Here is a 288,358-nt window from a genome sequence, read left to right on the forward strand (position 1 = left end):
TTCGACCTCACCCCTGAGCGGCTTACCGGAGCGTGTAGACATGGTTTAGGCAACAGTAGGGCAACAAACACCAAGCGTGAGTCGTCGCGGTTGGTAAGAGGAAAGAGACGGGGCCCAGCCCAGCCTCTGTCAGCCCCTGACGGCCACAGACGGCCCGCCCTTTGCCCGGGCTTCGCTCGGCGTCCCGCTCGCGTCCCGCGAGGCGTCTGATGGAGCGTTAAATCAAGGGGCGTTGCAGGCGGGGGGCGTGGCTGGTGGTGGGCGCGTCCACTCGCGCACCTGTGAGAGCAGGGACTCCTGGATCTTCGAGTCCCTGCTGCAGCGCCAATGCCAGTTCGTTGTTTCTCCAGGCGCTACTTAGAGCCCAGCGCCTAAAAGCAGCTTCCACCTTCCTTAATCCGCGAAGCGGCACCCGCGAAGCGGGTGCGGCGAGGGTCAGCGGCAGGAACACTGAGGACAGTCCAGGGATCAGCAGGACACGTCAAGGCTCCCCAACACAGCGCAACTCCACTGCTCTGTTCACAGGTCGGGTCCCAGGCAGCACACAAAACTCGCGCCTTTTCTGGCTGGCCAGGCGGGGGGCGTGGCTGGTGGTGGGCGCGTCCACTCGCGCACCTGTGAGAGCAGGGACTCCTGGATCTTCGAGTCCCTGCTGCAGCGCCAATGCCAGTTCGTTGTTTCTCCAGGCGCTACTTAGAGCCCAGCGCCTAAAAGCAGCTTCCACCTTCCTTAATCCGCGAAGCGGCACCCGCGAAGCGGGTGCGGCGAGGGTCAGCGGCAGGAACACTGAGGACAGTCCAGGGATCAGCAGGACACGTCAAGGCTCCCCAACACAGCGCAACTCCACTGCTCTGTTCACAGGTCGGGTCCCATATCATTCAAATGTTTAAAAGCTTTCGTTCTATACAAATGTTTATCCCAAAGCACAATGTTACCTCCCTTATCTGCATTACTAATTACCACAGAGTCATTCCTCTTTAATTTCTCCATCAGTTGAAAATATCCCTTCTCTTTGCCTTGTGGTTTCTTTTTAGCTTTGCATGTGTGTGTATAAAGATTTCTGAGTTCATCCGCAACTCGTTCATGGAATATATCCACTGCATCCCTTGGCATTGTTGCAACAAAAGTAGAAGGAGCTCGGAATGGGCTATTGCCAGCTGAGTTGATGTTAATGTCTTCACATCTTGTTACTTCTTGTGTATCGAACAGTCCCGAGTTAGATCCATGCGCACCCAGATCATGTAGGGTTCTTAACAGTGGAATCTCACGCGCTTTAAGGACAGATGCCCCTGTTGTCGTTGGTCTAGGAATGCTGTATTTTTCCTGTCCATGATTCTTGATAGTATAATATTTTTTCAATTTCAGTTTACGGATGAACTTAAACACATCCACACGAGTCTGTACAAAGTTAAAATTGCTTTCTGGGCAAATACTCAATCCAAGTCCTAAGAGTTGCTTTTCAGCCTCATTTAATTGTATGTTGGTTAAATTGATGATGGTTTGGACTCCTGGTGTGGTTATTTGCACCAATTCCTTCTCTTTTGCTTCGCCTGCCTCCTTGTGCGCCTTGCGCATTTCCTTCTTTGCTTCCTACGGTGGTTCCTCTCTGCATTTGTGGCCCTTGTTGGTTCCTCGGTCGCAGGGACTGCAGTCTTTGTTCCCTGATAAAATCCATTTCCTCAGCATAGGAAATCGGACCTAATGCAGCGAGCAAACTACCTGTATCACTTCCCCGGTATGAGTCATAATCATTTGAAACTATGCTGGACTCCGAACCTGAAGCCGTTGCAAGAGGGCTGGTTGTTTGAAGTGGTGTTCCCTGATGGCATATTGGCTTTTGTGCACACCTTTTGTTTCTTTACTTGGTCATACTTGCGCGCAAAGGTAAACACCTGCCCCTGCTCATAATCATTTTTATTGCGTGCACATTTCCACACCTTTCTGGTTTTAATGCCATCCTCATGTTTATTTAACCTGTCATGCATCTCTTTGTAGCACTTCTCAATGAACTCCTAGTTGTCAGCATCAGTTAGGGCATGGAGGGACCCAGGGAGAGCCGTGCGAGAGCCGGTCTCTCCCTGGGTGTGTTCGCGCGAGGAGGACTGGGCGCAGGACAGGTGGGGTTTGATTAGAGGGAAGTTATAAATAGGTCTAGGGCAGGCGGGAAAGGAACGCGCTAGTGGGAGGCTGGAGAGGGAGGTTCTTTTGCGTGGCAAAGGGCGGTCTCGGCGTGTCTTTCTCACGTCTGGTGGACGAAGTGGACGGCGCTGCGGCCATGCCGGCGGTTCTGCCGGTGGTGGCTGCGGGTTCCCTGGTGTCCGTGGTGCCCTCCCTTGAAGTACCTGGCGCCTACCAGCAGGTATGTTTGGCCCCCACTGGGGCTGCTGGCTGGCGAGGGGCGCCCTGTGGGAGGCGGGGCCGGTCTGTTGGGAGGTTTTTCCAGCGGGCGGGCGAAGGGGGGGGTTTGCGGTCCAGAAAGTCCTCCGTGGGTGCCAGGGCAAAGCGGGGAAGGAGCCTCGATTTGCAGAGCCTCCCCCAGGTTCCTATTGCTGCTCCAGTGAAATAGAGCCACTCTGTGCCCCTGCATGTTGTGTCTCAAGGTGCTTCCCCATACCTGACGTTCAACGGGCAATGTTACCTCCTGTTCCCTGCCACCCCCTTGGTGGGGGATGCCCCCCCTACTTTGTCAAGTGGTGTTCTTGAGGGCTGCTCAGGTTTTAGGGTTGTTTCCTCTGCTCGGTCTGGGTTTGCATTGGCGGGGGGGGGCAGGCAGGAGGGGGGGGGGCGCTTCCTCGAGCTGTGTTGCTCTCTCGTGACCTGTCAGCGCTGTCCATTCCCGCGGCCCCTGGGGCTCCGGATACAGGGCTTGTTGGGCCTCCTTCTGGGTTTCAGCAGGCCAACTGTGCTGGTTTGGAGGGGGGGGTCTCGGGGCGGGGGGGGAGGGGGGGTTGCCTGCGCCATCCAGTCCGGTTGTTTTCCCAGATTTGCGTGGGGGCCCAGTGCCTTGCAGGGTGGTCTGGCGGGCGGCTTGGGCGGTGGCCAATGGGTTGTGCCTTGTCCTGGTGGGTCAGACTCCTGCATCGTGATGTGCAGGCAAAGGCAGGGTTTAAGGAAGAAGACTTAGAGTTGGCTTGGCGGCAGCGAGTCTCGAAGTCTATTGAAAATTGGACCAAGGGAGGGGTACAGTGGGCAGAGGACAGCCTTCGCGCTTTGTTTCAAAGGGCTCCTACTCCTATGAAGGTTGAGGTTCTTGACTTGTGGTTGAAGGAATACCCCGATTTGGAGGCGGCCAAGACTTTGTCCTGGGGTTTCAGGGTAGGTTTCCGGTTTGGGTACCAGGGTCCTTGGTTGGGTCGATGGTCTGATAATCTGAAGTCCACCAAAGAGTGCCCCCAGGTTGTGCAGAAGAAGTTGGAGTCTGAGCTTGCTGCGGGTAGGATAGCTGGTCCTTTTCTTAGCTGTCCTTTACCGGATCTGATAGTTTCCCCTCTGGGTGTTGTCCCCAAAAAGGCGGCTGGGGAGTTCAGGCTCATCCACCATTTGTCCTGGCCGGAGGGTTCCTCTATCAATGATTTCATCGACGCGGCAGATTCTAGCGTGTCCTATGCTTCAGTGGATGACGCCCTGAGGCTGGTTTGCACCGCGGGCCCTGGTGCTCTGCTGGCGAAAAGTGACATTCAATCGGTTTTCGCCTTCTGCCCATTCATCCTTGGGATTTTGTCTCTTGGGTATGCGCTTTGGGGGACATTTCTATGTTGACAGGGTTTTGCCGATGGGCTGTTCAGTGTCCTGTGCCCTCTTCAAGACTTTCAGTACTTTTCTGCAATGGCGCTTCCCTTTCATCAGTGGCCATGTTTTGGTATGTCATTATTTGGATGATTTCCTTTTCATTGGTGCGGGTCGGTCTGGGCAGTGTCAGTTGGCCCAAGAGATCTTTCAGGCTATGACCGCGGAGCTGGGTGTCCCTTTGGCGCCTGATAAGACCGAAGGCCCATGTACCATGTTGACCTTTTTGGGAATTGAAATCGATACCACGGTTATGGTTGCGAGGTTGCCTGCTGGCAAGGTGCGCGAAATCTCTGATTTCATCAGGTTGGTGTTGGGCGAATGCAAATTGAAGCTGCGTAAGGTTCAGAAGTTGCTGGGGTACTTGAATTTTGCGTGCCGAGTGGTTCGTGCGGGTCGGACATTTTGGTAGGTGTCTGGGCTTGTCACTGTCAGGAGCCAGTCTTCCTCATCATCGGGTGCGCCTTACCGCACCTGTCCGTGCAGATTTGGGTATCTGGTTGCAATTTTTGCAGGATTTCAACGGCGTGTCCTTGTTTTTAGCGGACGAGGACATTATCTGGCAGGTGCCGCTCTTCACAGACGCTTCTGAAGCCAACGGCTTCGGCATCTTTTGGGACGGGCGTTGGTGCGCGGCTGGCTGGCCTGTTCATTGGCATGGGCAAGGGCGCAGCATTGCTTTTTTAGAACTGTTCCCTTTGGCGGCTCTGTACATCTGGGGGGAAGAGTTCCGGAACAGATCTGTGTTGTTCCACGTGGACAATATGGCGATGGTTGCCCTTGTTAACAGGCAGAGTGCACGGGATTTGCGTGTGTTGAAACTGTTGCGTGCTTTCATGTTGCGGTGTTTGCAGCTGAATATTGTATTACAAGCTCAACATGTTCCAGGGGTCACTAATTGCATTGCTGATGCTTTATCTCGCTTTCAGTGGTCGGAATTCCGACGATTGGCTCCTGGGGCGGATCTAGAACCGACAGCGATCCCACAGTACGTATGGGCCTTGGGGGATTGAGAGTCCAACAGTTGGTTGAGCATTCAGTGGCTGACACCACCCGTCGGAGCTATTTATAGGCTTGGAGGGACTTTTTGCAGTTTGGTGAGAACAATTTTTTCGGTCAGGCACTGGTGGGTTTTGTCTGATGAGCATTTTTTGTTGCATTTTGTTTTGCATTTGGTGGGCAGAGGCCTCTCCCACACGACAATTTTGGGTACGCTACCAGGGATCTCTTTTTATGGGCAGCTTCGGTGGGGGGAGGGATCCTGTTGGGGGGGGTGCTGGTCAGGAAGGTTTTGAAAGGTTTGGGTAGATTGCAGGCCGGTGCCCAGAGGCTGCGGCAGCCGGTGAATTTTGATTTGCTTCAACTGATGTTATCCCAGTTGGCTGTCTGCTGTTATGACGCTTTTGAGTGTCGGAAGTTTCGCTTGTGTTTTGTGTGGTTATTTTTTGGGGCATTCCATGCTTCTGAGTTGTTGGGTTTGAGCAACAGGGCGGTGTGACTAGCGGTGAAGTGGTGCTGGAACAAGACAGGGTTCGCCTCTGGTTGCGAATGTCTAAAACGGACCAGTTTGGTAGGGGTAAGTGGGTTTTTCTTGGGGCGGAGCGGTTTCATTTCTTGTTGTCCTGTGGGGGAATGGGAGGCTTTCTTGGCGTCCCCTCATTTTACACCGGGGGTAATTTTCTGTCACGCTGATGGCAGTCCGATTGTTGTTTCGCAGTTGTTGGCTGTTCTGAGAAAGGTGCTGTTAGGTCTGGGGCGGGATCCTTCTCAATTTGGTACTCATTCCTTTCGGATTGGGGCGGCGACGGAGGCTGCCAGGTTGGGGTGGGACTGGTCCCAGATTCGCAGAATTGGGCGTTGGAGGTCGAGATGTTGTGAGAAGTATGTAAGACAATGACTCGCCATTGGTTTTCCTAACATTTGTTTTTCTCCTAGGTCTTTGGCACACAAAAAAAAAAAAAAAGACGTCTGGGTGTGCACCATGGTGATCTGGACGGAGTTCGTGCCACGCTTACAATGGACTGGGGCGAGGACTTATTCAGCCATGGAAAAAGCACGGGAAAAAAGTGAATCGTTCTATGAGACTGTTTTGTAAAGACTTATGCATTTATTGTTTGGCTCACCCTCATTTGCAAATTTCTGAGAAGCATTTATTTTGCGGGGATGGAGTCCACCTGTCTCAATTGGGTCTTTCCTTTTATCTTTGGAATTGCGTGATTTAATAGCTAAAGTACTGGACGTGCAATTGTGGTGTTCACAGACTTCCCCCCCCCTTTTTCCTTGCCTTTGGGTGGGGCAGGAAATCTCTAAAGGTTTTCCTGGGTGGTGGTTTCTAGTGGGGGGTGGGCAGCCTGGAGCGGGTTGGTCCATCCTCAAAGGGCAGTTAAAGGAAATGAGGGGGTATTCTTCAAGAGTTAGTTGTTTCTGGTTTGGGTTAGGTTTAACTTGGTGGGGGGGGGGGGTTACTCCTAGGTAGGGATGCTTAGTCAAGCTGGAAGATTTGGATTTTATTAATTATTAAATAAATGTGTTGGAAAGATGTTTGATTTACACACCTGTCTTAAATAAAGTGGCCTTTCTTGCTCTCAAAGAGGTGGTGGACAGTGTTTTCTTGCGTGACTATCTCTCCTTTGAGACGTGAGATTTCTTTAAGATCTGTATCACAATCGATTCTAGCATATTTAATTAATAGGCAGACAAGGCGCATGGAGGCCTCGAGATTACTTTCAGCCCACTCCTTTAACAACTGGGGGTTTGGAGACTCAAAGCTGGGTACCAACATAATTCTCAGACCCCGTGGCACCCGCCCCGCTTCGTGATACTTTTCCAATGATTTAACTTCTCACCATTTAGTGAGTTCACTTTTGTGGTGTTTCTCTAGTGATCTTGACAAGTTTTTCACATTTGGATGTTGTGCTGTTTTATCCTCATTTGGACTCGGGCGATTATCCACTGCTGGTAAGTTTAGAAAAAGTTCATCAGCTGCCCTTTCCCTGCTTAAGAAAATGTCATCCATCTTTGTGCACTGCAATATTCTTCACCTGATTTTAATTAACGTTGTGCCTATGTTTCTGGCAACAAACTCCTTGCGCAACTTTGTAACTGTCTCCCCTCCCGTGTTCAAAGGTGATAAATGTCTTTAAGGAAGTTATTCCGACTTACATTCGTTGTCGAATGTTGTCTTGTCGGGACCTCCGACCTTCCAGGACCGCACCACTCGGAATGCGGAGATTCTTCTTTTCTTCACCAAACGGGGGGCGAGCAAAGAAAGTGCCCACGAACTTGAAACTCCAAATCGGCTTGACGAAAAAGCTCGGCCACAGCGTGGGGAGAGGTCCGTTGATGAAGTTCTGTGACACACACCAGGAAATACTCCACGGAGTCGACAAGCGGCAAAAGCAGAGAAAACGGACTCTTGAGGATTTAAAGTTGCAGAAGGTAATTTTATTTAATTTTTCATATTAAGGTGATTGCATGTACAACCAAGACAGCCGGACGCGTTTCGGCGCACTCAGACATGTGCAAAGTGAATCCCCCTGAATTTAAAAATTAACACAACAGCAGTGGAGGTGATAATGAAGGAATACTATAGGTTCTACAATAGAGGGACTGTGGAGTCCTCCCAGATGTGGAGGGGAAAGAAAATTGTCATTCTCCGCAGATACCGCAGGGGGTCTATGGGTCCGTTGCCCCAGACATTTGCAATGGTGCCTAAATTGCTATTGAAAGATAAGCACCCTATCAGAGCTCCTTTTTTATAACACAGAATCTACTTTCTGATATATATAAATAGACTGAACAGTCTTTGTCATGACAAAAGGCCGGATTAAGATCTCAGCGCATGGGATACTCCATCTCAAACGTGACGGATATCTTGTCCGCCGTATTACAATTCCATTATATTCTATAGAACTTCTCTAATATGGCGAAAGGGAGTATCCCATCCCCCAAAATCGTCATCAGGCCCAAAGACCGGGGAGCACGGATACACAAATCATTCCTCTTCCATATGCATTTTTGTCCTGCTATAGGAGATCTTTTTGCTTCATTGGCCAGAGACCTACATAGGAGAACCTATAGGTGCATAGCAAGTTTCTACTGGCATAGGATATATTTTCTAATCCATTGGTCAGCGACCTACACAGGATATTCCTATAGATGCATAACAGGCTTCATCTGGCAGAGGTGAGCCTTTCTGCTCCATTGGTTAGAGACCTACACAGGAGATACCTATAAATGCATAACAGGCCTCATATGGCACAGGCGATCTTTCTGCTTCATTGGCTAGAGACTTACACAGGAGATACTTGTAGATGCAAAACAGGTTTCACCTGGCACAGGAAAGCCTTTCTGCTCCATTGGTTAGAGACCTACACAGGAGATACCTGTAGATGCATAGCCCATTCCACCTGGGACAGAAGACCCTCTCTGCTTCATAGGCTGCCGATAACAAATACACAGCTCCATTCTCCTGAGAAGCGCCAGTGACCATAACCCCTGGCATCTGTGGCCATCTTCTCCCTGGAGACAAGACTGTGACCTTTCCGTCTCGAGATGTTTTGGGTACTCAAGCACTATGGTATACCTGGCATGAAATGTCTCTCCTTCACATGCAGAAGGGATTTTTTTGTTGTTGCATTTTTATAGCCATAATTACCGTAAGGCTAACTCTGACATATGACAGACACTGTTTTTTAATCTAGTTATTAATTTTGATGCCGCACTGCAGCATGTTGAGGAGAATAAAATACTTCTGTAAGTCAATTACACATAGCATAGAAGTGCTTAGTAGGATGATTGGTTCAAATGTGTAAAATATAGCAACTTAAGACAGTTGTAGTCATCGAAAACGGGCTGGCAGATATTAACAGATTCAGCAGTCATAGGTAATAATTCAAATCAAGTGAAAAAAAGAAGAAGAAATATTACTAATTCCGAAGTATTACAATATTATACCGGGTGTTCAAGGCTTGGTAAATTGTTAGTGAGATGGGAAATTAGGGACATGTACCTGTGATCATTTTTTCCCCACCCCTAATAATGGGGCATATTAGCAAGCTGAAGTATCGCCGCTTTTTCGACGAATTGTGCTGAGAAAGCGGCGATACTTCCAGCGCCCTATTAACAAGGGCATGTTAACGCCTGCCTCAAGCCCACTTTGCATGTCAGCGAGAAACATCGCTAATGACATGCAAAGTGGGCATTCCCACATCCAACCACATGTAAAATGTGGTTGGAGGTGGGAACACCCTATTACCAAGGCAGGCGTTGGGAGAAGAAGACCTGCGATAAACTCGTTTATCGCAGGTCTCCCAACGCCTGCTCTGACCAGGTGTTAAGGCATTGATACCATGGGGGTGTGGATCATAACGCTGAATCCACCCCCCCATATTATCTAGGCACACATTAGCGTGTGAAAACAACGTTTGTTTTCATGCACTAATGTTCCATATCGCCGACTATCGCAGATTTAATTTCGCCTACATGTTGCGCATTGATAATTACGCGCTAACACGGCGAATAAATCCGGCGATAGCCGGCGATATGGAAATGTGCGATGTGCGTTATATAACGCACATCTAGATAATATGCCCCATATGTCTGTTCCCTCATGTCGGCGGGCTGGGGGTTCAATAGGATTTCATTCCAAAGATGAGCACGGGGCCTTCAACGAAGTCCCGCTTCTCTTCGGATTTGGATAACCTGCCAAGGTCACACCTCTGTTTATCTATCGGAGGGGTGTTCTGCCCTCCCAGTCATTGCTATGTGGTTTTTGGTTAGATTAATGGCAGATCTATGAATCTTTTACCTGTTTCAGGAGTGTAGGTTCTGGGACCAGTCCCAACAAGCAGGCCTTTGGCGTGAGCAATCCAGCTCTACCCAAAGTGGACTCCACCTGCCCCAGGACACTCCGCCAGTATGCCTGTATGTCACAACATGTCCCGGCCACCTGATAAAAAACAGCATTACAACATTCACGTATGGGACAAGTAATATCCTCTCTGCCAATCAACAGGTTTATCCACTTAGGAGACGTACGATATATACAAGTAATTTATTGTACATATTTAAGTCACGTGTCCCCAGAAACCTTTTGTGTGTGATCTAATGGTCTTCCTCATCCTGGGATATGGAAACAACTTAAATACTAGTCGATGCTGGGTGAAAGGACAAACTACAGTTTGCCACCAAAATGTGTTTCATTTCACAAAGTTGACATTTGGCGACTCAGCTGTTGTGGCTGCATTAAGATATAAAACATTTGAACAATAATTCAATCTGAGTTGAGCCATTTATTGCTGACATAATTCCTTGGTGCCAGAGGGCACTTGCCTCTATTGATGGTATTTCAAGACTCAGGTGTGGCCAATTTATATTTCGATTAAGTGTTTTGTGACATTACAATCGCTAATGGTGATTGAGACCAACGTTTGTAAGATTGGCATAACCTTATGGATATCTACTCTGTTCACTTGCAAGGTCTTTCTTTTTTTTTTTTCCCGGTATGAATTTCTACTTTATTACCTGAAATTAACAAACACAGAAAAAAGCTTCAAAAATGTCACTATTTACACAGAAGTACAAAAATTCCCCACCCTCCAAAGAAAACATTGTTTCAGCCGTTACTTTTTTTGGTAGTTTTTATTCTTTTCTACCAATCCTCCCCCCTATAGTTTTATTTAAATTAGAATGTAATAAAATACACCCTTACTTTAAAAAAAAACAAAGACCCAGGGCCCTTATTTATGAGGCCTTGCGTCAGTTTTGCGCCGCCAGTGCGTCACTTTTTGTGACGCAGCAGTGGCGTACAAAATGAGCCTTGTTGCGCCATATTTAAAAAGTGACGCATCTAGGTAGATGCGTCACTTTTTAAACCCCTGCGCCACATTATACCTGCGTCAGGTATAATGTATGCAGAGGGGGCGTTGACCCGCAAAAAGCCTCGTAATAGTGACGCAGTGGAATCTATGAGATTTCACTGCGTCACTTTTAGGATGCTGTTGCGTCAAAATCTTGCGCCTGCCTCACAGCAGGCGTAAGACTGACGCAAGCCCTTTCACATGGGGCTTTCCCCATGTGAAAGGACGCATTGCTGGAGGTGCGTCACTTTTGTGACACACTCCAGCAATGCGTCACTTTTGCGCTTACAGATGCGTCAGAAATACTGACGTATCTGTAAGTCCTTGCGACATGATGCATCATACATTAAATATGACGCATCATTGGTGTCGCAAGGAGTGCGCAGTGAAAAGTGACGCATCGCTGTTTTCACGCAGCGATGCGTCACTTTTCATAAATGAGGCCCCTGGAGTAAATAGAGGGAGTGAAGGTCTTTCTAATCTGAGCGGCAACTCTACTATCTGAACAAGTGAGATCTTTCTAAACTGAGAGATATCTCTCTGTTTGCTGACTGAGAATATAAAATCGTTGTTAATTTTCTTTTATCCGTCCTGCCCCTGTCAAGTAGAACTGATCTATCCTACCTCACTGAAAAATCTACTTGGTTGGGGCAGGATCGGGGGTGAAAGTGCAACAATGTCTGATGATACATTCATCTTGAGACATGGCAGGTGGCCATGACTGCTGGCTAACTGCCTGGGAAACGGATTGACTTTTGCAGCGATTAGTTATAGTTATTTTCTATGTATATTGTACTGAAAATAAACCAATTGTCAGCATGTTATTTGGAGGTGACTCAGTCACATCCTTAATGTATTGCAAAAGTTCGAGAGGGCCCCTTTTGAATTGCCTGCAATTCACGTGGCTTTTTAGCCAATGTATTAGGAAATAACATTGCCTGTTAGACGCAGTAATTGCAAACTGTGCTGCAAAGAGCTGCTTCCGGCTTGATTGGGATAAGGCAGCTTCGGCAGGGTACTTAAAATGATCGTTTAAACGTTAAGTGAATTTGAGAGCAGAGCAGAATGCCGAGTTCCCGCGCAGCCATTGATTTCCCATGAGTATCATGGGGCATGATTGATTCCGGAGAGGCAGGCTGGTCTGTGGGTGGGGGGAGGGGGCACAGGTCAGCACGACTTCCGGTATTGATCATCAGTCAGGTGGAGGGCACGTGTATTAGCACAATGGATGTTTACTTCCTTGAAGATGAAAAATGCTGTCTGGTGGCTCAGTGAGGAAACGCTCACAGCTGACATCGGATGTGCTTTTTAGGTAATGATTTGAAGGACAGGTCATCCTTTGATCCTTCTGGGGTCATACATTGATCCCTGTTAAATTAGGTGATAATACCCTGCCATTTAGGCACTCACCAACGACAGAGGGGCAGAAGGAAGCCCTATCTAGAGTGCGTTAATGAGGGACAAGGGAGAATGCCACCAAAGATAAATCAACTCTTACAGTGAGTGAAATAACATTTCATTACATAGCATAGCATAGCATAGCATAGCATAACATAGCATAACACTAATGAGATCTATATGCCAGTCGGTGCTTGTCTGGAGGACTGGCCTGGATTCTATCACCAATCGCGCAGCCCAATCCACTAAGGGCAAGTGAGCGCCTCTGACTGGGCTACCCAATCAGGGTCTGTCTATTCCATTTATGTGGAGAAGCAGAAGGACTACTTGCCATGAATGTGAATCTGCCTCTGGCACCGAGTCCACATTAGGGCACGCGGCAGGGGAATACCTCTGTGGAGTGCCGCCATTCTGGTTTCCATCTAAGAACTGCCAAAGGGGATAGAGCCCAATCGAACTGACTGATTCACTCTGTGAACACTGCTAAGGCTTCTGAAATGCATGTCCCATTTGCCTTTTCAGGACTCAGTGCCATGTGAGATGTTTGCCTTAGTTAACAAGTGAGAATGGCGATGGGCCTTAGGTGGCGCCAAGGGTGCCCGGTCTGCCAAAGCTTCCGGGATGCTGGCTATGAAGTTATTTAAATGCTGCATTACTGAGAGCTCTGGTAATGGGCATTAACTGGGCATGTATGCCTGACGCCCTCGCTCTGGTAATTAATGAGTATTAACTGGGCATGTATGCCCGACGCCCTTGCTCTGGTAATTAATGAGCATTAACTGGGCATGTATGCCCGACGCCCTTGTTCTGGTAATTAATGAGCATTAACTGGGCATGTATGCCCGACGCCCTTGCTCTGGTAATTAATGAGCATTAAATGGGCATGTATGCCCGACGCCCTTGTTCTGGTAATTAATGGGCATTAACTGGGCATGTATGTCTGATGCCCGAGCTCTCGTAATGAACATTAACTGGGCATGTATGCCTGACACCATAGCTCTGGTAATTAATGGGCATTAACTGGGCATGTATACCTGACGCTCTGGTAATTAATGGGCATTAACTGGGCATGTATACATGACACCCTAGCTCTGGTAAATAATGGGCATTAACTGGGCATGTATAACTGATGCCCTCGCTCTGGTAAATAAAGGCCATTACCTGGGCATGTATACCTGACACCCTAGCTCTGGTAAATAATGGGCATTAACTGGGCATGTACACCTGACACCCTAGCCATGGTAATGAGCATTAACTGGGCGTTTATGCCTGATGCCCTAGCTGTGGTAATTAATGAAGCTCTGGTAAATAATGAGCATTAACTGGGTGTGTATGTCTGACGGCCTAGCTCTCGTAATGAGTATTAACTGGGCATGTATGCCTGATGCCCTAGCTCTCGTCATTAATGGGCATTCACTGGGCATAATAATCCCCCACGCAGACCCCCTAGACCCCCGATCTCCCTCATCACCATTCCCACCGAACCTACAAAAAAAGACCCCCCCGGGACCAACTGCCTACTCATAAACTGCAGATCGGCCACCAAACACTCCACAGAGCTAGCAGAGACCATCCTCAACCACAACACAGACATAGCATTCATCACGGAGACATGGCTCAATGATTCTTCAACACCTACCCTAGATATGCTTGTCCCACCAGGCTACTCCATCATCAACAAAGATAGAAAGAACCAGAAAAAAGGTGGAGGCGTGGCAATCATCCACAAGAACGCCCTCTCGGTGGCTGAAGCTAACGCTTTTGACTACAACTCCTTTGAATGCCTGACAACTAACATCAAAACCAGCGACAACCATTTAACACAATGCCACCTACTATATCATCCCCCAGGTAACAACGCCACATTCACGGAGCAACTTTCAAACCTGATCGCCAACTGCTCTCTCAAAGAGTCCAACACCCTCATTCTGGGGGATCTTAATCTACATTGGAACAATGAGAACAATGCCACTATTAAATCCCTAAACGATCTTCTGCACTCCAACAACCTCTCCCAACACTGCACAGAAGAGACCCACTACAAAGGGGCGATCCTAGACGCCATCATCGCCCGCCATGATGCAATCTCCATCAACCACATCCTCCCGGTAGACTGGTCGGACCACCACCTAATCCTATTTCAACTTTCCCAAGGGATCCAGTCTTGCCCCCCCACCGAAACCCCCCCCACATGGTCCAGAAACCTATCACAAATTAACATCTCAGAACTAGAAGAAAGAATAGCCTCCGCCCTACCAATCTCCACAGAAGGACTATCAGCTACCGAACTCACCTCACACTACAACACGACCACGTCCAACATCCTAAACCAACTGGCACCCCTTAAACGGAAAAAGCAAAGGAATATACCATCAAGAACTTGGTTTAACAAAGACATCAATAAGGAGAGGAGACTGCTCAGAGCCTCAGAGCGACACTGGAGAAAGAACCCCTCCACCATCCATCGCAGGGAACTCAGGGAAGTACGAAGAAGGTACAAAAACAGTATCAACAACGAAAAAACAAACTTCTTCTGCAATGCGCTGGACAAGGCTAAAAATCGACCCAGAGAACTCTTTGACATCATCAAAAAACAAACATCCAAGCCAACAATTGCCCTTGTACAGCCCTCCAAAACTCTATGTGACAACTTCGTCACCTTCTTCAACGATAAAATAGCCAGGATCGAACTATCACTAGACACCAGCCCTCCCTTGTCTACCAGCATCATTCCAACAACTACAGAAACCACCTCCACTGACCCCACCGCTAACACCTGGTCTTCCTTCGACCTTGTCCATGAAGCCGAGATCCTCATTCTAATCTCATCCTCCAAACCCTCTTCCCACAACCTCGATCCCATCCCCTCCCAAATGGCCAAAGACCTCAAACGCACTCTCGCGCCACTCTGGTGTGAAATCATCAACAGCTCCCTAAAGACTGGCACCATCCCAGACTGCCTCAAAGTCGGCCAGGTAACTCCCCTCCTGAAGAAACCAGGCTTAGACCCCAACGACCTCAACAACTTCAGACCAGTCTCAAGTCTGCCTTTTCTAGCAAAAATCCTAGAAAAATGTGTACTACGCCAACTCAACAACCAGCTTAATAACATCAACCTCCTGGACCCTAATCAATCTGGCTTCAGAAAAGGATATAGTACTGAAACCGCAATCCTGAACATAGTAGACGACATACGCAACTCCCTTGACGCAGACCAGTGCTGCCTACTCATTCTCCTCGACCTGTCAGCGGCATTCGACACGGTTGACCACAAGCTCCTCATCAAGTCCCTTAAGGAAAGAGTAGGTGCAAACGATATGGTCCTGCAATGGTTTGACTCCTTCCTCCAGAACTGCTTCCAAAGAGTCAAAATAAAAACCTTCACATCCGACCCCCTCCCCGTCACCAGAGGGGTTCCCCAAGGATCTGTTCTCTCCCCGCAACTATTCAACATATACATGGTACCCCTCACCATCATACTGAAGAAAGCTAACATCCCCTTCCATCTTTATGCAGATGACACACAGATCTACATAGAGGAGCAATAAAGCACATACCTCCATGAAGGAGATTTTATTTTGCCTGTAACGGAGTATTGGGCACTATCCCTTTGTTCTAAATTCCTCATGTGTGCCCTCTGCATAGATGAGCAGTTCCATAAACTGGAACACCTTCTGGAACACAAAATCTCACATTGCCCAATGTATGTTATTTTGTCAAATGTACAACTGAGAAGCAGTGTAACTGGAACTTTAGAGACAAATCTTATTGATATAAATGATTCAAGCAACACCATTTCCGCTCCTGCCCTCCCCCAATAGCCCCTAAACTCCCCCCTCCCCCAACCCCCCCCCCCCCCCCCCCCCCCCCCGTAGATGGCTGAGGAACAGTGCCAGTCTTCTTCCTCATGGCTCAAACACAGAGGCTCTTTCCATTGTCTCACATTTCTCTTTTGTTTCTCTCCACCTGTTTTGTGTTAACTGGCACTCAGCAAGTGACAATGTTTTCTCCACAGTCAAGCATGAGTTTTCACCTCGAATTATAGGCATCTTGTAAGATGAAGCTAGGCTGGAGATGGAGGCAGTCCAAGAAATGGAAGCAAATTCATGGTAGCAACAATTTTATTTGAAAAATATCTTTTTCTTAAACATCACAGTATGTCTCCATCTGAGACTTTTATTAACACAGTCTTCAGTCAGCGCTAAATACTGAGGAACAGCCCTATCGTATGTTAACTACCATTACCCTACCTTCCTAAGAGCAAGTGGAAGATGCTATATAAATGATAATGTAACTGCACCTACATAGCGCTACACCATGTGAAGAACTAAGCGCTAGCCCAAAACAAAATGGAGAATCTGCCAAGCCACTTAAGAGGCGGATGAGCAGCGCTGTCTTGCGAGCTTTTAAAGGGTAAACATGTTTTTGCCCTGTGAATATCTTTTTTATGAGCACCTGTCTTGGGAGCCCGAGTCTTTCATGGAAAGGTCAGAGACATGATTGCATTGGTTTTTATACCCCTGAGTTGCTTTTACAGATATGGAGGTGCCTTTCTAAGAACATTGTGTATTCTGCCATGGAGGAGATGAGGTCGAGTGGCCACGTGGCTATCTCTGAAACCTACATTTCTGTGCTATAATTACACCTTCGACCATGGACACAAAATGCATCTGAGCAAATCAGTTTATTTAATTTCTTTTCCAGTACCATTTATAAATACAAACATCTCTGCATCCCTTGTTCTCCACGAGCAGCACTCTTTCCCTCACCTCCAAACTCCATGTTGGTTCTAGTGCACTGACGATGCCCCAAAACATTCAGAGCACCTCTGCTCCACAAATTATTGAGTAACCTTCAGGTCATAATTTATAATGTCAGTAGAATGACATGTGTGTTTATGCATCAGTTGCAAACATGTGTGTGTGTGTAATCTGAAGGTCAATTATTCTCTTTGCGTGTGTGTGAGTGCGTGCGTGTGTGTGTCTAAGCAAGAGTAGGCAGGATTGACCTAAATGAACTCTTCATAGTTTCAGATGGTCATGGGGTTGTGTCACCACTCCTGCTGTGTAGATATATTCATAGATACATTTTGAGGTTTTGTATGTGGAAACGTCTGCACAATTTAAGTTATGCTATGTTTTTGTAATAATACAGTACAAATCTAAACCAAACTTGTTTTAAATGGATCTTTTAGATTTGTTTCATGATATTTCATTGATAGGCCCTCCACTTACAGAAGTGACTGCTGTCCACATGAACTTCACTGGTCAACAACACATCTGTTGACTTTGCCAGTCCTGCCACCTACACACAGAGGCAGCTGCAAGTGGTTGCGGTGTGTGATTGCTGGCTCAATCCGCCACACGCCGCCTGCCGCTCCAGTAAAGCTTCCAGCAGCAATGGATTGCATGTGCTAGTCATACAACACATTCTGTGGCAACAAGAGTCCACATACAAAAAAACAGGACCACAGAACAAGGACCACTTTTGAATCAGTGGTGCACATTGGCTTGACTGGCTCAAAGAATCCAGAATGAGGCAGCAAATGTCTACAGTAGGTGTTAGCCATTTTGTTTCATCACCAAATCCCATGCTTGCACATGACATTGGCCAAAATCAGCTGCATATGACCACAGTGCTTTGTGGCTGTGGGGCAACCACTCTAGGCACAAAAAATCCATTCCTTTTCTGAAATACAGATATGGCAGCATGTGACCTCAAAGATCCATGGTCTACCAAATAGCTACAACTGGCTGGATGGGTCAACCATGTTGAAATGTTAGAAATGAGAAAGCACACGCTCCCAGAACACATCTGCGTCCAGGCCTGGACCAGACGTAACATGGATCAGAACCAAAGCAGATGTGGACCTGAGGTCAAATTTGTGTTTTTGCTTAGGCTACATTGACAAATAAATATTTAGAGTGTGAAGATCACAAAAATATTCTCAGCAGGTATTATGCCATAGAAGCCCACTTTTTCATTTTGAACAGATCCGCAAATCTTATCGGGAGTCAATGGATCCAACTTGTACAAAACCAGTGCCCAGAAAGTATACAATGGAGAGATTTTTTTGTAACGATTTTTGGGGAAAATTGTGACACACATTTCATAAAGCCACCCCAACTTGGTGATTTTGGTTTCATTAGATTTCAGGAACTAGTCCTACAAAGATTTCAATATTGCGTGTTATTTTTAAGACACTTTGTGCAGCTTTGTCCCTTTTCATTTTTATTCCCTATTTATGCAAAATATGAAAGACAGACCCAAAAGACCATTTTGGTAAATTAAGTAATTGCTCCTTAAGAGGTGCCAAGGCTAGGGCAGGTCTCCTAAAATGGCACAATTTACAGGGTTTCCTTGTATACTTTTAAGTTTTTTGTTGCTGTAGGTAAGTCATATGTCATAAAGTTCCAATCTTGTGTTCATATTTGAAAGTAAAGTATAGCATGTCGTTTACTAATGAGTATGAGAAAGAGTGGAAAGAGAGGGGCTTGAACCTCGCTCTGATACCTGCTCTTCCCCAGCAGCTCTGCTCTACCGTGCTCTGCCTCTGGTACCACCCAGGCAGAGTTCGAGACTGCGCTGTGCCATGTGCACCTTGCTGGTGCCAGTTGCTGCGTTTTGCCCTATGCGGGGCTGGTATTGTTTCACTCTCTTTTTTTTTGTTCTCCCCGCATTGTGCCCTTCTTTGTTGTGATATTTCTTTTAAATCAGTCCTTCCCATCTATTTTTAATTGTGTTTTGTCTGTTTCTGTTTTAATTCTGTTTAAGTTAATTCAGTTTCTGTTTTAATTCTGTTTAATTCGGTTTCTGTTTTTCAATTCTGTTTTCCCCTGCTGTTAGCTTCCCTTCGAATCCTCTGTCTCCTAACCGCCCCTACTCCTGCCTCCCAGCTGCACGTCCCTTCACCCTCCCCAACTTAATGGCGGCTGCTCGCATCGGATGCGCCGCTGGCACGCAAAGGTGACCCGACCATGACCAGCGCCAGAAACCCTGGACCTCCGACCATCCATCGCTACAACACTACTTCCCTCCTTACACTCAACCCTTAGAAGCTGCCAACAGGCCGCACCAAACAACACCCACGGCCAGTTCTCCAGCCTCCATTGTTGCCAGACCTTCACCACCAACCTGGCCTCCAACACCCCCGACGCCAGCACCGGCGACACCCTTAGATGCATCCTCCTCAATGTGTGCTCCGTACACAAACACGCCATGGAAATCTGGAACCTACTCGACTCCCTCTCGCTAGACATCGCCTTCTTCAGGGAAACCTGGACCAACGCCTCCTCTGCCGACAACATCAACAACGCAGTCCTGGACGGATACAAGATCCAGAGGAAGGACAGCCCAAACCACCCAGGAGGGGGCCTCGCCATTGCCCACAAAAGCACCTTCATCCTCACCACCTCCAGTGAAACCTTCCTCACCGCCGAACACCTGCACATCTAGATCCAGACCAGGCCCATTGCCACACTCCGGTGGACCCTCATCTACAGACCACCCGGTCACCGGACATTCTTCGCCACCTCCATCACCGATTTCATCACAACCCACGCCATCGCTTCAGTGAACTACATACTAATTGGATACCTGAACTTCCAGCTCGTCAACCCCAATGATCACCACTCCACCATCCTCCGAGACAACCTCGCCGACATCGGGCTCAAACAACTCGTTACCACACCAACCCGCAGAGCAGGACACACCCTCGATCCCATCTTTGCTGCAGGAAACAACGTTTACTTCAGCCACACAATACAACCGCCATGGACCGACCACCACTGCGTACACTTCTCCGTTGACAAACCCAAGGCACCCAAACCTGCCCCACCCCCACCACGAAGGAACCGCGGCATGGTTACCGATGAGCACCTTAGCTCCACCCTCACCCGAGGCTACCACACCTGGGCACCTGATGCTAACAGCGCAGCCAGATGACACCACACCTGGTTCTCCAACTGCGCAGACGAGCTCACCTGCTACGCAACCCCGGCAAACTGTGCCCCAGGAAAGCCGCATGGTTCACTACCGATCTCCAGGAAGCCAGGCGCACCTGCAGACACCTGGAGAAGAACTGGAGAAACACCAAGACAACCGAAAACCACTCCACATACAAGGACGCCATGACGGACTACCACAACTAAATTAAAACCAAGAGGAATTTCATCCACAACAAAATTCTCGCCAACTCAACCAACGCCAAGGAACTCTTCAGTGTCATCCAGGACTTCACCAACCCACGCAGCGTAGCCACGGACATCACCCCATCCCAAGACCTCAGCAATAAACTTGTAACCTATTTCCACCTAAAAATCATAAACCTCTACAACAACTTCTAATGACCATCCACCAGACGCCACAGCCGGTTCCCCGCCCCATAGAGACACCGGCAACCCCATCATCTCCAACTGGACACCGATCACAACGAAGACACCCCGACTGACACCAGCCCTCTTCACATCTACCAAAGAGCCGCGGCCACTATCGCTCCGGAACTACAGTGCACAATCAACACCACCTTTAAAACAGGCAACTGGAAATGCGCTGAAGTCAGGCCCCTGCTGAAAAAGCCCACAGCGGACCCCACCGATCTCAAGAACTACCGGCCCATCTCGCTCCTCCTCTTCGCAGCCAAAGTCACAGAGAAAATAGTCAACAGGGAATTGACACAATTCATCGAAGAGAATGCCATCCTCAACACATCCCAATCCGGTTTCCGAAGTAACCACAGCACCAAAACTGCCCTACTCAACACCACAGACGACATCTGTACCGTCATGGACCAAGGCCACTCCGCCGCCCACATCCTACTCGACCTAACAGCAGGCTTTGACACCGTCTCCCACTGCAAACTAGTCACAAGACTACAAAACGCCAGATTTCAAGAAACAGCCCTGGATTGGATCCGATCACTCCTCACTGGAAGAAGCCAAAGGATGAGACTGCCACCCTTCCTCTCCGAACCCATGAAAATCACCTGCAGAGTCCCACATGGTTCATCTCTGAGCCGGACCCTCTTCAACATCTTCATGGCCCACCTCGCTGCCATCGTCCGACAACACGGCCTCAACATTGTATCCTACGCCGACGACATCCAGCTCATCCTCTCCCTCACCGAAGACCCCACCAACGCCAAACTCAACTTCCAGAAAGGAATGCAAGACGTTGCAGTCTGGATGACCAACAGCTGCTTAAATCTCAACGCTGAGAAGACAGAAGTCCTCGTTCTCTGAAACACCCCCTCGGCATGGGACAACACCTGGTGGCTGATCACCCTCGGAAGCCCACCTACCCCACAGACCACAACAAAAACCTCTGCATTGTACTCAACTTACCACTCACCATGAGCCGACAGGTCAACGCCGTCACCTCCAGCTGTTTCAACACACTAGGCATCCTTCGCAAGACCTTCAAATGGATCCCCCCTTGGTCAAGAAAGACGGTCACCCACGCACTCATCACCAGTAGACTGGACCATGGAAACGCCCTCTATGCTGGCATCAACAAATCCCTACTCCGCAGACTCCAGACAATACAGAATGCCACTGCCAGATTGTCCTAGACATCCCCCTGCACAAACACATCTGCCAACACCTACGGAGACTCCACTGGCTCCCCATGGGGAAAAGAGTCACCTTCAAGATCCTCACCCACGCCTACATATGCCTACACAACAACGGGCCAAAATAGCTCAACAACAGAATCAACTTCCACGTACCCAAAAGAAACCTCTGATCCACCAACCTCGCTCTGGCCAAAACCCCGTGCATCTACAGAGCCAGAGCAGGTGGAAGATCCTTCACTCACATTGCAGTCAAGATCTGGAACAAGCTACTGGCAGACATCACGCGTGCCCCCTCCCTGAACACCTTTAGAAAGACCTGGCTCTTTGGCTAAGCAGATCTGCACCCCTCCCCACCTCCCGCTCCCAGCGCCTTGAGACACTCACGGGTGAATAGCGCTCTTACAATCCCCTGATTGATTGATTGATTGATTGATTGAAGGGGGCGGATAGCGGGGAGAGGAGCAGGAGATTGTGGGTTAGAATGGGTGAGGAGGAGGTGAAAATTAAACAGAAGGAGAGCAAAATGAGGGCAAATTGATTCATTTAATAGTGGGGTAAAGGTCGCGAAATGTAGGGCAAGGAGAAGGTCAGAAAGGTGAATGAATGAGAGACCGCTATGAATGATGTTGCGTTGGCTTTGTTTAAGACTGATTTTAATAAACCGCTAAACGTACTACCATTTGTACACACTAAAAAATAAATTATATCAATCTTATTATTCAGCTGTGAAATGTTTCAACATCTCGGGTGACCTAGGCTGTCCACCTGACTCTGGGAACTTTTCGTGACTGGCTACCCTTCTTCCTGAATCCAATCCCTCATTTCCCCTAAAAAAGTCATAATTAAAACTGCTGTGAACCCTGGAATGGTTTTAATTCCATCTTTTTGCTGCTGCATTTACAAACCTGGCCTCTTTGACAATTACTGTGTGGGCGGGCTTATCAAGAGCATCCTGGGCCATTACGAAAAGAAGCTGGGCTTAAAGGTCAAATGAGCCAGAGTGTGTCAATTTAACACCAAACTATGTTTTGATGGGAGGTATAACAGAAATGGCATTCCTCTCTTGGGCCTTCTGAGTGTGTACATTTCCACTCTGGACAATGTTCTCCAAGCACAGAATTCATACTTGTCACTCTATGTGACCCCAAATGGCCCTAATTCTTCTTCTTATTATTATTATTTGGAGTTTTGTATAGCGCGCGGTTACCCACGGGCATCCCTGCGCTTGTTCACGACTCCAGGGGGTAGGAGTAGAAGGCAGCATTAAGCGGGAAACAGATAGGTCTTAAGTAGCTTCCGGAACCGCATAGTACAAGTCTCTGCACGTAGATTCAAAGGCAGCGCATTCCATAAGTTGGCTGCGTTCACTGAGAATCTTCTACCGCCCGTCCGGGCTCTTTTCACTCTGACTGTTTGTAGCAAATGTTTGTGATCCGAGCGCAGGGCTCTGGTAGCCTTATAGGGGAGCACCATACTGCCCAAAATGGGAGGTCCCTTTCCCCGAAGGATTTTATGAGCCGTACAGAGGGATTTAAATTTTATCCTCTCCCATACCGGGAGCCAGTGCAGCGCTCTCAGTGCCGGTTTTGCTGACTGTCTCCTAGGAATGTTCATCAGCAGCTTGCTGCTGCGTTCTGCACTTGTTGGAGTTTATTGAGCGTTGCTTCCAGAGCGCCCAAAAAAATTGCGTTGCTATAGTCCAGCCTCGAGACAATTAATCCCTGGATAAGAAGTTTCCTGGAGACCAGTGGAAGAAAAGGCAAGATCTTACGGGCTGACCGGAGCAGACCAAAACAGACTCCAGCGTTTTTTTTAGCATGGGTCTTGAAAGACAAGTCTTGTTCCAGCCACACCCCCAGGCTTTTGATCTCCTTTTTGGGGCTTGGGGGATCGCCCAGACAATTAGGCCAGCTGCCTGGCGGCAGAGAGAGCCCCGAATGTCCGAGCAGCATCATCTCTGTTTTGGAGCCATTCAGTTTTAATGCTAATACTAACGTTCTAATGGGAAGTATGACCGTTGTCGTGCACTGATGCTGTCAATTTACAGCTTGTTCCCTGTGATGGAATCCAGGTCAAAGTTCATATCATTTCATTTCATCTGATGCCACAACATCTCAAAATCTTAGCAATGTCATTGTAATTTCAGTGATGTGCTCAGCTCTGCTAATTAGTCGTATTAAAATATTTATTCTCCTGTCTCCTAGGCTCTGCTAATTAGACATTTTAGAATATTTATAATCCTATCTCTTTTAATCTGTAAATGCTGATAAACATTACAGAGTCCACACTGCTTTCTTTCTTCTTCCTTACGAATTTCATATTTTATTTTCTCACCTACCATTCAATGCTGGAAACGCAAAACCACACAAAACTGCCGACAGGGCCATGCCAATAGCACTACAGTGCTGATGTGAGAATCAAAGGACAGATACAATTTAAAACATTGGACCAATAACCTTTAGTCTGATATTCCACACTCACTCAGATTCATTTTGGCTGTCCAACAGAGGCACGACTAAAAGTACCATATTAATTTTATTTATTCTTTAAACTATTTAAGCCTTTAGTAGCTATATGTAGTAGATCAGACCTTTCAGCATTCACATAGGATCAGTTTCAGGCACATTTGTTCATATTTCTATTTTTTTTAAATACAAAAAATGCTTCATTGGTCATAGATGATTAACTATACTGATAGCATAACTTGTGTTTGGGTGAAGGGTTCCTCTTTCGGGGGTTAAGCTTCTGTCGACACAATTGTGCAGGATGTCACCCAGTATTGCAAAAAATAATGTGCATTTCTGCAAGTTCACCTTTTTGAATATATATTTGTCAGCTTCTGCTTTCCAGCTCATTAACAAATGCATGTGCTCTGAAATTGCCTCTCTTGGTTATTGCAGGCCCAGCCAGGCAATGCGAGCCTACAAGCAACAAACTGATTTCCATGGCGGTGCTTTTGTGCAGCACGCGTACACTACCTTTATTGCCATAGAAACGCAGTCTGAAAGCACTTGACACTTAGTGTCTTCTGGGCACAGCTTATCTTTGCATAGGCCCAACCATGTCCCCAACTGGCAACGCCTGCGCGAATCAAAACAACAAAAGTCAAGCCATTCCTTCGCTGGCTCTGTGAGCATCTGGAATTGTTTTGCAGACTGCCATGTGTTGGCTATTGTCAGCCATTTTGTGCTCTGCCTAGTGCTCCACCAGCACCGCTGTCTTTGAAGAGACACAAGGTCATTGTTAGTTTCTTGCTGTTGGCCTAGGCACGGGGTCGGGAGTCCGACCTTGCATTTCCACATCCGTGAACTGTGGTATTGTATCCGTGCTCTCCGTGTTGGTGGTGGTGATTGGTGAGATAACATGCTTGAGCCTGAGGAGCATAGTGAAGAGCAGCACAAGCAGGACCGCGAGGAGGCCCAAAAACAGGCCCACGTACAAGTAGAGGTTGGCGTACTTATCCACACTGCTGTCTGCGTTTGTAGTTTCAGTAGGCAAGGGGGAAACATGCCCAGTGCGAGCTTCACGATATGTAAAAGACACCTCAGTCATAGCGCGAGATAGCAATCGGTCTGGACCTGTTCGACCTTAAACCATTTCCTTGGACATGATATGAGTTGTCCAGTTCAGCAGAGAACAGATTTGGAAATTTGTCTGAGGTCCCAGTGGAGTGGATGGGAGAATGCAGTCAGTAATCAAGGGGAATATTATGCGATCTGTCACAAGTGTACCTGGGAAATCACATCTCTGTTAGTCTTGAAATTTGTCGACCATTGCGAATACGATACTGCAGAGGGTGTCGCATGAAGCTATTTGACTGCGGAGTAGGACTATGAGAAATAGGAAAACCAATGTCTGTGTTTATTTTGAAAAGGGATCACGGAATGGATCATTGATAAACAATTCCCTAAAATTTAAATCTGTGCTATTTTGTTGTTGATTTCGCATACTGAAGTTATTTGTTGAGTTGACCGTCACTTTTATTTCAAAACAGACAAGACGACTGGTGCTTTATGCTGATTTGAATTCACTGAGACTGAACTGCTTGCTTCCGCCTCTGTACAAGAAGGTATGGCCTCCAAGTTGTTGGCCACAGGCTTTTTCTTGTTTTTGGTGCTACAAATTTGAAAGGTGGTTGTGGTGGATGAAGTTCGGTTAGCCTTGAGAACATTCCTCTGCTTCAGTTGCTCTGGTCAGCCATTTCTACCAGCCTGGTGATTTTCAATTCTGAAATGTAAGAGAGAGAACAAAACACTTAAAATTAAATATAAAGTGTCCTCTGTACAGCAGTGCAGAACAGCTACTCTAAAATGGATTAATTCAGTTGTAGTGAGTACTCCCATGAAACAAAAAAGTCCTGAAAAGAAAAGATTGAAACAAATTTCCCTTATGGATAGAATTACATTCAATATTTTTTAGGGACAAACTATAGGCTTATCCGTCTTGGCCACAGCAAAAAAGGCAAAGTTGATTCTTATACGAACACAAGCAAGGGCGAAATTTATCTGAAGTTGTCTGAATTCACAATCAGAATGAAGCACAAAGTAGCAAGATTGGACTTAACTGTAAATGGATCAACCCAACTGTCAATGGACCCAACCATTGGCAGAGGCAATATAGTGAGTCCAACTCTCACACCATTCCGTGGAGCCCCACAGTACACTTATAAGTTGAATTATATGATTTCTGCTGATTGATTATTTAATCAGTAGAAATTATTATTCTAACGTGAAGGATTTGCAGAACAGCAACTGTCTCAAACACCTCTTCCTTGGTGATTACATCCTGATCGCTGGGGCTGCTTCATTGTTACTGTCTATCACACAGACACATACACACACACACGGACAGACACACACCCACACCCACACTTACTTTGCCACAAACTTCACAAACGTGGATATACTACGCTTGGAGACCCCACAGGAAGAGTACAGATGACAGAACCACATCATAAGTCTGAAGCCGTACACATAGCAATGCCACAAATATCATTGTTGAGACAGTGCATACAAATACAGTAAGAGTGAGGCAAACAAACTATGAGACTTTCAACACAGTACATTAAAGAGATGTAGTCACACTGACATTTAAGTAGAAGATACAAGACACAAGAGAACATCTTGTGAGCAGCCCGGGGGATGACTAGTCAAGGGAATAGTCATAATAAGTCAAGAAGTTGCAGACACCAAGCTAACCTGACAAATTCACAAGGCATCTTCAGCTCCCTTAGGATAGTGGTAGCAGTATAGACACTAGTGAACAGTTAGACTCCTGTTTACAATGTAAGGTGCTATGCAATGAAATGCCATCTATGTAAATGTACATGTATGTATTTATATAGCGCAAATCACCGACCCGGTATCTAAGCGCTTGCTTAGGGAACCCGTCCTGGTATTCCCCTGAGAGATAACCCCGGCAGGGTATCCACAAGGTGAAAGCCAGGCATCCCACCGCGAGGGGCCGTTGTGGAGATTAAGCAAGCTATTGCCCAGAGTCGTAGAGTGTGAACCCGTGAATCGAGTAGGCACCGGAGTGAGAATTGTCGAGTCTGTGGACATTTTAGGACTCAAGACCCACTGAGCCGGGAATTGAACCCTGGTCCCGGGCTGACCTCTGCTTCCAGGTCTGCCTCCTCTAACCAGTGAGCCACACTTCTCCACTATGTATGCATTAAAGTGTCACCATGATGAATTAACACATAATACAAAGTATTACTTAAATAAATGTAATGTATTTTCATGCCAGATCGCAAAAATAAATGTAATGTATTATCAAACCACACCTCAAGGTAACAAATTCACTACAGCACCACTCACAACCATATCAACCCTACAACTCACCATACTACCACACACACAGCCCCACTGTCAATCACACTGTATCCTCTCTGCTCGAGCCAACTGAAGGAACTGATCTCCTCCAACTCCCGAGACAACATTCAAGCCTTATACTTTATTTCAAAAAGCCTTCCAGTGCATCAACCATCACCATCGTTTGTAACCTGGAGTGTAGTTCATAGAGTGCCGCATATACTAGATTTAAACATCTCACCTCTCGAAAGTGACTCAATTTATGGTAGAGAGGAGATAGAGTGGTTCACATCTGAGGTCTCAGTGACCCCATCAATAGATTCAAAACAAGACAACCGGTCGATACCGCAATACTAATCCAGGTATAAGTGAAGAAAAAATTAGCTGGCCAACTCCTTGGACAATTTTACGAAATAAATGGAATTATTTTAAATGTAACAAATACATCATAATCCACTCTGATAGAAAGAAGAGGTAGATCTTCAGTCTTGGTTAACCAAGAACAACTATCAAAAGAGGATCAAGACACTCCTCCAGTATATCCTGTGCGTTCTGCCATGGACACAATAAGCTCCACCCTTATAAAAGTGATGGAGGCCAAGGAATTTCCCATGTCACTCCACTCCGATAAATGCAAGAACATTCGGCTACTTGGAACTCTCTAAATGAAACCCTAATCGGGGTGGGGACAAAATTGACAACACTAATTGAGAGTACCTCTAAATCGAACAAGAATAAATGAACTGGTAAGTCTATTGAAACTTTTTCCGACAGGAATATGTTCAAACTTAAAATCCATCACTAAACTCAATCCTGATTAATTGAAAAAGTGGCCCAATGGGGGCCAAATCTTTTATTCACAACATAATTCCTGGGACATCGTTTTCAACAGTTCTACATTAACATCAGCGTTTCCTCAAAGGGTTCACAACCCATTAACACTTGGTAGTATGGGCAGTTGCATAGGGCCCGAGCTCCAGAGGGCCCACTCCGGCATTATGCATGGGCGGCTGGCCCATGAATTGAGAGCTCCTGACTGGGTCTGGGAAGTGGGGGATCCCTCCATGTACTTTGCAGGGAGGCTCCCTCAACTTTCGTCACTGGGGACGGGGAGAACTGCACAGGAAAAAAAGAACCAGGTAGAAATTTTGAGATCAATTGCAGTTCATATTGAATCAGTTGAATTTAATCTGGTTCATTCAGGCACAACGCCTGTGACAGGGAGTGACTCAAGAACTGAGTAGGCTCAATTTGCTAACGATGATTGTTCAAAAGAATGCTTTGAGAGTTATATAAGCAAATGGTGACTGATTTTTTAAAAAGTTAAATAAAAGTTTAGACAAAGGGAAGCATGTAACATTGTTGTGAGCAATACACTTGGGAAGGAAAAAACTTTTCCAATTTTCATGAATGCATCGAAAGCCCACTTTGTGGACTTTCATTTGACTTCCTAAACTACGAAAGCTCTACCTATGGTCGAAGCTATTCTTTCAGAAGCAATAACTTATAGTTTGGATGTTAACAAAGCCCCAACTTACAGTCAGGTGGTAGCAGGAAAGGTTTTTATCCCTGACTCACAACTCCCTTCAACAATATTACCGACCCCCTTCCCCTGGAGGAGCCTCAAAAACTTTGGGGTACAATTGCAAGTGCTCAGTCCATCTAAATATGTATTTGTTTGGCTTTTTGTACGGAAGACATTGGCCAATACCATGTCACTTCCTCTACCCCTTACTTCTCAAAATATTGTTTTGCATGATTTTTGTAGCCTTCCAAAGCTTTCTAGACCACAAATTTGTCTTCTTCATACGGCTCTAGCCACGGCCAACATTTGTATACTGCAGCACTGGAAATCTCCTGTGCCTCCCTCACAGGAAGAGTGGTTGGTGGTGATGATGCAAACAGCTCTACATGAGCGTACAATTTATAACTTGCAGGATCAAGCTTCCATCTTTCTCCAGGTGTGGTTCCCCTTCCTGGAAGCCAATGTGGATAGTGATCTTGTTTCCACTCCTCCTTCTCCTCTGATTGTTCTCCCTTCCTAATTCTATTCTTCTACATTCTTTTTTTCGTATCACTCAGCTATGCATTCTTTTCCCCTTACTTCTTTTCATACATACTCGTGTTGCTCTGAGATTCTTGCTTTTTCTTTCGTTTTCCTTTTCGTTTCCTCTTTCTTTCCTATCTTCATTTTTCTCTTTTTCCTTCCCTTTATTCTTTTCCCATAATATACTTATTTTGCAATTTCTTCATTATTATCATATTTAGGATTACGGAATGTGTCATATCTTTGCGTCCTCATATTTATTATATCTTCTGTAACTCTTTTCCTTATTGGTATTATATTTATTTATCAAAGATGTTATTCTGCTTCATTCTTGCATTTGTATTTTTATCTCACAATTTCTAATAAAAAATGTCAATACTAAAATAAATATGGATATGGTGAAATAATCACAGGGGAATATGAGAGTACAATAGTGCTCAGAAAGACTTCAAAGTATGAGGTAGCAAAGTTGAGATTACAGTGAGAACAGAACCCACGCTCAGAAAACAGAGCACCAACATAGCCAAGAACCTACAATATTGGATGAATTAGAACATCCAATTGAGTATTGTAAATATTCCACCTGTGTCTTTACTGGTGACTGCAGTGAAGACCTTCTTGAAGCATTTCCTAATCCAGACGGGCCAGATAGAGCATTCTTAATCCCCCTGCTGGTGTTTCAGGAAAAATATGGAGTTATTCTAGGAAATGTAAACCCCTGAAAACCTTCAATGTGGAATTGAGGCTCCTTTGTCCTAGTGGACGTTTTCTAAAAGACCAAACAGCAAGAAAAACATTTGTTTAATCTAATGTAAATTCAATAATCAATTTCACCATGATCCATCTCTCACATTTTCACTTGTGTTAAAACTACAAAAATGTGTCCCAAGGGGAGAAAGTGACCATAATCCACAGGTAATATTATTAAAGTATGCTTATTCTCAGTTCCAGTGCCAACCATCTATGCCAGCTTCTTCGATAGCCTAAACAAAAATCAGATCGTTTGGAATGTAAAACTGTCAGATAATACAGTCTCTCTATCGACAAATTGAATGCTTGGAGAAGCAATGAATGAATTCATCAATTTTAATGGAAGGAATGACCCGTGGAAAGAAGCTTGGTTTAAAGTCACTAAAATCACTATCGAACATCTGACTTCACAAAATATTACTAATCTCAAAGAAGAGAGTTTTTTAGTCCATTTGACAGAATATCAATTAAAAATCAATTAAAAAAGAGAAATCCAGGAGCTTCTTGTGACATCTGCTTACTTTCCCACAAAGTACAGCGCGCTCCAATGCAATTAAGGCGTTAAAGGCAATTTACAAGAAGACTTTAAATAAGGCCAAAATTTAGGGCATCAATAAAAAATGAGCTAAATTACATAAAACAATTGCAACAAATGATTCCCAAAAATGTTGCGATTTAGTGGGAACGGGATTTCCTTTTACAGACCAGTAATGGATTAAGATTTTTCATCAGTTACCTGGGAAACGTTTCATAAGTCTCATTATGCGAGTCATGACTCTCCACCGTTCACTCTATAAGTCAGTACGTTAATAAGGGATGGAACTATTGGAAGCTCAGCTTGCTTTGCTAATAACAACATGCAAGTCCTCCCGTGACCCTGGACCCAATGAGTGTTCTATTGCTGTAATGAAGCAACAGCCAATGATGTGGGACAGAATACTGTAGCCTGAGTTTGACCATGTTTTTAAGTCTGGCAAGGTACCAACGTCATGGCAAAGGGCAATAATCCAACTACTTCGCACAAAGGAAAGCTGGAAAAACCCTGCAAATATATCCGCCTGAGTGCAAACTTTTTGCCAAATATTCACTTTCACGTCTAACAGACTGGATTGTTTCAAATAATTTGCTTGGGCTCTATCAATCAGGCTTTAGAGCAGGAAGTGCAACTCTAGACAACATATTTGCATTGACTCTCCTTAATGAGAAGGCACTAAATCAAAGAAAATCACTTCATGTTTGTCTTGTGGATTACTACCCAGCATCCAACGAAGTAAACCGTAATCATCTTTGGTCAAAGCTCTTGTCATTGAGCATGGATTCCAAATTGCCCCATCTGAGAATAGCTCTACACGCCAATACTTGGATGCAAATCAAGTTGTCAACCGAGCAGCATGTCTCCCTTAAACTTTCCATTGAAAATGGGCTATACCAGCAATGCGTACTTGCCCCATCTCTCTTTTCATTTTACATTAATGACTTGGCCAATTATGTTCAAATATTTTAATTTTTGCCTCCAAAATTGTGGAATTGTCCAGTCAGTAATCTGGCATATACCTTGTAAACTGCTCACAGACCCCTATTGTATTACAATATCAACTTTCTGCACTCAATTTGTATAACCAGATTAATTATATAAAAGAAAACAATAATAATCTTGTTTGGGAGGAATCCACATAAATTCAAATGGAACTAATTCCTCTTTTGAGCTATTCTTCAATAGTACTAAAGGAAAAGAAGATTAATAAAATAGTCACAACGTTCATTCAGAATGCCCGCTCTCTATCCAATTTACGAAGTTGTTCTCCACAGACCATGATCAGACTCGCATTAAGTCTTCCTTCATTCGAAACGGTTCACTGGAACCAGCAAATCAACTACTTTTGCAATTGTGCCTCTGCAAATTTGGATTCCCTGTGAGGGTTGATATACCAAGAACTGACACAGATTTTTGTGTCCAGTTTCTGTCTCTCTCGTAAGAAAACAAATATCTTTCTCCAGAATCATACTGTACCAATTAAACAGGATCTGCTGAAAATGCCTTTATTATTCCGTAAGAGAATCATTAGTGAACGAATATGGGAGTCCTTTGGTTTAAAGGATTTATTAAAAGCTTAACAATAAAAACACTCTCTCAATCTAATTTAGAGGCACCAACAAAACAAAACATTTTAAGATTCAGTCTACTACATATTCATCTGAAAGAGCTTGAAGCTCTTTGGAAATGTACATCCATTAGTCAAATTGTAGATTTTGTAATTACTACAAGAAATCTTTGAACCATGTTATCTGTTTTTGTCCCGAGTTGAGTGACATTCACAGTAAGTATTTACTCCCTTCCTTCAGGAACCTATCTTTGCAGACTGTGAAGGAAGCAACTCTACCTTGTTTTATGGCTCAAACACTTTTATAGGGAAAGTAATAGAATTTATGGAAATAAGATATGCGAGACTCAACTTAAAACATATTAAATAATGGGCCTATAAAGGGAGCTGAACATATTCTATATACTTCATTGAATGCACTTTAGTAGCATGAGAAAATCTGACTTATTTTATTCATTTTAACTTTTTCTTCTAGCTTGTTTCATGATACACACCTAAACGCTTTTAGAGGGAAACTACTGAAACCTTTGGATATCATATAACGTATGTGAGAATCAAATAAGACATATTAAATAATGGGCTTGTAAAGGACGCTGAACATACTTTATCTACTTCACTAATGTATTTTAGTAGCTGGAGGAATACAGTACTATTTTATGAATATTAGTGCAATTCTCAAACAAAAAAGATTTTTAAGAATAGGCATGTAAGGAAAGTTAAATGTATTGTATGTACTCTACTGAATGCCTCGTAGTAACTGAAGAAAGTCAGACTTATTTTATGAATATTATTTGTTTCTTCTAGCATCTATTTTTGTTAGTACTGTTTATGGTGTTGATTTTAACAATATAGATTATGTATTGTATAGAACATCATGCCACAAACTGCAAAACAACAATAAAATTAGTTCTTAATTTGAGCCGGTAATGCTGGTGGAGGCAACCAACAAACATATTTAGGGATCAACTCTTCTTTTTCTGCATCAGACATTTCCTGATAGCAAGAGAATGAAAAGCACACTAAGGAAGAAAGGATTGATTGTAAAACCTGCAAAAGTGAGATAAAGGGGAGGGGAGTGTCTGGTAGTGCATTCAAAATCATGAGGTAATTGTAAGACTATGCATCTTTGGTATTTGGCAAGCAGAATTGTATTGCCCCAGAAGCTGGCTTCTGAGCAGAGCTTTTGCCACTGCCACTCATTATTTTACAAACTAAACACTGACACTACATTCCAAAGCATAGCACAAAACCATATGGCATTACACCACAGTATAAATCACTACACCACCCACAAATCACTCCATAGCTACATCATATCCAAACACACCATACAGCACCTCACCTCACAAAACCACTATACACATTATCCAAAAACAAGTGCTAACAAGCTACATCACAACACAACATTCAGTACCACACCATAAAGCACCCACTAAATCCATACCTCACCAACACCTTTAACCCTGGCCTTCACCATTATCCAACAGTGAAATAAAACAGAAAACACAAGACCCACTAATACTCCATCACCCTTGTGCACACCATCAACAAAGTAACAAAAAAATACTACACAACTGCACCACAAAATACAGCAACATAAGAGAGAAGACTTAGGGCCTGCCGAAATATCAGCACACCTCTACGCATTTAAACAATATATATATTTATCTGAATTTTGTGCAGACATAAACATAGTATACCTTATGTTGCAGTTCCGTGTCTTACAATCAGTTACAGGATTTGTATCCACCGATGACCACCTTACATATGATGAACACCTTATATCACATTGCATCATGCAGAGTTATAAATGATTAACATACAGTGTTCACTAGTTCCACAAAAGCACCGGTATACAAAATGCATATTAGAGGTTGACTTTTTGGTCTTGTAACAGTCAAGGGCAATGTTTACAATATTAGTCAAAATCATGACAGTTTCCAGATACAGAATACATGCACAGTGAATTACCTTCAAGATCAAACCTGTGCAGGGGAAAACACTCTAGACTATTCCAAGGAGACACGTCTACACATTTAACGGTATAATGCCTCATCAAACCATCACATACATCACAAGATACCTCTGTGTGCAAAATTATCCCAACCATTAACACCATTATGTATTTACCATTCAACCCATTAACACCATGCAGACCATTAACTCCATAATGTCTTATAACAAACAAACACACACACACACACATCTCCACCCTTCACACCATTGAATGTCACATTTCACCACACTGAGTCACACCACATCATCCGACAGTATAAATGGCATGCTATATCACCAATCATCCCATCAAACTGCACCTTGCACAGCCAAAGACTCCATAACGTACAACACCAATCACCAGCACAATATGCAGCAGACAATACAACACAATGCTATGTAATGTAGGTGGTTCATAAAGAAGAAAAAGGTATAGTGCTCACATTCAAAGCCTAGATCTAAACTATGCCGATGCCAGAACAGGCAGAGACACACACCTCAAATCAAGAACATCAGTGAGAAGACACGCCACATTCCATCGGAGACAACCCTACAACACATCACACGTCCATGAAATCACATAGCAACAGATTTGATCAAATACAGGACTTCATGACAGCACCCCACAATTGCTGGTAGTAAGGTGGATATGGTGTACCTAAAGAACAAGAGATACAGCCACACACAAGTTCTAACACAGCAAGACAAACGGGAACTAGATTGATATAAAGAGACGCTTTTAGGAGCAGATATCACCGTTTCATCAAGGGGTATAAAGACACATACACTGGTTGAGGCCACTGTTTCTGGCATCTCTTTTCTCATGGGAGCACTTCCAATTACTGGCCTACAAACCACTTTGCTAATGACCATCAGCCAGCACAGAGGACCTGTTGCAATAGGTTGGATATTGCACTCTATATCAAATATAAGATAATATACCATTTCTGCGTGCAGCAATTAGATTGCCTACATTTCAGTTGTGCTAGAGTCAGATCTATGAGATTGCTTAAGGTTAGCAGGTGGTTTTAAAAGACAGATGTAAGTTTTGAAGGAGCTTGTGATTTAGGTTGCCTGTTTATAAAAATTGTAGCTGCAACTTTATATCTTGGGGTGAGTTTTGAAAAGAGTGATGGTCAATCCAGGGGAGCTGATTGACTATCTGTACCACTACATGCAACAGCCACAATTATTGTCAGGTATAACCACAAAAAGTCACCAAATTAACCTGTGCATAACTCTACCGCAGCTTGGCACAAAGCAGTCAGGCTTATCTTGGGCAAGGTGTAAACTATTTATGGGCACTTAAACAGTAATAAAGTGTAAATACAACAAAAGAAAACCCCTGCACTAATTTAGACAAATAAAGTAAATTTAAATACATTTTTTGGCACCAAAACAGCAAACATGCAATCAGTAGAACCACGGTCATGAATTCTTAAACTTTATAGTGTAAAATACTGCTTGAAAGATCAAAGTGCCATCAGCTGACATCCAGTCAGGTGAAACTGGGTCAAATTTGAAACTAGCCCTTGGAGTAAGTTTGGAAGTCCTGGGTTCAAGTAGAAGGCCTCATTTAGGAAGGCAGACTTCTGAGTGTACAGAGCAGGCTTTAGGCAGAAGAACAGTCCTTCTTGGTGCAGAAAGGCAGCCCTCTCAACTACCTAGCAGGCCACAGTGCAGGCAGTTCTCTAAGAGTCCTTCTGCAGGCCCTGGAGTTAACTGAAGAGTGCGAGTGAGGGTACTAGTGATATACCTGGTGCCCCGTTTGAAGTGGGAAAAACTTTTGGAGGCTTCATCCACAGATGTGTCTGGCCTTTCCCTCATCTCCACCCAGGTCCCAGTATGTCTGCAGGCACAATAGGATGGTGTGATGTTCTTTCTGTGAGAGCAGGGCATAGGCCATGCACAGCTCTGTCCCCCCCCATCCTGCCTCAGATGGGCCATCTAGGCACAACTATTGTATGGCTGTCTGGGAGAATTACAAAAGGCCAACTGCAAACTACACCTTCTCCTGCGACCCAGGAACAGGCTGCAAGTACTAAATGGTTATGACAAAAAATGCTAACTTTCTAAAAGTAGTATTTTCAGAAGTTAAAATCTGACTTTATTATTAATGGAGTTTTTAAATTACAATTCTTCAGATGCCAAGCATGACTTTTCTACTGATCCCAATAAATGTTAACATTTATTAAATTCATTATGGGAACCCAATGTTATACTATGGGAGAGGTAGGCCTCACAGTGTTCCAAAAAGATTTTGTGAGTTTTTACTACATTAACATGTAAAACTTAAAAGTACATGCCCAACTTTTTAATTACAATGCTCCCTGCACTAATGGTTGTCTAAGGCCTACTTTAGGGGTGACTTATATGTAATAAAAAGGACGTTTAGGATCTGGCAACTGGGCTATTTTGCAAAGCTGAACTGGCAGTTTAAAACTGCCAATAGGCTGCAGTGGCAGGACAGGGGCATGTTTTAAGGGGCTACTTAGGTGGGTGGCTCAATAAGTGCTACAGGCCCATTAGTAGCATTTAATTTACCATCCCTGGGCATAAGGTATGCCACTTTACTAAGGACTTATCAGTAAATTAAATATTCCAATCAGGTGTAAGCCATTTTTAGAGTGTGAGAACAAGCACTTTAATAGTGGTTAGCAATGGTAAGGTGCACAGAGTCCTAAGGTCAACAAAATCAAATAAAAAAAACAGGAGGGGTGAGGACAAAATGTTTGTGGGTGGGTGGCCCTGCAGAGAGGGCGAATTCCAACACCCTCTCACCTCATGCCATTGGCTATTTGCAGAATCATTTTACAGCATGTGCTGTGCTTGCACTGCAATGTATGATGGACCATTTTACATCTGAACAATCGTATAGTCAATTTGTATTTGCATACATGTGTTGTGTACAAAAAGCAGCGCTTTTATGTAATCATTTATTACCACTGGTGACAACACAGCAATGATCCAAATACCTACAAACAGCCTTATGTGCTCACCATTATAATGTCAAATTTGACAAAGAAAAAGATGTACCCATGACAGCGTTTCACTGCTTCCACATAACTTCTTCAAAACATAAAACATCATGAGGTAGAGTCTTGGAGTGCTTTTCACTCTCAAATATCGAAAGCAGAGTGAGAGCAGGCTTGCGATGGCTGTCATAGCGCTTTTTTTCTGACGTTTAGCCGTGCTGCTAAACAACATGGCTAAGACAATGGCAAAGTCAATAGCTCTTGCATATGCAAAACCTATTGGCTTTGCTAGTATTTATTTAAAAAAAATGTGTGTTTTGAAACTAAACAAGCATCAGGAGAGTTATCATGAGGACATGTTGCACGCTTTGCAGGCCATGCAAGTACAAAAACCCTGTTTGACAGTGCATATCTCATACAACCCAATACATCTTCAAGAGTAGGTTCAGTTTGGAAAGTTCTCAAAACTGAACCTACTCTTGAAGATTTATTGGGCTATACTCCAAATGTCACATATCGCAAGGCAGATTCACTGAAAGATAAATTGAGCAAAAATGAGATATGCACTGTCAAACATAAGAACTTAGATGTTCAGGGTTTTTTTACTTGCATGGCCTGCAAGGCGTGCAAATCCGGGATCCAATGCAGAAATAGCTGCCAGCAGGGCCGGCCTTAGGCATGTACAAGCTGTGCACCTGCACAGGGCCTCCAAACCCCAGGGGCCACCTCGCCAATATATATCCTTAATATAATAATCCTCTGAGGATGGATACATATTTGCGTGGTGGCCCCTGGCAGGGATTTGGCGGCCTCCGGCTCTGTTCCACTTTCAAACACCCTGACCCCCCCACTCACCCCCCTCTTCACTGGCCTCCACGCTCCGCCCCGTCCGGACCCCCTCTTCCGGGGCCCTCTACCTACGCTCCCTGCCCAGGGCCACCATGAGCCTAGAGCCGCCCCTGCTGCCAGGAACGGGATCCGGCATGACCCCCCTACTCTCCAGCAATGTATCTGACTTGTCTCCAATGAGGAAGCATCTTGGCTGTCTAGGCATGAAGCTATAAGTAGGCAGTGAAACACAAGTGGGCATGCACTCACACCTGTTATCCTCCTCTTCATGATTTCGAAGAAATCTCTTGTGATAGCTTGAATTCCTCGCTTCTAACAGGCAGGGCTCCCTCAAGAGTGTGCCTGTGGACCACCAGTTTGCGTTTCCAGCTCGCGGGCATAGTGTACCCAGTCCTCCTTTTTGGGTTCTTATCGGGGTTGATCATGAATGCACCTCTGATAACGTCCTTAAGTGAAGTGGGATCTCTGCAGACATTCTATAGGTTTTGTAGGTGAGAAAAGTTACTTCTGTGTGCCCAACTCACATTTATGTAAGTGAAGTCTGTGACGAGGTCTACCTGCTCAAGGTCTGAAAGATCACCAGCTATATGCTGTGTCTATTGTGTACAACACAGTTATGGCTTTAAGTGTGAGTGTGTGTGTGTGTGTGTGTGTCTGTGTAGGTGGGTGTGGGTCTGTGTGTGAGGGAGAGAGATAAAGTGAGGGAGAAAGAAATAAGGTAATGCTCTGTACATAACATGTACCTTCTTTGTGTGCATTAATGTGCTACGACATGTCTTGCTCTTTCAGGCTACGAGTGCATTTTTGCAGGTCTTTTCTTCAATTTGTGATTTTAATTTCTCGTTTTAATTGTTAATGTGAGTAATCCTGCGTTTGCATATTAGGGATACAAGTATTTTGGTAATTAGTAAATAGTCTAAGATATACAGCTTCTATAGGAAGCCTGTGTTGTGAATAACCAGCCTGAAATACGGGTATTCACTGCAGAGACGTGACACCGGTTTATAATCAAAGTGCATACCCTTTTTGTCACAAGGCCAGGGAAAGCTCTTGCTTTCCCTTTGTTCTGTTGCTGCTTCCCCTTTGTTTTGCTGCCTCGCTGGGTCTCCAAAGACCTGAGTGCGGTGGCAGAATGGCGGGCTCACATGCCTTCTTCCCTATCACCGCGGTCTCCACATACCCACAGGAAGCTGGGGAAAGTGGGCAGGGCTGTGCCTTCACCAACTGCATTATCTGCTGTGCACTGACAGGACAAATCAAACTATGCAGAGCAGACAAGCTCTGTGACTTTAGACCAAAAGAAAGAGTAGCCAGGGAGTTTAAAGCAGCACTGCCTGTTATAGTCACCACAATTGATTAAGGTGAAAATATTGCCCACCTCAATGGTTAGCTGCCATTTGACCATACATTGAACTTTTTTCATCCAAAAGATTTTTGAGAGGGGTCACAGATACTTTGCATTAAATGCATTCTATATGACATTTAGATCAATACTCGTAGATCGTCATGGTAGAAAATATTCTTTTGGTTTATTGTTAATTCTCATAGGAGCGCAGCCAAGGTGTTTAACCTGAAAAGGCTTCATCAGGGCAAGAAAAAATATGCCGCAAAGATCCAGTACGCAGTAGTGTGATTTACCATGAGTTGTAGGCAGTATGGCCATCAATTAAAACTAAGTTCCTCTTCTTCAAGTGCAGTTCATCCATAAGACTAAAATGAATCTGTCTCAAGTCGGTTGTCCGGATTTTAATTAATACTGTTGCCAAGGAATGCCCCCCCACAGTCCTGTGGTGTTGGTCAAATCCCTTCGATGTATTCTTCTAGTGATAACCTCTTATGCAAATTATATAATATACAACGGTAGCTTCATGAAACATAAATTCAGAACAACCTATCGTCCTGAAAGGGCCTTGTACAGTGCCATCCGTCTCCCTGTGATATGTCGAAATGTGTTTGTTAAAAAAACAAAAACACATTTCTGCAGGACATTTGGGACAGACAAAGACATAGAACTGGTTCGTAAACCATTTTTACTGGACTCACTGCCAGTGGTTGGGGTTCCATTTGAAAGGGTGGGGATGGACATTGTTGGTCCCCTGAACCCACCTACTGCATCAGGGTATAAGTATATCTTGGTGATAGTGGACCATGCCACTAGATACCCTGAAGCAATTCCTCTTAGAACCATTAATGCTCCTGCAGTGGCTACTGCACTGCTTGGTGTGTTCACCAGAGGGGGTTCTACGAAAGAGGTGGTGCCAGATAGGGGCACAAACTTTCTGTCCAGCTATCTGACTGCTATGTGGGATGAGTTGGGTATCAACTACACTCCCTATCACCCACAAACAAATGGTCTAGTTGAGAGACTCAACAAAACCCTGAAGGGCATGATAAATGGGTTGGATCATTGACTTTTTTATTTTGTGTGTTTTTTTTTGTTTTTAAAAGAACCCCCCGCCCCCACCTCCCACTCCTTCAACTCCACCCCTCCTGCCCCCTCCCTCCTCCGACGAGAGGGTGCCCCTTCCGAATATACCTGCTGCCGTTGGTATGGCAGCTACCCTAAGAAGCAGCCTGTGGCTTCACTGACATAATATCGAATACACAAATATGGAATCGACAAAATATCGAAGAAAAAAGTATAGAATGCAAAAATATCGAAGTCCTATCTACAAACAGGTAAGTACAAAAATATTGAATCAAAAATATCGTTAAAAAAAATATAGTTAGTCAAAATGTCAAATTTTTTAAAATGTCTTAAAAGTAATTTAAAATTAATGAAATAATAAATATAATTAATGTAAACATACTTAAAAATACTTAAATAACCTTAAATAAATATTTAATTTAAGTTAAAAAAACCCATTTTTTTAATACATATATATACACATATTAACGTAATGTAAATAAAAGTGGAGGAGTGTGGCTCAATGGTTAGAGCGGCAGACCCTGATGCAGAGTTCTGGGCCGGGACCAGGGTTCAATTCCCGCCTCGGCGGGTCTTGGGCTCATAATTCCTCGGACCTGATTTCTCGCCTTGGTGCCTATTCTAATCATGGGTCCCACGCTGCAACTCTGGGCAATAGCTTGCTTAACCTCCACACCGGCCCCAACAGCGCTGTGGATGCCTGGCTTCACCCTGGGGGTGCCCAGGAGTGGGCACTTCACAGGGAAAGCCAGGAGGGGTTCCACAGCGGTATGAGTAATAGCGCCAGGAAACCGCTTGGTGACAGTGCGCTCTACAAATACCTTGACATTTGACATTAAATAAAAAATATATAATATTTTTACTGTAGGATAGCCAGAGGGTAAAATGTACTATTCCCACTCCAGTGAGTGCAACACTAGGGAAAGCGTTGGATAGCGGGAGGGTAAAAATTACTATTCACACTCCAGAGAGTGCAACAGTAGGGAAAGCGTTGGATAGCGTAGGGGTAAAAATTACTATTCCCACTCCAGTGAGTGCAGCAGTAGGGAAAGCGTTGGATAGCGAGAGGGTAAAAATTACTATTCCCACTCCAGAGAGTGCAACAGTAGGGAAAACGTTGGATAGCGGTTGGGTAAAAATTACTATTCCCAATCCAGAGAGTGCAACAGTAAGGAAAGCAATGGATAGCATAGGGGTAAAAATTACTATTCCCACTCCAGAGAGTGCAACAGTAGGGAAAGCGTTGGATAGCGCAGGGGTAAAAATTACTATTCCCACTCCAGAGAGTGCACCAGTAGGGAAAGGGTTGGATAGCGTAGGGGTAAAAATTACTATTCCCAATCCAGTGAGTGCAACAGTAGGGAAAGCGTTGGATAGCGTAGGGGTAAAAATTACTATTCCCACTCCAGAGAGTGCAACAGTAGGGAAAACGTTGGATAGCGTAGGGGTAAAAACTACTATTCCTACTCTAGTGAGTTTAACAGTAGGAAAAGTAATGATTTAATATATTATTAAAAATAGATAAATATCAATACCAATTAAACAATCATTAAAATTAATTACCAATTTAATATTATGTAATAATTAATTAATTACACATACAAATAAATATTAGTTATTGGAAATTAATTACCTATTCATAATTAATTAACAACTAATTCATTTTCAATAACAAAAATGAATTAATAAAAATTAATACCAATAAATAATGAATTAACAGTGAATTAATTATCAATACACAAAAAGTATTTTTAGTATCTAATTAATTACAATTAAATTACTTCCCACCCTATTCCCCTATAAACCCACAACCCACTATAGAAAATAAATTAATGAAATTAGCATAATTATCAAATCATTAATTAATAAAATGTAATTACCAATAAAAAATTAATTAACAATTAAATTCAAAATAAATACCAATAAATAAATACAAATATTTAATTAATTACAATTAAATTACTTCCCACCCTATTCCCCTATAAATCCACAACCCGCTACAGAAAATAAATAAAAAAATTAACATAATTATCAATTAATCAATTAATAACAATTAATTAGCAATTAAAAATTAATTAACAATAAATTCAAAATAAATACCAATAAATAAATACAAATGTTTAATTAATTACAATTAAATTAGTTCCCACCCTATTCCCCTATAAACCCACAACCCGCTACAGAACTAAAATGCAAAATTAAATTAAAAATAATTCGTAATTTCTAAAAATTAATATTTAATTTAATATAATTAAATTTCTTCCCACCCTATTCCCCTATAAACCCAGAACCCGCTACAGAATTAAATAACGCAAAAATTAAATAACATAATATTCATTACCTAAAATAAATTACTAAAATAATATACATTTTTCACACATATACTAACATAAAAAACACTTAAAAAAATTAGACATTATTAAAAATTCGATATATTTTAATACCTATATTATATACTTCGATATTTTGACTTTCTATATTTTGAAAATCGATATTAAATTACTTACCTTCAATTCGATATTTTTCACCACTATATTCTATCCATTCGATATTTTGTCCATTCTATATTTTTACTTCGATATTATGGTAATTCTATATTTTGAATTCAATATTTTGTGTAGTTACCAAATGGGTTATCAGAGAAACTCAGGAGAGCTTAGGATGTGTTCCTCCCATGCCTACTGTTTGCCTACAGGGAGGTGCCACAGAAAGGGGTGGGTTTCAGTCCCTTTGAGTTATTGTTTGGACATTCTGAGAGGGGGCCATTGTGCCTGCTGAGAGAGTCTTTAGAGATGAATCTTAACCCCTTCGCTGCTCATGACGAGCTCAGTTCGTCATGCAGTACACTGGTTGTGTGCTTATGACGAGCTGAGCTCGTCATGAACAATGGGGGTCCTGCATATCCAGCACAGGAGAAAAATCTCCCTAGCAGCCAAGGTGTTAAAGAAGCAAAGGACAATGTGCTTGACTATGTGCTAGGCCTGAGATCTAGAATGGTAGAGTACATGTACAAGGCAAGCATGAGACTGGGGGCCAGCCAGGAGTGCATGAAGCACTGGTATGATCAGAAGGCTACTATGCCTGATTATACTCCAGGACAATTGGTGTGGGTGTTGGAGCCTGTGACTCCCAGGGCCCTCCATGACAAGTGAAGTGGATCCTATCCAATCTTTGAAAAGAAGGGGGAGGTTACCTATTTGGTTGACCTTGGCACACCCAAGAACCCTCACAGGGGTCCTGCATGTGAGTAGATTGAAACCCCACCATGACAGGGCAGATATGACCATGTTACTGGTCACTGATGAGGGAGTGGAGGAGGAAACTGAGCCTGTGCCCGACATCCTTTCCACTAATGTGCAAGATGGGTCAGTGGAGGGGGTAGTACTCTCTCCCAAGTTGACAGACCAGCAGCACAGAGACTGTAAGCAAGTGCTGGAGCAGCTTGCTGGCCTGTTCTCTTTGACCCCAGGCATCACTGTGTGGTGTGTGCACCACAATGACACTGGTGACAGCCTACCTGTCGCAAATAAACTGCACAGTCTGTCTGGGCATGTCAGAGCCAGCATTAAAGCTGAGGTAGTTAAAATGCTGGAATTGGGGCTAATTGAACCGTCTGAAAGTCCATGGGCCAGTCCAGTGGTTCTGGTACCCAAACCTAATCCACAGGGGGACCCATGGAGTTAAGGTTCTGTGTGGACTACAGAGGATTGAATGCAGTCACAAAGACTGACGCTCAACCTATACCTAGAGCACATGAGCTCATTGACAGGGTAGGGGCTGCTAAGCACCTGAGTACTTTTTATTTAACTTCAGGTGACTGGCAGATTGCCCTCACTGATGGAGCAAAGGAGAGGTAAGCATTCTCCACACCAGAGGGACGTTATCAATTCAAGGTAATGCCAAGTGGCTTAAAGAATGCACCTGCCACATTCCAAAGGTTGGTGAACAGGGTCTTGTTTGGGTGTAGCTTACCTGGATGATATAGCTGTATATAGCTCCACCTGGAGGGATCACTTAGGCCACCTAAGGAAAGTGCTTCAGGCCATGCAGCATGCAGGCCTGACTATCAAGACAAGTAAGTGGCAAATAGGGCAGAGTTCTGTGGTGTACCTAGGCTACCTGCTAGGTGGGGCAATGTATAGCCTCTCCAAGTTAAAATCAAAACTAAGGGATCCTTTACGATGTCGGGCGGATCGCCACCGCCATGGTGGCGGTGGCGATCTGCCCGACATTCATGCCCGCCCACCACCCATTTCCCCCCGCCATAATACTATGGCGGGGGGACCGCGGCGGACGTAAACACTGTCTGCCGCTTTTCCGCCCCGGTCGCCTTGCGGCCGGGGTGGAAAATGTTTAATATGGTGGTGGGGTCTATTAGACACCGCCAGCCATATTATGATGGGCTTGCAGACATGCCTTTCTGTGGCGGCAATGCCGCCATGGAAAGGCTTGCGGAGACTCCCTGCGGGGGCCCGTTGCGGGCCCCCTGGGACTCTGGGGGGTGGTGGGTGCACATGGGGGGTACCTATGGTAGCCCCCGCATTTCAAAGTGCAACATGGCAGGCACCGCGCGGTGTCTGTCATGTTGTGCTTTGAAATGTACAACGTGCATTTTTACAATTGCGATGGGCGGCGCTTTCAGCACCGCCTGCCACAATGGTAAAAATATAGGATGCGCCCGCCAGTGTGGCGGGCGCATCCTAATTGCCAAGGCGGGACCGCCGCTCCTATGGTGGGTGGTCCCCTTTCGCGCGTGGATGGCGGGTGGGCAAATTCCACCCGCCATCCTAATGGGGGCCTATGTTTGATTGGACAGCTCTTGTTACCCAGACTCAGGTCAGGGCATTCCTTAGACTGACAGGGTATTATAGAAGGTTTGTTTAAAATTATGAGACCATTGTGGGGCCCCTAACAGAACTCACTTCTAAGAAGAGGCCCAAAAAGTTGGATTGGACCGCGGAGTGTCAGAAGGCTTTTGACACTCTGAAAGCTGCTATGTTTTCAGCACCAGTGTTGCTGGCCCCGGACTTCACAAAAGAATTTGTGGTTCAAACTGATGCTTCAGAGCAAAGGAGTGGGACAGTGTTGTCAAAGCTGAATGAAGAGGGCTTTGATCAGCCAGTTGCCTTTATTAGCAGGAGACTAATTCCCAGAGAGCAGAGGTGGAGTGCCATAGAGAGAGAGGAGTTGAGACCATATTTGCTTGGGACACACGTTCTTGTTCAGACTGACCACAGGCCTCTCAGATGGCTCATGCAGATGAGAGGGGAAAATACCAAGCTGTTAAGGTGGTCCCTTTCCCTACAAGGAATGGCCTTTATAGTGGAACACAGACCTGGAGTGGCCATGCAAATGCAGATGGACTTTCCGGGTGTTTTCACTCAGCTGATGAGGACTACCAGGGTGTAGGTTAGTAACCCATCACCTTTTGTTTGGGAGGGGGGGCTATGTTGCAAAGTCACCCGGTGCCCTGCGCACTCCCCAACCTTTTGCTGACTGGTACTGGTGGTAACTGACTCTGGCTGACCATAGGCTCTGCCTAACCAGGTCCAGGACCAGTGCTATGCTGAAAGAGACACTTAGAATACAGTAAAAACCCCTACATATACTAGGGTACACTATCGGTTAGGGTACCCCTGTGAGTGGCATGACCTACCCTATAAGGCCCTAGAACATAATAGGGCAGGGGGACTGAAACTACCTCTAAATCCCTTGGATATAATAGGGCATGGCTGTTTAGAGGCCAGCAGCCCTTTCTTCACTTGCATGTGTGCACTGCTGAAGCCCGAGTACAGTTTAAAAGCAGCCCTGTGTTGCAAAGTAAATTGTGCCAAAACCCGACTTTGGTGTTTGAGGCACTTTTAAATGGATAATCTACAATGTTTGGGCATATTAGGAACCCCCAGGGTCTCCCTTAGGTGTCCCAAACTGAGTGGTTCATTCTCTGGTGGAAAATCTCATTCACTTGTCCTTGTTTATAACTAAACAGTGTCTGCAATAATTAACACTTGTAAAGACCTTAATTTCCTGAGGCGGAAGCCGGGAGCACGACCGCCAATTCATTTTAAACTTTGAGTGTCACTGTTTGTGCTGTGTATTTTAACTTACCTGATCACTATTCCTCACATTGATTCGGGGCTCAAGCACGCTCCTGACAAGCCCGCGCAGCGGATCTTAGCGCTGCCGTGGGATCATCAACAAACACCACTGCCGCCATTACCGGCGAGCCCTCAGGCCACGGCCCTTTCGTGAGGCCACGCCCCCTGCCGATACTATTTAAAGGACGCTGATTGCAAGCGCCACTTAGAGACCTTAATCTCCTGAGGCGGAAGCCGGGAGCACGACCACCAATTCATTTTAAACTTTGAGTGGCACTGTTTGTGCTGTGTATTTTAACTTACCTGATCACTATTCCTCACATTGATTCGGGGCTCAAGCACGCTCCTGACAAGCCCGCGCAGCGGATCTTAGCGCTGCCGCGGGATCATCAACAAACATAACTGCCGCCATTACCGGCGAACCCTCAGGCCACGCCCCTTTTGTGAGGCCCCCCCCCCTTGCCGTCTTCCATCTCGTATACCCTATGTGCATCTTCCGGACGCGCAACGGACGAGCGCAGCGGGCGCGCCTAAGGCAAGCCCGTCCGCGCCCGTCCGCACCAGCTTCGGGCCAAGGGCCAGCCATGCTGCCGGTTCCCTTCCCGCACAGAGGCAGGTCTGGACTAGATCACAGCTTATCGATTTAGGAAAGACAACTTGCACTCCCTCTACACCATGCAACCTCTCTCTGACTAGTCCTCTCCTGTTTAAATGTCACAGCTGCCCTTTCTCGCTGCCCCCATGACTCATTAGTCAGTCATCCCACACCCATAAAAACATACTCTATGGGACTGTTGAATTGTCGTTCTCTACCACGCCACGCTAGTGACATTTGGCTGCTGCTGTCTTCCATATCCTGGGACCTACTGTTCCTGACTGAGACATGGATTAAAGACTCCTCCAACCCTGACATTTCCCTTGCCTTACCCCCGGGCTACCGCCTTACAGGTGTAAGCCGCGAATGCCCCAAGACGGGAGGCGGAATCGCCGTAATCTTACAGTCTCACCTGACAATCACGTCAAGAAAAATCACTAATATAGGGCCCATAGAGGCACTATATTTTTCCGTCTCGGACACTATTACGGCCATCCTTTCAGGGATCCTGGTTTACAGCCCCCCTAATACCCCACAGTCTGCCATTTCTGAACTATTAGCAGTTACCGCAGATCTGTCTCTTAAACACCCTCACTTTACGGTATTGGGAGACTTTAACCACCACGTAGATGTAAGTGGCTGCAGTCGCGCCACCCATCTCCTAGACTCCATGCAAAGTATGAATCTGAGACAAGGGGTTAGGGGCCCCACCCATATTGCGGGACACACCCTTGATCTAATCTTTTCGAATTGTACGAAGCTTAAAATTCTTCCTTCCACACCTCTGACATGGTCATACCATATTCTGATTCCGTTCGAGGTGTCTTTATTCCAATCTCTTAAAAAGGAATCCGCCATCAGAGCACAAGGCAGAAAATGGCACAAGATCTCATGTACTGCCCTAGAGCAAGCGTACAATAATAGCTTAGATTCACTCCCGGACGATCTCAATGGAGCAGTTCTTACATTTAATAAAGACCTTATGAACGCCATTGAGAAAGTCGCGCCCTTACAGACCCTTACCTCCCGAAGATCAAAACAGTCAGCTCCCTGGTTTACCCCGGAATTAAGGAAAAACAGAAGCAAATGTAAAAAACTGGAGCGCCTATGGCGTCGGACCTATGACCCTGCAACCAAATTTCTCTACAGACAGGCCCTTAAAGAGTTTCATAGACTCAAACGTAATACCATGAGTATATACTTTGTAGAAACTATTATTAACGCAAAGAACTCCACTAAGACCATCTTTACCATCGTTAAAGAGCTTACTAATCCCACTGCTCTGTCCGCTCCCGTCACCCCTTCCCAAGCACTTAGCGAAGGCCTATCTGTCTTTTTTGCGGAAAAAATTGCCAACATTACGGCAACAATCCTTCAGAATCGTACAGAAACCACCTTAGACCCTGATACCACCTGCACTAAAGCATTTACAACTTTTAAACCACTCACCAAGGAGTATGCTCTGAATCTATTTTTAAAATGCAAATCAGGCTCACCACTGGCTCTGATCCTGAATGAGATTGCCCCGCTAGTTATTAACCCCCTGCTTGAAATCTGGAACTCCTCCCTATATTCAGGTGTCGTCCCTTCCGTATGGAAACACGCGTTGCTAATCCCCATTCCGGCAACAATCCTTCAGAATCGTACAGAAACCACCTTAGACCCTGATACCACCTGCACTAAAGCATTTACAACTTTTAAACCACTCACCAAGGAGTATGCTCTGAATCTATTTTTAAAATGCAAATCAGGCTCACCACTGGATCCAGCCCCGGCTCTGATCCTGAATGAGATTGCCCCGCTAGTTATTAACCCCCTGCTTGAAATCTGGAACTCCTCCCTATATTCAGGTGTCGTCCCTTCCGTATGGAAACACGCGTTGCTAATCCCCATTAAAAAAAAACAGGTGTCGATCCAACATGTCTGAGCAACTACCGTCCGATTTCACTCCTACCCAAGCCAGCCAAAGTGCTAGAGAAGGCGGTACAAGAACAGCTGTCCAACTATCTTAAGTAAAATTCGCTGTTCCACGACTCTCAGTCAGGATTCAGACCGGACTTTAGTACCGAATCAGCTCTACTTGAAGTGTCCGAGTCGATTCGTGATAGGATAGGGGAGAGGAGGCCATGTTGGTCCTCCTCGACCTATCCGCAGCATTCGACACCATCTCCCATGAAACACTACTCACACGCTTGCAAGAGGTCGGAGTTGGTGGGACCCCTCTTGTCTGGGTCACATCATTCCTCACGGATAGATTCCAACAAGTGATGCTGGGCTCCTTCTTTTCCACCAAGAAACCTTTGACATGGGGGGTACCACAGGGATCTGCCCTTAGCCCGCTCCTGTTCAATGTATACCTGAAGCCTCTGGCAAAAGTGGTCGAATCATGGGGCTTCAGAGTGATCTTTTATGCTGACGACACTCAGCTGGTGTTCTCCTTCAAAGATCACTCTGAAAGCTCCTTGATAAACTTTCGCCACTGCATGATGAATATCACCACCTGGATGTCCTCAAATAATTTAAAACTGAATACAGATAAGACGGAAGTCTTATTTTTTAACCAGAAATCCCCCATCTCTTCCAGCCTCTGGTGGCCGGCTGAATTAGATCCTCCTCCTGTACCTGTCCAAGCTTCCCGCAATCTGGGCTTCCAATTTGACACTGCATTCTCCTGCAAGACCCAAAATAACAAAGTCACAGCATCTTGTTTTGGAAAGCTCCGTATGATAACAAAAATCATCCCTTTCCTGCCATTAGACTCACGCAAGACAGTAGTCCACGCCCTCATAACTTCCCAATTGGACTACGCAAACAGTCTGTACGTTGGAGCCCTAGCGTATCTCATAAATCGACTACAGACAGTACAGAATTCAGCGGCCAGACTGATCTGTTATATCCCCTACCGTCATTCCATCTCACCCCATCTGATCAAACTCCATTGGCTCCCAGTGACACTACGCATTCAGTTTAAATCCCTGACCCTTGCCTTTAGAGCTCTTAATGGTCGAGGCCCTGCCTACCTGAGACACAGACTGAAGATCTCACAAGCATCCCGAAATCTCAGATCTAACCATCTCCGCCTTATGATCTGCCCCCGTTTTCGTTTAGCGCAAACAGGAGGAAGGGCCTTTGCAGTAGCCACCGCCAAACTGTGGAATCACCTTCCTACAGAACTGAGATTCCTGACTTCTGAACCTTTGTTTCGGAAGAAACTTAAGACCTGGCTCTTCTCTCTGATCTAGCCCTCTCTTTTCCTTCTGAACTACTCCAAACCTCATGAGATATTGTCTTCAGCGCCGGGACACCTCCATCGGAGGTAGCTGTGCGCTCTACAAACCTCTAAATAATAATAATAATAATAAAGGTAATCCAAAGTAATACGACAGATAAAAGGAACATTGATCAGAGTCCTTGCTTAGAGGCTGGTAATCACCTAATAGCTCGAGCCAGGCTTGAGCCTGATGCAAGGCTCTGGCTCGGCTCGAGGTACTTTCATTGTATGCCACCTATGCTTTACACTCGTGCACGAAGGATTATAGGCAAAGCAGTAACCGTTGATGTAAAATGGGCAAGAGAAAGAGAGGCTCATTTAGTGGTTAACTTGTGAAACTAGGAAACCTGGGATTAATCCTGGCTTTTCTGCTCCATACAACTGTGTGATGCTTGATCATATTTTACTGAGCTGTTCTTCTTTAATCATCATATAGGAGAACACCTTCAAATATTCAAGTTTAGGTTGTGGACTGTCCGAAAATGTATTGTGTTTGATTACAAAAATTATTATATTGGTCAGTCTAAGAATCCAGGTCACATGTTGTAGCGTACACATGTTAAGTGACTTGCCCCTTTGTTCATCAATTGCATTGTTGACAGGGCATGGGGAGGGAGCAGGAATGTTTAAAAACGATCACTTACAATAGATGCCTTTCCAGGTGGTGATATAATCAGTTGCACTAAGGTAAAACGATTCCGTATGTCAAAGGAATACACTTTTTACAATTTTGAAGAAACTTTATTTAATTTTACATGATATCTCTTGTGTGATTTACATGCCAAATATTTTCAGGGCTCGGCAGACCCTTGGATCAGTTCTGGCTTGACTCTCCCTGTTAATTTCTTGGCTTCCCCACCTCTATCCTTGCTTAGCAATAGACAACCACACTCTCAGAAAACCTCTTCAAAAGGTAACATAAAACCAAGCATCCTGCACAGGCGTCCATATGTTTTAGGTATTCCTTGACAGTGCAGCTGTCTCCATAAACTATTGTTACCAATTCTTTATACTATACAGATTGGGCTTTCACTCAGCCCAGAAAAGGTGCTGGTGTATCATCCCCCTCATATTGAGTGATTGCAGTGCAATGCACCAGGGACTATGCTACATCTCAAATATTCACTATATCATCACATATTACATTCTTTATCTAAAATGCCTGGTATTCAGAAAACAATCTCTTTTGTTTTTTTCGGCACTGGAGCAGATGACACAACACTGCACCCTAGGGACCCAGAGTATGTCTAAGCCTCTTAGAATTCTTTGAGAAGGCTGTTGTGGGCCTGCCCACTTACAATTCCCCATTCCGGATGGCTCCTCCTCTGCAAATTATCTGCAGAAAGTCAGCAAGGCCTGGTGATATATTCAGGATATTGCAAGCAGGTGCATACGTGTGTTGCTAGTGTAAGGATGGTGATTACATGCCAAAATAACATTAAGCGTGGGGTATTCAAGTTCTTGGTCAATCTCTGCACATCTAGTCTAGGTATAACCAATATATCTAGAATGAGGATGCAAACACCTGCAAATAGCATTCAGGCGTGACTGTGTGTACATGAGTTAGCACATTAAAGCAACACCTATTGCCTTAGCCAATGCTTGTATTTTGTTCTCAAACATTAACATTACAAAGTATGACAAATAATGTTGGAATCCTATCATTTTTCTAATTAAATTTTCTGGCAATACAGTTTCAGTTCCTGTAACAGTAGGCAGAAAATGTAACAGGCAACATTGCGAGACATACTATCATCTAATTTGGCCAAACCTTGTGTGATTTTAGCGTCTCCTGGTAACTTAATTTCAATTAAAAGCTTCATTTTCCACTTCATAATTAGAATGTTTTAATGATTGAGTGCCTGCTCAAAAAACCTGTTGCAAACCTAACATGCTCCTAAATATACTTATGTACCCTAATAGCTTGATGTACAAGTGTAAATCCATTTTTGAAATTCACAAAATGTGAATTTACTCTAATAAATATGTAATTGTATTTGTGTGTAAACCTCTCCATACGGACTGCTGGGATAGGTAGTACTAAATCTATATCCATGGTTTGCATGAGAGGCGGCAAGAGGGCACACTCCCTAAATTAAAGCAGTCAGGTTTAATTTAGAGGCAATGTGTAAAATATTTATTCAGCACACAAACAGTTATAAACGTAAAGCCACAACACAAGACAAATCCGACACCAATTTATAAAAATAAATTGACATTTAATAAACCATTTGACACCAAAACAGAAAAAATCCAATCAGTACAACCGGAGATATGCAATTTAAAAGATTTAAGGTAAGTATAATGCCCAAAAGCACAAAGCACCATTTGCAATGATAGTCACAAGTTCAGGCCAACTGTGATGGAGCGTGGCCCGGATACAGTGACCAGGTTAGTCCCATTGTAAAAGTTACCTTCTAAAGTCCATTGTGAAGAATTCCATTTGTGGTAGAGGAGGACACGAGGAGCAATGAGACTGTTGTGGATGGTCTTTGCTGTAGCATGAAGAGCAAGCCGGGTGTTGCGGACAGAGTTTGCTGTAGCCTGAAGATGCTGTTGGCATCGCGGAGGATCGTTGCTGGAGATTCACATTAGTGGTCACCGTGGGTTGTCAATGCTGTAGCAGGAAGTGATGATCTTGCGTTGCTGGTTGATGGGTGCTTGTGTTCGCTGTAACACAAGTAGTCGGGTTCACTTGAGGTTCGTTTTGGTGGGTGGCTTAGGTAGCAAGATCTTGGTGTGAACAAGCCTCTTCACGGTCACGAATAGCCCAAACTTTAGGGTGTCTTCTTATCTTCAAGGAGGAACTCAACTGATTCCACACCAAGGTTCTAGGACCGAGGGCCACCTCTTGGGGATCAGGAACGTATTCCAGCAGAGGGCAGCAGGGCTCAGACATTTGAGGTTGCAGTTCCAGGTAAGTAGCTTGTTATGTCCCTGTAGTTCAGAATAAGAGGTCAGTGGGCTGACCCTTGGAGTTACTTCAGCCTGGGGTGAAGGGTGCAGATCCAGTCTGCCTTCTTAACAGCAAGGCAGGCCTTAAGCCCTAGGGCAGCAGGGTGTCCTTCTTCTGTAGTATCCACAGGTCCAGGAATGTACCGAAGCTTGGGTTAAAGGGTCCCATTTTTATACCTGGCACCCCCTTTGAAGTGGGAGGAGCGTTTGGAGTTTCCCCCCTAAAGAGGTGTCTCAATTTTCCCGCCTTCCTGCTCTGGTACCAGTCTTCCCGTCTCTGTGGGGGCTCAATAGGCTAGTGTAAAGTCATACGTGAGTGTATTGGGGCAGTGCAAGGGCAAGCATGATAGGTGACGGCCCTGCCCTCCCCCAAATAAAATCAGAATGGCCCATTGTGCCAAAACCCCTATTGTGATACTGTATGGAGGAATACACAAAGACTAACTACATCTAGTCATGTGACCTAGAATACATGCTGCAGGCACCAAATGGTTAGGACAAGAAAATGACAACTTTCTAAAAGTGGTATTTTCAGAATTGTGGCTTCAAATCCAACTTTACCATTACAGATGGTTTTAAATTAAAATTCCTCAGACACCAAAAATGACTTTCCAATTGCTCCTAATCAAACATTATTACTTATTAAATGTTATAAGGTAACCCAATGGTAACCGATCAGAGAGGAAGGCTTTGCAATGATGAGAAACACATTTGTGAGTTTTTCACTACCAGTACAAAATGTTAATGTTAATGTTATTGCTCTTTATAGAGCGCACTGTTACCCAGAGGTGTCCTGGCGTTGTGAAAGTCCTTTATAGGCCTAAGGAAAGGAGATTATTCACAAATTTAAGAAGAGAAAAGCCAATTTTGTAATGCCTTTCTAAACGAGAGTAGATTTGTCATGGATCTAAGATGTAGATGCAGGCCATTCCAGGCCTTCGCTGCGCAGGTTACAAAACTTCTACCCCCCCATCTGGCTTTGCGCACTCTGGGTACCGATATCAGTTTCGCTTCTGCTGAGCGTAACAATCTTTTTTGTAAATACCAGTGAAATTGTTGTTGAAGGAACTCGGGCCAGTTCCATGGAGGGCTTTGTGGACCAGACATAGGGCTTTAAACTGTATACGCTTTCTTATCGGCAACCAATGAAGCTTTTTGATCTCCGCCGAGATAGAGGCATATTGTGGTGTACCTGGAAGCAGTCTGGCAGCTGCATTCTGAAGAAGTTGTAATTTGTGCACCAGCCCCTCCTGCAGGGTGAGGTAACGCCCATTACAATAGTCTAGCCTAGACAAGGATAGAGTAGTGATGACTGTTTGTATACTGTCATTTGGGTAGGAATGGGATTATTTTCCTGCATGCTCTGAGAATGTAGGTGGTAAAGGAGACTACCGCATTCACAAAGCTGAGTTTATTGTCAATCCATACCCCAACGTTTTTTGCTTTTTTGTTGGGGGAGGGGAGGGGACCCAGAGAATCCGGCCACCGTGCATGAGTCCAGAAGCTGGGGTCATTAACAAAAAATTATAAGTGCATGTCCACCCTTTTAATTGCACACGAGGGGTGAGCCGAGACCACACCAGCACACTTACGCGATACCGACCGTTTGGCGGTTCAAAGCGTCCCAGTACATAGACAGGGAACGACACTCGTGACGCAGTCTTCCACGGGGGCCGGGTAGGCTCAACACAGAAGGCCACCTAGTACAATAAGGGAAGACTTTGTGAGGTGCATGCTAAACGCTGACCCACCAACAAACCCTGAAGAAATCACTGTAAGACAAAGTGATGAAACATGTCGGTTGACTTTTAATCAGAGTGAGCTAACAGCACAGAATAAAGTCAAGAGTTGCCAGTTAGTCTTACTCTTTTTATAGTGGTATTTTGGTTTTTTCACTTAATTGGGCACGGAAATATCACACTGGGTCCTCAGCACTCACAACACCTCACGGTTGTTTGACCTATATGCACTTTCTTTATGTTTGTTTTCTCCCATTTCTTTAAGGTTGACAGTAGCCGATGATGAGAAGTGAGGAATCAGGCGAGTACCAGTCTGATACAATCCTCTCCTTGGTGTTGCTTCCGTGAGGCACTGTCAACCTCCCCTCCCCTTTTTTCACGTATGGAAGGGAGGACATATATGTAGCGTGGTGGTGACACTGATATACATACACACATCTTGGCAATATTGCCAGACTGAAAATTACAACGATGTGTAAAACTGTGGATAGAAGCTAGATATTCTCTCTACCACAAGAGTAAATTCTTCCTTTTTAGCCGTTGAGCTGCTCAGGAGCAGGCCATTGTTGTATGAGGCATATTGTGGTGTACCTGGAAGCAGTCTGGCAGCTGCATTCTGAAGAAGTTGTAATTTGTGCACCAGCCCCTCCTGCAGGGTGAGGTAACGCCCATTACAATAGTCTAGCCTAGACAAGGATAGAGTAGTGATGACTGTTTGTATACTGTCATTTGGGTAGGAATGGGATTATTTTCCTGCATGCTCTGAGAATGTAGGTGGTAAAGGAGACTACCGCATTCACAAAGCTGAGTTTATTGTCAATCCATACCCCAACGTTTTTTGCTTTTTTGTTGGGGGAGGGGAGGGGACCCAGAGAATCCGGCCACCGTGCATGAGTCCAGAAGCTGGGGTCATTACCAAAAAATTATAAGTGCATGTCCACCCTTTTAATTGCAATTCACACAGTCCTATGGGCTGTCTTGGGCCTGTTTTAGGGGTGACATATGAATCAAAAAGGAAATTTTAGGCCTGGCGAAGAAGCTTTTTTTCCAATTCGAATTGGCAGTCGAACACTGCATACAGGCTGCAATGGCAGACCTGGGACATGTTTAAGGGGCTACTTGAGTGGGTGTGGTGATAAGAGCTCGAGGCTCACTGGTAACCTTACATTTTCCAGCTACGGGTATATGTATCCCACTTTGCTAGGGACCTCAAAGTAAATTAAATATACCAATCAGGTGTAAGTCATTTTTTTTACCATGTGTTACGGAATGAGCACAAGCACTTTAGCACTGGTTAGCAGTGTCAAACTGCACAGAGCCCTGAGGCCAACAAACATGATTTCTGAAAAATAGAAGGGATAAAGGCAAAACGTTTGGGGAAAGACCATTTCCGAGTCTTTCCGATGCAGCAGATTAGTCACAAATGAAGTGCCCCATTGTAACCAAATAATGGACGCTGTGTAAATGGCCTAGAAGGCCAACTATCTGGAACATTGTTTGCACATCTTCGCCACTTCCTGCCCTTTGTCACTATTTATTGTCCTTCCTACCCTGTCACTGTTTCCATTTGCAGTGAGAACATAATTTTTATCATTGGTGTGGCAAATGCAGTTTAATGATAAAACAAGTTTTTGTATAAGGTGTTGCCTTTTCGAAGAACTGCAAATACCAGGAATTAATATGACATAAAAATATTGGTTCTCAAGTTCTCTAACGCAGAAAGACGATAGGCTCACTCTAGCCGGTAATGCTGACAAAGAGAGGAGATCCATTTGGATCCTGGATGCAAAAGATATAAGGGAGCTGGATCTGGGCAGGCCCCAATGAAACGCGCAATCTACAATTTCTTAATAAAAGTGCTTCAGCCCCACACCATGGATAGTAAGCCCCATATAAATATGAAACTGCATCCAGCAGCACTTCCTCAGGTGCGCTTTGCCTTCAGAGCAACAATCTGTTGGGGGTGAGAGAGGTCACTTATTTCCAGTTGGACCTAACACAAATGCTTCACTTAAATGGCCATCAGTACTCTTTTTATTAGTCTCATCCTGGCTGGCAACTAGCTGGAGCTTGATTTAAATGCCCCCAAGGAACCAAAGGCACCCAGCTTGTCAGTTTGCACAGCTTAAGAGATCAAATACAATTTGGAGGCAGGTTTTGGATATTTCCAGGCTCTCTTTGTAAGAGATATGCATTTACTGTGAAAATCTCAGATGTATCTATTTATGTGTTTAATTGCAGTAATACTCATTTCTATAATATATACTAATAAGTGTTTGCTACTACCCAAAGAGACCTTTTCTAACTAACCTGAAAATAACAAAAGATTAAGAAGAAAAGGCAAAGTTCTCAACGTATGCCTTGCGGCAAGTTCTTAGCTTAGTAAACTATACTAGAGGATTGCAACTGGTTCACTTGAGATAACACAATGAGCTCTGAAATAAAAGAAGTAACTCACTGAGCTATCAACATAAAATGCAGAGCTGGATTCAGAGGTTGAAGTGGGGAGGATCTGTGGGCAAGTGAAATGTCTGCTTGCGAGCCTGTATTGGCTTTAATTGATGGAGTCGCTTGAAGCTTTGTGATTCGTGATGAAAATATCTGTTCATTTTCAGAGGTGTTGTAAGGGTATTAGCAGGTAATCTGAGGAGTGTGTGCTTTAATAATCAGTTATAAAATATGTTTTAAATTGGTTTAGTCTGCGTAGTACCAAACTTTGGGAAGCACTTTTTACCTTACACATAAATCTTTTTTTCTCATTTTGTGATGGCTTGTCTTTTACTGTATATAATGCAAGTTTAAAATAATGACTTAAATATTCACAGTGCCTTCTGTCACAGTCTGGGGCCTCATAGCACTAAAAATCTACAAGTCAATATACCCCTCTGCACCAACCTGAATTCAGATCTGGGGCTTACACACACACAGATATATGCAGTGTTCACATTAACCAATAGAGGTTTCAAAAAATAAAACAGCACAATTCCCACTAATTAGTTTAATTTCATTTATTTTTCATTTAAGTTGTGTGTTATGTTTTGTGCAGTTACCTGAAGGGGAGAGACCAAAACAATAGTCATAGAATATTTTGTTATTTTTAGCCACACCTGTGACCCCAACTCCCGCACTTTGACCACACCCTGTTGTGCTCAGGATCATAGTTCCTATACTTTTCAATGCTGGGTGGAGTAGGCCAACAAAACTATATTCCTGCAGTCAGGGATGCAGTCAATACCTCTGTTGATCTAATTGGCTGAGGAGCTAACATAAACTTGACTGGGGCTTTTGGAATGGCAACCCGTTAAAATAGGAGCCTTTCAGTTGGTTTCAGGCACACTCCAAAGGGGTAGAAATAATCCCTATGTTTTCAAGAAGCATCAGTAAAACCAGTAGGTTTTGCCAAGCTGACCTATTGACCTTGCCAATGCTTATTTCCATTAGTGTCCATGCACACTTTTGTATACACGTTTACTGTTTCGTCCGATATATTGGAACATCAAAATAAAGTAACAGGATGACAGACCTGTGCACAAATGCATGTGCATGTGTCACAATGCATAGGCAGGTATTTGTCCTGATGAGATGGCAGATTTGTCTCTCCCTGCCGTTTATGACTTAGGAACAAGTTTGAGATGGGTTAGTGAGCATCCACAAATGTGTAAGTGTGTTGTGTGTACAAACATATAGCTAACTTCCACCTTGTAGTGCTCACAGAGTGCCCCTGCTTAGGATTTACTCGCATAAACATTGTTTGACCAAAAGTTATGTTATGTTTCGTAGATTTGTAGAGCACACTATCACCAAAGAGAGTATCTTGCCGCTGAGCATGTGTGAGTCTAAGCACACCTAGGGCCTAGGACTACTTGAAATGGCAGGTCTTCAATTTCTTGTGAAAATTCAAGACGAAAGGAGGCGGCTCTGATGTGCAAAGACAAGTCATTCCATGCTTTAGGAGCGATGAAGAGAAGGCTTCACTGCCAGAACTGGTTTTCTGTTTGCCTAGGATTTGCTTTAGCAGGAGTCTGGACGAGTGGAGGTGTCTGGTAGGTTTGTGAAAGCAGATGTGATTGTTGATGTATGCTAGGCCAGTAATGTGTCGCACCTTGAAAGCGTAGTTGTGTGGTATGAATTGGGCTTATTTGTGAACGGGGAGCCAGTGGAGCTCCTACAGGTGTAGTGTGATGTATGTGCGATGTGAGAGGTTGAGCGAGATTCTGGCTGCCAAGTTCTGAATGGTCTGCAGCATTCTGGTGAGTTTTTTGTTGATTCCGGCATAGAGGGTGTTCCCATAGTCTAGCTTGCTTGTGACTAGGGCATCCGTGACGGTTTTCAGGGTGCCGATTGGAAGGCAATTTGAAGCGTTGCCCTAGCATCTTCAGTTTATGGCAGCATGAGGCAGTGACTGCATTGACTTGAGCAGTCATGTTGAGTTTACTGTTGATGATGATCCAGAGGTTCTTGACATGTGTAGTGGGGTGAGTACAAAACTGTAAAACTAGCTTCTGAGAATAGCAAAAGTTGTTTTTCTTGCAGAAAAAACACATATCTTCACATGTAAATCATACTCAGGCTTATAAACATTGAACAGTCACTTTTCTTGAACTTACTTAGCTGTTATATTTTTAATTTGTTCTTCACTTCCTGCTCTGTTAGGACCTCTCCCACATTCAGAAACCCAAACCAAATTTTCATGTTTGATCGGACTGACCTATTTGGCAAGCAGGCAGTGTCAGAAGGGGTGGTCAGACAGGTCACTGTGCAACTCAAAGCCATGCAGTCTTCAATACCTCCAAAACATTTATACAGCGTGTCTTTATAAGTTCAAAACTGCCCCAATTTGCAACCATGGACCACTGCTATCTAAGGGCCATATGTATGGAATATAGAGATTGTGATTTCCTAGTTGCGATTCTTACCAAATCACATTTAGGCAATTGCAATTCCTAATGTACAAAAACATACATGGCTCAAATAGCAATTCAAAGTGGGTCGCAAACAGACCTACCTCATGAGCATTAAGGAGGTAGGTTGCAGTTTGCGACCCATTATGAATTGCAGCCATCTCAGGGATGGTGGCCTGCTGGGGGTCAGTCGGCCACTATGCCAGTGACTAATTTTAATAAAGCAATCTTTTTTATTTTTTTATTAATGCAGACCTTATTCCATATAGGAAAACGCGATGTGTTTCAAAAAAATAATATTTAAGGTTTTGTAGAACCACTGCCTTCTCTTGAAAAATATTTGCTTCAATATTCACAAAGGGAAAGGGGTTCCCTAGTGACCCTTCTGATTTGCGAATGGTTACCATCACCTATGAAGAGTCGGTAAAAAATGAATGTTGTACGACTGTAATTCGGTCTCAAAACATTCATACATACCACTGCAATTTGTTATTTCGAAGAGACGTTTTAAACACGCCAAATGCTGAATAGCTAAAAAATTATTACAGTGGCCAGTAGACGGCGAGCGAAACTGACCGCGTTCTTCCTCTGGAGGACTCTGAGTACTTTTTTTGCAGCGAGCCTAAGTGATCATATAATTGATGTACTGCGGAACCAACTGCTTGAATTTAAAAAGGGTTGGATGAGCCACAGATCATTAAGTATGCAGTCATTTATACTACGCCGTGAAGCATGAGGACTACGTGTAACAAAGGGGCCGCTCTCTAGCCCACGTCCTGATGAGGCCCGGAAGGAATAGGGGCTGAAACGCATCGACAGTTTGTGATTGGAGGAATCGACTTAATTCAAGAATCATTCCTATATTGATGTGGAGATACACATATATAAATTGTTATACAGGGTGCAGCGCATACCCCAAGAGAATACAAGATTAACTCACAGTGCATTGATATTAATAAGAGTGCGAGCACTGACACAATGTAGTTGGGGTTCAGGCGACAACATACTCATGATGATTTGTTCCATGTACAGTTGATTTGGCCCTTGTTTACTCAAGAGGCTGATGTATGTATGAACACATGTTTAATATTTGTTTGCCTTTGTTGTTTGTTATCTATGTACCAGTTGGTCTCATTATAATGAAACTAGCATAAGAAAGAACTATTCTAACAAGGAAATTTGAGTGGCATGTGGTTTTTGAGGTTTCTGATGTATGAGAAATTAAAAGGGGACGATGGACCTGGTATAAGGTAATTAAGTGTACTATTAGAGAATATTGAGATATTCATTCCTCCGTGCTACTGTGTTATAATAATAGGCGAATAGGTAAAAACACACTGAGAATTGGTAACGTTACCAAATGTAAATGTGTGCCCTGTACATATGAAAAAGCATGTTGGCAGTCGGAAACCACCCGATTCAGCGCATTGGGCCATTTCTGACCACGAAAATGCATTTTTACATGCAGCCCTAAATCCTTAACGGGCGCAACTTTTAATTTGGTGTCCAGGCATATTTTCTGTCCAAGCCCGACCCGGTTTACATATTGCCACACATGCATGTAAAAACACATATGCAAATACACATGGGCACACATACATGTGCACAGGCACACACACCTGCACTTTACGAACCCCAGCGAACGCACATACACGTAGATAACTGCGCCTTCTGATAAAGTGATGTGAATATGAGAGCTTTTAAAATGTGGCTCTCACACACTGACTGAACGCCGAGTGTACTCCGGGAGCTGCTTATGCAGTCTTGACGGCCGTGTCTGAATGCATCGGTGAACCTCGGTGACTCTCACACAGAGATAAAGGTGCAAACACATTTAATATTCATGGAAGCCGCGCAGAGGGTCCGTGGCAGCCGGTCCCGAGAGCCTAAGCTCCGGCGACTTCTGAAAACTGCTGTCAATAAGCGGCCTTCCGTCTGCAGCAGACACCGCAAAGAATCCCATTTCTATTTTTAAATTTCCACCGCACCATTTGACCCTTTCTCCTCACATTCACAAAACGTAGTTCAATTTCGATTTTTTTTCTTCAATCCATCCTGCAGGGCTTGGACGAAGCAGTGTTTCGAGTTAAACCCTGATTTAGAGAATCGTGAAAACATATAATCCTAAACAAGCACTGGCGTTGCCAATAGGTCTCGCAGTAGGAAAGTTGGAGCTATTGGTTTTGTAAATGACATTTTATATTTATGTTTTGTGATTTACAATGCCAATACTTTTAACTTTAGCATATGTGACACTTTTAGTATTTGTAATGTCACATGTTTTGTATTGCCTTTACTTAGATGTATTGATATTATAATTAACATTGGCTTTTAATTTTTTTAAATAATTAATACTTAAATAAAAGTGATTGTAATTTGTAATGGCAATAGCTTAAACTTTTGTAAATAACTGTTGTGAAGATTATGTTCAGTGACTAAAATCCAAGAACAGAAGTGAAATATTAACATTTTTTGTGACATTTGCAATAAAGCTTCAAACATTGAGAGAAAATATTTGAACCAGTGATGCTGTGGTAGTGCTGAGTGATGCTGTGGTGGTGCTGAGTGATGCTGTTGTGCCCCTGAGTGATGCTGTAGTGGAGCAATAGATAGATAAAGGGCGATATATAGATAGACATAGTGACGGCAATAGATAGATAGACAGAGTGATGGCGATAGATAGATAGACAGTGAGGGCGATAGAGTGAGGGCGATAGATAGAGTGAGGGCGATAGATAGAGTGAGGGCGATAGATAGATTGATAGAGAGTGAGGGCGATAGAGAGATAGAGTGAGGGCAATAGATAGATAGAGTGAGGGAAATAGATAGAGTGAGGATGACAGATGTGTGTGTTTGTGTGTGTGCGGTTGTGTGTGGTTGTCTGTGTAGTTGTTTGAGTGGTTGTATGTGTGAGTGGTTGTATGTGTGGGTGGTTGTATGTGTGAGTGGTTGTATGTGTGGGTGGTTGTATGTGTGAGTGGTTGTATGTGTGAGTGGTTGTATGTGTGAGTGGTTGTATGTGTGAGTGGTTGTATGCGTGTATGGTGGTGGGGTTGTGTGTGTGTGGGTGTTTGGGGGTGTGTGTGGGTGTTTGGGGTTGTGTGTGGGGTTGTGTGTGTGGGGTTGCTTGTGTGTAGTTGTGTGTGTAGTTGTGTGTGGTTGTGTGTGTAGTTGTGTGTGTGGTTGGGTGTGTGGTTGTGTGTGGTTGTGTGTGAGATTGTGTGTGTGGTGTGGTTGTGTGTGTGGTTGTGTGTGTGGTTGGGTGTGTGGTTGTGTAGAGGCTAGCCAAAATGACTGTGTGAAAGTTTTAGTGATGGAAAAACGACTTTAATAAATGGCCCAAAATAAGCTATACAAATGACATAATTAGTTGGCCACAAACCAGCAAACCTTCTGAAGTGAGAAACATCTAAAAAACTGCAAATTGTGTTCTGGCTTAGTTCAACTGCTGATTACGGTGCGGGCAGCTTGAGCATGAGCCTAGCACCCCAATATTTTGCATATAAAACGTGTAACAAAAAAATTGTAAAAATATGGCTTAGTGAAAAGAACCAAGATCCAGGTTAGATATTTTGTGCCCCCTACACATGGCCTGTATAGTTAATATACATACATTATTAGAGTCTATTCAGCCATTTACTAGAAATGATTTCACACACGCTGCTTTTGATTAAAAATATAAATGCCGATGTGAAGCCCCTACCTTGAAGGCGCCCACAGGACCTGTGCAGGAAGGGTGTAAGGAGTGAGGGAGGGGTCGGGCAGGCTAGGGAATGGCTGCGGGAGGAGGAATAAGGAAGTGTTCACACTTGCTTAAGAAAGGCTCCGTTTGTGCTCAGAGGGTGGGGAGGGCTTGTGATGTGAAGCAGGAGGGGGGAAGCTTAATGATAATGCCGAAGTGGAGGTCAGCATTCACCGTCATTATCTTCGGTCCGTACCGCATTGATGCGGACTACAGACCGGTTCGAGTCTCCCTTTCTCAAACCACATATGGAGCAGCAGCTAGAAACATACATAAGTAAGGATTCAGATCACATGTAGAGAAACTGTGCAGATAAACTGAAAAAGAACAGGCAAACACACACTGTGGTTGATACCTTGAAAATGTGCCGTAGCCATTTCTATACCACTGAAACACACACATGGGCCGCCAAAGCAGAAACCCTTTCACAGCTGCTGAGTCACCCTTCTCAGAACAAACACCAGCCGGATACACGGGGAGGGTGCGAAGATTAGAGGTGGTCTGTGGGCAAATCAACAAATTAATAGGCAGGGCCGAGCCTGAGCCCACCTAACGAATACCCCCTAAGGGTCAGCTTGAGCATGAGACGAGCACCCCAATATTTTGCATATTCAGCCATTCACTAGAAATGATTTTACACACACTGCTTTTTAAAAATATAAATGCTGTTGTGAAGCCCATACCTCGAAGGCGCCCGCTGGACCTTTGCAGGAAGGGTGTAAGGAGTGAGAGAGGGGTCGGGCAGTCTAGGGAATGTCTGCGGGAGGAGGAATAAGGAAGTGTTCACATTCGCTTAAGAAAGGCTCCGTTTGTGCTCAGAGTGTGGGGAGGGCTTGTGATGTGAAGTAGGAGGGGGGAAGCTTAATGATAATGCCGAAGCGGAGGTCAGCATTCACCGTCATTATCTTCGGTCCGTACCGCATTGATGCGGACTACAGACCGGTTCGAGTCTCCCTTTCTCCCAGTGCCTATTAAAACAAGCAAACCAAAATGTGGTGTGTTCGCTGAGCTGCAGCTTACTTAACAATCTACTGAGACTGCTGTTCCAAGGACCATTGCCAAATGCAATGCCTGCTCGTCTCAGCTCGGGAAGCTACTTGGAAAACAAGCTCTCTGCATTGCATGGCAGGGGGGCGGGGGAGCAGGGGAGCGGCGTTCCTTTGAAGTCGGAAGGGTGGGAGGGAACGAGCATATGGGGTGTGAATGTTTCACCAAATTGTTCTGCCTCATGAAGTTTCACGGAATTTTGTGGTTTCATTGTTTTGGTACAATTTCATGTCTGTTTTTTTGTGGTGGGTCACGTACGACAATGAAATTCCGATACGTTATTCTTTTATTCTGTTTAGTACACGTGAAAACACAATTTCACGAATTGCAGCTGTTTTAATATTGGATTCCACAAAACAGGAAAAAAAACTCCGGTCTGCAAGCCACCACCGTCACAGACTTTAATAATCAGAGCAACATAAAAAGATGTGCACTCTGTTAAATGCTCCGGTCTGCAAGCCACCACAGTCACAGACTTTAATAATAAGAGCAACATAAGAAGGCGTGCACTCGTGGTGGGTCACGTACCACAATGAAATTCCGATACGTTATTCTTTTATTCTGTTTAGTACACGTGAAAACACAATTTCACGAATTGCAGCTGTTTTATTATTGGATTCCACAAAACAGGAAAAAAAAACTTCGGTCTGTGCAAGCCACCACCGTCACAGACTTTAATAATCAGAGCAACATAAAAAGACGTGCACTCTGTTAAATGCTCCGGTCTGCAAGCCACCACAGTCACAGACTTTAATAATAAGAGCAACATAAGAAGGCGTGCACTCTGTTTTGTGGGAAAGGTGGGATGGAACACGGCCTGGGGGAAGCTGGCTGGGGAGGGGGAGGAAAAATGCAAGTAAAGGGTGTGCGCGGGGAGAGAGAGGGGAGGTGCTGGAGCTGGGGAACAGATGGCCGTGAAAGTTTATGGCCCAAAAGCGCGTGCCTGTGGCCACGTGAACTCGAAGAAAACCACACGAAAAAACCCGTGGTTTCACGAGTATTTTGAGCACTTGAATTCTCGACATTTCCCATTCCTTCGGAATGGAAAAGGCGAGACCTAAAAAAAACAGCTGCAACTTAATTCCACAAACCACTGACATAATTTCAACAAAATGATTGGGGTAGATGAAGTAACAGCACACCTCCTACCAGTAAGGGGCATCACTAGATTGTCTTCCCAATACTTTTGCACCAGAATACAACAGTGAAATAAAAAAAAATTCAAGCGTACTTTTGATGTTTGCTCACAAGAAACAACTAGACAGGCTGGGATCTAAAGGTGAGTATGGCAGTGAGACGGAATATAATACATGTAGGTAAGAGAGATATTGGCAGCTCTTTGTATAAGCTCTGTCTGGGACATGTGTTTCCAAAGGACTGAAGAAGAGCAAACATATTTCCATCTGACAAACAATCATTTTCAGTGCAATAGGTCTCGCATTTACGAGAGTTTAAGATATTGGCATTGTAAATAACAGTGCCTTTTATCTATATGTTTTCAAAACCAACACATATATAAAAGGCGTTGTAATTTCTAATGCTCAAACTCTCGCAAATGCAAGACCACTTTAATGGTGACCACGCCCCTTTCTTTAGACACTGCTCCAGTATTCAGGTTATAGTGAGCAACATTTAAAGAAAGGGGCGTGGCCAACATTAAAGTGAAAGCACGTATGGGGCGGACGCTAAAGGGAAAGTGGACTTTGCTGCAAATTAATTAAATAAAGAAGCGCTTCCGTTAAAGCGAAAGCGGACTGCGCTGCAAATTAAAAAACACATTCATTAATAAGAACCATGTAAAAGTGTGTGGCAACGTCGTGGGTGGAATAGGGGTAGACCATTAAAGAAAATAGGGCTCACAGACTAGATAAACCAGACTATCTAAGACCACAAGTAAAAAGTCAAGTTGTTATGGGAGGTTACAAATGCAGACAAGGTGGTACCAAGGAGGGACTAGTACCTCTATTCACAAATGAAAAGCAACAGGAGCCAATTGAAAAGATGGTCGGGAAATGGGGAGAGCTTTTATTTCATCCCTCAATACAGCATGCCTCCATAGCTGTGCATGCGAGGACCAGGCTCGACCTAGAAAGGAAGCCGAAAAAAAGTTGGTAGCACTAGACCTGCATACCTTACCTTAGTGGTGAAGAAATTACTGTGAAATACTACATGTATGGAATTATTATGAAACTTTGTGGTCATTAATGTGTTTGTTTCATGTGTGAGTCATGTGTGACATGCCTTTTCCGTTCCCTGGGAGCTGGATGGAAAGTGAGGTTGATGCCTGGGTGAGTGGTGGAGACTGAATTCCTTTATCATCCATCCTGACAGCTTATCTCAGGGTAGTCTATTGTGGTGCAGTTTGCGAATAAGTCCTTTCAGGTTGAGGCTGCAAAACTTAAGTGGATGCAAGGGCAGGTATCTTCATATTGTGTCAGTATATCACCTTTCTTCAGTTCCTGGTATGGACCCTCATGGGAGCAAAGGTTTGTGGCAATAGCCTAGTTTTAGCTATGCGCTGTGTGTGTTCTCTAGCGGATGGGCTATGTGTTTGCGAGAGGCCACAATAAGCCTCCTTACTACAATCACTGTGTGTAGACGTAGACCACCCAGGAATGAGTGTGGGCGTGGTTCTCAATAAACCACCTGTAACTTACTTCTCTTGCTTCAGTTTCTATGTCTGAACAGCACGGGGGACGTGACAATAACAGTTGCTCTACATGGCCCCTCACAAGAGCGTTGAGGTAACAATAAGTCACAAGAAATTACCTTTTCTCAGCTACTCTGTCTTGGCCCTCACAAGAGGAGGGGGTTAATAATAAGCAATATTCCTTCAGCTGCTGTATGTGGACCCTAACGCGAGGGGAGAGGTAACAATACATTGTCTTTCTTCAGTTACTCTCTTTGGGCCTTCCCATGAGAGGAGGGATAACAGGGCCTCACCTTCATTTAGTCATTGATTGTGGACCTTCACAATGGGGCAGATGAAGCTGAAACCTCTCTTCAGTTCCTTTGGACTCTTGCAGGGAGTGTGAGGGTAGAGTAGGATATCAGCCAAAAAGTGGTGGATGTCCTGTTCTCCGTATTTAATGTGCATTTCATGTCAGTGAACTCTAAGTGCAGTAGGTGAGACACCTGAAGCTTTTTGGAGGATTTCCACATCCACCAAACTCTAAATAAGACCCTTAGGGCACTATTACGAGTGTAGCGGTCCACTATCACTATTAGGGCAGTCAGACCAACTTGCCCCACCACAGCTGATAGCGAACCGCTATTGCCTATCATTCCCTATCAGTGTTGCGGCGGTCAGGAGGCAACAATATGCTTGGCAGGACCACTGCGGTCCCGCCAAGCATATTAGGAGTTTCCTCTCTGCTATGGTTTTTATGGTAGTTCTTTCTCCAAGAAAACCTGCCAGAAAAGAAACAAAGGGGGTCCTACAGGGCCCACTTGTGCCTCTGTGCCATAGGGTTTGCGTGCAGGGGGGCACAACGTGTGCCCCCATGCATGCACCCCAGTTCCTGCAGGTCATAAACGTTTAAGTTCATGCCCTGCAGGAACTGTTTTTTGACATTCCCATTGTGGTGCCCATTTTTCGAGGTACTTCTGTGGGAGCGCCAAAAAAAGCCCTCCAGACAGGAGGAAACTCCTAATCTGGCAGGCCGACCAAACAAGCGTTTAGTGTTGCGCCGGCGTAACGGACCAGGTGCCGCATCGCAAAACTCGTAATCAGGCCCTTATTCCGAATACACATCTCTCAAAAAGAAAGCCACAAATGTCATTTTTATGGTTATCCCAATGCAAACGAGCAAGTATTTGTTAATAACTCTCTGTAACATAATAATTAATTGGCGATTCAAATTCTGAAGTTTGCCAAAATAATTTGAAAACACACACCCTGAACAATAATGTTTCCCCATGATGGTTTCCCCATTATGGTCTGAGAGGGATATAAGCAGGAAGATTATTTGGGGTTGTTGAAAAAAAACTGGTCAACATGAATTTTGTCTGTCCATCGTTCAGCTGGGACCAACACACCTGTGTAAGCCCAAAGCCCCCAAACTGTGCAGTATTCCAAATTGTCCAATGTGCCATTTGAAACCCATCAATAATGGGATAAGATACAAACAAGGATTTGCTCAAACCAGCCCTGAAGAAAGTAGCACTCAATTAAAAACCCAATTCCTTTCGGAATCCAGTTACTTCAAAGCCCTCCCAGAAAATAGCCATCATGGAGCTAGTGAGATGCTCAACTAGCTTTCAAGGCTCCATCCGGATCATCCATATGATGCAGTGCTTTGGTGTTCATTCAATTGATTTCTATCACAATTAGTCTAACTTTACATTTTCATGTACATACATTCTAGTGTATTATCAGTACACTATAGCCAATTTAATGTTGCTTGCATATCCAACTAAAATGTTTTGTAACATTATCTTACTGCATAGTGTCTCTTGAAGATTTCTCTGTCAACCTGAAGTGATACCTTCAACCATAAGACCAAATTCATCTCCATCTAGCACTGTAATGATAAAATAGCTCTAAATCCTTAAACCCACATTACATATAAAATCATCTAACTTCAACAGAGCTCCTGGTGAAGGTCATTGCTTCAGTATAGGTGATAAAAAGGAATGGTATGTAAAGATGCGTAAACAAGCTTCTCAATTTTCAATTGTCATATCTTAGTTCATTGATGGTTGCCAAAGCCCCATTTGTAGGAACCAATATAAAAATGTTACAGTGAATTACAGAATTTGTTATGTGCATGAGCTGAGAGAGGAAAACATAAATTAGTATTAGTTTTCGAACTAAAATATAACCTATAGAACCATTCATTTAACTTCCGGTGGGTACTTCAATTTTCCTTTGTAACCTTATCTTCAATCCCAAATAAAATGTCACTTTTTCAGATTGTATTGGGCATTGCATAATATAATATGCAATGTGCAGCTCCTTCTGCGTTCAGTACTACAAGGACTTGGCCATCCTACAAAATCAGACTGTAAATCTTCAGCAAAGGTTTACTCAGATGTGTACTGATTAATGATTTTTTCATATTTACAAGATTTACAGAGTATTCCTTGAAGGTTGTATGCCAGAATACTGAACCCAAAAATATTGTATTACTAAAATATCATAGCCAGAATATAGACTACCAAAATATTGTAATGGTAAGTATATATAGATATGTAGCTAAGGATAATAAATCTCTACTTACCTATATTTTGTATTTTTGTATTTTGTATGGGGTATTTCTAGAGCGCAAACTGACGCTCCGGAAGGAGCATCCTGCGCTGATACATGTACTCTCAAAATATTTTAGTAGTAAAATATATTTTCATGATTATTATACTAGCTATGATCTCTGTCATCTTTGTGTGTTTAACCACTACCTTGAGTCTATCAAATCTCCTCCGTTCCATACTGTGATTTCTTTTGATTCTTCTTGTTTAGTAAATAGTCCATACCTTTTCTTCGTCCCACAGTTTTCTCTAACCTTTCTCTCCATAGTGATGGCCCTCTGCTTTCAGTGGTCTGTAACTTCTATCCTGGATCAGGAATACCTTGGGGCATATTATCAAGAAAGCTCAATACATTATTGCCGCTTTTATCAGCAGGAAACTGCCTATAAAACGGCGATAATGGGCTTAATAATATGCTCTATGGAATTCCAATCGAAGACCATGTTAGATGTCTTCACATCTAATATGGGCTTCGATTGGAATTCCATAGAGCATATTATCAAGCCCATTATCGCCACTTTATCAGCAGTTTCCTGCTGATAAAAGCGGCGATAATGTATCGAACTTTCTTGATAATATGCCCCCTTGTTCCTTCATGTATCACTCTATGAAACCCCCTATAGGTCTAGGTTGCATTCACTCTTTTCTGTTTGCTCTTCTTTCTCAGCTGGTGAGGAAGTTAGAAAAAACAAACATGGCTTTTGTTTCCAGCTCTCTCTTCTTCACTAAGAGACCATATTGAGGCACTGAGGCAGTTCTAACAGGGACGTTCCGAGGCTGGGGAGAGCATCAGGGCTGCAGTAGTAGAGAAGGAAGGATGATAAATTGTCAGGGGTGCTCAGATAATGGTTCTACATAAGTATAGTTTAAAGTGGGTTTTCCTGTTGATCTGTCTCTCCAAACCTGTTTATGATTAATGCACATCCTGCCCCCATCATGTGTTGAACCTGATCTGGAACTTTCTTCTATCCATTCTGTCTTCAACTCTTCTCAGTCTCCTGTAAATACCCTCTTGAATGTCACTTGACACCTAGCATTATAAAGGGCCTCAAAATACCCTCGTTCATTCTTACCTCACTCAATCTATCCTCGACTTTTGACGTCCATTTAATAGTCTCCTAGATACTCTTTCTTATCAGGGTATTATTGTGTTAGTCCTTCAATTGCTAATTTTGTTTCTTTTCAGTTGAACCTATTCTGGATAATCTTTTGGTTCTTTCTTTCTTATTCTTCCACTCCTTTAGGTTTACAAATGTATGTGGTTGGCCAACACAAGACTCTGTTCAATAATCTCAGTTCAATGTTTATGAATCCTTTCCTCCATTTGTCCCATTTTTGCCTGTCTTTCTGAGTTTGTTTTCCTCTCTCCTTTGGATGTTTCTCTCTTTCTCTTATTTCTCAACCCTTTTACAAGTCTACACTTTTTTCTTCTCTGCCTGCTTCCACCTCATCCTCCGTCTTCCTTCCTCAACCTTTGCTTTCCCCTTTGTTTAAAATGATTGCATCACCATGTACACTTGTCATATATTTTAAACGTGCTTCTCTTTTTCCCCCTCACCTGTTGCTCCTGAATACTTATTGTACTCACTATTTAAGACCTTACCATCTCTTTGTGTTGCCTGCTGTTCCCAACCATTCCTAGACTTGTCCGACTGAACATTTTCCACTTTACAATCTATACTTTGCTCTACTGGGCATCATATTTGGCAACTTTTATGTGTTATACCCAAATAAATGCCCATGTAATCCCTGTGCCACTGTTTATCACTTGACTCTCTACTCACTAGTTGAAAAATGTTGCTAATTTCATATTTACTGTGAGGCACTTTTACGTCAGATGATCATTCCTATTCCGACTCTGCAAGTATTTTTCTATTTTTCTGAGATCTTTGGACCTATCCTTCTTACTTCTTGTTAAACACAGACCTATTATAGTATCCACTACTTCAGTTTGGTATGCTAAAATATTTGTGAAGCACTTTGGTAGAATTGCTATTAAAATGCAACAACATTATAATTGATTGTACATGCCAAGGACCTGTCAAGGGCCTGTAAATCTCACTTATGAGCTTTAGGGATAAAGATATTAGCCAAAGAGGGTCACATCCTACAGCTGGAAGAGATCAATTTTCCATTGGTCTAACATATGATCTTTATTGCTTAAAAAAATTATACACTACTGCAGATCAGGGAGAAATAGTCATTCAGTAGGATTCACAGAATCTCGCTTCATTATGACATCTTTTGTGAATTCAACAAATCTACTGTACATCCAGGAATGAAGACTTGTGAGGGAGGGGTGACCTCCACCTCTGGATTTCCAGTGGCTGGGACTATCCACAAGCATTTCACCTTTCACCTTTGTCTTTTCCTGTTTAGGAGAAGCATGCGGTGGGCCCCTGGACCTTCTATCAACTCCCACTAATGCCGACAACTCCTATTCACGAACCGGACAGTGGACAGCTTCCACTTTCTGACTTTATACCAATCCCTATTGGATCCAGTCGATATTCTATCTTCGCCGTTCTAATGGCAATCAATAGCTTGTGATCGTAAGTATGGTGTAGACCATTCACACATGGTTCTGTGATCAGGAAGGAGGAAGGAAATGCCAGCTATTCTTTGAGACTCCCAATAAGTTGTAAGGTGGAAGTTGTGAGCCCTGACATTTGCTTAAGCTACATTTAATTGTGGTGCTGTGGTTGCAAAGCCTATGATTTCGCCAACTGCAGCCTTTGTGACCGCACAACCATATATTCTGAATATTTAAACAGAATGCTGTTGGCAATTTTCGTTCTCAAGGTTAAATGAATTAGCTTGAGTGTTTCTTGTCATGAGACATTTTAATATTATTGTTATGAAATATGATTATTTGGGCACATAGCCATAAGATATTCCCATAAAAAAGATAAATATCCTTTATATTATTGTTTATATTATTGTTAAAATCATGATAAACTGAGGGGCCCATTAGGATTGCCCCCGCCAGGCTGGCGGTAGCCGCCGCCGGCCTGGCGGGGGCAATCCGCCCGACATCCACTCCCAAATGCCGGTAAGACCGTCCGCCGCTTTTCCACCCCGGTCACCTTGCGGGTGGGGCGGAAAAGGAATAATATGGTGTGGGTGTCTAATAAACACCGCCAGCCATATTATGATGGGCCAAATCGGATGCCTTTCCGTGGCGGCATCGTCTTCACTCTGGTGGCCTCCTGCGGGCCCCCAGAGTGAAGGAGGGGTGGGGGGGTGCACACGGGGGTACCTGTGGTACCCCCCAGCATTTGCATAAACAAAGCGGCAGGCACCACGCGGTGCCTGCCGCTTTGTTTATGCAAATGCACACATACATTTTTAACATTGTGGCGGCGGTGCAGTGAGCACCGCCCGCAACAATGTTAAAAATGGGGGATGCGCCCGCCACTGTGGCGGGCGCAGCCTAATGCACACATGGGGACCCCCGCCCTTGAGGCAGGCGGTCCCGTTTTCCGCCAGGGTGGCGGACGGGCCATCCTAATGTGGGCCTGAATATTTTGTACTAACTATAAATGCCTCATTTTGTACATAAAAAAACAATCTGAATTATACGCCAGTAAATTCAGATCTACTGCAGTATAAATAGAATTCAAAAACCTTTAACTTCTCAAATGAATGTATGTGGATATCATTTAGGGAATTATACCTGCATCTGTTTCCCCTCAGGGCATGTATTAATTTCAGAGCTTCATTGTCCATTCCATTTCCTCTCTCAGGTAAAAGCGGGAATAGAAATTGTTTAGTCAAATACATAAACAGTAGCACCCTGCGGCATTCACTTTGGAGTATGTATCCAAACATTTCAGCACCCACATACTCCAACAGGGTCATGGATTTAGGATACCATGCTCATCGGCCTAAGCCTACCTGACAGACTAAGCACCATCTACGTCCCATTGGATTTTGATTATAAATCGGAGAGATTTCTATGTTCAGCTTAATTTGAGATCTGCATATTTTTTAATTAATCTGGATTGTCAATTAGATGCAACCAGGGGTAGCAGGTGTTATGCCTGCCTTGCTCTGAGGAACCCCATTCAATTTCTATAGGTAGCAGCAGTAAGCAATAGGACAGTAAGATTGCTCGGTGGACTAATGCATCCATTGCATCTATCTGGCTGCAACCGGAGGATTACAAGATTGAATCTTGGCAGGTCCACTCAGCCTTTCAATATTCTATGGCTGATAAAAAAACTACTAGTAGTAGGAGAAACCTGTTGTCAGCGCTTAGTCACCAACCAAATATTTCAGCGTGCGATGTAACTGTAGTAATTACTCATTTTGCCCCTTATCGTTTCTGCATCATTCCTCTAGTCCTTAACCCCTTCGGTGCTCATGACGAGCTCAGCTCGCCATGAGGCACGGTGCTCTTGTGGTCATGACGAGCTCAGCTCGTCATGACCACACCCGTTTCTATTATGGTCCAGCACAGCAGGGAAATATCTCAACAAATAGTAGGCTTGTCAGTCATTTGGTGCTACATCGGGACACAAGCTTTCGATGTTACTTCCGCTAACTTTGATACTTTGGTGAGTCGTAACTTTAATATGGTTTACATACTCGTTGAGTGGTGAAAGCTGTCCGACGCTTTGTTATATGCATGACAAGTAAAAGTATCTCCTGTGTAGGTTACTACAGCTCCTCCTTTTGTTTACTCGCATTCAGTAGTGCTGCTCAATTTTCTCATCTTACCTCTCATTTCCCAGAGCACGTGTTAATGGAAAGCCGATGTAATTAGCTGGACAGTGCCTGTCTAATATGGGAGTCCCGAGAGAGAGGTATAGATAATTATCCCTCCAAGGGATTGTGACAGATATCAACATCTGGCAAATATCAAAGCCTTAAGATGCAACTGAGTCACAAGAAAACAAACACCTTAAGCTTTGCTGAGTTTCTGCCTACTTCTACTAATAAAAACAAACTACAAATATGACTTTTTTGGTCTTGGTAACAGACCACGTCTATATTTTCCAATAAATGACATTTATAGAGTGGTTTAAACCAGTGCTTAGTTTGCAAAAAACTGAAGTGCCAGGCGGCCACTGAAGCCTACACCACCGATTGCCCTGCCAGTGCTACCAATGACAATACCAAACCAGCTACTAACCATCACACCCTACAAGTTTGACTTAAAGGACCCCCAAAGCTAATCTGCGCCGGCCCCGGGGCCAGCGGCAGATTAGCCCAGCACCATGTGACTCTGGGCAATAGCTTGCTTAATCTTCCCAACGGCCCCCAGCGCTTAGAGACCCTAACGGGTGATGATTTGCGCTTTACAAATGTGGATTATTATTATTATTATTATTATTATTCTTATTATTATTATAAGATTAGCATTAGCCGTAGGTAATAGTCATTTTTAAAGTATATTGAATTAGTAAACAAATGTTGTTGTGCTCACTCTAAATCAGACAAACAGCCCACCATGTGGCAGATTGTCATAAGTGCCGGTGCTGCCAAATAAGTGCTGGTTCCGAGTCCCGGAAACCACTGGCTCAAATTAAGCACTGAATTTTAAATATAGATGGTTGGGGCAGCAGGCACAAAACTGCGCCTACCAATATCACCAGAAAAATTGTTTTTTTTTGTATAAAACATAACTAAATTCAAAGAAAAAGATATACAGGTGCACAAGTTTGAGGAAACACCCCTTTATCAAAGAAATCCCTGGTCAGAAATCAATTGATATTTCTCAGCACTCTGTGTGCAGTCATAAACACAATGCCCAATGCCATATCTTCACATGCAGGATTATTTTAAGTTGTCCAAGTCCTTCTCTTCTTTCAAACTCAAGGTATTGAAGGTTGATACATAGCAAGTTATATTTAAAATTCTTTATTGAATGTTCATTTAAAATGATTTAATTTTAGGCAAGATGTTTCATTCCCTGAGAAATCTTCAGGGCTCACTCTAAAAACTTCTTGGCTCCATATAGTCAATTATTGCTCTATGTGAGCAATAATTGACTCCAATCTACGCCCCTTTATTCTACGTTCTTCCATTCTATGCCACTCTATTGCACTCCACTCTGCTCCACTCTATGCCACTCCAAGCTATGCCACTCTACTCCACTGTATGCCACTCTACACCACTCTATGCCACTTAACTCTAGCCCACTATACTCCACTCTACAACTCTACTCCACTCAATGACACTCTATGCCACTCTGCTTCAATTTAAGCCACTTCACTGTACTCCACGCTACACCACTCCACTTCATGACCCTTTACTCAACTCTATGACCTTTTACTCTATGCCCCTCCACTCTACGACATTCCACTCCTCTCCATGACACTCTATTTCACCCTATGACACTCTATGCCCCTCCCCTGTACAACACTTCACTCCATTCTACACCCCTGCACTCTATGCCCTTCACTCTGCGACACTCCATGCCACTCTACAATACTCCAAGACACTCCACGACACGCTACGACACTCTATGACACTGTACGCTACTCTACGCTACTCTACTCCACTCTATTCTATGACACTACACACTACAATACTCTACTCCAGGGCACTGTACTTCACTCTATGCCCCTCCACTCTATACCCCTACACTCCACTTGACAACACTCTACTCCACTCTATGCCACCCCACTCCAACCCTCAACATTCTGCTCTGGGGGACTCTACTCATGACACTCCACTCTATGACACTCCACTCTGGTACACTCCACTCTACAACCCTCTGCTCCACTCTCTGCCATTCCACGACACTCTGTGCCTTTCCATAACACTCTACTCCACTCTATGGGACTCCACTCTATGCCCCTTCCTTCTATGCCTTTCTACTGTACACCACTGCACACCACTTCACTCTTCTCTACACCACTCAACGCTGCTCTACTCTACACCACTCCACTCTACTCTACTGAACACCACTACATTCCAATCTACTCCACTCTACCCCACTCAACTTCACAACACTCCATTCTACTTCACAACACTACACTCTACTTTACAACACTTCATTCTACTCCGGGACAGTGCACTCTACAACACTGCATGACACTAATCTCCTCTCTAAGCAAACCACAACCTTCCACTCCACTCTTTGCCACTCCACGACACTCTACTGCACTCCACTCTACAACACTCTTCTCCAATCTACGCCACTCAACTCTACTACACTGCACTCTCCTCTATGCCACTAATGTTTAGCTATGCTGAACAGCAGCCACGCTGGTGTACAATATGGCTAAATGAAACACACAAAAGGTGATGGGAGGAATGCTTGCATTTTTCTAACCACTGGCTATCGCTCGCGGTAGCATCCCAACCCATCACTCTTTTGCTCACCATGCCACCTCAGTTTGGACACAGCCATATGTAAATTGGTCTTGACCTTGCCCCTCATAGTAACAGTCCAGCTGGAACTGCCAGGTCAGGTCCTCCCTGAATCAGAAAATAAGCAACCCAAGATCGGTTCCCTTGGAAAGGTATAATATGACTAAAACACACTGAAAAAATAGCTCTTGCATAGACGCAACTTATTGGCTGTCCCATTGCTTGTTCACCGCAATGATCATTTTTCCATATTGCTGGTGCTTGCTTCTGTGGGTTGTTGTCTTGAATCATGACTGTTGTTGTACATTTTCCACATCCAGATTAAATAGTTCAGTACAAATGTGATCTTGAGTAATTATACCTGTCCTGGCTTACTTTCTGGCTATGCATTTCTAACATTCACATCTATACAGGCTGCAAGTATCCCATAAGGTCCCTAATAAACATGAAGTAGAATTTTACTGTGGTCTTTTCACCTTAATGGGGGCCATAGTTGTCCAGAAATTCACTAACTTGTATATCCTTGGGTCCACTCTTGCCATCAAGTATATTAATCTGTGGGCCAAAGGTCGTTGGTGCAATTTAATTCAGTATTAAGGGACAATGTAATTCTTCATTCCTCTTTATTCATATTCTCTAGTGTTCTATTCTGTTCTGCAACATGGCAGGTAAGGCTACATACTATGCAGACTTTAACTCCACAGTTCCATGGGCCGAATCCCTTATATCTATCTATGGTTCCGTGTACAAAATAATTTTGCAGTCCCAATCCCTGCAATTTGCATAATTGTGGGACAGCCTCCCCTATGGGAATCATGTCAGGTAGTCTTATTGGGGGGGAGGGGCAAGGGGGGGGGAATCAATATTCCAGAGAATGTGTTCTCAAACAGAAAATACTTTTTTTGTTCAAGCAGCACCTAACCCTGTACCACAAATGCTCTGCTTTAAAAAAAAAACACGTTTTCCAAATCCAAGGAAAGACTTGCACAGTTTCTCCCAGCTGATAGATAGCAAATTTCAATCTGCATGATTAATATTTATCAGAGAGATCATCTTGTGACCTCCTGCTATGACACAATTTGTGAAAAGATATGTTAGTTGTTAGGTGGCTTTGTAGATTGCAAACTGATTTCCAACCGAGATGGTGTGCAAATTGCACTTCCTGGATTGCAAATGACATTTCTACATCGAGCACCATAACTCTTGCCTATTCTAGTTCACGATGGTCGCATCTCAAGTCAAATGTTCTTTTTTCCCATTAAAGGCAGACATATGGTCCTCGTAGCATTTGGTCATTCGATATAAAGTCAGTCCATGTTTTGAGGACTTTTAAACAGGCACAATGTTGTGTGCCCTGATACATTCTGGCAGGCAAGCAGGCACATTTGTTTTTTCACAATGAACTTGGATTTATTTCAATCAACTTTATTATATGTATGGCTAGACGAACTAAAGATCACACACTGCAAACCTCATCCGTTGACAACACTCTGGATAAAGCATTGAACCTACATGAGCATAAAGTCCTGAGAAAACTACTCTCAATTCCAACTCAAACCACCATGAAGAGTGAAACACTTCCTACCAGAATCAGTCTTTAAAAGGGAGGCACAACCAATGGTTTGCCAAGACTTGACTAGTGGAATGATTTACTTTGAGGGATTCCCAAATTACACCCAGCTCTGCTTAAGACTGCTCTCCATGCCGAAGCAAGATTCACTTCAGGTGCAAAACTTTTGATTGCATTACCCCAGCATGGAAGACTCTCGTATGGCTCCCTGTCAAAGCGAGAAAAGCTTTTAAAATGGCAAGCATCACACACAAAGCCTTATTCCTCGCCACCCAAAATATCTGGCATGTAAACTGGTCACTCCAGGAGGCTTTGACTCGCTATGTAATGTTGAAACCTATAGATCCACCTTGGTTTAAAACACAAAAAACCATTTGTTATGTTATGTTATGTTATGTTAATTTGTATTTGTTAAGCGCTTAATACCGGAAGGTCTCTAAGCGCTGCAGGGTTAACTTGTTCATCACTTTTGGGAAACACCGCTAATATTTGGAACTCAATTCTCAACGCAATATTCACAAATCCCTGCTGTGAGGTTCTCATAAAGGATCTGACCAACTATATCTTCAAAATTAAACTCAAAGCAGACAATGTAGATCATTGAGGTACAGGCTCGACCGATCATCACATTTCTTGCATGTATGTTCATTTTGCTCTAAATTAATTATTTCTGTATGTTCACCTGCAATGAGAATCGGAAAACTATTCACTTAGGGGCAGATTTACAAGCCCCTTGCGCCTCTTTTATGTCGCTGTTGCGTCGTTTTTGTGACGCAGCGGCGGCGCAAAAGATGCGCCATGGTGCGGGGTATTTAGAACGTGACGCATCTGGGAGATGCGTCATGTTGTAAAGCCCTGCGCCATAAGGAGGCGTTCCGGCGCAGGGGTTGGGGGTTCTTGCGCAGGAACGCCTCCTAAAAGTGGCTGAGTGAAATCTACAAGATTTCACTCAGTCACTTTTAGGCCCATGCTGCGTCAAAAACCTGCGTCTGCTTGAAGCAGCCGTAAGGCTTGATGCAGGATTGGACAGATAGGGCCCCCAGAGCATTGCTGGAGCTGTGTAACGCTTGCGACGCAACTCCAGCAATGTGCCGCCTTTACGGCACAGATGCGTCACGCATCTGTCTCGTTTTTGCCCCATGGTGCGCCGCATTGTAAATGCGGCGCACCATGGGTGGCGGAGCTGCGGCGCACAATAACTGGCGCATCCCTGGGGATGCGCCAGTTATTGTAAATCTGCCCCTCTATGTTCACTGCCGTAAACCCGTTTTTCAATTGCACCATGGTTTCTGCTTTAAAGTGCTCTGATACTATTGGGTCTGGTATGCGCTACATAAAACTGCAAAGAACTGCAATGGTAAGCCTTTCCATTCATTTAAATCCACTCAGTTAATTAAGGGTTTTATCTTGGGATTACTAAACCTAACTTTGACAAAGGTTCCTTGGGTGATGAATTTGTTCTGATAGGAGGGAATCCAAATGGATTGCATGCATTCTAATATTGGTTTAACAAGGATATAGGCTAATCGAAAAGATTTTCTTTTACCTGGTTTAAGAAAAATGCTAATCAATGTTGATTCAATTCTGTTCTTTATCCAACTGGGTATCATTTCCGCATAAACATAAAACATTTTATAAATTGTAAGGAAACCAATGCATTCCTGGTTATTTAAAGTTTCAAGAATTAAAAGGGCCTGTGTAATATCTGGTACATAAACCACAGCTGCTAATGCTTCTTTATCCTTATGTGAAATCTCGCATATAGATAGCTCATTAACAAAGGGAAAATATATATCCCTATATGGGCTTTATTGGAGGACTATAATGCTTTTTAAACCAGCACAACTATTATTAATCTCTTTGTTTGAGATTAGGGTATCTTCATTCTAATTTATGTTTGATCTGATTATGCATAAATTCAATGCATTTTGAATCATACATAATGATAATTTATTCGCTCTTTCTTCCCAGGACCCATAGCTTTTGAGGCTATTACTCAGGGCTTGTGCTGCTTTACAAATTACAAAATCACAAAAGGCATATCCACCTTTTGAAAGGGCAAGCTGGAGGATAAAGCATTTTATAGGACAGTAGATACTAGGACGTATTATAAATGCAATCAAATGTGTTAACTACAAAGACATCATGTCATTCTGCTCATCCTGATGCAACACGAGGGAGAGATACATTCACCTTGCAGTACAACATAGAGACATCTACACTAATTGCAATATGGTGCATGCGAAATAATACACATATCCAATATATGTTTTAATAAATATTTAACAATGTCAGACCAGTATGATTGTGGGAAAATTGTCTTCTTCATTTACTCTACTGATTTTAGGTGGACTCATTGACGGCGATGTAATAATTTACTTTGTAAAGGTACCTCATGCAACATATTTTATTGTTGTTATTGTAGTCCTCCGAGCACTCAATATTATCAAAAAATAGTCTTTATATAGTTTTCACTATTTTATTGTCCAATCTTCATTCAAATCAAGATCCAAATTTCCATCAAACGATTGCTTGCAGCCAACGCGCGTTTCGTCAAGTCCGTATAGGACAATTTGACTTCTTCAGGGCTAACTAATGGTAGGTGTCTACCCTTGGCCCATCCAGGCGTGGTTACTTAAAATTAGATCGGTTTCCTTTTATACAAGTTCTTATGTACATACCAGAACCATATAGTGGCGGAATTATGGTATATATCTCCAACGTATATACTTCTGTCCAAAGACTTCTCTTTCAGTCCAAATATCAATATTTTATTCCAATCAAGTCCTTTCGCTCCAGTATCTATGCTTAAGCGTATATTTTATCATGTATCCTCTAATATCCTCTGTGTTTACAAGAATCTCCAACACGAGTCCGTGTTGTTAGTCAATACGAAGTGTTCTTAATCCGGCGTTGTGATGGATATATGTTTGTAATGCATATTAAAAATAAATAAAACATATTTTTTTTTTTAAAACAATGTCAGACTAATGTACTTATATGGATAGTTTTTTTAATTAATCTCATTTTGAAACGGGTAATGAAGCCAGTATATCACGATTTTAAAAGCGAAAATGTGAAACACTACAGTATTTGTTCTATGTCTATTCAAATCTTTTTCACATGGTGTTGTAAAAGTAGGAAAAAGTTGAGCCTCTGTATTGTGAACAAGGACACAGGATATGGCCAAAACTAATCCTGGTGGATATAGTGGATAGAAATTAAATGAACTTTAAGGGCAACTTGAGAGCATCAGAGCTTTTACTTAAAGGGTAAAGGATTGGTTTGGATAATCATGGAATAGTGGACTCCTAAAAGGCTGATGCTCCTCTTCAGTTTGGAGCTCAGCGGTGGTGCCGCTGTTATGCAGATGTAGAAGATCAGAAGTATGCACATTGGTTTCTGGAGCCCGCTGGTTTTTAAGGTTTTCACATTCCAAAGACCCTTGTTCTAGCTGAAGAGAAGCTTACTAAATTTCACCTCTGAAGAAAGGTTTAAGAGAGTCCCAGGATTTGGACGAGAATTTGACTTAACCTTTTTTCTATGCTTGAATGAGGGGCGGCTACTACATTTGAGTGGAGGAGCGTGGCCCCCTAAGAAAAGCCCTCGGCCTGAACTGAAGAATAAAGTTTATTTATTACCATTTTATTTTCCAACAGCCAACCCGTCCTGAACTGAGTGTCAGGACAGGGAGGGCCCTGTCCTGACACTCAGTCAGGCTGAGTGGCAACAGAGAGCTGTGCGCTTACGTTTAAAATGTGCATGTCCCTTTAGCAGGCCGCCTTATAATGGCCAGCAAGACATGCACATGTTAAAGTTCTCTAACTCAGCGGTCTAAGACAGCTGGATTACAGAAAGCACAGGGCTCCAGTGCTCTTAAGAGCCCTGTGGGTTCAGTGTAGGGTTTTGGAGTATACAAGAAAAAAATGGCGCCTATGCTGGTAGCGGGAGGTGTACAATAAAGTAACAATATGAGAAAGGTGCATCACGGTCAGAGGAGACCCAAAACCTCTGTGAGGAGTGGTCAGAGCCCACCTAATTGAATACAAACAAGTCCTGTGCACACGTTACGAACAGTAAGTCTTTTGAAGGTTTACAAGAGTTACACGAGCAAAGTAATAATCGTTGAAGCAAGATGGACTCGTAACAATAGATTTTTCAAAATAAATTTATTAAGCCTCCCATTCTGGAGGGGTGACATGAAGAAAAAGAACAACACAACCAGCACTGATTGATGCTGTTCTCTCCAATCCTGGCGCTGATCTCATGCTTGTGAAAGCAGCACCAGGATTGGTTAGGAGAGCGGGCTGGGTCCCATGTTGGAGCCATGGAAGAGAGAAGACCATGGAGGAAGATGTCATGTATCAAGGTATGTGTGTTTTATTTTTTTCCACCCGCCTCACCACCCTCGGTATATACCAGCCGCCACTGGGTAGAATACGAGTAATCACATCATTTATATTTCATTTTTCACAAATTTATTATGCATTACCAATGAGGTAATAAGATTGGAATACCAATGTGTGTCATTGCAAGCAGAAAATAAACCAAAAGAAGGAGTTAGCTTGGCATGGTCAGAGATTTCCCTAACACATATGTTGAAAATTGCTATTTGTCAATGGTTTTGGGGAAAGTTAATAAGATGTTAAAAAATCAATGCTTGGCAGACTGTTATGTAGAGGGGAAAATAATGGGTAGTCCTGCTCACTGGGGTAAATCTGCCTGACGCAGCTAAATCTAGACAGATTTTCAATTTACGTATTCTATAAACTGCTAGAAAACTATCTGTTCCAGCTCCTAATGTTATATTCAGGCTTGCCCATAAAATATTATGATGCACTTTCTTGTCCATAATTATATTCAGCACCTCAGTAAAGAAATCATCATGTCTCACATCTTGGAGCATAGATGCAGCCAGGCTATTTGTACTTTAACCAGTAAATTTAGATCAGATTTCTGAGAGAAACACTGCAGAAATGGGACACGAAAAAGCACACATGGAGGAGATGAAGAAGGGGCAGTGGAAACTACAAGCATATAGGACAGGCACTTCTAGGACATTACTAAACCTACACTGCCCCAGCCGCTGTAGGGCTGGTAGGGATCAGCGCCACTTACAGGTCAGACTAAGCAGAACCCTGTAAAGACTCCTTTGACCTTAGAAGTCAAAGAAAGCGGTTGTTGCAACTCTCTCTTGTATTTATTAGCTCACACCCAACTTTTTTTCCTACAAATGTGTGTGTATTCCTTCTCTGTTTTTTTTTTCTCAGGCCCCTCGGTCCTGCCTGTTACCCAACATCATTGTCCTTGTTTTCGGATTAGCTCCAGTTTCTGTCTTGTACTACTTGCTCCTGTGGTCCTGTTTTGGAATCCTGTATAGTTAAACCTCCCTGGTACTGAGGAGTTTGACCATCTTCATTTCTCAGGCACATTCACAGGAGTGAGGCTCCTCAGCCTACTGCATAATATTTTCTGGCTTTTTTCATGGTTGTAATATGATTCCCTTTTGATCTGGTGACACTTATAATCGTTCAGGTATGTTGTGTCTCATATGTGAGACGCTCTACCGCCTGTAGTCTTGAGCGTCCAGACCAGGGGACAGATGTAGGTGGCCTATTACCGGTCGGTAACGGCCGAAATCGGCCGTTACCGACCGGTAATAGACTTTGCCTATGTAGGGGGCATATTTACCGATTCGGTAAATAACGAATCAGTATTTACCGATTCGGTATTTACTGAATCATCATTTACCGATTCGGTATTTACCGAATGGGTAAATGAAATGTAGGAAGCACTTCAAACAGTGCTTCTGGGCTTACCGATTCGGTATTTTTTACCGAATTATTATCTACATTGCATTTAACGATTCGAAAATACCGAATCGGTAAAATTCGGTGTTTTCGAATCGGTAATTTACAATTACCTACATCTAGCCCCAGGTCTTCTACCATTCAGCCTGCTGGCACAAGTGTTCTCTCTTTCTCTCCTCCCTAAACTCTTTTCCTTCGCCATAAGTTTCCTTCAGTGTCCTGGAATCTTTCAACTGTGGGGTGAAGAGGGGTGAGAGATACCAGTGTTGTGTCCCAGTTACATGTTTTCACATGTTCCTTCCCATCACGTGAACAAATGAATGAATATGTATTGATAAAGTGCACTGTCACTCAAACAAATGAGCATCCTGGCATTGATACTCAACAGCAGTGAAGCCTTTCCCGTAGTCTAAAAGATGTGGTTTAAATGAGGAAGTGACAGAACTCATCAGAGGCTTGGAACAGCCACGTCTTTATGGTCATTTAAAAAGCATCTTGGGACCTTGTACCGTGAGGGATTTTCCACTTCGAATTTTTAATCTAAAAGAGGGGAACTTCAGCAGATTTGCATTTGAGGATCTCAGTGTCCTCGGGGTCTTGTAATGTCTTTACCTGTCTGTGAGATATTTTAGTCCTGTGGCCTTTAAGGCCCTAAAGACTAGTAGAGGTGTCTTAAACAAGATTCTTTTATGTATGGGTAGCCAGTGAAGCCTTTTTAGGGAGCTGTAGCACCATTGTAGCTGCTGCGTGTTGGACCATCTGAAGTTTATGTATTCGTTTTTTTGCACATCCCACGTACAAGCTGTTACAATAATTCAATCTTGACAGGATAAGTGCAAACGATACAGACTTCCTGGCATTCAGGGGAAAAAGTGAAGACATTTCTTAAGGGATTTGATCAGGTTGAAATACATCCGGCCACTGCCGCCACTTGGGGTTGAAAGGGCAGTTCTGTGTCAAATTTAACCCCCAAATTCTTGGCGATTTTAACAGCCTCTGGTGGAGGAGGGACTGAGTTTGGCCATCAGATTTTCTAAAGAGGAAAATTGCCTTTTTCTCAGAGTTGCATTTCAAGTGATTCATTTCCATCCACAAAATCGTGTTTGAGAGACATTTTTGGAAGTTCAACTTCGGACCAGTTGACCCCTTATCAAGAGAAAGGATCAACTGGGTGTCATCGGCGTATGATGTAGTTGCGATTCCGTAGGAGTCAATTAGCGAGAAACAAGGGGCAGTATAGATATTAAAAAGGGCAGAGCTGAGGGAAGATCCCTATTGTATGCCCCAAGTAATTAGTTTTTTTTGGAGGAAAATTCCACTAGGACCACAATTTGTTTCCTATCGGTAAAAGATCTGAGCCAAGATAAGTTTTTTGGGGAGAGCACTACATCCTGGATGCGCTGGAGAAGAATGTCATGTGAAGTGGTATAGAATGCTGCCGAGACGTCCCAGTGTCCAGGGTTATTTTAATAGTCTCTGTGACTAGTAATGCCGGCTCAGTAGACTGTTTAGGCCTAAAGCCCGATTGGCATATGTGAAGGAAATTGGAGCTTTCCAAAGAAATAGTGAGTTGCTGGTTCACAATTTTGTCCAATATTTTGGTCAGTACAGGTAGCAGAGAGAAGGGCCTAAGATTGGTCAAAATGTTGGGATCTGCTATGGTGTTTTTTGTAACAACCTGGCAACTAATTATAGAGAAACAATGGTGCCCTACAGTATAAATGAGTGGTAGTAATAGACTCAGTGCTATAGTAAAGACTGTGTTGTAGAAATCATAATAGGAATATAATTAATTGTATTTACATCATGAATAAAAAAGGAAACATAGAAAGTGGGACACTAATCAAGAAAATCAATTCGAAGAGCTCAGGCATAGTCATGTGCTGCCCTAATACAATCAACATTAAGGCCACAAGAATATGGAGAGCGCCATTGCACACAATACAGTAGTTATATAAACAGTACAGTGTCAATGAGCTATGGTCGAAGGCATTTCGATCACTAACATAATAATGGGATCATCATCAGGACTAAAGAAATATGGTCTGAGAAGGAAGTCTGCTGAAAGGAAAGAGGGGGAGAAGGAGGGAAAGGAACAAAAGGCAGAATACGTATATAACGTATGAAAACCACTTTAGTGCACGAAAGGTGAAGGTCTTAGTACACACATGCTGGTAAGCGCCTATTGTGAGACAAAAATGGGAGGGAGGAAATCTAAGAATGTAAGGCTGTGCTCTATTTAAATGTACCGGGAAGGAAGAAGTGACTGACCTAGTTGGGGCATACAACAAGAGCAATCTGTGTTATGATGAGACGATAAAGGCAAACATATGGGTCCAAAAGGTGTTCTGAAATGAACAGATATTAAGTGAAGGAATGCTAAATTGTAAAATCGAGAGGAAAACAGGTACCCCAATTGGAGTACGCACCAAAGTTCGGTTGGAGCCATGCAGGCCGCAGTAAATCCAACTGCGAGAACAAGGTTGATAATTGACCCAATGCCTGGGGATTAACAGGTAGCTCAGCGGGTGTCCAGGGACAATTACCAAGGCCAACCTAAAGGGTAGAAGTCAGGGTATCAGATATCAGCAAGTAACAGAAGGAGGGCATCTTTGGTTGGTCGTGCCGATTAGTACTGTTAGTACTGTGGATTCCTCCAAGTGAATGCGTGAAATAATGAGGGAAAAAACAATCTGCCCAGGATATGACATGATACGACGTTTGGCGGGAAGGTACAAAGACCAGGATAAAGTTAAAGGGGTCTAAATACAGGGCATTAGAGTAAATAGGAGAGTAAACCAGAGAAAGGTTTAGATTGCCTGTATAGAACATGGAGGAATAAAAGGAGGAGCAGTGGTTGTACCAGTCACGTGAATGGTTCATAGAGCTAAATAAATGATCCAATACAGTTGAACTGAGCCTAACTGTTGAATGTTATGCATAAAAGTACAGAAAGGTACACATATTTATAACATGGCCGGAGAATAATTAAATACATGAATATAAAGTACAGAATGTATGCCTAAATGGCATTGAGCATTTTGGCATGCAGACCACCAGAAGGTAAAAGAGCATGATGATACCCAAAGTTTGGGAAAAAACATCAAACCATAGAGGTCCAGTCGTCCAGTTTGTTCAGATCAGTGTTCACACTGCTAGTACGTACTATCCATTTCAGTTTTTCCTCATTGAGAATAGAGCTAATGTCAGTTCCTCTGGGAGGTGTTTAAACCACTGTGATGACTTGCCAGCAAATCTCGTCCTACGTGAGTCCTTTGTCAATGAAAGTGTGACCAGTGGTGCATTCGGTACCTTGCAGTGGAGACAGCTTCTGTGCTGACAGATGCAAATTCGTATTTTCTATGTTGTTGGGTCAATGTATATTTTATCACAGGGGCAGAAAATTGCCTTAACAACATTTGTGGTATTACAATTAGAAAACTGGTTGAGAGTAATCTTGATGTTCTCAAATACAAACTCCTTACTTTCAATTGTAAATGGACGCACAACACAGTTCCCACATTTAGAATGTCCAACTAAGGGGGAGGAGGGGTATTACCCATAATTCAGTGAGGATCTGTGCATTCTTCTTGGGGGGGAGGCACACTCTAACCAGATGATCTTTAATGTTTCGATTTTTCCAAAATGCAAATATTGTGCGTTCAAGATTGAGATTTCCTGCATTCAGTATAGACCAGTGTTTCAAGATGCATTTCTTGACCTGGTTCGAAATAGGTGAAAAAGAGGTGAAACATAATAAGCGGTCATTAGTTGTTTTAGGTTTGGGTGTGGGTAGGATCTTTCGTGGGCAATACCATACCCTTTTGATGGATTTGCAGACAAGTTTACGTGGGTATCCCCAGTTGATCATTCTTGTGACCAGGTGGTTGGCTTCATGAAAGTAGTCTTGTCTGAATGAGCAATTCCTTCTGATACATAGAAATTGCGGAAAAGGGAACGAGTCCCTCAAGGCCCGAGGGTTTTGACTGTCATAGGAGAGCAGAGTATTTCTCTCTGTGCGATCTACAGGTTTGATCAAGAGGTCTAAGAAGGCAATTTTTGAGTTCTATGTGTAATTTGACTCCATTACAGTTAATGTTGAGCCAGTCAAGAAAGATCAATAATGTCTTTGTAGTGGCATGCCATATCGTGAAGATATGGTCAATGTATCATCTCCAGATAGTGAAGTTGTGGATGTGTGGGTTAAGGGGAGCCAGTATCTTAGTACTTTCAAGGTCATCCATGTACAGTATAGCAAAATTTGGGGCACAAATCGCTTCCTTAGAAGTGCCTGTTGATAAAATTGTTCATCGAAGGAAAATAAATTACGTGTAAGGCAGGTTTTGAGTAGCGGCAGAATGAATGCCAGGGGGACAGGGTGTGGTTGAGTTCTGGAATCAAGAATTCTCTCCATGACGTTCAGACCCTCTGTTTGTGGGATGCTGGTGCAGAGGGAGTCTCCATCCAAAGTGCAAAGAATGTCGGTGTTATAATCTGTGTTACAATTAAAAGGAAGATGTTCAACTTGTGTAATCATATCCATATTATCTTTAATGTAACAGTGCGTTTTGGTTACGAAGTCCTTATGAAGGAAACTATATATTGTCCAAAGGGCTCTACAATGGAACCAAAATCAGTGACAATAGGACAGCTGGGGTGCGCGGTCAGTATTTTTGTGTATTTTGGGGAAAGTATAAATAACTGGTGTTCTTGGTGATTTTGTTTTGAGAAAAAGAAATTTGTTTTGAGACAGAAAGCCTTCTGTTTTACCATGATCTTGATGTCATGAATCAGGTTTTGAATTTCAGTGTTGGGGTCTGAGCTTAATTTCATGTAGTGGTCTGTATTTGATAGCTGTTTGATAATCTTAGTCATGGAATGTCCTGAAAGGTCTGATGACTGCCAGTTTTCAAGCATGAGGGTCTTCAGCAGTAGCTAAAGAGTTGTTAAAGATTTGATTCATAAGTAGATTTACCATTTCAATAGCCTCATTAAGGATAGCTGGAGGACATGGATCATGGGGTGAGCCTAATTACACGAAAGACTAGTTTGATGTGATAATGACAGGGAAATATCTCCAAATGTGGTAAGACTAGCCTTAGTCTCATTGTCAGGGTTACTCATCAGTGGACCTCTTCAGGAGTCCATGATGATGGTGGAGGTGAATATCTGCTGTACAGCCAGGACCGTTTCTTCAAAACATTTTGAGATCTGGCTACAGAGGGCTTGAGGGTGATCTTTCTTGAAAGCGTCTTGGGCTGCATAAGCATTTTTGATATATTGCAGATAGTTTTGGGGTCTTGGTTAACCTCTACAATTTTTTGGGTAATATAAATGTCTTTGTTGTTTTAATCAGTTAGTGATTTATTTTCCGGGCCTCTATAAAAGAGAGCAAATCTTATGCTCTATAGACTAGGTGTCATTTACGTTCAAGGTGTTCACAACGGTCCTTCTGTTCAAAACTGGAAAAAATCAAGTCTCAGAGGGATTCAGCCAACTGTTTTGAGGCCGACTGAGAGGTTCAAGGTCTAATGCTGTATCCATGATCCATGCATTATAGGAATCAATATCTTCCACCAAATTCCCTTTAAGAATGGGAGCAGTGGAAGAGAGGCGGGAAGTCAATAATGGATTTGATTTCATGGCTCCCCATTTCCGATGAGTGAGGGCTGTTGATTCTGTTTTGTGAGGGATGAGGTTTGAGACATAGGGGCAGATTTACGTTTCCTGGATCATCCCTGCAAATCAGTAGGGATGCGCCAAGAAACATGCAACATGCAATGCCACCGTTGCACCAACACGGATGTGCTGTATTTACAATGCGGCGCGCCATGGCGCAAGGATAGGCAGATGCGTGTCGCATCTGCTGGTGTAAGTTTGGCGCAGTGCTGGAGTTGTGTCGTGGGCGCGACGCAACTCCAGCACTGTGCCAACCAGGCCTATCTTCCACATGTGCGTTACATCTTACGCCTGCTTCAAGCAGGCGCAAGGTTTTGATGCACCGGGTTCGGAAAAGCGACTGACCACCCTGTGCCAGAACGCCCACATGAATCCTGACTCAGGTTTCATGCGGCGCAGGGCTTTACAACGTGACGCATCTCACTGGATGCGTCACGTTGTAAATCCCCCGCAGCATGGCCCTAGCTTTACTCCACTGCTGCGTCACAGAAGTGACACAAAGGAGGCGCTAAGTGGTGCACGGGGCTTGTAAATCTGCCCCATTATCATTATGTTGAAAGGGACTAAATAATAGTCTGTCTATGATTGAGTAATGGCTGTACCATGTGTTAAATTGAGTGATTAGTGCAAATCTCATCAAGGATATCCTCTCATGAATGGGTAGGATCACATATTAGTAGCAGTAATCCTAATATTTTTAAGATATCTCGGAAGGCGTTGGCCTCAGAGGTATATGAGTTATCTAAATGGAGATTAAAGTCTCCAAACATAGTAAAAATTGCATAGTCTTCTACCATAGGGGGAGTGCCTCCCCCACCATGGTTAAACAGCTTCTACCGAGAGTGGGGGCGATAGAGAAGACAACCAGCAAAGGATTCAGAAGCACTAATTTTGAAGCAAAAGCCCAGGCAGCTACATTGAAAGCTATTACAGTATATAATCGCTATTCCTCCACCTCACTCTTTGTTCTGTCCTGATTGATTAAGTAAACAGGAGGGATTGATATGGCTAAATCTGGGTTACACCATCATTTTAACCAGGTTTCTATGATAAACAAAAAATCCAGTTTCTCTTCTATGATTTGATCAGTGATGTCCTGTGCATGCCAATTCAGAGAACACGCATTAATAAGCTCTCCGGCCAGGCACATGTTGGGAGATATAGGTACATGTAAGGCAACCAGGCATGGCTCTACCAAACTCGTACCTGATACCAGGCCCACCAGATGGGCTAGATCTCATCTATTGCAGTTAATGGATGGTTGTCTCCTAGGATTATGGAGAAATTCAGAAAAGAGAGGTTTATCAGGTATCAATAGGACATAGTGACCCAAAAGGAACAAGCGATTTAAAACGTGTTGACAGACAAACTTGGGGAGTGTTTTAAGTCATACAGTAGATGTACAAAAAAGACTTAACCACATCGCTGCTTGAGAGATTCCTCTGCTGTGCTGGATAGCAATAACAACAGGTGTGGTAGCACAGGAGCACTGCACTGCATGACGAGCTGAGCTCGTCATGAGCATAGAAGGGGTTAAGAACTGATAAAGTCTACTGTAACAGACTGGCTTAGAACCCCCAAGGACACTAGTAGCAAGAGAGTTTGCATAAATATTAATAGCAACTACAACCTCTGCATTTTTTATTAATGATCAGACTGGTCATATAAGTAAGTGTCAATATATGTCACTATGGTATAAGTAATGTCAGAGTTTTGTACATTGTTGTATAGTATAAAAATGTGTCTTTTTGATTATCTGAATGTGGTTTAATGCATATGTTTAAGTGTAAAATAAATGCATAGAAGTTCACAAAATAAGTTGTGATTAAACACGTTTACTTCACCGAGAATATAAAGTGTTTCACAGCTAGGGTAATCTGTTTTCTATATGTTTTAAGGAGGCCTAACTCAGCTGTTCAAAATGGTCCAACCCCCAAATACGTAACTTTTAAAAGGTTGGCATTTTCCTTCCCGAACGTTTCTAAGGTCTTCTAGGAGTTTCCAGGTGCCTGGGTCTGTAAATGGCTACCCCATTAAGAATGCGTATTGGGCCCCGACAATGAACATTAGGACCTGGGTGTAGCTGGGAGAGGGCCATCCTACCTTCCTTCACTGGTGGCAGAGCTGTTCCCTACCCCACTTACATTTCAAAGTGCTGCCTCCAGCACACACACAAAGGTTCCATACAATAGCATTTGGTCACCTTAGATTTCTTGAAGCCTTGGCCGAGAATGGGAAGAACTTTCGAAAACCAGATGTTGGGGTAGCGTGCATGACCCCCTCCCACTTCAAAGGATGGCACCAGGTATAAATACTTCACCTTCTGAGCTACTCCAGCACATTTCTGGACTAACAAACATTATAAGAAGAAGGACTGCCTTGTTTTCCCAAAGGTCAGCCCTGTTGCTTGAGGCCTGCCTTGTTCACCTGACGACTGACCTGCTGGTTGATGCCTGCTCTAATCTCTGAGAAGGAACACTCACCCTGTTTCTTTCATCCCAGGCTACCTGAATAATCCAAGGGTCAGTTGGCTGACCTCCTGCTCCAAGTTCAAGACGCCTCCCTGCAACTACTTAGCTGGACTTGCCTGGACCTACCACTGGACTTTCTGAGCCTTGCTGGCCTCTGCTAGAGTGAGTCCCTGATCGCAAAAATATGCCTCCTCAGGTCCTGGACCATTGGCTGGCATTGGAGAAATCCTTGAAGTTTTTAACTCTTTGTGTCAGGCTTTGTGAAGGTAACTTTTTCAGCAAGACTAAACTGGTCCCTGTATTTGACCTGCACTCCATCGCGGTCGGCCTGAACTTGTGACTTTCCCCTATCTAGCACAACCAGATGACTACAATTAGCACTTTGACCATTTAGGGCCATATATATCAACAAACCCTTTTGCGATTCCTAAATAGCGATTTTTAAGGAATCGCTATTTAGGAATCGCAAAATGGTATGTATGAAGAAATTCGCTTTTTTTTGTTAGCGATTCCTTAATCTTCCTTATTTGCGAATTCGCATTTTGCGAATTCGCAATTAAGGAATAATTTCCAATGCATTCCTATGGGCCAGAAGGCCCATAGGAATGATTGCGAAATAAATCTCAAATTGCGAATTCGCAATTTGCTAATCGCAATTTGAGAATTATTTCAAGGGTGCAGGGGTGTCTCAAAGATACCCTGCTGCACCCTTGAAATGTATATGAGTGTGCATATGGCACACATACATGCCCTATGGGCATGTGTGTGCATCACATGTCACCTTCAAAAATGCCAAATTGTGCATTTTTTGAAGAATTCGCAAGTTACCATCAACTACAAGTTGGTGGTAATTTGCAAATTCTTAACCATAATTCGCAGCCCCTAAATGCTACATACATAGCATTTAAGGAATCCCAAAATTGCGATTCCTTAAATGCTATGGCAAAATAAGGAATCGCAAATCTTTGCTATTCCTTATTTTGCGAATATTTCATATATCCCAAAACATGCAAAAAGGCCGTTTGCGATTCGCAAAGGCCGAAATTCGCAGAATTTCGGCCTTTGCAATTCGAAAAAGGCTGATACATATGGCCCTTAGGCTTTATACATACCAAAATCTTAAAGAAATCATAATTCTGGTTGTACTGATTGGACGTTTGTTGTTCTGGTGTAATTTTATCATTAACCTCATCTCTATTTTTCTATATTGGTATGGGATTTTTTTCTTGTGTTATGTTTTCACTCTATCACTATTTGTGTGCTGCATAACTATCTTACACATTGCCTCGAAGTAAAGCCGGACTGCTTTTGTGCAATGAGAGGGTTAAGCACAGGTTAAAATTAGTGACATGTGTGTTGCACCCTGACAAGGATTGTGCTTTTTACTTGAGTAGGGTTATCCCTCCCCTCAACCACTATCTTACAACAGATCTAAACGTTCTTTTTTAGAACATATAAGTCACCTAAGGTAGGCACTAAAGGCTAATAGGGCAGGGTGCATTGTAATTACAAAGTATGACATTTGTACTTACATTTTACATGTCCAGTCAGTGAGAAGCTTCTTAAGTCATTATTCATTGTTGTAAGGCCTATCTCTCTTATTGATTAACACTGGATTACTTTATTAAATGCATTAAGTGATAACTTTGTTTTGGGAGCATGTAGTCTTATGCTGTTTAGACTCTTTTTTTTTTTTTTATTTATTTATTTATACAGAAACACATGAGTCGGTTGATACAGAAAAAAAAAACAGCAAAAGGAGAAAACATTTTTTTTCGATCCAGTACATCTCCAATACTTGACATTTTGAAGCAAAGCAAAAGACAAAATTATGAATGAACAGAATTATGTATGGGGCAGTCTTAATTAAATCCAACAAGAGATTATACAAAATCTAGATAAGTCTCCCCATATACCTCTCAAGATAGTTTGTAACTAACCCCCAAATCTGTTCCCCGATCTTCTTTCTGCGGGGGCTCTTGAAGGCATAGAGACTATATTCCATATTATGTATTGAAAAAAAGCGAGCCCGCCAGGCTTCAAAAGCGGGGGGTTCTTGTTGCAACCATGCAGATGCAATACATAGCCTGTACACTGCAGTTACTAGAAAAATAAGTTTAGCATATTTCTTCGAGATACTAGTATTCCCTGTACCCATTTCAACACCCAATAGTATCTGCGTTGCTGATAATTGTATCTGACTACCCACAATTGCCGAGACACATTTTTCTATCTGAGACAACAAGGGAGCTAACATAGTACATGTACAGAAAATGTGAACATCATCCGCTGAGGTAAACCCACATCGAAAACATTTACCTATTGCATCTCCCGACCATTTAGACACCTTATCTGGGGTATAGTATAGATTATAGATTGATTTGAAATGTTGAGCCACTAACTTTGCCGACAAGAATACATCTTTAGCCATAACTAATGAAGTTTCTATCTGAATGTCCTGTCTGCCTAGTTTAGCACACCATTTACTGTTCTGCTGCTCTAGATCATTTTCTTTAGTGTCTAACAGATGTTTATATAATGCACCAATTCTTACCCCTTTCATAATGTCTTCAATTAAAGAATTCGGTTTGAAGTTACCTCCCAGACCCATTAAATAATTACGAATCTGTAGATATTTTGCAAAATGGTCTCTAGGGAGAGAATATTGTTCTCGTAATTGTTCAAAAGATTTACAATAACTAGCATCATACAAATCCCCCACCACTCTAATGCCTTTCTGCCTCCAATTAAATACAATTCTGTCCCAGACATCTAAAGGTAAGAAAAACGACAATGAAAATGGGGTATACCACGTTATTTTCCCAAGGCCCAGTAGCCTCCTAACTGTATGCCAGACCTTATATGCAGCTGTCATTGTCTTAAAACATGTACGTTTGTAGTAGCTTTGTTCGAAATACTTAAATAGACAGTTTTTTACTTTTACCCCCAACAACATTTGATAGATCGATGGAGAATCTGCAGGTCTTGCTGGATCTTCGCCAGTTAATAAAATTCCCATTCCTTGCAACATACACGCATAATAATAAAGTGTGAAATCCGGAACCGACCAACCTCCCACATTTCTTGGGAGAATCATGAAGCGCCTAGCCCTTCTAGCCTTCCCTCCAGACCACATAAAACGCATACATACTGTCTGCAGTTGTTCCAGACAGGTCTTCGGGACTTCTAGGGGTATACATCGGAAAAAATATAAAATTTGAGGCAGAATCAGCATTTTTAATAGGTTACACCGACCTACTAATGAAAGATGTAAACATTCTGCCTGATCTAGTTTTTTCCGAGCACTGACTAAGAGCTGATCCCAATTACCTTTAACTAAGGCAGTTGTACTAGCACGCAACGTGACTCCTAGATATACCACCTCCTGACATAGTCTAACATCGGTGTAATTTGGTATGTTTAAACTAAGTAGCTGGGTTTTTGCTGAGTTTAATTTGTATCCCGATGATTTACCAAATTCTAGGGCCAGATACTCTATCGCCTGCATTGCCATGATGGGTTTAGACGTGACCACTGCCACGTCATCGGCATATGCTAGCACCTTAACATTATATATATGTACCTTTAGTGGAACAATATTAGCATTGGAGTCCAGCATTCTTAAGAAAGGCTCAATATATAGAGCAAATAGTAAGGGGGAACAGGGACACCCCTGTCTAGTCCCCCTACCTATTTGTACTGCCGCCGATTCTAGACCCATGGTGCTGATCCGGGCTACCGGTTGCTGATACAAAACCTGTACTGATTTGATAAATTCAGGACCAAAACCGCGACTCTTCAAGTTATCCCACAGAAAAGACCAAGCCACATGGTCGAAGGCCTTTTCGGCGTCCAATAAAATTAAACAAAAGGGTTCCCTGGTTACCTTAGCATAATCAAGCAATGTTATCACTCTTCTAACATGATTAGTTGTACTACGTTGAGGAATAAACCCATGCTGTATTTTTGAAACAAGACCCGAAATAACCCCAGAGAGCCTATTTGCTAAAATCTTCGAGTAAATTTTACCGTCTACATTTAGTAACGATATAGGGCGATATGATCCCGGTAAATTGCGTGGCTTGCTCTTTTTGTGAAACACCACTATAGTCGCTTCTTGCCAAGTTTTGGGGGCGGATCCTTTCTGTGCTGCGAGCATCGTTGCCCATAGGTCGTTTTTTAGGAGCGCGTAAAACGTTTTATATATTTCTAAGGGTAATTTATCTGGGCCAGCAGCCTTGCCCAGTGCCAGTCCGTTTACTGCTGATTCTAATTCCTCCAGAGTAATAGGCGCATCTAACATTACCCTATCATCTTCCGAAAGATCTTTCATACAATATTGACTAATCAGGGATGAAGAATTGCCACTATTATACACATCCCCCTGATAAAGCAGCTCATAAAACTGTCTAAATATCTCCAAGATGCCCTGTTCATCCTTAACAGGGTCACCTTTGTGATCTAGTATCTCATCGACCCGCTGGGCTGCCGCTTTTGCTCTTAATCTTTGGGCGAGGCATCTTCCACTTGCCTCTCCATATTCATAATGACTTTGTTTTTTAGAAAGAAATTTTTTAGCTGCTTCCTGTGACCACCTCAGATTTATTCTTGCCTTCAGACGCGCTACTTCATTAATCTCTGCTTCAATGTTACTCCCTGCCTGTATCCCTACCATAAGCGCCTCTTCTGCCGTGATCAGCTCTTGATACAACGCCTTTATTTCTGCTGCTTGTTTTTTTTGATTGTACAGACCCCAACTCAATACCTCCCCACGAAAAGCAGCCTTAAAACAATCCCACACACAGCCTACATTGCTACTCCCCCGATTAATATTAAAAAATGATGCAATCCACTCCTTCATATATTCAATAAAGAGTTGTTCAAACGACAATTTGCGATCAAAGGAAAAATGTCGTGGGCGTTCACCGGAAATGATACTGGAGAGCTTCAATACAACTGGCCCATGATCTGATGTCACTCTAGGATATACTTGGATTGTAGCCTGATTCAACATCAAAATAGTGACAAAAAAATAGTCTAATCGGACCAATGTGCGATGTGGAAAAGAAAAGAAAGTATACCCAGGCAGCCCGCTTCTTAGAACTGACCAGGCATCCACCAATCCATGTGCTCCCAGAAGTGACTGTAATGCTTTGAACACTTTCGGTTTCCTGCCTATATATTTCGCCTTCTCATTATTTAGCACATTAGGCGCTAAGTTTATATTGAAATCACCGCACATAATCAGTGGTGTGGGCCAAGCTGCCAGTTCCACATTTAAAAAACTAAGGGTTTCTGCTTCGTCTAAATTTGCTCCATATACAACACACACAGTAACTTTGATATTACCCACCACGCATTCTGCTATCGCCCAGCGTCCCAGCCTGTCAGATTGCACCCTCCCTGTGGTAACTATATGAGCCTTAGCAAGGATTGCGACCCCTCTGGCCGCTCCTGAATATTTAGTGCAAGCTATTAAATTGAACCCAAATTCTGTTAACAGGTGTCTCTTTGACCAAGCCACATGGGTCTCTTGTAAGCATATGATGTCACACTGCAGAGCCCGTATCTCTTGTGTAACTCTCCGTCTTTTCTCCAGTGCATTCAACCCCCTGACATTCAACGTGCCAACCCTTAGACCCCTACCTGCCATTTAGCCACTTCATATATTGCATCTTTACTCCAAATAAATGTCACCAATTGCTCCCCATCATTACCAAAATACAAGTTTCTTCTCAACCCTAACTCATGTGTTATTTTCTTTTTCTTCCCCAATTCCCCACTCCCCGACTTAACCCCTCCCCACCCAGACCCACCCTCCCACCCTCGCCACCACCCTTCATGAGGCTTAAGGACCATGTCCTCTGTGATGCAAAAGTGCCCTCACTGCGTGTCATGACTCCCCTTCTCCCCCCCCCCTTTTTTTTCCCCTTCTTCCTTCCCCTTTTCTCCCCTCCCAAACTCATGATCAGCAGCCTTACTTCAGGCTGATTGTAACCACATTAGGATGTCCTCTGTAAATAGCCATTCTAGAACCAGCAAGAATCTGTGACCCATCATAAATTAGTGTATTTCTCTCATACATGTATAATCAAAAGTCCTCTACCTATGCCTAGCCATTCAATTATCTTTAAACTATTCTTTGTAGTATTCAGTAATATCAAGGCCCTTAAACCCAGGGCACCGATTATCTACTTAATACTCCAATTTCGAATTTCCCATTCTAACTCCTAAAGAAAAAAACAAAAAAAAAAAAAAAAAAAAAAAGGAAATTTTTTATGTGAGGACACAACTCCTAATGTGCTATAACCTATAGTTAAGGAGCAGAACAACACTACGTTATATCTTCTACATCCCTTAACCACCCATTTTCACCCTCCTGAATTTTGGCTCAAATTGAGTTCCGTCTCAAAGTTACGATATGTCCTGTATATCCTTCATAGTCTATTTCAGATAGTTCCCTATTGAGGTTAAGTTTTCGCTTGTTTATCCATTTGGTTCAAGTATACCTGAGCCTCAGACCCAGAAGTAAAGTATCTTGTTTGATCTCTAAAGATAGTCTTCAATTTGGCTGGGTTGAGTAGGAAGCATTGAGCGCCTTTTTCCTGGAACGATGCGATTAACTTCCGCATCTGCCATCTCTCATTAACGGTTGTTGGGCAGAAGTCTGGACGAACAAAAAACTCACATCCAGCCACCTTCCTCCTTTTCACTGGTCGTGCAAGATCATATAAAGCCTCTCTCAGAAGAAAGTTATTTAGGCAGATCAAGATGGCCCTTGGATACGCTTTCTGTACATTGTCCCGCCGATGATTCACAAAAGGAAACCTATGTGCGCGGATGATTTCAGTTTCAAAATTCCAGGATTTCAATTCCGGAAAGGCCTCACTGAACAGCTGTATAATGAACCTACGGGGATACGATCCCTCTTTACCTTCCGGAATGCCCAGGACGCGTAGATTATTGCGCCTTGCGCGATTCTCAAGGTCGATAAGTTTCCAGTCTATGTCCGAATTTGATTTTTGTAATATTTCAATAGCCGACTGATGTTTTCCGAGGCTATCTTCAGTTGAGGAGACTCGCTGTTCCACCTCCGTCACCCTGGTAGTTACCTCAGTACAAGTTTTCACTAGGCGCCTTACAGTATTTTGCAGCTTTTTCACCGCTCCTTGTGTCCGCAGCCCTTCCGCCCTAGTCTCATTCCGATGTGCCATTACGCTTTTATATATTAGACCCAAGGTAACTGCATCTTCATTTATCTCCTCTTCCTCCAAATTGAGCTGGGCACATGGGTAGCCTTGATTCTGACTTTCAGTTCCTGCCTCTTCTGGCATCTTCCTGACTGTCTCACATGTAGCTCCATGTTCGTAGCCATCCTGCTCTTCTTCATCTGGCGATGTCCCCCAGTCTCCTAGATTGCTTAGGCTGTCCTCATCATTTCCTTCATTTTCCTTGTCTGATGGAGAGGTCAAATCCGACATTGAATAAAATTTTCCGTCCGAGCCAGCATATTCTGAACCATTACCACCCTCGACCTCCAGATTAATATTTGGCCCTGTACTGGTAACAACGTCAGCTTCACTGTTAACTATTTCTATTTCTATTTCCTCTGTTGTTTCGAGCTGGGAAATTACAAGTAGATCATTATCAGACAGTGGTGTTTGTTGCGGGTCATTCTGAAGTCCAGCCATCATTTGCACATTATGTGATTCCACATTAGATGCGTCTACCTTGGATTTGTTGTTTTTTTAATTAAAAATTGCCGGGACAACTCGATGTCTCACTGCCCCGTCTTGTGGGCCTTTACTTGAGGGGGTTGTCCCTAGAGGCGAAGCATCCTGACGTATGCCAATTATCCCCTTCAATTGTCCACCATTAGATGCTGAGCCCAAGGTTTCATCTCCGATGGAGCACTGCAATGGATCAACCGCAATATTCCCTGTGATGTTTCCTGCAGCATTCCCTACTATTGGATTATTCATAGAGGCTGAAACAGCGGCTGTTCCTCGGTTCCTCGTGCCACCTCTACCCCTCGCCATTATATTTAAGTCTGCCAGAGATGGAGAAATGCGAATGTAACTGCAGGGGTACTTTCCTCAAACCTCAGTGCAGTCGGGCGTTTTCCACTACTTGTAGTTTTCAAAAAAAGTCTTATGCTTTAAAGATATTTAACAGATGTACAACCACAGCAGCAACAAGTCACTTTTACACCCCCCAGCGTAGCTCACCGTGCTCTGTAAGTCCGTTAACCACCGCACACGTAATACCTAGCAGCTAGCAGGTACCGCCGGCAATATTCAAAGTGGAAACACTCTCCTTCAAACAATGTCCTGTCTTTTGCGTGAGTCGAGTTTTCCACTCTGTTCGACTCTTGATTCTCGCAGGTGCAGCGTGTTTGCAGTTACTGGGCGAGCCCTCCCAGCTTACTCCGATGACCGCCTCCTCAGGAACTCCAGCCGCCGGCTGCCTCTCCACCTTGCTGACAGCTCCAGGTGCCCCGTACTCCACACTCTATGCCGAGAAACCGCTCATTTGGAACACAAGACTCTGCGCAAGAAAGTAAAGCAGCAATATCGGTGTCTTCAATGCGCTTCCACCAATGCCGCCGTCCAACAGGTAAGAGGTGCGGAAAAGACTAGAGGGGGGGGATTACTGGAGAGTCATGCAGAGCGCAGCGTTCAGAGCACTTCACCGGCCACAGCAGCGGCCGCCATCTTGCCAAGAACCATGCTGTTTAGACTCAAATAATTATCTTTAGTGGTAAAAAGTCAGATTTTAAGTCAAAATTCTGAAAATGCCACTTGTAGAAATTTTTAAAATGCATTCAATAAGGCCTGGATGGCATGTTGTTGGCATTTGAAGATAATGTGAATTAATGCTACCTCTGAAGTGAATGAAATATAAAGTATGAATTTTTGTATTATCATGGCTGAATAAAATGTGTTTTTCTACAAGGATTACGGACCAACTTTAGATTATTGTGAACAACTGAGTTCTTGTTCCAGGCAGTGCAAATGAGTGGCACAAGTACAAGTACCACACTACTCGTATTATACATATCAGTGATCTTTGGGACAGGCCACCTTCAGATCGCATGCCACAACATAATGAGGGAGTTATAAGAAACTTCAATCTCAAAACAGGAGTGCATTCTATCACTTGTTGCATGTTCACCACTTTTAGAAAGCTGACAATTTCTCCCTATTCGTTTGTGTCCTGGGTTACATGACTGTGAATGGCTCTGCTATTGAGGTTTGTTTATTCCTCCCAGACAGTGACAAAATGGGGACTAGATGTGGACATGATGACTGGGGGCGTAGCTTTATCCTGCCCCAGTTACACTTCAAAGGGCTTGTCTCCAGCACCCACAAAGGCCCTGATACCAGACTATCATCACCACAGACAGTTTGGAGCCTTGACAGGGGAAGGGAAGAACTTTGCAGAACCAGGTGTTGTGGAAGGACAGAGCCCCCCCCCCCCCCACACACACACACACATAGGCTGCCATCAGGTACAAATATTTAACTTCCAGAGCCACTCTTCAGAACATTCCTGGACCAGTGGACACTACAGAAGAAGGACTGCCTTGATGCTGCGGACTACCTGCTTTCCTTTATCCCAGGCAAACATGAGTGACTTCAAGGGTCAGTGGCTGATGTCTTGTTTGAGCTTCAAATTCCAGATGCCTCACTCAAACTGCCCAGCTGATCTGCTGAAACTGGACCTGCAACTGGTCCTGCCTGAGCCCTGCTGGCCTCTGCTGGAGTGAGTTCCTGATCTCCAAGATATGCCACCCAAGCGCTTGTGCCAAGCTACCAGGAGGGTTAAGCACAGGTTAATTGAGTGCCTTTTGTGGTTCACCCTGACAAGGAATGTGGTTGTTGCCTGAGTGGAGCGTCACCCCCCTCAACCAATCACCCAATTTCTGACAGAGACATTTATTGCTTTTGGTGAACTTGTTTCCTTTCTTTCTTACTTATGGAAGGTTTCAGAAACCAGATTGGAGGTCTATAATTGTAGTGAATAAGGGTGTCCATTTTGAGCCCTGCTGCAGGCCATTGTGCATTTCCTGATCACTCACTCACTGGACTTGTTTGGAATTCCTCGACTTCCTCATGGTCCTGCTTTCTGCATTTCCCATCTTGCGTTGTTGATTGGACTGGGCAGTTAGAAGTTTTTTCTGGACCCCCTTTTTTTCTTTCGTGATGTGAATTATTCCAGAAGTAATTTTAGGATAACCAGTATAATCCTGGAGTCTGGAGTTGCTCCTGGAGATAAACGCCGTTATCTGTAGACAAAGAGGATCCAACACCTGTCACCAAAAAGACCTGCTATTGACAATTTCTGATGTTTATTTATTTCAAAATAAGTATGTCAGCAAAATCTAATCAGGAGATTGATTTTGCCATGTACCAAAATTGTATACGAGAATATGTGTTATGCAGCTTGACAGAGCACAGATTGTGGTCCTCTGCGAAGTCTGCACAGAGCAGCCAACCGTGAGAGTATAGATTGCTTTCATCAATGGCATGTGTTTTCCAACCATGCTATTCAGCCTTTGTTCGCCTTCTTCACCAGCAGGTTGTATGTCAGAAGGCTGCGTACAAAGATATCACCCGTCATAAATATTTTTATTGCTTACTCCAATGGGGTAATATTTCTGTCAATGATATTTAGAACACAATATGTATGTCAGGCGATATTCAGATCATGAAATTCTGGTACCATACACTCCAGGGATGTGATTACCACTAGGCCTTAAAGCAACTGTTAACATAGTGGTTTGGCAAAGCTCAGTGAGCAGCAAAACAAATGAAAAGGCAGCACCAGAACTGTTGCTGGGAGTCTGGTAATTTCAGAGAGGGTATGACTAGTCTCATGACTACCCCCAGGCTATACATAGACAAAGGCAACGTTCATATAGTTTACTTACTATGGATAAGGTGTTCATGTGATTGCATTCCAGAGGAGTTTCTCAACTCTTACTGTAGTTTACAAGGCCCACTAAGACCAATATTGTAGCACAAAATGTAACTATGATGAGAAATGCGGGACTAAGACCAGATCATGTATATAGGTCCTTTGGGGTCATAAACTTGATTCAATCAATCAAGCATAATGTATTACATAGCACTAACAATAAAATATGGGTATGTGGCATGGGATCGGGCCTAATACACCTAACTACCTTTTATTAAAATTGCAAGGGCAACATATTCCTTTCTATTGGTACTAACTGCATGTAAATATTCCCTGAATAGTCCCATTGCATTCTCATTTTAGGTGTTCTGGGACCAATTCACACAATTACCTAAGAGTATGTAAAAGACATAAAACAATTGTTAAAATCGTAAAAGAGTACTACCAGAGAACTGCTTTACATGCTCCAAGATGCCTCTGTGAATAGACCACTTAGGGGTCCATTATGATGTCGGTTTGAAAGCCATCCGACAGCTCGTCGGAGGCTTTCTGCCTGACATCATAGGTTTCTGTCCGACTGCTGTATTATGATGCAGGAGGTTGGAGAGAAAACATACACTTTACGACTGCCATGAAGGTGATAGCATCGTAATAATGGCAGCAGGTACCTCCGACTCCTTGTCGGGCGGTCCCATTTCCGCTACGGTGTAAGTTGGACACTCGTCTTACCCACATCATTATTAGGCCCTTACAGCCTCATGCATCAAGCTAAAAACCGGTCGCAAACAGGCAGATTCTCAGAATCTGCCCCTTTGCGATCGGCATTTTTGCATTTGGGAAGCATCATCCCAAATGCAAAAATCGCAATTTAAGGAATCTCTAAATTAAGATTCCTTAAATTGCGATTGCATTTAAGGAATCCCAAATTGAGATTCCTTAAATGCAATGCATCAAAGTAAAAAAATTAGCGATTTTGCTAATAGGAGTAGCAAATTACCATGAAGTTGAACTTCATGGTAATTTGCAAAAAGTTTGAAAAATGCACTTTTGTGCATTTTTCAAAGTTTCATGTTGCGCACACACATGCTCTTAGGGCATGTGTGCGCGCAACATATGTGCACAGATCAATTTCATGGGTGCAACAGGGTGTTCTTTTAACACCCTGGCACCCTTGAAATTGCATTCTCAATTTGCGATTCTCTAATTGAGAATCGCTGAGAATGTCTTCTCATTCATTCCTATGGGCCTATAGGCCCATAGGAATGAATGGGGAGGTATTCCTTAATTGCTATTCGCAATTTGCGAGTCGCAATTAAGGAATGTTTAGAAATCGCTATTTTTTAAGCAATTTCTACATGCATAGGCTTTTGCGATTCCTTAATTGTGATTCCTTAAAAATCGCAATTAAGGAATCGCAAAAGCCAACATTGATGCATGTGCCTGATTGTCTTTAATGTTTTTCTGAATGACAAAAGTGTTTTACTGCCCCTCACATTGTGAGGAGCATTGCAGGGCACACATGCTTTGGTGGAAAGGGCTTTGCATCAGCTTTTGTTTGGACGCTTTTGTTGACAGAGGAAGCTTTTATCAATGCATCCAGTGCCCGCATGTAAGGTAAGGTACACATCTACGTTCCTTTGTTCCATGTTTTTGTATGAGTTGCCATGGAGAGGCTTCGACAAGAGAATCGGGGTGTTAAATTGGGAACAAGAGGGCACTTGGAGTCTATGTATATTGGCACAGCCAAGAAGATTCACCACTGTTCTGTCCAGGTTCTACAGGACGTGGGGTGTTTTAGAATTGGACCAGTCATCAAGGAGATGACACTGAAGCTGATGCAAAGGCTGCACATATAATGAAAGAGCAGAGGAGACAATACTGATCCCTGTGGGACCCCATGTTTGATTGTCACCGTCTCTGTGCTCACTCTGCTAGTCACCACTCAAACTTTGCTTTTGCGGAGAAAGGAGTTGATCCTCTTACTGGCTACCGTTGACATCCCAACTTGTCGACTGAGGTCATTCAGCAGTTCAGTATAATCCGAGGTATTGAACGCTGCATAAATATCCAAAAGCATTAGCATGGCTGGATCTCTCTTGCCCAACCTGGATTGACTATCACCTAAGATGTCAATGGCTTCTGAAGCTGAGACACTGCTGCTTTCGACAGCCGGGGGAGTTGACAATAGACCAATAATTTTCAGAATCGGAAGGGATTTTCGTTTTCACTTCTGAAATGCCCCAATCTGGAATGAGCACTTTATTATGTCACGAATAATCGCGGAAATATGTTCCAGGCCAACAGATAATATTTTTGGGTTCCAACAATACATTTTTATAGATTTCCCCCTCCGCTTCAATGCTCCTAATGAATTAACGTTCGGTTTTCACAGCAGCAGTTCCTTCATATGAGTGGAGTAGAGCCCCTCCCCGAACACCCCACCTCCTTACACTGCTGTAGGGAAAGCTGGAAAAATAAAATAGGAATATAAAAGGATTTTATTTCCATTTTTATTTCCAGCTTTGTGCTAAAGAAGAGGGCAGGGCGGGGCAAGTGCATCATTGCTGCTGATCGGCAGCAATGACGAGTGGCCCCTTCAGTATGAATGTCGGATTGGCCGGCTACCTTGCTACGGCCAGACCAACATGCACAATTTAACTTTCCAACCCAGCTGTCTTATACAGCTGGGTTGGAAATCAGGCATAGGCCTCCAGTGCTCTTCTGAGTGCAGAGGCAGCCTGATCCAGCCAATCCAGATGCTTCACTCAGGCTGCTTAATAGCATGAGAGCAGCGTCTGGATTGGATAAGGACCAGCAGGAGCTGTAGGACCTCGTATTCGCAGGAGTATGGAGGTTGGGTCGGAATGTGCAGCAGGCTAACGTAAGTTTATTTTCTTTTTTAATATTTAAATGTTTATTTGAATGTATTTTTACTGTAATCTATTTATGTCGCCCCTACCATTTTCACTGCTCAGCACCCGCCACTGGGTTTTCATTAATAATTTGTAATCCCTGGAGTCAGGATTGGGATCTTTAAGTTTCAAAGTCAGGACCTGAGTCATTAAACCACATCTCTAAAGTAATCTAAGCAGTTGTCTTTTATTATGAGTAGCCTTTTACCTTTGGTATCCCTCATGATTTCTCTGCACAGTCAGCCTTAGCTGAAAGCACTGTAAAGATGAACCTATAACATTTAAACAGTTGTTTGACTATCGATATTGTAGAGACTCTAGAGGATTAAACACCCATAATTCACCTGAATTATTCAATCCCTAGAAATAACGTCTTGCAAAAAAAAAAAACTGCCATTTAGTGAATCCTGAATTTCAACCAATGGGAACCCTTTTTCTTTTCATGAGTAAATACATCAAATGTAAGCGATTGCACATAATGTGGTCAATATCCTCTGTTTAGTCAGAACTCTACTGACAAGAGATAAATAAAACAGAAACACTATGTGAAATCAGCTTTCTATATCTAAATCATAGATTAAACGTCCTCTACACTCCACTTAACAACTTGAATGAGTATGTTGTTCTATTTTTTTTTTACTGACAAGAAACTATATGAAGACTGTAGAGAATTTACATCAAGTTAATAAATCAATCATAAACACTCTATTGAAATCATCTCATTATCAGTGCCTCATGTGTTTCTCCATAAACTCCCAACAGCATGCTCATTGAGTCCATCCTCGTCCCTTGACCACCACTTCGTCAGACAAAAAGCCTTTGGTTTCAGTTTGCAACCAGGGACATCTTAAGGATTTTGGGGGCCCGAGTAAAATGTATTTTGGGGGCCTCTGTTCGGAAACGCTTAAAATGTATAATCTAATTTCACCTCTCTCATGCCTTCTTAGGCCAGGTCACTGACAGTGTCCAGGCACGCGCCTCCATATTGTAAGTGTCTCATTATGATGTCGGGCGGAGTTTCCTTTGCCTGAAATTGTCCCGGTCAAGGGACCGACCAGCATCCAGTCAGCGGTCCTGACCAACTAATTAGGATGCGACCGAACACTATTTGGTCCCGCTCCTATACTTTACAATAGGATGATGCATTCTGCCTGGAATGCATATTGCCATTGTAAAATGCGAGGTGCAGTTCATCCCTGCATCCTGTGGCAGGCGCCTCAAGGTGCCTGCCACAAGGTGCAGGGGTCAACAGGGGCCTTCATCCAGAGGCCACGCACTAAAGGGGGTCCTGCTGGGGGCCCCAATGTCGAGTTAGAACAGCCTTTCTGTGTCGTAAAGGCTGACACAGAAAGGCTGTGTCAACCCGACATCGTAATCCTAAGAGCAAAAAGAGCCACCCTTGAGATTACTGGCCACATTCCGACTGGCGAACGGGTTCTCTGAGCCCGTCGGAAGCCAGTAGCAATGACCGTTCGCATTCCTTTCCAACAGACTCCATCATACTAGGTCGGTCGGAAAGGAATCCGACCGGCAAATTACAAAGCGGTCGGAGTCGCTTCCGACCGCATTGTAATTAGGCCCTAAATGTTTTTATGTCTAATATTCACGGATAGTGATGTGTGTTTTCAATATTGCACTCACTTCTTGGGACCCACCCCCTCAGCCTGGATTGTCTTGTGGTGGCCTACTGCGCTAGAAAACCCTCCCACCCCTCCGGACCATGCACGCAACCTTAGCATCATACTGGACTCCTCGCTCACAATGACCTGTCAAATCAAGTCAGTATCCTCATCCGGCTTCCACACACTCCGCCTTCTTCGAAAGACATTTAGATGGATCCACACAGAATCCAAAAAGATGGTCACTCATGCACTCATCACCAGCAGACTTAACTACGGCCACACACTCTATGCTGGCATCACCCAGAAACAGTTTAGGAAACTAAAGAACATCGAAAATTCCGCAGCCAGACTGGTCCTCGACATCCCCAGTCACAACACCTCTAACAACTCCACTGGCTCCCAATCAACAAGAGAATCACCTTCAAGCTCCTCACATATGTCTACAAAGCTCTCCACGACACAGAAATAGAATATATGAACCACTACCTTGCATTCCACACACCCGACAGACAACTCTGCTCCACCAAACTCACCCTGGCCTCGGTCCCTCGGATCCACAAGACCAGACCAGAGAAAGATCCTTCTCCTGCCTCGCCACCAAGACCTGGAAGACCCTGCCTGTCCACCTCAGACAATCTGCATTGTTGACCCAATTCAGAAAGGACCGCAAGACCTGGCCCTTTAAATAAACCTCCATGCCTAGACAGATCAGCAGCCACCCCCTCAGCACCGTGAGACCCTCAGGGGTGAGTAGCAGCACTATGCAAACCCGATTGATTGATCGATTGACTGGTGTCCCTGTACAACCACCAGCATTGGGTGCACGCAACTGCACCAAGCCAGGAGAATACTCTCGGATCACACATATGATACCAAAATTCATCTCTCTTAGGTCTAACTGCGACCAAAACCCTTTTCTCATCCATGCACTAAACATGCAGCAGTTGCTCACCGATTGCCTGGAAAGTGCCTTGGGACCTCGACTAGAGAAAAGCGCTACATAGAAATAATACTGTACAATATAACAGAAGTCATATTTTTTCTCACCAACGTGGGCGTGTAGGGCTCACTCTACAATGAAGGCCGCTGCGGCAGGCACACTGGCTGGCTGCTTCGGTGCTCAGTGAATGCTGTTTAATGAGGGTTTAATTGTTGGTATTAGACCGCCGCCTGTCACGGGCTTTGTCGCGGAACAAAAACATTTCAGTTCTGAGGATAAGTGTGTGTACATGTGCCGTAAATCTCCTGAGACATTTGATGTGGAACATTTCCCAGGTATTCATTTTGACCTCCAGCGCCTGCGTGTGTGCTTTGGAGCGAGCGTCCTTTGTTTTCTCCCGCCAAGTTCTTCCACATGGTCAGAGTTTCAAATGCGACAGAGTTTTAGTGGAATCATGGCAGGGTTTCAGCTTAATGGAAGGCACACTTACATTTAAGGACACATACAGGCCTTGCTCTTCTCTGTACGAAATTAATAACATGTTCGAAACTTCACGTCAGATGTTAAACGCCAGGGATTGTCAGGGTGAGGGTCATCCCCTTTTTACAAATACAGTTGCTTTTCAGGAAATACACTGTCCATGTACTGTTCAGGGCTTAAAAGCTTGGATTCTGGGCAAAAACATCCTAATGCTCTATTCGTGACATTCTAATGTCTATGAGCAAACTTCAAAGACATCACAGAGAGAACACATATTTTTTTTTATTAAACCCCTGAATAATTTCCTATGGGCTTTAGTGACTCTGTATGAAGTAAAACTAAAATCAGTTGTGTTAAATAAGTTAACTAAAATTACATTAAACCTTTGAACACCTAAACATATTTTAGCAGAGCAGAGTTTTGCTCGGCGTTCAGTTCTGCTCTGAACTCAGCCTGGCTCCCCAGAGAACAGCGGCCCTGCAGCGCCCCTTGGGCAAAAAACAAGAACAGCAGCGCGTGAACCGCGACTGGTAAATGAGGTGAACTTTGGTGCCCAGAAGCAGTTCAGAATGCTCCAAGCAGGCCCGGCTCCAGGAATTTTTGTTTGGGTGGGCCAAGGGCGCGTTTGGGTGGGCAACTGCGGGCTCAATGTGTCGCTTCTGGAGGTAGCCTACAAGCCCTAGATTACATCATATGTACTTGCAAACAGGCAGCATGATACAACGGATGGCTTCTGTGTGTACATGGAGCGTTATTTGAAAGTAAGACCAACGTCTGGACCTTACTGCAAACCCTCGAATTCCAGCTCCCCGGCTTCAACACAAGTACTTGAATGCTAAGCATATAAAAAGCATTCAAGTTTAAGCAACGCCTTGACACCATTGCACTAGAAAGGCTGGCTATTTACTCACTGCAATGTGCCCAACACTTAGCTTTCTGCACAAATGTAACCTTATACTTTTTATTTTATTTTCATTTTTTGCAAAGTACTTTCATAGATAAAAAATTCCTGAAAAACAGTAATTTGAAAAAAGAGAAAGGAGTAATTTTGAAAACTGCCAGCAGTTTTCACACCGACCATTTCAAAACTAGCAGTTCCAGTCATAGAGGTAACCTTCTATTGTTCTTTGAAAACTCCCTTACAAACTCATCCATACATAGATTGGCAGTGAGCTCTTTCTCATGTGCTAAAATAGTCAAATTCTGTTTCCGATCATGATTCATTGTGCGTCGGAAAGGTGTGAGGACGCGGGATAGGGTTGAAAAGGAGCTCTCACAGGCTGCTGTTGAAACCCCTATAACCAGAGCAGATACATATATTTCATGAAGTGCTGGGAAAGCTTCAGCATAATCACGTACCAGTTCACAAATTGTGGCAACATCTGCACCATCTGGGACTTTTTTTTGTAACAATGGTTTTGCAACAGTTAGTTCTGCTGCAAGAGTAGCTTTGATTACTTTAGTTAGGTCAAGGAGGGGTTCACACTTGTTCATATCAAGAAAATTTGGTGATGAGGGAACCAAAATTGAAATGGCTTCGATAAGTTCAATGTTCTTCTGGGAGAATCTGGTCTCCATTTCAGCTATTGCTCTGTCCAGAATGTTCAAGATGGGCTGCCTGAGCACTTGCTGTTGAGAAAAGGAAGAGTCATCTGCAGATTGTCCAACTGTTGAAAGTACCACGGAATCTGCAAAGCGGCAGTTGAGAGTCCTCCTCCTTTTTGGTCCACGATTAACACGTGTGGTTTCGTCTAACACATCATCAGAAGAGCAGTACTTGGTAGAAAACATTGGATCTGCACGCATTGATTTCAGGGCATTAAGTGTTGACTGTACCACTTCCACTGCAAAACACAAATTTGTTTGCTGTGTCTGAAACACAGCATTAGCAGGTTTTAAAGTTAAAAGTAGATCTTGTAAAAATTTCCCAATAACATAAACGTTTTCCCTTTGAATATGAGATAGTAAACCACAAGCTTCTGCCTTCAACTCAGATGCAGCATTGTCATCATGATATATGTCTGATATAAGATCAGAAATTGTGTCAATGTTTTCAACCACACATTTTGTAACCTCATAATGGCTGGTCCATCGAATCTCAAGAAGACGTTTGAGAGTTGGCCCATTATATCTTTGACTCACATAATGACGATGAAAAAAATTGTACAGCATATTACAAAGGTCAAAAAATCTCTTTGCCCTTGGTTCACTTTGGATGGCATGTATGACAACAAGATGAAGCTGATGATTGTAACAGTGAATGTAAGGAATATATGTATCTAATCTTCTCTGTATAACAGCCTGAACACCCCCACTGCATCCACTCATCACAGATGCTCCATCATAGCACTGACTTAAAATGTCTTCTGGCTTGAAATCACTGGCAACCAAGTGGCTTAAGATGCGATCAGCTATATACTCAGCATCTAATTGTTCCATCTGTAAAAGACCAATTAAATGCTCCTCCGGCTTGGATTTGCTCACAAAACGCACCATGAGGGACAGATTTTCAATGTTACATTTATCACGGGTGCAATCGCTTTTAATACAAAAACTTTTTGAATCACAACTTTTGTACTTCTTTTTGACCTGTGAGAGAACCATGCCAGTTAAGGTATCTATGACTTCGTTTTGGATACATTTGGATGTATATTTTGCATTCAGGGGAATAGAGTGTATAATTTCGGCTGGCTTTTTATCTTTCTTGAGAGTGTATTGGAAAAGCTTTAAAAATAAACCACTTGTTGAATCAAACACATCTTCATTGTCGCCGCGCAGGGGGAGTTCATTCACAACAAGGAATTGAATGACTTCTCCAATGCTTTTTAAGTAATATCGATTATTTTCTATTACTTTAGTATCTATTAAAAAGGCAATTGTATCTCCTCTTTCCCCTCTCTTAGATGCCTCTGATAGAGCTAGTGCAGCATACGTGTGAGTTTGACCGGCCACATGTTTAGCAAAACCTGTGCCAGATGTTAGCGCACTTTTCCAGTTACGGAAACCAGTTACAGTAAAAACTGTATCCCGATCATTCTTCCCATTAGTAATCACACGACATGGGAAACAAAAGCAAGCATCTAGACTAGCAGAGTACTCCAGCCATGGTCGAGTTTTGTACCAGTCCGAGCTGAATGCCCTCTCACGGTTGCCAAATCTAGTTCGGGGATAAGATTTGAGAAATGGTTGGGATGGTTTATCCCTATGTAGATCTGTAGCATTGCTGCTGAGATGACCTTGATTCTTTTCAAGGTCAATAAAGTCTTTATTCACAGCATACATGTTTCTTTCTTTTGCAACTTCCATGGGTGGTGCTGGTACAGGACTTGGATTATGACACAAGGGATTACAGCTGGCATCTACAGCACCTCTCCGAATGACGAATCTGTCCATGATGCACAAGCTAGGCTTAAAAGCAACTGAAAAAAATATTTAAAAATACAAAAAGCTTTGGTTAGTTAAAAATGTTCCTCCATCAAAATACCACAGGTCAAGCACCTTAAAAAAAAAGTTACTGAAAATCCGTAATAGAGTCCATACGATGATTAAAAAATTTAAAAAAACAAAACCTGAGGTGTGTGATTAAAAACTAGAAAATTCCTCAATAAGCAGTATACAATTGCAGCCATGGATAGCTTTGGTATAATTAAATTATCCGGATATACAGAACAGGCTCTGGTCTTTCATGGCAAATCTGCCATGAGTTGCATGTTGCATTTAAAATAAGAATCTTGAATTATAAATCCCGGAATGAGGGTCCAGTGCTGCACAGACAATGAATGGAATATGTTATGTGTTGTATGGGAACCATTTCAGCTCTCTCCCTCAATACAAAGGCATTCCACTTTTGCATTTTGTAGGCTTGTTGAGCTGCGTACATCTCTGTATGATTCATGAGGACTGAAACTTTTTATGGTATGGTTGCTCATTTAGGTCTCTGGTGGATTTTTTTCTTCCAATAAAGAATCAATTTGTTTTGAGTCTTTTCCAGCCACAATACAATATCCGGCATTTTATCTGCCCACGGTTTCCAAAATTAGCCTGTTCGAGGACTAGTTATAAGAGTGGAGCAACGCAGTGTGGCCTACTTGGGGAGCGTTTCAGTATTGTGCGCGAGTGATCAGACTGATGCTGTTACGTTTTATTAGGTCATTGCAAGTAGATGTTTAGCAGCAAGGAGAGGAGAATGAGATGGAATACCTGTAAATTACATACATTTTTTTGTTGTGAGTGACTGAGCAGGTTACCTTAGGATCCACCTAGCTACAACAGATGAGCCATCCACCACATACTTGAGAACAGCAGTCATAGTATAGCTCTATATTACCCTCCAGATTGCCAGAAGAACACCCAATAGGCCTGAATGGTCTATAGTTAGCAATGGCAAATGATCTTGAGTCCAACCAGCAGTGATGACAAGCGATCCAAAGTAGCGCACCCATTAGAGGCAGACAAAATAGACCTGCCTAGGAAAAGTATTGCATGAATACAGGCATATAGATCGATGGCTTTGGGTCCTTCTAGCAGCAACAGATGAGCATGCCAATACATTAGAATGTCCAAAGAGTTATAGGCAGCCAGTATATATATAAAATGCATCCACCTAGGTGCGACAGAGGGGTATCTCAATCCTTTCACCAGATACAGGTTGCCATTTTAACTTTAAGAAATGTGTACAAAGCACAATGTCATTCAATAATGCAATACCTCTACGCAGTGGCATCAAGACCCCCACCCCCATCCAACACTGCTTTCACAGCTTAAGTAGGGGTGTTGTTGAAACATCAAGTAGCAGCCAGCCTGCACTAGGGCCATGATACACTGGCTATGATAATAGACATTTGAGAGAGAGGCAGAGGTAGAAAGCAGGCAGGAAAAGTGAAATGAGGGACATATAAATAGAAAAAACTGTACTCCTGCGTGTGATAGAAGGGGATAACAGTGGCCCTAATGACCCAACTGCTAATTAAATAGGCAAAAACATTACAGGGTCTATTATAGCGCTGGTGCGAAAGTATTTATTGGTGTCCCACCACTGACCTCTCACTCGGTAGACACCTTTACTACCACCCTCCAACAGTGCGCTTCATCTCTCCTTAGCCCCTTTCAGTCATAACCTCCTCATCAGACTCCCTCCCTACCACCCTCCACCTGTGTCCCTCATCACTCCAAAGCCCCTCCCCATGACCACCTCCTCAGACTCCCACACAAATACCCTCCACCAGTGCCCCTCATCGCTCCATAACCCCTCCCCCCATTGACCTCCTCCTGAGTCCCTCACTGCCACCCTCCACCAGTGTCCCTCATCGCTCCAAAGCACCTCCCCCATGACCTCATCAGATTCCCTCATTGCCACCCTCCTCCCAGACTCCCCCACTACCACCCTCCACCAGTGCCCCTCATCTCTCCATAGCTCCTCCTCATGACCTCCCCCTCCTCGGATTCCCTCATTGCCATCCTCCAACACTGGCCTTCATCTCTCCGTAGCCTCTTCCCCTCATGACCTCCTCCTCAGACTCCCTCCCTACCACCCTCCACCAGTGCCCCTCAGCGCTCCATAGCCCCTCCCAAATACCTCCTCCTCAGACTCCCTCCCTACCACCCTCCACCAATGCCCATCACTCCAAAGCAACCCCCCTCATGACCGCCTCCTCAGAATCCCTCCCTACCACCCTCCACCAGTGCCCATCCCTCAAAAGCAACCCCCCTCATGACCGCCTCCTCAGAGTCCCTCCCTACCACCCTCCACCAGTGTCCCTCATCACTCCAAAGCCCCTCGCCATGACCACCTCCTCAGACTCCCACACAAATACCCTCCACCAGTGCCCCTCATCGCTCCATAACCCCTCCCCCATTTACCTCCTCCTGAGTCCCTCACTGACACCCTCCACCAGTGTCCCTCATCGCTCCAAAGCACCTCCCCCATGACCTCATCGGATTCCCTCATTGCCACCCTCCTCCCAGACTCCCCCACTACCATCCTCCACCAGTGCCCCTCATCTCTCCATAACTCCTCCTCATGACCTCCCCCTCCTCGGATTCCCTCATTGCCATCCTCCAACACTGGCCTTCATCTCTCCGTAGCCTCTTCCCCTCATGACCTTCTCCGACTCCCTCCCTACCACCCTCCACCAGTGCCCCTCAGCGCTCCATAGCCCCTCCCAAATACCTCCTCCTCAGACTCCCTCCCTACCACCCTCCACCAATGCCCATCACTCCAAAGCAACCCCCCTCATGACCGCCTCCTCAGAATCCCTCCCTACCACCCTCCACCAGTGCCCATCATCACTCCAAGCAACTCCCCCTCATGATCTCCTCAGACTCCCTTCCTACCCCTCCACCAGTGCCCCTCATCACTCCAAAGCAACTCCCCCTTATGACCTTCTCCTCCGACTCCCTTCCTACCACCCTCCACCAGTGCCTCTCATCACTCCAAAGCCCCTCCCCCATGACCTCCTCTTCAGCCTCCCTCACAAACAACCTCCACCAGTGCCTCCCATCTCTCCCTATCTCCACCCCTCATGATGCCCACCTCGGATTCCCTCATTGCCACCCTCCAACAGAGCCCATCATCACTCCATAGCCCCTCTCTCATATGCATTTTATTTCTTGTATAGCGCTACTCGTAGTGTAGGGTATCACAGTACTGTACATCACACACATATTATGCAGACACAATGATTCATAAAAGTATCCATATCAGCCTATAGGGAATGTCACATAAGCTAATGAGGATTACCAGGTGTAGGAATCACATCTCATCCATGCTGCTGCGCAATATGTATTAAGAGGGTTGGGTCTGGAGAACCACAAACACAGGATTTAAAGCATACCCCAGTGGTTGGCTGTACTGATTAGAAATTATATCTGCCCAAACTCTGTATTGCAACATTAGAATAATGAAATACTGGGAAAATTCGAACTAGCAATACAAAAAAAAAAAAAAAAATCGAATTATACCATTCTGGTTTGGTTTGTATACACGTCTTTGATCACACTGTCCTATGTTAGGATCGTATCTTCTGAATCAAAGGATCTCTGTGACAAAGGCAGTAACCCACTGAGCTATCCACGTTAACTACAGCTCTATTGCATTTAAATACTACAAACCAAAAAAAGAACGCTCTCCAGCAAGATCAACAATCCCCAAAGTTATCTATACATTTAGTTGTCGTGCATCAGTGCAGAACCACTCATGAATGATACCAACGATTTAAACACACGAACGATGTAAATGAAATAAACACAGCGTTCTAAGTATGTCTTTCTCACAGATTTAAAAAACACAATAGCCACACATTCTCTTACCTGCTCCTTACGAACTCTGTCACAGCTGGATCGGTTAAACAAACAGCTCAAGGGGTCAGGAAGGTCAGGAAAGGCAAAACAAACTCCTCTTTACCAGGATAAAAGAATTAATTATCCACAAATCCAGTTCCGACAGAAGGCTTTGTCCCCTTCGCAGTGCCCCTAATGTACCTGCACGAGTGGGCGGGGACACATCCCACCTGCCTAATAGGAGATGCGTGATTGGGGGTCCGAGCCCAGGCCCAATCACGCAACTCCTAAAGAAAGATAACGTTCGAAGAACGTTTTAACTTGCAGTGGCCATATTGTGCTGGCCTTGCTGACGTCACTGCCAGGGCCAAGGGTTATGATTGGGTGGGCCAGGCCAAAGTTTGGGTGGGCCCGGCCCACCCGCTAGAACCGGGCCTGGCTCCAAGCGCTTGTATTTATTGATTTATGCGTTTTTATACACCGCTGACTTTACCCGAAGGTGTCAGAGCGCTTCATAATAGGAACAGTAACGTTACATGAAGAGAAAATTACAAGTGTGCATAATACAAGAACAAACGTAACTTTACATGAGGAAAAAGTGACAATTGCGCAAGTAACAACAGTAAACAAGATACAAGATGAGGTAGCAAACGCTATGTTACAAGAGGAAAGAGTGACAAGTGTGCATGTTACATACGCATACTGGATACATATAGAGGTATAATACTGCAATAAGTGGCAGTCACTCCAAACGCAAGAACACACTGGGAAGGCACTTCTATCGGCAGAATTTCCTAAAGTGAGAGAATTTCCTTGAGGGAATAGATATGGCGTGAATTAGGTTTGGAAGTGTCTTTGAAGGAGGAGAAGTTTGAGGTCAGTTTTGAAGGACTGGGGGGAGGTGGTGGTCCGGAGCTGAGGCGGAAGTGAGTTCCAGATACTCACTGCGTTGCCTGAAAGGGATTGGGCCATCGATCTTTCCCTTTTGAAAGTGGGAGGTTCAATCAATACATTTTCCGCATTACGTGATGGTCTAGAGCCTCCAGAGAGTTTCAGTTTATTCGCCAAGTAGCGAGGAGAGGAGGAGTGCAAGGCTTTGTAGGTGATACAGGCAGTCTTGTAGATAGATCTTGCCTCGATGGGAACCCAACGAAGGGAAGATAAAATGCCTCCTCTACAATTTTGTTATTTCTCTATGTCTGTCCTCCTATACATTAAACAGCTAATGGCAGTAGTAAATGACTTCTTGTTTTTTTCTTTATAGCTCAATGAAATGGAAGTTTGAAACTTATGATTAGGATGCTGTCCTATATTGGCGCATGCCTGGATTGCTCCCAGGCCCGGACTGGCCGTTGAGGGCACCGGGCAATTCCCCGGTGGGCCGCATGGTTGGGGGCCGGTTTTGGGCCTCTGGGGCCGTTTTTGTTACAGGGCCGTTTTGCTGCAAAAAAAGGCCCTGTAACAAAAACGGCCGAAAACCGGCCCTGTCACAGAGCGCGGTCGCACCTCTCCCCCCTCCCCTCTCCTCCCGGAGGGGAAGGCGGCCGAGCACTTTGCCAGGGCCAGTTCTGGTTCCCAGTCCGGCCCTGATTGCTCCTTCCAAGTGATTCCACTCCTCCTAACAACGACTTCTCTTATGCTTCAGGCGTAACCAATGGAGAACCGAGGCATCAAAAGACTGGCAGGTATTTGAAATATTCCCTGCTGTTCAGATAAAGGCCCTGCAGTTTCTCCATCGAGCCTGTGTACTGCATCCCAAGTAGAAGTGATATCTTTGGAAACCTGACCTATGAAAGAGAACGTGCTCATGGGATGACAGATCAATTTGCATTCTCAAAGCATTTTGGGTATTGATTGTTTTTTCCCTCGCTGAAGTCAAATATTACAAGCCATGGGGTGCCCCGTGCCAGGTGTGCATAGAATGTCCAGTCGTGGTTTTACTTGTAATTCTGGTACTTGCCCAGCTCTCCTACGCTGTGGTCCCCTGCACCAGAAAGACCAGATCGGGAGGCTGCTCCTTCTCCTTCCTCGCGGCTCGAGCCTGAACGCCCTGCCGCTCCACCTCAGACAGACGACATCGCTCCCCATCTTCGCAGGAAACCTCAAAACCTGGCTCTTCGACAGATCCCCCCATTGACGGACTGGAGCCTGCTAACCCCCCCCCCCCTCCCCCAGCGCCTTGAGACTCTTACGGGTGAGTAGTCACGCTTAACAAACGCCTGATTGATTGATTGATACTTGTATTTTTCCACAATACATGCTGATCTTTGCAAGCACGAGAATGCAACATAGAAGCCAAGAATGGACACATTTGTCACTGCTGACAAAGGCACTTTGAGAGTTCTGAGCCATTGAACATGATTCACAAAGCCACATTTTGTCAAGATGTATTAAAAATATTCCATGGGATGATTCAAAATCGTATCAAGCTGTGTCCAGTGCGATTTAGAATAAACCGCTCAACATGCTGGGACTAGCATGTCATTTTAATCTCAGCCCCACAAATACTTCTCACAGCCCGGTTTGGTGACGAGACGGAACGGCTTTTGTGCCCATAGACAAGCAGGTGGCACAAGCGGGCTGGCTGTTGGACAAAACCTTAAGCGAAGGAAGGGCTTGACTGCCCAAAGGTTACAGATAATTGTGTATCAGAATATTGAGAACAAAAATATGGTATCATGACATAAAAACTGTGCGCTATTACTCCAATGGGGAGATATTTGGCACACTATATTTAAGACACAATATTTCTGTCGAAATTAGTTTGGCCAAGATATCCTGGTACTACCTTTAAAGCCTCCTGCTTCTTCCTCGCTTCTTGCTGTGGTGATGTCTAGTTGCAACTGTGAAAAGAAGGGCGTATGAAGCCATGGAGATGAGGTGTGGACACCTCTGTGTGGCTAGAACACCTATGGGGTCTCCTTCTCCTCAACTGAACATGTCTTGGTAAAGTACAACATTACAATAGTTTGTAATACAATTTATTGCATTTTAGTTTTGCGTCTCCTCAACTGAACATGTCTTGGTACAGTACAGAATTACAATAGTTTGTAACACAATCTGTTGCATTTTAGTACTGCTTCTCCTCAGCTGAACTCGTCTTGGTAAAGTTCACAATTACAATAAGTTGTAACACAGTCTATTGCATTTTAGTCCAGCTTCTCCTCAACTGAACATGTCTTGGTAAAGTACACAATTACAATAGGTTGTAACACAGTCTATTGCATTTTAGTCCTGCGTCTCCTCAACTGAACATGTTTTGGTAAAGTACACAATTACAATAGGTTGTAACACAGTCTATTTTCATTTTAGTCAAGCTTCTCCTCAACCTAACATGTCTTGGTAAAGTACACAATTACAATAGGTTGTAACACAGTCTATTGCATTTTAGTCCTGCGTCTCCTCAACTGAACATGTTTTGGTAAAGTTCACAATTACAATAGTTTGTAACACAATCTATTGCATTTTAGTCTTGGTTCTCCTCAACCTAACACGTCTTGGTAAAGTACACAAATACAAAAGGTTGTAACACAATCAATTGCATTTTAGTCCAGCTTCTCCTCAACTGAACATGTCTTGGAAAAGTTCACAATTACAATAAGTTGTAACACAATCTATTGCATTTTAGTACTGCTCCTCCTCAACTGAACATGTCTTGGTAAAGTACACAATTACAATAGGTTGTAACACAGTCTATTGCATTTTAGTACTGCTTCTCCTCAACTGAACATGTATTGCTAAGTACACAATTACAATAGTTTATAACATGGTGAGCAGGGATAGGAGATAAGGAAGGGAGCTGAGCACTTCTCTGACTGTTTGTATAGAAACAACGAAAGCCTGATTTTCAAAGGTAAAATTACCCCTAAGTGTAAGTTTACTTTTGTTTTGGTATTCACATATTCACAAGAAGGGAGTTAATAGTAAGTTTACAACTGCGTAAGTTTGCCTTTATGAATCAGGCCCTGGGTGTTGAATGGTGATGATAACTAGATGTGTATTTATTACTGCTTAATCATTCAGAAATTGCACTGTGGGTGATATATTAAAAGATTCATGATAACACTGAGCAAGACAGACATGGTCAGACAGTCTCCTGAATATGTTGGATGCAGTGGCATTATAAGGATGCAATATCTTTCGGAGGGAGTTAATGCTGCATCAGCGCCTATAGAATCGTCATTAGTGAACTTTGATCTTCTGCCGATCCATGCACTCAAGAGGCCTCCTTCAAGATCCCACTGCACTGTGAGCTTTGGGTGCACATTCTGCACTGAGCGCCATTATCAAGTGCCTTCAAGGCACTGGGCAAGGCCTTTGGAAGAGCTTAGCAGGGTCTGGATGGATTTAAGGAGCATGGCCTATAGACATTCCCACTGAGCTCTGTATCCTGGGCCTCATCTACTCCAATCGCTCACCATCAGTACCGCTTCCCCAATAGATGAGTGCACTTGCTCTTCGCTATCCCTAGCAAACTCTCTGCACATGGCATGGCCTTCAGCATGTCGCACCTCCATATTTGCATCAGTGTGGGATACTGGGTTAAGGGCCTTGTGATCCTGCTAAATCTGGATAATCCCTGTTCTATATTTCAGGAATTGTGTTTTCGCGTTTGCTACAAAATTTGCACTACTTTAGATAGGACCTTTATCTTATTAGTTAATACATTTTAGGACTGAGATGCAGGTACCAATTGTTTCGAGGCAATAAGAAACTAACTAACGAATCTTGAATACTTTATCAATCTATATGTAGGCTGTACAACAAACCAATGAAGTGCAATCCTTTGTAAATTCTATGCAACACTGATGTTTTCTTGTAACAGTTTTCATTTTCTAGCAATAATTGAATGGCTTTCAAATGAATACTTGTCTATATGTATGTATGCAATTATTGACTAGAAACAATTGGTACTTGCATCTCAGTTCTAACATATATCTGTACCAATGATGTTATTCAGTTTCTATTTGTTGTATATTCCCGTAATTTTTCACTGTTTAAAAATGTGTAAATGCTAGTGGTCTTCTGGGTTTACTCCTTTTAGGACCAGAAGTAATAAGGTTTTTTGCGAGCACAAATATATTTTAGACCCGTTTGCACCCACAAAAAACGTGTTGCCCATGTACTAATCCTATTTTGCGAGTCGTAAATTGGTTTGCGATTCGCAAAATGGGATCAGCGACTCACTATTAAGAAGGGGCGTTCCAAGGGCGTCCCTTCCTCATAGTGACTCCTTAAGCTATGTATGACTGTTTTGCAACCGCAATTGCGGTCACAAAACAGTTGCAGTTACCACCCTTAACAGAAGGGTGGTAAACCACTCCCAAACGGGAAGGAGACCCCAGGAGACCCCATCCACTTGGTGAGTGGCTCTCAAAATATTTTTTAAGGGCAGGCAGGCAGTGGTCCCAGACTCCACTGCCTGCCCTTAAAAAATTAATCTGAAAAGCTTCATTTTTATTTTTTAAATGCATTCCGTTTTTCATTTAAAGAAAACGGGCTGCATTTGAAAAATAAATCTGCTTTATTTAAAAGCAGTCCGAGACATGGTGGTCTGCCGACCCCAGTAGGCCACCATCCCTGGGAGTGCCAGCCATTCCCAATGGGGTGGCAAATTGTGCTTGCCTCATTAATATACATGAGGCATGCAATATGCGACCACATTGGGAATCGCAAACAGTGTCTCAGACACTGTTGTGCATCCCAATTAGCGATTCCCAAATTGCGATTCGCAAATGCGATGCAATCTGCAACTCGCAAATTGGCGGGTCGTACATGTGGCCCTTAGCTCTGTAAATTACTGATGTTTTCAGATACTTTAAAGTGCTTTTATTTCCTCCTTACGTTCATTTCGCTTGTCAGTTCCAGCTTCCATCTCCCGACTCTCTTATTTACACCTTTTCCTTCTATGTTTGCTCTTTCAAGTAATGTTTTATTCATTCTGTCACCTCCATGCCTGTTTCATTTACCAGCACTGAAACTACTGTTTCCAGGAGCCCAGTTCCACACCATATAAAGGATGTGGATGAAAAGAAATATGTTTTCACCGCGCTAAGACTTCATTGCAGCAGATAAAGGGTTAATCGTGGGCCCACACCTACCTGCTACTCCGTTCTTCTGAAAAAATATCAGCAAAACAAAGATTTTCCACAAAGGACAGGAAAGATATATTGTATTGTGGGTTGTTCGGTGCACTATTATTGTAAACCAGTGCCATACCGTGGTCCTAATCTCAAGATACCACAAAGGAACTGGGCCATCACAGTATTATTACTGTTAAACTGGGATTATGTCTGCTTTGTCTGACCACAGGGGAGAAACCTGCTCAGGAATTATTATGCGCGCTGTTAACTGTAGGCCCTTTAGTGGCACCAACATGTGATGATGTGTGAGGGAGCAGCTGAGGTGATAAAGAAACAGCAGCTGGCTTTGGATCATTTGCCTGTACAGTTCAGACTGTGAATACATTTTATTTTACATTGTTGGACTGTGACTATGGGATTTTATGTTTATATGAAAGTTGGCATAAGACCAGCTTTGCACTGATTTTACCACGCATGTGCACCTTTATTTATTTATAAGCAGTGGCAGGGATGTGCAGTAGCTGGGCATGTATGAGAAAAGCACTATGCACTTTTTATGTTATGTGCAGCGTGCACTGTTTTAGTGCCTCTTTTGGATTGTGTAATAGAGGGAACATCTGTCACAAGAAAATACTTAGATTGGCTGTACTTAGTCTGTAAAAAAATAAGTGCAGCTGCCCAAAACTCTGCCCGCCGCCGGCGTTTTTACATGTCGGCATGCCGAATGCCATGGCTGCATAGTCTGGAATGCACCTCATGCCTCTTCAGTCCACTCCTAGACACTCCCTGCCCCTTTATCTCACCCTTGCAGGTTCCTGCTTTCTCCCCTTGTGACGCGTGTTCGGTTGTTTTCTTTCTTGATCTTTCCCCTTTGTGTGTTTTTCCCTCTCTTGCTCTGTAAATGTCCGATGAGGAAACATAAGTGCCAGTCCCCAAAAATGAGTGCCGGCAGGCTCCACCCACAACCACAGCTCAAATTAAGCAGTGAAGGAATGGCTGCAGGTGTACTGCTTTGACTCTGGAGTGCACTAAAGCATAAAACATGCAGCTAAGGCTAGTTTTTTTTTAGTTTTACTTTAAAGCAAATATTTTCTTTGGTGGTGTTTTATCAGTTATAATCAGTTTTAACTGAAAACAAAAAACCCTACGAACAGTCATTTTCCATTAACAAAAACTTTGACCACTGGCAGTCTGCCACAAGTTGTGGGTATAGGTTATTTCTGTGAGCTGCTCCTTACATCTTGCCATGCTGCCCTCAGTGTCACTGTACACAGCACAAGACCATGCACAACAAGCTCTCAGTAAAGGTTGTGGCACTTGGCCTTGATCTCGGCCTAGCTTCCGTGCACCCAGAAGCTCGTGCACACAGTCAATAACTCTTGGCACAGTTAATCACCTCTGGCATTGCTCTGCGTCCAGTCTTGATGCATCCTGAAACTGCTACTCTTGCTATATATACAAATTGTGAAGCAGGTTGGGAAGCATGGAGTAGGCTTTGGCCACGGCCTGTGCTCAATACTCCTGTATTTAGTGCACATTATAGCATGATGGATCTTTTTTTATAATCTTTTTTTCACATGCCACAGACCTTTATGGAGGTCCATGGGACACATACCACTTTTACTACGCCAGCAGGGGTTTGCAGTCCTCTAAGGGGTCCATGAAAAGTGAACCCATCTTGACTGGAGTGCTACCCTTCAAGATGACTGGTGTGTATGTTTGATTCAATTGGTGTAAATTTGGTGTAATTCTGTTTAGAAATGATCGCCACTGCGGAGAGAAGAAACTGGATTGAAAATGGAAAATGGCATCTTGGGCTAGCTCACAAGTTATTTTGCTTGCAGTGCACTAGTAACTAACATTAAAACACTTCAATTCCTAAGAAATAAACAACTAAGTAGAGCCCCTATACTGTATGTATAGCATGATGTGTATTTATACTTTATGACTAAACAAAGGGGTTCATTTTGAGTGAGGAGGTAATCCAGATCCTGGCATGAGCATTTGAGCAAATTAAGATTACATGCTGTGTGGGCTCACCGCCCTCTCAATTCCTATGTGATATGTTACTCCTGTGCACATTTCACCAGCAAAGTCTTGGCATCATGTGTGAAGGGAAAAGAGGGCAGGATGAGAGGAAAACATTCAGGAAATGGTGCACAAACACCAATGCCCTGATCCCATTCCCATAGGTCATACATACTATGGTAGTAGAGGGGCTACTTTTGCATGAAGACCTTACTTTGGGTAAGGTGTTGCATAACTCAAGAGCTTTGCCCACCAAGGCCTCCATTATGAGCTCTGTTGTGAAAGTAGGTTCTCTAGGCCCCTCATTACCAGTGTCTTCTTTACCGACTATTGGCCAGTAACAGGTGTTACCAGCTGACTCGATCTTACAAGCAGGAGCAGCCCATGCAGGTAAGAACGGTGGGACGGGGTTGGGGGGCGAGTAGAAAGACAACGACGAGGGAAAATTACATTTAAAAAAAAAGAAAACAACCTACCTTGCACTGGTCGCATGGCCGGGTCGGTTGAGCCAGTGGTTACTGGTGGGGTCCACTAGCACTCATTTTTGGGGACCGGCACTTATTTTACTGAGAGCATGAGTGGTAAAAACACACAAAGCAGAAAGACAAAGGAAGAGAAAGACAGCAAAGCCTTCACCTAGGAAGAAAGCAGGAACCTGCAAGCGTGAGAGTCAGGGGCATGGAGTGTCGGGTGTGGATTGAAGAAACATGAGGTGGAGTCAAGCAGTGGCATAGTGTGGGTGGGGCCACAGAGGCGGTTGCACCGGGCGCAAAAGTCTTAGAAGCACCACATTTTAAAAGAAAAAAAAGTTTGTGCTAGACTACTACAAATGTGTTTTCTTTTAAAATGTTCTGCCCCTAAGAATTTACTTGCCTTGTATGGGGGCTGGCAACCCACGCTACGCCGCTGGATTTAAGACTGCACAGTCCCAGTATTTGTCTCTCTGACATTTAATTGCACTGTTTTTTGTGGTCGCAAACGGGAAATCGGCCTCCGTTTGCAACTGTAAAATTTGTCTGCCCCATGTACAAACCCTATTTTGTGTATCGCTAACCTATTTCTGACTCACAATATAGGGTTTGCGACTCGCTATCAGGAAGGGGCATGCCAAGCTTGTCCCTTCCTAATAACAAGTCACACATCAATGTACGATTGTTTTGAGACTGCAATTGTGGTCGCAAAACCTCGCAGTTTACCACCTAACCCCTTGTGGGTCTATTTAGCACAGTTAAAGGTGAAAGAGCTACAGCTCGCATTGTCAAGTGGCAATATAGTCTATAAGAATATCAGTACAGATTGCAAAATGTTTCTGTAGAACATAATGTTATTGCTGACTGTTTATCATTCTTGCCTAATGGGGTTCAAGTTTAGGAGGCTGAGTAGCTGAGTAGCTAGAGAAGAGGATTTTGAGTTTGTGTGTCTGGTAAATGTAATCACTAATGGAGCTTACTTAGAAAATGAGTTGTGAGGTCGAGGATGATGAGGTCTTGCAGAAGGTTACTAGATAAGTTTCCAATCGGTGGTCCAAATCTAGAAGTTTGGATGAAACCATAATTCCGTATTGGAGGTCTGCTGATGAATTGTCTATTGCTGATGGTATTTTGCAGAGCTGTGAACAGTCAATAGTTCCCCAGAGGCTTAGGTCCAAAGTTTTTAATCTTGCTCACGAATGTCATGTAGGGATGTGTGCCATGACGGAGTATCTGAGAAGATTTTTGGTGACATGGTGACTGAGCTGTGAAGAAGTGTGTGAGGGAAAGTTGTGCTTGTGCGCGGAGTGACAAGACACCATTATTCCAGTGAAGAATTGTGATGGAAGTCCTTGGTGCAAATAAGCATTTGATGTGTCTAGTCCTTTGGAGGTGTTGGGAAGTCCACCTAAATATGCCCTTGTGTTGATTGATTATATGTCCAAATGGACTGAAGTGAAATTTGTTAATAGTGTCAGCACTGGTGTAGTTATTGAGTTTCATAAAGAGTTGTTTATCAGGGAAGATTTCCCAGAAGAACTAGTGACTGACAATGGGATGCAACTGACAGCTAGGGAAATGGATGAGCTCTTGAGGGAGAAAGGAATTAGGCATGTATAGACGTTATTGTATCATCCCCGCAGCATTGGTTTTGCTGAAAGAGTCAACTGCTTCATTAAAGACCAGTGGCAGTTATCATTGGCGAATGGGTTGTGCTGGAAAAAAGTTGTGGAAAATGTGTTATAGGCAATGAGAACAAAGCCACAAATTAGTACCGGAATGTCCCCTTTTACTTTGTTAAGGGGCAGAGTCACAGAGTCTTATTTCAACAAAGATTGGATGGGGAGGAAATGTGTAGATGCTGAACGAGTACGGAATGTGATAGATGTGTGGAATAAAGTGCAAGAGAAGTATTGTGCGAAGGACAGTGGTGAGTTCATGAGACAACTGCAACTGAAAGTTGGTAATTATGTGGGAGTAAAGATACCCCGTCATGTGCTGAAGGTTCATTCTAAATTTTCTGGACCTATTTTAGTTAAGGATCATGTGATGATTCTCAAAAATGGCAAGGTGTAGAACAAAAGCATGGTGGTAGTTGTACCAAGTCCAAAGCTGAATATGTGTGTGATAAATTGGGGGTGGAGAGGTCTTCCACATCGACTGGACTGCCAAAGATTCATGACCGCTGGAGGTCTGAGAGGGAGACCTTTATGTCTCGGAAGTTCAAGGATTATGAAATGGAGAAATACATTTGGTCTGTTTGGATATGGCACGTTTCAATTAATTGCAGCTGACTTTAGGATTTTCTAAATTTTTTATGTTGAAAATCTAGCATGTAGTGGACTATGGGCCCGATGTAGGTGGCCGTTTCAGGCCATTTACCGACCGGTAACGGCCGATTTCGGCCGTTACCGACCGGTAAATGGCCAATCGGTATGTAGGGGCCTAAATCCAAGGCCACATGTAGGTAAATCTACATTTACAGAATCGGTAAAATTACTGATTCGGTAAAATACCGAATCAGTAATTTTACCGATTCTGTAAATTCCATATGTAGGTGGGACTCTTCTGAGTCCCAAAGGCCTTAACGAATCGGTATTTTACCATGAAATCCAACTTTATGGTAAAATACCGATTCCGGTGTGCATGCACATGTGTGCATGCACACCTATGCCATGTGGCAGGCAGACCTGCCCCTAGGGCTTGTATGCCTGCCACATGGCACCCAATCCTGTTTAGGGGTTGCCAGGGGGTGTCAAAGTGACACCCCCTGCACCCTTGTGAAATTCGGTATTTACCGATTCGGTAAATACCGAATCGGTAAAGCCTATTGATTCCTATGGGCTTTGAAGCCCATAGGAATCAATAGGCTTTACCGATTCGGTATTTACCGAATCGGTAAATACCGACTTTTACCGATTCGGTAAAAGGGAACATCTGGATTCCCTACATACCCACCCCTCACATTTACCGATTCTTAATTACCGAATCAGTAAAATTCGGTAATTTTCGGTAATTAAGAATCGGTAAATGTTACTTACCTACATCTGGCCCTATGTGTAGTAGTGTTTATATGTAGGAAGTTTGTACTTACTGTCATGTTATAAGGAAAGCGGATATGTGTGGTTTGAGTGTGAAATGCGTCAGCAGAATCTGAATGTTGGAATGCTAGGGGGGATTTATGTTGAGTGTTTGGTGGGGTGGCAGTTGCTGCAGGACCACTGATGTTAATGGAATAAATGTACCTTCTCAGCTTGAGGTTGCGTCTTCCTTTCCTTCTGTTAATGTATTAATTAATTAATGTATGCACAGTCTCTGTAAATAAATCCGTTGTTGTAATAAAACACAAACTACTCACCCTTACGGATCTCAATGTGCTGGTGGCCATCGTGAAAATTAAGTGAGCTATTGCCCAGAGTCACATGGTACTGAGCTGAACTGCCGCCGGAGCCAGGGATCGAACCGTGAACCCTGTGCTTCGAAGTCAGCTGCTCTGGCCGCTGCACCACACCTCTGTACAAAGCAGCACAAAAGTCTCAAGGAGCTGTTCTGGCTTCTGGAGGGATTGGATCTGTATGTGCGGTGGATACATAGCAACATTCATTACAGCAGTCCAGATGAAGAGACCGACCCTCCCTGACCTCTCCCCGGCTCAGGCAATTGAAGGACGGCTGCAGAATGCAGAAGTAGCGCTGGTGTATTTCACTGGGGCCTTCCCACGGGATGACAGACAGTCGACTGCCGCGTGGACTACCTTCTTCCCACCACGTCCTGAGATGTGGGCGGAAGGTAGCCCATTCCGCAGACGACTGTCGTCCTGCGTCAGTGGCATAGGAGAGATACCTGCTTAGGCCCTAGTGCAGAGCCCCCCTGACTGCTGTTTGTGTATGAAATGAAGCACTAACCTGGGTTCAGTGGGTCTATCAGGCCTCTGGACCCCGGTGCCAGTGCACCGGCTGCACCTCTAATAGCTACGGTCTTGCCAATGGGCAGACTGCCGGCTGGCGGTCAGAGGGCTGGTCACCACGCAGATCACAGATACAAAAGTGATGTGTTTGAGCCCTAAGATGGCGCAACCAAATATTGAAGAATAAAAAAAGCAGAAAAATCGGGATATTTCCAAAATACAGACGATTGGCGCAGACCCAGAGGCACAGTATTACTTAACTGAAAACACTCACTGACGTGGAACGCACAAGACAAAGAGACACTAGAGGAATTAACTGCACCATTTACACATGGAATTTATTTATTATTTTATTTTGAAGTTTTATAGAGCGCGAACCAGACCTGTGAGGGTATCAGAGCGCTTTACAAGATTGAATGGTGGTATACAAAAGATTTAGAAGGCGAAGGTAATAGTGGGGTAAAAAAAGGTAGATACAATATACAAGGAATTACAAAGTCCCGGATACCTTTGGGATAAAAACGACAGGTAGATACATTATACAAGAAGGCACGCAGTTTCAATTCTTGGGTGGGATGCCCAAGAGTGCCGGGTCGGTATCGTCCATAAAAGCCATGGATAATGCTGAGGTGGAGGGTGGAACAGGTCGCTGAGCCTGAGGTAATTGTAATATGATTGTTATGCGAGGAATTTGCCCATTAAGTAAAGTTTTGGTCTCCTTTTTAGGTCTCGGTAATATCCGGTCGGTAGACCGGAAGTCCGAGAATTAATGTTACTTAGTAGGTCTTCAGAACCCGCCTCCCTGCTCTGTCTCTCCACCATTGGCTGGCTTCCTAAACAGAGGCTAGCCATTGGAGGAGAGAGCCCTCCCTCCAAAGAAGCCCCGTCTTTTTCGGATTTGGGGGCGTGATTTTTTGCGTTCTTTAGACAGTGACGTTGTCTATCACTCAGAACCACAAAACCACGCCCCCAATTCCGAAAAATTTCGAAGCTTCCTGCCGCCATTTTGCAGCTGTCCCGCCGAGCACCTACAGGCTCGCATGCAAGTCCGCTCCCCAAAAACGTGGTAATGGAATGTTGGGGTGCTGCAGGCAAGGAGCGGGGTGCACAGTTCAGCCTGTGTGGGCCCCCAGTGCTGGAACAGTATGGCCGCTGCAGTATCGGCGGATGGCGGTCCGGGGCTCTGGGCTTCACGGCGAGCTGCCTTCCTCCATCTTCCGCCGCTCGGAGGAGGTACCTCCCCCTCTCAGCCTCGAGATGTCTTTCCCTGAATCTTACAGTGTAGCCAGCCTTTCAGAGATAAGGAAAGGGTCTCCCCATGTAATCATTTGGCACTTTTCTCGTGGTTGCTGACAGAGTGCTTTTCAATTTCCTAGTCCTGTGCAGCCCTCGCCCCTGCAGTCGTCTCGCTACAGTCGAGCCACGGGCAGAGAAAGGGGGACACCTGTGCTGTTTAGGGGGATGGGAGGGGTCCAGACATACCCTGAGCTCGAAGGGTCTGGTGCCTTGCAGAAGACGTGGGATATAGACATTTGGCGACGGGGAAACGAGGTAAGCGGTCGGAACAGAAAACTAAATCAGTAGGTTACACCTTCGCTGATCCAATAAGTACCCCGTGCTTTGCCGCCCCCTCCCCCCAAAATATAACCCAACGTCCCTAATGGGTGTTGATTTATTTGAAGCATTTGGCTTGTTGCTGTCTATGTGTGAGTCTGTGTCTTCGTAGCAATGTATGTGCGCTAGCATGTCTGTTACTGTGCGTGCGTGTTAATGATAGGAATGCTATGTGTGTTTTGTTAGTGTTGCAGTCTGTGATACTTTGGTGTGTCTGTTGCTGTCAGGGAAGAGGTATGAATGGTGACTGCCTTACAGTCGGAGATGCAGCTGGTGTTTTGTGCCTTGTGTCACTCGAGGATGTGTTAGTGTGCTTGTTTTTCTCTGTTCTGCTCTGTGTGCAGTTTGTGGCACGTTAGCGATACAGTGAGTGTGCAGGTGTGTTTGTATCAAAGAGGCTGTTCTGTTGTGTCCTGTTCTGTAACTGTGGTTGTGTGTAATGTACTGTGTTGTGTGTCTTTGTCGGGGATGCTGCGCCTGTGTTACTGCTCAGGTATAATACCATGCGAGTTCTGTTATTGTGTGTTACGCTGGAAGCATATTGTTGTATCGGTTTCAGTAGCACTATGTTGTGTAGCTGTGTGTCAATGACGTGTGTTAGTGTATGAGATGCTGTCTGTAGGTGTGTCCGTGACACTTGTGTAGGTGTATTGCACTGTTCTATGTATTAGTGAGGAGAGCGTGTACGCGTTTCTTTGTCAGTGATGTATCTGGGTTTGTCTGTATCAGTGAAGGTGTTTGTGTTCTCTATCTCTCTCATTGGATGTGCAAATTAAGCAGTGTGTGGCTCTGTCTGACAGCGATGTTGCGAGTATATCGGTGTTCTGTATCAGTGGCGTATGTCTTTGTCAGTGGCACTTTTAGTGTTGTGTATCTCTCCGTCTTCTCTGTTAGTGTGTTGGTTGTTCTATGTGTGACGCCACAGGTATGATGGCTTGTCTGTGTTACTTTGCGTTGTGTGTGTGTCTATGTAGGGTACATGTTTAGGAATGTTGTACAGCTCCGTGTGCACGTGTCAGCGACGCTGTATTTGTCATGTGACTGCGTGTGTGCCTGTACCAGTGTCTCTGTGAGTGTGTTGGTGTAACTGTGACGCTTTGTGTGCTCAGTAGCGTGAGTCAATGATGCTGTGTAGCTACACATGTGTGTACCCTTGACACTGTGAGTGGATTGTTGTCAGAGACACTGAGCCCGTGTTATGCTGAGTGCATTGCTGCTTTAGTACCAGTGATATCGTCCTATGGAGGGGGGTCTGCGTCAGCGGTACTTTTGGCCGTGTGCAGCCGTGTGTGCTTGCATGTGCACGTGATGCATTGTGTGCGGGGTGTGTGTGTCTGTACGTGGTGAGACCTTGATGCTTTGCTGTCATGGATTGGCAGCAGCGCAGGCTCACACACGCCACTAACCTTAGCTCCGGGTGTCCGGCAGAAACGACTTCGGGTGCTAAGCTCTCCTCCCCCCACCAGACACGGAACCCACAGTGGAATCGAAACACACTGTGCGCACACGTACCTAGCCGGGAAAGGGGAAGTGGATAAAATAATAAATGGGTAGCGATGATTCCTTGGGATCCCCCAGGAGTCTGGTCACCAAGATGCGTAGGACAGCAGGAGAGGACCCACCTGATTAGGGAAGAGTAATGAACACAATCAACACTACACTTCATGTGTCTCGGACAGTATCTTAAGCAACTCGTAGGCACCTCACTCACCGAAATCATACACAACCCTGGCCTTGAAGAAAAGACACCACAGCAAGCCTGCAAGGACTATGACTCATTCAATAAAGAGTTCAGGACTGTGGCAGGCAGTAGTCAAAAAGGATATGGAAAAATAGCGGTTGTTTAAAATGGCACAAACCGCTCTCAGAGTTCAGCCACAAGTTGGTTACAGGGAACCCACAAGGATCGTCGGTGGGATAACGTCTCAGTCTCTTGTGGCAGGAATTGTTCGTGAACAAAACAAAATAAAACAGTTCTGAGACTACGTCTCCCAGAAACCCTCTCTGGAGACAACGTACAAGGAATATTAGCGCAGCGCGTCTTCAGGCAGAACGCTCACTAATATGAGGGAAAAGAACAAGTGATACGTCCCAAGAATGCCCTAATCTGACTAGCTAGGGACTTTTAAACAATAAAGCAGAAAACGAAAACGAGCCCGTTTTCGTTTCTCAAGTACTTATCAGGAAAGCGCTGAAAGTTCCAAACGCTGGGTAAACACGGCTTCTCAAATCCAAGAATCTTCTAGCTTCACGCTGGAATCCGGCGGGGAACACCTTCCGCCACTCCGATCTTCACTACAAACAAAATTGACAAGCACCGTCCGTGAGGAGGGGAGGGGCTAATATGCCTTAGGTCTCATGGCTCTTCCTGCTTGCCCCTTGGAATGCTGGTCACTGTAGTTCACTCGACCTCTTCTACAAACGTCCCCACACGCATACCATCTTCGGGATCTGGATAGTAATACCATCCCTCGACCCCCGGGCACCACAATCGCTACAGAACCCCCTCTCGAGGACTGCCGACTCGGCGGTCGACCAGGCTTGCCCGGATGCAGGGCATGGAACCGGTCAACTAGTTCCGGACAGTGCAGATTCCCTAGGGGTTCCCAAGACCGATCTTCTGGGCCATAACCCTTCCACTCCACCAAGTACTGGATTCTGCCCCTCACCATACGGGAATCAAGGATGGACTGCACCTCGAATTCCTCCTGACCATCCACATCAATAGGAAGAGGAGCTACCGGGAGTCTCATACTGGGAGGGCAGGGTACCAGGAGGGAGACATGGAACACAGGATGTATCTTCCAATCCACCGGGAGCAGGAGTTTCACAGCAACAGGGTTGATCACTTCAACTATACTATAGGGGCCCACATATTTGGGTGTCAATTTGGTATTCCCTTTAATGTGGAGATTCTTGGTGGAGAGCCACACCTTGTCTCCTACCCCATATGTCGGTTCGACCCTCCTTTTCCTGTCTGCGAAGCGTTTCTGCGCGGACTGGGCATCGGCCAGGCTGTTTCGTGCGTCCAACAACACCGCTCTGAGATGGGCGTGGTGTTCGTGGATGCTAGGAACAGGGGAATGGACAGGCCACTCAAAGGGAAGGATGTTTGGATGGTACCCATGGAGGCAAAAAAAAGGCGAACAACCCAGTGTTGAGTGCACGGCATTGTTGTATGCGAATTCGGCCATCCAAAGTAACACAGTCCAGTCCATATCATTCCTCAGAGAGAAACAGCGAAGATATTGCTCCAGAGTCTGGTTCAGGCGCTCCGTCTTACCATCCGTCTGCGGGTGGTAGCTGGAGGACAGACGGGCATCGATGTTCAAGGTGGTACATAACGCCTTCCAGAATCGAGAAGTGAACTGAGAACCCCTGTCGGTGATCAATACACAAGGAAGACCGTGGGCCCTGACGATATGTTGAAGAAACACTTTTGCTAATTCCGTAGACGTGGGGACATCCTCCAGAGGTATGAAATGGCCCATCTTCGTCAAGTGATCGACGACAACCAATATCACTGTCATTCCATTACACGGGGGCATCTCGACGATAAAATCCATGGAGAGAGTGTGCCAAGGTTGGGGAGGTATGGGCAAGGGTCTCAGCAGTCCCACCGGTCGAGCATGCACAGCCTTTCCTTGCGTACAGATGGCACAATTCCTCACATAAGACCGGACTTCCTCTCTGAGCTGGGGCCACCAGAAGGAACGCTCCACAATAGCAATAGTTTTGTACATTCCCATGTGTCCCCCTAGAACCGAATCATGAGACCAAGCCAATACTCGTTGTCTTAGGGCATCGGTGGGGATAAACAGCGCAGTATCCTGATAGGCGAGATCATCCTTTTCCGTGCGATGCTCCGGATCCTCTTGAATCCATTCAGGTATGTTCATATCTGTAAGGGCTATTTTCACGTCCTCAAGAAAGTTGTCTGATGACAGGAGAGCTACAGATCCCACGCTCGCAGTTGTTTCCTGAAGGATCAAAGGTGTTTCTATGTCTTTGGTCTTTCTCTGTTCTCCATCCTCCAGACGTGACAGAGCATCTGCCTTCCCATTTTGGGGTCCGGGTTTGTATCTGATAATGAAGTTATAGTCGGAGAAAAACAGAGACCACCGTAACTGTCGGGGATTGAGGGCCTTAGCTGTTTTCAAAAATAACAAATTCCGGTGATCAGTATAGATCTCAACTGTATGTACTGCGCCTAATAGATAATGACGCCATTCCTCACATGCCCTTTTAATGGCTAAAAGTTCTTTGTCTGTTATGGCATAGTTCACCTCACAGGGCGTGAGCTTTTTAGAGAAGAAGGCAACGGGGTGTACTTGGCCCGTACTAGGGTGTCTTTGGGAAAGCACTCCCCCCACAGCATATTGAGATGCGTCGGTCTCCAGTATAAATGGTAGTTGCGAGTCAGGGTGACGAAGAATAGGAGCTTGAGTAAATTGCTTCTTCAGGTATTGAAATGACGCATCCGCATCTTTACTCCACACAAAAGGCATATTCTTTCTTAACAAACAAGAAATCGGGTGTATGATCTTGGAGAAGTCCTTGATGAATCTACGATAGTAGTTGGCAAAACCGAGAAAGCTTTGTACAGCTTTCACGGTTTTGGGTGTAGTCCAATTGAGTATCGCCTCTACCTTACTCGAGTCCATTTGAAAGCCCTTCTCGTTGATGATGTACCCAAGGAAGGATACTTCCTGGACGTGGAACAAGCATTTCTCCAACTTGGCGTAGAGAGAGTTACGTTGTAATCGGTCGAGGACAGACTTCACATGCATGACATGTTCTGAAAGAGTAGAGGAATACACCAGGATGTCATCAATGTAGACTATGCAATAGGTTTCTAGACAACCCCGCAGAACCTCGTCCATAAAAAACTGAAATGCTGCGGGGGCATTGCATAGCCCAAAGGGCATTACCCTATATTCAAACAAGCCCAGCTTCGTTCGAAACGCTGTCTTCCACTCATCCCCTTTCTTGACACGCACCAGATGATAGGCTCCACGCAGATCGAGTTTGGTAAAGTATCTGGCTCCTTTGAGTTGGTCCATGAGCACTGGTATCAAGGGGAGAGGGTACCGGTTTTTGATGGTCACACGGTTAATGGCTCGGTAGTCTATACAGGGCCTCAATTCTGCACAATCCTTCTTGGGAATAAAAAACATAGGGGATGAGGCAGGAGATGATGAGTGCCTGATGAATCCTGATGCTAAATTTTCTTCAATGTAGGTCTTCAGGTATTCCGTCTCCTTCTCGGTCATGGCATAGACCCTACTACATGGAATATCTGCTCCTGGTATGAGGTCAATTCTGCAGTCGTATACCCTGTGGGGCGGCAAATGGGTAGCCTGTTGTTTGTCAAACACAGGGGAGAATGACTGATACTCCAAGGGAAGTATCGTGGCACAACAGTATCGCTCAAGAGGACATGCAGCCGCCAGACAAAGAGAAGACGAGAGTTCGGTAGTGGAGGGAACCGAAGAAACCTGAGTACAATGTTCCTGACAGTATTCGGATGACAAGGTGATAGTGCGTGCTGCCCAACTGACCTTTGGATCATGTAGAGTCAACCAGGGCATTCCCAGGATGAGCCGAAACTGGGGGGCATCAATGAGATCAAACTGGATGTATTCCTGATGATTGTTTCCGATTTGCATCAGCATGGGACAGGTGTGGTAGGCCACTGGACCCGACGATAAAACAGTTCCATCCACGGCTTTCACCAACTCCGGTTTTTCTTTTTTCTCACAGGCAATTCCGATCTTCATGGCGAATTCCTGATCAATATAGTTTCCGGTGGCTCCTGAATCTACCAAGGCATCTATATTCAATGATTTCTGTGGGGTGACCCAGAGGATGATTTGAAGGTTCATATGAGCCACTGCAGGATGCAATGTGTTTGCAAGACATGGGGAGATCATTTGCGGCAAACAACCCAAGACAGAGATCTCTTCCTGGTTTGGGTTCTTCAGTTTTCCGTCGGTTGGTCGGACTGTACTAGAGCTTGTATCCTTGGGACAGGGTTTCTGGCTGGCACTGTATTCCGGGCTCTACAGTCCTTAATGAAGTGATATAAGTCAACAAGTCCTGAGAACCTTGACGTATGGTGAGTAGTTCCCTATCCAGGGTCAACATATGGGATTTGCGATCAAAAAGTTTGCGCAACTCAACACAAAAAGCAGAAAAATCGTGCAGCACTGGGTCGTTCTTCTCCAGCAATGGGATGTTCCAACTAGCAGCATTGCCCCCCATATAAGACATCATAAAAGCTGTCTTAGCAGAATCGTCCTGAAATACCCTGGGCTTACATAAAAAATGTAACCTACATTGATTTAGGAAGGTTTCAAACTTACGGGGGTCTCCGTAAAAGCGTTCAGGGGAAGCTAAAGGAACGCCTACGGTCTGCACCACATGAACGGTATGAGCGGCTTCAGCCGAGGAGGCACTAGAGGTGGCTAATTGAGGGGGAACAGAGAACCCACCCCCTTCCACTTCCATAGGTTTCTTTGCGCCAGGGGGAGGTAATGTAGCAGGTTTAATATAAGGACTCCCTCCTGTTCCTTTCTGGACTAGTCCTGCGACTTCCCTTCTTAAGGTGCCTACTTCTTTATACAGGGTTTGATTTTCAGCTCTGGAAGTGGCTACTTCCTGTTGTAAGGAGGCCATGCCTTCCACCAGGGAGGCCAAGACTGCCTCAACATTCATCGTTCGGGCCGGTGTGTCAACTTGGGCTTGTCAATCTGTCATGGATTGGCAGCAGCGCAGGCTCACACACGCCACTAACCTTAGCTCCGGGTGTCCGGCAGAAACGACTTCGGGTGCTAAGCTCTCCTCCCCCCACCAGACACGGAACCCACAGTGGAATCGAAACACACTGTGCGCACACGTACCTAGCCGGGAAAGGGGAAGTGGATAAAATAATAAATGGGTAGCGATGATTCCTTGGGATCCCCCAGGAGTCTGGTCACCAAGATGCGTAGGACAGCAGGAGAGGACCCACCTGATTAGGGAAGAGTAATGAACACAATCAACACTACACTTCATGTGTCTCGGACAGTATCTTAAGCAACTCGTAGGCACCTCACTCACCGAAATCATACACAACCCTGGCCTTGAAGAAAAGACACCACAGCAAGCCTGCAAGGACTATGACTCATTCAATAAAGAGTTCAGGACTGTGGCAGGCAGTAGTCAAAAAGGATATGGAAAAATAGCGGTTGGTTAAAATGGCACAAACCGCTCTCAGAGTTCAGCCACAAGTTGGTTACAGGGAACCCACAAGGATCGTCGGTGGGATAACGTCTCAGTCTCTTGTGGCAGGAATTGTTCGTGAACAAAACAAAATAAAACAGTTCTGAGACTACGTCTCCCAGAAACCCTCTCTGGAGACAACGTACAAGGAATATTAGCGCAGCGCGTCTTCAGGCAGAACGCTCACTAATATGAGGGAAAAGAACAAGTGATACGTCCCAAGAATGCCCTAATCTGACTAGCTAGGGACTTTTAAACAATAAAGCAGAAAACGAAAACGAGCCCGTTTTCGTTTCTCAAGTACTTATCAGGAAAGCGCTGAAAGTTCCAAACGCTGGGTAAACACGGCTTCTCAAATCCAAGAATCTTCTAGCTTCACGCTGGAATCCGGCGGGGAACACCTTCCGCCACTCCGATCTTCACTACAAACAAAATTGACAAGCACCGTCCGTGAGGAGGGGAGGGGCTAATATGCCTTAGGTCTCATGGCTCTTCCTGCTTGCCCCTTGGAATGCTGGTCACTGTAGTTCACTCGACCTCTTCTACAAACGTCCCCACACGCATACCATCTTCGGGATCTGGATAGTAATACCATCCCTCGACCCCCGGGCACCACAATCGCTACATTTGCATGTTGTGTAGTTCAGTGTGGCAGTAAATCTGTTTGCTAGTGGGTCAGCGTTAATCAATAATGCTGTAAACATATACACAGTGCCTTTTGGAGGTAATCTTGTAATCTGTCGTCAAGCCAAGCGATTTTATCGTCATTATTGCTTTCTATTGTTTTTTGCCTGCATGTTGTTATGGCTTTTATTTATTAAACAATAAACGAAACAAAGCTCTATAATGCAGTGTGTGCTTTGTGTAACGGTCAATCATGTTTGTGTACGAGTGTCAGTGTCTTTAAAGTTGTTTGTGTGACTCTGTACTAGTGATGGTGTAGCTGACGCTGTGTGTGCATGTATCAGAGGGCTGTGTTCCGTGTCATGCTCTCTATATGCACCCATGAGGTTATGTAGATCCGTATAGCTGTACTGTTGTGTTAGTGTGTTCGTGTTGCTCAGTAATGCTGTGTGTGTGCATTGTGTCAGTTATCTTGTGTGTTGGTGCGCCTGTGTGAGTGTTGTGTGAAGGTCTCTTTGTACTAATGATGATTTCTAAGTTTTGGTTTGAGAGACATTGTCTATCATGTGTAGCTCTGTGAGCATGTGTTTCTGAGATAGTATGTTTGTTGTGTGTTTCTATGTGCACCAAATAGTGTGTTGGTGTGTCTGTCATCCTTTGTGTGTTGTGTAGCGCCGCATGGCAGTACTGCTGTGTGGTAGGGTGTCTACATTGCTGAGTATTGCTGTGTGAATACCCCAATACCCCAGTTTCTCTCTCTCTCCCTTTCCACCATCCCTCTCTCATCCTTTATTTGTCTCTCTATCCAACATCTTTCTCCTCCACTCTCGCTCTTTCTGACTCCCTCTCCATTCCTTCTTTTGTGTTATATTTTCCCTCTCCTTCTCTCTCCGCCGTCTTCTGCATCATCTTTAGTCTGTCGCCCCCTGGGCCAAACCCTTTCTCTCGCCCACACCTCCATCACCGTTTCTCTGTCCGTAGCCATGTTCTTCGCACTACTTTCTCTGCCTCAGAGCTGCCTCCTTCTCCCACCTCTCTCTTGCTCCCCATCAATCACGCTCTCTTTAGCAGCGCCCCCACTTCCCCTCTTTCTACCCATCTTGTTAAATTATTCCCCCTCTCCCTCTCTCCCCTACCCCGCATCTTTCTCTCGTTTACCCTTCCTCCCACTTCCTCTGTCTCTCACTTCGTTTTGCGCTTTTCTCTCTCCCTGTCTCCCTTTTTCTCTCTTTTCAGTCTCTTCACCCCTCCTTCATTCCTGTCTTTCTGTCAGGCAGTCATGGGACACGCAGGGTGACAAAACAACAATCTGGCTCAGTGAGACTCTGACAGGGTCACACAGTCCGAGAAAAGACAGGAAGATGGAAGGGCAGACTCACAGCAACAGTCAGAAGTAGGCAACATCAGACAGTCGTGGACACACTGACCACACAAGAACAACGTGACTTCGGGGCACAGGCAGGCAGGGTCACAATGTCATAGAAGAGGCAGGAAGAAAGTTACGGGTTTACATCTCCTCAAAATCGGTTCAGCCTTCTATGCTTACAGAGGTCAGTACATGGAGCGCCATTATAGCTACTAAGCTTAACTAACATCAGATATTTAATATGCAGGAAAATGCTCCAAAGTGTTCTATTAAAAAGGCACTACAGTTACTGTTTTTATTCCTCTCAGATCCCACTTCACCCATAACCTATTAGTAATTCAGTGCTTAATTTGTAAATAAAAAAGTGCTGAGTCCAAGGCATTGCTTACCAGGCCACTGCAGGGGACGCCTTTCCTTTACGTTGTGCCATATAAGTGTGTTTGTGTGCCTGAATCTTGTTTTGTAGATGGCTCTATGTGTGGGTGGCTCTGGCTGTGTGAGGGTGGCTCTGTGTAGGTGGCTCTGTATGTGTGTGTGGGTTGCTCTGTATGTGTGTGTGGGTGGCTTTGTGTGTGGCTCTGTGTGGGTGTAAATGCAATAGGTCATGCATTTGCGAGCGATTAAGCTATTGGCATTGTAAATGACAATGCCATGTATTTATGATTTAAAAAAAAGTCATGAGCAATGCCAATAGCTCTACCTTTAATAATGCCGAGACCATTGCATTGTAAATGCTTGTTATTAAATGTGACAATTAATTTATTTACAGACAAGGGCTGCTAACGCATAGAACATTGCCTTCCTCTTTTCTTGCCTGTTAAAAAACGTGGGCATAAATTAAAATGTACAAAATTTGCAGGGATAGACGGTAAAAAACCGGACTGTTCTAGCAAATCAGGAACGACGTGTCACCCTAGCAGTGTTACCTCGACCCTTCACCTTTCAGATAGTAAAGGACAGCTCGGGACCGGAAAAGTTGCGTCCTGCTGATGGCGTCACGTGGAAAGGGCAAACATTTTGGCTCGCAGGCATGACATGAATATGTTGGCCCAGCAGTGGCTTCATCTCTGACGTAGGCGACCACGTTGACCAATAGAGAACTGGCGGTGTTCTCATAGTCCCCGGGGCAGTCAGCGATCTTTGAGACCTGAGCTCAAAAATGTGATGGGCCCTTTCTCCTATCAACCACTGTCCCCAAACTCAGAACCTCTACTACATCTCCAATTACCAAAACCCTCCAACTCAACGCTGAAAAACAAACCATAAAGTTTTAAGCACTATATAAAGTTGAGTGATGTAGACAACTTTCCAGGCACAATATTGATTATTACAGCCAATGAGTACTGCTGCAGCTCACGTGAATTCCTTTCCTAATGGGCACACTGATTTTTTGACCCCCAACATGAAGTCCCTGTCAAGGATTGACTGCTTCTGAGTTATCCGAAGGATATGTGCAGTGTCCTAGCCAAGCAGCCTCGTCATTCCCAGCCCTCGTAAAATGTACGTCCGGTGTCTCTCCTCTCAGCAGTGACGCCAGCAGGCAGCAGGAAAGGGAAAGACTTCCTCCCCTGTGCAACGTGATTCCAACCAATCCTGGAGCTGCTCTTGGTTGGAGCAGGCTAACCCAGAGCTCATTCTGTGGCTGAGGGCCTGTGGCTACAATCCCTTTTGTTTTTTCTCAGCCCTGGGATTGTGCAGGTTGAAGTGCGCATGCCAGATTGGCCGACTGTAGGCAGCCAGCCAATTTGACATGCGCACTGGCAGGGGCTGCAGTAATAGTGCAATTGCACTAATCAGCCCAGCTCGCTGCCCTTGCGCGGTAACAGTGCAAGCCTGCGATCCAAATGAAATGGTATTTATTACCATTCCATTAATGTGTGTGCCTGCAGCATTCTCAGCAGGTGGGGCGACGCTCCTCTGCCATAATGGAGGAGCCCCCGCTGAGCAAAATTAACTACCTGTGGGCACACCAATCTCTTCGGCTCAATTGCCCTCCTCTTTCCCTCTTTCAAGTCAGTCCTGCATGTTCACAGTGAGCTTGGGAGTGAATATGGTGTGCTGCTTGCCCTATATGACACAACTATCCTCACTTTAGTGGTCAAATAGATCGGATCAACAGACCTGAAACACTAGTATATATGCCTCTTTTAGCACTAGCACCATGTATGAGTCCAAACACTGTTTGCACTCATGATGCCTGTCACGCATGTTATTTGGTCAATCATCTTTGACTTGTCTTCCCACTTCTATGGTGCTGACAACTAGGTCTTCTTCTTCCCTTCCTTCATCCCATACCTTCACACAGCAGTGGTGGCTGGCAGCTATGGAGGGTGGATGCTCACATATGGGTACAAAAATATATAAACTAAATTCATTCTAAAATGCATTACATTATCTTTTTAAAGTTAAAATGTTTAACTTTAAAAGGGCAATGTAATGCATGTTGGAGATTTAGGGCATAATAAAAATAAAATACGTTAAAAAAATGATATAAAACACACTCACCTTGCTGCACGTCCTCGCTACGTCGCAATGTTCTTCTCTCCTCGGGCCCAGCGAACTCCCCTAACCAATCCTGGCGCTGCTCTCATGCTATTAATCAACATAAGAACAGTGCCAGGATAGGATAGAGCAGGCTCTCTCAGCGCCACATAGAGCACCGGAGGCTGCTCAATTTCAACCCAGCTGGGCAAGACAGGGGGTGAAAGGTTTAAAGTGTGCATGTCTGGCTGGCAATCGCAAGGCGGCTGGCCAAAGAGACATGTGAACTGTAAAATGCCCAGCCGATCACTCCTATCTGCTGCTGCCTGTCAGCAGTGGCCCGCCCCTGTCTTGAGACTCTGCTCAGGAATAGGGTTTGCAGAGTCATAGAAAAATTAAATTGTAATAATGCCTTTTTTCATCTGTGGGCATTTTAACTAGTGGGGTGACGCTCCTTCGCCTTAATGGAGGATCCCCCCACTGTCAGACAGACCTTAGACTGATAGTCAGACACCAGGCACAAGATGGCTGCATTCTTCTTCAAGTTCAACTCTTATAAAACAGACATCATTTACTTTTCTTCCTTCTCTGGTACCCCAGCCTTATCCTCTCCTATACCCGAGGTGACTGGAATTAGGTGACATGAGAAGGCCAACTTATGTGGCAGGGTTGAGTGAATTATGCAGCAAGAAAAGTCAAATTATGCTGCATAACGAGGCACATTTTTATAACTTTTACACTTGGTAAAACTGCATGGGCATTGGGTGCACTTCATTAGTACCAGTTTAACACCCAAATATAGCAATAATGAAAAAAAGGTAACCAGTCCAGCTTTGCAAAGGGTCTTCCACTATGCAGCAACACGTGTCACAGGATTTTTTGTAACTTTTGAACCATTTGAGCTGTATACAAAATATTTTGATTGTTAAAATCTGCAGATTATACATCAGATGATTGATTATATAACAAATGTAGCAAATCTATAATTAGACTAAAATCGTTGCGGATGCACAATGGAGTATTTCCAGTAGTTGTGCCTACACCTTTACTCCAGATACTCTGACATTCTTCCCATCTGTTACGAAATTAGGGGTGTACTTTTAACATAGCATATGACTGGACTCTATTTTCTTTCCACCCTCGGCTAGAACATGTACCATAAAGTAAATATAATTTTGTATTAATGGACTCACTCTTGCCTACCAACCTTGATCAGAGTTGAGAAAACAAAACCATGATATTCCTCAAATATAGACAGAGGATGTTAGACCTAGCAGTATCCGGCTGGCTGGGACTCATCAAAGCCAGTCAGAATCCACTGTTCTAGATAGCCCCTCGTCACTCTATTAGACCCATCAATGCTACACATTGCCCCTGCTGGCGACACATTGATTAGAATGTCTGAACCACCTAAACCGTAAAGAGACAGTTATTTAGTTTTGTCCATCCAGGCACCCGACGGCACATGCACGAGTGTGGAATCACTATCCCCCGTAGACAAAAGGTTGTGACACAGTAAGCTGGCACAATTCCAATTTTGGAGAAATGCTTTCCCCTCAAGTGGATGTGCGAGCTGACATAGCTCCCGTCAGCCAGCAGTAAGTTCCCCTACAATGCACAACAAGACCCCTCGGTTAGAGTCATAATATTCTCTACAACAGAGTACCTTGTGGCATGGGCGTGGGGAGAGAGAGCTAGCGGCCTCGGACAGAGGCCGTAATGTCAGGTTCTGTTGTCCACACGATCTGGCGTTTGAAGACAGTCTCAGCGCCCAGCTCAGGTCCCCCAAAACCCCTTAAACACCACACGCTCCAGAGCGCAAGCTAGCACAGGTCCCCTGGTTGCAAGCACGGGTTGCTCGGACTATGCAAGCTTCCCCTGCACCCCTCGAACTCCTCACGTCCTGGTATCTCAGGTGGGCTGCTGATCTTCATGAGCACACTCCTCTGCACAATGTGATGATGGTGTACACAAGGATGGTCCTTGTCCCAACCAGCGATTACTTGCACTCGTCTCCGTTGCACCTGTACAATGTCCTTACCATCTTGCCGAACCAAATGAGATCCTTTTTGTCCTTGGGGTTTCTGGTCAGCCAAACGACCATTGGAGAGTACTTAGGAACCCGGGCGTGGACTGTTGGCACCAGCTGCAGGCCAGTAACATCCAAGCAAAATCCACCAAGTGATGGCCCCCTTCCTGGAGCTCAACAAGCCCCAGCCTGCCATCAGTCTGTGGATAATCCAGTTACAGTCCCTCCTGCCCTAATGACTCCCCTTGTCGATGTCCCAGCTTCGAACCACCATAGTAGAGTTTCAGCTTCTCTAACTTCTAATACCAGAGCCCCAGTACTTATACCCACAATGGCCTTTGAAGATACGATCAGTTCAAAAGGCCACCTTTGAGATAAACAGGCCCTCTCTACTTTTTGTCCTATTTTTCAACCCTTCCCGGGAGGTTTGATCACTATCTTTAGTGGGGCCAAGACCCTGCCCCTTGGAATGCAGGTGCCAATTCCACCCCCACGTAACCTTCCAAGAAAGGCTACTCAGAGTCAGAGATTTGCAGTTCCCCTTGAGCTCCTAGTTCATGGCCTTCTAATGGGAATGGACAGATGTAGCTGTCCCCCAGCACCCAGATGTGAATTGGAGACACCACGACAGGCACACAGGGTCCTGAGCATGGAAATGCCCACTTTCACATAGTGATATTTCCACACACGTAATGTCAAATCCACTCACTGTACCGAACAGGATTCACCATTGCGAACTCATCAATACCAAACACTATAATGTCACTATTATGCACGTAGGGAATTCTGCTCAATAGTCTTTCCCTCATGATAATCTAATGCGAGAAGCAGGTCCCATCATATTGAACACACCATCCGGTGCCATTCATGACCCTGGCATGTAACGCACACATGCCCTACCTCTAAGTGTAATTAAATGCAACTTTTACACAGAGTATTCTCAGTGCTAATTAAATTGCTTTCTGATAAGGGCTACAAACTAATCCGATTTATTAATATTGTTGTGTAACTAAAAGTGTTCATCTGTGAATGCAGGGATATTCACTCCATCAATTCTTCTGAAAGCCTTTGCATCAACCGTAATTTCTTGCACTGTGAGGTCACTCCTCATAAATCAACTGAGTGATCTGTGGAATTCAATATTCAATTTGAATCTGGCGCTCACCGCCACCTTACGCACCTCGCTGTGAATCCTAGACCATTCTTATGGACCTTGGGGTGTGGCCACAAGCTGCTGACATGTATTGTTCACCTAGAGATGCTTAAGTCATTTGTCAGTGTGAAGAGCCTGGTATAAATGGGAGATGAGCCCGCATCTCCCGCCACAGCCAATAATGTCACCAGGGGAAGTGAGGGTTCTCAAGTCAAGTCAAGTCATAACATTTATATAGCACACTACATACCCAGAGGGTTTCAAGGCGCTTAGGAAGGGGAGGTGGATTATTTGTCAAATATCCACGTTTTAAGCTGCTTTCTGAACGCTAGGTGATTCTGGGTGAGGCGAAGGTAAGCGGGGAGTGAATTCCATGTTTTGGCAGCCAGGTATGAGAAGGATCTGCCTCCCATGGTGGTCTTGTTGATGCGAGGTACAGTGGCGAAGGCTTGGCTGGAAGAGCGAAGTTGGCGGGAGGGGGTGTAGAAGGACAGTCGAGAGTTGAGGCAATCTGGTCCGATGTCGTAGAGTGATTTGTGTGCGTGGGTAAGCAGTCGGAAAGTAATCCTCTTATTGACGGGTAGCCAGTGGAGGTCTTTAAGGTGACCAGAGATGTGTTCGTTGCGTGGGATGTCTAATATGAGCCTGGCTGAGGCGTTTTGGATTCGTTGTAGTTTCTTCTGGAGTTTAGCGGTGGTACCTGCGTAGAGGGTGTTTCCGTAGTCCAGTCGGCTCGTGACTAGAGCGTGGGTGACTGTTTTCCTTGTTTCGGAGGGGATCCAGCGAAATGTTTTTCTGAGCATGCGAAGAATGTTAAAGCAGGAAGAGGATACGGCGCTGACTTGTCTGTTCATTGAGAGTGAAGAATCCAGGATGACGCCAAGGTTCCGTGCGTGGTCTGTCGGGATGGGTGCATTTCCGAGGGCTTCCGGCCACCAGGAATCGTCCCATGCAGAGGGGGATTTACCTAAGATGAGGACTTCTGTTTTGTCTGAGTTCAGTTTCAGACGGCTTTGTTTCATCCATTCGGAGACTTCTTTCATTCCTTTGTGTAGGTTAGTTTTGGCGGTGCTGGGGTCCTTGGTGAGAGATAGGATCAGTTGAGTGTCATCCGCGTAAGAGATGATGTTGAGGTTGTGTTGGCGGGCGATGGCCGCGAGGGGGCTCATGTATACGTTGAAGAGGGTGGGACTGAGTGAGGATCCTTGTGGTACGCCGCAGATGATTTCAGAGGCCTCGGACTTGAATGGTGGGAGGCGGACTCTCTGGGTTCTTCCGGTGAGGAACGAGGTGATCCATTCCAGTGCCTTTCCTTGGATTCCGATGTTTCTGAGGCGTGGTAAAAGGGTGCTGTGGCAGACTGTGTCGAAGGCTGCAGAGAGGTCGAGGAGGATGAGGGCGACTGTGTCTCCATTGTCCAGTAGAGTTCGAATGTCGTCTGTTGCTGCGATGAGTGCGGTCTCAGTGCTGTGTTTGGCTCGGAAGCCAGATTGTGAGGGGTCGAGTGATTTGTTGGCTTCGAGGAAGGCGGAGAGCTGGTTGTTGACAGCTTTCTCGATGACTTTGGCCGGGAATGGAAGAAGTGAGATGGGGCGGTAGTTTTTGAGTTCGGTGGGGTCTGCTGTTGGTTTTTTCAGAAGGGCGGTGAGTTCAGCGTGTTTCCAGTCTTCTGGGAAGGTAGCGGAGTTGAAGGAGCAGTTGATGATGTCTCGGAGGTGCGGAGCTATGACGGAGTCTGCTTTGTTGAAGATGTGGTGGGGGCATGGGTCTGTGGGGGATCCAGAGTGGATGGAGTTCATCAGGCGGATGGTGTCCTCAGTGGAGATTGGGTTCCAGGCGTTAAGGGTGTTAGACGGGGGGAAGATGGTCAGCTGATGGTAGGGTGGGTTGCCTTCCGGGTTGGTTGTCAAAGCTGTTGTGGATGTCCGCAATCTTGTTGTGGAAAAAAGAGGCTAGGGAATCGCAGAGGGTTTGAGAGGGGGTGATGTCGTTGGAGTTGGCCGAGGGGTTGGAAAATTCCTTGACGATGTTGAAAAGTTCCTTGCTGTTGTGGGCGTTGTTGTCAAGTCGATCTTTGAATGCTCTGGCCCATGCCGGGGCATGGGCCAGAGCAGTTGGGCCGTTGTGGCCAACTTAGCCTGTTACAAGAATTGTCCCTGTCCCAAATTTAATGTTGTACACACAAAAGGGGTGTGTAGAGTAAATAACAAAACCATATATACTCATACAGCAAAGAATAGAGCAAGCCCCAATAGATTGACTCTGGCAGTGGTAGGAGGGAAGCCTTGAGGTTCCTAATTATCTCCTGAAGGCGCTTTCCCATCCTTTGTTCACTTATTTTTAATCCTGGTAGAGGTGCCAAGAAAAGTCTAATAAAGTTTGTATTCTGGTTGACACCTTTAATCAGTTTTAAATCACTCCTCATACTGCACAATTCCTTTGTCGCACCTTTCGGTTGGAAACACTTGGTGTTTGCACTATTTCACCTTATTTGATGTGTTAAGTGTTGTGTTCGTTCAGTCTGTTTTGACTATATGTTGTGTGAAGAGAAATTTATTATTTTTTCCCCCTCCCTTATGCTCCGCCCTGTGTGGGGTACACCAGGGCGTATTGTAAGCAGGCCCCATGATGAAGCATGTCACATACCTTGGTATGTGAGTGAGTGCAGTTTTCTCAAATAGAGTGATTTGCCCTATTGGGGCTTGCTCTATTCTTTGCTGTATGAGTATATATGGTTTTGTTATTTACTCTACCCACCCCTTTTGTGTGTACAATTATAGGTCTCCGGGGGTCCGGGGTGGCAGAGTCTAAACTTATTTGACCCTCGCCCCTCTTTTGTGATTGTATTCCAAATTTAATGTTGCCACTTTGTCTCCAAGATCGATAAAGCGGCTCTCGGGATACAAATCCAACAACATGATACAGCAACCTTCCTGCCACCTCTCCACAGACATCATCGAAGCCACCTGTGCAAATGGATAGATTACCAAGAGGTCGAGGTCAGGGGCAAATGGTATCCTCCTAAGTACACTTTTCACTACCCTTTCCCAGTTCGCAGCATCAATCGAACCAAATGTGGTAGGTCCCTAGGCATCCCCCAGCGCATTAGAGGTCTCTGAGTTAGTGGACCCCATGAGTGCTTGCCAAAGGTAATCGTTTCCAATTGGCTTCTCCATCCAGCCAATATAAGGCGTGTTGCAGTTGAGCTGCAAAATGATAGAGCTCTAAATAAGGGACCTCCACCCCTCCGTTGTCCCACTCATGCCTCAGAGTAGACAACTCGAATCTACATTGCTTGCCCTGCCACAGAAGCTCCAGTAGTAATTTATCGACTTCCGCAAATACCCTTCTCAGAATTTCATAGAAGGTGTTTTGTATTATAAAGAGACACCGTGGCAGCACCACTATTTTCATAAGGGCAATCCTGCCCCTCATGACATCATTGATGACATCCTGATGACATCATCTAAGCTTCTTTTGTACACATTGCTCTATAAACAGGTGTAGCATTAGAGCTCTGAAAGTAAGTACAAAATAGTTCAAAAGAATATGAGATATCATTATTGCCATCACAGAAACAACTCCCTTAGGTGTAGAAAGCATGGGTTACTTGCCACATTGACCCTATATCATAGATTTCATGGGTAATATAGTTCAAAGTAACCATCAACCACAGATGTATGGTAAACCTCCACTGCATATGATGTTCAATCTGTATGCAACTGTTCAGAGAAAGCCAAGTTCCTAAAAATACTGAACGTCTGTTCCAAAAGAAATGCCATACTATGGACACAAAGGGGTGAGGCGTCCACGTGCCCCCTCCCCAAATCTTATTAGGCCCTCGGGACCCATCCCAAGGGCCACCACATAAATTAAAGCAATGGGGCTACATAACCCCCTTTCCCAGCTTCATTAGACCTTGGGGACCACATTCACCTGGGCCACTTTTTTTTTCATTAAAGTGGAGGGGGCCACATGCCTCCCCTCCCCAAGCTTTATTAGGCCCTGGGGATCCCTTCCCCTTGCCCTTTTTTTATAAGAAGAGAGAGTCCTTTCCCCCGCCTTATTAGGTCCTGGAGACCACATCCCCATGGGCGTTTTTGTCAAATTAAATGGGATGGGGTATGCATGCTCCCACTCCCTGAGCTTTGTCAGGTCATTAGTACCCCATCCCCCAGTGCCATTTTTAAAAGGTCCTTGTGACTCCCCTCCCAAAGCCTTCTTAGGCCCTGGGAACCTCCTCCCATAGGGTCCTTTTTTTAAAGAGAGGGGAGGAGGGTCGCATGACCCTCCATACTGAGTCTTTTCCGGACCTGGGGACCCAATCACCCAGGGTGTAAATTATGCAAAATGCAGAAGGTGCCATGCGGTCCCCCCTCATGGAGAATTTTCCCACCCCAGCATTAATAAAGGTGGGTGCCCATTTATGGGGGGACAAGGGGTGAACCCCAAGGCCTCCACATCCCCAGCTCGCTCCCTGCATCCAGTGGGAGCCGACATTTGTCCTGCCCAGAAGGAGCAACTACTAATGCTGCTCCCTCCGATTGGGAGCAGCTGACTAGAGCAATTTTAAAGCTCCCACCCGCTGGGAACAGACTTTGTGTTTGCTCACTCTTGGCGAGAGACTAAAAAATGCTCCTGCCAAGCGGGAGCAAACACAGATTTCCCTGCCTGCGCCGGTGCGGGCAGGGGAACCACTATGTCTGACATGTGAGCCAGCCCTAGGGGATGGGGTCCCAGGAGCCAATATTGGCTTGAAGAGGGGGGGCTACATGGCCCCCTACCCTTATGCAAAGGTTTGAGGCTGGGGGTTCTCCCTGGGGGCCTCTGATAGCTCACAAGTCTTCCTTCCCCTTATAGAAGACTTTTGGCCCCGGTAGTGGGTCTCCCGTGGTCTCTGATGACTCAGGGAGGGGAAGCCCATATATATTAATTCTGGCCCCAGGGGTGGGCTTCCCGGGGTCCTGTAAAGGCTAGGGAAAGAGGGCCACATACCCCCCCTCGCATTCTTAAAACAAATTGCCCCACGGTGCCTTTTTTGTTTTTACGATCATGTGGGAGTCCCGCAGGATTGCAGAAATGTTTGTCAAATTTGTTTTGTTATCGGCCCCATGGGACCTAGGGGGTCAGGGTATCCCTACCTGTCCCCCTTAGATGTATTTTTTAGACATGTTCAGGACAGGGGACTAAGTCCCTGAGTGTTGTAATGACTGCCAGCAACATTTTTCTCATGTTGCTGGCAGCCAATCGGAGCACTCACTTCCGTGGAAGCCTGACTCGCATGGCAGCGAGATGGCCCATGGCAAATAAAGCTCCCTGGGCCAATCAAAATGCTCTATTTTTAAATTGGTGCTTCTGTGAGTGGCATTTTACCAATCCATAGCTGTAATACTGTGCCTGGAGTGATGGAAGACTTTTTTCATTGTTCACCTAAGCGTGGATGGCACTTGCTAATCCTATGCTTAAAAACTTTGCTATAAAAAATAAAAAAGGCTTTATGTCACTCTCGCTCAGAGTGGATGGCACTGCTCTAATCTTTTGCTTAATTCGGCTAGAGAAACAGACATTTGAGGTGAGCAGATTCAGAGTATCGGTGGTGTTGTATGGTGCTCCATATAAAAGGAGCTGCTCTCCACCTAACCTAAACTTTAACTTGGAAACTACCAAGAATTCCTGCCTCCTTGTCAGTATATATATATATATATACTAGCAGCCCGTCCCGACGTTGTCCGGGTATGAATTGCTGCCGGCCAGTAGTTTATTGTTTTATAGGATTTCGTTTTGATAGCATTTCTTATCTGTGACAGGCTTGTGAAACGCTCCGATTCACTCTTGAGTTTCCCTACTTTATTTTTCCTTGCAATAATATATAGCGCTAACTTGACAACATAGCATGAGCACAATTTACATTACAGAAGAAGACATTCATTTGTGGCAGGCACGGGGAGACAAAGCTATTTGCCTGGAATCACAGGATGTTGAGCTGATGCCGAGATTCGAACGTAGCTCCCCAGCTCTAAAGTTCGCAATTCTAGAACTTGTGGCGGGAGGTGTGTCTAAAAGTGTATGTCGGTGCTGGCCATCAATGAGAGAGACCATTTTCAAATGGGTGGTGAAAAAATATGAGCATGTTGCTGGAGATGTGGGCCGCCGTGCCACCAATGTACTTACCGGGGGAGGGTAAACACCCATTATTCCGCAACTTTCTTTCCGCATACCATCACTCTGCATACTTTCATTACGAAAGTACCATGACTCCGCAATGGCATTATAACACATGGCATTACATTTTATATGCTTTTACCACTCATACATTTACAACAACATTCGTTGTAAATGTATGAATGGTAAAAGCATGTTTTTTAAAATGTTTGGATAAGGTAAGTATGGGTATAGGGGTATATGTTTTGGGGTACTGAGGTATATGTTTTGGGGTGTTTGGGAATTTTAAGGGTTCAGATATAGTTTTGGGTTATGGGGTTCAGGGGTAGTTTTAGGGTTTAGGGATAGGTATGGGTTTTGGGGCACAGGGGTATTGTTAGGGTTCAGGGCTAGGTTTGGGTTTTGGGGTATAGGGGTATTTTTAGGGTTCAGGGGTAGGTTTAGGTTTTGGGGTACAGGGGTATTTTAAGGGTTCAGGGCTAGGTTTTGGTTTTGAGGTACAGGGGTATTTTTAGGGTTCAGGGCTAGGTTTGAGTTTTGGGGTACAGGGGTATTTTAGGGTTCAGGGGTAGGTTTGGGTTTTGGGGTACAGAGGTGTTTTTAGAGTTCAGGGGTAGGTTTGGGTTTTGGGGTACAGGGGTATTTTAAGGGTTCAGGGTGAGGTTTGGGTTTTGGGGTACAGGGGTATCTTAGGGTTCAGGGGTAGGTTTGGGTTTTGGGGTACAGGGGTATTTTTAGGGTTCAGGGCTAGGTTTGGGTTTTGGGGTACAGGGGTATTTTTAGGGTTCAGGGGTAGGTTTGTGTTTTGAGGTACAGGGGTATTTATGGGGTTCAGGGCTAGGTGTGGGTTTTGGGGTACAGGGGTATTTTTAGGGTTTAGCAATAGGTTTGGGTTTTGGGGAACAGGATATATTTATAGGGTTAAGATGGGTTAGTGTTTAAGGGTGTTGGGGTATTTTAAGGAGTAAGGGTGGGTTATGATTATGGGGTGCAGGGGTATTTAAAGGGAGCAGGGTGGGATTAGTTTTTAGGGTGTAAAGGGTAATAAAATAAAATAATAAATAAAAAAATAAAATAAATAATTCAATTTAAAAATGTTTTAATTAAATAAAAAAAATGTGTATATACACATATATACACATATATACAAACATATATTTGATGTTTTAATAATGTACTTTTACAATGTATATGACTTTACCACACATGCATTTGCGTTATAATGGCATGCGTGATAAAGTCATATGCGTTGTAAAAGTTTTAGAAATGATGTCTTTGCAGAGTAATAGTCCCGCATTATAAAAATTGTGGAGTGATGGTATGCGGTATGTTGGTTTGCAGAATATCATCACATATTCCCGGGGGAGGGATAGTCCCTTTCTTGCTATTTCCGTGGAGACGGGCCTTGTGTCCAGATGTGCGTGGCGCGAGGCCTGTGCGCAACAGAAGCGGAAAATCTACAGTGTGCGCTTCAGGCGTCACCGGAAGTTAAGGCGAGATTACATTTCCTGCACAATGGCCCCTGTTTGCGCTCCTTCCGGCCCTTGGGAATAGCGCCATGCCTGACCTCCATACAGTAAAGCAGGTGCACGTCACTGGGAGCGCGGGGCAAGCACACCCGGAGCTGGAATGTACAGAACCTGGGAAGAAAAAACAATGAAATATTGGGCACAACGCTCGCTTTTTTTTTCCATAATCCGGCGCCCCGCATACGCCCATGCCCACAGCACACGCCCACAGCATACGATATGAGACATGGCATGAATGGCAGAACGTACCACACGCCCGCAGCGTTTGTCACGCCCCCAGCACATGCCCACAGCACAACGCTGACACGCCCACAAGGGACTACTTTGCTGGCTCGGTTCTTTTACCTTTTAAATGTATATGGTGGGTGTCTGCATAGCCTATGTCCTTCTGCTGCAACTGCCCTTTTCAACGCTGTATTGGGTGTTGTGATTGGTGCTGTGGTTCCTGAGATTACCCGCCTCAAAGGTTTGGGCTCTCTCTTTATTATCACCATTGGTGCGGCGCATTTTCCCGCTGTGCGCTGAAGATTCGAAAATCCCGCAGTTCATGACGAGCTCAGCTCGTCATGAGCGTACGAGAGGTGTACTTCATGACGAGCTAAGCTCGTCATCAGCGTCGAAGGGGTTAAATTAGTATAGATATAGATATATATATATTCTCTTCCGTCACAATGTACCCTCACCCACGCGAATAAGCTTTGTTCACATTAGTGAGGCTATGTTGTTGCCATTAAAGATTTTGAAACATCAAGGAGAGTCCGCCTAATCCTTGACGTTGGGGAAGGAGTAGATTATAGTGTACGGCTGCATAAACCCAAACTGGACTGCCGCACATGCAGCCCCTGCTCTCCGGATGTGTGTATATATATATATATATATATATATATATATATATATATATATATATATATATATATACTAGCAGCCCGTCCCGACGTTGTCCGGGTATGAATTGGTGCCGGACAGTAGTATATTGTTTTATAGGATTTTGTTTTGATAGCATTTCTTATCTGTGATAGGCCTGTGAAACGCTTCGATTCACACTGCACTGCTGATGCACTTAAGAGTGCACGTTCAGTAGTGTGTGAACTTGAGTTTCCCTACTTTATTTTTCCTTGCAATATTATATAGCGCGAACTCGACAACATGGCATGAGCACAATTTACATTACAGAAGAACACATTCATTTGTGGTAGGCACAGGGTGACAAAGCGATTTGCCTGGAATCACAGGATGTTGAGCTGATGCCGAGATTCGAACGTAGCTCCCTAGCTCTAAAGTTCGCAATTCTGGAACTTGTGGCGGGAGGCGTGTCTAAAAGTGTATGTCGGTGCTGGCCATCAAAGAGAGAGACCTGTGCATTTTTCAAATGGGTGGTGAAAAAATATGAGTATGTTGCTGGAGATGTGGGCCGCCGTGCCACCAATTTACTTACCGAGAGAGGGTACACCCCACTATTCCGCAACTTTCTTTCCGCATACCATCACTCCGCATACTTTCATCACGAAAGTACCATGACTCCGCAATGACATTATAATGCATGGCATTACACTTTATATGCTTTTACCACACATACATTTACAACGAAATTCTTTGTAAATGCATGAATGGTAAAAGCATGTTTTTTTAATGTTTAGATAAGGTAAATTGGGTATAGGGGTATATGTTTTGGGGTACTGAGGTATATGTTTTGGGGTGTTTGGGTATTTTAAGGGTTCAGATATAGTTTTGGGTTATGGGGTTCAGGGGTAGGTTTGGGTTTTGGGGTACAGCTGTATTTTAAGGGTTCAGGGCTAGGTTTGGGTTTTGGGGTACAGGGGTATTTTTAGGGTTCAGGGCTAGGTTTGGGTTTTGGGGTACAGGGGAATTTAGGGTTCAGGGGTCGGTTTGGGCTTTGGGGTACAGGGTTATTTTTAGGGTTCAGGGCTAGGTTTGGGTTTTGGGGTACAGGGGTATTTTTAGGGTTCAGGGGTAGGTTTGAAATTTTGGGGTACAGGGGTATTTTAAGGGTTCAGGGCTAGGTTTGGGTTTTGGGGTGCAGGGGTATTTTAGGGTTCAGGGGTAGGTTTGGGTTTTGGGGTACAGGGGTATTTTTAGGGTTCAGGGGTAGGTTTGGGATTTGGGGTACAGCGGTATTTTAAGGGTTCAGGGCTAGGTTTGGGTTTTGGGGTACAGGGGTATTTTTAGGGTTCAGGGCTAGGTTTGGGTTTTGAGGTACAGGGGTATTTAGGATTCAGGGGTAGGTTTGGGCTTTGGGGTACAGGGTTATTTTTAGGGTTCAGGGCTAGGTTTGGATTTTGGGGTACAGGGGTATTTTTAGGGTTCAGGGGTAGGTTTGGGTTTTGGGGTACAGGGGTATTTTAAGGGTTCAGGGCTAGGTTTGGGTTTTGGGGTACAGGGGTATTTTAGGGTTCAGGGGTAGGTTTGGGTTTTGGGGTACAGTGGTATTTTTAGGGTTCAGGGCTAGGTTTGGGTTTTGGGGTACAGGGGTATTTTTAGGGTTCAGGGGTAGGTTTGGGTTTTGATGTACAGGGGTATTTATAGGGTTCAGGGCTAGGTTTGGGTTTTGAGGTACAGGGGTATTTTTAGGGTTTAGGGATAGGTTTGGGTTTCGGGGTACAGGGTATATTTATAGGGTTAAGATAGGTTAGTGTTTAAGGGTGTTGGGGTATTTTAAGGAGTAATGGTGGGTTATGATTATGGGGTGCAGGGGTATTTAAAGGGAGCAGGGTGGGATTAGCACACGATAAAAGACATGGCATGAAGGGCGGAACGTACCACACACCCCCAGCGTTTGTCATGCCCCCAGCACACGCCCACAGCGCAACGCAGACACGCCCACAAGCGACTACTTTGCTGGCACGGTTCTTTTACCTTTTAAATGTATATGGTGGGCGTCTGCATAGCCTATGTCCTTCTGCTGTAACTGCCCTTTCCAACGCTGTATTGGGTGTAGTATTTGGTGCTGTGGTTCCTGAGATTACCCGCCTCAAAGGTTTGGGCTCTCTCTTTATTATATTAGTATGGATATATATTACTTCGAATCTTCTAGCCCTCCGTTTCTCTTCTGGCAGAAGTCACGGCACAGCAGCAGGTAAGATGGCCTATATATATATATATATATAGAGTCTAAGTTCATTTTGGAGCTAACTTCTAGGAGCATATAGGCACTTACTAAATACATATTCTGTAGGCAAAAAGCACTTTGGGCGAGCAAGTACATGGAATTATATATTATTATTATATATATATATATATATATATATATATATATATATATATATATTCACTGCCACAGACTTCATCAGATGCCGCCTAAATCAGGTGTTCGTTGCAGTCCACATCTTAAAAACAGGGAGCCCTTCTATGATAGGTCAGAGCACTCTAGCAGGCAAAGGGGGGTATTTCCAAAACCCGGCACTCCGAGTTTTACCAGAAGCAGTCCTTCAGCGTCAGTACTCCCCAAGTGGGCGGGGACTGCTTCCTCCACTTGTTCCCTGTGATGTTTGTGTGGAAAATCAAAGCGGCAATCCTGGACCTTCACCCCACCGAAAAAACCAATACTGCACCGCGGTATTCGAACTTAGGTAAGTGTCACTCCCAACTGAAGTCACGCTCCATATATATACACCTTTTTTAAATTTAATTACAACATTTGTTCTTTTAAATTGAATTATTTATATTATTTTATTTATTATTTTATTTTATTACCCTTTACACCCTAAAAACTAATCCCACCCTGCGCCCTTTAAATACCCCTGTACCCCATAATCATAACCCACCCTTACTCCTTAAAATACCCCAACACCCTTAAACACTAACCCATCTTAACCATATAAATATACCCTGTACCCCAAAACCCAAACCTACCCCTGAACCCTAAAAATACCCCTGTACTCCAAAACCCAAACCTAGCCCTGAACCCTAAAATACCCCTGTACCCCAAAACCCAAACCTAGCCCTGAATCCTTAAATACCCGTGTACCCCAAAACCCAAACCTATCCTGAACCCTAAAAATAACCCTGTACCCCAAAACCCAAACCTAGCCCTGAACCCTAAAAATAACCGTGTACCCCAAAACCCAAACCTACCCCATAACCCTAAAATACCCCTGTACACCCAAACCTAGCCCTGAACGCTAAAAATACCCCTGTACCCCAAAACCCAAACCTAGCCCTGAACCCTTAAAATACTCCTGTACCCCAAAACCCAAACCTACCCCTGAACCCTAAAAATACCCCTATACCCCAAAACCCAAACCTAGCCCTGAACCCTAAAAATACCCCTGTACCCCAAAACCCATACCTATCCCTAAACCCTAAAACTACCCCTGTACCCCATAACCCAAAACTATATCTGAAACCTTAAAATACCCAAACACCCCAAAATATATACCTCAGTGCCCCAAAACATATACCCCTATACCCATTCTTACCTTATCCAAACATTAAAAAAAATAAGCTTTTACCATTCATGCATTTACAACGAATTTCGTTGTAAATGTATGCGTGGTAAAAGCATATAAAATGTAATGCCATGCGTTATAATGGCATTGCGGAGTCATGGTACTTTCCTAATGAAAGTATGCGGAGTGATGGTATGCGGAATGAAAGTTGCGGAATAATCAGGTGTTTACCGTCTCCCGGTAAGTAGATTGGTGGCACGGCGGCCCACATCTCCAGCAACATACTCATATTTTTTCACCACCCATTTGAAAAATGCACAGGTCTCTCTCATTCTCATTGATACTGTAAGAAAAAACAATGGTCCAGAACCTAATTCTTTTCGGCCTGATTCAATCAGTATATATTCATACAATAGGAATGGTCCTGGGCGTTTCAACATGATCCGCTCCAACTAAATTATTTCACATAATTAAAAGATATAGATACCACTACAACAGCATTACAGAGTACAATATTTCATTTATTGTCTCTACACAGGTGGATGATGATATACAAAAGTATTTTTGCTTTTTAGAATAAAAAGATTGCCCAAAAAAGGCTTGCACAAAAGAAGTGATCAAGAGTGTGTACGGTGAGTAAGGAAAAGAAAAGAATTCAAAGTAATAGGATAGAAAGGGTAGGGGAGTTTAAATATATATATACTAGCAGCCCGTCCCGACGTTGTCCGGGTATCAATTGCTGCCGGCCAGTAGTATATTGTTTTGTAGGATTTTGTTTTGATAGCATTTCTTATCTGTGACAGGCCTGTGAAACGCTTCGATTCACAGTGCACTGCTGATGCACTTAAGAGTGCGCGTTCAGTAGTGTGTGAACTCGAGTTTCCCTACTTTATTTTTCCTTGCAATATTATATAGCGCAAACTCGACAACATGGCATGAGCACAATTGACATTACAGAAGAACACATTCATTTGTGGTAGGCACGGGGAGACAAAGCGATTTGCCTGGAATCACAGGATGTTGAGCTGATGCCCAGATTCGAACGTAGCTCCCAAGCTCTAAAGTTCGCAATTCTAGAACTTGTGGCGGGAGGTGTGTCTAAAAGTGTATGTCGGTACTGGCCATCAATGATAGAGACCTGTGCATTTTTCAAATCGGTGGTGAAAAAAAATGAGTATGTTGCTGGAGATGTGGGCCGCCGTGCCACCAATGTACTTACCGGGGGGAGGGTAAACACCCATTATTCCGCAACTTTCTTTCCGCATACCATCACTCTGCATACTTTCATTACGAAAGTACCATGCCTCTGCAGTGCCATTATAACGCATGGCATTACATTTTATATGCTTTTACCACACATACATTTATAACGAAACTCGTTGTAAATGCATGAATGGTAAAATCATGTTTTTTTTAAATGTTTGGATAAGGTAAGTATGGGTATAGGGGTATATGTTTTGGGGTACTGAGGTATATGTTTTGGGGTGTTTGTTTATTTTAAGGGTTCAGATTTAGTTTTGGGTTATGGGGTACAGGGGTAGTTTTAGGGTTTGGGGATAGGTATGTGTTTTAGGGTACAGGGGTATTTTTAGGGTTCAGGGCTAGGTTTGGGTTTTGGGGTACAGGGGTATTTTAAGGGTGTAGGGCTAGGTTTGGGTTTTGGGGCACAGGGGTATTTTTAAGGTTCAGGGCTAGGTTTGGGTTTTGGAATACAGGGATATTTTAGGGTTCAGGGGTATGTTTTGGGTACAGGGGTATTTTTAGGGTTCAGGGCTAGGTTTGGGTTTTGGGGTACAGGGGTATTTTTAGGATTCAGGGGTAGTTTTGGGTTTTGAGCTACAGGGGTATTTATAGGGTTCAGGGCTAGGTTTGGGTTTTGGGGTACAGGGGTATTTTTAGGGTTTAGGGATAGGTTTGGGTTTTGGGGTACAGGGTATATTTATAGGGTTAAGATGGGTTAGTGTTTAAGGGTGTTGGGGTATTTTAAGGAGTAAGGGTGGGTTATGATTATGGGGTGCAGGGGTATTTAAAGGGAGCAGGATGGACACCAGGAGCTGGAATGTACAGAACCTGGGAAGAAAAAACAATGAAATATTGGGCACAATGCTCGCTTTTTTCCCCGTAATCCCGCGCCCCGCACACGCCCACGCCCCAGCACATGCCCAAAGCCCACGATATGAGACATGGCATGAAGGGCGGAACGTACCACATGCCCCCAGCGTTTGTCACGCCCCCAACACACGCCCACAGCACAACGCAGACACGCCAACAAGGGACTACTTTGCTGGCACGGTTTTTTTACCTTTTAAATGTATATGGTGGGCGTCTGCATAGCCTATGTCCTTCTACTGCAACTGCCCTTTCCAACGCTGTATTAGGTGTTGTGATTGGTGCTGTGGTGCCTGAGATTACCCGCCTCAAAGGTTTGGGCTCTCTCTTTATTATATTAGTATAGATAAGATATATATATATATATATATATAAATATATATATATATATATATATATATATATATATACACACACACATACACGCATATATCCATACTAATATAATAAAGAGAGAGCCCAAACCTTTGAGGCGGGTGATCTCAGAAAACACAGCACCAATCACAACACTCAATACAGCGTTGGAAAGGGCAGTTGAAGCAGAAGGACATAGGCTATGCAGACGCCCACCATATACATTTAAAAGGTAAAAGAACCGAGCCAGCAAAGTAGTCCCTTGTGGGCGTGTCTGCATTGTGCTTTGGGAGTGTGCTGGGGGCGTGACAAACACTGGGGGCGTGTGGTACGTTCTGCCCTTCATGCCATGTCTCATATTGTGTGCTAATCCCACTCTGCTCCCTTTAAATACCCCTGCACCCCATAATCATAACCCACCCTTACTCCTTAAAATATCCCAACACCCTTAAAACTAACCCATCTTAGCCCTATAAATATACCCTGTACCCCAAAACCCAAACCTATCCCTAAACCCTAAAAATACCCCTGTACTCCAAAACCCAAACCTAGCCCTGAACCATATAAATACCCCTGTACCTCAAAACCCAAACCTACCCCTGAACCATAAAAATATCCCTGTACCCCAAAACCCAAACCTAGCCCTGAACCCTAAAACTACCCCTGTACCCCAAAACCCAAACCTACCCCTGAACCCTAAAATACCCCTGTACCCCAAAACCCAAACCTAGCCATGAACCCTTAAAATACCCCTGTACTCCAAAACCCAAACCTAGCCCAGAACCCTAAAAATACCCCTGCACCCCAAAACCCAAACTTAGCCCTGAACCCTTAAAATACACCTGTACCCCAAAACCCAAACCTTCCCCTGAACCCTAAAAATACCCCTATACCCCAAAACCCAAACCTAGCTCTGAACCCTAAAAATACCCCTGTACCCCAAAACCCATACCTATCCCTAAACCCCAAAACTACCCTTAAAGAACAAGTTACTTACCTTCGGTAACGCTTTTTCTGGTAGATACAATATCTGCCGTGTGGATTCCTCACCTTGTGATTCCTCACCTTGTGAATATCCCCCTTGCGTCAGCAACATTCGGAAATTCTTTTGTAGCCTCGCACCGACGTGGACTCGGACGTCATAGAGACACGACATCGCTCGCGACTCCGCTGACGTCACCGACGCCTACAATAGGCCCACGCCGGCGTGATGACATCAGTTCCCTTTTTTTCCGCGTCGTCGACGCTAACGGTTTAACGGGTTACTCTGTAGCTTCTAGCATCCTATTACTTTGTTTCCTCGATTCTCCTTTCTCTGACCTTTTTGCTCGTTTGTCATGTCGACAAAGAAGACAGGGTTTAAGCCTTGTGGAGAATGTGGGAAGATGATGTCCGTTACGGACCCTCACCAAGACTGCATATGGTGCCTGAGCTCGGATCACGACGTTGAAGGTTGTTCATCGTGCCAGAAGATGAATCCGAAGGCTCTTCGAGAGCGGGAATCAAAGCTCCTGGTGGCCAAGCTTAAAGCAAGTAAGGTTAGAAAGTCTTCGAAGCGCTCGAAGAGATCGAAGTCGAGATCCAGGTCGAGGTCTCGTGAGGCGTCGGCCTCGAAGTCCTCGTCTGACCATGCTTCCGGTTCTCGGAAAAAACATAAGAAGAGGAGGCATGAATCCCGTCATCATTCAGGGGATAAGTCTGGTTCAAGATCAAGGTCTCCCAGGAGGGTGAAGTCGAAGGTGATTCCTCCACATGTGTCGGATCATGAAGGTGAGGCTTCGCCTTAGGAGTCGGTGGCCCATTCTCCGACTCCGGTTCCGGATCCGACTCCGGCTCCGTCTCCGGCTCATTCTCCGACTCCGGATGACGACGATGGAGTTCCTGTTGAGGGGGAATCTTCGAATCCTGTTGAAGAGGCAGATTCAAACCTTCCTCGAAGTCAACCTGAGCATCCACCATTCCCGACACCAGGTCAGGACCCTTCCGCGTTTTTAAACGCGATGTATGGTGTTTTCTCAAGATCATGGTTACCCTCTGGTGCGCCTTCGGGTCCCATGGGTCCTATGGCCTTTAATTTGGCTGTTCCTCACTCATATGCTCCGGCACCATTCATGCCATATATGCCAACCCCGACTCCGCTGTGGCAGTACCAAGCTCCACCAGGGTCGACGCCGGTATCGACGCCGGCCCGCCCGAAGTCGACGACTCCGGCTCCGACGTCACCGGCTCCAAGCAAGTCTATGGATCCTCCTTCCAAGCCCTCGGATTCGGTTCCGACGTCGGCTCCGGCGCCGTCGGATTCGGCTTTTGATTCGGCTGCACTTCGAGTCAAATTCAGGTCTCGAAGAGAAGCTCAACGTCTGCTTGAACAACAGAGGGTTGATGAGTCTTCTTCTGATATGGAGGAGGGCGAGCTGGATGGTGGCAATTTCGACGACCTGGCAGAGGCAAGTGGTCTCGAGTTTCCCCCGGAGTGGTCTTTGCCTTCGGGATCTGATACTCCCTCCAGGGATGTTCAACCGTATCATGTTGTCATGAGGAAGGCAGCTGGACTTTTGGGTTTGTCTTTGCCTACTGTCGAATTTAAGTCGAATTTGCTGACTGAAGTTCTTCATTCTCCTAGTCAGGCAGTGGAGCCTTTGCTTCCATTTAATGAAGCCTTAAAGGAACCCATTAAGGAGGTGTGGAAAAAGCCTTTCTCTGCTCCTGCAGTTTCCAAGAACGTGGCTCGGAGATATAGGGTGGCTCCTGAGGACCCTGCATTCTTGTCATCACACCCTTCTCCTGAGAGCTTGATGATTCAGGCTGCATGTTCTAAAAAATCGATTGGGGCTTTTCCGCAGGTGCCTGGCGACAAAGAGGCCAAGAAACAGGACCAAATAGCTAAAAAGACCTTTTCTTCGGCTAGTATGGCACTGAAATCTACTAATGCCACTTGCCTTATGGGTAGATACATTCATGCTCTAATGGACTCTATGCGCACATTGATCCCTAAGGTTCCAGAGGATAGCAGAAAAGACTTTGAGGAAGCCTTGTCTGATTCTCAAGCTGCTGCCCGTCAAGTCATCCAAAGCGGGCTTGATACTGCGGATTCTGTGGCGAGGATCATGGGCACAGCGGTTGCCACTAGGCGTTCGGCCTGGTTGAAGTCATCCGATTTTTCAACTGATGTGCACTCTGCTTTATTAGATTTGCCTTTCGATGGTGAGGGGCTCTTTGGGAGAAAAGCAGATGCGGCCTTGGAAAGATTCAAGGACAGCAGGGCGACGGCTAGATCTCTTGGTCTTCAGGTCAGAGGCTCTACGACCAGGAAATTTAGAGGTTTTGGCCGTTCCTTTCGTACATATAGACAAGGGCAGCAGCAGCAGCAGCAACAACAGCAGCAGCAGCAGAATACCCTGTATAGAACATACAGGGGGAAGCAGAGAGAACGTCCTCGGGGACGTCAGCCCAATTCCTCCTCTACCTCCACCAACCCCCAGCCACAGAAAAGCAGCCCTAGATCCGCCATTCAGGATCATGTAGGCCCAGTGGGGGGCCGGCTTACCCACTTTCTACGAGATTGGGAATCGGTTACATCAGATCTTTGGGTTCTCAATCTCGTAGAAAATGGGTATGCCCTTCCCTTTCGGGAATTCCCTCCCAATTACCATCCTTGCCAAGGGTATTGCTCAGAGGAACATCTGTTTCTCCTTCAGGAGGAAGTCCAGACTTTATTGAGGAAAGGTGCGATAGAGGTGGTCCCAGAGCGGGAAAGGGGTCAGGGATGCTACTCCCGGTATTTTCTGATTCCCAAGAAGGATGGCAGGCTTCGTTCTATCCTGGATCTCAGGATCTTGAATTTTTACCTGAAGCAGGAGAAATTCAAGATGCTCACCCTTGCACAGGTTCTTCAGGCTCTGCTGGAAGAGGACTGGATGGTGTCGCTCGACTTGCAGGATGCGTATTTCCACATCCCCATCCTGAAGTCGCACAGGAAGTATCTCCGTTTTACGGTGGGATCAGTTTGCGGTCCTTCCGTTTGGACTTACTACTGCACCTCGAGTCTTCACCAAGGTGATGGCAGTGGTGGCGGCGCATCTCAGAAGATCGGGGATTCCTGTGTTCCCTATCTGGACGACTGGCTGATCAAAGCGGAGTCGTCGGAGATTGTGCTTCATCATCTGCAGGAGACAACCCAGTTGTTGTACAGGTTGGGTTTTTCGATAAATGTACCCAAATCTCACCTGGTGCCCTCCCAGCGCAACCTGTTCATAGGTGCTGTACTGGACACAACTGTATGTCGTGCATTCCCTCCACCTCAAAGGATTCGCGACATTCAGGTTATGATTCCTTTATTCTACAATGGAGCGGTTGTTCTGGTCCTGAAGGTCCTTCGCCTGCTCGGTCTGATGGCTTCTTGCATTCTCCTGGTCAACCATGCACGCTGGCACATGAGGGCACTCCAGTGGTGCCTCCGCAGGCAGTGGTTTCAGCACAACGGAGATCTCAGGGAGTCGGTGAAGATCTCCAGAGAAGCTGCAGCGGATCTGTCTTGGTGGGGCGTGGAAGGCAACATGTCTCAGGGGAAGCCTTTTCATCTGCCTCCTCCGGTGGCCACGGTGATTTCGGATGCATCCACTCTAGGGTGGGGTGCTCATCTGGGGGATCTGGAGGTCAAGGGTCTTTGGTCTCCAAAGGAAAGGTTGCTTCACATCAACCTTCTAGAATTGCGGGCGATTCATTTAGCGCTCAAGGCCTTCCTCCCTTCCCTACGCGGTCAGTTAGTTCAAGTCCTGACGGACAACACGACCGCGATGTGGTACATCAACAAACAGGGAGGAGTAGGGTCGCAGTGTCTCTGCAGAGAGGCTCTGCGTCTCTGGTCCTGGGTTCGGGACCATCAGATTTGTCTGATGGCAAATCATCTGGCCGGGGTTCTGAACGTTCGGGCAGACGGTCTCAGTCGGCAGTTCTCTGCCGACCACGAGTGGAGTCTTCACCCGGAGGTGGTTCACAGCATCTTTCAGATGTGGGGGACTCCTCGGGTGGACCTGTTTGCCACTCGCGAGAATGCTCACTGCCCGTCATTCTGCAGTCTCCAGTATCCGATGCAGGGAGCCTTGGGGGATGCGTTTCAGTTGAGCTGGGGAGGTCAGCTCCTTTACGCGTTTCCTCCCATACCCTTGATTCCTCGGGTTCTGAGGAAGATTCGCCAAGACCGGGCCCAAGTTATATTGGTCGCCCCGGATTGGCCAAGAAGGGTGTGGTATTCAGATCTTCTCCACCTCTCCTCTCACCGGCCGCTCCGTCTCCCTCTCAGGGCAGACCTCCTCTCTCAGATGGAGAGGCAGGTTCTACACCCCCACCTCCAGACATTACACCTTCATGCCTGGAGATTGAGCGGGGCAACCTGAATTCCTTTTCCCTCCCGCCTGACGTTGTGGATGTCATCTTATCCGCCAGGCGTGACTCCACTAAGTCCATCTATTCTTATAGATGGTCGAAATTTGTTGAGTGGTGTAGGGAGAAGTCTATTGACCCTGTGAGAGCCCATTTATCTGATATACTACAGTTTGCTCTTTCTCTGACGCAACAGGGGCTTGCTGTTGCTACTGTGAAGGGCTACCTTTCGGCGCTGTCAGCTTTTCTCTGCTTGCCTGACCAGCCGTCTCTTTTTAAGTCTCCCGTGGTCTTGAGATTTTTGAAGGGCCTCACGAATAAGTTTCCTCCTTCACCTTTTATTGTGCCTCAGTGGGATTTAAATCTTGTTTTAACCTTTCTGAGCCTCATCACAAATGTCCCATGAGGCTTCTTACCTTTAAAACAGTCTTCCTCGTTGCAATAACCTCGGCAAGGAGGGTAAGTGAGCTTCAAGCTCTGAGCTCTAAGCCCCCTTTCCTGACCATTCATGCTGATCGAATGGTTCTCAGGACCAGGGCTGCTTTTCTGCCTAAGGTGGTGACTCCCTTTCATTTGAGTCAGTCCATTACCCTACCTTCCTTTTATCCTCCCCCTCACCCTTCTAAGGAGGAAGAGAGACTGCACCGCCTGGACCCTAAGAGGGCGGTTTCCTTTTACTTGGACAGATCCAAGGATTTTCATTTGGAGGACCAGCTCTTCGTTGGTTTTGCTGGTTGCAAGAAGGGAAGTGCGGTCCATAAAAGAACCTTATCAAGATGGATCGTTCTCTGCATTAAGATCTGCTACTCTTTGGCCGGTAAGGAACCTCCAGAGGGTATAAGGGCTCATTCTACAAGAGCTAAGTCTTCGACCTCTGCGTTGGCTAGAGGTGTGCCTGTTGAAGATATTTGTAGAGCGGCAACTTGGTCTTCCCTCCACACTTTCGCGAAGCATTACTGCTTGGATACCGCAGTCAGGAGGGACGGCCATTTTGCGCGCTCTGTCCTTCAGGATTTCCTGGTTTAGAAGAGTGGACACCCTCCTCCGGGCGTGGGGACTGCTGTGGGACTCTATTCACAAGGTGAGGAATCCACACGGCAGATGTATCTATCAGAAGAACAAGTTACTTACCTTCGGTAACGCTTTTTCTGGTAGATACAATATCTGCCTGTGGATTCCTCACTGACCCACCCACCTCCCCGTTGTCCACTCTTCTATGCCAGAGTAATTGTACTGTAATGTATATTTATTTTGTTGTCAAGGAAATGTATTGCTTTCCTGCATTTGCTATACACTGTGTGTTTAGCCTTGACTATTGTATACTGTGTATACTTTGTATATATCTACTGTCATTGGTCCGTCCGTGTGCCTCGATGGCACGGAAAAAAGGGCGGAACTGATGTCATCACGCCGGCGTGGGCCTATTGTAGGCGTCGGTGACGTCAGCGGAGTCGCGAGCGATGTCGTGTCTCTATGACGTCCGAGTCCACGTCGGCGCGAGGCTACAAAAGAATTTCCAAATGTTGCTGACGCAAGGGGGATATTAAATTTAAACCCCATACCTAATTCTAAACCCTAAAATTACCCCTGTACCCCGTAACCCAAAACTATATCTGAACCCTTAAAATACCCAAATACCCCAAAACATATACCTCAGTGCCCCAAAACATATACCCCAATACCGATACTTACCTTATCCATATATTAAAAAAAACATGCTTTTACCATTCATGCATTTACAACGAATTTTGTTGTAAATGTATGTGTGGTAAAAGCATATAAAATGTAATGCCATGCGTTATAATGGTATTGCGGAGTCATGGTACTTTCGTAATGAAAGTATGCGGAGTGATGGTATGCGGAAAGAAAGTTGCTGAATAATGGGTGTTTACCCTCCCCCGGTAAGTACATTGGTAGCACGGCAGCCCACATCTCCAGCAACATACTCATATTTTTTCACCACCCATTTGAAAAATGCACAGGTCTCTCTCATTGATGGTCAGAACCGACATACACTTTTAGACACACCTCCCGCCACAAGTTCTAGAATTGCGAACTTTAGACCTGGGGAGCTACGTTCGAATCTGGCCCTCAGCTCAACATCCTGTGATTCCAGGCAAATTGCTTTGTCTCCCCGTGAGTACCACAAATGAATGTGTTCTTCTGTAATGTAAATTGTGCTCATGCCATGTTGTCGAGTTTGCGCTATATAATATTGCAAGGAAAAATAAAGTAGGGAAACTCGAGTTCACACACTACTGAACCCGCACTCTTAGGTGCATCAGCAGTGCACTGTGAATCGGAGCGTTTCACAGGCCTGTCACAGATAAGAAATGCTATAAAAACGAAATCCTACAAAACAATATACTACTGGCCGGCAGCAATTCATACCCGGACATCGAGCCGAGTAATGAGGACGTGGAAGCTTGAGTCGGAGGACCCGCGGAAGCTGTTCTCGTGTACCTGTTGAGTGAAGTCATCACATAGCTATTTGTAGGACGGGGAATAAGCGGCAGTAAATGGAAAAGGAAGTTCTGCTCTCATTAAAAGCCGAAGTGCATACACAACGTGCCGGCGTAATTAGCAGCTCATAGCTGCGGGAAAGGCAAAACAATGCTGAGCGACGCAGTAAAAGAAAGAGAGGCGAACGCGGACGCGTTCTTTGACAATGTCAACAAAGCAAGTACTTCGAGTAAAAACACGATTGAACCAAACAAGGGAGGTGATGGAAACTTGAATACCCTATTAAAGAACTTGGAGAAATAAATGAGGGCTGAGATCACCAAGTGGTGGGAACACAAATCCCTCACTAAATATGCCGAGGCAGGAAGGGTCCCACGTGGACTGAGAATACTCCTGGCCCGAGCTTTGAAAAGCCTAATCCGGCAATGCTGCGGGAATGGGGAGAATTGAATTTACAAGCATCAATGAGCCTTATTCATCTTCTGATCAAATACACAGACATAGACCGACTGGCTTTAATAGCAGGAATTGAGAAGATTGAAACAGAATTATGCAAATCTGATAAACAAGACATGATAACGTCTAAGAGAATTGAAATAAAAGAGCGCCTAACAAAACATGAGGACAAGATCATAGCAAGGAAGGTACATAAATTTGCAAGAGACCAAGAGGACTATCAAAGAGGGAGAATATATACTTTCTCAAAAAAGTACGACAATCTTCGTAAGGTGAAGGGAAAAGGAAGCGCAAAACCCAACACGCTACAAGCCGGCGCTTCCAATGCAACTGAAAATGTAACTGAAAATGACGTTACAACTGACCCTGAATCACTGTCTAGTGGCTCTAGTGAGGATGGAAGTGAAAACAGCAGCAGAGACACAGACAGTAGGTTCTTCAGTCTAGAGGTTAAAAACCCTGAGACCTCACAACGACAGAAATCAGGTCGGCAAAGACACAACACAGTCAGGCGTTCAAGCAGGAGGAAACGCAGGCGGGAAGCCCAAAAAGAAGAAAAGCTATTGGCGCAAAAAGCATTAATCGACAAAAAAACCGTGGTAAACATCACAACCATGACTCTGACGGAAGCTGAAGAGCAATTGTTAGCATTGGGCCGGAACTTTTGTCCGAGTACAGATTTCAACTACGCAACCACTCGGATAGACATTTTCAAATTTATAAGGAAACTAAAATTTAAAAAAAAAATTGCCATGAAAAGTGTTTGGAGGACAAAAAAACAAAAACACGAACTGTGGCTGGGTCACACTTGCTAGCCTCTGAGGTACCTACACTATGGGCATTACATGAGCTAAATAATGAAGAGGAAAATAATTCCCAAATATCAACCCAATCACAATTAAGAGAACTGGATTTGCTCCAGAAGGGTGCGGGAGAAAGCCCCTTCAAGCCCAAATCAACATTCGTCCCTCTTATGCCGAAGGATGCAATAGACGTTTTCCATCAGCGCATCACTGAGGAAATAAAAAAACTTCATTGCCAAACCAATCGTGAGAAATACGGTTCAAATCAGCATCAAGTTCAATACAACAATCTGATGGAAAAAATTAGGAAAAACCCGAATGTCATAATAAAAAAATCGGACAAGGGCGGAAATATTGTGCTATGGAGCAAAGTAGATTATGAGGCTGAAGCCAAGCGGCAACTGGAAAATGTTGACTGTTATGAGAAGACTACACTAAAAGCATACAATAAGGCAAAGGAAAATATCAAGAAAGAACTACAAAAATGGAAAACAGATGGCTTAATAACAAATGAGGAATTTAAATTCCTAAATGATGCCCACCCTGTGATGCCTTTTCTATATTTGCTACCTAAATTGCATAAAGAAAAAGTCCCAATACCTGGCAGACCCATAATATCAGCCATCAAAAGTATGACAGAGCATATAGGCCAATATATAGACTATTTTTTACAAGAATTAGTTAAAGAGATGCTGTCATACTTAAAAGATACTGGAGACTTCTTATCTCGGATTGATAATTTTGATTGGACAGAGGACATGCTGTTGTTGACTCTAGACAGAGAGTCTTTATATACGAGCATTAACCACGAACAAGGTTTGAAAGGAGTTGAACATTTTCTTAAAACTCGTCCTGCTGAATATGTGTTACACAACAAAATGATAATGTCATTAATCAAATGGTGTCTTGATAACAATTATTTTGCCTTCGGTAAGGATTACTACAGACAAAAAAGAGGAGTGGCTATGGGGGCCTGCTTTTCCCCGAGCTATGCATGTTTGCACGTAGGGTTCTGGGAGAGGCAGGTCCTCATGGGCCAACATCAATATGAAATGGAGAATAGGATTTGTCTATGGTTGCGTTTTATAGACGATGTTTTTGTTATCTGGAGAGGAGACAGCCTGAGGGCCATGGAATTTGTAGAAAAAATAAATGTAAATGACTACAATCTATTCTTTACTTCGCATCAAAGTACCAGTAAAATTGAGTTTCTTGATGTCCAGGTAATGGTAACAAATAACAAACTGGCAACAACTGCATATAGAAAACCTACAGCAGGAAATGCAATCCTCCATGCGTCTAGCGCACACCCCAAGCATCTGATAGCGAGCATACCTTATGGCGAGGTATTGCGACTTAAGCGGTTCGTTGATTTGTAGTTCCCCCGAAGAGTATGAGAAATGTAGAGATGAAAGCATAGAAAGACTCCGTGCCAGAGGATACACAGAAGAAATACTCAATTTAGCCATTAGTAGAGCTGACAATAAATCAAGAGCAGAATTATTGCCTACACATAGAAAATCTGAGGGTGATATAAAATCAGAAAAAGACACAGATGCGCCAAGATTGATAACTACATTCAGCAGGCAAGAGCGCAAGATAAGAGCCATTTTAAACAAAAACTGGCCAATTGTGCTGACAGACAGCATCCTGAAAGAAGATCTCCCTAATAAACCACAGGTGACCTTCAGGAGATGTAAGAACATGGCTGTTCAGCTGACACAACCACTAGGGGCAAGGGCAGCTGCTCCCACTTGGATGCATGTTAAACAAGGTTTCTTTAAATGCTCCACATGTCGAGCGTGTACCTTTGGTGTAAATACCAGCAAATACAGTACACCCTTTAGTAAGAATGAGGTAAAAATAAAGGGGAACTATGACTGCCGCACAGAATTCGCTGTGTATATTCTCACGTGCACTTGCGGCCTCAGGTACGTGGGCAGCACCATAAAGCCGGTGCACGTGTGAATATTACAACATATTAGAGCAATCATCAACAGCGACCCCACCTACCCGGTAGCCAGACACTTTAAGGCGAGACATGACAAAAACATTAAGTGTCTATCTTATTATGTTATTGATGCAGTACCTATTCCAAAAAGAGGTGGGGATAGAGAAAACCTGTTAAGGCAGTTGGAGACTTAATACATACTTAACCTTAACAGCAAGTCTCCCAATGGATTAAACACCACGAGGACATGCATACGTTTCTGTACTAGATCTCGAATGAAATATGAACCATAACATAACCTGAAATCGTTTTAAAAATATCGTGTAAAAAATGTCATTAATTAGCCTCTAATTTCTAATTTAAAAAAATTCACTTATTTTTTCATTTTGAACAGCACTATGCACTTTCTGTTGACTCAATGAATTTTAATATCTTATGAGCTTTTAGGGGGGGTGGTTTTTAAATATCCAGGCCTGGATTTTTTAATACCATGTAACCCAATTTTAGCTCATAGGGAATGATTATTACAGTTTACATTTGGAATATGGTTCTGATAAAAATGGTTTGTTAGTTACTAATTTATTCAACTGCAGCAATTGCACAGAAACATGATTTGCACTAAAAAGCGTAATTTTGCACATATTGGTTTTTATAGGCATTCATGCCGATATGTTTTAACTCCATATTGAATATTTTTATAAAGTTTTTAATATGAGATGTTTACATAACCTATGCGTCATATTGCACATACTAATTTTAGGCATTCATGCTGTTATTATCATTATATACAAAGGAATACTGTGCTTAAATATAATGTTGCAAAGATAATGAAAACAAGAATTAAGTCTCTATACATATATATTTTTTAGTTATTTATTGCGCAATGTTGCACATTGTTATATAATGCATTTATGCAGTAATATGTATACAACATCATAAACCAGAACCTATCCAATGTTTAAGCTGGTCGCTATTGATATATAAGGACATAACGTCAACAGAAGTATTTTTTCACTGTTTGTCATCACATGACTGAAATGTTTGAAAAAATGAGTATTTAAGAATGTAACACGCTGTAGTGTCGCTATGTGATCAAGGTTACTGGTTAACCGAAACGCGTCATGCCTGGAATACCATTTTTTGAGAGCAAATAAATCTTCCCGCTGAGAACTTAGCTGCTGCTTTGTGGTCCTTCTTTCTGTTTGGTGTGGAATCGCCGAGGAAACAGGAATTGCTACGATATATATATATATATATATATATATATATATATATATATATATATATATATATATATATATATATATATATATATATTCACTGAAAAAACCATAGGTTATAGACCATATATAGTTAGGAATTCGCATTTACAAAACCTTATTTTACTCACACAAAACCATTGAAATTCCATATATAGTTAGTTGCACTAACTATATATCGCGCACCCGCAATCCACTGCTGATGATGTCACATATTACATCATTCATGACATGGTCAGTGACATCACTGATGACATCACTGATGACATCTCAAATGACATCACTGATGACATCACTGATGACAACATCCAGTGACTGTATGTTTCTGTAAAGTTAAAATATGTCTTACATATTGAAAAATGAGTGTATGTATAAGTGTCTGGATGAAGGATTTAGTAGGTGCATGACTGACTGTACGAGTGAGTGATTAAATGTGTCTCACTGAGTGCATGGGTTAGTGACTAAACTGTCTTAATTTGAGCATCATTATGTCTGTTGTTCTGTAAACTGTTGCATGTGTTGATAAGTAGCTATATGAGTAACTATATGGGTTATTGATTGGTTGCCCAAGTATTTGTATGGGAGACTGAGTGTGTGTGTGGGTGGCTGGGAGGTGTATGACTCTGTGCATAGATGTGTGAGCAGTTGATTCACTAGATGTATGGTTTCAAAAGTGCATGCGGAAACAGCTGTATGGGCGGTTGACTGTGTGCATGAGTGTATTGGTGAGTGAATGGATATCTCAGTGCTACATGTCAAAGTAAGTACATATGTAAAACACAGTACATGTGAGAGTTGACATATATAAATAACTGTGCATAAGAGCCAGTGAATGTGTGAGTGGCTGTATGGATCATTGTGAACTTGTATCAGGGATTGTATAAGAGAGTAAATATGTGTTAGTATATCTTTGAATAAGTAAAGTTTGTATAACTGTATAGTTGAGGAAATGGAGGTGTGATTGATTCTTTGCATGACTGACTAGGTGTGTGAGTAACTCCATGGATGAGTGACAGTCTGTGAGTGTCTGTTTACACTGATTGTATCTAAGGTTATATTAGAGTCTGAAGAGGTTCTTCGTATTATCACATGAATGATATCATCAGTGATGTGATCAGTAATGTCAAATGAGATGTCATCAGTGATGTCATCAGTGATGGATTTGAGATGTCATCAGTGATGTCATTTGAGATGTCATCAGTGATGTCATCAGTGATGTCACTGACCATGTCATGAATGATGTAATATGTGACATCATCAGCAGTGGATTGCGGGTGCGCGATATATAGTTTTTTTTTTAAGGGTGAAGAAAAAAAAAACTTTATTGTTTCAACAGAATAAACAATACGTTCCCTCCCCAAAATTGGCATCAAAGTACAGAAAATACATGTGTACGCTGTTCACCCCCCCAGCCCGGCTCCAACAGTTGCAGATAGAACAGGAAACGCAAGAATCAGATCCACGGGATACAGTGCAAGTACAGAAACTGACATAAGGAACATGTGCGTAGTCATCAGGGTAGTACCCCAGCCCCTACTCTCCCTCCCCTTCCCCCGCCACCCCTTCCTCAGGTCCCGATTCCTCGGACGAGAACAATGCAGCACTAGTAGCATCGGAGTCGCTGTCAGCCGACCCCACCGCACACATCATACGCCATGCAAGTAAGTCCTCCTGTAGCCGCTCATCCCTACGCGTATGCTGCATGTGCGTTTCTTCAGCCAATGTCCATTCCCCCACATCCCGAAGCCATAATGTCATATCTGGCGCCCTTTGTCCCATCCAGGTTATAGCCACCCGCCGTCTAGCCAGCACTAAGAGCAGCTGCAGCATTTTATATGACAGATTCCTCTTCTTAGGTTTGGGGACCAGGGCTAACAAGCAATGGATCGGGGACAGGTCAAGCCGCAGTCCCGTGACCCTCCGGATGTAGGCCACCACTACCCTCCAGAAGTCCCCGACTAGCGGGCACTCCCGCGCGATATATAGTTAGTGCAACTAACTATATATGGAATTTCAATGGTTTTGTGTGAGTAAAATAAGGTTTTGTAAATGCGAATTCCTAACTATATATGGTCTATAACCTATGGTTTTTTCAGTGAATTTTCAAGGTTTTGTAAATGCGAATTCCTAACTATATATGGTCTATAACCTATGGTTTTTTCTGTGAATTTCAATGGTTTTTTAATAGCAAATATCAAAAGCTGTCAAATGTCAAGTACGCGATAGCTAAAAACTTTTTCGTGTTTATGCACGCTGATGTGCTTTGAACGCTGCCCCCCCCCTCCCCTCTTTTCTCTTAGTAGTACTCTCTCTTTGCAGATAGTGAAGGGTAGTTAACGCAGGCCTTTGCCTCGTTGTAATCCGTCGTGCCTGTTTCCCTCTCCATTTGATTGATTGTTATCCAAGCATTTACTGTTTTACAATTGATTCTCTTTGGTTCATTCTCTATTTACAAACAAGCACAAAGTCGCAATACTCTGTTTAGTCTTTGCAGATAGTGAAAAATCGTGTAAAAAAATAAAAGTAATCGAGCAAAATCAATACGCCACTAATGGGAACTCTTTTTGACCTCGCTAAAATAGAAACATTAGGAACAACCCTTCATGAGAAATACGAAAATAGTGAGATGAACTGAGCTCCACACCATGAGGGCTGCAAGACAGCTCGGCTCCGTCACCCACCCCGCTCAAAATAACGACAAACCCTATGCAAATATTAAAAATATATACAACACACCAGCAAAGTAACAGGGTAAAACATTTTATTAAATAACTATTTACATAACTATTTTATACTTTTTGTTGCCCGATCCGGCTAGCTCAATCGATCGAGCATGAAACTCATGCACTCTGATAGCAAGCGTTGCTGCTGATGCTATGCAGACCAAAACTGGTTTTCAGTTTGTACATTCTTCTATATTTTTCCATCCAAGGTTGGTTGAGTTTGTAGAACGATGGCTTCAGATTTTCAACATACGGTGTGGTGGCGCGGACTGGGAGGGGGCGCTTGGCTCCTGCCCCCTCCCCAAGTAAGATTTTCATACGTGAAAGTACGTTATTGGTTTTGGTCCCTGAGTTGCTTCGATGTCACTGCCATTCTCAAATGGCATAAGTTCTGGATGTTGGGTGCCATAGTTCAGAGTTCTGAGCAGCGCTTGTAACACTCAATCAATCAATCAGTGACACTTATATAGCGCGCTACGGTCTCAAGGCGCTGGGGGGGGGGTGCCGCTACTGCTCGAACAGCCAGGTCTTCAGCTTCTTCCTGAAGGAGAGGTGGTCTTGGGTCAGGCGCAGGTCGGACGGGAGGGAGTTCCAGGTCTTGGCGGCCAGGTAGGAGAAGGACCTTCCTCCTGTAGTCGCTCTTCGGATGCGGGGGACGGCGGCGAGGGCGTGGTTGGCAGATCGGAGGTGGCGTTTGGGAGCGTAGAAGTTGATCCGGCTGTTGAGGTAGCTCGGGCCTTGGTCGTGTAGGGCTTTGTGTGCGTGGGTGAGGAGGCGGAAGGTGATTCTTTTGTTGACGGGGAGCCAGTGGAGGTCTCTCAGATGTCCGGTGATGTGGCTGGTTCGTGGGATGTCGAGGATGAGTCTGGCTGAGGCGTTCTGGATCCGCTGGAGTCTCTTTTGGAGCTTGGCGGTGGTACCAGCGTAGAGGGCGTTGCCGTAGTCCAGTCGGCTGGTGACGAGGGCCTGGGTGACCGTCTTCCTGGTCTCGGTGGGGATCCACCAGAAGATCTTTCGTAGCATGCGTAAGATGTTGAAGCACGCCGAGGAGACGTTGTTGACTTGCCTGGTCATGGAGAGGGAGGAGTCCAGGATGAAGCCCAGGTTGCGTGCATGGTCTGTCGGTTTTGGTGCGGTGCCCAGGGCGGGAGGCCACCAGGAGTCGTCCCAGGCGGAGGGTGAAGAGCCCAGGATGAGGACCTCCGTCTTGTCGGAGTTCAATTTCAGGCGGCTGGTCGTCATCCACTCGGCTACCTCTTTCATCCCTTCGTGCAGGTTGGCTCTGGCGGAGGTGGGGTCGTTGGTCAGGGAGAGGATCAGCTGGGTGTCGTCGGCGTAACACTGTCTGAAGCTTATTTGCACCTACTGCAGCTTCACTATTCTCAAAGTAAGTGAGGGTCGTTTGTGGACCTGACTGCATTTGAAACAATGTGATATGGTACCTCCCTAAACCGCTTGACGGAGGCCCCCGAGGGGCGGTGTGATGGCACGGACTCGGAGAAGACGCTTGGCTCCGACCCCCTCCCCAAGTCTTATAGCACTGGTGTAGCCTGAGATCGCCCCCGACATAGGCGGCCGGCTCCCTGGGTCCGGCGGAATTTTTTGCCTTTTGATGACTCTTCTATTCTGGACCTTGTCCCACAATCCGTTTGACCTGAAGACACGCTGTAGTGGGGCGCCCCTTTACCGTTTTAGTTGCCATTCCGTCCACTTTTGCTACACTGTGCCTCTTCCGCCATTCAGCTGTTTACCGCCCGCTCTTGCGACTACAGCGTCTCGCTCACCATGTAGTTGAGTTGCTCCCGCTCTTGCGATGCAACGATAGGCGGCTGCCACAGGACTCTTAAAATGGCGGCCGGCTCTTCAGATTTGGGCGTGGTCCACTAAAATGGCCCTGGGACACCTTGGAACTCGGACGCTTGCCTGCTAGGGCTTGGGTCCCATTCTCAAAAGCGTCCCCTCAGCCGTGAAGATTCTACAAAAGTCTTGGGGGCCCCCGACTCCCGCAGGCTTCCGGTGGGGAGCGGCTGCCATGATTGCTCGTGGAATGGCCACGATGGAGCTACGAGATGGTGGTGCTCTCATGCTGACGCCAGCTTCAGTCTGAAACATCCAGAAACACTGTAGACTACCAATTCGATCAGTTCCGGTAGCGCCCCAACATGACCCGGTAGAGAAGAACTTGCCCTCCCCTCTTTGACTGATGGTTCTTGTTGCCTGTCCCCTCTGTTGTCATTTAACAGAACTTTTTGGACTGCTGAAAGGGGTTGTGTTCCGAACGCTGGTTGGTGGAGACATTTTGACTATATTCTTGACCTACGTTGTCGCGTAATGCGTTATATGACACGCCGCGTTAGCGCACCGGGAAGTGCTCCGGTGCGCGAAGCGCAGCTTCCCGGAAGCGATCCGGGGCGCAGCGTGTAACGTAAGTATAACAGGTCATGTGACTTGTTAATAAAACTTTTCATTGGTTCATTTTACTTTTGTTATTTTAATGATGAAAAGCTTGGTCATATGACCTAAAAATTACGCTTTTTATTGGTTTCGAACATTATTTTTTTTTAAACATATATGTTATAATGTTCCAGGCTAATGTACTTTCCCGGAAAATTTACAACTATCCTGCAAGTAAAATATATTCCTTTTTCGAGAAAAAGGGCGTTTCTTCGTCCCATGACGGAGCCGTTGAGTAAAAGAGGCTCGGCCTGCTGTCTTAGTCGCCGATACGCCTGATTATCAGATTCTTATCGATCACTTTATGTTGCAGGAGTGGAAAACACAACTGCCCTTGACCATTTATCTTTACTGCGTTCCTACGTATTATACCTTTTATCCGTCATGTAATTGGACTGCTTTATTTCACTTGCCTTTTACTGATTCGAAAACAGTGACTAAAAGTAAAAACTTTACTACTACCATGTTTTGTTTTAAAAACCTTTATTGTGAAAATGTCAGTATACAAATACGGGCCTATAACCACGTGGGCCGGCCACGGAGCAAACTGAAATCGTATATGATAAGGAGACATTTACATTGTAGAGGAACGTAACGAGCGGGCCATTAGGTTGCAAGAACTAAGGTGTCTAACAGTTGCGGAATCGGTGGACGTACATTTTGTAATTAAAATACGACAGGGCTACTTACAAAAAAATTATCTAGATATACATTTGCGGGCAAGTACCATGGGTGACGTTAATTCGAACTTTCAATAGTACAGTAATCAATAACACATCAGAACTTAATATCAATAGGGATGTCGAAATATTCAATCAATTCTCGGTCCCGCCCGCCATGAGCATCAAAACTGCATTCATATCTCGTGATATCAAGGTTGTTCAACCAGTACACAACAAGGAGTTACGAGTCCCATTTATACCGGCGCCATTTTGGGCGAGGCCGGGCAGGTCCAAGATATAGTCAAAATGTCTCCACCAACCATCGGCCAGACCAGAACCCCTTTCGGCCCTTTATGCTACAAAATGGTGTCTTCCATTCAGAAAATATTGTTGGCAGCATTTTGAAAGGAAAGATAAACAGCCGTTCTCCTAGTGAGTCTCACATTGTTACATTTAGGAAGAATGTTGAAGAGTAGTATGTTGAAAATCTGAAGCCATTGTTCTACAAACTCTCAATCAGCCTTGGATTGAAAAAAAAATCCTGAAGAATGTACAAACTGAAAACCAATTTTTGTCTGTATAGCATCAACAGCAACGCTTGACTCAGCTTTGTGTGAAGCCGCCATTTTGATTCAATCAATAGCGTCCCCCTGCACACATTCAGGGACCTGGTCGTGTCTTCAGGTCAAACGGATTGTGTGACAAGATGCAGAAAGGAAAAGGAAAAAAGTTCCGCCGGACCTCGGGAGCCGGCCGCCTATGTCATGGGCGATCTTTGGCCACACCAGGGCAATAGTGAAGCTGCAGCAGGTGCAAATAAGCTTCAGACAGTGTTACAAACACTGCTCAGAACTCTCAACTATGGCACTCAACATCCAGGACTTGCCATCCGGATCTTGGCGCCTTGTGCTGGTTCCGACCTATTCACACATCGGTCCACTACTGACATCACCTCATAAGCCAACGGGGCACCCCACGCCGACTTTTGGCGCAGCATTGTAGGATGGCCACACCAGTGCAGCAACTTGCTGGACACCACCTCGGTGTCATCCGGATCTCGGCGCGTTCGAGTCACTGTACCGCAAGAGCGGGAGAAACTCAGCTGGACACGCCGTCTTTCAGCGCAGCATTGTAGGATGGCCACACCAGTGCGGCAACTTGCTGGACACCACCTCGGTGCCATCCGGATCTCGGCGCGTTCGAGTCACTGTACCGCAAGAGTGACCGGAACTCAGCTGGACACGCCGTCTTTCGGCGCAGCATTGTAGGATGGCCACACCAGTGCAGCAACTTGCTGGACACCACCACGGTGCCATCCAGATCTCGGCGCGCTGTGCTGCCTTCGGCCTACTGTAGCCGCAAGTGCGGACGCAACTCAGTTGGACGGCGAGTGAAACGCTAAGGGGCGCCCCACTGCAGCCGAGGAGCCTCCATCTTGGGGGAGACGCACAGCCCCCACTGACTGACGCGACCTCACAGGCCAACGGGGCGCCCCACGTCGACTTTCGGCTCAGCATTGTAGGATAGCCACACCAGTGCAGCAACTTGCTGGACACAACTCGGTGCCATCCGGATCTCGGCGCATTGTGCTACCTTCGGCCTATTCGCACATCGGTCCGCTACTGACGCCGCCTCACGTGCCAACGGATTTTCTACGCTTTTTGTAGCCCTATGCCGCATAACAGGTCATGTGACTTGTTTATAAAACTTTTCATTGGTTCATTTTACTTTTGGTTTCCTAATGACGGAAGGCTTGGTCATATGACCTAAAAATAACACTTTTCATTGGTTTAGAACATTTTTTTTTCCCAAACGATGAAAGCCCCACCTTGTTTCTGGATGTTTCAGACTGAAGCTGGCGTCAGCATGAAAGCACCACCATCTCGTGGCTCCGTCGTGGTCATTCCGCAAGCAATCATGGCAGCCGCTCCCCACCGGAAGCCTGCAGGAGTCGAGGGCCCCCAAGACTTTTGTAGAATCTTCACGGCTGAGGGGACGCTTTCGAGAATGGGACCCAAGCCCTAGCAGGCAAGCGTCCGAGTTCCAAGGTGTCCCAGGGCCATTTTAGTGGACCAGGCCCAAATCCGAAGAGCCGTCCGCCATTTTAAGAGTCCTATGGCAGCCGCCTATCGCTGCACCGCAAGAGTGGGCGCAACTCAACTACATGGTGAGCGAGACGCTGTAGCCGCAAGAGCAGGCGATAAACAGCTGAATGGAGGATGAGGCACAGTGTAGCAAAAGCGGGCGGAATGGCAACTGAAACGGTAAAGGGGCGCCCCAGTACAGCAGACGAGCCTCCACCTGGGGAGGCCCGTTCACGCCGCCTCCCCCACGCCCCCCCCCGGGGCGCCCCACGCCGTTTTTCGGAGCAGCATTGTAGGATACCAAAACCAGTGCAGCAAGTTACTGGACACCACCTGGGTGCCATCCACATCTCAGCGCGTTCTGCTGCCTTGGGACTATTCGCACAACAGACCGCTACTGACGAGGCCTCCCCCCGCACCACCCGGGACGCCCCACGCTGTTTTTCTGAGCTGCATTGTAGGAAACCAAAAACCAGTGCGGCACCCAGGTAACATCACCTGGGTGCCGTCCAGAACTCAGCACGTTGTGCTGCCTTGGGACTATTCGCACAAAAGACAGCTACTGACCATTGTTGCTTCTTTTTTTCAAAAATTTTTTAAATGTATTTACAGTTTTTGTTGCGTTCTATATATTTATAAGTTAATAAAGTTTTATAATCCTACTACTTTCTTGGAGTGCTATATATTTTTAAAAAATCGGGTGAATGGGGCCTTGAATCGGGTTATTGTCATGTGTGGGCTTTGGAAGTGTGCTGCTACAGGATCGGACATTTCAAACTCAAATGCACGTTCTTTTTCTTACCTTTCCGAAGCATGGAGCGCAATAGCAGGCAGAGAAAGGGTGATGCAAGTGTTGAACACTGCCTGGCCTGGCAAGTTGCTGGCAGTGCCCCCCCCCCCGCCCGCTCCTGAAAGAGGGCACACACACACCGCCGCCCCGAGTACTTCACAGATCTTTAAAAGACCATGCGCTTGTTAATGAGACTTAAATGGTTTATCACCCCTTCTAGAGCCCCTGCATCGGCCCACTGACGTTTCCTGGAAGAATTAGCACGTAACACAATACCAAACCCTGTCAGCTGAAACCCCCGAGGAATCGGGTTTTTGCTTGCAGGAATCGGGAGGCGGGAGACTAGCACTGAAATCGGCAGTCTCACGCCTGAATCGGGAGGGTTGGCATGTCTGGATTCTCTACAGCTGGGGCCATAAACTACATCCGCAGGGCTAGGTGATAGCCTGGGACCGGCCTGGACAATCGGACACAGAGGAAGAGGAGTGTCAGAGGGTGCGGTAGTGAATAGGGTGAAAGGGAGGTGTCGGGCGGTCACAGGGTGTGATTCTCAGGGAAGAGCAGCGCAGATGGGGGGAAGTTTATGGCCCATGCATGAGAGAGAGAGCGGGGGTGACCAGTGCGTGGGGGAGATGATTGCGAGGGTGGGGAGCCATGCTGAGAATCGACGGCGTGCAGAGAGTGGGTCTGGTCAAGGCATCTAAAATGGCTGCCGTTCACGACAAAATTGTGGCATTGGAAAAAAGGCAAGATGGCGCAGACAATGTTTATCAATAAGGATTCATTTATAACAAAATATTTTATCGCAGTGACAAATTGGTGGTCAACACTTCCTGATTTCCATCGAATCGAACGTTAACAGACGTCACGCAGCAAAAAAAAAAAAAACGCTCACGCACAGCCGCTGGAAGACATGTATCAACATATATGAGCCTCCTCGGCCACCCTCAGAAAACATAAGGGATCAGGATACGTCTCCCGCACCCCCTTATACCTAGTAATTTAATTAAAACGAAACACAAAATGGCGAATTCCCGTTTCGCTACCAGTTTGCGGCCCAGTTCGCGGCCCGGGAAGCGCTTCTACCGTGAAAAATCATTTTTTTTTTTTTTCCCCACGGGACCCTTTAATAACCCCAACATCATTCCTAGGGGGTCAAGAGGGGTCTACCTTGCCCCCTTTCATTAAATTCCCCCTTCGTTTTTCACCTCTTCTTCTCTCTCGATCCTACCGAGAGACAAGATGGCGGCCGCTCCGGACTGTTTAGAATGTTGACAGACACCGGAAAGTCAATCAGCTTCGCATTGCAAAGTTCCGTTTCGCGAAAAGTACGCGAACTGGAGCGCAGCCCGGAGCGCTGTTACAGATATATATCTTTTTTTGAACGTTAATTTCTCAAAATCCACTGAAGCACATATATTGAGACCTAGCAAAGGCACATCGGGCTAACAGTCCCTACAATTTTGCCAAGTTTCGTGCAAATCCATTCAGCCGTTCGAGCTAAAAGTGAGGCCAACCGCCCTATGGAAATTAACATGGGAAAAACGCGTTTTGGGACCCCCCTTTTTTCTCGGCCCCCCCTTGACGAAACCCCCCCAAATTTTCAAGGGCTGCTCAGAAACAAAATGTGCCATTTTCCTGAAAATTTCATCCGATTCCGTCCACAAACGCCAAAGTTATTAGACATAGAATTTTCAAAAATCCCATAGGGAAAAAATCCTAACTATATATACCTACAGGTCTCGCCACAACGTGTTTCAGCCCACCACAGGCCTTGCTCACTTGACATTGGACACGTGTCACGGCCGTGCTTTTAAAGTGGTAAGTGCTCATATAATAGATAACACATGTGCAAACGTAGCTATAGACATAGAAGAAATTTTTGCATTCACGGAACATTGCAGGCCCTCATACACATATACAATCTGAAATTAAAGGATATACATATAGAAACGTTTAGTAAATAACAATTAAAATGCAAATATCTTTTTAAAAGTTAGTTGTTTTGCTAAACACATCTCAAAGAGATTTTCATTGTGTAATAACCAAACACCATGTTATTTACAATGCATGAAATAACGGAACCAGACGTTGCTGCCTAAATATACAGACTAATGTATCTTTGTCGATATCTGTGATGCATAAAGAATGCAGTATCCAATTCTAAAGTGTTGGGTCTTCTTCTATAGCGGATAAAGTGCTGATATAATAGTGTATGTGCAAAAATAGCAAAAAAAAGTGTTAATAAAATCTCATACTTGAATATATGTTATGCTGAATAGCAGTTCGACATACCACGTAGGAAATAGGCAACCCTTTAAAAATGGTACGTGTGTAGTACAGCAGGATCTAGAGCCCTAAATCCCCGCAATATACCAAACTGGTTAATTATTACAATCATGGTTTAAATACCCGTATGCGCCTGGAGCAATTTGTGCATGAGCAGGGAGCCCATCAAGGAATTATTTTAATGCCTGGATCTAAGAAATACATAAATACCTCAATAAATAGGCAAAATGAATAACTAGATGATTAAATAAATGGTTAAATACCCAAACATCCAAATATAAAATACTTAAACGTTTAAATACTTAAAAATGTACGCATGTATGCAAGTTCACATATCATAATATCATAAATAAATAGATATACAATAAAATGAGTATAAAAAAGATACATATTAAGTTATTAATCCTAATAAAAATATATTTATTAAAACATGCGTACCATTTACGTATTCATGTTCGCTAAAAAGATACATGTAAAAAATATGTCATATTGGATCGTCCATGGTATGTAGCAAACATCTATAAATACAGACAGGAATAGACCCGGAGAAGCTAAGCATGATTTGTAAACACTACTGATAACTCAATAACATCTGTGCTGCACCACATCATTGTGTGCAAGTGTGGAGGTCCTCCGTAATATTCAGGCCCCCAGGGTGCTTAGAATCTAGTTCTAATATGTATTTAGTTTCTAGTTTCCTTAGTTTGGATTCACGGTCCCCTCCTCTCCTGCTTGCTGGTACAGAATCAATTACATAGTACCTTAAATGTTGTTTATCTGCATCATGTTTATCCCGGAAATTGCGGGTCACCGGGTAAGTGTTATCCTGGTTCGTTATAGCCCGCATATGTTGCAGTATCCGTTAATGAACAGATAGTTTTGTACTGCCAACATACCGGAGATTGCATGGACAAAACAGAATGTACACTGCATATTCAGTTTTACAGGTAAGGAGTTTGGAAGTAGTGTGTTGTCGAGAACTAAATGGTGTCGTATATGTTAAGGTATTAACCCCTATCTCGCAGGCTTCGCAGCTCTTACATTTGTAGAACCCTTTGTGCGTTTGTAACCAGGAGGTTCCTTCTAGTACTTCCGGACTGGTCTTCACCAATTCATCCCGCATAGAGGGTCCCCTACTATATATGATCAATGGTTTCAAGGGAAGAATTGGCCCTATAATCGTATCACTTGTTATAAGAGTCCAATTCTTGTTAATAATGGACTGAATCTGTTTATTTTGCCTGTTGTATTCTATGATAATCCTGAAACCTCTACTGGGTACCAGATCCTTCGTAGTACAATGTTGTGCACTATTATCTAGTAATTGTGCACGGGGTAATTTCATGGATTTTGTGATGGCGCTATTAACAATCTTGTGTGAGTAACCCCTGTCCAGGAATCTCTCTTTAAAATCAAGCTGAGCAGACAATAAATCACTGTCCTCACTGTGTATACGTCGCATCCACAACATTTCTCCGTAGGGGATACTATTGATAAGGTGATGCGGGTGGGAACTGCTAGCATGTAATGTTGAGTTCCCCACTGTCACCTTGGTTGTATGACGTTACAACGCATACTTTTACAACGCATGCCTTTACAACGCATTTTTTACAACGCAACATCCTTTACAACGCATTCCATTACAACGCATGCCATTACAACGAATTGTCTAAAAACTACCTTTACAACGCATTCCATTACAACGCATACTACCTTTACAATGCATACTATTACAACACATACCATTACATTGCATGTTAGGTAAGTATTGGATAGTATAGGGGTAAAAATTACTATTCTAAATCCAGTGGGTGCAACAGTAGGGTAAGTGTAGGATAGTGTAGGGGTAAAAATTACTATTCTAACTCCAGGGAGTGCAACAGTAGGGTAAGTTTTGGATAGTGTAAGGGTACTATGCGTTGTGATGGTATGCGTTGTAATGGTATGCGTTGTAATGACTGCGTTGTAATGTCATGGTTGCGTTGTAATGGCATGCGATGTAATGGATCTTGCGTTGTAAAAGTTTTGTTGTAATGGTAGTGTGTTGTGAAAGTTGAGTTGTAAAGGTTGTTTACCGTCACCTTCCTATACAGTTTAGTTTTACATTTTATTGTTTTCTATATAGATCAAAGTTTCCAAAAAGCTAACTTCAGTGGGACTAATGGTAGATGTAAACTGTAGATTGAGATTGTTCTGATTGATAGTTTTAATAAATTCATCGGCCTCATGATGAGTACCCTTCCAAACTACCACACGTCATCTATATACCTTAACCATAATTTGACATTCCTGGTAAAGCACAGTATGTGTTGTTTCCTGAGGACCAGCGCCTCCCACAACCCCATTAACAAACAAGCATAGCTAGGGGAGAAACTGGCCCCCATAGCAACACCTTGTATCTGCTGATACAGTATGTTATTGAACATACTGTCAGTATTGATCAGCAAAACATAACCATTTCAATCAACATTTCATTATGGGTCACAGTATTTGTGGTCTTGTTCGTCAAATAATAGGTTAGTGCATGAACCCCATCATCATGTCAGGTATACAGTGAGCAGACATCAATAGCAATTAGTATATACTCTTGTTCCCATTCGAATTTGGATAGTTTCATAAGGAAATCACTGGTGTCTCTCACATAAGAGGGCAGAGTCTTTAATAAATCTTAGAGAAAATCCTTATATGTTCCCTTTGTGGCACAACTTCCCCACCCCTCAATGCCCCGATTACGCCTACCTGTACGGTAAACTGGGATCGCATGAGCCCTCCGACTCAGTCCTCCTCCGATTCCGTACGGGCTTTACGGCAAATGTGTGCTGGGCTGGGCAGGGGGGGGGGTCACTCTCCTCAATCCCTTCCGGGTCGTTGTGTGAGATTCCGGGCTGTCCCGTTGCTAAAGTCTCTTCTTGGGAGGTGTCCACTTTACAGGGAAGGGGTCCGTTATCTATACATACAGACATACAGACATGTACATATATACATACATATATATATGTATATATGTATGTATGTATATATGTATATGTCTGTATGTATAGATAACGGACCCCTTCCCTGTAAAGTGGACACCTCCCAAGAAGAGACTCTAGCAATATATATATATATAGGCTAGCGACGAATGAGCGAAAAATAAAGCTGTTGGTTTAAGCTTTACATCTGCCTGCTTGTGTGCCTCCTTACCCCCGGTGCTGGGCCGGACCTGTGAACATATATATATATATATATATATATATATATATATATATATATATATATATATATATATATATATATATATATATATATATATATATATATATATATATATATATATATATATATATATATATATATATATATATATATATATATATATATATATATTTATATATATATATATCTGTATGTATATATAACCGACCCCTTCCCTGTAAAGTGGACACCTCCCAAGAAGAGACTCTAGCAACGGGACAACCCAAAAAAAAAAAAAACATATATATATATATATATATATATATATATATATATATATATATATATATATATATATATATATATATATATATATATATATATATATATATATATCATCCCAAAGGTTGCCCTGAAGTATGTATTTCAGAAACTAAAAGCCGGTTTGGAAATAAAATATTCGGATGAACTTACCTTTGTGGAGTGGCGTCCTCGTGCTCAGGGCAACCTTAGGGATGATCTATACGCGGCAGCCCGGCCGCGGAGGATGCACCGCCATTAGAGCATAGAGGTCTGCATGGATGAACTTTTCTTTCCTGTTTGCAGCACAATGGTATTTCAAAATGTAAACTGGCACGAATTTCTGAGGCCCACTGGAGGGCTTATAAAATGATTATAAATTAACCTGCAAGTGCACAGGAAACTATCGCAGCACACTTAAAAGGAACTACAAATCCCAGCAAGCAAGAACTTTTGGTGAAGCCCAAGGCGGGCGAAATAACAATTAATTAACGCATGGTGTGCAGCTTTGTTTCTGTGATTCATTCAGGTCTCCCTCGGAGGAAGGAGCAGCCAGCTCCGAAATGCATCAGGGAAAGGGAAATATGTATTTCAGAAACTAAAAGCCGGTTTGGAAATAAAATGTTCGGATGAACTTACCTTTATATATATATATATATATATATATATATATATATATATATATATATATATATATATATATATATATATATATATATATATATATATATATATATATATATATATATATATATATATATATATATGTGTGTATATATATATGTGTGTATATATATATATATATGCCTGTTTATTATAATGTACCTTGAGTTTTGTTCTTTATCTAAACTTTCAATATTGACTGCCTTCAACCATGAATCTTTTATGCAACTACCCAAGGTAAATTGCTTGATGTCTGTCTTCAATGCAGTACTCGATCATGGTTCTGTCTCTGATGCATAGAAGGAAGCTATAACGTGGCTTGTTTTCAAGAAAAAAGACCTGGTACCCCTGTGCTTCCTTGACAGATTCCACAGAAAAGTTTTTTGAAAATTATTGCCAAGATTCGACCCGTGGCCATTTGAAAAATATTGGTAGAGAAACCTTTCATTTGCCTTCAGGAAAGGTTGAGGAATCCAAATGGAGTGTTAAACTAGTACACTGTGGTCAGATTGCTTATTGATTTTTAATCTATCAATAGCCTTTGATTTTTGAGAAAGGATCCAAATTAGCACCCATTATGAGAAAGATAGGAGATGAGGAAACTCTTCCTTGTATTATTATTTATGAATAAAAATTCAATTCACAGTTCAGGAAGTAGATGTTTTCGACTCAACCAGGCTCATTGGGCACAGAGGGCCCTGGCACCATTTATATGAATGTCCAGGAAAAGTACTTGGCTAGTGCCACTCTGCATTTGCCTAGAGTATTGAATAGGCAATTTCATTGCGAATGTGCATGAATGTCATTTTGGTATCCTGCACAGCTAATGTCCTGCAGCAGCTAGTTGAGCCTTACAACAAGCACTGGCAAAGCCAAACCGTTTCACATTTGCGACCACTTAGATCTGTCAATGGTTTTTAGGTATGTTACACATGGAGGAAAAATAATTGTTTTAAAGTTGTTGACATGGCTGGCCAAATCTTTATATAGGCCCATGCACCAAGCATGCTCTTGACTACAAAATGACACAACCACTTTTTTTCCTTTGTAGTTACTGATCCAAATTGGAGTTTTTTCATTTTAATATTTTTAAAAGTGTGTAGGGAGAAGCAACACAGGTGGGGCGGGGCAAAAGCAACAGGGTCAGAACCAACACAGGGTTACAGGGAGGAGGAAGCAACACAGGGGCGCAGGTGGAGGCAGAAGCAACATGGAGGCTAGGGGGGAGCAACACAGAGGGTGCGTGGGTGGGGGGATAGCAGATGACACGGAAAAGGAGCAAAGTGGAGCACCCGGGGGAGCAAATAGATGAACGAGAGCAATAGGGAGTGGGCAGGGAGATGCAAAAGGGTTAGAAAGCAACAGGGGAAGTACAGAGGGCGGGGGCAACATGACGAGTGCAAAGAAAAGCACACAGGGAAGGAAGAGCAGAAAGGAGTGCATGGCGAGAGAAGTACACAAGGGAGACAGCTGCAAAACACATGCACTCACATGGCGTGCTTAACCTAAAAGAAAAAAGAAGTGCTTGAAAAGCAAGCAGTGGATGCATGGAAGCCAGCCAATGAAAAGAGATGGTAATGAGGCTATGCTCCATGGAGGGATGAACACAAGATTGACAAGCTTGGACATGATTAGGAAGAAGGCGAATGAAAGTGACAAGAAAGGCAACCACTAGTAAGAAATGGACGAGCTTGAAACCCCTGTGAGTTATTGGCAAGCCCACACACAGCATGTCTTGCTACAGACAGCAAAGGTGCTGTCTAGTGGACTCTACCTACAAATTATGTGAAACATAGTTACAGCATAAATATGACAGAGTCTAAAGTGTATATTGTGTAAGTCTACGAAAATATAAAACCGGCTCATCTAAAGCTGAGAGCCAGCTTGCACTAAGAAAATATAAAACGTGCTCCTCTAATGTTATGGTAAAAGTCTACCGTCCCCTCAATACAGTGACAGTCTTAAAATGTGTGTTTTGGACGATTTATCAGAGAAAAGCTTTCATTCAATTTACTGTCGATTTCCTCCCTCTACTGGCTACTAAGGCTCGGTTTAATACACCAATTTGACAGAAGAAAAGAAAGTATGAAATTGTGGAATGAGCCACATGGGAATTGAATGTACTTTCAGCTAATTTTAGAATTGTAAGAGTGCATCATGTGAAGAATGTCGTTTGTAAAATATCCCTTAAAGTAGACTGCCATTTTTTACATCTTTGTTCTAGGAATGGTCCTTGTTGTTGCTACTCTTTGAATCACTTTAACCCTCCATCACATATAGTTCGGAATAAATTGTAATGCTATGTAATGCTAATGTTCGGCGGGGACAGTGCGAATAGCGTGGTATTTAAAGAAACCTTTATTTCTGCCAAGGGTGGCGTGAAATTTGAAGTTTATACCTTTCTTTATGTGCCCTTATCTGACAATTTGTATTGAACTGCAAAGGGTGATTGATTATTTATACACTGATAGAATAGATTCTCATTACATTTGAGGGTCGATATTATCAAGCCTTGCACTGATATGTTTAGTTTGTAACTTCTCACTACTGTTATGAGCAATGCAGATTTTTTCCTGTGTGTGCAAAACAATTTGCACCAACTCACTGCTTTAACCCTGAACATCTATTCGAATCTAAAGTGTTGTACAAGCATGCCGTTTTTAGTTTAACAAACGGTGTCAACAGTTGCAGACTGCACAGGCACAGCGGTCAACCTTTCTTTGCACAACAGCACTGTAATCATTTTTTTCACAGGTAAATCTGTATCGCACGATGCATTTTTATTTCTATAGCTATTTGATATTTCAGAAAATAATAATGTGTCATTTCTAATAAGAATGTAGCGGTAATGTCTTTATTTAAAGTGTGTACATACTGCAATCTAGTAGAACACCATACACAGTACTGAAACAAGTGTGGAACATAGCAGGGGATGTTCTCTAATTGTATACTATACATTAACCACATGGCTGCTGCGGGGATTTTTGCGCTGTGCTGCAAATTGCTCTTTTGCTGCAGTCATGACGAGCTCAGCTCGTCATCAGCACACGACACCCGTGGGTGATGACGAGCTGAGCTCGTCATCAGCATCGAAAGGGTTAATAAATACTCGCTTTACCAAAATGTGTAACCCTGGGCAAATCGTTTTTTCTCATGTGCATCACCTTCCATAACGGTATATACTGGGAGTGGCTGACAGCAATTGAGTTTGCAGTAATTGTAATTTTAATTGCGTTTATGTAGTGCTTATTACCCCTGACGAGGCGCTGAAGCGCTTTTTGGCGAGTAGCACGTGTCTACGAAACCCAAAAAAGATTAGTGTTGAATTAATATGAGGAAATATGAAATTAATTTGAGCGGTGGACATGTGAGTCGGTTATTTGGGTCGAAAAGGATAATGGAGGGATAGAAGAGTGAGAAGTTTGCATTTATACAGCCCTTGGTGCCCCTGATGAGGCATCAAAGCACTTTTTGAGGCATAACATGCTACTCCAGAACTCAAACAGGATTAGTGATGAATTGGTAAAGGGAGATATGAAATTAATTTGAGCGGTGGACATTTGAGTTTGTTATGCTATACATTATACAAAAATTTTCCACCACTTAACTTCCACCAGTAGGGAATAACGCGTCTTTAAGGTCTTGCCATTATAATGGTGCAATGAGGAGTACATGTTACATATTTTAACTATCTTACAAATACATTCCAATGAGAATGGAATGACCTGGTCTGCCTTTCTGACCAAACATGTAAACGCTTTCACCTTTCTAATACTGGGAGATGTGTGATAATCCGACTACTTATAAGGGTGTAGATTTCATGGCCAGGTGGGTCCCTCCATATACACTACTCTGACACCCCCTCGTTTAAAAGATGGCCTTGAAAGATCAGCAATAATGGTTGAACGCGTCACCTTAGTGGCATCCCGGGGATCCCCACCCTCGCCCCCTCTCTCGTGCAGGACATACCGGGGAAGGTGTGCTCTGAGGTTATAGTTATGAAGCCTGGACCAGCCAGTCCCAAATCCCATTTCTCCACTTGAAACAAAATGTTTGATTTCAACCAAATCATATCTCTCCCGCTCCCTCTGGCCAATTATCTGCGCCTAGAATCCAGACTGCAAACACGTTGACATCCACTTTCATCAGAAGTAGGTTACACTACTTTACTCAAGTTTGGGAAATTGATATCTGGAAACCCCAAGCAGAAGAGATCTATTCAGTAATTTATCTAGATAATCATTATCTTTATCTCTGCCCCAACATTATAATTTTACCACCATTATCATCACCCCAAACAACACTGCACCAGAATCACCACTGGTTCATCATCACAAGCTTGGCCAACACCACCATCACTGCCATCATCATCATGAAAACTGTCACATCAGCACCGCCAAACTCACCACTACCTACATAAACACTGTTACATCATCACCCGCATCTCTGCCATCGCCAAAACCAGTCATCAGTTCCATCGAAACCATAATCCCCATCACCACCAACATAATATAATGAAAGCCCTCACCATCACCAACATCATTATCACCACCTACACCAATGCTGACATCATCATCATCATTACCATGGCCATAAAAACGTCACCACCGCCGTCACCACCGCCGTCTGCATAGAAACAAAACTCATCATCCTCCCTCCAGGAAGCCTCGGTGCATTAAGAGCCGAAGCGGTCCCAGGCCATGTTGAACAACAGGATGAGGGTCCTACTCGGTGATGGAGACTCTCACAACAGCGAGGAGAGATTAGTGAATAAATAGAAGGGGAGACCCTAATCGGTGGTACATGCATGCTCAGGTGAAGGGAAAGGTTAATGAATCACAGGAAAGGGGGATCATCATCAGTGGTGGAGACCCAAGCGCGGGGAGAGTTTTGAGAGTAGCAGGAAAAGACAGTTCCTGGGCAGCAGTAGAGACTCTCCCAGGTGCAGGGAGGATTTAGTGAATCACAGGAAAGGAGACATACTAGTCAGCTGCAGATTCTCTCACATTCGTGCAAGAAGAGTTTAGTGAATAAGGGGCAGTAAGGGGGTCCTAGTCAGCTGTAGACTCCCCCAAGAGCAGGGAGAGATTTATGAAGAACACGAAAGGGGGAGCCTAATCTGTGGTGGAGACTTGGCACCATGTGCAGGGAGAGTTTAGTGAATACTGGTGAAGGGGGTGGTCCAAGTCATCAGTAGACTCGCTCAAGTGCAGGGAGAGTTTAATGAATAACACGAAAGGGGGAGCATAATCTGTGGTGGAGACTACTGGTGAAGAGACGGTGCTAGTCATAGGTAGACTCTCTCTAGCGCAGGGATAGTTTAGTGAATACTGGTGATGGGGAAGGGGTCCTCGTCATCAGTAGACTCTCTCAAGCGCAGAGAGAGTTTAGTGAATGCTGGTGACAGAGGGGGTTGCTAGTCATCAGTAGACTCTCTCAAGAGCAGGGAGAGATTAATCAATAACACGAAAGGGGGAGCATAATCTGTGGTGGAGACTCTCTCAGGTGCAGGGAGAGTTTAGGGAATACTGGTGAAGAGACGGTACTAGTCATCAGTAGACTCTCTCTAGCGCAGGGAGAGTTTAGTGAATACTGGTGAAGGGGGGGTCCTCGTCATCAGTAGACTCTCTGTAGCGCAGGGAGAGTTTAGTAAATACTGGTGAAAGGAGGGGGGTCCTCGTCATCAGTAGAGTCTCTCTAATGCAGGGAGAGTGTAATGAATACTAGGGACGGGGGGTCCTAGTCATTAGTAGACTCTCTCAAGCGCAGGGAGAGTTTAGTGAATACTGGTGGGGGGGGGGCCTAGTCATCGGAAGACTCTCTCAAGCGCAGGGAGAGTTTAGGGAATACTGGTGAAGGGGGGGTCCTCGTCATCAGTAGACTCTCTCTAAATCAGGGAGAGTTTAATGAATACTAGTGACGGGGGTGGTCCTAGTCATCATTAGACTCTCCCAAGTGCAGGGAGAGTTTAGTGAATATTGGTGAGGGGGGTGTTGTCATCAGTAGACTCTCTCAGGTGCAGGGAGAGTTTAGTCAATAGCATGAAAGGGGTGCTGCTAATGAGTGTAGAGACTGTCTCATGACAGGGAGAGTTTAGTGACTAACTGAACAGGGGGATCCTAATGTGACGTAGACTCTCTTATGAGGAGGTAGAGTTCAGTGAATAACAGGAAAGCAGATATTCCAGCCAGCTGCAGAGAGATTTGCAGGAAGAGATTCCATGAGTAAAAGGACAGTGAATTCCGAGGTTCTTGTAGAGACTCCCAAGTGCGAGGGGTGGGGTTGTCGAACGGCTGTATGGGAGGAAGCCCGAATCAGTGGCAGGAGCTCTGTGGAGTTCAGGAAGTCTTCATGATGAGCCGAAAGCTCACACTGGCCCCGGGTGCCATATGAAGGACCCCTCAGTCACTTCAGGGAGAGGGGCGGGGTCAAGAAGAGCGCAATGGAGTGTCTGAGGGGTAGGGGGCGCAGAGGCTTTTCACGGCATAGGTAATTAGTGAAGGGGAGCCGTTCCCAAGTGCACAGGCACGTGGGGGTTCAAAAGCAGGGCTGGAATTAGTGATGTTGCAGAGAAAATCGTTTTGGGCGCCCCCGTGACCTCCTCCTCGGATTTCCTTATGACTACCGGACAAAAGTGCCCCTCGTCTCTCCATAGACACTCTCCCACATATACTTAAATTGTCTTAAAGCACTGCTAAGGGCTGCCTTTACTAATAAGAATGCATATCTACCCAAACAAACCCTTTTCAGCAACATTAGGAATAGGCAAAGAAAGATTGGGGGTGGGGGAGGGGGGGGTGAAACATAACTTCCAATCCTATTTAATGCAGTTTGCATGCAGCTCTTTATTACAGTTTGTAACAGCCACAGTTGCATCGTATGAACTGTGGTGACACAAGGATCTCTGTGACAAAAACAGTAATCCACTCAGCTATCCACATAAAATACAGATATATGATCTGCATGGTCCGCGTTCTTTGCAGCAGGCATATTAACCCTCTGAGCTACTTTATGACGAGTCAAACCTACCCCTACACAAAACTCTGAACTCTTTATAGCAGGAACATTATCACAAGAGTTATCTTGACATTTTTCTTGCTGCCTGAAAACTGCAGGCACAAGAAACTCTACAGCAGGTGCCTTTAAATCATAAGTTATTGCTAAACTCAACGCCCCCCCTCCCACACCTGAGGTCAGCATACCCCCCCCCCCCCCCCCCCCCCACAGGTCAGCGCCCAGTGCGGCCGCACCAGTCGCACTTCCCTAAAACCAGCCTGGTTAAAAGAATGTGAACAAACAGCTCATGACAGAGATCTTCACAAATGGACCCAAGGCAAGGGGTGGAGCAGAGTCCAAAGGACAGACTCAAGTCCAGGCACCAATGGGTCACAGCCCAGCAGAAGACATGATTTGTACTACTCGTATTATTATGGTTATCATCATCATAAACATTGAATACAATATTATGTTAATAATTATTAATATTATTATCAGTAGTTATTATCATTATTCCTAGAATTAATAATAATATTGCTATACTTAAAAATAAAAATACTAATGCATATTGATAATAATGCTAATAATAATGATAACTTTAATAATAACATATAAAACTAATAGCTATAATACTGCTACTACTACTAGTAATAATAATAATAGTAATAATATACTCCTGGGGACAGTCGGTGCAGTATGGGGCTGGTACAAGCCCAGGGGCGCCTTTAGCGGCAGTCACCGATCCCTCTGCCTCGGACTCTAGGCGCTTGATGCAGCGGGCACTGCCTCCCACGCCAGGCTAGCTCGGGCTGGCATATTCTATCAGTTGCGAAACGGGCGCCACTGACAAAGTAGCGCCTAGTACTTGACCTATTCTGTTCGAATTCTAGGCGCGTCCTGCGTGCGTCCCTCCGCACTAATGTCATCAGCGACAGAAGGATGAACGTCTGAGCTGCTAATCTGTGCACACCAAAGAACCGACAACCTACAATTAAATTACCTGTCACGATAGTCTGGATCAATGATGCTGAAACCAAGTCTCCAAGTACCTTTTAGCGCCAAATCCACGCCGGCGCGTTCCAGTCGCGCCCGGATGCTGCAGACCCACCTCGCCTCCTGGGTGCAGCCTGCAGGTCTCAGGTGTTTCTCTTGCCCTCACTTTCTGCCTCCCTTGCTCCGTTGGACAGGTTCGAGAGTCTCGTGCCGGTGGCCCGTGCGCCTGGAAGCCGTCGCGCCTCTTCCTAAGCGCTATGCGCGCGTGCGTCCTCTCTCCATCTTGAGCTGTCAGCGGGCGCCAAATGCTGCTCTCAGAGCAGAAGAGCCGCGCGCCTGTAGCCGCTGCCGCTGGCATAGTCAACAGTTATAGGGAAGGTGGCGAGGCAGCGACGCCCCACCCCTGCAGGCGGGAGGAACGGAGAGAGAGAGACGAGGGAGAGAGGGACTGACAGCGAGAGACAGGACGTGTTATCTGTGCGAAGCAGCACCACAGAGCAGGCAGCCCTGGCACCCGGCGGAGGCAGGGCTGGCGCTCGGGTCCATCGGAAGAGCGGGCAGGGAAGGAGGCAAACTTGAACGCTCTGTACAGCGTCTTGTCATCCCTTGGGCCGCTTCCAAGCTCTAGAACAATCTCAAATTACATAAGAAAATAAACTATGAACTAATTTCCGAGGGCATTAATTCTGTGTATTTTATATTTTTACAAATTGTGATGTGTCTCCTAAAGGGTATTTCTGTATCAGTCAGTCAATTTATGAATTCTACAAACACAAGTCAAAAAACGTAAAACACGCAAAAACGTTTTGCATTGTGCACATTTTGTAGTCTCTGCAGCCATCAGTTAATATAACCATAGTCACATTTTACATTCACAAAAAGTGCTGTTTTCAAGTTACGTCGGAAGGCCAGGCATCAGTTAATGTGCAGGTAGATACATACTTCTTTTTATAAAAGAAGTACAAAAAGTATTGTGTTTATGTAGGGTGTGTATATATATATATATATATATCTGTACACACCCTTCATAAACACAATACTTTTTGTAAAACCAAAATATATATCTCCCTGTACATTAATTAATATATGACCACCTTACGTACCATAAACCCCGCACTTTTTATAAAAAGAAGTATGTATCTACCTATATATATATACACACCCTACATAAACACAATACATTTTGTAAAACCAAAATATATATCTCCCTGTACATTAATTAATATATGACCACCTTACGTAACGTAAACCCCGCACTTTTTATAAAAAGAAGTGTATATATATATATATATATCCGCTCCCAGGTTCTAAATACCATAAAGAACCACTCGGACACCTCGAGTGCTTTTCGCTCTGATTTATTCAGCAAAACGGGAAAAACGACGCGTTTCGGGGATGAACCCTTGATCAAGGGTTCATCCCCGAAACGTGTCGTATTTCCCGTTTTGCTGAATAAATCAGAGCGAAAAGCACTCGAGGTGTCCGAGTGGTTCTTTATGGTATTTAGAACCTGGGAGCGGATATTTTTGCGAAGCGCCGGCTTTGTGACTCGGACCGCCCAGACAGCCTTACAGTCTTCCACGGCATTCGTGGAGCGAAAAAATAAATAAATATATATATATATATATATACACACACACACACACACACACACACACACACACACACACACACACACACACACACACACACACACACACACACACACTAGCAGCCCATCCCGACGTTGTCCGGGTATGAATTGCTGCCGGCCAGTAGTATATTGTTTTGTAGGATTTCGTTTTGATAGCATTTCTTATCTGTGACAGGCCTGTGAAACGCTCCGATTCACAGTGCACTGCTGATGAACTTAAGAGTGCGCATTCAGTAGTGTGTGAACTCGAGTTTCCCTACTTTATTTTTCCCTGCAATATTATATAGCGCAAACTCAACAACATGGCATGAGCACAATTGACATTACAGAAGAACACACTCATGTATTTTTAGGGTTCCGGGATAGGTTTGGGTTTTGGGGGACAGGAGTATTTTTAGGGTTCAGGGGTTGGTTTGGGTTTTTGGTTACAGGGGTTTTTTAAGGGTTCAGGGCTAGGTTTGGGTTTTGGGGTATAGGGGTATTTTTAGGGTTCAGGGGTAGGTTTGGGTTTTGGGGTACAGGGGTATTTTAAGGGTTCAGGGCTATGCTTGGGTTTTGGGGTACAGGGGTATTTTAGGGTTCAGGGCTAGGTTTGAGTTTTGGTATACAGGGGTATTTTAGGGATCGGGGTAGGTTTGGGTTTTGGGGTACAGTGTTATTTTTAGGGTTCAGGGGTAGGTTTGGAGTTTGAGGTACAGGGGTATTTTTAGGGTTCAGGGCTAGGTTTGGGTTTTGGGGTACAGGGGTATTTTTAGGGTTTAGGGATAGGTTTGGGGTTTGGGGTACAGGGTATATTTATAGGGTTAAGATGGGTTAGTGTTTAAGGGTGTTGGAGTATTTTAAGGAGTAAGGGTGGGTTATGATTATGGGGTACAGGGGTGTGTAAAAGGGAGCAGGGTGGGATTCGTTTTTAGGGTGTAAAGGGGTAATAACATAAAATAATAAATAAAAATAATATAAATAATGCAATTTAAAAGAATAAGGGGGAGATGCATCAAGATTCCATTTTGCGATTTCTAAATAGCGATTTTTAAGGAACCGCTATTTAGAAATCGTAAAATGGGATGTATGTAAAAAATTGCTATTATTTAGCGATTTCTTAATCTTCCTTATTTGCGAATTCGCAAATTGCGAATTCGCAATTAAGGAATAATTTCCCATTCATTCATATGGGCCAGGAGGCCCATAGGAATGATTGTGAAATTAATCTCAATTTGCGATTCGCAATTTGCTAATCGCAAATTGAGAAAAATTTCAAGGGTGCAGGGGTGTCTAAAGGAGACCCTGCTGCACCCCTGAAATGTACATGTGTGTGCATATGGTGCACACACATGCCCAATGGGCATGTGTGTGCGTCACATGCCACCTTCAAAAATGCCAAATTGTGCATTTTTAAAAGAATTCGCAAATTAACATCAACTACAAGTTGGTGTTAATTTGCGATTTCTTAAGCAAAATTCGCAATTGAAAAATGCTACATACATAGCATTTAAGGAATCGCAAAATTGCAATTCCTTAAATGCTATGGCAAAATAAGGAATCGCAAATCTTTGCGATTCCTTAATTTGCGAATTTTTGATGCATGCCAAAACATGCAAATAGACCGTTTGTGATTCGCAAACGGCTTGATACAGCTAGGCCTAAATGTTTTAATTAAATTTAAAAAAATTGTATATATATATATATATATTATCCAGTAACCATGTTTTAACCCATTTCTACCAGCGTATTAGATAAAATTGGCATTATGCTTTTACACAAAATGTAATCATTTGCAATACTGGGCCCAGGGGGATTTATCCCAACACGTTCTTGTTTTCACAGCGCATTCCTATTTCAGTGTCATTACAACGTATACTATGTTTACTATGTTTATTGCGCTGTGATTCACACTCCTATGATGATTGGCTTAGCCAATTGCACGAGCACTTTAAATTTCTGCCATTCCCCTCTGGGGTGCCATGTGACCAAGGCCTCTGGGAGGCCGAAACGTTATGCTTTCCGTTTGCAGAATAAATTAATTTTTTACTCACGGAAATACTGGGTCTCCTGTTCTTTGGCGGCGCTGCGGTGATATTAAGACTACGGCGTTGTTCGTGAGAACCTGTGTGGATATATATATATATATATATATATATATATATATATATATATATATATATATATATATATATATATATGTTGCTTCACTTGGCAGGCAAAATCAGATAGCTAGCAGATTAAGAGGCACACACGGAGTTGATATATAAAGCTAAAATGCTTTATTCGGTGCTTAAAGTCCTCTCCCCTCCATATCGACAGACGCGTTTCGCCTCACGGCTTTTTCAATGTTGATTACCCATTTGTGCAACAACCATTTTAAACCCTCCCTTCGCTTCCATAGCCATGAAAACAAAAGATGGACACTTTACCAACCACACAGGTATCTTGTAGTGGGTAAAAAATGCAATAATATTATTTACATTCATGAAGTGCAAGTGCTCAAAGTAAATCTATCATAAAAATTAACAATTAACCAAATTAACGATTAAAAAACACATTTTCAATAAACAGGTATTACTTTTTTTGTTTTTGTGTAATAGCAATTCATTACCTGCCATACAAGTTACCTGTTATAAATTTTAACCTCAGCAGATAACAAACAAGATAGAGTAAATGTTCACAAAATTGATAAACATAACATACAATATGATATTGTTACTCAACCTGCTGTGGTGACAAAATTGTGCCCTGGATGGGCTCATGATTAATATATATATATATATATATATATATATATATATATATATATATATATATATATATATATATATATATATATATATATATATATATATATATATATATATATATATATATATATATATATATATATATATATATATATATATATATATATATATATATATATGTCTAATAAGGTATGCTACTATAGATATTACAATAGTTCATCTTTCATGTAGAGTAGCAGTGACATATATAAGATTCGGAGGAATAAAGGGGTGTTACAAGGTTATGTTTCTATATGTAGATGTGTATTTTTCTCATATTAGCATAACACCCTATTATCACACTGTTGAAGCTATTTCTATGTTAATGTAACACAGCCTTAAATTGTAAAGTTACTCTAGGTGTGTCCAAAGCTCCTCATCATTATTGAGTCCAGCCGGACTCATACTTTGGAGCTCTATAATGTAACGGGACTCTTTGGCTCTCAGTTTCCTCAACCTGTCTCCACCTCTTTCTTGTGTATCTACCCCGTTGATGCAGTAATATTGCAACAGATCCCTATTGCTTTGATGGTATAATTCAAAATGTCTTGCAACAGGGTAGGTGGGGTCTTTGTTAGAGATAGCCCGCATATGCTCCAATATGCGCTTTTTGGTGGGATTCTTGGTACTACCATTATATCTCTTGTTGCATGGACAGGTGAGGCAATATACGGTGTATTCCGAATTACAATTGTAAAACTTATGGATGGATCTAATTGGCCTAGAGTCCCCTGGCCCACCTTCGAAACTAGTAATTTTTTTACTAAATTTACAAGCCTTGCATTTTTTGCAAGGAAAGAAGCCATTTATTCCCAATTTGTTCTTAGTGGCTGTTGATTTAGTAAAATGGCTGTGTATAAGATGGTCTCCAATAGATGGACATCTTTTGTAAATGTAAATGTATTTGAGCTTATATAGCGCACAGCTACCCACAAAGGGTTTCCCGGCGCTTGCTTAGGGAACCCGTCCTGGTATTCCCCTGTGAGATGACCCCAGCAGGGTATCCACAAGGTGAAAGCCAGGCATCCCACCGCGAGGGGCCGTTGTGGAGATTAAGCAAGCTATTGCCCAGAGTCGCAGAGTGTGAACCCGTGAGTCGAGAAGGCACCGGAGCGAGAATTATCGAGTCCGTGGAATTTTTAGCCCAAGACCCGCCGAGGCGGGGAATTGAACCCTGGTCCAGGGCCGATCTCAGCTTCCGGGTCTGCCGCCTCTAACCCCTGAGCCACACTTCTCCACAATGTATGTGATGGAGGGACGTTCAGGGATGTGCGTTTTAAGAATATTATCAGTTTGAAAAATGTGCCAGTTCTTTTTGAAAATCTGAACAATTTGTGCCGATTTCTCATTATATGTTGTGATCATTCGTACAGTCTGATCCTCAGTTTTAGTTGATACAACTGTTGTAAATAAAACAGCGATAAATGTTAAGCATCCGCTGAAGACATGTTGTTGTGTCTTCAGTGTAGTTTTCTTATTCTTGACTACTTTTACGGCCAGACTCCATTTTGTTTTCTGGCCTCCATCTTTTGCCATGTGCTCGCCACGAGGCAAGTCCTACCTCACTGACCGTCACCCCTGGAGTTTGCCCAGTAACAAGCTATAAATAGTTCCAGGCTATCTAGCGCATGCTCAGTACGTACAACATCTGTTTCCGAATAGAGGGGATTGGAATATGCATTCAGGGGGCTTCAGGAAACCATTCGCTCCACCCATGTATTGATTATGTTCAAGAAATGTCCTTATATGGTCGTAAATCATGTTCTTCTGCTGTAACCGCCCACTTATGAGCCCCTTCTTTGTGTATAAAAGGGGACCGCGTGTTCGTGTTCTTTGTGCTAGCTTGTACAATACTGAAGGGTGTTGTGTGGGTTGTAGTACCACCTTTAAAGGTTTATTAAACTTTGTCTTTGTATTTCTAGTTTCCGTGCCAAATTCTTATATAGTTTGAGGACTACTTGTGTACAGAAGAGCGAACCTTTCGCATCTGCAGGCCTGGCTGAGGCCTAAACTCATCAATTGGCACCCGTCACGTGGGGCTCATCGGCGACTCGGATGCTCGAAGGACTAGTCGTGACGAAGGATTGGAACCTTGCCGGGGACGTGATCACTGCCAGCGGCGCCTTTAGTCCTGGCATCCCGAGGTATTCTTCCTTCCCTTCCGATCTGACCGTCTGGGTGGCGCCGGTCCTCGACTGAGACCTCTTCTGTCGGTTTGCCGTGTAGTGGCCGTTTTGGCGAATTCAGAACTTGGCAGTTGGAATCTGGACGCTCTTGATTGGTAAGAATCGCTGTACGATACTTGCCCCGAGCCTTTTGAGTCTTGATTGGCAAGGCAGTTTTAGGATACGCTTGCCCCGACTAATTTGTTTGACTTTGAAATTGACTAGTCATTTGTGAATGTGTCTTTGATTGTGATATATGAGTTGCAACCCATATAGGCGGGCAATGTGGGGACATTTCTCCAGATTTTTTTTTTAATTTGAGCGGCGCAACGTTTTAAGTGCGATTTTTTATTGTAATATTGCATATTCTGCATTATTTTGAGACATGCCCGTTTTTAGCGCACTTCGTAAGTGGTGCTGCTGTTTTGGAAATGACCGGTTGGTACTCGAAGAATCACAGCCGGCTCCCCCAGAGGGAACGCCGAATAGAGATATGTATGTGAAGTTTGGTCTTTCCCCTATAATGTACAGCACGTTGTGGAGGAAATATACCAAGAAGGATCCTGAGTTGCGGTGGCCTATGTATGGATCGTTTGATTTGAGGAAGATTGAGTATGTGGAGCAGTGTATGTGTAAGCGGAGAGTGCGACCAGATATGTTCGAGTGTATACGCATGTGGGTGAAAGAAGTACGAGAGCGTGAGAAGCGTGAGCAAGCACTGATTGAGAAAGAGCAGCGAAAGAGTGAGCGTGAGAAGGCGCGCAAGACGAAACAGCGTGAAGCTAAGGAGTTAGAGGAGAAGCAGGAGAAAGAACGGCGGTTGCAAATATCTGGCCAATACCCTGTTCGCCAGCCACTCTATCCTGTCCTTAATAAATCGGTTGATGATTTTTCGTTATTAGATCGTTCAATCCCACCCTACGCTGGCCCGTCCGCCCCGAATGGAGGAGATTCAGATTCCAGAACGCCCGATCAGAAGAGGGATACGCGGTCTATGTTATCGGCCGATCGTATGACGGAGCTTCGTAAGATTGCTTATCGGGTCACCAAAGATACTGTGTCTCTCACTGATGTGTTAACTGACCTTGAAAAATGGGAGGATAGAGAAAGATTGTATTTTGTTAGCTTTCTTTCCGATGAAGTAGGGGCTGCCTTTCGGAAATACTCGGATGTTTTTGAACCAGAGGCTGTGGTAGCTGATGCTAAAGAATTGCGTAAAGGTCTTTTTCCTTCTTCCCAGGTGCCCGATGCAGTTCGACGACTTTTTGCGTTGCGGGATGAAATGCTACGACTCCGGGAAGAGGCACGGAAACGGAATGCCGGCGACGAGTCTTCGGGCCTGTCTGGCGTCGGGAAGCAGTCACCCATCTTTCATTCAGATAATAACGACACTGTGCATGCTAAACCGATGCGGGAGGCAGCGCCGTTGTACGTTCCCCCTAAGGGAGCGGGTACTAGTTCAGATAAGGGATCGCCTGATGCGCAAGGGTATTTTATTTATAATTGGGTATATACTCCTTGGAATAGAGCAGATGTTATGGCATTAAAAGCAGCATTACCCGATCCCCGAAAGAATCCTGCAGCGTTTTATGAGGAAGTTGAGGGGGCTTTGAATTCTTGTACTATGACTTTGGCTGATATCAATTTGTTTTTTGGTCTTATTCTGCCACCAGATATGTGGAGGTCGATCCGAAAAGTGGATGATCTTACGATTTTTAAAGCCAGATGGGGGGACCTTGAGGACGAAGATAGGGAGAGGAAACCTTCACAGAAACCACCCCAAGTGATCGCTGCTATAGTTACTTAATTGAAAACGCTTATCCCACCTAAAAAGATTGATTGGACTATGTTAGCATCCTGCAAACAGAAAACAGATGAATCCGTGTCAGATTTCTTTACACGGTTTGAAGAAATGTTTCATGATTTTAGCGGTCAGTCGCTTACAGACGACACGGGCCGCCATCTCTTTGTCGATAAATATGTTTCAAACTTATTACCGAGTATTGCAGCTCGACTAAAAGCGAGTGAAAGTTCTTGGACCACTTCGACGCCAGCATCCCTCCTGACGATGGCTCAGTATTACGAGTGTCAGGAATTAGAAGCGAAAGGGAGTGAGGATAAGAAAACTAAAGACTTAAAAACGAAAGTTATGTTAGCGCAAGTCTATGGGCAGCAGCGTAGAGGAAATGACCGGGGTGGCAGGAACTTTTCTACTCCCTCACAGGGTCGTACTGATGTAGCCCGGGATCAATGTGTGTATTGTAAAATGAAGGGACATTGGGCATGTGATTGCCCGGTGTTACGCACTCATCGGGGGCAAGGGTCTGCTAGGGGTAGAGGAAACTTTTCAGGCCCTCGATCCAACACGAATGACCGGGCTCGGTTTGATTCGAATGTGCGATCCCGTGAGGGGTCCAATGTTTTTGATCGACGAAATCAATATCAAATGTCTGACTATGCACCTCCTGAACAACATGATTCTCGGTATGCATAGGATTGCGTAGGATGGGGTAAGGAACCAGTTGAAGTGCCGGTAGATCAGAGGGGTCCTTATGTTACAGCACATGTTTTGGGCTCTACTGATAAGTTCCTGCTTGATACGGGAGCTACTCGTAGCGCTTTGCCTAGAAAATTGGTTCCGAGGGCTCCCCTGTCTGGCTCATCGATTACGTCAATAGGGTTCGATGGAACTCCCTCTGTTAGCCCACTATCACAACCTCTTGCACTTTATGTTGATCAGTTCGCTGCACCATGTCCATTCCTACTTTCTCCGAACACTCCTGACAACATCGTTGGCTTGGATATGCTCAAGTATTTTCGAGCCACGATACGGTGCTCCCCTGAAGGAGTGCGTGTTATTTTGAATGACAATTATCCACCTATAGAGAGGGTGTATTTGATTACGGTAGAAGCTGCATTGGACTCTCTGCCTGAATCCTTGTGGGCTACGTCCGATACTGATGTAGGACAAATGATCATCCCTCCGGTACACATCAGTGTGAAGGAGTCAGCTGCATTGCCGCGCCTGCCCCAGTATCGGATTTCACAGGAGAGGGAGGAGGCGCTGATTCAAATAGTGCAGGATCTGATTAAAGCCGGAGTGGTCGAAGAAGTCCCTTACAATGTGTGTAACAGTCCTGTTCTACCGATTTTGAAAAAAGACACTGACACCAGAGTTTATCGATTTATTATCGATCTAAGGGAGGTCAATAAGATTGTGATACCTCAATACCCTGTGGTCTCAGATATTACGGCACTCTTTACTTTTGTCCCACCGACTGCAACAACGTTCTCTTTTATAGATTTGAAAAACGCTTTCTTTTGATCCCTATTCATCCTGACAGCCGATATCTTTTCGGCTTCACTTTGAATAATAGATCGTATAGATTTTGTAGAATTCCTCAAGGCTATACTGAAAGTCCTAGTATATATAGCCAGGCATTGAAAAGACAACTAGATTCCTTTGTTTTATCTGATGGCGTGGCGCTCATACAATATGTTGATGACATCTTGCTGGCCGCCGACACCCCAGAGCAATGTGAAACATGCACTCTGTCCTTACTTACATTTTTGGCATCCCACAATCACAAAGTATCGAAAAAGAAGTTGCAATTCTGTAGACCAAAGGTAACCTACTTAGGTCACCTTTTGTCTAAGGAGGGGCGTGCGCTCACACCAGATCGTATTCAAGCCATTTTAGATACACCAGTCCCTTCCACGCAGAAGGAAGTCCGAGCCTTTTTGGGTCTTACCTCCTTTTGTAGGCAATGGATATTAGGATTTTCACACATAGTCAAACCACTGTTAGGCCTCTTGACAAAAGATACCCCAGTCCCCCTTCCATGGACAGATGAATGTGAGAATGCTTTTCACCAATTACGTCAAGCCCTTTGTTCAGCACCAGTGTTAGGCACCCCTGATTACACGAAGCCCTTTACATTGTATGTGCATGAGAGAGATGGCTGCGCGCTGTCAGTGTTAGTGCAGATGTACGGCGATAAGCAGCGCCCTTGTGCATACTTCTCGGCAGTACTTGATCCTGTTGCCGGAGCATTACCTGGATGTTTCCGTTCAGTTGCGGCGACAGCTGTGTCAATACGCCAGAGTGAAGGGATCGTCTTATCAAATAAGCTGTTAGTGTTGGTTCCCCATGCTGTGGATGCCCTTTTGAATCAAACAAAGACACAGCATTTAACTAGTGCTCGTCTCACAGGATATGAGTTGACATTACTGGCCCCCCATATAACTTTGAGACGATGCGCAACACTAAATTCAGCCACATTGCTGCCCTTTCCAACGACCCGGCCTGAGGCACAAGAGACGCATGACTGTGTCTTTGTGACCGAGGAACAGACAAAGGGTCGCATTGATTTACAGGACACGCCCTTTGCAGATGTGGATGGAGAACTGAGGGGGGAAGGGTCTTGTTTAAAGTTACCAGATGGAACCACTTCTGCGGCCTATGCAATTACCACATTAAACACGATAGTGGAGACAGCCCGCATACCACAGAAATCAGCACAAGCAGCTGAACTGATAGCATTGATACGTGCTTGTGAGCTTAGCACAGGATTATGTGTGAATGTTTACACTGATAGCCGCTATGCTTTCAGAGTAGCGCACGATTTCGGCCTGCTCTGGAAGGAAAGGGGCTTTTTGACATCACATGGAACTCAGATCATGTATGGAGAACTAGTACACCAGCTTCTGACTGCGCTGACACTCCCTAGAAGGATAGCCATTGTAAAATGCAGTGCGCACAAGAAAGTTACAGACAAAGTAGGACAAGGAAATGCCTTAGTAGACCGAGTGGCACGAGAAACTGCGATGCAGCCTGGTTCCACTTCTATGTATGTTGTCAAGTCACAAGCTGAACGGTGGCATGATGCAAGGGAGAAGGTGCTAGAGATGCAAAAGAATGCTACTGATAAAGAACGAGAGCAGTGGTCCAAAGATGGAGAATTGGACGATGAAGGTTGTTGGAGGAATAAGCAGATGGATAGGTGGAAGTTGCCTACAGCCTTCGTACAACCTATGGTTCAGATGGCACATGGGCTAGCACATGTTGGAGCTTCAGCGATTGTGAAATTGCTTGCAAAAGTCTGGGAGCATTCAGAGATTGCTAGCACGGCTAGAAGAGTAGTACAGACTTGCATGATTTGCCTAAAATACAATCCAGGGAAAGGGACACAGACTCTGGCAGGAGGATTTGCAACACCCACTGCACCTTTTGAAGTATTGCAAATGGATTACATTCAGTGGGAACGCTGTAATAATCTGAAGTACGTTCTGGTTGTGGTTTGTGCATTCAGTAAATGGATTGAAGCATACCCTACTAAGGACAATACTGCAATGACTACTGCTAAGGTGCTTTTGAAGGAATTCTTTCCTCGATTCGGTGTTTGTAGATTATTGTGGAGTGATAACGGGCCCCATTTTGTGGCGGTCGTTATTAAGTATGTCCTGAAGGGATTAGGCATTGTGCAAAAGTTCCATGCAATATTCCACCCGCAATCAGCAGGATTGGTGGAAAAGTATAATGGAACTTTGAAACTGAAAATTGCAAAAATACAGGCATCTACTTCTTTGACTTGGCCAGATGCTTTGCCTTTGGCGTTGCTGTCTATCAGATCGGTACCGCACTCTCGGACAGGCTTGACACCTTATGAAATTGTTTTTGGGCGCCCCATGAGTATATGGGGGGTGCCCAAACCGAGTTCAGTGTATGATGTACCTTGTGTTTTAATGAATGACTATTTGGCACAATTAACTGATAGTTTGGTTTCTATTCACCAACAGGTTCGAGAAGCACTCCCTGATCGGTCCACAGGAGAAGGTCATAACCTCCGGCCTGGTGATTTCGTTCTCGTGAAGTCCTTTGAGAGGTCGAATAGTCTGGAGCCGAGATGGTGTGGTCCTGAACAAGTTCTCTTGGCCACAAGAACAGCAGTGCGAGTAACGAATTGGAGGAACTGGATCCATTCAGTTCATTGTCGGAAGGTACAACCTGACCTGGTGGAGCCTGCTGTACTGACAGACCATCGAGACATCCTGACTACAGACAAAGGCCGTACTGTGGGACCTGACGATTCTGAGGAGTTCATCCCGGTCCAAACAACGCCTGCATCGAGGAGATACGACCTGCGACCAAGAAGAGGAATCTGCGATTGTGTGAGAAGTTGTCGGAACGGTCCCTAGGTTTGTGAAACGGAGAGCCGATGAGGCAAGGGGGGGGGGGGGATCAGACATGCATTAGAGTAGTGACACCCGTCTTGGCCCGATGGTGAAGAAAACAACGGCTGCCTAGGGGTAAGAGTTCCGACAACACTTTAGAAACAGGAAGATACTGTGACTTTTGGTTGAAATGGATAAGAGGAAAGTTTTTGGCTCTGTAGGATTCATTTTCGTCATAGCAGTCATTGCTACAGTCATGTGGTTTGTTGAGGAGAAAGCTCCTGCCCGTGAACTGTATGTTGTTTCTACTCCAGTTCCTGATGAGCATTTCTTTTATATACTCCCTTATCAAGAATTGAAGCATCAACAGTCTTATCTGAATAACACTTTTATACAGATGTTGCATCATACCCACGTTGCTACAAATGCCACAGACTGTTGGATATGTGGGATGATGCCAGCGCACCAAAAGAAAGGGGGAACACCGTTCATACCGCTTCCCTTTTCACACAATGGCTCTTGTAGAGCATGGTACACTCTGCTTTTTGCTACAAGAAAACCTACTGTAGGACGATTGATCTTTAAACTGAACAAAGAATGCCACAAAGATAAAGATGGCTATCCCCAAGCCAATGGAACTATATGGGAATGGGAGGAGTATAAACCGGACAATGCATCAACCCCGTATATCTTCACGAACACCAGAGACACTGCTGGACAGGAAAAGTTTGTAATTTCTGTTGCCCAAGTGCAAGCTGATTTATGCGTACAAAGTGTAGGCCATATTCCTGTGGGTGTTAGTGATTGTATTGTCGTGCTAAACATTGACGGTTTGAATAACAGTACTTTTCTTGCTTCACATAACACTTATTTTGTATGTGGGAATAAGGGTTATTATCGATTACCTGCTGGATGGTCTGGAGTATGTTATGTATCATTTCTTTTTTTTTTTTTATTAGAAATGTATTCAAAAATATTGCAAGGTACACGTTATACATCTCAGAATGTCTCATACCGTGGGACAAAGTAGGAATGTTAAGCATCGCAGAGTGAATGTATTGAACACAGCCTTTTAGCCGGCATCCCGGAGGCCCGGCGGCAAACAGTGCAGCAAGTATACAATGCCAGCAGTAGCGATCCATAACAAAACTAGTGCATTATTGGCGCAAAGTGTGGCGGAGGTCTCACGTCGTCCTCAGCCTGCATGTGCTCCGCCAGGGCCCGCAGGCTACGTGACCAGTGTCTCAGTCGTTTGTGTACCTAATAATCTCTGGAGTTTCCTAACTTTATAAACTATCTACCCCAACTAACCCCCACCCTCTCCCTAGTGCCAACTGCTGTATGTCTAATGTCGTGTTCATGTTGCATCATCAGCCAAGACCTACTGCGCTACCTACAGTGCACTACTACGAAGGCTCCCATCTGGGTCTAATACTGAGTTATATCTATGCTACGGGAACCACTGCTGGGGAACCCTCGCAGCCACCCAAAGCCCCATGTTCACTGTTCCTCCCGTCCCTCCGGGGATCCCGGGGTCTCCCGTGCCTCTGCGCTGTCTGTGTCCTCCATCTCACTTTGCTGGATGTAAGCTTGATATAGCCCCCAGAAATGTTTTGGCCTACTCCTGGGTGGTAATAGCTCACTGTAGTGTTCGGACTGCGTGCAGCAGTAGAGTAAGTCACCGGCCCACCTTTTCTTTGTGGGAAGCGGGCCCCGCATCCAGCATATGGCCACCACTCTTCTGGCCATCAGTAGGGCCATATCCACCATGCGTCTCTGGGATAATGGGAGAGGCTTCGAGAAGCCCAAGAGTGCGAGGTCCTGTCTAATGGCCAGCTCCGAGCCCAGGATCGCACTAAGTTCCGAGAAGACTTCAACCCAGAATTTATGAACTCCCGGACAGTACCACACCATGTATATGAAGTCAGCCGTCTGCGCGCGGCACCTCTCACACTCAGCCGTCTGCCGGAGCCCGTAACGGTGCAGCCTCTCTGGGGTGTAGTACACCCGTTGAAGAAACTTGAAGTGCACCAGCCTGTGCCGCCCATTGAGTGAAAGTCGTTTAGAGCTGGCGCAGCAGTAGCGCCACATAGCGTCATCGATCGGTAGTTGCAAATCCTTTTGCCATTCCTCTCTGGCTTTCGAATATTGTGGATGCTGGTGTGACATCCCCCAGTTTGTTTAAGGTGGAGACCAATCTGTTAGATGAGGGCGCGTTAATCACGTGTGTGAGTTCAGGGATCTCCGGTGGCTCCGCCATCTCAGGGCCCAAAAGATCCTTCAATGCACTCAGTGTTATGTAGAATTGGAAGCGTTGTAGCAGCGTGGCTTCCGGGTGCGAGGCAAAGAGCTGCTCCCACGACCCGACAACGCCTTCGATGAATAGGTTTCCCATTTTGGCGAGTCCCAATGCACGCAATGCCTCTGAGACCCCCTTTTCCCGCAGTGGGCCGAGCCAGAGTGCCCAATCGATCGGCATCTGTGGCGAGTATAGAATGCTACAGTCTCGCACTCGGGCTGGTGCGTGCCATGCATCGTTGGTAGATTTAAGCGAGTCTAGTTGACCGACAGCTCGGTCCACCGGGAGGCAAATGGTGGCCGGAAGGGGAAGAGGCTCTGCAAACAAGCGTTCCAAAGTCACATGAGGGATACGGGGGTCCCCATGTATCCAGGAATGTAAATGGGCTGCCTGTGCTACACGGTAATATCTTTCCATGTCTGGGGCTCCCAGTCCCCCCATTTCATAAGGGAGCAGAAGCGTTGTCCATTTAACTCTGGGCTGCTTGCCTCCCCATGCCAGTTTTACAAGTACTTGCGTTAGTTGTTGAAAGAACGCCTTCGAGAGTACCACCGGTAGATTATTGAAGAGGAAAAGAAACCTGGGAGCACCACCATTTTCATGATGGCTATTCTGCCCATTAGGGACAGCGGAAGCCTGCACCATACGTCCACGTCTTCAACCAGTTTCGTATAAGCCACTCCGTAGTTCTCCCGGACCAGGACGTCTGGGTCAGTATGAAGCTGTATGCCCAGGTACCTCACCGAGTCGGTGGTCCATTTCAGGGGGTACTCCATGTCGAAAGGCTGGGTCGTGGGGGTCAGCGGGAAAGCGATGGACTTATCCCAGTTCACCTTGAGCCCGGAAAGGGCGCCGAAGCGCACAACTACTAGGCATGGGCGGAAAATCCGTTCCGCTCGCGGATTTTGCGGATTTTCGGGAAATCCGCAATCCGCGAGATTCGCGAATCTCCCGCAAAATCCGCAAATCCGCGAGCAGCGGATTTTGCTCGCACTGCTCGCACTGTTCGCGTGAGTTCGCGTGAGTTCGCGCCCCGCGAATAAGTGCAAAATTGCAGAAATACGATCTTAGCAAAACTGAAAGTAACTACTTACCAGGTTCAAAAGTTCAGGCTCATCATTAGTAGCCATTTCCTGTAGTGCTTCCTGAGGGGCCCCTCCAGAGTTCAGTTGCCAGTTGAAACTATTATGTGACCCTGCTCTGAACCTCAGAATAGTTACACATATGCCACAAAGGTCCTGAATTACAGCTAAGGGAGACAAGCAGGAGCCAGGCTGGAAGTTAAAATCCATTAATCAGCCCCTAATTCATTATTGTCAGTTGGGGCAGGGCAGGTGTTGTAACTAATTTTGCAACAATGAAAGCACTTAGCAAGTGCAAAAGATCACTAATCAGGGCGCACTAAGGAAGCAGGTGCCAGCTAAAAAAATATTCTGTGACACATTAATCAGCCCCAAATTAATTCAGGTCACTTGAGGCAGGGAAGGTGTGCTTTGCTTTGCCGAAAATAATGTACACTGGACAACCAGAGGGTGTGGTGATGAAACAGAGGGTGGCATGGGTGGGCCAGAGGGTGGCATGAGTAGTCAGAGAGTGGCAGTGGTGACAGAGAGTGGCAGTGATGAAGAAGAGTGTCCCAAACAGGCTGGACACGTAGAAACAACAAGTTCGCGAAACTTGCGACCCGACAGGTAAGTTCGCAATTTGCGAAAGTGTACAAAACCCTCGCGAACTGGCAGAAACACGGGCGAACACAAAAAAAAAAATCCGCAAATTCGCGGGAATTCGCGGATTTTGCGGATTGCGAATCCGCAAATCCGCAAAATTCGCGAACGCGAGATCCGCAAAATTCGCTCATGCTTAACAACTACCCGTAGAACGGCCGTAAGGTTCTTTTCCGGGTCGCGTACATAGAGAAGGGTATCGTCGGCATATGTGGATATGCCGATTTTATATGTAGGGAAACTGATGCCTTCCAGACTGTGGTACTCCCTGATAGCACATGCCAGAGGTTCCGCCACTAGTGCGTACAGGAGAGGCGAGAGGGGGCAACCCTGTCTGGTGCCTCTGCTGATATCAATTGGGTCCGTGACCCTATCTCCCAGCCGCAGCCTCGCGGTGGGCCGGTAGTACAGGGCCCCCAGCATCTGTAAAAAAGGTTCCCCCAGCCCCAGTTTTCTGAGGACCCTGAGCATGAAGGGCCATTCCACTGAGTCAAATGCTTTTTCCATGTCCAGGAAAACCGCTAGGGCCGCGTTCTCCTGGCGCACATGTTGCATCGTTCCCAGTACGGTCCTGATATTGTAAGTCAAGTTTCTATTAGGGACAAACCCGGCTTGTTCGGGTGCCACCAGCTCCGGTACCAGGAGAGCCAGTCTCGTGGCCAGAACCTTGGTGAATATTTTAGTGTCCACGTTGATCAAGGAGATAGGCCTGTAAGAGCTGCAGACCTTCTGGGGTTTCCCGGGTTTCAAAATGGTGATTATAAGCGCTTCCCTCATGGAATGGGGCATACTGCCTTCTTCACATATATCATCGAACAGGGCTATCAGGTGCGGGATCAACTTGTCCTTGAACGACTTGTAGAAGCCCACCGTCAACCCATCCGCGCCGGGGGGCTACCGGAGCGCATGCTTGCTAGTGCTTCCAGAATCTCGTCCTCCTGAATCGGGGACATCAAGAATTCCCTGTCCGAGTCTGGCAGAAAGGGCATAGCAATATGCTCTAGGTAGTCGCCGATCTCCGCCTCTACTCGCAGTGATCTAGATGTGTACAAGTCGGCGTAATACTGCCGGAGCGTTCGGAGGATCTCATCGTCTTCGGTAACCACCTCACCCTCGGGTGTGAGTAGTTCGTCCACTACCAGGGGCTTCCTGGAATCCCGCATCATCCGAGCTAGCAGTGCCCCCGTCCGCTCCCCTTCCCTATAAGATCGCGCTGTGGCATATTTGCCCATGTGCAGCACTTCTCTGTCAGCCCGGTCATGGTATTCGGACAATAGGAGTTTAATTTGGGCCTCGTCCGCTGCATCAGGGACGTCCAGTAGGCGCCTCTCTAGAACCGACAGTCGGGCTTCAAGTTGTGTCAAGTCTCGTCTTATAGATTTAAGTACGCTCGAGTGTTTGGACATCGCCATACCATGAATGAAGACCTTGAAGGCCTCCCACACTGTCTGGAAGCTGTCAACAGACCCCAGGTTCTTCTCAAAGAATGTATCTTTGTCCTCCGCTAGTTCACCCCAAAACGCATCGTCTAGGAGAGAATAGGGAGGAAACCTCCAGGTAAAGGGAGGGATTGTTTTCTTCGGGAGTACTAGGCGGAGTAATACTGGAGAGTGATCGGAAAGGGTACGGGGCAGCACCTCACAGGTCCTAATGTCGTCTAGCAGGGTCTGTGTCACTAGCCAGTAATCTATTCTAGTGTGAATGTTGTGGAAGGCAGAGTAGTGAGTGAAGCCACCTCTTGTGGGGTGCTTGCATCTCCATATGTCCACCAGGTCTAGTTTGATCATTTCCGCTGCCATGTGCAGGGCTGAGGCCACAGGCCTCCGGGCAGGCCCCGCCGACCTGTCTAGGTCTGGGTTGAACACAAAATTGAAGTCTCCCCCCCCAACATCCTAGAGGGGGCATATGTTCTGCTAAGTGCGGCTAGTGTGGTGTAGAAGGCAGGACTATCATAGTTTGGCCCATAAACATTGATCACCACCCAGTCGTGACCCCTGCCCACACACCTGGTAACAACATACCGGCCCTCGGGGTCTGATGCTAGCGGAGTTAGTTTTAACTGTGAGGAGGGGTTAACCCAGGTGAGTACCCCCCGGGAGTGTGTTGTAAAACCCGCGGCTACACTGTGACCCCCCAATCCACTAGCTTACAGCATTCTACTGGTGAGAGGTAGGTGCGTTTCCTGCAGAAGGGCGAGGTCAACACAATGTCTATGCAAATAACTGAGGACCTTGCGTAACTTACGGTGATCATTTAGACCCCTCACATTCCATGTTAATAAGTTCAGCTCCTGTAAGGTGCGTGCAGTGTGAGCATTGTTAGCGTCAGTCATCCTGGCGGCAAATACCATGGGAAGCAGGCAGTCGCAGCATTCTCCCGAGGCAGAACATCAGACAACACAGTGCTTGGCGTACAGTTCAAAGTCCCACCATCAAAACAACCAATACCATCCCCAACTCTGGTCCCCCCCCACCCACAGCAGACCTCCCCCAACCTGGCCTGACAGGACCTACTCCCACCCAACAACATCAGGTCTCTATACCGCTCCCCAACACCCCGGAAACCCAATGTATACAGTCCCCGAATGACTCTCTATAGAGCCCGTGAGCCAAAAGCACGGGGGCAGAAGTCGCCCACAGAAACGGGTATCGAGTTGTCTGAAACCGCTTTGCTACTGCACCCCAGTGCCTCGCCCCTTGCAAACATCCAGTGCCAAAAACAACAACAGTACGGTAAATGTGCAGTGTCCCCCCCCCCACCTCCAATAGTGTCAACCTCCTCCAGGTCCCCACAGCGTCTAAATCCCCCGGCCCAAAGTACTAATGCTGTGTCATGTCTCTGCTACCCCAGAGGAGGGACACCTTCAGTACCTCATGTCCCAAAGCTAAACCAGTAAGATCTCACCCAGTCAGAGGTCCACAAAGCAACGACCAGGCTCAGTCCATGCGGTGGAGGTGCCGACCCATCGCCGCAGCAAGTATAGCACAGTGTTGAGTGGCATCCCTCCGGGGACGGCGGGACGGCCACCGCATGGCGGTGACTAGGCTGACCAAGCAGAAAGTACTCAATCCTGCTCCTCCAATAGTGACGAGGATTCAAGGTCCCCCTGGTCTCTTCTCGGGCTGTTCCTACATTCCTTGGACCACTCCTTCAGTGATTTCTGCAGTTCCCTGGGATCTGTAAAGAAGTGCGCGTGTCCTTGTCTATTAACTCGAAGCTTCGCTGGGTATAACTTTGCATAGTCCAGCTCTAGTTCGCGCAACTGCTTTTTATAAGGTGCAAATTGTCGCCTCTCCTCCTGGACCTTCGCAGTAAAGTCTGGGTAAAGCGAGATTTCCATCCCCTCATATTGCAGGTTACCCTTGTCTCTAGCCAAGCAAAGTGTGGTATCCCTATCCCGGTAGTTCAGGAGCTTCGCTATGATGGGCCTCGGGTTCTCACCTGGTTTCGGTCTTGGTCCCAGCGTGCGGTGGGCTCTCTCTACAATAATTTTTAACAGGAGGGGGGAGAGAGAGAGTCAGTGGATTCAGTCTCCCTAGTCATACGAATAAACAAAGTGGAATCCACTCAAAGTGATAGTGATCCCTAGAGTGATGGGGAACACACAGTGTTGTTTAAATGCCCCTCACACACCAACAGGCCCCTTGGTGTCATGCTTCATCATCGGGGCCTTCGCACCCCTCTACGGGATGCGGCGTGCTACGACTCGCGGATACGCAGGAGCACTTGAAGTGAACTATGTGTGGGGGTGTGTGTTAATTACAAAAGTGTGAGTGAGGTGAGGTGAAAAAGTGAGTGGTTAAAAAATACCTGGCACGTGGGAGAAAAAAACTTTATTAAATCCCCGGCTGGTATTATTAAAATAAAAGTGCAGGGCGTGGTTTTGATAGATACGTATTAGGGTATCAGACCACTATCTTAAAAGTCAACATGTTTCGGAGGTCAAAGCCCCCTTCTTCAGGACAAGGGTTAATGCACTTACCCTCCCCTTACTCACATGTAAGATGTAAAAGTGTAAATAAAAATTACCACAATGTGTAATGTTCCTAACAATGTTATATGTTAGTGAGTGTCGTTGCGCCCAATTGGCGTAAGAACCTGTGGAGACAAAATCATAGATAAACATACACATATATTTTTCACAGGTTAGAGGAGAAGAATTATGCTTCTCTGAAAAAACATCAGGTAGAACCAAAAATAATGGGACCCTGGAAAGGAAAAAGAAAAAGAAAAAGGACACTACAAACATACACACACACAGCACCAAAATTACTCTCTGCTCAGATGGAAGGAGAGCAAAACAGAAAGGAATAAAGATCTTACTTAAAGTTCCCAACTACAGGACTTCATGAGCCTTTAGCGTATATTGGGGAATCCTTCCTTTCTAATCAGAAAACCTAAGAAATCAATATCAGGGGTTCAGTAGGAAGACATTGACAAAGACCGCTTTACTCCTGAGAGAGCCTACCCTTATACTCGAGCAGATTATGTCATGAAAGATAACATGAGTGACACAGATAGTGTTAACTCAGATGGCAGTAACTCAAGCAACAAATCGGGAGGTTTCCAGCAAAAAAAGCAAAGAGGCGGCTTTCGTCAACAAAGAGCCCAATTTCCACGTCAAAGAGGTTGGCGTGGTTTTCAAGGTCCTCAATTTAACCCTTATCAACCTCCTTTTCAATTCCCGCAATATCAGTTTGTCCCACCTCAAATGGGACAAATGTACCCCCAGTGGGTTCCTGACCAAACTAATGTACCCCAAAATCAACAACCTTTTTTATCTTGGGGCCAGGGATCCCGCAGAGGGCGGAACAAGAAGGGCAACAACGTGAATTGGCAACCCACAGAGGAGTCAGACCCACGTGTAGTAACGAGGAGCATGGCAGCCAATCAGGCATCAACCAGCCACAGGGGGACCTAGTTATCAATATAACCCCCTGGCCCCTCACGGATCTGCAAAAGGAGGTACTGAATAAAGGCCTGGGTTATGTCCCTACCAATAGACCAGACATTTTCCTACTACATAAGGAAATGCAGGAGTTTATAAGGACTATCAAGTTGCGGGCATTCTTTAAAGACAAGGATCTACCCACAGAGACTTCTGACACTGGCTTAAAACCCAAGTCAACATTTACACCATTAGACAACCAGCTTCCTGTTGAAGTACTGGCCTTCGAAAAAGCCATGATGCAGGAATTGAAAGGTCTAGAAATCAGACAAAAGGTCTTTCAGAACATGAGCAGAACAGAAAATGAGGCCATTAAGGAGTTGAGGATGAACAAAAACCTTGTTATAAAACCCGCAGACAAGGGTGGTGCAGTGGTTATCCAAACAACCACAGCCTATGACAAGGAATGCAGACGGCTTCTTTCTGATAACAGGAACTACCAAATACTTACGGAAGATCCCACTGAATCTTTAAGAGTCCAGATAGGTGGTATGGTGGAAGAGGCACTTGCACATGACTGGATTACTAAAAAGGAGTCCGAGTTCCTGACACAGAGGAACCCTCGCATCCCTTACTTCTATACTATTCCTAAGGTGCACAAGAACCTGGAGGACCCCCCTGGTCGCCCCATAGTTTCCGGAATCTCATCCATCCTGGAACCATTATCCAAGTTTGCGGATGCTTTCTTGAGGCCACTTGTACAGGCTACTGACACCTATCTGCGTGATACAAAAGCAGTACTACAACTGTTGAACAATCAAACTTTTGATCCAACTTCACAGATGCTGCTAAGTCTGGATGTGGAGAGCCTCTATACGAGTCTCCCCCACGATGAGACCATCCAAATCATTGAGGAGGTACTGCATTCTACGAATTGGGAATACCACACTCCACGGAATGTAGTGATGGAGTGCATCTCGTTGGCACTCACGAAAAACTTTTTCGAATATGAGGGCACTCTCTTCTGGCAAAAGCATGGGACCAGTATGGGCAGCACATTTGCCCCGAGTCTGGCTGGACTGTATGTCCACCATTTGGAATCTACGAAAATCCTGCACCCAGACAATCCTTACAGGGCGAGGATTCGCACCTGGCGGAGGTACATTGATGATATCCTGGTCATCTGGGAAGGAGATGTAACCATGATAACTGAATTCATCGACTGGCTGAACAATCAAAATGCTTTTTTGAAATTCACTCACCAGGCATCTAATACCAGCATGGTTTTCTTAGATTTGAATATCTACCATGAAGCCGGCATGTTGAAAATGGAAACACATTTTAAACCAACGGCGAGGAACTGTCTCCTCAGATTTGACAGCTTTCATCCTCGTCATCTGAGAGAGAACCTTCCCTATGGACAGTTCCTACGCCTTCGGCGGAATTGTAGTGATGTGGCTAGATACAAAACTCAGGCCAAGGATCTTAGTGCAAAACTAAGACAGAGGAAATATCCGGAAACTGTGATCAAGAAAGCTTTTACAAGAGCACAAAATAATAACCGTGACGCCCTTCTGGAGGACAATCCACGTAGGGAGGATGCCGCAAACAGGACGGTTTGTGTTACCACATACAGTCCGGTCAGCAACCAAGTGACAAAATTGGTCCACAAACATTGGCGCACTTTAACGAGTGGTGGCTTGACTCTGGAGAAACCTCTCTTTGCACACAGAAGGGGTAGGAACTTAAGAGATATACTTGTTCATACAAGACCACCCCCTCCTACCAAGGATCAGACGAGGTTGCAAGGCGTACATGGGCACTACCCGTGTGGCAACTGTAATAACTGCCACCTCACAAAAAAGAGCCAGAATCTAACCTTTACCAATGGGACGACATGGGAACAACGTGCATTTACGAACTGCAACAGTAAAAATGTTGTTTACCTAATTACCTGCCCATGCGGAAAGGAATATGTTGGGATGACCACCAGACCTGTAAGGGTCAGGTTAAATGAACACAAAAGCAACATCAGGTGTAAGAAACTAACGACTAAAATGTCAACCCACTATATTGAACATCAACACTGTGTGAACGAGCTACAGTGGACAATAATTGAACAACTGCCCTCTGAGATAGGTCTCCTAGAAAAAGAGCAACGGTGGGTGTTTCGGTTGAGAACCGACACCACTGGGCTGAACGATTCCATTCCATGGAACCTTCTCAGATAAAAACCCAATCTGACTACCAATCTCAATTTGTTGATGTATACGTGTGGTTACATTCAACAAATGTATCTGCGGGTTTCATCTGGGTTAATACACCAGTACAACGAGGCACTACCGAGTTGTGATTGAGGATGCATCCCTTTTGGTAGGGACCTTGTTTCATGAATTTCCCCTCTTCACAACTAAGTTCTATAAAAGAACCACCGTCTGTTTAGTCCAAACTTGAAGGCAGCTTAACTAACTACTGATCCAAATACACTTCTAAATAGTAGTTTAATTCACCATTGCTGTCCTCGTTGCTTATTATATTTTGCCTTGCCTCTAGTTGTAAAACTGCCTTAATGCCCTGCCTTATATGCGCTTATTCTAGCATCCAAATGCATGTCCTTGTGCATTTAAAGTTGAAGCGTTATTCACCTACAGGCATTTACCTGCAAAGCCGACTGCTCCGTGTCAAAACGTAGTGTCTCCGTCGACGCATGCGCGGCAGTCTCGCTTGCCGCGCATGCGTACCTCTGGAGCGGTAATGCGCATGCGCGATAGAGTAGTGAAAGGCGCTAGCGCTTTACCGGACGCTCGGAGGTTGTTATCTCCGTATTTGGGCATTCCCCCGGGTTGCATTATTCAATTAATCAGCATTAATTACCTACAGGCACAATATATATAAGGGCCTTGATTCCTTCGTAGCTCACTTCATCGGAGCCGCGTTGAGGGAAGGCAGGCGATTAGCTGTTGCAGTAACCGTGAGTTATAGACCACTGAGAGAAGCAGTTGTTCACTGTACCTTTGGCGCATTGTTGACAATGTCTTCCTACTGAACCCCTGATATTGATTTCTTAGGTTTTCTGATTAGAAAGGAAGGATTCCCCAATATACGCTAAAGGCTCATGAAGTCCTGTAGTTGGGAACTTTAAGTAAGATCTTTATTCCTTTCTGTTTTGCTCTCCTTCCATCTGAGCAGAGAGTAATTTTGGTGCTGTGTGTGTGTATGTTTGTAGTGTCCTTTTTCTTTTTCTTTTTCCTTTCCAGGGTCCCATTATTTTTGGTTCTACCTGATGTTTTTTCAGAGAAGCATAATTCTTCTCCTCTAACCTGTGAAAAATATATGTGTATGTTTATCTATGATTTTGTCTCCACAGGTTCTTACGCCAATTGGGCGCAACAACACTCACTAACATATAACATTGTTAGGAACATTACACATTGTGGTAATTTTTATTTACACTTTTACATCTTACATGTGAGTAAGGGGAGGGTAAGTGCATTAACCCTTGTCCTGAAGAAGGGGGCTTTGACCTCCGAAACATGTTGACTTTTAAGATAGTGGTCTGATACCCTAATACGTATCTATCAAAACCACGCCCTGCACTTTTATTTTAATAATACCAGCCGGGGATTCAATAAAGTTTTTTTCTCCCACGTGCCAGGTATTTTTTAACCACTCACTTTTTCACCTCACCTCACTCACACTTTTGTAATTAACACACACCCCCACACATAGTTCACTTCAAGTGCTCCTGCGTATCCGCGAGTCGTAGCACGCCGCATCCCGTAGAGGGGTGCGAAGGCCCCGATGATGAAGCATGACACCAAGGGGCCTGTTGGTGTGTGAGGGGCATTTAAACAACACTGTGCGTTCTCTCTCTACAATAAACATCGGAGAAAAGGCCTCTTCTCCGAGCAGAACTTTCAAGAGTTTCTCCACAAAAAGCTCCATCTTGCCAGTCTGAGTGGTTTCTGCCACACCTGTAATACGAATGTTGGACCTCGGTGACCTCGCCTCCAAATCCTCCGATTTGTCTTGGATCACCTGCAAAAGTCTGCCAAATTGTTTGCGGTCCTTGTCCCACTCCGATTGAGCTTCCTCCGCCTCTGTGAGTCGCCGCTCCGCCATGTCGAGGCGCTCAGCGTGTTTGTCCACCCGTTCCGACATGCGGTCCATGCGGTACGACAGGGCGTCAATTTTAGTCCCTACCGATGCGATGCTGTCTTGTATCCCCTTCTCCATCGCGACCAGCAGTTCGCGGATATCTGAGCTGATGGAACACTCCGAGGCAGCTCCCTTCGGGGATGTTTCTGGGGCCGGCATTTCGGACCCCTTGGTTCGGCACTGCTCGAAGGTGAGTTTAGCTTGTGTCCTGTCATTTTTTTCCATGGCTAGTCTGGTGGACATATATGCGACCCTCACCGCTGGTGCCAACTACCCGTTGTAGCAGCTCAGTGTCTTATACAGCTCCCACGTGGACCCCAAGTCTTCAGCAACGGTTCTCCGTCGTCACACGACACCCGAATAGTGTTTGGGGGTGCATGCAACGGTCCACTCCACACGCTGCCAGGGGAAAATAACACCCCGCGGGATCCTGCCAACGAGCACGCCTCGGTTCAGAGGCAAGATGACTCCCACTCGTATCGCGTGACGTGAAGGGTACTCCGTCGGTATCCCGGGCTGGGTGGTCGCAGTGTCGCACTACTCATCAGCGTCCAAACCGTGGCCACAGTACCTCAAAGCTGGTGGTCGGGCTCTCCGCAACCGTCTGCGCTAGCTCTAGGGTACCCAACCGGCTAGGGCCTGCAATGCTGCACCAATCAGTCTCGGGTGAATAGCAAATGGCCGCCACGGGGCCAAACCTGGATGCAAAATGGCGGCAAGCGCGTGTGCGGGGGCGCACTAGTGGGGCATCCTCCAGGTGCACCGCAACTTTGTGATGGGCCTAGCGTTCGCCCTTGGTCGCGCCGGGGGGAAAGCGAGACACAGCAATGGGTCTGGCTGGGGAGGCAAGGTCAATCTTCGACGTCGTGTGTTGTCCCTGGGGCCCCCTGGGTCAAGGTCGCCGGACGTTGGCTCCTCGATTCCTCTGTCCTCCGGGGGAGTTTTCCAACGTGATCCGTGCACCGTCTGCCCGGATGATCACATACAGCTGGGCTCGGCAGGGAAAGCGGCAGGCACGGGGGTCCGATCCTTCACCCCCGATCTCAGGTCCCCTCCTCCGGGTCATTCGGGGCCTCGCAGGCCGCACGCAGAGTGACGCCGCTGGGGTCCTCCCTCAGGCGAATCCGCGGCTGCAGGCCTGGTCCGTCACGGGCAGCGAGCTCCCCCGAGGGGCTCCTCGCAGCTGTCGCGGAGCACAATTTCGGACCATCCAGGTGCTCCAGGCAGAGTGGGAGGGTGCACCGCTGTCGCTACAAAGAATTGGGCACTGGAAGGATAATTTTGAGCGATATTGTCGGGGCTTCAGCGAGGAGCTCAGCGCTCACGCGTCTTGCATGGACGCCGGCAAGCTCCACCCCCCGTTATGTATCATTTCTATTGCCACCAGTATTTTTAGCACCAGCATCTTATCACAAGGATTTGAAATTATTGAACAATGTAACTGTAAATAGATTTAATCGAACTTTATCTGTGGATGAGGTAGATCAGACAGACACTAGTATGCAACAGTATATAGATTTTAACTTAGGATTGTTCTTCTTTGTGGGACCAGCCCTGAATAGTAGAAAGATACGACGATTAACGCGAGTAGTGGAGGCTGTCACAAATCAAACTGCAGCGGCTCTGGGAAACCTTACTGAAGAGCTACAGATTACCAGGGTTGTTGCGTTACAAAATAGGATGGTCCTCGATGTTATGTTAGCAGACCGAGGTGGAGCTTGTAGAAATATTGGAAGTAGTTGTTGTGTTTTTATACCTGATCACACTCCTTCTGTATACAAAGCTATCAATAAGTTGCACAAAATTGCAGCAGATATACATCAAGAAAATGGGTCTTGGACGTTCTCTGGGCTATGTATAATGGTTGTCGTATTGTTCACCTGTTGTGTGTGTATTCAATGTAGCCCCATGATATGTTCGTTATACATTTCACTTTGTGTGCCTAATAAACAGACTGTTGCGGATACTGCCCATAAGAAAACTATAACTAGAGAGATAGCGGACATGATGAGTATCGATATAAACAATGAATATCTAGATTATCCAAAGAAACCGAATGTCTTCAGCAAATGCTGAAAGGGTCGTCTGTTGTAAATAAAACAGCGATAAATGTTAAGCATCCGCTGAAGACATGTTGTTGTGTCTTCAGTGTAGTTTTCTTATTCTTGACTACTTTTACGGCCAGACTCCATTTTGTTTTCTGGCCTCCATCTTTTGCCATGTGCTCGCCACGAGGCAAGTCCTACCTCACTGACCGTCACCCCTGGAGTTTTCCCAGTAACAAGCTATAAATAGTTCCAGCCTATCTAGCGCATGCTCAGTACGTACAACATCTGTTTCCGATTAGAGGGGATTGGAATATGCATTCAGGGGGCTTCACGAAACCATTCGTTCCACCCATGTATTGATTATGTTCAAGAAATGTCCTTATATGGTCGTAAATGATGTTCTTCTGCTGTAACCGCCCACTTATGAGCCCCTTCTTTGTGTATAAAAGGGGACCGCGTGTTCGTGTTCTTTGTGCTACCTTGTACAATACTGAAGGGTGTTGTGTGGGTTGTAGTACCACCTTTAAAGGTTTATTAAACTTTGTCTTTGTATTTCTAGTTTCCGTGCCAAATTCTTATATAGTCTGAGGACTACTTGTGTACAGAAGAGCGAACCTTTCGCATCTGCAGGCCTGGCTGAGGCCTAAACTCATCACAACCTTGTTGTTGTTTTTAGAGGATAATAGAGTTTTCCTGTCAATTTGCTGTACTTTTGACTCAGCAATTTTCAGATGTCCTTTCTTGTAACCCCTATCTGAGAAGCGTAATAATGCTTCTTTCTTTGCACTTACATAGCTCTTATCAGTGGAGCAATTGCGCTTAAGGCGCAAGAGCTCCCCATACGGTATACTTTTGATAAGGCTTATGGGGTGATGACTATCTGCGTGCAAAACTGCATTGCCCGCAGTAGGTTTCCTGAGAAGACGGTGGCCAAGACATTATCTTCAATATAGACCTGTAGGTCCAGATAGTTAACAGTATTGTTGCTGATATTTCCTGTGAATTCAAGATTTAATTTATTATTATTTAGAGATGCGATATATTCCTCAGCAGAGGATTGATCGCCTCTCCATATAATAAACAGGTCGTCAATATATCGTGTCCAAAGCACGATCCTATCTAACCACTTGTCGTTAGCATCCCCCCAGGCCACGTGCTTCTCCCACCAGCCAATGAAAAGATTCGCATAGCTGGGGGCGAAGCATGTGCCCATCGCTGTACCCTGATTTTGTAGGTACAGTTGTCCATCAAAAACAAAGATGTTATTATTAAGACAATAGGATACCATCTGTAATAGCATGTCATTGTGTTGTGTGAATGTGGGATGTTTTTGGCCTAGGAACCATCTTATTGCATTCAAACCATCGGAGTGACAAATACAGGTGTACAAACTCGTGATATCTAGAGTTATGAGCAACAAGTTCTCTTCCCATCTTTTCCCCTCTACATGTTTCAAGAAGTCCTGTGTATCCTGTATATATGATGTCAGGTTCTTGACAAAGGGGGATAAAAAAGAGTCCACATATATTACTGTGTTCTCCAAGAGGCTGTTATTTGAAGCCACTATAGGTCTTCCCGGTGGATTACTATAGTGTTTATGTATTTTGGGCAAATGGTAAAATATGGGTAACGTTGGTTCTTCACAGTGCAGGAAAAGATGTTCATCATGGTTTAACATGCCCTCCTCTTTCCATTGTCCCAGTAGTTGACGATATTTCAAGATACTTTCCACATATATGTTACGTTGAATTTTAGTGTAACATTGAGTATCTCCCAATTGCCTCATTGCTTCTCTCTGGTAATGTTCTTTATTAAAGATCACCATGTTTCCACCTTTGTCTGAAGGTTTTATCTCTATAGATTTGTCACTCTTTAAAGTTTGTAATGCTTCCCAATATTTCCATGGAATATTGTAATGATCAATTCCTTTATTTATATATATTACCTACTGGCGGTCGCCAGTAGGTATATATAGTTAGGATTTTTTCTCTATGGGATTTTTGAAAATTCTATGTCTAATAACTTTGGCGTTTGTGGACGGAATTGGCTGAAATTTTCAGGAAAATGGAACATTTTGTTTCTGAGCAGCCCCTGACAATTTGGGGGGGGGTTCATCAAGGGGGGGCCGAGAAAAAAGGGGGGTCCCAAAACACGTTTTTCCCATGTTAATTTCCATAGGGCGGTTGGCCTCACTTTTAGCTCGAACGGCTGAATGGATTTGCACGAAACTTGGCAAAATTGTAGGGACTGTTAGCCCGATGTGCCTTTGCTAGGTCTCAATATATGTGCTCCAGTGGATTTTGAGTAATTTAGGTTAAAAAAAAAGATATATATCTGGGCGGAGCCTAACCACACATCTGATCTGATTGGCTGTCAGCACTTCATCCAAGAAGTGTTGGCAGCCATCTTGGGACCAATATACATGATAGCACCTCATTAAAAAGCATTGTAGTTAATAGAGGGTTTTAGGACTTTAGTTACATTATAAATCATTTGTTGATGGTACCATACTCGTTTTAGGAATTGTGGTGGGTTCTAAGGTGATTTTACCATGTGAAAAAACCTTCTGCTGTGATATCATGAATATTGTTTGAAAGAAAACTAATATCTCATGATTTTCCCACAGTGGTTTGGAAGGGGATCTATAAGCTAAACTGAAAGCATATTTTCTGTAAATTCACATTATCTTTCTCAGTCATGTGAAAATGAAGTCTGACATTCTCAGTAAAACATGTACATCCAACAAGGACAGAGACTGTCAGTTGATTCCTTTGTGTTATACTGCAGCCTCCTAGAGTGTTCTAAAGAACAACTAGAGCGCTAACAGTCCTACTTATTACAAAGGTATGGCACACCTGAAGCCATCTTGATTGGAATAAAGTGGTAACTCTTAAAACATTTAATTTAAAAAGAAACAACATGAGGGGGTATATTTTGCCATAGAAAGTATGATTAGTGCTGCAGAATGAAAAATTAGGGCACATTTTGAGTGACTTCTCAAATCCTTTTCTATTTCATTAAAACATTCTGACATGCAGTCTCCCAAAATGGCCACCAGAGACAAAAGAGCCCAAATGTAGCCCAAATATCACCCAGATGTAGCCCAAGTATAGCCCAATGACAGAATGTCCCAGAGTGTTCTAAAGAACAACTAGAGCGCTAACAGTCCTACTTATTACAAAGGTATGGCACACCTGAAGCCATCTTGATTGGAATAAAGTGGTAACTCTTAAAACATTTAATTTAAAAAGAAACAACATGAGGGGGTATATTTTGCCATAGAAAGTATGATTAGTGCTGCAGAATGAAAAATTAGGGCACATTTTGAGTGACTTCTCAAATCCTTTTCTATTTCATTAAAACATTCTGACATGCAGTCTCCCAAAATGGCCACCAGAGACAAAAGAGCCCAAATGTAGCCCAAATATCACCCAGATGTAGCCCAAGTATAGCCCAATGACAGAATGTCCCAGAGTGTTCTAAAGAACAACTAGAGCGCTAACAGTCCTACTTATTACAAAGGTATGGCACACCTGAAGCCATCTTGATTGGAATAAAGTGGTAACTCTTAAAACATTTAATTTAAAAAGGAACAAAATGAGGGGGTATATTTTGCCATATGAATTATAATTAGTGCTGCAGAAAGAAAAATTAGGGCACAATTTGAGTGACTTCTCAAACCCTCTTCAATTTCATTAAAAAATTCTGACATACAGTCTCCCAAGATGGCCACCAGAGACAAAAGAGCCTAAATGTAGCCCAAATATCACCCAGATGTACCCCAAGTATAGCCCAATGACAGAATGTCCCAGAGTGTTCTAAAGAACAACTAGAGCGCTAACAGTCTTACTTATGACAAAAGTATGGCACACCAGAAGCCATCTTGATTGGAATGAAGTGGTAAGTCTGAAAACACTCAATTTAAAAAGGAACAACATGAGGGGGTTAATTTTGCCATAGAAAGTATGATTAGTGCTTCAGAAAGAAAAATTAGGGATCACTTTGAGTGACTTCTCAAATCCTCTTCTATTTCATTAAAAAAATTCTGACATGCAGACTGAAACATGCACTTTGAATACCAGCAGCAGACGTCCCTGGTGAGCAGTAGCTTTACTACAGTGATCTAATGTGCAACTAGAGTGCTAACATTCAGAATTTATGGCAAATGTGTGACACATCTGAATGCCTTCTTGATGGAACCAAAGTAAACAAGCGTTGAAAATGCAATAGATCTCGCCCTCGTTTAAGTTAAAGCCATTCTGTTTGTAATGAGGTGGCTTTTTAGCTTTGCTTTTATTAGTGTTTTTTCAACTTTCATGTAAATAACATGCATCTGTATGCATATAAGTATATGTATGCATGCATTTATGTTTGTATTTATATAGATATACAGATGATATATGTTTATATATGTATGTATATATATATATATATATATTCACTGAAAAAACCATAGGCTATAGACCATATATAGTTAGGAATTAGCATTTACAAAACCTTGAAAATTCACTGAAAAAACCATGGGTTATAGACCATATATAGTTAGGATTTAGCATTTACAAAACCTTGAAAATTCACTGAAAAAACCATAGGTTATAGACCATATATAGTTAGGAATTCGCATTTACAAAACCTTATTTTACTCACACAAAACCATTGAAATTCCATATATAGTTAGTTGCACTAACTATATATCGCGCACCCGCAATCCACTGCTGATGATGTCACATATTACATCATTCATGACATGGTCAGTGACATCACTGATGACATCACTGATGACATCTCAAATGACATCACTGATGACATCACTGACGACAACATCCAGTGACTGTATGTTTCTGTAAAGTTAAAATATGTCTTACATATTGAAGAATGAGTGGATGTATAAGTGTCTGGATGAAGGATTTAGTAGGTGCATGACTGACTGTATGAGTGAGTGATTAAATGTGTCTCACTGAGTGCATGGGTTAGTGACTAAACTGTCTTAATTTGTGCATCATTATGTATGTTGTTCTGTAAACTGTTGCATGTGTTGATAAGTAGCTATATGAGTAACTATATGGGTTATTGATTGGTTGCCCAAGTATTTGTATGGGAGACTGAGTGTGTGCGGGGGTGGCTGGGAGGTGTATGACTCTGTGCATAGATGTGTGAGCAGTTGATTCACTAGATGTATGGTTTCAAAAGTGCATGTGGAAACAGCTGTATGGGCGGTTGACTGTGTGCATGAGTGTATTGGTGAGTGAATGGATATCTCAGTGCTACATGTCAAAGTAAGTACATATGTAAAACACAGTACATGTGAGAGTTGACATATATAAATAACTGTGCATAAGAGCCAGTGAATGTGTGAGTGGCTGTATGGATCATTGTGAACTTGTATCAGGGATTGTATAAGAGAGTAAATATGTGTTAGTATATGTTTGAATAAGTAAAGTTTGTATAACTGTATAGTTGAGGAAATGGAGGTGTGATTGATTCTTTGCATGACTGACTAGGTGTGTGAGTAACTCCATGGATGAGTGACAGTCTGGGAGTGTCTGTTTACACTGATTGTATCTAAGGTTATATTAGAGTCTGAAGAGGTTCATCGTATTATCACATGAATGATATCATCAGTGATGTGATCAGTAATGTCAAATGAGATGTCATCAGTGATGTCATCAGTGATGTCATTTGAGATGTCATCAGTGATGTCATTTTAGATGTCATCAGTGATGTCATCAGTGATGTCACTGACCATGTCATGAATGATGTAATATGTGACATCATCAGCAGTGGATTGCGGGTGCGCGATATATAGTTGGTGCAACTAACTATATACGGAATTTCAATGGTTTTGTGTGAGTAAAATAAGGTTTTGTAAATGTGAATTCCTAACTATATATGGTCTATAACCTATGGTTTTTTCAGTGAATATATATATATATATATATATATAACACCAACTTCCTTCGTGAATTTCTTTAGACAAAGAACGAAAGAACCGAGCCGAAACTCCGTTTTGCGTGTGAAAAGGGTTTATTTAGTCATAAATCGTCAGTCCTGCCCGACGCGTTTCGGAGCCCAGCTCCTTGGTCACAGGTATATATATATATATATATATATAAATACACATATATAAAAACATATATTTGATTTTTTAATAATGTACTTTTAAATGTATATGACTTTACCACACATGCATTTGAGTTATAATGGCATTTGAGTTAAAGTCATATGCATTGTAAAAGTTTTAGAAATGATGTTTTTGCGGAGTAAAAGTCCTGCATTATAAAAATTGCGGAGTGATGGTATGCGGGATGTTGGTTTGCGGAATATCATCACATATTCCCGGGGGAGGGATAGTCCCTTTCTTGCTATTTCCGTGGAGGCGGGTCTTGTGTCCGAATGTGCGTGGCGCGAGGCCTGTGCGCAACAGAAGTGGAAAATCTCCAGTGTGCGCTTCAGGCGTCACCGGAAGTTAAGGCGAGATTACATTTCCTGCACAATGGCCCCTGTTTGCGCTCCTTCCGGCCCTTGGGAATAGCGCCATGCCCGACCTCCATACAGTAAAGCAGGTGCACGTCACTGGGAGCGCGGGCCAAGCACACCCGGAGCTGGAATGTACAGAACCTGGGAAGAAAAATCAATGAAATATTGAGCACAACGCTCGCTTTTTTTTCCCGTAACCCCGTGCCCCGCACACGCCCACGCCCCCAGCACATGCCCACAGCACACGGTATGAGACATGGCATGAAGGGCAGAACGTACCACACACCCCCAGCATTTGTCCCGCCTCCAGCACAAAGCAGACACGCCCACAATGGACTACTTTGCTGGCACAGTTCTTTTACCTTTTAAATGTATATGGTGGGCGTCTGCATAGCCTATGTCCTTCAGCTGCAACTGCCCTTTCCAATGCTGTATTGGGTGTTGTGATTGGTGCTGTGGTTCCTGAGATTACCTGCCTCAAATGTCTGGGCTCTCTCTTAATTATATTACTACTAGCAGCCTGCCCCAGCATTGCCTGGGGCAGAAGGGGGCTGGGGCAGCATTTCCGGATTGCGGAAGCATTGCCTGGGTCAGAAGGGGGCTGGGGACAACATTTCAGGCTTGGATGCACTCCCGCCCCCCGCCCACCCCGACATTGCCCAGACTGCCTCCCGCCTCCCGCCCGCCCCACCTGCCTCCCGCCTCGCCTTTGCCTTTGCCTTACCCCGCCCGCCCGACATTGCCCAGACCGCCTCCCGGCCGCCTTCCGCCTCCTGCCTCCCACCTCCCGCCTCGCCTTTGCCTTTGCCTTACCTGAGCCGCCGCTCTTCCCCGTGCTCCGGACTTCACCGCCACTCCTTGCTGCTCGTCACTGCTCCTCCCCACCTGTCGTCATCACGCATGTTGCGGACATCGCTAGGTCACGGCCAGCGCTACGTCGCGGCCGGCTCTACTTTTAGGGGACTACTTTGTTTTAAAAATTTAATTTTTTAATTTACGTTTTTTTTTTATTTTATGCAGCCTATGTCCATCTACACACCCTGAGGATTACAACAATGTACTGGGTGTGTGGATTGGTGTGTGGATTGGCGCTGTGGTTCCCAAGTTTACCTTGCCAAAAGGTTTCTGTTCTCTCTTTATAATAGTAGTATAGATAGATATGGATATGGATATGGATATATATATATCAGCACGAAATCCTGCAGTAGGCCAATATGCACCAGCAATAACAGGTACGAACCACTCGAGGGACTTCAATTAGGTTTCTCAGTGCTTCTTTTTATTTTAATGGCATCCAGTCAGTCCTGGCCATTGCCCCAGCATGACGCATTTCGACAGATCCAGTCTGTCTTGATCACATGTATATATATATTATATATATATATATATATATATATATATATATATATATATATATATATATATATATATATATATATATATATATATATATTATATATGTATATATATATACACACACACACACACATTGCTTTAAAGCAGCTGGTACTTCTCAAGAGTGACTTAATACTTTTAATTGCAGAGTACCAGCACTTTTTAGAAACAATCAGGTACTCTGGTTCAGAGTACCTGCACTTTTATTTTTCCTTTTCATCAAGCGATCCCCGTCCTTACCTACACATAAATCAAGCTGCTGCTCGTGTGCTACTTAAAGGTGGACAACTTTTGGAGCGAGATATATATATATATATATATATATATATATATATATATATATATATATATATATATATATATATATATATATATATATATGTCAAAAGGCACGCCGGACTGTGAGGCGAATTGAGTGACAGCAGTAAAGATATCAACCCTTACTCACCTGCTATGGGCCCTTCCTTTACATGCACCCTTTGATGACCTGCCTGAGTCGTAGAAGGTGCCCTGCTGTGTTTACAGACCTGCTGTTGTGCTAACCAGCATGACGGCGCTGGGAGCAGGAGCACGATTGAGGGTGCGAAGATGCCGGTTCCAGGAGTTAGCTGTAAGCCACAATCTACTTGGAAATTAATTTTACTTTTGAATTGCTGCTGCTAGCTAGTCTCTCACCCCTGAGGCGGAAGCCGGGGGATCTGTATTGTGATTTACTGTGTTTTTAAATCGTGTGGCTTACTTTCTGTTTTCATACTTTCCAACTTGGATTCATTTTTAATTAACAGACCCCACTGTTTAAAATCGCCGCTTCACCTCGCTCTAGCACCACGCGCAGCAGAATACGTGCTGACGTGGGCGCCATACTGGAGGTAGGAAGGGTGGCGGTCCAGTAGCTGGACGCCTCCCGCCCTCCCGGACTACATAAGCAACGTGATAACGCACGCGCGCTGACTGATAGCTAGTCTCTCACCCCTGAGGCGGAAGCCGGGGGATCTGTATTGTGATTTACTGTGTTTTTAAATCGTGTGCCTTACTTTCTGTTTTCATACTTTCCAACTTGGATTCATTTTTAGTTAACAGACCCCACTGTTTAAAATCGCCGCTTCACCTCGCTCTAGCACCACGCGCAGCAGAATACGTGCTGACGTGGGCGCCATACTGGAGGTAGGAAGGGTGGCGGTCCAGTAGCTGGACGCCTCCCGCCCTCCCGGACTACATAAGCAACGTGATAACGCACGCGCGCTGACTGATAGCTAGTCTCTCACCCCTGAGGCGGAAGCCGGGGGATCTGTATTGTGATTTACTGTGTTTTTAAATCGTGTGCCTTACTTTCTGTTTTCATACTTTCCAACTTGGATTCATTTTTAATTAACAGACCCCACTGTTTAAAATCGCCGCTTCACCTCGCTCTAGCACCACGCGCAGCAGAATACGTGCTGACGTGGGCGCCATACTGGAGGTAGGAAGGGTGGCGGTCCAGTAGCTGGACGCCTCCCACCCTCCTCAAGAATGGATAAAAGCAGACGTCCACCCCGTCCGCTCAGCGGGCGCGCCGGAGGCGCGCCAGAGGCAAGCCCGTCTGTGCCCGTCCGCGCCGGACACGCGCCTAGCGCCACACCCCCTGTGCCATTTGATATCGAAAGGATTACCTACACCTCTGATGAAATACGTAAGTGGAATCCAGGACAATTGATGACCTGTACCCAGCATAACCCAGAGGATCTTTCAGATCTAACTGAAATTGGGTGTAGGGACTGTAAGTTCATCGTTCCCCTAATTAATAACAAAGTCAAATATCCGACTGATGGCACAGCCAAACATACTATTATAACCATTTCTCTCATTAACGCTCGCTCCCTGGCTAGGCATAAGCAGGATATCGCTGATCTAATTGTGGACCACGCAATAGATATCCTTTTTGTAACGGAAACATGGATGGATGACACATCCGAGCCCGACCTTCAGGTAGCTGTACCAGACGGCTTTAAGGTATACAGGCAGGACAGGCAGGGGGGAAAAAGAGGAGGAGGCCTGGCAATTATTACCCGAGATATTTTCTCAGTCAGAATTTCCCCGGTACCTTCGCCAGCATGTGAGGCGTTACAATTTGCTATCAATTTAAACCCTTCACACAACCTTAAGGGAGTGCTCATCTATAGACCACCAATACCTCGCGCAGAGTTTCTTTCCGCCTTTACTTCCTGGATGGAACCTCTAGCTATTGAGGACTCCTTCATGGCATTGGGAGACATAAACTTCCATCTAGACAAGACTGACGAGGCTGATACTCAAGCTCTACTAGCAGAATGTCATACACTGGGTTTAAACCAGTACATAAAGGCACCAACTCATGATGCAGGACATACCTTGGATGCTATCTTTTCCAACATCAATGAGTTGGAGGTATATAATATACTGCCTCTCACATGGACAGATCACCATGCCATTTTGTGTCATATACCAATTAAACGAACCAACTCCACTAAACAGACCCCTTTTCAGAATAAATTTAGAGTATGGAAGGACATCAATTATGAAACCCTCAGGAGGTCCCTGTCTAACACTCGCCCGGATATTCAGTTAGACCCTACTGAAGCAGTAGATCAGTTTCTCAATTGGGTAGGCAACGCGGTAGAAACGCATGCTCCACTAAAAACCATATCGAAAAACAGGAAAGTGCCTTCCGCACCGTGGTACTCAGAGGCCCTCAGAAAGCAGAAACAGATCTGCAGGAACCAGGAAAGAATCTGGCGCAAGACGTACGATAACAGCAGCAAAGCCAAGTACAAAGATGAACTAACCATTTACAAAAAATTGATTCAGGAGGAAAAAAAGAATTATTTTGAACAGCAAATTGACAAATCAAAAAACTCAAGTCGACAATTGTTTGAAGTGGTCAAGACTCTGGCAGGGAAAGTGGTAGACTTAAGCCCTCCCCATTCACAGGAATTCTGCAATAATTTAGCAGGTTTCTTCTTTTCAAAAGTAAATGACATATATTCGGAATTTTCGGTTACTTTACCAAATACTAACACACAACCCAAACAACTAAGAAATAACCCAAACAGTTCATTTACTAGATTTAGGGATGTGACGAATGAGGAGATAAAAGATCTCATGAGACAGGTAAAAACAGGGTCATCTCTAGATCCTTGCCCCCCCAAAAATTCTTATTCCAGTAACTGACGTGGTCAGTGAAGTCATTACCCCTATTTGTAACGCTATGTTCCAATCCGGGATTTTCCCGGACAAGTTAAAAAACACACTACTGAAACCTCTCCTCAAAAAAACTGGTCTAGACAAAACAATCCTCAAAAATTATAGACCTATTGCCAGCCTGCCTTTCCTGGCCAAAATAGTGGAGAAAGCGATGAACAGCCAACTAGCTGAATATATCGAACAAAACAACCTCCTGGACGAGTCTCAGTTCGGGTTCCGGAAACTTCATGGAACAGAGACTGCTCTCATAAAGGCTGCCGATGACATCAGAACCATCAGGGACCAAGGAGGAACAGCGATACTGGTCCTGCTGGATCTCTCGGCGGCCTTCGACACGGTCAATCATGTCGTTTTGATTGACCGTGTCGAGGAAATGGGCATTTGCTCAAGGGCCAAGGAGCTTCTGGCCTCGTTTCTGTCAAACAGAACGCAAGCAGTGACCCTGGGCGCCTTTCAATCTACTGAGCTCGCCCTTCCATGTGGCGTTCCGCAAGGCTCATCCCTAAGTCCGACACTTTTTAACATCTATGTGTCGGACTTAGCGAGGGTAATCAAGAACTACCGGATGAGCCTTACCTCATACGCCGACGACACCCAACTGGTGATAGCAATTAAGAATGATGGTGAGGAGGTAGCCGCCAGGTTCCAAGAAGGCATGCTGGCCATCAAGGAATGGATGTCTGAGAACTGCTTACGTCTCAACTCAGATAAAACCGAGGTAATGATCTTTGGAAAACTATCGCCACAGTGGTCCACCTCCTGGTGGCCGACCCCACTCGGAGCCCCCCCAGAACCCGTGCAAAAGGTCAGGAACCTGGGAATTATATTCGACGACAATCTCAACTTCTCCAGCCATGCCAATCAGGTTGCGTCGTCTGCCTTTTATAAGCTTAAGATCATTAGGAAAATCCTGCCCTATCTTCCTGAGAGTACAAGGAAAACAGTGGTGACCTCCTTAGTACTCTCATCACTTGATTATTGCAACGGATTATTTGTAAATGCTCAGGCACGGGTGGTGGCCAAACTGCAGCTTATTCAAAATGCGGCCGCAAGGCTATTAGCTGGCATTCCCAAATTTCAGTCCACCAAGCAAGCGATATGGAACTACCACTGGTTAACGGTGAGAAATCGCATCAGATTCAAGACCTTATGTCTCACCTATAAAGCTCTCAAAGGTCACGGACCAGCATTTCTCAAACAGAAACTCACTACCTACCGAAAAGATCCTTACGATCTGAACAGAGACATCTACTGGTTGTGCCACGTACCAGGACGGTTACATGGGGCGACAGATGTTTCACCAATTCTGCAGCCAGACTTTGGAACACGCTTCCAAAGGAATTAAAACTGGCACCCTCGCTATTCCAATTCAGAAAATTGGTAAAAACCTGGTTATTTGACCAATAAACTGCTCAGGACAATCTTTATAAGGTAGACACATGCTCAATCAGAGATCGTCAGCTAATTCACAGCGCCAAGACACCCACGGGTATATGCTGCGCTTTATACATTTTTTACATAAATAAATAAATAAATAGCTCATGACCCACTGAGGAAAGAAAACGGCACCACAAGTACCATAATGCCCAGGAGTGGCCACGCCCACGGAGGCGGTGTCTCGAATTGAAGACAGGTGCCTAAAAGAACGGTGTGCCATCTTGCAGTCACAAGCCTAAGTTCCTAAAGAAATGCATGCAGCATGAAACGCTTCGGACTGTGAGGTGAATTGAGTGACAGCAGCTTCCCTGTAATACAACAACTATTAATAAAGATACCAAGCCTTACTCACCTGCTGTGGGCCCTTCCTTTACAGGCACCCTTTGACGTTTGGAGATATATATTATATACCCCCAGTATTCAATGGGAATTATTTCCCCCTCTGCAAACGCACCAGGGGGCGCGATTGCAGAGTGGTGCCTTTTTATCGGGGGGGGGGGGGTTTGGGGGGAGGGATCAGCAGGGTACGCGTATCCCGTGATTTAATAAAAAAAACATTTTTTGGGCCTTGGGGGTCCTTGTGGGACCCCCTGAGCAGGTCTAGGGAGTCAGGAACCTCCAGCATGCGCCATGTTGCGGATTTCCTATGGAAAATAGGTCCTAACTATATCTACCTACTGGCAATCGCCAGTAGGTAATATATATATATATATCAATATCGTGATCAAGGGAGCCTGACTCCCGAAACGCGTAGATGGATGCCGAATAAATAAGCTTTGACATAACTTTGCCCGTGAGTGCCTGGATGCTTTCAGCGTAACACTTGAACAGCTGTGATCTTATTTCGAATATATATATATATATATATATATATATATATATATATATTTTCACTGAAAAAACCATAGGTTATAGACCATATATAGTTAGGAATTAGCATTTACAAAACCTTACTCACACAAAACCATTGAAATTCGCATATATAGTTAGTTGCACTAACTATATATCGCGCACCCGCAATCCACTGCTGATCATGTCACATATTACATCATTCATGACATGGTCAGTGACATCACTGATGACATCACTGATGACATCTCAAAGGACAACACTGATGACATCACTGATGACATCTCAAATAACATCACTGATGACATCACTGACGACATCTCAAATGACATCACGGATGACATCACTGATGACATCACTGATGACATCTCAAATGACATCACTGATGACATCACTGATGACATCTCATTTGACATTACTGATCACATCACTGATGACATCATTCATGTGATAATACGATGAACCTCTTCAAACTCTAATATAACCTTAGATACACTCAGTGTAAACAGACACTCACAGACTGTCACTCATCCATGGCGTTACTCACACACCTAGTCAGTCATGCAAAGAATCAATCACACCTCCATTTCCTCAACTATACAGTTATACACACCTTACTTATTCAAACATATACTAACACATATTTACTCTCTTATACAATCCCTGATACAAGTTCACAATGATCCATACAGCCACTCACACATTCACTGGCTCTTATGCACAGTTATTTATATATGTCAACTCTCACATGTACTGTGTTTTACATATGTACTTACTTTGACATGTAGCACTGAGATATCCATTCACTCACCAATGCACTCATGCACACAGTCAACCGCCCATACAGCTGTTTCCACATGCACTTTTGAACCCATACATCTAGTGAATCAACTGCTCACACATCTATCCACAGAGTCATACACCTCCCAGCCACCCACAAACACACACAGTCTCCCATACAAATACTTGGGCAACCAATCAATAACCCATATAGTTACTCATATAGCTACTGATCAACACATGCAGCAGTTTACAGAACAACAGACATAATGATGCACAAATTAAGACAGTTTAGTCACTAACCCATGCACTCAGTGAGACACATTTAATCACTCACTCATACAGTCAGTCATGCATCTACTAAATCCTTCATCCAGACACTTATACATCCACTCATTCTTCAATATGTAAGACATATTTTAACTTTACAGAAACATACAGTCACTGGATGTTGTCATCAGTGATGTCATCAGTGATGTCATTTGAGATGTCATCAGTGATGTCATCAGTGATGTCACTGACCATGTCATGAATGATGTATTATGTGACATGATCAGCAGTGGATTGCGGGTGTGCGATATATAGTTAGTGCAACTAACTATATGTGCGAATTTCAATGGTTTTGTGTGAGTAAAATAAGGTTTTGTAAATGCTAATTCCTAACTATATATGGTCTATAACCTATGGTTTTTTCAGTGAATTTTCAAGGTTTTGTAAATGCTAATTCCTAACTATATATGGTCTATAACCTATGGTTTTTTCAGTGAATTTCAATGGTTTTTTAATAGCAAATATCAAAAGCTGTAAAATGTATTCTTCTTTTAAAGGAAAAACATATTTTATATGTATTTGATATAATTTTTTTATGTATATACATTTTTTGAGGGAACGAATTTATCAACTATCATGCTGAAGAAGAGTGTGGGGAAAAAAAACAAAGAGGAGGAGTAAGAGGAAAGAACAATCAGTTCAAAAATACAATTGCTTTAAAGCATGAAGTGCTTTTCCACACATTTACATTTAAATAACCCATATTGGAACATACAAAATATCTACAGAGGAGACGGTGTACATTGAATTTTAGACTCTTCATTGGTACCTACATGTTGGTACTTACATCACCCACACAACACAACAGCTCTATTCAGAGCTACCCTACCTCAAAGCACTCTAAAATATTATTTTGCTATTTCCTTTGGATTTCCCCTTGTTACGCTTTCCGGAACGCTACCCGGTGCGCGGACCGGGCGCTAACCGTGCGAAAATTTGAAAAAAAAGTTTTTTTTTTTTACATATATGGGCCTCCTCAGCCACCCTCAGAAAACCTAGGGGGTCAGGATCTGTCTCCTGTGCCCCCTTATACCCATTCCCAACATTGTTTATCCTCCATTTTGTGACTAAATTCGTCCAAAACACAAGATGGCGGACTCCCGTTACGCTACCGGTGAGCTACCCGGTTCGCGTACCGGGTAGCGCTTCCACCGCAAAAAAGCGAATTTTTTTTTGTTTTGCCCCGCGGGGCCCTTTAATAGCCCCCACATCAATCCTAGGTGGTCAGGAGGGGTCTACCTTGCCCCCTTTCATTCATTTCCCCCTTTGTTTATTTCCACCTCTTGTCTCTCGATCGTACCGAGAGACAAGATGGCGGCCGCTCCGGACTGTTTAGAATGTTGAGAGTCACCGGAGAGCCAATCCGCTTCACCTCGCGAAGTTCCGTTACGCATCTGGTACGCGAACCGGGGCGCTAACCGGGACGCTGTCACAGATATATATATTTTTTTGAACATTCATTTCTCAAAATCCACTGGAGCACATATCTTGAGACCTAGCAAAGGCACATCGGGCAAACAGTCTCTACAATTTTGCCAAGTTTCATAGAAATCCATTCAGCCGTTCGAGCTAAAAGTGAGTCCAACCGCCCTATGGAAAACTCAATGTTAAAAACACGTTTTGGGACCCCCTTTTTTCTCGGGCCCCGCTTGACAAAACCCCCCCAAACTTTCAGGAGACGCTCAGAAACAAAATGTGCCATTTTCCTGATAATTTCAGCCAATTCCGTCCATCAACGCCAAAGTTATTCAACATAGAATTTTCAGAAATCCCTATTCAAAAAAATCCTAACTATATATACCTACTGGTGACCGGGTAGCGTTCCGGAAAGCGTAACAAGCGGAAAACCAAGGGAAATAGTAAAATAATATTTTAGAGTGCTTTGAGGTAGGGTAGCTCTGAATAGAGCTGTTGTGTTGTGTGGGTGATCTAAGTACCAACATGTAGGTACCAATGAAGAGTCTAAAATTCAATGTACACCGTCTTCTCTGTAGATATTTTGTATGTTCTAATATGGGTTATTTAAATGTAAATGTGTGGAAAAGCACTTCATGCTTTAAAGCAATTGTATTTTTGAACTGATTGTTCTTTCCTCTTAGTCCTCCTCTTTGTTTTTTTTTCCCCACACTCTTCTTCAGCATGATAGTTGATAAATTCGTTCCCTCAAAAAATGTATATACATAAAAAAATTATATTAAATACATATAAAATATATTTTTCCTTTAAAAGAAGAATACATTTTACAGCTTTTGATATTTGCAATTAAAAAACCATTGAAATTCACTGAAAAAAACAAAGGTTATAGACCATATATAGTTAGGAATTAGCATTTACAAAACCTTGAAAATTCACTGAAAAAACCATAGGTTATAGACCATATATAGTTAGGAAATAGCATTTACAAAACCCTATTTTACTCACACAAAACCATTGAAATTCACATATATAGTTAGTTGCACTAACTATATATCGCGCACCCGCAATCCACTGCTGATCATGTCACATATTACATCATTCATGACATGGTCAGTGACATCACTGATGACATCACTGATGATATCTCAAATGACATCACTGATGACATCACTGATGACAACATCCAGTGACTGTATGTTTCTGTAAAGTTAAAATATGTCTTACATATTGAAGAATGAGTGGATGTATAAGTGTCTGGATGAAGGATTTAGTAGGTGCATGACTGACTGTATGAGTGAGTGATTAAATGTGTCTCACTGAGTGCATGGGTTAGTGACTAAACTGTCTTAATTTGTGCATCATTATGTCAGTTGTTCTGTAAACTGCTGCATGTGTTGATCAGTAGCTATATGAGTAACTATATGGGTTATTGATTGGTTGCCCAAGTATTTGTATGGAAGACTGAGTGTGTGTGTGAGTGGCTGGGAGGTGTATGACTCTGTGGATAGATGTGTGAGCAGTTGATTCACTAGATGTATGGGTTCAAAAGTGCATGTGGAAACAGCTGTATGGGCGGTTGACTTTGTGCATGAGTGTATTGGTGAGTGAATGGATATCTCAGTGCTACTTGTCAAAGTAAGTACATATGTAAAACACAGTACATATGAGAGTTGACATATATAAATAACTGTGCATAAGAGTCAGTGAATGTGTGAGTGGCTGTATGGATCATTGTGAACTTGTATCAGGGATTGTATAAGAGAGTAAATATGTGTTAGTATATGTTTGAATAAGTAAGGTGTGTATAACTGTATAGTTGAGGAAATGGAGGTGTGATTGATTCTTTGCATGACTGACTAGGTGTGTGAGTAACTCCATGGATGAGTGACAGTCTGTGAGTGTCTGTTTACACTGAGTGTATCTAAGGTTATATTAGAGTCTGAAGAGGTTCATCGTATTATCACATGAATGATGTCATCAGTGATGCGATCAGTAATGTCAAATGAGATGTCATCAGTGATGTCATTTGAGATGTCATCAGTGATGTCATCAGTGATGTCATTTGAGATGTCATCAGTGATGTCATCAGTGATGTCATTTGAGATGTAATCAGTGATGCCATCAGTGATGTCACTGACCATGTCATGAATGATGTAATATGTGACATGATCAGCAGTGGATTGCGGGTGCGCGATATATAGTTAGTGCAACTAACTATATATGCGAATTTCAATGGTTTTGTGTGAGTAAAATAAGGTTTTGTAAATGCTAATTCCTAACTATATATGGTCTATAACCTATGGTTTTTTCAGTGAATTTTCAAGGTTTTGTAAATGCTAATTCCTAACTATATATGGTCTATAACCTATGTTTTTTCCAGTGAATTTTATATATATATATATATGTATATATATATATATATATATAACATTTCTATGGCAAACCCCTCATTTTGTTCCTTTTCAAATTAAATGTATTAAGTGTTACCACTTTATTCCAATCAAGATGACTTCAGGTGTGCCATACTTTTGTCATAAGTAAGACTGTTAGCGTTCTAGTTGTTCTTTAGAACACTCTGGGACATTCTGTCATTGGGCTATAGTTGGGCTACATCTGGCTGATATTTGGGCTACATTTGGGCTCTTTTGTCTCTGGTGGCCATCTTGGGAGACTGCATATCAGATATTTTTGAATGAAATATAAGAGGATTTGAGAAGTCACTCAAAATGTGCCCTAATTTTTCTTTCTTCAGCACTAATCATAATTTCTATGGCAAAATGAACCCCCTCATTTTGTTCCTTTGCAAATTAAATGTTTTAAGTGTTAACACTTTATTCCAATCAAGATGACTTCAGGTGTGCCATACTTTTGTTATAAGTACGACTGTTAGCGCTCTAGTTGTTCTTTAGAACACTCTGGGACATTCTGTCACTGGGCTATAGTTGGGCTACATCTAGCTGATATTTGGGCTACATTTGGTTTTTTTTGTCTCTGGTGGCCATCTTTGGGCTACATTGGGCAACATTGGGCTACATTGGGCTACATTTGGGCTCTAACATATATATAGCCCAATGTAGCCCAATATATATTTTTTAAAGTAAATTTTCGTAAAAACCACTGGAGCATATATCTTGAGATATAGCAAAGGCGCATCGGGCTACCAGTCCTTACAATTTTGCCAAGTTTTGTGGAAATCCATTCAGCCGTTCGAGCTAAAAGTGAGTCCAACCGCCCTATGGAAAACTCAATGTTAAAAACACGTTTTGGGACCCCCCTTTTTTCTCGGCCCCCGCTTGACGAAAGCCCCCCAAACTTTCAGGGGACGCTCAGAAACAAAATGTGCCATTTTCCTGATAATTTCAGCCAATTCCGTCCATCAACGCCAAAGTTATTCAACATAGAATTTTCAGAAATCCCTATTCAAAAAAATCCTAACTAAATATACCTACTGGCGACCGCCAGTAGGTAATATATATATATATATATATATATATATATATATATATATATATATATATATATATATATATATATATATATATATATATGAAAACAAATCCCAGCCGCCCTCGACACGGCTTCTTATTGGGTGCGGACCTCTTTCTCCCTCCAACTGTAACTCCTTAATCCAGGAATTAGGACGCCATCACACGTAATATGGTGAGCAGTGCAGTTTTAATATTCTGCCATTTAACAAGCAAGTGCTCTCCCTGACGCGTTTCGCTCTGCACGCAGAGCTTGATCACATGAAGCGTCAGGAGTAGGCACAGCAATTTAAAGTAGTAAAAGCTCATGTGACTAAAGAAGTCGATCACATGAGTACAAAACGAGTACAAAAGGTTATAAAATAGCAAATTCATAGTGTACTGCTTGTAAATACATTACACAGTTTACCACGCAAATCAACAGATACTGTCCTTGTTTTTTTAGGAAGATTTGAGCATAGTGCTCATAAATACAGTGCGATAAAGTGCACACAGGTGAGCATATGTCAAATATCAATATTGATAAAAAGTATCTTAGCAATTGTCGGCTGTCAATCAGCAAAATGAAGTATCAGTGCAACATTCAACTCAATGCAAATAAATACATTTGATGATTTAGATACAATAAAGTGCAAGTGCCTGTATGACCATGACAATCAATGCTCAGCTAACTATCCTATAATATCGCCAATTACAAAACCAATAGACCAGTGAATGATTGTAGTGAGATAAAATGATTCCCTCGTTTCGTATTTGTGAAAAGAAAAAAAAAATTGTGAAGCTAAACTAAACTAAAGCGGCCGAAGTCCTATTGAAATTTTCACATTTCAAACACAGCATAGAGGATTCATAATATAATAGCAGTTTACCACAGTCGCATTTTAAGAAACACAGACCGAAGTGTTAAAAAATGTAATTCAAAATGTTAAACATTAAAGAAAATGGTGAAGCTCATCAATAGTATTCAGACCATTCGGGGAACGGGTGTCGAGAAGTAGGATAAGTGAAGACTCCTTTTGTCTAAGCAGTCTCTCTCTATCGCCACCCCGTCCGGGGTTGGGGACAGAGCATAGCAGAGTATATCTCAAGTCACTTAATTTTTTATCATGGATTGATTTGAAGTGACGAGCTACCGGGTAGATAAGATCACAATTAACTATGGCACGGAGATGTTGGAGAATGCGTTGATTGGCCGGTAGCTTTGTGCTGCCTATGTAGGAAAGATTGCATGTGCATGTTAGCTGATATACTACATATTCACTACGGCAGGTGAGATACTCTTTGATGGGTATAGGATTGCTACTAAATGCTGAAGTATAGTGTGTACTGTTACTAGCAAAATTACAAGCCCGGCACGATGTGCATCTAAAAAACCCAGTTTTAGTGTGCAATTTACTTTTTATTGGTAGCTCCGGTTGAGAGATGTCAAGTGCATCTCTCATGGAGGGGGCACGCCTATAGGTAATAGAAGGCAGATTTGGCAGAATAGGACCTAATATCACGTCTGTTAAGACAATTGGCCATTCTTTGTTAATAATCTTTCTCAGCTTATGTTCTTGTGTACAGTAGGTGGTTATTAGTCTGACATTAGCTGGAATATTCTCTGCCCTTTCTTCCCTTGTTTTACTAGTTAGAAGGTCTGCTCTTGGACGTTTAGATGCCTTATGCAGAGCCTGATTTAAGAGGCTAAGGCTGTAGCCTCGTTGTAGAAAGCTTTGTTTAGAGTCAGTCAAGCACTCATCAGTAACTACAGCATTACTACAAATCCTTTTCACCCGGATAAATTCCCCATAGGGTATACTTTTGAGTGTGTGCGGAGGGTGGGCACTGCGGGCATGAAGAATCGAATTGCCCGCAGTGGCTTTTCTATGTAGCCTGGTGTGGAGTTGGCCCTGATCAATGTAAACCTGTACATCTAAAAACACAGCTGATTCAGTAGTAATTGAAGCAGTGAACTTGAGATTTCTGTCATTGCTGTTAATCTCATTGAGAAACGAAGTAGCAAGTTCCTTGGAGCCGTTCCAAACGATGAAAATATCACCGATGAAACGATTATATTGGCCTATGTTCTGGAGCCAGTAGCGATGAGTCCCCCGGAGAACGTGTTCCTCCCACCAACCAACGTGAAGGCACGGATAGCTGGGGGAGAAACACGAACCCATGGCCACTCCTCGCTCTTGATGGAAAATGTCACCTGCAAATTGAAAGTAGTTGTTGGTCAAACAGATATAAATCATACCCAAAAGCATTGTATTATGGTCTCTGAAGGTAGCATCTCTTGTTTCCAGAAAATATTTCACTGCCTCTAAACCTTGTGAATGGTGTATACTAGTGTACAAAGATTCGATATCCATCACCAGAAAACAAAATTCAGGGCACCAAGTAATCTGCTGAATCTTAAGTAAAAAATCTGTGGTGTCTTTTAAAAATGAAGGAAGTGAACTCATGTGTGGCTGTAAAAAGAAATCAACATATTTGGAGAGGTTTTCATTGAAACTATCTAATGCAGAAATTATGGGACGGCCCGGAACAGGAGTAGTGCACTTATGAATTTTAGGCAGTAAATAAAATAAAGGGGTGATAGGGTGTGTGACATTCAAGAACTTCACCTCATCTTTAGTCAAAAGACCCTGCCTCTGCCACTGAAAGATGTTTTTCCTAGTTATATATATATATATATATATATATATATATATATATATATATATATATATATATATATATATATATATATATATATATATATATATATATACATATATATACATATATATACATATATACATATATATATATATATGTATATATATATATATATATATATATATATATATATATATATATATATATATATATATATATATATATATATATATATATATATATATATCAAGCAAAAGGGTGTCCTCAAAGGAAAGGTCGCAAACAGAAGGGTTTCCACACACCATTCCAGGCAGCTGCCACCACCACAAGCCTTTGCAGCCTTCAATATTGCAGTGCGCCAAACGTTTCAAGCCGTAGCCCTTGATCACTGGCCTGCAATAAACACAAAGAGGCATCCACTTGAAAATCGGTACATTTATTGGATGTTAACAGTCCCGCCCCAGTAGGCGTAGGCAGGCAAGGCATCTTGGTAAATGTAGTCCCTCTGCCAAGACTTCAGCTCTGTTTATACCCCAGTGGATTGGATGCCTCATAGTGTCACAATATATACCCCAGTGGGCGAGCGTTTGCATTAAGTTCGTAGTGTAGTTAAGTTCCTCAAAGGAAAGGTCGCACACAGAAGGATTTCCACACACCATTCCAGGCAGCTGCCACCACCACTAGCCTTTGCAGCCAGTGATCAAGGGCTACGGCTTGAAACGTTTGACGCACTGCAATTTTGAAGGCTGCAAAGGCTCGTGGTGGTGAGGACACCCTTTTGCTTGATGTTTGGCGGCGCGTCCGGCCGCGGAGGGGTCCTGCTGCTGATTTTTTGGCAGATCCTGGTGCTCGCACTCTGAGCACGCATTTGGAACAGAAGGGGCCTCATTTCAGGATTGCATTGGTGAGCTACACTACGAACTTAATGCAAGCGCTCGCCCCTATTGTGACACTATGAGGCATCCAATCCACTGGGGTATACACGGAGCTGAAGTCTTGGCAGAGGGACTACATTTACCAAGATGCCTTGCCTGCCTACGCCCACTGGGGCGGGACTAGTAACATCCAATAAATGTTCCGATTTTCAAGTGGATGCCTCTTTGTGTTTATTGCAGGCCAATGATCAAGGGCTATGGCTTGAAACATTTGGCGCACTGCAATATTGAAGGCTGCAAAGGCTCGTGGTGGTGGCAGCTGCCTGGAATGGTGTGTGGAAACCCTTCTGTGTGCGACCTTTCCTTTGAGGACACCCTTTTGCTTGATATATATATATATATATATATATATATATATATATATATATATATATATATATATATATATATATATATATATATATATAAAATATATATATATATATATTACCTACTGGCGATAGCCAGTAGGTATATATAGTTAGAATTTTTTCTCTATGGGACTTTTGAAAATTCTATGTCTAATAACTTTGGCGTTTGTGGACGGAATCGGCTGAAATTTTCAGGAAAATGGCACATTTTGATTCTGAGCAGCCCCTGAAAATTTAGGGGGGTTTCGTCAAGGGGGGGCTGAGAAAAAAGGGGGGTCCCAAAACGCGTTTTTTCCATTCATTTTTCCATAGGGCGGTTGGACTCACTTTTAGCTCGAACGGCTGAATGGATTTGCACGAAACTTGGCAAAATTGTAGGGACTGTTAGCCCGATGTGCCTTTGCTAGGTCTCAATATATGTGCTCCAGTAGTTTTTGAGAAATTAACGTTCAAACCAAGATATATATCTGTAACAGCGCTCTGGGCAGCGATCCGGTCCGCTTACTTTTCGCTTATCGGAACTTTGCGCGCAGAAAGCTGATTGGCTCTCCGGTGTCTGTCAACATTCTAAACAGTCCGGAGCGGACGCCATCTTGTCTCTCGGTAGGATCGAGAGAGAAGAAGAGGTGGAAAACGAAAGGGGAATTTAATGAAAGGGGGCAAGGTATCCCCCTCTTGACCCCCTAGGAATGTTGTTGGGGTTATTAAAGGGTCCCGTGGGGAAAATAAAAAAAAAATGATTTTTCACGGTAGAAGCGCGGCCGCGAACTGGTAGCGAAACGGGAATTCGCCATTTTGTGCTTCGTTAATTAAATTACTAGTTATAAGTGGGTGCGGGAGACGTATCCTAATCCCCTATGTTTCCTGAGGGTGGCTGAGGAGGCTGATATATGTTGATACATCTCTTCCAGCGGCTGTGCGTGAGCTTTTTTTTTTTTTTTTGCTGCGTGACAGTCCGGAGCGGCCGCCATCTTGTCTCTCGGTAGGATCGAGAGAGAAGAAAAGGTGAAAAACTAAGGGGGAATTTAATGAAAGGGGGCAAGGTATCCCCCTCTTGACCCCCTAGGAATGTTGTTGGGGTTATTAAAGGGTCCCGTGGGGAAAATAAAAAAAAAATGATTTTTCACGGTAGAAGCGCTTCACGGGCCGCGAACTGGGCCGCAAACTGGTAGCGAAACGGGAATTCGCCATTTTGTGCTTCGTTAATTAAAGTACTAGGTATAAGGGGGTGCGGGAGACGTATCCTAATCCCCTATGTTTCCTGAGGGTGGCTGAGGAGGCTGATATATGTTGATACATCTCTTCCAGCGGCTGCGCCATCTTGCCTTTTTTCGAATGCCACAATTTTGTCGTGCACGGCAGCCATTTTAGATGCCAGGCTGGTCCCAGGCTATCACCTAACCCTGCGGATGTAGTTTATGGCCCCAGCTGTAGAGAATTCAGACATGCCAATCCTCCTGATTCAGGCGTGTGACTACTGATTTCAGTGCTAGTCTCCCGCCTCCCGATTTCTGCAAGCAAAAACCCGGGGGCATATTACGAACAACTAGCGATAATTTTTGTCTCTAACTTGTTTAGAGACAAAAATTATCGCCGCACATCGGCGATTTTTATCGCAGATAAACCTTGCTATTATCGCAGAAAAGTCAGCGATATTCATGTATTATCGATCTAATGCTCTTAGCCATGTTATCCACCTCCCATTGGATAACATGGCTAAGAACTGCTCAGGGCAGGTGTTAGATTTTGGAGATATTCGCGCTTAGCGCGAATATCTCCAAAAGTTGGTAATAGAAGGTAGCGATGTTAGGGACTGTTTCCAGTCGCTAACATCTTGGCACGCCACTTTGCATGTCATTAGTGATAAGTATCACTGACATGCAAAGCGGGGCCCAAGATGGTCGCTATCTCCTTTTAGCTGTCACTAACTGGTGTTAGCGACAGCTTGGTAATAGGGAAATAATTTTATCTCCGCTTTCATGGTTTTTAAAGCCAAAAAAGCGGAGATAAACCCCCTTGATAATATGCCCCACGATTCCTTGGGGGTTTCAGCTGACAGGGCTTGGTATTGTGTTACATGGTAATTTTTCCATGAAACGTCAGAGGGTCGATGCAGGGGTTCTAGAAGAGGTGATAAACCATTTAAGCCTCATGAACAAGCGCATGGTCTTTTAAAGATTTGTGAAGTACTCGGGGCGGCGGTGTGTGTGTGCCCTCTTTCAGGAGCGGGCGGGGGGGCACTGCCAGCAACTTGCCAGGTCAGGTAGTGTTCAACACGTGCATCACCCTTTCTCTGCCTGCTATTGCGCTCCATGCTTCGGAAAGGTAAGAAAAAGAACGTGCATTTGAGTTTGAAATGTCCGATCCTGCAGCAGCACACTTCCAAAGCCCACACATGACAATAACCCGATTCAAGGCCCCATTCACCCGTTTTAAAAAAAATAGATAACACTCCAACAAAGTAAGGTTATAAAACTTTATTAACTACTAACTTTAACGAACGGAACAAAAACTAAAAACATTTAAACATTTCTCAATACAAAAAGCAACAATGGTTAGAAGCTGTCTTTTGTGCGAATAGTCCCAAGGCAGCACAACGTGCAGAGTTCTGGACGGCACCCAGGTGATGTCGCCTGGGTGCCGCACTGGTTTAGGGATCCTACAATGCTGCTCCGAAAATTGGCGTGGGGCGTCCCGGGTGGGGCGGGGGGAGGCCTCGTCAGTAGCGGTCTGTTGTGCGAATAGTCCCAAGGCAGCACAACGTGCAGAGTTCTGGACGGCACCCAGGTGATGTCGCCTGGGTGCCGCACTGGTTTAGGGATCCTACAATGCAGCACAGAAAAACAGCGTGGGGCGTCCCGGGTGGTGCGGGGGGAGGCCTCGTCAGTAGCGGTCTGTGTCCAGTGTCACATGGCTGACACAACATGTACGACAGGCACCCAGGTGATGTCCAGTAAACTGCCGCACTGGTTTTGGTATCCTACAATGCTGCTCCGAAAATTGGCGTGCGGCGGCCCGGGGGGGGCGTGGGGGAGCCGGCGTGAACGGGCCTCCCCAGGTGGCGGCCATCTAGCTGAGTTGCGCTCGCTCTTGCGGCCACAGCGTCTCGCTCACCATGTTGTTGAGTTGCTCCCACTCTTGCAGTGCAGCGATAGGCGGCTGCCACATGGCTCTTAAAATGGCGGACAGCTCCTCGGTTTTAGGCCTGGTCCACTGAAATGGTCCTGGGACACTTTGGAACTCGGACTCTTGCCTGCTAGGGCTTGGGTTCCATTCTCGAAAAGCGTCCCCTCAGCCGTGAAGATTGTATAAAAGTCTTGGGGGCCCCTGACTCCCGCAGGCTTCCGGTGGGGAGCGGCTGCCATGATTGCTCGCGGAATGACCACGACGGAGCCACGAGATGGTGGTGCTCTCATGCTGACGCCAGCTTCAGTCTGAATGATCCAGAAACAAGGTGGGGCTTTCATCGTTTGGGAAAAAAAAATGTTCTAAACCAATGAAAAGTGTTATTTTTAGGTCATATGACCAAGCCTTCCATCTTTAGGAAACCAAAAGTAAAATGAACCAATGAAAAGTTTTATAAACAAGTCACATGACCTGTTATGCGGCATAGGGCTACAAAAAGCGTAGAAAATCCGTTGGCACGTGAGGCGGCGTCAGTAGCGGACCGATGTGCGAATAGGCCGAAGGCAGCACAACGGGCCGAGATCCGGATGGTACCGAGGTGGTGTCCAGCAAATTGCCGCACTGGTGTGGCCATCCTACAATGCTGCGCCGAAAGACGGCGTGTCCAGCTGAGTTGCGGTCACTGTTGCGGTACAGTGACTCGAACGCGCCGAGATGCGGATGGCACCGAGGTGGTGTCCAGCAAATTGCCGCACTGGTGTGGCCATCCTACAATGCTGCGCCGAAAGACGGCGTGTCCAGCTGAATTGCGGTCACTGTTGCGGTACAGTGACTCGAACGCGCCGAGATCCGGATGGCACCGAGGTGGTGTCCAGCAAATTGCCGCACTGGTGTGGCCATCCTACAATGCTGCGCCGAAAGACGGCGTGTCCAGCTGAATTGCGGTCACTGTTGCGGTACAGTGACTCGAACGCGCCGAGATCCGGATGGCACCGAGGTGGTGTCCAGCAAATTGCCGCACTGGTGTGGCCATCCTACAATGCTGCGCCGAAAGACGGCGTGTCCAGCTGAGTTGCGGTCACTGTTGCGGTACAGTGAGTCGAACGCGCCGAGATCTGGATGGCACCGAGGTGGTGTCCAGCAAATTGCCGCACTGGTGTGGCCATCCTACAATGCTGCGCCGAAAGTCGGCGTGGGGTGCCCCGTTGGTTTATGAGGTGATGTCAGTAGTGGACCGATGTGTGAATAGGTCGGAACCAGCACAAGGCGCCCTGCACTGTTGAGCCTTTTTCAATGCCTGTTTTTTGTTGTTTCCCCTCCATCAAAAACAAAACAAAAATACAAGGCGCCAAGATCCGAATGGCAAGTCCTGGATGTTGAGTGCCTCAGTTGAGAGTTCTGAGCAGTGCTTGTAAGACTGTCTGAAGCTTATTTGCACCTGCTGCAGCTTCACTAGGTCCGGCGGAACTTTTTGCCTTTTCCTTTCTGCTTCTTTTCCTACAATGCGTTTCATCTGAAGACACGACCAGGTCCCTGAATGTGTGCAGGGGGACGCTATTGATTGAATGAAAATGGCGGCTTGACACAAAGCTGACTCAAGCGTTACTGTTGGTGCTATACAGACAAAAATTGGTTTTCAGTTTGTACATTCTTCAGGTTTTTTTTTTCCATCCAAGTCTGATTGAGAGTTTGTAGAAAAATGGCTTCAGATTTTCCACATACTACTCTTCAACATTCTTCCTAAATGTAACAATGTGAAACTCGAGAACGGCTGTTTCTGTTTCCTTTCAAAATGCTGCCACCAATATTTTCTGAATGGAAGACACCATCTTGTAGCATAAAGGGCCGAAAGGGGTTCTGGTCTGGCCGATGGTTGGTGGAGACATTTTGACTATATCTTGGACCTGCCCGGCCTCGCCCAAAATGGCGCCGGTATAAATGGGACTCGTAACTCCTTGCCCGCAAATGTATATCTAGAAAATGTTATTGTAAGTGGCCCTGTCGTATTTTAATTACAAAATGTACGTCCACCGATTCCGCAACTGTTAGACACCTTTGTTCTTGTCACCTAATGGCCCGCTCGTTACGTTCTTCTACAGTGTAAATGTCTCCTCATCATATACGATTTCAGTTTGCTCCGTGGCCGGCCCACGTGGTTATAGGCCCGTATTTGTATACTGACATTTTCACAATAAAGGTTTTTAAAACAAAACACGGTAGTAGTATTTACATTTGTAAAGTTTTTACTTTTAGTGACTGTTTTCGAATCAGTAAAAGGCAAGTGAAATAAAGCAGTCCAATTACATGACGGATAAAAGGTATAATATGTAGGAACGCAGTAAAGATAAATGGTCAAGGGCCGTTGTGTTTTTCATGTCTGCAACATAAAGTGATCGATAAGAATCTGATAATCAGGCGTATCGGCGACTAAGACAGCAGGCCGAATCTCTTTTACTCAACGGCTCCGTCATGGAAGGAAGAAACGCCCTTTTTCTCGAAAAAGGAATATATTTTACTTGCAAGACAGTTGTAAATTTTCCGGGAAAGTACATTAGCCTGGAATATTATAACATATGTTTGAAAAAAAAATATTGTTCGAAAATAATAAAAAGCGTAATTTTTAGGTCATATGACCAAGCTTTTCATCATTAAATTAACAAAAGTAAAATGAACCAATGAAAAGTTTTATTAACAAGTCACATGACCTGTTATGCTTACGTTACGCGCTGCGCGCCGCGCCTCGGATCACTTCCGGGTGCACTAACGCGGCGTGTCATAAAACGCATTACGCGACAACGTAGGTCAAGAATATAGTCTAAATGTCTCCACCAACCAGCGTTCAGAACACAACCCCTTTCAGCAGTCCAAAAAGTTCTGTTAAATGACAACAGAGGGGACAGGCAACAAGAACCATCAGTCAAAGAGGGGAGGGCAAGTTCTTCTCTTCCGGTTCATGTTGGGGCGCTACCGGAACTGATCGAATTGGTAGTCTATAGTGTTTCTGGATGTTTCAGACTAAAGCTGGCGTCAGCATGAGACCACTACCATCTCGTAGCTCCGTCGTGGCCATTCCACGAGCAATCATGGCAGCCGCTCCCCACCAGAAGCCTGCGGGAGTCGGAGGCCCCCAAGACTTTTGTAGAATCTTCACGGCTGAGGGGACGCTTTTCGAGAATGGGACCCAAGCCCTAGCAGACAAGCGTCCGAGTTCCAAGGTGTCCCAGGGCCATTTTAGTGGACCAGGCCCAAAACCGAAGAGCCGGCCGCCATTTTGAGAGTCCTGTGGCAGCCGCCTATCGCTGCACCGCAAGAGCGGGCGCATCTCAACTACATGGTGAGCGAGACGCTGTAGTCGCAAGAGCGGGCGGTAAACAGCTGAATGGCGGAAGAGGCACAGTGTAGCAAAAGCGGGCGGAATGGCAACTAAAACGATAAAGGGGCGCCCCACTACAGCTTGTCTTCAGGTCAAACGGATTGTGGGACAAGGTCCAGAATTGAAGAGTCATCAAAAGGCAAAAAGTTCCGCCGGACCCCGGGACCCGGCCGCCTATGTCGGGGGCGATCTCAGGCTACACCAGTGCTATAAGACTTGGGGAGGGTGTTGGAGCCAAGCGTCTTCTCCGAGTCCATGGCCATCACACCGCCCCTCAGGGGCCTCCGTCAAGCTGTTTAGGAAGGTAACATATCACATTGTTTTCTAATGCAGTCAGGTCCACAAACGACACTCACTTACTTTGAGAATAGTGAAGCTGCAGTAGGTGGAAATAAGCTTCAGACAGTGTTACAAGCACTGCTCAGAACTCTTAACTATGGCACCCAACATCCAGAACTTATGCTATTTGAGAATGGTAGTGACATCGAAGCATCTCAGGGACCAAAACCATTAACGTACTTTCACGTATGAAAATCTTACTTGGGGAGGGGGCAGGAGCGAAGCGCCCCCTCCCAGTCAGCGCCACCACACCGTATGTTGAAAATCTGAAGCCATCGTTCTACAAAGTCAACCAAACTTGGATTGAAAAATCTAGAAAAATGTACAAACTGAAAACCAGTTTTGGTCTGCATAGCATCAGTAGCAACGCTTGAGTCAGCTTTGTGTCAAGCCGCCATTTTGATTCAACAAAGCACAGGCATTGAAAAAGGCTGAAATTCAGAACTCTAAACTATGGCACCCAACATCCAGGAGCTTGTCATCCGGATCTTGGAGCCTTGTGCTGTTTTCGATCTATTCACACATCGGTCCACTACTGACATCATCTTATAAACCAACGTTATGTAAATAGTTTTTTAATAAAATGTTTTACCCTGTTTCTTTGCTGGTGTGTTGTCTATATTTTTAATATTTGCATAGGGTTTGTCGTTATTTTGTGCGGGATGGGTGATGGAGCCGAGCTGTCTTGCAGCCCTCATGGTGTGGAGCTCAGTTCATCTCACTATTTTCGTATTTCTCATGAAGGGTTGTTCCTAATATTTCTATTTTAGCGAGGTCAAAAAGAGATCCAATTAGTGGCCTACTGATTTTGCTCGATTACTTTTATTTTTTTACACGATTTTTCACTATCTGCAAAGACTAAACAGAGTATTGCGACTTTGTGCTTGTTTGTAAATAGAGAATGATCCAAAGAGAACCAATTCTAAAACAGTAAATGCTTGGACAACAATCAATCAAATGGAGAGACAAGGAGGCACGACGGATTACAACGGGGGTAAAGGCCTGCGTTAACTACCCTTCAGTATCTGCAAAGAGAGAGTACTACTAAGACAAAAGAGGGGAGGGGGGGGGGTGCAGCGTTCAAAGCACATCAGCGTGCATAAATACGAAAATGTTTTTATCTATCACGTACTTGACATTTTAAAGCTTTTCATATTTGCTATTAAAAAACCAATGAAATTCACAAAAAAAACCATAGGTTATAGTGGATATATAGTTAGGAATTTGCATTTACAAAACCTTGAAAATTCAATGAAAAAACCATTGGTTTTAGGCCATATATAGTTAGGAATTAGCATTTACAAAACCTTATTTTACTCGCATAAAACCATTGAAATTCCATATATAGTTAGAAGCGCTAACTATATATCGCGCACCCGCAATCCACTGCTGATGATGTCACATATTACATCATTCATGACATGGTCAGTGACATCACTGATGACATCACTGATGACATCTCAAATGACATCACTGATGACAACTCAAATGACATCACTGATGACATCTCAAATGACATCACTGATGACATCACTGATGACAACTCAAATGACATCACTGATGACATCTCATTTGACATCACTGATCACATCACTCATGTGATAATACAATGAACCTCTTCAGACTCTAATATAACCTTACATACACTCAGTATAAACAGACACTCACAGACTGTCACTCATCCATGGAGTTACTCACACACCTAGTCAGTCATGCAAAGAATCAATCACACCTCCATTTCCTCAACTATAAAGTTATACACATCTTACTTATTCAAACATATAATAACACATATTTATTCTCTTATATAATCCCTGATACAAGCTCACAGTGATCGATACAGCCACTCACACATTCACTGGCTCTTATGTTCAGTTATTTATATATCTCAACTCTCACATGTATTGTGTTTTACATACGTACTTACTTGCACATGTAGCAATGAGAAATCCATTCACTCACCAACACACCCATGCACAGTCAACCGCCCATATAGCTGTTTCCACATGCACTCTTGAACTCATACTCCTAGTGAATCAACTGCTTACACATCTATGCACAGAGTCACGCACCTCCCAGCCACCCACACACACACTCAGCCTCCCATTCAAATACTTGGGCAACCAATCAATAACCCATATGGCCACTCTTATAGCTACTGATCAACACATGCAGCAGCTTACACAACAACAAACATACTGATGCACAAATTAAGACAGTTTAGTCACTAACCCATGCACTCAGTGAGACACATTTAATCACTCACTCATACAGTCAGTCATGCACCTACTAAATTCTTCATCCAGACACTTATACATCCACTCATTCTTCAATATGTGAAACATATTTAAACTTTACAGACACATACAATCACTGGATGTTGTGATCAGTGATGTCATCAGTGATGTCATTTGAGATGTCATCAGTGATGTCATCAGTGATGTCACTGACCATGTCATGAATGATGTAATATGTGACATCATCAGCAGTGGATTGCGGGTGCGCGATATATAGTTAGCGCTTCTAACTATATATGGAATTTCAATGGTTTTATGCGAGTAAAATAAGGTTTTGTAAATGCTAATTCCTAACTATATATGGCCTAAAACCAATGGTTTTTTCATTGAATTTTCAAGGTTTTGTAAATGCAAATTCCTAACTATATATCCACTATAACCTATGGTTTTTTCTGTGAATATATATATATATATATATATTTTATATATATATATATATATATATATATATATATATATATATATATATATATATATATATATTTATATATGATTACAGCTCCAACATGCGGCCATACACACATAGAGATACAGACAACTTTGATAGCTTAGTGCCCAGTGAAACGCTTAATTTTTTAGTTCGGTGCAAGTCCGGCAGAAGCGTTTCTGCCGACGCAGTGGCCTTGAGCAAATGATCTCATTGCGTGACTTCCACATGATATAAATAAACAACAAACTGTGTTTCTGATGGTTAAAACTATATAGATTGCGTAAAGTTTCATATTGGCTTGAATAGTATTACTTATTTTATTGTTCTAACTCTGCACGATATTTTACCGCAAGTTAATACATAACAAGAATCTACCAATTAAACACATATATATTTTATCCAATGCACAAATGCAATTATTTCTTATGAAAAATTGTAAATGAAAGCAGTACTCAAATAGGTATGTAAAAAGCCATTAAAAAGGAATAATGCCAACGCTCACTTTTTAATCTCTTAAAAACACAATTAATGAGTCATTGCGATAACTTGAGCAAATACTGCAAAAAATGTATTATCCATAGACAATCAGTATTGGCAATTTTTAAATAATAACTATATCCTGTGCAAATACTGCATAATAAATATTATCTGTGAAGAGTCAATATTGGCCTAAACAGCAGCATTTATAACACCGGTTCATGTGGAATGTCATTTCAAAGTGCGGTGTATAAGTGCAAAAATAAGGTGCCTAAATGTGCAACTATCATAGGTGTCAATAGTGAAAATAAATAAAAACATGTAGAACGGCATTAAGAGAAGAAGGAAGATGTACTGAAAGTAAGTTAATTATTCAAAATGTATAATCTTGAACTCATTATACTGATAGCAAGTGAGCCAACTTGCCATAAGGTGCATATATACTAAAACCACTAACTGGATAAATTCATCATAGGGTTACCTGCTGAAACTTAGTCTAATTGTTGATGGTGAAACCGATAGAGTATATGTACAGTACCACTATTCTATTGATAGGTAGCATAATCTAAACTACAGATAATTGTGTAGATCTTCGCCAAGATTCAGACCCTGAGGGTGTTTTGTATCGAGTTCGACAATGTATTTTGATTCCAATTGCCTTAGCTTTTTCTCCCGATTGCCCCTCTTTTGTTTACTGGTACAGTGTTGATCACAAAATACTGAAAACTATTTAAGTTGTTATTATGTTCTATTTTAAAGTGTCGAGCCACTGGGTACCATGAGTCTGAATTTACTGTTGCACGTAGATGTTGTAATATACGTATGTGAACCTGTAGTTTTGTGCTACCAATTTACCACAACTGCATTGCAAAACATGTACTGCATGGTCGGATCTGCATGTATAGTGTCCTTCAAATTTTATCGGTGTTTACGAAAAAGCAGTGGAGTAAGTGGTGGTATTTAGACCGAATTTACACACACAGCAAATGCTGCATTTGTAGACACCCTTTATCGGTGCCAACCAGCATTTTTTGTTATCACATTCTGGGCTTGTCCTCACCAGGTCATCGTGCATGGAGTAAGCTTTCCTAAAAGTTAAGTTGGGTCTGTCGGGCAGTATTTGTTTTAATGAAGTATCTGTAAGGACGATAGGCCATTGTGCATTAATGATGGATTTGATGGCTTTGGCCTTCTTGCTATATGTAGTAATGAGCCTACACTGTGTGGTTTCTGTGCTGTTGGCTGCAATGTTCTCAAATGCGATTTACAGATAATTTTCCCTCTCGCTTCCCCCGATGCTGCAAATTGCTTACAAACAGTTATGCTCCACATACAGCAGTGGATGAATCACAACCAACTAAAGCTTAACCCAGGAAAGACAGAGCTCATCCTGCCTGGAAATAGCTTTGCACGCTGGGGCCTCTAGTTCTGGCCAAAAGAGGTGGGCCCTCCTCCTGCCCCAGTGAGCACAGTGAAGAGCCTCGGGGTGGTCATCGACACGGAGCTCTCCCTCAAGGCTCAAGTGGGGGCTGTGATCTGATCCAGCATGTTCCAACTGCGCAAAATCCGCAAAATTGCCCACTTACTCACGCATGCGGCACTGGTACAGGGAGTGATCTACCTGGTACTATCCCGCCTTGATTTCTCCAATTCTCTCTAACATGATCTACCTCAGTCTCTGCTCCGCCGTCTCCAAATTGTACAAAACCAGGCTGCCAGATTAATCCATAAATCTCTGAAATGGCAATCTGCAAAACCCCTGCTGTGCAAACTACATTGGTTACCTATCGAACAAAGAGCAGCCTTTAAGATTGGCTGTCTGACCTTCAAAGCCCTTCATTGCACCAGTCCTTACTTCCTCAAAACCCTTATCGTGCAGCACCGTCCGGTACGCAATATCCGGTCGGCTCACCTCTACCGGCTAGTGTAGCCTGGCTGATGACGGCTGATTAGCCAGAAACCAGTCCCAGGATGCTTGTTCTGGTCCAGGGAAGACATGGCTTGGCAGTTCGGGCTGGACTGTTCCCATGAGTCACAGGGTCAGACTGATTTGCATATGGCCATGTCTGAACTGGGGTGGCAGAGTGAGCTAAAGAATGATGATGGATTAAACCCAGATCAGTTGACTGGGAGAGAGTGCTTGCAATGTTCAACACTCTGTCCATCATCCCCTTTGGTTTTGTATTTGTTGGAATGCAATTGTGGTAAACGCTACATTGAAAGCACGATTTGTCCCTTGAATAAATGCATCCTTGATCACATATGGGCAATCCAAAACAAGGATTTGACATATGCCATACCAAAACATATGATAACACATAAGAGAAAGACATGGCAGGACCTGACTTATAGTGGCTTAGCAACGATACCCACTAATGAGAGAGGAGGAAATAGAACTTTAAAACGTAGACGCCTGGAATCAAGGTCAATTATCAGATTTAAAACCAAATCTCTGATGAGGCTCAACGGGGATGGATAACTGTATATACACTTGTAAAGAACTTTGTGGCAACTAGAAAGATCAAGAATGAGAACGTAACAAAAAATAAAAATAGAATACACCATGGAGAGAGCAAGAGAGAAGGAAAGGAGGAAAAAGAAAGAAGAAACAAGAAGAGACAAAATTGAGAAGAAACTTATTGACAATTGACCATAAAACATACTTGTATTACTTTGGGATCATAAGAACACTGAGCCCTAGAGGATGAGGATACCATGAGGGACAATTGTACGAATAGCTATGCATAAATGTACTGGCGGCCATAAATGTTCGAATTGTGGACACTGAGCCAAGAATTGAACATTCAGCGCACTGGTGTCAACGAGTCACTGAGACAAATGGCTTAACACAGGACAGACCAGTGTGCATACATGCCCCATGTGCTCCATTTGAACATTCAGACTATAATCAATATATGAGAATATTGGTACAATTGTCATAATGAATTAATGGTATTTAATTAATTGTCATATATATCACAAAATGATGAAATTTGAAATCGTTGTTGCATGTATAAACATGCTATTTGTTAATGCACACTACCACTCCAAGCATGAATTATAATGTGCTCACTGGGCTTTTGGTATAAATTGGTGAAAGCGTAAAGGGACTAACGCTAAACACTGTGATCAAGACCTGCTGGTCGAAACGCGTAGGTGGTGAAGGAGCAGGCAATGGCTTGAATGAATCATTATTGATTCAACACAATCTGGGAGAGTGCAGTGTAATACTTGGTTGTTGGAGAATTGAGCTCGGGGCAAGTCCGGCCCCGCCGCACGCACAAGCTGTGAAAAAGAGCGCCCTTCGTACATGGACTGCTTTGTTAGGAAAAAAATACATAAATATATATATGTTTTTTTCACAAAAAGTGCCTTGTTTGCATTAAATATAGCAGCCAGATATCAATCAATATACAGGTAAATACATTTTGTTTTTACAAAAAAGTGCAGTGTATACATGATATAGGATATTTGAGTGTTGTGTCAATACAAATTTAAAAACATTTTGTTATTGCAAAACACAAACCTACTATGTGTACATTAGACAAGGTTTTGTTTTAAATATAGTGCTGTGTGTATGTTATACAGGATATCAGGTATACACGATAGATCGTGTTTGGGTGTCAAGTCGTGCACGACGTGTGCAGTCAGTGCGCCGTCATCTTTGAGGCTCTCTTTGTTGGCAGAAGGGAGGATCCTGCTTACCTTGAGTAGCACTCCACAGGTCCCAGTCCCTAGATATTTGTAGGATTGCTCCTAAGTAAATTAAGAGTAACTAGCAGTGAGTTACAAGCCCACACTTATATCTGAGGTGAGTGAACCACTGAAGATTTGAGCCAGTTTCCTGGAGGGCTAGTTCTTTGAACCCTCAAGCCCAAAACAAGACAAGTTTGCATGTGCCTTCTTCCTGTCAACCACACTCATCAAGAATTAAAGGCAAACATGTTCCTTTGATGTTAAACAGGAGCCAAAAGGTGATGCCTATTTTGTGGCTGAATTGAACAATGTAAAACCACAAAACCTGTGATCAATCCTGGCTTCCCCACTTGACCAATTTGTGAGAGCGTAGTCACATATTTTATTTCACAGAGTCTGCTTTTTCTTCATTATTGCATGTGAGAGCATCTTGAATACGTGAGTTCAGGATGTGGGCTGCACAAAAACATTGCTTGTGTTTCTTGTAGTAACCTATAATGTTGCTCCAATTATAATAAGAATTTAGGCCACATAGTGGGTGCACATGACAACTGACTTACTTCCTAGTTCACCAATGGCATTTTTGTCAGGGACGAGTGGCGTGATCGTTTCTAAGTTCGTTTTTAAAAACGATCCCTTTTAACAAATGCCTCTCAATCCATTGGAATATTCTGATGTGCTAAGAGGAAGCACTTCGGTGTGTTAAATAAATACAATTTTTTAGGTAGGAACTACCAGACAGCATAGCCGTCTGGTTGAAAATACCTAATTGTGGGCCTACCAAGAACTTACAGTGGACTCAAAGCACGCCTGTTGCTTAGCATTGATTTGTTTCATTGTCACACTAATTTCATTTCTTAACCCCTCCCATGCTAATAATGAGCTCAGCTCGTCATCAGCCACCTTGCTCGTGTGCTGATGACGAGCTGAGCTCGTCATGGCCGTTAGAACGCTCACACACTGGGATAATTCCCCGGCTGTGCTGATGGTGTGGCCGTGATGAGCTCAGCTCGTCATCAGCACACGAGGAGCACCGTGGCTGATGACGAGCTGAGCTCTCCATCAGCACCGGGGCGCTGTGCGCGCCCCCCGCCCCCCAGCACAGCTGGGGAATAACCCCTGCAGCCAAAGGGTTAATATCAGTGCCTTGCTTAAATTCATCTTGTTCCAACTTGTGCTTATCCTTCCCATGAAGCATAGCCTTATTATCATCTTGATTTGGCTGACGTGTCCTTCCACTGGTCACTTTTAGGTAGGTATTTATTTCTCTTTAATTTAGTATTCCTTGAGAGTGCATGTGTTTTAAAGCTCTCTCACTCTCCCTCATGTGCTTACCCAAAGTACTCCCTGTGAACCATGTTTCTCTCTTGTGTGCGTCTTCCCTGCTCCCCATGCCCTGTGTTACACTCTCTTGTGTATGTCACCCTGCTCCCCATGTTGCTGTCACCCTTTTGTGCTTCTCGCTTTCCTTAGTGCTTCTTCCCTTCTCCCCTCGCTCAGGCTCCGTGTTCTTCTTCCCCCACTTCCACTTCATCATGTTCTTCTCCCTGTATTGTTGTCTCTCACACCCCTTCATTGCTCTTTGGATGTATGACGTTACAACGCATGCTTTCACAACGCATGCCGTTACAACGCAGTTTTTACAACGCATACCATTACAACGCATAGCGCTTTGGGGTGCTGGATAGTGAATAGTTTAATTTACTATTCCAATTCCAGTCCCCGTGGATAGTAGGGAAGGTGTTGGATAGTAAATTAAATCTATTCCCTATCCTAGAGCGCCCCCCAGCGCAATGCGTTGTAATGGTTTGCGTTGTAATGGTTGCGTCGTAATGGTAGTGCGTTGCAAAAGTTTCGTTGTAAAGGCTGTTTACCTTGCTCTTTCCTTTGTGTATCACTTTTCTCTCTCCCTTCCTTACTTTTATCACCACCACTCCTTTGCTCCCACCTTTGTGGGCCTTTTGTAAAAACCTTACACTTACACGCAAGACAATCTTATTTTTTTTCTTTACCAGTCCAAGTGGTGCCCGCCATCTTGGTTCTGTATATTAAAAACAAAGAAAATGGCACCCCAGTCTTGTGATCAGTCACATCATTGCACCTTTTATTGTATTGTTAGTGTTTTCTGATGTTTGAAAGCATTGGGAAAAAAGCAACAAATGTTTAAGGAAGAGTTGATGGTGAGGGGTAGGAAGGGATGCAGTTGCTTGTGTGGGGTTGGGAACAAATGCTGAAAAGCGAGTGGCCCTTTACCACTGTGCTGCTGTCAGGCTCTTGCAAAAAGAAAAAAATGAAAAATAAAGAAGCATGGGGGAGGGACAGGGAAGACAGCAACGAAAACCATCTGCTTCCTTGAAGTGCTAAAAGCAAATGATAAAATAGTGCTTTCACACCAGCAGGGGAAGGCTGCAAGTCAGATAATCAATATGGCAGTAAAGAAGCTAGGCTCCAAGGGTGGGACAAAAACAAGAATAGAGAGGAAAGCCATTGAATAACGAACGAGGAACTGAGCTAGACATGAAAGCCATCCAATAATGAGCAATGGACTGACCCAAAGCCCACCCTATGTATATTGTGGTATAGGCAATAGGTCTTCCACAGCTAGAGTTGACTGTAGGTTGAGATCTAATAATAGTGTTCTTACAGTGTCATATGTCCCATGCAGGCGCATTGTCGTTTTCCTTATGTTAGCATAAGCATGTTGCAGACTGTCCCCTGCTTTGTGCACTTTACTATACACACGTATTTTCCTTTGTGTCACACTGCACTTTCACACAGAATTTGCTGTTGTTTTCGCGTTCGGTTCTTTCTTGGGATTTAGTCTGCACACCGTAGACAAGGTCAAACAACAATGCCCCTTTTTATTTTGTCCTGGCCAGCCCTTAGCACATAGACAAAAAACACACAAAGGCAGCTGTTGTTTGGGAACAGGTACTTTGTCATATAGCTATTCACAGAATAGGTAACAACACACTTGGAAAGGGATCTTTCCAGGGAAGAGCTTGTGACAGCACCTAAGATGTAGAACTTTCCTCTGTGCATGCTAAGGTACGGGGTCTGCTGAAAACACCCAGAGATCTTATGATATATAATCATTTTGCTTCTGTTGAAGGTGAGGGAGGTTAGGCTACCCAGTCATATATAATGACAGCTCCTTTTTTGATTTATGGACCACTTACTTTGCTGACCGCATTTGTGTTATGCATTTTCTTACTTAATGTGGCACGTAAACTGCATACTCGAGCACAATAGTTAAAATAAACATTTTAAACTTTTCTCATGTCTCTGTCAGATCCGATTGTGGAATAGTATGAGTGTGAGCGCAAAAGGGTGTGTCCAGTAACTGCAATGTTTGAGAGGGTCAGGAGTGTTGTGTTCTGGAGTGTCTAATCGCTTGTTCCTCTGTGAGTGCGCAGGAGGGCTAGTGAGACACTATATCTAGTCAGTCCCGGGCTCATGGGTACTCAGGTGGCAGGATGACTCAGTTCCTGCCTACTAAGGTCCTAAGATCCCAAGCATAGTTCTGTGAGTCTACAGAATCCCTGCAACAATAGCAGCGGGTCCTCCGCTAAGGCGGAGTAGCGTCGCCCCTCTGCTCTGCGAGCAGTTTAAAAAGGAAAAATAAATTGATTATAACATAATGTTATCATTTTATTTTTCTGTCCTGGCTCAGCTGGTTTACATTTTAGCAGTGGGGTGTGGCGGGCTGGGTTGTCAAAGGACAACTACCAAAAAACAATTGCCAATACTGCTGCTACTTATTAGACTTAATCCAAGCGGATATAAGAAAATGTGCATCACTATAACCTCAAGCTTATAAATTTATAAGCTTGAGGTTTTAGTGATGTGCAGTTTCTTATATCCGCTTGGATTAAGTCTAATAAGTAGCAGCAGTATAGGCAATTGTTTTTTGGTAGTTGTTCTAGTGTGCTCAGCCTTACTGCTTATGAGCCAGACCCTTTTTTGGTATTTATAAGGGTTGTCAAAGGAGCAGGGGGGGAGGAATGATGGGCACTCTCTTAAGTGTGCATGATGGTTTTAGAGCCATCTTGGGCCTACCAAACAGTCATGCGCACTTAGCATGTTCTCCACCTGTCTGTACTGCACAGCCTGGGTGGAGAACATGCAAAGGCTCCCAGTCCCTGTCTGAGTGCCGAACATTGGCGCTCGGACCAATCACGACACTGCTGTCATGCTGGTGACAGAAGAGTGGTGACTGGCTTGGGGAGTCTCAGAGCCTGTGTGCTTCCTGCTTCTGGAGTCGACCGAAGAGGACCGAGAGGCCACGGCCGGCCTGTAGGTAAGTGTTTTTTTCATCCCCCCAACCCCCTGTTAACAAGCAGCCGCCACTGCTTACAGAGTGGGAGAGCATGGAGAACACAGCATCAGCACCTGAGCCCTCAGGCTATCGAGCATCCATCATGCAACTAGAATGCAACTCCTTTCCAAGAGATGCTGTGCCCGAAGCACATGCTCTCGCAAAGAGGACCAAGTTCTACCTTTGAAAACATCGGACTTTCACTCACAGTACACATAACAAAACAAGCAGGAAGATGGCTGACAAGAGAACGACCCAGTTAGAAATCGAGCCAGTAGAGGACCACATTAAACAGCAATTAAAAGAGTAAGGAGTGTTATGTACACCTCCAAGCAACCCACATCCTTGGCCAGTGAAACCACAGTTGCCATCATCTTCCATTAACTTCTCATAGGGACACGGCAGCCACACTGTGGCGCTCAGTTACCTAGATAGGCCCAGATAGAGGGACAGCTTTACTTAGAAATTATGCCTTGCAGCAGATCAACCAAAGATGCTGTGCTGTGTTGCATGAAATGGAAACAGCAGGACAAGGCTATATCTACAAATATATAACGTTGCTGCTTGCTGTCATCTGCTGGGGTGGTGCACTTTAGGTTGTCTATAGTGCAAAGGTGTGTGCGTGATGTCTAGCAAAGATTGTGTACAGAGGAGACCTGAATACTAAACACTTTATAAAAAGATCAACCCATTATGTGTAGATTTTAAAGATCACGCTAAATGTTTAATCACGCTGCACTTTAAAATATGGATGGTGTAGTTTTTTTTTTTTTTTAAGTTTGAAGTTTATTAAGGTATAAAGAGGAAATAACAGGGCATGAAGAGACAATCAGAAGTTATAAAAAGCAATAAAACTCTCTTACATCAGAAAAATATTTGATCAAAAAAGGATGTGAAACAAGGATGGTGTAGTTTTAACCATGTTTTCCTTTATATTCTGCGGTCCCCATTAAACCTGCGGTCCCTATTAAACTGACAGAACTAAAGGAGCCAAATTGCCTTAAGTATAAAACTAAAAATATCTGGGTATTACAAATAACTGTAAAAATGGATTGGGTGACAGTTTACATTGTTAAAATAAAAAATAACATTAGGACTGCAGCTTGTGCCCTTTGTAGGGCAGAGAGGGAGTATGAAGCCACTTCTGAAACCAAAGGAGAGAGGTGTATTACTCTTTTTCTCCATGTTTCCTTAGTTTTGAGATACTCCTTCAATGGGGAAAGGCAAAACATGAACATTGTCTTGAAAGCGAGTTATATAGGTGACAGTCCATGCTAATAGTAGACTGCGGTGAAACTTTGGTTATTCTTGCTGCTTGCTGCCTTTCCAGCCTTTTGCATTATGTTTATTGAGAAAAAAATGGCAGAAATTACATGATTATACCACGTTGCATAACTTTCTGTCCTTTTTGGAAAAAATGCTATGACAGCAGCGCAGAAACAACATGAACAAAAAGAATGCAAGCGGCTGCTGTTTGCAGTACTAATTGCCACATGCACAAAGGCATTCTTGTGGGTGAAAACGGCCTTATTCACAGAATAGGGCCATTTCCGACCACAATAATGCTTTTTCATATGAAAAAGGCACAAATTGAGAATCAGTACCGTTACAGAATCGCAAATTGTGTTCAACAATTCGGTAACATGTTGTGTTTAGCAATTTGGTATTTGCAAGGAGCGTCTTTAGGTGGTCCCATCCAAATACCGGATTACACTTCTATGTATTATAGAGTTATAGTTGCAAAACATTAATTTTTTACTGACACCTTGCAAATGGGAATAGGTCCCAAATGTGAATATTGAAACATTTTGAGGAGCAGGCAGTGGTCCCAGAGACCACTGCCTACTCTTCAAAGTGAAACATCCTGTTTTCCTATAAGGAAAATAGACTGCATTTAAAAAAACAAAAAAAAGATTGCTTTATAAAAAAGCAACAACAACCGTAGTGGTCTGCTGACCCAAGCAGCTCACCATTCCCGTGATAGCTGCAATTCCTAATGGGTCACAATCTGCGACCTGCCTCATTACTATTCATGAGGTAGGTCGATTTGAGACCCGCTAGGAATTGCTGTTTGAACCTTGTACGTTTTTGTATATTAGGAATTGCGATTTCCTAATTGCGATTCAATAAGCATCACAATTAGGAAATCGCAATCCCTAGATTCCGTATTTATGGCTGTAAATGCCAGGTTTGCATACTTTGGAACGCCCCTAGCTAACACTTGCCTGTGCAGCAGCTGCAAACATGTTTCAGAAATGACATCTCTGCTTTGCACTCAGTGGCGGCAGCTACCGAACAGTGTAGCAGGGCAGGGTGGAGGGGGTTGGGGGGAGAAATGAAAAATAAAATTCCACTTACCTGGGTACTGCCGCAACCGCTCCAAAGTTCTTATGACGTAGAAGGAAACACACAAGCTCCCTGACTCCCCCAGCCAATCACTGCGCCGCTGTCATCGGCATGACAGCAGTGTCGTGATTGGTCTGAGCACTGTGGTTCGGCGCTCAGACAGGGAGTGGGGGTCTGTGTATGTTCTCTACCCAGGCTGTGCAATACAGCCAGGTGGAGAACATGGTAAGTGTGCATGACTGTTTGGCCGACCCAAGATGGCCGGACAAACTCTCATGCGCACTTAGAAAGTGCCCACCAATGCTCTTCCTGCCCTGGACAGCTCAGCGTCGGACCACCCCACACCTAAGCCAGTACAGAAATATAAATGATAATAAGATTGCATTATTATCATTTTATTTTTCCTTTTTGAACTGCTCTGAGAACAGTGGGGCAACGCTCCTCCGCTTTTGCAGATGAGCCGCCGCTGTTTGCACTACCTGTTACAAAAGTGGCTACAAAAATACGCCTGCTGTAGGTTGACTGACCATTTTCATACTAAAGAATCAACACAAAATTCCAAAGGTCAAAGTAGCATCCAGAGTAGCTAAATTCTATGGGTCATGAATGACAGTCACACTCAACCCATAGATGATAAATATGGGATCATCAACATGCGAACCAGTGGTGACACTCCGCTAAGGCGGAGGAGCGTCACCTCACTGCTCTCAGAGAAGTTCAAAATGGAAAAATTAAATATTATAACGTCAAGTTATTATCATTTGATTTTTCCATACTGGCTCAGGGATGAGGCGGGCTGGGCTGTCCAGACCAGGGGGAGTATTGGTAGGCATTTTCTAAGTGCGCATGACAGTTTGGCCGGCCATCTTCAGCCGGCCAAAGAGTCATGCGCACTTTGCATGTTCTCCACCCAGCTGTACTGCACAGCCTGGGTGGAGAACATGCACAAGCTCCCACACCCTGTCTGAGCAGTGGATCACGGTGCTCAGATCTATCACGACACTGCTGTCATGCTGATGACAGCAGCTTTGTTATTGGCAAGGGCAGTCTGTGATCCTGTGCTTTTCATTCTGCGTCGTAAGAAGATGGATGGAGGAGCGGTGGTGGTAGCATCCAGGTAAGTGCAATTTTCTTTTTTCATTCCTCTCCCCCCAGCCCCACCCCCCAACCCCCATTGGGTAGCAGCCGCCACTGATGGAAATGACAGAGCCATGAATGACTGAAAGGGCCTGAGGTGCTGACTCTTATCTTAAGGTTATACTAACTCTGACTCTAGCCAGATCTGAAAACAGTGGTCTGATCCGCAAAGTAATCGTAAATCTGCATTTGTAAAAGTACTTCTACATGTTGTAGATTAATTGATAACATTCCTGGTACCAATCATTGAAAGCTGTATAATTTCTCTGCCTTTCCAGAGGTACTACTGGGAAGTCAAGTGGCATATGCTGTTTACCCTCTGAGGAGTTTTACACTCAGTGTGGCTCCACATTAGGGAAAGGCAGTGCACTCCGCAAATGCTCTTTTTTTTTCTTCTTTATTTTCTCCAAGGACAGAATATTTTCACATGGAGAAACCCATTGGCGTAGCTAGACTTACTGCCACCCAGGCCGGCTGCTAAATTAAGAGCAGAGGGGGTGGATGGTGGCAGACGACTAGTTCCGGGAGGCTGGGGGACCGCCTTCTCTGACCGCACCCGCCCCACCCCCAGATATGCCTCTGGAGAAACCTCTTCCTCTATGCCCCAACCTAGTTTTGGGTGTCCGATAGCCCTTCCTAATTTGGTAGGTGCATTACTCGAGCCCTTTTGTCAGAGAGATGTTTGTGAATGTGCTGCAACCAAAACCTATAACCGATGGGCATTTACAAAGCAAAAAGGCAAACATGTCTCATTTATCCCACCCCTTGTGGTGGGTTTACTAAAGTGTAATTGCTCAGAGGAAAAATAATTTCCACCTATAGTAAACATACATTCATAGCCCCAAATTTGAGTATGAATTATGTCCTGTGAACACTAGGCCCGATTCACAGAATGAATTTAAGACTAAATCCAAAACTTACTACTATTTGGTATTCACAGAATGCGCTTACTACTTTCGGGATTCACAGAGTGAACTTACTACTTTTGGGATTCACAGAATTAATTTACTGCTTTCGGTATTCACAGAATAGATTTAAGACTACTAACTTTACGTCCGCACTCGGGCCGGAAATTCCGGCCCGGAGGCGGAGTTTCCGGCTTGGGGCGGAGCTTGCAGCCCGGAGGCGGAACTTCCGTCCCAGAGGCGGAACTTGCGGCCCAAAGGTGGAGATTTCAGCCATGGCTAAATTCCCACCTCCGAGGCGGAAGCTCCGCCTCCAAGCCGCAAGCTCCGCCTCCAAGCCGCAAGCTCCGCCTCTGGGCCGCAAGCTCCGCCCCCAAGCCGGAAGCTCCACCTCTGGGCTGGAAACTCCGCCTCCAGGCCGGAATTTCCGGCCCAAGTGCGGACGTAAAGTTAGTAGTCTTAAATCTATTCTGTGAATACCGAAAGTAGTACATTCTGTGAATCCCGAAAGTAGTAAGTTCACTCTGTGAATCCCGAAAGTAGTAAGTGCATTCTGTGAATACCAAATAGTAGTAAGTTTAGGATTTAGTCTTAAGTTCACTCTGTGAATCGGGCCCTAAATGAGGAGGGTGTGATTGAATAAACATTACAAAGTGTCCCGAATAGCGTATGTTCGAATGGGCACCTGTAAGACTGATGAATGTGTACGGGGTTGTGGCGAGGCAGGGTCCTTCTTCCATATACTTTGATCCTGCCCCAGGATTCAAACGTACTGGAAAGGTAAAACCCGAGTTATGACAAAGGTAGTGAGTGAGAGTGTACCGCTTGAACCGAGGTGGCTCATCCTGGGAGTGACTGGAGAAACGACGCGGCCGCAATGGGCCTGGACTTTGTTGACCCTGGCAGGTGGGGTGGCCAAGAGGAGCATTGCCTGAGTGCATTAGGATGTACTACTCTTGTAATAAGGAGCAGTAGGGTAAGAAAACTTGAGGGGGCCCTCCTGCAATGGACATGCAGGGGACCCCGTGTGATCCAGACCTAATTTGAAGCTCTCCGTACAGGGGCCTGCCAGTGCTGGAGGGGCCCCCCCGGAGCTCAGGGCCCACTGCACTGCGGGGGCTGCAGGGGCTTTTGTCATGCCACTGATAAGGAGGACGGGATATCAGTTCACATTTGTGATGGAGTACCCATCCCCTGTGAGCAAAGTATGCAGAGATTGAACAGTTTAAACAATTGATGTCTTTACTAAAACAGTACTGTTAAACATGTAAAATAAATAATGCCGAAATCCATGCAGTTAAATGCTAATCGGTTCAATGATTAATCCCTCTGAATGCAGAATTTGGTGAAAGGAAATCCAGTCAGTGAGTCCAGTTTGAGGAAGTGCAGTAAGCAAGTAAGCAAAGTATCAAAAAAATAGAAGAAACTGTCTATCTGCTCTAGGGAGCTGCATAAATCCATAAGTTTATTATTTTATGTATTCACAATTTTGAATAACAGTCTTCTACTTTACTTGAACTAATGGTACCTCTTCAGGGCCCATGGGGATTCCACGGGGTAAGGGTGGCCAGGCAAACACTCAAACTTACATAAAACAATTCCTGGTGCCCCTTCAAGGCCCATTGGGACTCTATGGAAGGCAGACGGAGGGTGGCAAAAATTGAAAAAATGTATAAAAAAGAAACAATACAGTGCTACAATAAACCACAAGTAAAAGCAAATATATCTGTAAAAAGAAGGCCATTTCTATCAATGTTTCTAGAAAATGGCTTTTATGAGTTGGCGTACTGGATTGAAACACACACTGGCTGTACAAAATGGTGGCGGGTAGCCCATAAAGGAATGGAAAACAAAGACAAAATGACCACTAAACACACACGTCACTGGCTCCACAAGATGGTGGGCACTGCATGGCCAGAAATAAAGGAGGCATAGAGAACAAAGAAAAAATGGTGGTCTATGAGCAACATATTACACACTGTCTACACAAAATGCCATCACTGCATGGCCAGAAAAGGAGGAGACATGAAGAAAAAGACAAAATTGTGACCTAGGGCAAATACAGTACACACTGGCTCCACAAAATGTCCGCAGTCACATAGCCAGCAAAGAAAGAGGCATGAAGAAAAAATACCACATGGAAGCCTATAGCAAAAAACACACATTGGTTACACAAAATGGCCACTGCTGCATGGCCAGCCAAGGATGAGGTATGAAGAACAAACAAACACATGACAACCTGTGGTGAACACACATACTGGCTACACAAAGAAGTATTCATGGAGAACAAAGAAGACATGGCAGCCTATGGCAAAAACATACACTGGCTGCTCAAAATGGCCACCACTGCTAGTCAAGCAAGGAATTAGGCACTGAGAACAAAGAAGACAGTTTCCCTCTTTTACCTGGAGCATCTTCCCCCTCAAAATCCCCCCCATAGTGTAGTATTGCAAAGAAAGGATTGCAAATACATTATTTACTGAATGTGGGTGGGCCCACGCATGCAAATTCCCTTTATTCACCAACATTAAATAAACAATGCCAAAAATGAAAACTAAGTGAAAAAACGTCCAAACCATAATACATCAATTATGTCACACACACACACACAAACTCCCAAGAATATGGCGTGTAAGCCCAAGGAGAAGAAAAAGGCACATGAGAACATAAGGAAGATGTTTGCTACATCGGCCTGTACTGGGGCCACCCCATCACCAGCCACCAACAGGTACATTCAGAGAAAAATATCACACATTTAGCTCCCATAAGGTTTTTTTTTTAAAAAAAAAAACATATAGCACATCAGCAGTGAGAATGTGAAAAATACATCAAAAATACATTGAAGGGCTGCTGCAGGACATGTTAGGTTCTGAACACTAAAACCACATCACAGCAAAATGATAAACAAATTAAGTCAGTCAGTCAGCCCATTTGCTTTATTCAGTTCATTTGTGGCCATATAAAGTATATAAATAACACATGTATAAAATATATAGCAATTACATATACCGATTTTTAAAAGAAACATTACAATTTCATACACAGAACAACAATAAAAGACGTGGCCCACTTTCTAGACAATAAAAATAGATATCGAACTAACCCTTTATTGAATTCTTGCATCTTACTGCGGCATTCAGAAAAGAGCAAACTCCACAACAAACGTCATAGTGGTTTAGAGCATTCATGCATTTCTTGAGCCTCAAGAATCGCCTAACATTGTGCATAACATTTGTACAATTTGCAAAAAAACATAAAATGACATGGAGTGTGGTCTGACTGATTGGCAAAAGGACATGCTGAAGTTGACAGCACCCCCCACCCCCCAAGGACCATTAAAATTGGGAAAGCTCAATAACTGCCTCACAGTACCTGCCCTAAAACGAAAAAGTAGGGATCTCTCCCAGCGTGAAAAGGCAGTGTTTAAATTAAATATAGGCTCCACAGGTACAAAAACACAAGAAAATCTTGAACATATTTCAGACTGCAGTCTCTGTGGTTGTATGATGTTATTCCGCGATCTTTTAGATCGCGGTACATCACAACGCATCTTTTACAACGCAAGTCGTTACCACGACTTGCGCTGTAGGGTGATGGACTTAAGAATAGTTAGATTTACTATTCCAACACCAGCCTATGTACAGTAGGGAAGGTGTTGGAATAGTAAATCTACTATTCCTTAGTCTAGAGCGCCCTCCAGCGCAAGTCGGCCAGGTTGACCTTGTCACAAATATACTGCAGATTGATCTGAGGGTGAATAGTAAAAGGAGAGCTGGAGGGGGTAAGGTGTAAGAGACGCCTACAAATGTGTTTTTCTTCTATTGCAGAGACTCCCCAAACCCTGGCACCATATAGGGCTTCCACTGTGGCATGCGGCATACTGAATAAAGGCCCGCTGATCTACTTAACTTCAGGTGAGAACAGTGCGTCTGCAGTTGCCAAGAACCTGCGTTGTTTAAAAACAACTCCAAATAATTCAAAACATTCACAGCACTAAGTGAATATCCCTTTACAACTAATCTAGAGAGATTTTTCTTACCCGGCCCACATGCCATAATGTGTGATTTCCTGAAGTTGGTGACCGAATCCAATCCCCCCCCATAAAAGATATAAAGGATTCCACCAACATACGCAGTGCTCCCAGGGTCCGTGCCATAAGTACTACGTTGTCTGCATGAAGCTGCACTGGTACAGGGACTCCCAAGAACTTTGGGACACCGATAGTCATTTCAATTAAGGTAGGGCACGGCCTACTTATTTAAATAATGAAGAGGAGAGGAGCCAGGGTACATCCTTGGTGTACCCCTTGGGCTAGGGGGAAAGCGTCGGACATTTCTCCTGCAGGACAGAACCAAACTGAACCTTCCTTCCTAGGTTCTCTTGAGGCGAAGGCAGGAAGTTCTCCAAAGCCACGTCAACCCCTAGGTCCAACAGCATCACCCACATTTTAGTCCAGTTGACACAGTCAGAAGCAGTTGACAAATCCATGAAGTCCAGGTATTGAGGGCAGCGCTTGGCGATTGTGTATTTGTCAATAATCACATTTATTTTTAAGCACTCCTCCACTGTACCCAGACCCTGGCGTAACCCAACTGAAAGGTGCACAAGAAGTTAGAAAGATTTGCCCCAGTTTTCAAGTGGTTGAAAATCACCCGTCCGATGACTTTAAGTGAGCTATCAATGAGCGAGAGGGGGTGATAGCACTTGGAGGACATACGTCCCCTTTCTTAAAAATGGGCACTATTGTTGAGGAAGCCCAGGAACATGGGAACCTGCTACATAAAGAGTTATTAAACATATTTGTTAACAAGGGACCCCACACCTCAGTATTGCACTTAATGTGTCCGTAGGGATTCTGCCCTTCCACTAGGGCTTTATTTGATTGCCAGAGTGACTTCCTGAAGGATGACCTGCATATTACAGAATAGAACAATGTGTCCCTTAAAAAGTCCCCTAAACTCTTTTATTCACCAAATGGTATATTGTTCTGAATTGATTTACACAATCGGGGCCCGGAACACTGCAATTCTAAAAGAAGTTTGTTGGAGCATCCCTTTCTTTAATCTTATTAACCAGGTACCAGCATGATTGACTGTTCTAAGTACATACTACCCTTTCCAAGGGCTCCCAATCCATACTGTTCAGGCAATTTTCCTCAATTTCACTGTGTTTTTATGGATCGTATGCGCTTCCCGCACCATGGTGGGATCTTTCAGGTTGATATAAGGCCTTCTTTAATCTGCAATTTGCTAGAGAGCAATCACTATTAAGCTACCTAGGGTTCTCCTAACCGGTTGTGATAGAATCTGCCTGATTTTTAGGCTCAGTGTTTAATAGTAGCCTAACATTCCAGCCCAGCTATTGTCTGACAATCATTGCAAAAACAATGCCAAGTGCTACTTCAGTAGGGCAGCTAAAGTCGCCCCTGGGTCCTTCAGATGACAACCAACCTTAATCCATCGCTAGTATGTTGGATAATAGAGGCTGTCAAATCTGCAAGTACTACTTTGAGCCACCGAAATTGACCCACAGCACAGAGAGCATTGGGACCCCCCAATCTGTTGCCAGAATTGCACCGTGAGAGAACCATACTGACAAGCTTCTTGTTACAAGTATATCATCTATGATCCAGCGCCTCTATCATGCCCTCTGAAAGAAGCCCATGTTGCCCCGCTGCTGCTGAATGATTCCACTAGGTCAACAAGATTGTGCTCAGCCATAGATCCACCTAATTCCTCCCCCTCTACTGTCTGTCTTAGTCCATGGTAGGACATAACACCTCAGTCCCTGCCCACAAATGTTGTAATTTAGCACCATGTCGGCATTAACCCCTTGGCTGCTGGGGTAATATTCCTGCTGTGCTGGGGGGCGGGGGGGCGCGCACAGCGCCCCCATGCTCATGTCGAGCTCAGCTCGTCATGAGCCACAGTGCTCCTGTGCTCATGACAAGCTGAGCACGTCATGGCCACACCCGTTTCCTCAGAACCTTGAGCACAGCAGGGGAATTATCCCAGCGTGCGAGCGTTCTGAGGGCCATGACGAGCTCAGCTCGTCATGAGCACAGGAGCACTGTAGCTCATGACGAGCTGAACTCGTCATGAGCATGGGAGCCCCCAAAGAGAATATTATTGGGCTTTGACTCATACTTGGAGCCAATAGGCCTTAGATCAGCAATGAAAGCGAATAAAGTTTTAAAATGGATGCATACAAAATAATAAAATCGTTATCGTAAAAATTAATTAAATCGAAATATAAGCACTTAAATCACCCTTGATGTGCAGACCCATAAAGGATGTACGTCAGCACAATGCAATCATTTTGATCGTGGTCCTTTACGACGCAGCCATTACAACACAAGTCGTTACAGCGACTTGCGTTGGAGGGCGCTGGATTGTGGATTAATTTAATTTTCTATTCCAACTCCAGCCCACGTAACAGTAGGGAAGGTGTTGGAATAGAAAATCAAACTATTCCTTAAGCAAGAGCTCCCACCAGCGCAAGTCATAGTAACGACTTGCGTTGTAATGGCTGCGTCGTAAAGGTCGCGCGGTGTAAACACCGAGTTGTAAAGGATGTTTCTCCCATAATGGCGCAGCTATTACTTTCTAAAACTGAAACGTCCACTTTCAGGCTTAGCTTGACTCAGACTGAAGCTCCCCTTTTGCTCTGCCTCATACAAAAGGGATGAAGGGCAAGAATAACATGCATGACCAGGACAAATAGAATATGTGGTATCCCAGGCTTCCTGAGGGGCAATTAGATCATATTTTACAACTAGATTTAGCCAGTCTGGATTGGTGATCTTGCCCTTTAGCCCAGCTATGTTCCAAATCAGCAAGGTGAAGGAACTCCTTAAACTGCCTTTCATAGGATCCTTTAGGAGAAATCTATTGTACTGGAAGGGAACAGTACGAAGAGGTACAGATTCATCAGTCCACATTGGAAAGAACGTCATAATGATTTGAGAGTGGAATGGAAAACTGGGCTTCCCTGATGAAAGGAGAGTTCAGGCTCTCCCCTGAAACAAGTGAAGCAGTAGGTAAATAGAAGGTGCCATCTTGGGTATTTACAAAATTTACTGCAAACATACTTCCATGATTAGGATGCCATGGTTGTAAAGAAGTGATAAATGATTTCTAAAAGTAACGAAGTGGAAACACGGATATACTGCCTCCCATCCTGACCCTGTTCAAAGGTCTAAAAAGGAGACTTTTTACCAGAGATAGGGATCTAAAATTGACAATAACACAGTCCGTCTCAACAGCGACAGGTCCAGGTCCAATTCAACCAACTCTACAGGTCAGCAGTCTATCACTAACAAGGGCAAAAGAGAATCCAAAATCCAAAACTTTATTGTTAGTTGACTTTTGGACTCCGCCTGACCCTCAATCAGGGAAGGGACTCCAATTATTATAGCAACACATGGACAAGCAGCCAGTGGAAGATTTATAGAAGAGATTTAAAGATGCATGGATCATGTCTTTCGTACCCCGCCGAATGCCCCTCCTTTCGCAGATTAGAGAATTACTGGAAGGTGGATGATAGTGATACTGCCCTGAAGTGGAGTTTCCTACCTGCACTAAAATTAGAAAGTTAATGTTAGGAGCAACACTTCGGGCACCCCAGATGTAGGTAGCATCAGAGAGGTACAAGGTGGTGGCAGAGTAGCAGTTGCTTGGGGTTTACCCTCTGATGGAATTGAGCAAAGACGTAATTTGAAGTTCAATAATTTTTATCCTCTCAGCTAAAGGAGAAAGTTCAGCATAAAGGACTTCTTAGTCTTCCCACAGCATACTTCCATGAACTGATCGGTCCAGGTGTGCCCATTTTAAAGACCCCTGAACACCCATTCCAAGGTAAAGGTAGACGGTGTAAGCGCGAACTGTCAATGGAAGCTGAGCCTACAATTTGGGTTTGGCCGACCTGGGTCGTCAAGTTAGTCACCTTCTTGGATGGTACTTTTTAGTTGCTTCGTGTTTCACGCTTTGTACTCCTTTTGGTTAAGGGATGGGAAGTAATGCTTTCACTGAGTACTAAGGAGGGTAATCCAGGGGTACCCACTGAGCCAGCATCAGGGGCTGTGGTTATTGTCAAGCCAAAATTCACAAAAAATACATAGGAAAATGGAGAAAAGGTTTAATTAATCCCCTGCCGATTGCGGTCCGTCATACATCTTAAAGGAGATGTTCTCTGGTTGTCCTGACCCCCCTGTCCCTTCTTAACTCATCCATCTCCCAGGGCATTGTTCCGGCCTCTTTCAAAACAGCTACAGTTATCCCTATCCTATCCTAAAAAAAACTGGTTCTGACCCTGCCAATTTTAGGCCCATATCCTTGCTCCCTTACCTTGGCAAGATTTTAGAGAGCCATATTACCTCTTGTTTCTCAGCTCACATCGAGGACAACCACTTATTGGCCTCTCACCAGGCCGGCTTTCGTCCGGCCCATTCGACTGAATCTGTGGTCCTTTCCGTCTTGGACGAGCTGAAGAGCAAGGCAGATTCCAACTCTCCCCAAGCCTTGGTGCTTCTTGATCTGTCCGCTGCTTTTGACACGGTTGACCACTCCATTCTTCTCGACCCTGTCAGAGCAGCGGGCATCCGGGGGACTGCTCTCACTTGGCTCGCCTCATTTCTTCAAGGCCGGACGCAGGTGGCTCAGCTCTCTGGTTTTACCGCCCCTACCCGCCTGGTGCCCTGTGGGGTCCCCCAAGGATCTTCCTTTTCCCCTCTTCTTTTCAATCTTTACATTCACCCCCTTATTGTTTCTTTGCCTAATATGGAGATCTCTGTATTTAATTATGCGTATGATCTCCAGCTTGTTTTTGATCTTTCTTCTTCCCCGGATTCCCTTCTTAAATTTCAAGCTACACTTATTTTCATTTCTGATTGGATGAATCAAAATCATCTTAAACTTAATCCAGATAAAACGGAGTTGGTCCTGACCGGCAGTCCTACTAGTCCTCGGACCCCTGCCTTCTGGCCTTCCATCCTTGGTTCCCCCCGGTACCTTCCGTTTCAGTTAAAACCTTGGGAATCAAAATCAGTCAGGACCTCTCTGTTGGATTCTGTCCACTCTGCCCACACACTGCAGGAACGAAGTATGTTCCAATCCACTTCCCCTGCCCACAAGCCACTCACAAGATACCAACTATGAGTGTACTGGTGGACCAGGAAAGAGGGTGGAATATGAGGAGACACCAAGCCTTCCACCCTTGTAGAATGAAGTGAAGAGTTCACTGCTCCCTCCTCCACGCTTCTGCACCTGAACAAACAAAGAAATACACTTCACAATTCATGTACCTGTCCCAAATACCCCAACACCAGTGACCATGTCCTGCCAAAACAATCACGTTTCGCTTACCAGTTGAGGGTGCAGGCTTGGGCTTGGTTCCGTGGAGACTTCGGTCAGCAGACGATTCTGAACCAAGATAAATTCTCTTGGAGTCAGGTATTAACTGATACAATTAATGTGTCCCTCGTATCGTTTTGGACATTAGGGGAAAAATATGCCTCAATATCGGCATGAACAAAAAACCCCTACCCGTTTTTATACACTTCTTAAAACCGGCACTTGGAAAAGGACAAGAAATGCTGCGGTAGAAAGCCGGCTATTCCAGCACTCGGAATCAAAACCAAATCGCGGAATGACCTAAAACGTCATTTCCGCGCATAACGACATGGAGCGGTACGAGGAGGAAACGCGAAAAACGAAACTAGTTGCTTCGATAGACACCGCGTTTCCTCCGCACCACTTTGCTCCAAAGGAATGTTTAGAAGGCTTTTTCAAATGGAAGGGAAACAGGAGCCCCTAATAACCCCCAAGCCAAGTAATAACGGGGACTGGAAAAGCACCGGATGGGGAAACGGGGAATGGGAAGCTAACTACCTAAATCAAGGAAACGAGGGAATAGAAAGGAATTCCGCAGCAAAGACTCGAACTCCTAAGGGGATCCAACAGTCCTCACGAGCCCGTGAGGAATATTGCAGCAAATCCAGGAAACACGGGAACCAGGAACCAGCAACCAGGAACCCACACAATAGCAGTAACTAGCAATGAAAGAAAGGTAGAACTGACCTATATCCCGAGCTGGTAGGTCATGTGATAGCAGTCCATGGTCACTGAAAGGGGACTAGGCTCGATTCCTAACACTCTCCATGCGCCCTCAGATTAGCTCTGTTGTCTCATCCTGCTTTCTGTCCCTCTGAATTATTCGCAAGATTTCCCGTTTTTTTTCCCTTTGATGCCCTCAAAGTTATTGTCCTGGCAATGATTCTGTCCCGTTTGGACTACTGCCTACGAACAGCTGCGCCTTCAGTCCATCCAGAATCAGGCCGCTCGCCTTGTTCAGTGCCTTCCTGAGTTCCACCACATCACCCCTCTACTTAAGTCCCTACACTGGCTCCCCATCTCGCAGAGAACTCTCTTCAAGATGGGTTGCACAGTCTTTTCGGCCCACGCCCGCATGGCTCCAGCCTACATAAACTCCATGATTACCCCTTATCTTCCTTGTTGCAAACTCCGTTTCTCCAGCCAAGCGCTCCTCAGCGCCCCCCGCTTTCGAAAGTCCAGAGTGGGCGGCACTATGTTTTACATCCTTGTCCCCCCGCTTCTGGAATAGCCTTCCCCTGACCATCAGGTCCATCACCAGCCTCCAGCACTTTCGCAAAGCACTCAAAACCCACCTGTTCACCCAAGCCTTTCCCCCACAGTAATTGCCTGGTGCTCCCCCCTTCCCTCCTTTGTCAATCCTTCAGCGCCAGGAAACCGCTGGGTAACAGAGCGCTTTACAAATCCTTTCAACTTTCAACTTTCAATTAACCATAGGCCACCACAATCGAAAAAAAGTGAAAGCATTTTCCCCTACAAAATGATAACCCCATATGTACCCCCATATTCCAGTTCAAACTCCAGGCCACACACCAACTGAGATATAACATAAAATAAAGAAGAACAAAAATACTGGTGCATGCCCACCCTCAACTGACAAACTTTTTCCAAGGTGCTGCATTGAACATACTTGATTCTTCCCAAAAAGTTACGATTCCAAGAGTGTGGATGCAGCAGAGATTGTAGACAAAGAGAGTGATGATTTCCCTACAAAATCCAAATCCAAAGTGACTAAGGGCTAAACAAAGCAGAGGGAAGAGACTTCAGGATAAGAATAGGATTTTGCTACTCTGAATATGTATAGTAGCCTTCCACTCTCAGTCGCACTTCCATCCTGTTTAAAAAGCAAAAATTAAAATGTGCATTTTGCACTAAAAATCCAAATGGTCTGTTTGTGTAAAATATTAGTTTAAAAATCAATTTTGAGTTGATTTTCCAGCTGGTAAAATATCTACCCGAAATATTGACCAACGACCATCAATGTTAAAGGACTGCTGTTCACATTCAAAATGACGACAGAACGCTCTGATCATGTTCGCCAAAAGAAGACGAACTCGAGTGTTCCTGCTATCATGTTGTTTTAGTGCTTCTTGCAGTTTGTTTTCCCCTGAATGGGAGTATTTGTCACATGATGCGGCATCATCACATTAAAATCTGTAAATACGCAACAAAAGAGTAATGTGAAATTACTGAATTATTCCAATTACTCTGGTGTAATTAAAATTACACCAGGCCTAGTTTTAATATGAATAACACAAAGAAGCACGTGATAGTAAATTTTCGTGGTAGACTGGAACCTAGGCGTAATTTGATGCAGAACGCGATGGAGTGAGGGTCAAATTATATCATCCAGATTTGTCCTCGTCAAAGATTGTATTTATCTTCTGCCTTTAGTGCTGTAAGTCCCAATCCAAAAAAACACCACTGGGTTTAGGCTCCCAACAGTAAGGCTAAGCCTCCATTAACAAGTCAACTTACCATATGCCAATACTGCTTTCTTATTTCAACTCTTTTTTGAGAGTGGTTATACTGAAAATTCAACAATATAACCCATAGACTTCTTTTTCTGTCTGAAATAAATCTTTTCTTTTTATTTTATTTTCATGTATAAAAACTTAGACATTTTTATCATCTTTTTTAAATTATTTTAGATATGCCACTAACAATTATACTTTACAAACACTTCTACTCATTTTTACATTCTCATACTCAATTATACTTTACAAACACTTCTTCAGTTATACTTTTCAAACTCTTCTACTCATTTTCACATTCTCCCAAGGAGAATGTGAAAATGAGTAGAAGAGTTTGTAAAGTATAATTGTTAGTGGCATGTCTAAAATGATGATAAAATTGTCTAAATTTTGATACGTTAAAATAAAATAAAAAGAAATGATTTATTTCAGACAGAAGTCTATGGGTTATATTGTTGGATTTTCAGTATAACCACTCTCAAAAAAGAGTTGAAATAAGAAATCAGTATTGGCATATGGTAAATTGACTTGTAAGTCCCAATCCATCAGAGGAGTACACTTCTAAAGCTGCCAAGACCTCAAGGGAGGCACATAAGGACTTTCAGGATGTCAGGCAGTGGCAAACAGCAGGGTCTAGTCCACGTCTTGTTGCAACTAGTCATCTGGGCAGTTGCAGGAAAGGCATTTTGTAGCTTGTGTCCCTGTAGCTTTCACAGGGGAGGTCAGACCCTTGGAGTCAAGTTCTCTGTACTCAGTACAAGAAATAGCAGCTCCAGTCCTTTATGGCTCCTTTCAGGTCACAGACAGCAGGCCCAGTCCTCTTCTGTTCTTCCTCAGGTCCAGGACTGTTCTAAAGTATGTGCCTGGAGGTGCCGCATTTATGGCTGGCATGAGCTACGAGGCGGAAATGACTCCTAGGCTCTCCCTAACCACTGGGTATAAAAGTTCCCAGGGTCAACCCTACCACTCTGGGCATTTGCAAGAAGGTGTAAGTCTTCAGCTACACTAAGCTTAGGCCCTGAGGGCTGGGTGTGTGTGTTGGGAATGTACTATGGTAATTCTACTGTCCTCCCACATCTAACACAAAAATTCACTTTGGGGCAGTTACTTTACCCTCAATAAACCCAGAGACAGATGTCTGGTAGAACAAAAGTAGGGTTTCCAGGAACCAATCAGTGAATACACAAGGATTGTTTTGGCATCTTGTCTCCCTTCCTTTCAAGTGTGCCCCCTGTGTTATACGTCAAACCCTGATACAGAAGTCTCGTAGAACAAAAATAGGGTTTACAGTAACCAGAAAGTAGATTCACAAGAATTATTTCGGCACCATGTTTTCCTTCTTTTCAAGTGCGACTCTGGTGTTATATGTAAATCCAGCAGACCTATCAAGCAGGATTTGACATTCATGTAGGGTTTGACACTGCAATGTCAAAAGAGATGCTCACAGTCCCACTCTGCATATTCTGTCAGGGCCAGAGGGACCACCTTTACCTATTCAGGTTAGTCTATTATTTGCTCCTGGGACGCATTTTACACTTTTTCTCACACATATTCAAAAGCTAATCCCTGGCTGGGAAAAGTGGGAAAGCAAATGCAAATTTAGCCTCTAGGAACTTTAGGCAGGGAAAATGTACCGTTCTAAAAGTTACTTTTCTTTAATATTTATTAAACTCCGACATCACCAGTGAATTCCATTTTTTATAACTATTATAAAAAGTTGTTTAATTATTGTTCAAGCTAGTCCCATTCCTAAAGTACAGTATTAGGATTTTTAATCATTACTCTGGTATTCTACATAGGATAGCTGAGCCTGACATAGTTAAAAAATAGTGCTTGGTTGCCGGTCACTGTAAGGACATCTTAACATACATGTTTTAAACTCTAAATACCATGAACTCTCCCTTGTGGGGCTCCAAGGCCTACATATTTATACTTAAAATAGAAGTTTTGATGTGTCAAAATGGCAGGTTGAATTATAATGGTTCAACTTCGAAAGTCAGCCTACAATTGTAGGCATGAAGCCATATTTTAAACTATCACTGAAATGGATGGCACCTATTGCTGATGCAGGCCACTGGTGAAATTTAACTCACAGGCCTTGGGTACATTATGTATCACAGACAAGGGACTTATAGGTAAGTTGAATATACCAATTAGGAATATGCCAATTCCACCATGTTTAAAGGGGGATCACAGGCAATTTACTGTCAGGGAGACTAGCAGCGTTCAGAACAAGGCATGGTAACATGGGTGCGGTTGCTCTATGCAGGGACAAACACTTTCCAGCAAAGGGGCTAAATATAAAGCAGAGAGTACATGAAGACTGGAAAAAAAGCAGGACTGAAGCAGAGGACTGGAGCAGGATGAAACATGCAGTGAACAGGGAAATGGAAAGTCTACAGTGGAAGCTACGAATATAAAATGAGTACAAATAACAGGAAGGTGAAAGCAGGGAAGCAAAAGCGAAACTATCATACATTATAATTTTTCTGCTCCTTTGAAGTGATCTCTCTGCTCGGTGAAAAACAGCTTACAAGGAGGTCATGAACAGATTACTCCAACAGAGTTTAGGGAGACACCCAGCAACTCCTATGGAGAAGAGATGCTGGGCGGTTCCCCTTGTCAAAGGCACACACCTTGGAGTCTAACTGTCACCCTGGGAAACAATGGAAATCAGGATATAATACTCAAGTAAAACAGTGAAGGGTACACAGAAAGAGGAACTGGACTCAGGAAAATGCTAGACAGGAATAAGGGTCAAGGTCAGGAATACACAGAACTGAGAATACCGTATTTTCCGGCGTATAAGACGACCCGGCGTATAAGACGACCCCCTACTTTGCTTGATAAAATTTAGGTTTCGTGCTATACTCGCCGTATGAGACTACCCCCACTTCCAGCGCAGTCCAACGCAGTCCTGCATAGCCATTCCGAGAATGTATTTTGATCTTACCGTATTAGTGATTCTAATCCTCCTCCCTGTGGGTGAGCAGTAAGGCTTTATCAGTGGACAGTGTTAAGCGTTTATTGTACAAACTCAAAGACTGAACTCAAACAAATTGGTTGTATAAACAATATTGCTTTACTCGCAATATTTTTATTTAGAACCATATGAAAAACTGTCACTTGTGAACATACCTGTTTGTCATCAAACATGTACGGTACGGTAAACATAAATTAGTGCATGAAACAGTGCAAGTGGATTAAACTTTTCATAACTTTTCATAAGTCCAAGCGATTTCTACAGGATTTACAATGTTCCCTTTAAAAGCCTTCAAAATCCTCCTCTTCGTCATCTGATCTCATAAGTAAATCAATGAGATCTTGTGGTACATCTGTAAGGCAGTCATCGTATGGATCTGGTACCAATTTCGTATCAGATGATGTGGTCTCTGCTTCGGCATCCTCTTCATCTTGCCACAAGTAGTCGTCCTCCATACCATCTAATGAATTTGATATGCCACACTTCTTGAAAGACTTTATGACAGTTTCTGCATCGATGTCGTTCCAGGCCTTTATGACAAAGTTGCACAAATCATCCAACTGTGGAGCACGCATGTTTCCTCCTTTTGTGAATGTTTTTTCACCGCTAACCATCCACTCATTCCACTGTTCTCGGATGCGATCTTTAAATGGCTTGTTTAGGCACACATCCAGTGGCTGCACCAATGATGTCAATCCTCCAGGTATAACTGCAGCATCTGTTTTTAGTCTTGCCAGCCTTTGCTTGGTGCTTGGAGTTAAATGAGCCCTGAACATATCCCACACCAGTAGACTACGTCTTTGTAGAAGTCCACCTGGTCGCCTGCTCCATACATTATCAAGCCATAGCTTTACCCCTTCTTCATCCATCCACCCTTTCTCATTCACATGCACAAAACAACCAACAGGAAACTTGAGTTTCGGCATTGTTTTTCTTTTGAAAATAACCATTTGTCTCAGTTTTGTGCCATCAGCTGTGCATGCTAGTACCACTGTGAAACTGGTCTTCTCATGTCCTGTTGTTTTTATTAAAATTGTCTTTTCACCTTTTTGATGGACAGTTTTGTTTGCAATCATATCGAAATTCATTGGAGTTTCATCCATATTTCCGATACTACTTAGCGCATAGCCATGTTCATTGCGCAGCCTAATAACGTAGCGATGGAAGCTATGCATTTTGGCATTAAGATCCGCAGGTAATTTTTGGGCAATTTTTGTCTTTTGCCGCAATACCAGATTATGCCTTCCCAAGAATCTGGTACACCAGGATACAGTGGCCTTAAATCTGTTGCTGAGATCTGGGTTAGATTTGGCCCACTGAAGTGCAACCAATCGGATTTTATTTCGGGTCACTACATAACCGCTTTGGCGATGCTCAGTCACCATGTCTGCTACATGCTTTTCGAGTTCTGGCCAATGTGGGGTGCCTCTTCTTAATGCACACTTACCCCTTGGCATACTCCTTAATGCTTTCTCATTTGCTCTCCAGGCCAGAACCATCTTTTCTGTCACTCCATATTGTCTTGCAGCAGCACAGTTAATATGTTCCGTGGCAAAATCCACAACTTTAAGTTTCTAACTGGCTTCATATTTCCTTCTTCTTGCCACCGCTGGAGCCTTGCTGGGTTCTTGACTGCCAGCCATTTGCACTGGATGTACTGCTGGAGCCTTGCCGGGTTCTTCACTGTCAGCCATTTGCACTGGATGTACTGCTGGAGCCTTGCCGGGTTCTTGACTGTCAGCCATTTGCACTGGATGTACTGGTGCTGTACAGTATGAACAGGTGCAGAGACTGGTGCTGTACTGTCTTCACCACCACATGTACGGCAAATATCTGCTCACCAGACTGCCTTTCCTCTTCGCAACAGCCAGCCAATCACGGCAAGTGCTCTACTGCCTTCGGGAACATTCTACAGTCCCCTTTCTATGCCCATGCCCATGTCATGGACAGAGGAGCGCGTGGCAAACGTGCAACACAGCGGGGGCTGCCATCTTCGGCGCTGGCTGCCCGTTATATATTTCGGACGTCCTGCTGCCTCGTCTGCCTGGGGATGTGCAAGCGGTTGGAGGCGCGTGTGCAGCGGCAGCGGCAGTCGAGGTAAGACTCATGGCGCCATTTGCTCGCTTGTGAAGCGGTCTGACACCTTCGAGTGAAGTCCTCGCTATGAAAAAACGCTTGCTTTCGATACTTGCACAGTTCATGGCGCGGGGCCTGGGTGTGGACGTTGCCAGTGCCGGTGGCTGTATTTTTTAACATAAGGTGTGTTGTATTTCCTATTGTGAAGCGGTCTGACACCTTCGAGTGAAGTCCTCGCTATGAAAAAAAACGCTCGCTTTCGATACTTGCACAGTTCATGGCGCGGGGCCTGGGTGTGGACGTTGCCAGTGCCGGTGGCTGTATTTTTTAACATAAGGTGTGTGGTTTCTTGTTATTTCCTATTGTGAAGCGGTCTGACACCTTCGAGTGAAGACCTCGCTATGAAACAGCGCATGAAAACATACCATAAAATTTGGCACCCGGCGTATAAGACGACCCCGACTTTCCAGAACATTTTACGGGGTTAAAAAGTCGTCTTATACGCCGGAAAATACGGTATTCAAAATATGCACACTAACTAGGACAAGACAGGAATACGCAGCCAGAACAGAAACATGGAATACAATACTAAGACTTTGCAAATGCAAGACAGGCCTGGAAATGTACATTCAGAACTAGGAAAAAGACAAGCACTGGAACCAAAAGGCAGGATGACAAGAAACAGGCAATGGACACAAATAACCAGAAAGAACAGGAACATGGAATCAAACAGCTATGAAAACAGAAATCAAAAGACAAGCCTAGAATATTGTTGCAGGATCAAACAGGGCACTTAGAGTCTCAGCAGCAAGGTCAGTTGTTAGCACTCTGGGCTCACCAAGCAGACATAGCAGGAGGAGAGGTGCACATGTGCATGGAGAGAGCCAGGTGCAAAGAATGGGAAACAACCTTTACAACGCAGTCATTACATCGCACTACCTTTACATAGCAGTCATTACATCGCAACATCCTTTACATAACATGTCATTGTAACGCAGCCATTACATTGCATGTCACTACAGAGCACGTCATTACAACGCATGTCACTACGACGCAGGCATTACATTGAATCCTATCCTGAGCAGATGCTATCAGTGCAGTCAAGAAACGGCTAAAGGATATCATTCCTAGGAATGGGATCCACCAGCAGAATGAAAATGACTAGGGTACTTTCTGTCGTTAGTGGCCCAAGAACTTTGTAAGGCAATTAACCCCTTGCATGCTTATGACGAGTTCAGCTCGTCATAACTGCCGCAAAAGGCCCACACGGGGCTGATTCCCCGCCTGTGCGGGCGTTCTATGGGAGTGAGCGGAGTCGTGACGAGCCCAGCTCATCATGAGCACAGCTCCACTGTGCAGCATGACGAGCTGAGCTGAGCGGCCCCTCCCCCCCCCGCACCGCGGGGAATTAGCCCCGTGTGGAAGGGGTTAAACAGTAGTTTCACTATATATACCACATTGAGTCCTGTGAGAAAGCTAAAAAGACAAATGGTAACACAGCTAAGATTCTGGGTGCATCTGAGCTTAAGTAGCAGGACGCTATACCTTTGGCACTCTGGTCAAGTCAAACCAACCCTAACCAAAGAGATAAGCTAAGTCCACACAAAATCACTGCATGTCAT

At 44.3% G+C, this 288,358-nt stretch overlaps 2 protein-coding genes across 2 annotated transcripts; both read right to left on the bottom strand.

Annotated features, from left to right (window-relative positions):
• Nucleotides 1-24,084: 24,084 nt before the first annotated feature.
• Nucleotides 24,085-196,588, bottom strand: SERTM2 (serine rich and transmembrane domain containing 2). Its single transcript, XM_086918420.1, has 2 exons — nt 196,251-196,588; nt 24,085-25,842 (listed from the first exon to the last, which is right to left on the bottom strand). Exon 2 carries the CDS (start codon nt 25,165-25,167, stop codon nt 24,859-24,861), a length of 309 nt encoding a protein of 102 aa, XP_086774546.1. The 5' UTR covers nt 25,168-25,842; nt 196,251-196,588; the 3' UTR covers nt 24,085-24,858.
• Nucleotides 110,998-113,289, bottom strand: LOC147718515 (zinc finger MYM-type protein 1-like). The gene has a single exon (XM_086967205.1). It carries the CDS (start codon nt 113,287-113,289, stop codon nt 110,998-111,000), a length of 2,292 nt encoding a protein of 763 aa, XP_086823331.1.
• Nucleotides 196,589-288,358: the final 91,770 nt, after the last annotated feature.

This window comes from Lissotriton vulgaris, chromosome 4_1, assembly GCF_964263255.1.
Source record: "Lissotriton vulgaris chromosome 4_1, aLisVul1.2, whole genome shotgun sequence".
In the NCBI taxonomy this organism is placed as follows: domain Eukaryota; kingdom Metazoa; phylum Chordata; class Amphibia; order Caudata; family Salamandridae; genus Lissotriton; species Lissotriton vulgaris.

What these genes read in the sequence shown, in the direction of transcription:
- SERTM2 (XM_086918420.1), bottom strand. Translation starts at nt 25,167, where the DNA reads ATGACTGAGGTGTCTTTTACATATCGTGAAGCTCGCACTGGGCATGTT.
- LOC147718515 (XM_086967205.1), bottom strand. Translation starts at nt 113,289, where the DNA reads ATGGACAGATTCGTCATTCGGAGAGGTGCTGTAGATGCCAGCTGTAAT.